At 35.7% G+C, this 288,358-nt stretch overlaps 1 protein-coding gene across 1 annotated transcript; it reads right to left on the bottom strand.

Annotated features, from left to right (window-relative positions):
- Positions 1-56,956: 56,956 nt before the first annotated feature.
- Positions 56,957-59,885, bottom strand: LOC131063947 (receptor-like protein EIX2). Its single transcript, XM_057997940.2, has 2 exons — positions 57,407-59,885; positions 56,957-57,209 (listed from the first exon to the last, which is right to left on the bottom strand). The coding sequence occupies exon 1, from the start codon at positions 59,845-59,847 to the stop codon at positions 57,430-57,432; it is 2,418 nt and encodes an 805-aa protein (XP_057853923.2). The 5' UTR covers positions 59,848-59,885; the 3' UTR covers positions 56,957-57,209; positions 57,407-57,429.
- Between the last annotated feature and the right edge of the window lie 228,473 nt (positions 59,886-288,358).

Here is a 288,358-nt window from a genome sequence, read left to right on the forward strand (position 1 = left end):
AGATTAGATTATTAGAGAAAAAACCAAAGGAATTATCACAAGAAGCAAAGCAACTCAAGAACATGTTCTGTTATGTTTACTATCTAAGACTAAACTCAAATTAGTAGAGGAATCTTGAAATGATTAGAATTGGATAAAGACAATGAGAGAAGATATTAATCAAATTGAGAAGAATCAAACTTGGAAACTAGTTCACAGACCGACATACAAAAATGTAGTTGGAACAAAATGGGTATTCAGGAACTAGTTGGATGAGGACGGAAATGTTGTGAGAAATAAAGAAAGGTTGGTTTGAAAAGGCTACACATAGGTTGAAGGCATTAAATTTGAGGAGATATATTCACCTATTGCTTGGATGGAGGCAATCACGGTATTTTTGGCTTTTGTAGTTTTTAAAAATTAATTGTTTATCAGGTGGATGTGAAGTCAACATTTCTGAATGGAGAACTAAAAGAAGTCTACGTTGAACAACCAGAAGGATTTAAATTGAAATATGGTCTAAACATTGTTTGCAGATTAAATAAGGTCATGTATGGATTGAAACAAGATCCTAGAGCTTGGTCTGGAAGGTTAGATAAGTATTTTATTGATAAAGGTTTTTAGAAGGGATCAACTGACAGGAATTTATATTTCAAAACTGACTCAAGTAAAATATTGATTGTTGTAGTATATATTGATGACATAATATTTGAAGGAAATGAAGGCATGTGCAAGAAGTTTTCTAAGGAAATACAAAAGGAATTTGAGATGTCCATGATCAGTGAGTTAAATTTCTTTCTTGGATTGTAAGTAAATCATAATGACAAAAGTGTTAGATGTTTGAAGAGATTCTTGGCAGTATGTTGTAAATATGTTCTTGAGATATATCTGAGAGATTTGTTGTCATTGATGTAACCATATTTATTTGTCTCTGATAGTGATACAGTGAAGATCAACGTGTTAATTTGTTCAACATATTGATGATTGGAGTTTTTGGATTAAAGGGTTTATAAAGGATTGTGTATAGATGATTCGATATAATTTTCAGAGGTTCGCATGAAGATTTTAGTAAGTTATGATTATTTGTGTTGTGGTCGGTTTTTCAATTGTCCAATGATGAAAGTTTTCCATATTTATATTGGCATTGCTCCACGTTGTTATATTTTATTCTATGGATTTGGAGGAATGTTTGAGACAATTATGTGTATATTCAATTCAAGTGGTTCATGATTTGGAGCTCCAAAATTTATTTTTTCTAGTTTGTCTGTCATTGCAGTTAGTGTTCTTGAAGTTCAATATAATGATAATGTGATTCTAATAATTCATGTTGGTGTGGATGTTGTGGTGGTAACTCATGATGCTTATGGATATTTTTTATCATGTTCCTTTTGTGTTGGTGGTGCGCATTGATTGTTGTGCATGTAACTGATGCTTTTTTCCAGTGTGTTAGTGTTCTTTATATTTGTGGCTGACGAGATGCTTGTAGCATATTGTGGATATTCGATGCATAATTGTTGGAGGTTTTTGCATTCAAGGAATGTGCTTTGGGTATGTGTTGTGTCTTAATCAACATTTATTGGTCTACATATGATTTTTTAGAGTGTGTGGTTATGTTTGTTAGAATCAAAGATCGTTGAGAGGGGGGTGAATCAGTGATCTACCAGAAATTGAAGCCACAAACTGATTCTTTATCCATAGGTTAACAATGCATTATATATAAGAACATAAATATGCAACAATAAATACACAAATCCACAACAGTGGAATTTTTACATGGAAACCTGAAAAGGGAAAAACCATGGTGGGGCTAGAAGCCACAATATTCATATACCATGGCTAGGAGTACATAAATATTACATAGATGTGAATGCATTTGCATTCATGCTCACTACTCAAATTAAGTTGCCCAGAGGGCTACAACCCTCAAGGAAGTCTCACTGACTTACAATTTGTTTACAAATTGTAAATATAATGAAATGAACTCTTAATCGACATCTGACTATGCAAAGATGAGTTCCAGTTAGGCTCTGAATCTTTGTCTATCTCTTCTCTGCTAAATACTATGTCTTTGTTAGCTAGCGGTTGGTCTGAAAGAAATATGCGCATGTGAAACTATGCTTAGTCACACCAAAACAGATCACCACACACATAAAACAATTGCCAAAATGATCTTATATATCCGATCTTACCACAAAAACAATCTCCTTCAAGTTGAATTCAATCTTGGACAAAACATAGCACCAGACAAAAATATTATAACCACACACTTCCTAAAGGTCTTCCATATCATTGAGGTCACAAAATAATTACCAAAAACATTGTAATCACTAGAGATCATTTTGGATCAAAACATTACTGAAATACCCTATTTTATTGGTTAATTGCCTATCAGTTACCTCCATCTTCTGGATATGTTGCATCACAACTGTTGGATCGAAACACCACAAATAGTTTCCATAAATGACAACCTTAAACAAATAATCAACCATTGAAAGTCACCTGAAATCACTGAATGAGTATCAATTGCCAATAACCTCCCCCATTGGCAGTGATGGTGTCTACCCCAACTATAATGATAATAATTACTCTAATTGAAATCTCAATCCAAATTTTGGATATTCATATGGTAGAGTTTTACTATTTTCATGGTTCGTGTTCATTTAGTTATCAATCCAAGAATGTAAAACCTGAAATGGGTCTGCAATATATATGCACTAAGCTCCTTAAATGACTATTCTGCATTGTCGTAGTAACTAACATTATGCAAAAAGGAAAGGCAAGAATGGAAATCATAAAAGGCTACATGAAAGCTTTATAAAACAATGCTGGAATGATCTAATGAAAATAACAGAAATCACACCGTTCTGTCTTGGCTGCAAGAACAGTTAGTGGATCTATTTCCAGTGGCTGTAGGAACAATCCAGTCATGAACTTCTATTGCAACTAGGTAAAAAATAACTTCAATGAACATAAACACGAGATCACTCACCAAGTAGGCCCCCTTGGATGAGTGATATCAAACTTCCAGCAAAATACTTTTAATAGATCAGAACAACATGTCTTTGCTTTATTTCATTCTGAAATCGATTACATGTTCTAAAAGAAAACTCTAGAATGCTTTCAAAAACTCTTTGCTCAATTCCTTTCTATCTTGTCTAACCTCTAAGAAAAAGGAAGAGCTTATTATAAAGAAAAGATCAACTACAATGGACAACTCAAATGATGCCCAGAAGAAGAGGTGGATGATTGTTGGATGAAGGAGATAACTAGAGCTTGGCTATAGGAACTGTGGATCTAAACCGAACCACAACTTTTGCACGCCATAGTGATATTTTGCGAATTCAATGTGCACTAGAGTTAAACTCCCATAGTGAAGTATGACTGTTTTGATTATGCCATACATTGCACTTGCTCGGATCCCCTGCAGTTTGATCTCCAGTTATCTGTTCATGATTCTCCAGTCCTTAGGCGCAAAAGGAGATCATCCATCACAACATCATTTATTATCTGCACTAAAACAAAAACAACATACAAGGACATGCATATGTATCTTACTCAATTAATACATTCATTAATTCACATATGCCATTATCCTAAATAATCTGTATATCAACAGGGACAAATCACTTGGCTGCAAGAATAAATTGGTATGGTTGTAGGAACTGACCGACAAAGTTCAAACATGATTTCATAAATTCAGGTTTAACACATGGATTACATATAGTCAATTCACAATACTTTACTATCACAATGCAACCCAAAAGATGCCAATAACCTAAGAGTTTTGATAAAAAACATGTCAAAGTATCAACTTATCATGCCCCCCAACTTTAAGGGTTTGCTACTCCTATAGCAAAAGAAAAATTTCTAATTTTTGCTGATATTCTTAAATCACCAACAGTGTCCTATCCTGTTCCCTTGGAAGGAAAATTCCAATAAAATCCTTTCATTTTTTCCAACCTGGACCATCTAGTTGTTTCCTCTGCAACTGCATCATAATTATGTTCTGTTGGTTGACATGCCAAAAGTGGCCACATAAGGATCAGAGGTTCAAAGATCAATGGCAGCTAGTTGTTGGCTTTCTCCCTACCTAATTATATGTATCTGGGGGCTCTTTGTATGGTTGCATGAAAATTCTAAAGTGAGTAAGGTTCTCCCTATTTTAAATGATCTGGTAGATTATTCTAGCATTTTGTTAACCCTTCTATTGCGGTTGTCCTATCAGTTTGAACCAAATACTCATATGCCTGATAGACTTCCTCTCTCATTGGAAGTACTATCTTACTAACATCATCTCTTATTAATAACTTTTGCCAATCATAATAGAGAACCCTTGGTTCTTCTGATTCCCTTCTCAATGGTAATGGACAGTCAAGCTCTAACTTTTCATACTCCTTGGCTTGCGGCCCTATGATAATCTCATTTTGGATCCATGACATTAAAGCTCTGATATGGATATCCTCAATATACAATAAAGGATTCCATTCCCTGTCTTGGGGTACAACATAGTTATGTAGGTATAATTCACATAAAAAATTCTTCATAGCAGGTGGAGAGGTTTGATAAGCATAATAGAATTCCTCAGGTGTTTCCAAGGATGGATTAAGGTCCCTAACAGTGTGGTTTAGTCTGAGGTTCAGATACCACTCTTTCAAATGTATTGCATAAACTCTTGGGGGTGCCTTACACTGCATCAACTCAGGAACCATATCATAAATCACTTCTACTTTAGCTTCTAAGTCCTCAATTCTATTATCTCTCTTTTCAATCTCTTTTTGCTTCTTATTAATTATCCCCTGCAACCTATCCTTCTCTATTTCCCATTGCCTATAAAATGTTAAAGCAATAGATAAACTACTTAGGGATGAAGGAGGTCTAATAGGTCCTACCTTAGACCATGGTATTTCTTCAATAAACTCCTCATTTTGAGTTGGCATATCTCCCACATTTTCTTCAGGTTGTAGTAGAACATCCTCAATAATCTCTTCACATTGCAATGCCACAGAAGCAAGATTTGCTAGCTTATCCATAACAACTTCTTCTTGGATTTCTTCTTCTGCAGGGTTTTCTCGAATTTTTTCTTCGATAGGGTTTTCTTGCATTGCTTCCTCTACTGGATGCTCTTCTATTTCTTTCTCTGCAGCATCTTCTTGAATCTCCTTTTTTGCAGCCTCTTCTTCCTCCATGGGGTTTTCTTAAATTTCTTTTTCTACAACATCTTCTTCTTTCGAAGTTTCTACTACAATAACCTCTGATGGATTACTCATGGGTTGAGTCTTCTGTGTCCTCCTTCTTGTTCTCCTTACATACACTTTTGGAATGGTTGTAGGAGTTTTTGTTTTTATCCTACACCTCTTGGCTCCAAGAGGAATCTGAGTTACCTGTGGCCGGATAACAAGTTCTTCATCTGATTTATCCTTTTCTAACTCCTTTCCTTCGCTTTGCAGAACAGGTGAATCTCTTTGAAGAGAAGTAGAGGGTTTCTCTTCAATTGACTCCACTTCAATATTTTCTTCCATAATAACTACGGCTCCTTCAGCAACAAGCAAACCCTCATCTTCATCAGAAGGATCTTCTACAAAATTCTCTTCTTCAACCGGTGGGTTATCTACAACAGGGGCATCCTCAATTTGAAACTATAGTATATCCTCAAATACACTCCATTCCATTTGTGAAACATCTCTCAGGGACCGTTGTACAAGTATCTTAACCAGTCCATGATGGCTAACAGAGTGATTTCCATTTTTTCGTGTCTCCTTAGCACTTGTAGAAATGAGATGATATAAGAAATTAGGAACATTAACTCGCCGACTATGCTGCAGATGACTAAGTAACTTAAAATGAGGTGAATGCAGATTTGAATGTCATCCTTCACATGTAATATACTACATGATATACAAAGCTACCTGAGGCCAATGTTTCGGTAAAGAAACCCTTCCAGTTCCTTGTCTATCCACCATCAAGGGCCCATTTGTAGAAATTGTGAACTCTGCCCTGGCACTCCTTGCATCTTTTGATTTTGGAAAGAGTTCTCCTTCTTGTAGCAACCCTGTTACTTCTTCTATTCTCTATTCTATAGCAATTACCCTCAAACCTTTAACCATAGCTTCCCCTTCATGAAAGGAATGCATGAATTCTGCAGCAATTTCTTCATTGTAATCCCTAATTTTCAAGAAGTAATCCAACCAGCCGTGGTTTCAGAAATACTACTCACAAAGACCATCCTACAACAAACCTTCATGGACCGTTGGCTCATGGCGAATTAGATCACAGCCCATCTTTTGCTCTGATATTTTTCTCTCTGTAGCTAAACCAAAATATTTGATAGTATTGCTAAAAATAAAATCTCTTTACATATCTTAGTTCTGGCGGCAGACTTTATTATTCACTTGCATGAAATAATAACATAATCGGCAATGATGGGAAGCATATCAATTTGGGGTACCAAAAAGGATTGATAATTAATCATATTGGAAAACAAACCATAAAGTACCCCCCCCCCCAACTTAACCTAGCACGTGTCCACACAAGCTGACAAGATTTCGAGTAGTGGAGAGGATTTAAACAGGATATAATCATAATGAACTAATAAATGCATAATTAAAATAAAATACAATATACACGTACCTTCAAATGGGCAAAAATGATGGCGAAATGAAATGAAGTGACAGGTAAGAACATGGGATGAAATTTTATGTACGGAGAAGAATATTCCCATATAAATGGAAATATTTTATTATGAACTGGAAATTATGTCCACTGCAGAGGCTATAGGAACATTACCTTTATTAGCCTACTTAATTGCAATAGGAAGCTCATGAGTTGCTACAAGATCTATATTAGTTGCTGTAGGAACCTTTTCAGTGGTTGCAGGAACCTTTATGTCACTTTGTGGAACAAACTGTTGTAGGAACTCCTCTCTAGTAGTTGGCTTGTGATATAGTCTTAGGCGGTGTCCATTCACTAAGAGTTAAAATCAAACAGGATCTATTGTAGACAAACAGACTGCTCCATTCTGAAAAACTTCTTCTATCTCATAAGGACCTAACCACCTTGTTTGAAGTTTTCCCATAGCATCTTTATATCTGGAATCATACAAGAGTCCCCAGTCACCAACGTTGAATTTATTTTCTCTGATATATTTATCATGCCTTCTTGCTCTTTGATTTTGAATCAATTCTGCCTATTGAACAACTATCTTCCTCCATTCATCAAGAGCATTTAATTGTTGAATGCGTTCTTTCTATGCTTCAGACAATGTCATATTTAGTTGTAAAGTTGTTCTCGAGGTTTTATGCTCAAATTCAATAGGCATCATTGTTGTCTTGCCATAAACCATCTCAAAAGGTGTGAATCCAATTGGTGTTTTCCAAGTTGTTCTATATGCCCAAATTGCCTCTGAAAGTCAATGAGACCAATCTTTTTTTGGATAGACACTATTTTTGTAAGAATAGCCTCAAGCTCTCTATTTGTAACTTCTACTTGTCCATTAGACTGTGGATGATAGGGAGTAGATTTACTGTGTCTTATATTGTACTCATTGACCAAAGCTTTTATCAATGTTGATGTAAATTGAGGTCCTTGATCTGAGACAATTTCCCTTGGTACTCCATATCTTGTATGTTTCTCTTCATAAAGAAACTCAGCCATCTTATTATCTCTTGCATGTTGCATGGCTCTAGCTTCTACCCATTTTGTTACATAGTCTGTACATACCAAGATATAAGATTTGCCATTAGAAGAGGGATCAATTGGGCCAACAAAATCTAATCCCCACTTGTCAAATGGTGTAACAGATATTTGAGGATATAGTGGCATCTCATCTAATTTTGTAGGTTTGCCCATTCGCTAACATCTGTCACATTTCCTTGTGTATTGATTTGCATCCTTGTGTAATGTGGGAAAATAGTATCCGGTATTAAGTATTTTCACTGTTGTTCTTTTGGCAGCAAAATGACCTCCACATGGCTCATCATGACATGCATGCAGGATGTCATATGTTTCATCTTCTCTAACAGATCTTTGTGTGACTTGGTCAAGTCTAGTATAAAATAAACAATCAACAATCCATGAAAAGTTAAAACTTTTCTCAACCAGCAACCTTCTTTCCTTAGGAGAAAAAGAAATTGGCATCTTAGCTGCAGCTAAATAGTTGGCAATATCAGCATACCATGGAGTGTGAGCCTTTATGAGAAACAAATGTTCATCTGGAAAAGTGTCATCTACCATTGTAGAATCTTCCTGCAATTGAAGATGTGAAAGATAATCTGCAACCACATTAGACTTCTCTGGCTTATCAACAACTCTGATATCAAATTCCTGGATCAACAATAATCAATGAGCTAATCTATCGGTGATTGATGGCTTATTCATGAGATACCTAATTGCAGTATGATCTGTATGCACAAATATGGGATACCCTATAATATAGTATCTAAATTTGTTAAGGGCATATATGACAGCTAGCATTTCCTTTTCAGTAACTGTATAATTCAATTCAGGTCACTGCAAATTCTTGTTGATATAATATATTGTATTTTCCAACTTGTCAACTTTGTGTCCCAGCACTGCTCCTATTGCATAATCAGATGCATCTGTATGGATTTGGAATGGTACAGACCAATTTGGCCCCTTAAGAACTGGTGCTTGAGTCAAAGAATGCTTAATCTTTGTGAAAGCTTTATTGCATGCTAGGGTCCATTTAAATTCTGCATCTTTGGTAAGCAGTGAATATAAGGGACTTGCAATTTTGCTGAAATCTTTGATAAATCTTCTGTAGTATCCAGCATGGCCAAGAAAACTTCTCATGTCTTTCTGCTTCACAGGGTCATTAACATGCTGAATGACCTCTATCTTTTCTGGATCCACCTTTATGCCTTGTACAAATATATGATGGCCAAGGACTATTCCTTCTTCCATCATAATAAAACACTTCTCACTGTTCAAAGACAAATTATAGTCTTCACACCACTACAAAACTTTCTTCAGATTACCCAATGCTTGATCAAATTCAAAACCATAAGTTGTAAAGTCATTCATGTAAATTTCCATAATATCTTGAGAAATATCAAATAAATACTAATCACTACTCTTTGAAAAGTGGCTGGAGCATTACACAATCCAAAAGGAAGAACAAAATATGCATATGTGCCCCATGGGCAAGTAAATGTTGTCTTCTCTTGATCCTTGGGAGCTATTTGTATCTGATTATAGCCACTAAATCCATCCAAGAATGAAAAATATCTCTTACCAGCAAGAGAATCTAATACCTAATCCACAAATGGCAATGGAAAATGATCCTTTCTTGTGGCTACGTTCAAAGCTCTATAATCAACACATACTCTCCATTTGCCTCCTTTTTTAGGCACTATCACCAAAGGTGATACCAACTGACTGTCAGAGATAGGATAGATAAACCCAGCTTTTAACAATTTCGGTAATTCTTCTTTAACTATCTCCTTCAAGGTAGGATTGACTCTTCTTTGAGGTTGTCTAAGAGGGCAACATTCATCCTTTATATACATATGGTGAGTACAAACTGTTGGATCAATTCCATTCATATCCTTGTAATCCCATGCAAAAGCATTTCTATGGAGTTTCAGCAAGTCCACAAGGCTATCCTTTTGAGTATCTGATATATTCCTATTGATATTCAGATGTTTATTCAATTGCACCTCTATCCTAATAGTAAGATCAATCTAATTTATATCAAAAAAATGGGAAACAGACATTTCCTATGGCAACAGGGTACGCAAGATATCAGTAGCTGTAGGAAAGTCCAAACCTGCAATATTAGGAACCAATTCCTGCAATTCTTGATCTTCTATTAATTCATTTATCAAGACCTTATAAAGAATTGATTCCTCATCATATAACTACATGAGTGGTCCTCGATTAATCATCATAAGGTGATTAATAAAGTCAATTTCCTCATATTCCTCTCCCAAGATAGGCCAAACAACTTGTTGTTGCTCAAGCTATGGTTGTGCTAGAGAATACAAGGCTAATGTTTTTGTAGAACTTCCATCTGAAATAGTCATGTCTCCTGATCTACACCCTATATATGCATCAGCTATGGCAAGCCAGGGTCTACCCAAAATGACCAGATATCCTCCCAATGTTTCTTTTGGAGATAGAATCATAAAGTCTGCAGGATATTCCCAAGAATCTAGAATAACTATGACATCCTCTATGATACCATCAGGCCTCACTGTAGAGCCATCAGCAAGTTGTAGAACTGTTGGTGTAGTCCTTAAATTATTGATCTCTAGATGTTTTATTACTTCTCTTATCATTACATTAATGGCTGCTCCTAGATGAATCAAAACTTTCCTTATTTGACTACCATTAATGACTATACTCACAACAGGACTACCTAGATCAGCATACTTTAGAATTGCAATTTTACCTAACATGATATCAGCCAATTGACCCATAACATGAACTGTTTGTGGATCCTTTTTCTTTCTGCCAAGTTTCTTTAGGCATGCTTCTCTCAATGCCTTACCATATATAGGGACATCCTTTATTGCTTGCAACAATGGAATTTTAACACAAATGTGCTTCAGTTGATCAAGAATATCAAAGCTTAGTTGTTGTTCAGTGGGTACTTCTTGTCTTTCAACCTATGGGGAAATGGTGGTAATATTTGATTCTGAGGTATTGTATCTTTCGGGTCAGAAATTGGCTACTCTTCCTGTACCTTAGTAATAACTGGATGAGAGGGATTAGGTAGGGTTGTCCCAGATCGGAGGTGAATATCATCTAGTGATAAAGAATAGGTTGGGTATTGATTAGCATCAGCTGAATAAGCTTGTTGTTGTTGTTGAGATTTGATATTTGGATTAGGAAACTGTTGAGTAGGCAACTGCGTTGGTTTAGGAGATGCAGTTGTAGCTGTAGGAGGAGGCATTAAAGCAGGAGGTTGTGGCTACTGAATAGGAGGCTGATATCTAGCAGATTGGGTTGGCCATGATTAGTTCCCCCTCCATTGAGAGGTAGGTTGCCAATTCCCTTGAAACAAGTTCCCTTGACTATGAGATGGATACCAATTCCCCTGTGGCTACTGCCACTGTGGCAGTTGATTAGAAAATTGCTAACCTTGGCTTTGTAAACCATACCAAGGTGGATAGTTACCAAAATTTTAAGAATACTGTGGTTGCCATTGGTTATTTGGTACATAAAAATTACCACTATAACCAAAAAAAGAAAGTGGATCTGGTGGCATACCTTATCTTTGAAAATTTGGTCTTCTTTGAGCAGCATAGAAGACTTGCTCATCCTCACCTTGAATTGGTTTGAAGTCAGGTACTTCAACATTTGCAACCATCTTACATCTGCAATCTTTCTTCTGCTACTTATAATGAGGATAGAATTCTGTAAGAAATGCATCAACTTCCTCATGCTTCTTCTTAGCTACCAATGTATCCAACTGGGTAGCCATATTGTTTATTATGTCCTCCTTGAAGTCTTTTAATAGAGAACTAAGTTCCAATCTAGAAACTCCAGTTCCAGATGCTAATAATGGTTCCCCTAGCTTAAATCTCATGTTCTTCTTAGATGTAGATCTGGAATACTTTTTGCAAATTTTCCCTATTTCAGCCCAAGTAGATTGTGTAATTTCACCACCTACCATAAGATCTAAGGAATCGGTGCATTCATCACTGATACCCCTCAAAAATATCAATTTGAGGGAATCTTCATTTAGAGTACTATGCTTGGACTTCTTGACACTAAACAAAAACCTTTCCAGATAATCCTCAAGACTCTCATCTTTAGTTTGTGTCATTCTAAAGATATCATCCCCATGACGATCAGTGCCTCTACAATAGTCTTTGATATTTTGCAAGAAACAATTGTTTCATCTCATCCCATGTATTGATTGTGCTACTACCCAGGCTCATAAACCATCTCAAAGATGACTCCTTCAAAGTGGTAGGAAAATTTTTGAGTCTATTGGCATCTGTAGTATAGTCAAAACTCCTATAGAGAACATCAAACTCAAATAGAAATGTATCAGGATCCTCTGTCACCAACCCATAGAATTTAGGAAGTGAAGATGCTGGAATGTTCTTGAGGTTAGCATTGTCATGCTTGTCAGAGATGGGAAACTCAAATGTTGCACTTGGTGGTGGTGGTATATTATTCCCAACAAGAGGAGGGTTCCCTTGCATTGGACTCGTGGGGGTTGTTACTATAAGAAATTCTTCTTCTTGTGGGCCAAAAAGGAACTGAAGACTACCTTCTGGAAATTCAGATTCAGGATGGTTCAAATTCTGCGGGGCTTGATAAAGTTCAGCAAAAGGGTTTATATCTAGGAAATTATCTTCTGCATGATTAGGATGAGTGGGTATAAATCTACCTCTAGCATCTCTTCTTCTGCTATGCATCTAGATTCATGAAATTTCAAACAATTAATTGGAAACTATAATAACCATAAAAGGTTCTTAGTTTGACACCATCCCCGACAACGGAGCCAAAAATGTCTACCCCAACTATAATGATAATAATTACTCTAATTGAAATCTCAATCCGAAGTTTGGATATTCATATGGTAGAGTTTTACTATTTTCATGGCTGGTGTTCATTTAGTTATCAATCCAGGAACGTAAAACTTGAAATGGTTCTGCAATATATATGCACTAAGCTCCTTAAATGACTATTCTACATTGTTGCAGTAACTAACATTATGCAAAAAGGAAAGGAAAGAATGGAAATCATAAAAGGCTACATGAAAGCTTTATAAAACAATGCTGGAATGATCTAATGAAAATAACAGAAATCACATCGTTCTGTCTTGGCTGCAAGAATAGTCAGTGGATCTATTTCCAGTGGCTGCAGGAACAATCTAGTCATGAACTTCTACTGCAACTAGGTAAAAACTAACTTCAATGAACATAAACACGGGATCACTCACCAAGTGGGCCCCCTTGGATGAGTGATATCAAACTTCCAGCAAAATACTTTTAACAGATCATAACAACATGTCTTTGCTTTATTTCATTCTGAAATCGATTACATGTTCTAAAAGAAAACTCTAGAATGCTTTCAAAAACTCTTTGCTCAATTCCTTTCTATCTTGTCTAACCTCTAAGAAAAAGGAAGAGCTTATTATAAAGAAAAGATCAACTACAATGGACAACTCAAATCACTCCTAGAAGAAGAGGCGGATGATTGTCAAATGAAGGAGATAACTAGAGCTTGGCTACAGGAACTGTGGATCTAAACCAAACCATAGTTTTTGCATGCCATAGTGATATTTTGTGAATTCAATACGCACTAGAGTTAAACTCCCATAGTGAAGTATGACTACTCTGATTATGCCATACATTACGCTTGCTTGAATCCCCTTCAGTTTGATCTCCAGTTATCTGTTTGTGATTCTCTAGTCCTTAGGTGCGAAAGGAAATCATCCACCGCAACATCATTTATTATCTGCACTAAAACAAAAACAACATACAAGGACATGCATATGTATCTTACTCAATTAATACATTCATTAATTCACATATGACATTATCCTAAATAATCTGCATATCAACAGGGACAAATCACTTGGCTGCAGGAATAAATTGGTATGGCTGCAGGAACTGGCCAGCAAAGTTCAAACATGATTTCATAAATTTGGGTTTAACACATCGATTACATATAGTCAATTCACAATACTTTACTATCACAATGCAACCCAAAAGATGCCAATAACCTAAGAGTTTTGATAAAAAAACATGTCAAAGTATCAACTTATCAGATGGCAACACCTGTAAAAAATGGCTAAGTGTTGAAACCTATACAACTAGATGAAAGAATAAAAGAATTCTAAGGCTCCCCCTTAGATCAACAATCCATGAATGTGCAATACATTCGACTGTACACTCCATACATACAATCAGTCTGTACAATGTACATTTTTCACCTTGAATCTCCCCGTTTGACAACAATGCCAAAGATAGGGTGTGTATATATATACATTCACTGCAGGATTAAATCTATACATGATTCAATATATTCACATATTCCATCTTCAAGAACCCAAGATATGTGTTCCAACTTGCTTGCAACTTCTCCAAAATTCAAACAAAACCATTCAAAACATAAGCATGAAATTCTATAGTTGCAATCTCAGTAGGAGTCTCCTAAGATATGTTATGAATGAAGTCCATCTTATGATACACTAAGGTGTCCAACTAGGGACACTTTAAGTTTCAGAGTCACCTATTCATTTGATAATCCTCTCCTTCTCCTTCTCAAAATTCCTAAATTGCTCAATGATATTCAAAATTTGTCCCTCAATACTGTTAGTTAAATTAGTTGTGGGATCATAGGCCTAAGAAATCTGAGCTAACTACCCTTTACAATTATCTATCTTCTTGTCTATCTTAGTAGTAAAATAGGTAAAAATTAGACAAGACTCAAGAAAATTTTGCCACCTTCCACTAAGGCCTCATCAATAAATTTTAACTCTTTATCTTGTTGTGCCTTATTATTACTAATCATTTACAAAAATATTTGAACTTTAGCATCCTTATACTTCTCCATCGCTTTCCAAGCTGATGCTTTAGATAAAGAATCAAATTGGGTAGATATGTGATCAATTTTATTTTGAACCTTACCAGATGAACTGGTTCTTGTATCAAGTTGTAGATGTGGTACCACTTGTTCCAAAACTCTAACATATTTTTCACTGAGTTTCTTCTCTTTAGATTCTAACTGTGATAACTCTTAACTGGATTGCGCCCAAAGAGAAACAACTATAATTCTCTGCACTGGATACATTTGATTGAAGGGTTTATCAAAATTGATATTGAACTAGGGAAAAATCCTTAGGCTTTGGGTTTTTGTGGTGTCAATTGCCACAAGTACCGGAGTCTCCATTCCCTTACCCTTATCCTTAACCGGTTCATCATGTTTCACATCTTCTTTCTTCGTTGCCTCAATAGGTCCATATTTAACTTCTTTAGGTGTCTCTGGTGCACCATCCTCTGCCTCTATTGGTTTATCAATTTCATTTGTAGGCTCATCCTCAACAAAATCCAAAATATGTTGTTCACCAACATTCTGATTATCCTCTTCTTTATTTACATTGTGTCAAAGGATTTTATGACTGAGTGGCATCATTTTGCGAGATAGTACCTACAAGTCGGTTCACAATAAGAGACTTCTTCTAGATTTCACTTTTTTCTCTCCTTATTTCTTCAACTCAGCCAACCATTAGACTATTGACCCTATGCTTACTTCTGAATTCCCTTTTATTTGCTAACAAAATTAATTTGTCAATTTGGTGCACTAACTAACCAGTTCACTCTCCTTTATTTCTCTGTCCATTTGGCTAGCATATTTTCTCCTAGCATCAATCATGTTGTACAAATCTTTGGGAAGATATTTTTCTAAATCAATTAATGCTTTACTAAATACATCCATGTACAAAATTACAAGTTCCTCAATCTGCTTCTGATCCTTATCATTCATATTTACATAATATACAAGGATGTTCTTCAAATTTCTATCTTTAGTAATTTCATCAATTAATTCTTGAGTAGATAGCGGAGGAACAATATGATAATCCTTTTTAAAAGATTTCATCTTACCAGATTCTATAGCCTCATCCAAATCTAACTGTGTCCTATTTCCTTTCTTAGTCTTTCCTGTCAGTACATGATTAGATCTTGCCTTCTTCTTCTTCGACTCCTGATTCTCACCACTGGATTGAGGTTTCTAGATCACTTTAGTAGATTCACCTTTCTTCGGTACCTTGTGAATGTTTGAATCAGATTTAGTCTCTGATTGCACCAAAGAAACATCTACATAGTCTCTTTGTGTCTTCTGCTTCTTCCTTAGAACACCTTTCCCCTTTGCAGATACATTAGATGGCTTAGCTTCAAGAAGAGGTGTCTTCAATAGAGCAGGAGAAGGTCCTATTACCTTTATATTAATGGGAGCAGATGTAGGATTTTATTTCTTTTCTTTTTCAACTACATCCCTTGCTTCCCTAGTAGCCCCGACTCTTTCCCAAGGATGGTCTTCCTCAACAAGAATAATCTTCTACAATCTTTGCAACCTTCCTCTTCCTAGCTAGTTCAGAGAACTTGGAGTGCAACTCCATTGATTTCTCTTTGCATGTTCTGAACCTCTCCTCCTTGGTGTCTTCTAGAGCATTCAACAAGTGTTGTGCATATGCATCCAAGGTAGCCTCATCAACCTCATACCCCATTGGCATTATCCATACTGTCCAAGGTTGAACTCCTTCCATTAGGCATTCATCCTTGTTCATCATAAAGCAGATTGTCACCTCATATTTCTTGATAATTTATTTGGGGATCCTCACTCTTCGTTTCATTTTATCCTGAAAAGTTCTAAAGAAGGCCCACAATGCAACATTCTGATTGTCTTGGTTCCCAAGACTATCAAGTACTTTCTTTATTTGTTGTGCAGACGATCTGTCATAAGCTTTATTAAAAAATGTGCTTCTTATCCTATTTAATTTTCTTCAAATTTATCAACAATTCCTCCAACAACACACTACATAGGTCATAATGACCATCTCCCTTGACTATTTTGTAAGGTGCATGGATAGCATTGTCAAATATAGAATTCAGTCTGTTAGACTAATACACCTTGTAACCAATAACGATTGCAACAAATTTAACATCATGCTCTTTCATTGTGTTGATCTTCATCGATCGTCCATCAAACTCTACACTGGTTAGTTTGTTTATAGTAGGGTTTGTGACCTTCTGCAACCATGGCTTCTCACTAGTTTGATTCAAATAGGTAACCGCCTTAATTGCATCAGTAGTGATCTTGTAAGGTTGGTCTAGCCACATGAATTCAGCATGGATCCTTCTCAGCACATATCTTACCCACTCCTTTTCATCAAAAGTAAAAAATTTCACAAATTGGGTGAAACCCTTTCTTTCCAATTCTGCAATTCTGGCTTAGGATGGTCGATATCATCCATGATTTTGTTAGTATACAAGTCCAAGATGTCTTCCAAGCCAGTTTCTTCAATTTTGCAGTGAATATAAGCTCAAACATCATCGGCATGCAAGACTCTGTGTGGAACGAAGGAAAATGCTCCAACTGGGTCATCTTCCACGGACTTGTAAGGGCGTTTCTTAAATACAAGACAGGTCTTGTCCTTAACCTCAACCACCAGTGGAGTAGCAATGGAAAATGTGGATGCCATTTTAAAATCTTAGAAAATCAGACTCATAAAAATGCCCTTCGAGAAATACCTTAACCAATTGTCGGATGCCCTAGATTGCTTTGTCGGATGCCCTAGATTGCTTTGTCGGATTTCTTTTAGCTCATTGATCACCTAGCAAACTTTGATCGCCTTGTTCTTCAGCTCAAAAATATTATTTGCAAAGTGAAGAATGATTCTCGTAATTGCCTTTTTGACTTTGCAAACCCTAATTTCAGTTTGATATAAATGTACCTCAAATATTAAACCAGATGCCCTATTCCACTATCGGATGCCGCAATCAACCATCTGAGTTTCGGATATCAACTACCATTTGTAATCCATCCACTAGAGATATCATCAAGGGGTACTACAAGATTTTTATTGGTTTGTCTCCCCCTAAGGCTAAAATCCCTAGTTACTGGATGAAGATTTTGCACTGGATTTAGGCACAGATTCATTATTTTCCTTAGATTCATCCTTCTTTACCCACATCTTCTTATGTTGATCTCTGATCTCATCAAATCTCATCTTTCCCTTTTCATCTAATTTGTTCTTGTCAACCAGAGCACTAATTTTTCTTCTATAGAATTTTGCAATGTGACTGATTGTGTTGCATGCTCTACAAACAATATTATTCTTCATAGGTATGAAGTTCATCAAGTTTTTTCTTGTCCTGCACTAATTACAAATATGTCCAAACATTCTGTAGGCATAACATCTTTTGTTCTAAAAGTTATTTATTACTTCTCTACACACATTCAACTTTTTTCCAAAATTATTGCATATGAAACATTGACCGGTAAAGGTAGAAACATTATTCATGTTGTTCATCATTCCATTATTCATCCTACTTCTGCACTGACTTTCCATATGACCAAATTTGTTGCAAGTAAAACATCTACCATTGAATTTATGAGCATTGGGGTGTCTTACTGGAAGATTCATTCTCTTCATCTGATCAAGTTTAGCATTGTCTTGTCTAGATCCCAAGAATTCAACTTTCTCAAATCCTAGGCCTCGCATATCCTTTCCATGTCTCTGACTTTCCAACATCTCATCAAGTCTTGTTGAACTAGCTTTGAATTTGTCTTTGTATTCATTAGCAGTAGAAAGTTCATCCCTCAAGGCAACAACCTATCTTTCAAGGTAAGAAAAATATTATAACCATACACTTCCTAAAGGTCTTCAATATAATTGAGATCACAAAAGTAATTACCAAAAACTTTGTAATCACCGGAGACCATTCCGAATCAAAACATTACTAAAATACCTTGTTTTACCAGTTAACTACCTACCGGTTACCTCCATCTTTCGGATAAGCTGGATCATGACTATTGGATCAAACCACGACAAAGATTTGTCATCAATGACAACCCTAAACAAATAATCAACCACCGAAAGTCACCTAAAATCACCAGATGAGTGACAATTGCCAACAATATCTTTGTAATTAGGTGTTGTGTGTTGAACCGACCTTGATGATCTTCACAAGAGTTGATGTCACATGTATATATAAATGCAAAATCTTTGTAATTATGTGATGTATGGATGAGAATCAGAATGTATGTGCACTGAATGTATACATCTTCTAGAGGCAGAGAAGAAGTGTGAGAAGAAGAAAGTTGTTTTGTCCTTAACCAAAATCATAACCAGACATTAAGTAGATGTTATTATTTAGTTCATGATCTTTTAAATGTAATCTGAATCTATTTGTAAGACAATAAGTCTATGATGCCCAAACTTTTGGGAAAAAATGCAACAACATTTTTTTATACTAACGCTAAATTACTTGTGATCTACGTTCAGTCAAATGTGAGTTCAATTAGTTTCACTAAAAAGATATCCTAAATGTCAATTTAATTGGGTCTCTAATGCGAGCAAAAAAAATATTATTTCAAGTGTGGAAAAATATTTATTTTACTTTGAAAATAATTCCTAATTAATTATATTTATATTTCCTTTTAATTTACTAATAATACCCATTGTTAATTAAATTTGAAAGGTGTAGGATAGGGGCGTGGAGCCACTATCCCCCCTTTAACAGGGGTATGGCGCCCTTGTCGTCCCAGGATAGGGGCGGTCCTATTTTGGGGCACAGGACCCTTCTTAGGCTTGCATTGTGGGTTGTGCCTCGGTCAGGAAACTCCCCCGATGTTGTCCCATGACAAAATTCAAATACACCAAACATGTATTTAAGGGGCATTCATCCTCTCATTTTCATAGGTTCAAAAGGCTAGATGAGTGGGGAATTCATAAGTGATCAAGCATTCAAGAGAATTCAAGCATTCAAGCATTCTTTTCTAGCGTTGAGCATTCTCAAGTCTCTCTTCAAGGCTAGGTGTTGCATTCAAGTTAAGGATTCAACCATTGAAGAGGAGATTGATTTCAACATTTAATTCCACACAAGCATTTCTATCAACATTTCTATCACAACCTCCCTTGAGGTGATTTACAATTCAGTCCTTCATTTACATCTACTTGCAAGTACTTTCTTTGATTACTTGGTTAATTCCAAAACTGGAGTTTGACCTAAAGGCAAACCCCCAATCCCAACCCATTTTCCTCTCTTTTATGTGTGTAGCTTGCAGGTGCATAGTTGTACTTTTAGATTTGGGCTTCATTTTCAGAGGCGAAAAAACCCTTTTCATTTCACGAATTTTTTGGAGGACCGTGTACATTCCCGCCATGATCCGGGAAACTTTTCCCCAAATTCGCAGGGCAACTTCATCTCGACATTTTATTGCCAGATCCATGTGCACAGCTTCATTCCATATTCCAATCTCAATTTATAATGGATTCTTTGTCACTTGTGTACTACATAATTCAATAAATTCCTTTCCATTTCAAACAAAGAAGAGGGGATCAACTTAGTATTCTCCATTCATTCAGAATTCAATCTTCCATCTTTGTGTGGAGAGATTGAATCTAGTGAATTAGCCTCTCCTCTTCCTAATGTAATGGTGAAAAATGCTTGAAGGATAATCAATAGCAAAAATCTCATCTGTCTTTGAGGGAAAGGGTAGTTTTCCTCTTGATCTATAATCATTAACCATTTTCCCACCATTACACATATGACCTCCTTTTCAAGTGTGTTTTTTTTTGAAAGTGCATAATATTTCATCTACTTTCATAGTATACCATTCATTTGTAGTGATTTTAGGTAGAAATTTTACTTTCAGTATTTGGTCATTTTTTGCCTATTTGGTACTTGTATTTTGCTTGGATCTCAGTTTAGATCACTTGCAGTATTTGTTGGGGTCTCTTATAGCCTATTTCAAGTAGTTGTAAAGTTGAAATCAGAATTCCACCTTACCTTATTTTGCAAGTAGTCATTGTACACACACTCTCTCTAGCCTATGTTTTTTTTCATTTGGTGCTATGGGTTCTCCTAAATTTCCACTTTTAACTCCACATAATTATGCATCATGGAAGATTAAGGCATGGAGTAAACTAATGGAAAAAGGACCCATTTATTATGTAAATAGAACAATAACAAAACCACCTAATCCTAAGATTGATCCTCATGCTCAAGTTGAATGGCTCACTAAAAATTATATGACATTTGGAACATTGAGAAAGTAAGTATCATATGACCTCATTTTTCACATTGAGAAGTGAAGCTTGGGATATTTATGACATATTCTATGGTCAAGCTGATGAGATTAAGGGCTACAAGCTTGATAGTGAACTCACAACATTGGATCCCAAGGATTTGGATACAATCCAAGATTATGTCACAAAAGCAAATGAGCTAAGAGAAAAGCTAAAGGATTGTAGCATTGACAAAAAGGATGCTCAATTGGTTTACAACTAGTTGGACAAGATTCCATTAGAGTATGCAGACTTTGTATCTAGCTTGCCCACCCATCGATTGGCTCAAGGTGCCTCCTAAACTCCACCATTTGTTGATGCATTCACGAAGATGTTGATAATTGAGCAATCTAAGTTGACTACAATGGGGGTTATCAAATCTTCGAAGTCACAAGCTTTGGTGGGTAATAAAGGGAATCAAAGAAATCAATGAAAAGGCAAGAACCAAAATCAACCTAAGCCTAAGAAACAACAAGATGGAGCACAATCCTCCTCTCCACAACAAGGTGATTCTACATCCTCATCTAAGAGGAAATTATATAAGGACAATCTTTTTTGTGCATTTTGCAAGAAGTTAGGACATGTTGAACAACATTGTTACAAGAAGGATATTGATGAATTGAAACATCTTGTTTAGAAGAACAAAATTAGCTTTCCTTCTCGAATGTCTACATCGGATTCAGGGAGATGGCTTCTAGATTCATAGGCTTCTCATTATATGGTGTCTTTGTAGTCTATGTTCTCTTCATTTGAGCCTTGCACCATGCCACAAATTTTGATTGGTAATCATACATACATGGATGTGATTGGGAAAGGATCTATTGCTATTGGGGATAACTCCTTCAATAATGTGTTGTGTGTACCCCACTTGACAAATAATCTTCTTTCAATCTATCAAATCACACATGGGGAAACAAAGAAAACTGTGGAGTTCATACTTGATTGAGTTATCATTAGAGACTTGGAGACTAGAGAAATCATTGTGAAGTTGGGGTGGTTGATCATGCATCTCAGTTGTACTCTTTTTCACATTTTGGTCCTATTGATGAGGTTGATTCTTCACATGATGATTCAGATTTTGAGGAAAACTTTGAGTACTTGAACTTGGGTGTTCTCACATGTGATCCCGTTCTTGAGCCTTGATTTTCATCTCCTCTTATTGATATCACTTCACCTATTGCACCCGATGATACACATGCTATGACAATTTGCCTTCTTGTGATTCACTAGAATGGGATATTCCTTGTCCTCCACCTTTAGCTCATTGGGATGACTACTTGATAGACATTATTGATTTGTTTGTGGAGTCCTACATTGTATATTTGGGAGATATCATTGATGACATTTATCTTCTCTTTGATGAAGATGATCCTTCTTTGATTGTTGTGAGGGAACACTCTAACCCTATTGTTCATTCTCTACATGATCATTCTTTCGAGGTCGACATGATTGTGGATTATTATGTACAATATTTGGAGGAGGTCTCTTTATCCTTAGAGAAGACATGTCAGTCTTTGGATATTGTTCTACATTCATCTCCACTATATCTTGGAGTGCCTTTTTTACTAGCATGGATCAATACACCACCTTTGGAAGGGGTAACTTTCAACATCGACATGGGGACACTTGAGCAGTTTTCTGAGAATTCATTCATCTTGAGATTTTTTCCTACCTCTTCCCTTCATGATTGGGGAGACGTAATGGATACACCTTTGGTTTTATTTCTTCCCAAGAGGAGGAACATTGTTCAACATTCGTGGAGAAGTTTATTCATTCAGCTTCAAGCTTCTACCATTGGTGCATATTCTACATTGAGGGGGGGCTACTTGGTCTCTCTTCTTCTTCTCTCATATGGGGGGGACTTTTTCATCACATGGGGTTCTGTCCTTCTCATACTTCTTTGAGAGTTCCTTTGTATATAGTTTTCATCTCTCTTTTCGGTGAGGGTTTTTTCCCATTGGGTTTTTCTCTCTTTCCCTTCTTTATGGGAAATTGCATTTGCATTTGTACATGGGTACCTAACATGACCTTGTAATTGAGACCCATCTTGCATTTCTTAGTTGCATTGTAGACTTAAGTGCATTCCCCTAAGTTACACTTAAGGGGGGGTGTTGGTGTAATTAGTTATTCATGTTGGATATAATTACACTTTACTTAAGCTTACCTAGGTACATGCATCACATTGTAGTTTGCATATGAGACACTTAGGGAGATGTGCATACATTGGGAGTGTGTATGTAGGAGAATTTCCGCCTTTTATGGTGTGATCTTTTTACTTTATCATATCCACTTATTGTAGAGTGATAATTCCACCTTCGGTGGGTAATCCACCTCATGTGGAATATTTTACCATTTCTCCTACCTACCCCTACCTACCCTTGCATCTCATTGAGCCACATGTCATCATTGTTTTCTCTCTTGTCTGTTAGCCATTCCTTTATAAGAAGGCTCATCTACATTGTATGTAATTCTTGATGATCCAATTGATCAGTATTTTCATCTTGATTAGAATACGGTTTATTCTTATCAAATTATTGTCTCTCTTTTGTGCTATTCAATGTGCACTTGATCTTGGTTATTTTCGACAAATTCTCACAATCATCTTATTTATTTTTATCTTATTTTTATCAATTAATATCCTACTATCCTAATCTAATAGGGTCTTGAATGGTTATAGCAATATGGTGCATTCCAAGGTCTTGTGGTCATCATCGTGGTATCTACAAAAGGGCCTAATTTTTTGAATTTGAATAAAGTATGCCATAGCTTGCCACAACTGTAGCAAGTGATTATATATAATTTTTACTAGCATCTTGTATTCCTCATACCCACATTGATCAAAGCCTTTATCTCGGTATACTATTTATTTTAATTCATAGGTTGTAATTAGGAATGACAATGATTACTAACTCAATACATTGATCTCAACATGATTTAACAATTTGATGAAAGTTGGTACTATGAGTTTCACTCTAGCCAACTTTACACCATTAAATTATATCCCTTGCAAGTTTTGTAGGACACAAGATAAAGTCTCACTTTTCTTGTCATGAATCACATAAATAGTAATGAGAAAAAAATAAGCATGTAATGTGGTAATTCAAATCACTTGGGTTCACACTAATAGGCAATTGATTACTATCTGACCCTCATTTCGGTCAAATGGACCACAAACTAACGGTCATTTTTATAACCTTTTAGATTCAATTCATGCAATTAACACACACGACTATGGTCTTCAAACAAATCTATCAATACACTTATTTCTATAGGTTCCTTATTATGTGACATGTGTTGCACCAACTCCTATATGTGTGTGGTGAATCCACTAATGAAATATTACTTATAATTGATGACATATATTTTTTTATATAATTTTGGAGAAAAACTCCTTAAAATATCAATAAGATAAATGCACCGACTTGTCTAACCACTATTTTATCTCATTGAGATCATTAATATTACATTAAGACATATCTAAAAAAAAAAATTCAATCATTTAGTTTTTTACCATTTGAATCATAACACACATACTGATCTTGTATGTGATCATTGAGCATTGCTACAAGAAATCACATCTTTTGCACCTCATCCACACTATTCTTCAAATGCTAGGTGATCTTAATTTTTTTCTAGTGCTTAGTTGTGTCTTCATAACCTAGGAAGGGAATTTATAGGAAGATAATGAGCTCATAGATTGTTACATAATTATACATTCTATTAGATTATGTAAACTTAGTTTCCTATGTGATTACCTTGTCTAGGACAATATAGAATGTGTTATAATGTAGATGATTAAATTTGTAGTTAATATATGGTGGTCAACTCTGAGGATAATTGAATGTGGAAACCAAACATATGCTATTAGTTTCTATTGAATCATATTCTTTACAAAGAACCTTTTTAAAATTGAGCCATTAACTTTGTGGGACCTATCTACTACATTACACATTACTCTAGATCTTATTACATCATCATGGCCACTCACTACTATAATCCTAGAGAAAATGTCACAAAAAGCTAATGATTATAGAGTTGTACAATAAAAAAATTCATCTTTAGGAGGATTTTTTTAATTGAAAAAATACAAACAAAAGAATGAAGATACCAATAGGTGGCTTCTCTTTTTTTTATAGTATCAGGTTTTGTGTGAAAATAATATGGATACCATGGACAAGCTTCAACAAGATTTGTCCAGTCTCAAACTACATACAATCTTGATCGGAATCAAATAATTTATCAATTTATGAAATGATTTGTATTATTCTCTCTTAGTCTTCAAGATAATTATGACCAGTTTTGATTATTTAATTAGTTTTACCTCAAGCAAGGGTTAAATTTATTTGCATACGTTCACGATCTAATACACATTATCATCCACAAGCTAATTTTGTATGTCAATTTTTTTTAATAGAATTATAAGAAATATATTGTTAAATGTTAGTGATGTAGGGTGTCATGGCTAGGAAGACCCTATTCTTGTCATTCTTCAATTGTATTGAACAACATCTAATTGTAAAGAAAATAATTCATTAAGCATGTAACTTTCCAAAACTAACAAATAACCATTGGAGCACTAGATCCATTGTATTGAGAAATCATAGTAGAAAAAATGGCATGATCACCACTTTAAGTAGTGTAAATTTCAACTAGGTAACATGTTGCTTTTATTTGATAGTAGCTTCCAATGATGTACGATGTAGGAATAAGCTTGAGGTTAAAGGTTAAACTAGTAAATATCCCAAATAGCAAGCACCGCACTTGCTTGAACTAGAAAAACATGCTTTCTCCTAGGTAGATGCAACACATATTCATGATGCCTACGTTGTAATTTCTCCCTTTTTATCTTAAAATTATAGAGTTTTCTACAAAAATACAGCCCAAAAGGAAAAGTGAAAAAAACCATTAAATTTTCTTTCAAAGGGATCCATCCAAAGTCAAGCAAAAATAAATTGAAGATGGCCTATGGCTTTATTTACAGATAATTTCAGTAAAGTTCATATTTCAAAAAGGACTACACAGCCATATTCATGTAAGAAAAGAAAGATGCTGATTAAGCTGGATAAACACCTATAGCTATACATATCTCAGTGTGAAATGGAAATTTTCATAGTAATTGTTCACATTTTCCATGTTACTATGAGGAAAAGATGTTCTACATAACCAAATTCTCAGCATAAATGAAAGATTCCACACTAATTGTTCACATTTTCGATGTACTGAGGAATAGGTGTTCTACATAGCCAAATTCAATAACATATCAATAACTACCAGCCACCAAAACAAAGGCAGACTTCAAATCTAAATTAATAAAAAAAATGCTCAAGATGTTTACTCAAATGGGATTGAGAAAATGCACAGCATGGGAACTACAAGCAAATTAAGGTGTCAAAGTGTGCGTATAAATAATAAAATACATACTCCAATGACAACAATTGGCTTAATAGCATCAGCTCCTCCAAAATGGATGGAGAAAAGTACCAGATTTAACCTGATTATTACCGGCATTCATGTTCACTATTCAAATTAAGTTGCTCGGAGGGCTACAACCCTCAAGGAAGTCTCACTAACTTACAATTTGTTTACAAATTGTAAATATAATGAAATTAACTCTTAATCGACATCTGACTATGCAAAGATGAGTTCCAGTTAGGCTCTGAATCTTTGACTATCTCTTCTCTGCTAAATACTCTGTCTTTGTCAGCTACTAGTTGGTCTGAAAGAAAGATGTGCACGTGAAACTATGCTTAGTCGCACCAAAATGGAGCACCACACACATAAAACAATTGCCAAAATGATCTTATATATCCGGTCTTACCACAAAAACAATCTCCTTCAAGTCGGCTTCAATCTTGGACAAAACATAGCACCGGACAAAAATATTATAACCACACACTTCCTAAAGGTCTTCCATATCATTGAGATCACAAAAATAATTACCAAAAATATCATAATCAGCAGAGATCATTTTGGATCAAAACATTACTGAAATACCCTATTTTACTGGTTAATTGCCTATCAGTTACCTCCATCTTCTAGATATGTTGGATCACAACTGTCAAATCGAAACACCAAAAAGAGTTTCCATAAATGACAACCCTAAATAAATAATCAACCATCGAAAGTCACCTGAAATCACTAAATGAGTATCAATTGCCAATAAATTCCCCCTTTGGCATTGATGGAAACACCTGTAAAAAATGGCTAAGTGTTGAAACCTATACAACTGGATGAAAGAATAAAAGAATTCTAAGGATCCCCCTTAGATCAAGAATCCATGAATGTGCAATATGCTGGACTATACACTCCATACATATAATCAATCTGTACACTATACATTTTTCACCTCATCTCTCCCCCTTTGACAACAATGCCAAAGATAGGGTGTGTATATAAATACATTCACTGGAGGATTAAATCTATACATACTTCAATATATTCGCATATGCCATCTTCAGGAACCCAAGATATGTGTTCCAACCTGCTCGCAGCTTCTCCAAAATTGAAACAAAACCATTCAAAACATAAGTGTGAAATTATATAGTTGCAATCTCAGTAGGAGTCTCCTGAGATATGTTCTAAATGCAATCCATCTTATGATACACTAAGGTGTCCAACTAGAGACCAATTAAGTTCCAGAGTCACCTGTTCATCTGATAATCCTCTCCTTCTCCTTTTCAAAATTCCTAAACTGCTCAATGATATTCAAAATTTGTCCCTCAATACTATTGGTTAAATTAGTTGTGGGATCACAGGCCTAAGAAATCCGAGTTAACTGCCCTTTACAATTCTCTATCTTCTTGTCTATCTCAGTAGTAAAATAGGTAAAAATTAAACAAGACTCAAGTAAATTTTACCACCTTCCACTAAGGCCTCATCAATAAATTTTAACTCTTTATCTAGTTGTGCCTTATTATTACTAATCATTTGCAAAAATATTTGAAATTTAGCATCCTTAAACTTCTCCATACCTTTCCAAGCTGATGCTTTAGATAAATAATTAAACTAGCTAGATATGTGATCAATTGTATTTTAAACCTTACCAGATGAACTAGTGCTTGTATCAAGTTGTAGATTTGGTACCACCTGTTCCAAAACTTTAACAGATTTTTCAATGAGTTTCTTCTCTTTATATTTTGACTGTGATAACTCTTGACTAGATTGCGCCTGAAGAGAAACAACAACTATCATTCTCTACGCTGGAGACATTTGTTTGAAGGGTTTATCAAAATTGATATTGAACTAGGGAAAACTCCTTAGGCTTTGGGTTTTTGTGGTGTCAATTGCCACAAGTACCGGAGTCTCCATTCTCTTACCCTTATCCTTATCCGGTTCATCATGTTTCACATCTTCTTTCTTTGTTGCCTCAATAGGTCTAGATTTAACTTCTTTAGGTGTCTCCGGTGCACCATCCTCTACCTCTATTGGTTTATCATTTTCATTTGCAGGCTCATCCTCAATAGAATCTAAAATTTGTTGTTCACTAACATCCTGATTATCCTCTTCTTTATTTACATTGTCTATCAGAGGATTTTCTGACTGAGTGGCATGGTTTTGAGAGATAGTACCTACAAGTCAGTTTGCAATAAGAGACATCTTCTAGATTTCACTTTTTTCTCTCCTTATTTCTTCACCTTGGCCAACCATTAGACTATTGACCCTATGCTTACTTCTAAATTCCTTTTTATTTGCTAACAAAATTAATCTGTCAATTTGGTACACTAACTAACAAGTTCACTCTCCTTTATTTCTCTGTCCATTTGGCTAGCATATTTTCTCCTAGCATCAATCAGGTTGTACAAATCTTTGGGAAAATATTTTTCTAAATCAATTAATGCTTTACTAAATACATCCATGTACAAAATTACAACTTCCTCAATCTGCCTTTGATCCTTATCATTCATATTTACATAATATACAAGGATGTTCTTCAAATTTCTATCTTTAATAATTTCATCAATTAATTCCTGAGTAGATAGTGGAGGAACAATATGATACTCTTTTTTAGAAGATTTCATCTTACCAAATTTGATAGCCTCATCCAGATCTAATTTTGTCTCATTTCCTTTCTTAGGCTTTCTTGTTGGTACATGATTAGATCTTGCCTTCTTCTTCTTCGGCTCCTCATTCTCACCACCGGATTGGGGTTTCTAGATCACTCTAGTAAATTCACCTTTCTTTGGTACCTTGTGAATATTTGAATCAGATTTAGTCTCTTATTGCACCAAAGAAACAACTACGTACTCTCTTTGTGTCTTCTGCTTCTTCCTTAGAACACCTTTCCCCTTTGCAGATACATCAGATGGCTCAGCTTCTGCAAGAGGTGTCTTCAATAGAGCAGGAGAAGATCCTGTTACCTTTATTTTAATGGGAGCAAATGTAGGCTTTTATTTCTTCTTTGTTTCAACTACATCCCTTGCTTCCCTAGTAGCCCTGACTCTTTCCCGAGGATTGCCTTCCTCAACAAGAATATCTTCTACAATCTTTGCCACCTTCCTCTTCCTCGCCAGTTCAAAGAACTTGGAGTGCAACTCCATTGATTTCTCTTTGCATGTTTTGAACCTCTCCTCCTTGGTGTCTTCCAGAGCATTCAACAAGTGTTGTGCATATGCATCCTATGTCGATTTGAATTTCATCCTCAAAATGCTACCTGCATTAGTTTCACAAAATATAAATGGAAATGCTACAGGAAATCCAAACTCAACCAATGAAACTACATGAAATACATATGAAATAAAAATACTAATATTACCTTCATGGTTTATGTCTCATTGTGTCCTAACTCCATTGTTCCTGGTTGCAGATGGTGTGCTCTCAGATAATGCACTGATAGCTTCCAAGATGGCATATAAAGAATGGACTGATAACTAATAGTTAACTGATGCTATGATATGCAATACTACATGATTATGCTAAAATGATTATGATATAAGATAATTTCTATTTTCTATTTGCTTCAAGATTAAGACTCATGGATGCATAAGTTTAGCTTGCAAATTCACTTGGAGTCTCTTTAAGTCTCTTGAAGATTAACTCTCTCTCAATTGAAGCTCTTGATTTTATAGGCTATGAGAGGATGCAATGATGTGGCTTAGATCAATGGTCATGATCAGATCTTTAGATTTGGATGGCTATGAGCAAAGGTGAAGGTTGAGAGAAAGGGGAAAGGAAAAGACAAGTGTCACTCATCTCACCTTGACTGGGTTGCTGACTGATGGAATCTAGGGATGGTTGGAGAAAATTTAGGCATGAGAGGACACGTGGACTCAATTCCTTCCTAAGATGTAGGGGGTGTTGGAGAGAATATAGAAGATGGTTATGAAATATGTATACGTACACAATATTCATTAAATTTGGAGGTGGAAGATAAATGATGAATTAATATTTAAGAAATATTAATTTCCTTAGCCACATGTTGGATGAGTTGGCAAAGGGAAGATGAAGTGGAGATGGAAGGTGAGTTGGAAAAGAAATATTAAATAATTTAAGAAATCATTTAATATTTGAGACTATAGGATAGGAGAATAACCATTAAATATTAAATATTCAATTGATTAGAGGAGATAATTAAATATTAGATATTTAATTATTTTAGAGGAATAATTAAATATTAGATATTTAATTAATTAGAGGAATAGGATAGATGAATTAATTAATAAAATGTTTCAATTAAATTAATTAATAGAAAGACACGAAAAATGAATTAAATAAATTAATCTTTTCAAATTAACTATTTAATAGATGAATAATCATTAAATAAATATAAAATATTTATTTAATCACTCATAGCCATTTTTATGTGTATACATTTTGCCCCTCTTTGAAATGATGTCGAGACAACATTATTTCAAATATTAAATAAAGTCTTGATAGTGCACCTGGCAAAGATTAAAAATCCTGATTGTGTGCCCCCTCGAGAGATTGATCGTGAAATGTTGAAAACTTTGTTTTGAACAATTGATCTCATGATAATTGATAAAAGGTTTGTCAATTAAATTCATTTGTAAAAAACAAATTAAATTGCCCCATTGAATAACATTAATTACTCTTCCAAATAGTAAATATAAAATTAACCAAGGCTAATTTTAATCTCATTTTATCCTTGTCATCTTGTGAAAAAAATTGTCTTGGTGAGGTGGTGAAATGGTGATTCATGTGGAGAACCATCGATTTGAGCGTGTTTGACGATATCAGTGACCTCCTGAGTATGGGTATCTGGTATGTATCTTATCCCGAGCTTTGTTTTCAACTTGTCATGCAATTTTTCATGTTTTTAGGCGCGTTTTTGAAATTTGAAATTTTATTGGTGATTTTCAACATTAGGTTAGTGCTTTTGCACTTAGATTTAGTGCATATGCAATTAGGTTTAGTGCATTTGTATATATTAGCGCTTATGCTCTTTTAGTTAGCGCATATGTAAAGAATGATAGCGCTTTTGCATAGGATAGCGCTTTTGAATTGTTTGTTTGTGCATATGCATTGTTTGATAGCGCTTTTGCTTTGTTTTGCGCATATGTTCTTAGGGTTAGCGCATTTGTTGAATAAGTTAGTGCATATGCTTTAGTTTAGCACTTTTGCTCAATAGGATAGTGCATATGCTCAAAATTGATGTATTTGATAAGTGCAAAAGCTAAAAATCACTTTAATGATTAGATTTAATGTGTTTGATGCATATGTATGATGAATAGGGACTTGATTGATTGATTGCTTGATTGATTGATTTGATTGATGTTGTTGATAGATTGATTTGATTGATTGATTTAATTGCTTGATTGATTGATTGATTGATTGATTGATTAGATTTAAGAAATCAATTTAGTTTCTAATGCAAGAGCTTAGCAGAGTTTTGATTGAACTCAATGATTGATGGAAAACAATGATTGATAAGTTTTAAAAATGATTTGATAGCTTAAGTTGCTTCAATTTGATTTGATAGATTGGATAGATTTGATAGATTTGATAGATAGATAAGTGATGATTGATTTGATAGATTTGTGATTGCTCTGATTTGATAGATAGATAAGTTGATGATTGATATGATTCTCTTGATAAATAAGAGAAACTTGATGTTCTCTATTGTCGGGAGAAATTACTGGTAGTATGACATTTAGTGCCAAAGCTGACACAAGCAGAGGTTAGACATATAGATCCCTATGGTTTACTTCATCTGTTGTATATACCTGAGATTACACATAATAGAAGATTATTGATGACATTAGCCGAGAGATGGCACAGTGAGCATAACACTTTCCACTTGCCCACGAGTGAGATTAGTGTGACGCTCGAGGATGTGTATAGGATTTTGCACATCCCAGTGACTGGCAAGTTAGTGCAGTATGATTTTTCAGGATCGTGTTGGGACAGAGGCTTGGAGAGTCATGTTTGCTGATGAGAGAATCTCTAGAGGAGAGATCTGATGGGAGGATATGGTGATGTATTATGAGACTCTCCATGTGATTCTTGGTGGTTTGATTGGAGGATTTATTTGTCCTGATAAGCAATCGTGAGGTTTTGTTGTTGGATGGGGTGAGATTCTCCTGAGTATGATGCAACATCATACTTGATATGCTTGGGGTGCTTGTATGCTTGCCTATTTATATCATGATCTTCATCAGGTGGTGTATGATGAGAGTGCTAGTTTGTCTACAGGATGCACTTTATTGCAGATCTGGTGTTAGGAGCACATTGCTATTACACGTCCTATCCATCACAGAGTTCGTGGAGAGAGGCAGCCATATGTGTATTTTTATGCAGGTATCCTTACTCAGCATAAGATGGGTAAGATGGAGTATTGGCATTGGGTGCTTGATTCATTGGATAGTATTACTTGGAGACCATATCTTGATTGTGAGCCTTGGATGGATGATGCATGGACATTACCATTTATCATGCAGCGTAGATATCTCATTGGTCGGACTCCTTACATTGTTGAGCGACACTTGATTAGTCACATTCTTAGACAGTTTGGTATCATTCAGCCTATGCCTACTGGTGTGATGATATATGCTCGGCGGTACAGAGATAAGAGAGATTGGGGACCTTCTTTGTCATTTAAGATTGATCGTGCAGAGTTTCTTGCTACTCTAAGAGTGGATTATGATATGAGATTGCACATTCTTGATCCTGGAGTTACTACAGATTATGCTTAGTATATACTAGCTCATCCATTTCCTCATATTACTGATCCAAAAGATCCTCCTCCTAGCTCAGGAGATGAGGATGATGATTCAAATGATCTAGTTTCTAGAAGATAGAGACAAAGATGAGAGCTCAGAGCTTCTCAAGAGGCTAGGGGATATGGAGATGAGGGCGGGGATGGAGGTTGTGGTGGTAAGAGACCTGGACAGAGGGGAGGTTGATTGAGAGTCCGTGAAGGACCGTTGGGACCGGTTGGCAGGATTGGGAGACCACGTCCTATGGGTGGGAGAGATGTTGGATGGATTGGGAGGGATCATGGCAGGGCAGGTATGAGATCACCGAGAGGGTTGCCATTGACAAGAGGAGGAAGGGTGACTGGACTAGATGGGTGTTGCAGGAGAGGCATTGATTTTGGACAGATTCAGCTGGACCCTAGGGTTATTGCAACTCATGGTGGAGATGATGAGGATCCAAAGGATCATATTCCACTTATTAGAGGATGGGTTGCAAGAGCTACTTGGTCTAAGATTCCAACAGGTAGACATGGTGGTGAGGAGGGTATTGGGGTTCATGGACCACAATAGGATTTGGTAGAGCAAGTTGCACCAAAGCATGATGTGCCAGAGTAGGAGACCATTAATAGTCTTAGAGCATAGATTGATCAGCTTCGAGAACAGGTGCAGACTCTCATGGCTGAGAGGGATAGAGTTGTTAGGAGATGCTAAGGATAATCAAGGCCTTCTTGATCATATTCAGCAGGTTGGATCAGGTACTCTCTCAGCTAACACTGTTAGAGCATTAGTTCGGTCCAAGAAGGAGACTTCCCACTGGCAGTGTTGATATGAGGAGGTATTTGCAGAGAGCCAGAGAGAAGGTAGTTATCATACCACCGCGTTGATGGATACTAGCAGTGGTGGGGTCATGGGACCTCCTCAAAGGAGTGGTGATCATGGGAGACAGGTATTTGGAGGATCTTCATGCCCACAACCATAGAGATGGACAGAGTCAGGTGGTAGTGGTATAGGACAGTTGTGACTTGATTTGGAGGCACTTGTATTGTTTACTAGATATCATTGTATATGGACTTTTATTGTTTTATGATGATCTATATGCAACCATGGACTCTTTATGATGATGATCTCTATTATGCATATTACTCTATTTTATGATGATGATCTATATTAATTACATGGATGATGCAATGATACATGCTTTTGTTGATTTTTTATTTTGATGATCTTGGATGAAAATGAAAATGATTACTAACTTAAATGATATGTAAATGATGCAAATGCAATGATCTATATGGAAATGCAAATGAGTGATTATGCTAATATGCTAGTCAAATGTTTTTGATTTTTTGATGCAATTTTTGAAAATAATGTGAAAATGCTAATGCAATGATTGATTTAATGCTTATGATGATGTAAATACAAATGATCTCTATGAAATGTTTTTTTGATTTTATATGTAATGTTCATGAATCTAAGTGCAAATATGCAGCTAAATGAAATGAAATGATAATGAAAGTAATAATGATGATACACTACATGATGGATGAAATGCACTAAATTGAATGCAAATTAATGCAATTGATGAAATGTAATTAAATGAAATGGATGATAATTAAAATGATTCTAAAAATGAATGCACCTAGAATGAGCAAATGCAAATTGCTTTTGTTTGTCTAAGTATACTCAATCTTTATTTTTGACCGTTGATCTGTTAATGAAATGATATGCTTATAATGCAGATGAATAATGAGCTAATCCAAAATCATCTATCTAAAAATTGTACTACCATTCTTCATATGCTTGTCTTGTAACAGTGCTTGATTTCATCATTGAGCTTTTAAAATGTTGTAAGAAAATACAAGCAACTTGACATAAAGATTCAAGATGACCTGAGTATTTCTTACATGGATTTTGATATAGCAAGTTAATACAAGCAACTTGATATAATGAGTCAAGCTGACTTGAGTATTGCTTGCAGAACAGACAAGGATTATCTCCTTTCATGCATGACTTGGAATGTCCTCCTTGATCTTTTTCCAATCATATCCTGAGACAAATACATACCGTAGTAAGAGATAAACCACAAACAACAATCAAAGAAAAATAATCATGCCCCATCATAGCTTCTCTAGTCATGGACATCCTTGAGTCGCATAGAGTACATGATTAGCAATAAAATTGAGATATAAACATTGAATCTTATATGTCATTCACATGTTCTAATGGTCATTAACTGATATAATCATCTTGATGAATGATCTTTGATAATCCTTTATTACTTGCTGATTGATTCTTCAGTTTCCTGAGTTTCACAATTCAGTTGTTGATAAAATGTCTTGATTTTCATTGCTTTGTTGCTCATTATCTGTTTCAAAATCCTAGGTGTTTTGTTTTTCTAGGTTTTTCAAATGTTTTGGATTATCAAAGATTCAAAAGATCACCTTAGCAAAAGAAATTAGGATTTTACCCCCAGTAGAAATAAAAATTTATTATGGATGTATGAATTGATCAAGATCCAAACCATGGCAGGATACAATTGCAGATTGATAGATTCTGATAAAATCTAAGACAGTGACTACGACAAGTGTGTCAAAGATTGATAATTGTTGGTAAGCTGCATATTTCTTGCTAAATGGTTCAGTGCAATGGATGCAAAAGATGGAATGGATAAGCTAGGATATGATGGAAGCAATAGATTGGATATGATGATGTGCACAAAGCGATATCATAGATGGAGGAACTCACTTTGTAGATAGCACCTATTTTCTAGGTTTTTACTATCTAAATTTATTGCATTTTTGTTGTTTTATACTTTTTAGGGATTTTCTGCTTTTCTAATTTTTTACTGATTTCTTCAGGACTTTTTATGCTTTTTATTGATTTTGTCAGGACTTTATATCTCAAGCATAGAACTTCTTGGGATGAATAGAATTGATAGGTTCATCAAACCAATCACCTTCAGGGATAGATAACTTACATATGCTCCTGAGCCATATGCTGCTATTATGACAAAAGGTCCTAGCCAATTTGGTTCAAATTTTCCCTTCTTTTCTCTGTCTTGTTGATTTCTTGGATTCTCCCTTAGAACTATATCTCCAATTTGAAAAATGTGTGGCTTGACTTTGTGGTTATAGCTTCTTTCCATTCTTTTTTGATATTCTTTCAAATGATCTGTTGCATTTTGGCAACATTCCTAAATCAATTCAAGCTCCTGGAGTCGAGAGACTCATTGTTCTTCTTCTGGTATAAGACCTTGCAAGGATACTCATAGAGAAGGTATCTCTACTTCTATAGGTAATATGGCTTCTGATCCATAGACCAAACAATATGGAGTGGCCCCTATTGGAGTGTAGATGTTAGTTCGGTATGCCCAAAGAGCAGGATTTAGCTGAATGTGCCAGTCTTTTCCTGCTTCATTGACTATTTTCTTCAAGTTTTTTAAGATAGTTTTGTTTGATACCTCAGCTTGACCATTTCCCTGTGGATAATATGGAGTAGAAAACCTATATTGGATATGAAATTGTTCACATAGCTCTTTCACATCTTGATTTTTGAATGGTCTTCCATTATCAGTGATAATGGTCATAGGAAATCCATAGCGACAGATTATATAATTCAAAATAAATGAAGATATATGTTTTCCTATCACTGTTGTTAAATAAATTGCTTCAATCCATTTAGTAAAATATTCAGTAGAAATTAGAATAAACTTATGTCCATTAGAAGATGAGGGATTTATCTTTCCTACCAAATCAAGGCCCCATTGTGAAAATGGCCATGATCCTGTTATAGGATATAACTCTTGTGCTGGTGTATGAATGAGATTCCCATGGATCTGACATTGTTTGCATTTTCTAGCATGTGTGAATGAATCTCTCTCCATAGTAGGCCAATAGTAACCCATACGAAGAAGTTTCTTAGCCAATGTTAAACCACTTGAGTGTGTGCCACAAATACCTACATGAATATCGTTAAGAACTTTCTTAGATTCTTCTTGTTCAAGACATCTCAACAAAGTACCATCTAGACCACGCCTATATAGGATATCAACAATAATAGTATAGTGAGAGGACTGATGGATTAAATTCCTTCTCTGATTGTGAGATAAGTCAAGAGGAAGGATATTGTCTTTTAAATACTGATAAGTTTGACTATATGAGGATTGACTGGTTCCTGATATATGGAAAATTCAGTAGGTATGCTGGGATTGAATGGTAGGGGTTAAGATATCTTCCACGAGAAATTTGTAACATTGTTTATTCTCCTTATTTTGCAAGAGAGATGCTATTGTAGCCATTGCATCTGTTGCTTTAATCTTATTTCTTGGAATCTGGGTGAATGATATTTCTTTAAAGTGCTCTTTAAACTCCCCCACCAGTTGTTTGTATGGCATAAGCTTATCATCCTTTGTTTGATATTCATCATTTATTTAGTTGATGACAAGTTGTGAATCACCATAGACATGTAGTTCTTTGACATTCCATTCAATGGACATCTTAAGCCCAATAGCCAATGCTTCATACTCTGCAGTATTATTGGTGCATGGAAACCACAGTCTATATGATTTGGGAATTGTGTGTCCTTGAGGTGTGATGAAAAATATTCCTACGCCTGATCCATATTGTGTATAAGAACCATCAAAGTACAATTCCCAAAAGTTTGTACTTACTGTCAAGATGACTGCATCAGGAAATTTGATGTGCAAAGGCATGTCATTTTGTATAGGTGCATCAGCTAATTGATTAGCGATAACTTGTCCCTTGATAGCTTTCCACTCAACATATTCTATATCAAATTCACTCAGTATCATAACCCATTTAGCTAGTCTCCCTGTTAATGTTGACTTGCTCAACAAATATTTGAGGGGATCTATCTTTGCTAGTAGTTTTACAGAATGAATCAACATATAATGTCACAGCTTCTGAGTTGCAAATACAACTGCTAGACATGTCTTTTCTATTGAGGAATAATTTAATTCATAGCCAACAAGCATTCTACTGATATAATAAACTGCTCTTTCTTTTACTTCATCATCATGTTGAGCTAGGAAAGCTCCTAATGATACATTTGTTGCTGAGATATAGAGTAACAATGGTTTCCCTTTGGTTGGTGATACCAGTACTGGAGGACTCATAAGATATTCTTTTATTTGTAAAAAAGCTTCTTCACATTTTAGATCCCATTTGAATGGAATATTTTTATATAGAAGATGGGTGAACGAAAGACATCTATCTACTAACTGAGAAATAAATCTCCTGATTGATTGCAATCTTCCTTGTAAAGATCGTAATTGACTTATGTTCTTAGGTGACTCCATCTCCATGATAGCTTTGACTTTTTCAGGATCTACTTTAATTCCACAAGCTGATATAATGTACCCAAGGAGCTTTCTAGAGGTTACCCCAAATGCACATTTGTTTGGACTTTAATCTCAATTGATATCTTTCCATCCTGTCAAAAATCTTGCTTAAGATGTTCAAATGTTCTTGTCTTGTATGAGATTTTTCAAGTATGTCATCGACATAATCTTCCATAAATGTATGCATCATATCATGGAAAATTGTCGTCATAGCCCTTTGATAAGTCGCTACTGCATTCTTAAGCCCAAATGGCATAACATTCCAACAATATGTTTCCCATGCACAGGTGAAAGTTGTCTTTTATTGTTGATCTTCAAGTGCAATCCTTATTTGATTATATCCTGAGAAGCCATGCATTAATGAAAACATCTCATTCCCTATTGATAAGTCCATTATGATATCAATATTTGGTAGCAGGAAATCATCTTTTGGACATGCTTTATTCACATCTGTAAAATCTGTACAGACCCTTATGCTTTTATCTGGTTTTGATACTGGTAAAATACTTGAAACCCATTCTGGATAAGCAACAGGTCCTATAAAACCCACTTCTAATAGTTTCTTCAGCTCGGTTTTTACAAGAAGAGCAATGTGTGGATGCATCTTTCTTAGCTTCTTCTTAACTAGTTTTGCTTTTAAATCCACATTAAGATGATGCATGATAAGATCAAGATTAAGTCTTGGCATATCTACATAGGACCAAGCAAAATTTATTTGTTTTTTCTTAAAGAATTCCATGTATTCTTTCCTCTCTTCTTCTGATAATGAGGCAATATAATGAAGTATTTTAGGATCCTTTGTTGTACCAATGTTTACTGCTTCTGTTGGTTCTATCAGGATAGCAGATCTCTCTTGAAAATATGCAGGAAGAATGTCAAACTTTCCATCTTCTGGCACCTCAAAGAGGTTTTCACCATCAGATACATCCTTTGTTTTTCTTTTTGATTGATCTAGTGTTGCCATGAAATGGTTTTCAACAATAGGTCTCTTTCCTTGTTTTATTTCACTTTTGCAACTAGAAAGTTTGGCATTCTCCTAACTATGAGAAACCTTACTTGATTCTACAATGGAAAATATCTTAGGTGGGATGGGTTCAACAACGTTAAGGTATACAACTAAGTCATGATAATTGGAAAAAACATTCAGTTCGGGGTTGTCTAAATTATCCCAATCAATTAGTTCAGGATGAAGAAGGGGTAAATCATAATCACTATCATCATTAGGTGTTTCAACGTTCATGACATAATGATCATAACTTGGCATAGAATAAGTACTATCATAGATTAAATGTTTTTGAGAATTGTCTTTCTCAAGCATTTCCGAATTAGTTCTAACAAAATCAATATTAGTATTTTGTAGTTCATATTCAAGTGGTTCTTCAACTGACATTTGTCCCTTAAATGAATGGATTATATCAACACACACATCTTTAATCTGCAAATTCCTTCTTGATCGACCTCATTTGCATTTTGGAGTTGACATACTTGTGTACATGATAAAGAGAATTCTTTTGCTATATTTTGTCTCCTTTCAAACTCGACTTCTTCTGGACTAATAATCAATCTAACTTGACTATCTCTTAATTCTTCTATGGTTCTGCCACATCTGAATACATTTTGTTCCTCTTTTAATGAAAATCTTGTATTTCCATTTGCTTGATATATTCTTGTTTGTACTTCTTGTAGCATTACTTCTTTGTCTTTTTCATTCCCTTTTCTTTTTGCATACGCCTCTTTTCTCTGAATTCTGAGTTTTTCTTTCCTTCTTTCTAACTCCATCTTTTGTTTTGTAATAGACAAGTCTTCTTTCATGATAGCTGCTTGGTCTTCATTATGTTCCTTACTTGATGTAGTAGATAAGACATCTAGACCCCATTCATACTCATTTGAATCAGTCTCTGAATCTTGATCTAAGATTACTCCACTATACCATACGGGAATATTGTATGGTGCAAAAAGTTCTCTGATTTATGCCATATCTATTTTTTTTGCTTCTAGAATATTTTGTTCAGATTTTTCATTTGTTTGTATTTCCAGAACTTGTTGACAAGATTTTTCTTTACCCTTGATGGTAATTTTCTCTTCTTTCTTTTCATGTTCTTCTTGCTTCTTTTGTTTATTGGTTACTATTTCGGCCACTTGATGTAGCTTTTCTTGCCAATTTTCTTCTTTAGAAACTGATTTCTTTCTCCACTTTTGTTGTTGATGATTATGTTGCCTTTGATTGGATTTTAGATATCCAAGCCCGGATTTATCTTCTTTGGATTGTGAGTGTGGACAAATAGGTTCTGAAATACCTTGATGTTGTTTATCGATTGGTCCTTTTCATTCATATCCCATTTTTTTGCATGTTTTCATAACCTTTGCCATATTAATTTATGGGAATATTGACTTCTATTGCTATTGCTATAGTCTTATCTTCATCCTTGTACAACCAACCAAGAATGTCTTTGTCTTCATTTTCTTCTTCAAGAGTTCCAACACTAACAAATATTCCTTTAAACATATGTTTTGATGTTTATGATGTCTTTGATTGAGTATCTATAGGTTTTCCATATGACTTAGGAGAAAGTGAAAAATTATGCAAAGAATATTTTCCCATTCCTTCATCATTTAATTTGAGCTTTTCCTCAAAAGTTTCCCATAACTTTTCTTGAATTTCTTTGGTAGGATATACTTATTCTCTATTATGTGGGACTCTTGTATCTTGTGTTGGCTTCAAATTATTGCAATATTGACTAGAATCTGCAATTATAGTGATCTCTTGTCCTTCATGAGGAAATTTTATACATTGATGATATGTAGAAAGAACTGCTTGCATCTTGTGAATCCATGGTCATCCTAGAAGAATGTTGTAAGAGAGATTAAAATCTAAAACCTGACACAATGTATCCCTTTCCACAGGTCCTATTCTTATTGGTAGCATAACAATTCCTTTAGAAGAATGTTTTGCTTCATCATAAGCCTTGATGGTTATTTTGTTTTTCGGGTCCACTACATTTTCTGAATATCCCAAAGCTTTTATCAAACTTAAAGCACAAATTTTTAAGCTAGCTCCTCCATCTATGAGTACACATTTAACATGAGTTTTATTAATGGTGACTTCGACATGTAAGGGAGCATTGTGAGGATGTTGTAAGGATGCATCATCATTTTCAGAAAATGATAAGTAATGAGGAGCTATAAGGTGTCCTGCCATGTTTTGGAACTGATCTACATCCAAATCTTTTGAAACTATTGTTTCCACTAAAGCTTTCTCTAAAATTTCCTTATGCATAGGTGAAACCTTGAGAAGTTCCAGAATTGATATTTGAGCAGGTATTCTTTGTAATTGCTCTACTAAATTGTATTGTTGTGAAGTGGATGTTGTCTATTTTGCTATACCTAGAAAGCTAACCTTTGCTTTGCTTCTCATAATAACATTGATTGGCTCTGAAGATGGATTATCCTTAACAATGATCACATTTACCACATCATCATATGTATAAGTGTAATTCACTTTGTCTTTTCCTTTGTTATCTTTTAATTGGGATGGTTCACCTTTGTCATAATTTGGAAGTAGAGTTTTGAAAGCTAGGTGTGATTCGTTTGTCTTATGGTTATCCACTGTGATGGTTCCATTATTGATTAGATCTTGGATAAGGTGTTTCAATCTCTAACAACCATTTGTTATGTGTCCTTTATTCCGATGGTAATTGCAAAAATGATTGTCATTCCACCAATTTCCCTTGACTAGTGGTTCATAACTTCTTGCTACTGGTAAAACAATCAATTTATTGGCAAGAAGAGTTTTTAGAGCTGATTCCAAAGATTCTCCAATGTTTATGAATTTCCTCCGAGGATTGGAGAAAAAAGACTTGGCTTTATTATTTTCTGGATTGTTATTGCTTGGGATTTGACTTGATAGATTAAAAATTGGTTGTTGTTGTTTTGTAGTATTATTATTGTCATTTCTTTCATTGCTAACATTCTTATTCTTTGACCAGAACTTGGGTTTTGTTGTTGTTGTTGTTGTTGTATGAATTATTGTAAATTTTTAGCTCTCCTTTCTTTACCATTGCATTCTCTATTTTCAGACCATTCTTGATCATTTTGGCAAAAGAGGGAGGACATTGCATTCTTAGTCGATAACTCATTTCACTGATAAGATTATCAATGAATATGTCCATCTTTTCTTGATCAGGTACATCTCAGGGATACCTATTGAACATGCGTTTCCATCGTTGTAAGAAGATCACAAAAGATTAACCATTCTTTTGTTTAACATTGCAGAGATCCAGCATTGTTATCTCATTCCTTATATTGTAGGAGTATTATGAAATAAATCTATTCACAAATTCTTCAAAAGATTTGATTCTGGATGGTAATCTTGAATACTACTCCATTGATTGCCCATTTAAACTCCTAGGAAAAAGACGCATAAGTTAAGTTTCATCGTGAGCAAATTCTATGCTCATAGTACAAAACTCCCTAATGTGATCCCGAGGATCGGATTTTCCATCGTATTTGTCATATTTAGGAATCTCGCAATGTTGCGGAAATGGTATCATATTCAAATTCTTATCAAAAGGATATGGGCATATATCTTCTAATGAATACTTCTTGGATCTTGTTCCATTCTGCATGTCTTATATTTGTTTTTGTAGAGTTTGCATTTGTTGAGTAAGGTTTGACAATGGATTATCCACATAGTTTCTCCTTGTTTCTTCATGTGTTCTTTTACCACTATGCTCTTTTCTTGTGTCATCCCTTTCTTTCCTTGTTTCTTCATGAATTTCTTTGTTCACATCTTCGTTATTGGGATCATCTATGTTTTGGGTGTTACTTGCCTCCACATCTTGTTTCAAGCTTTCTATGTTAAAGTCTTGTGGTAGTTTAGCTCCAGATTTTGCCAACATCAAGAGATATTTCTCCTTTTGTTTTGCCAACAATTTTTCCATTAGCCTGTCAAATTTGAAATCTTGCTCGAGGTCTCTAATGGTGCTATTGACTTCTTCTTCGTCAACAATGGTAAACCCAAAAGTTTGGAATACAAGATTATCTTCTTCCTCCATTTGTTGTTGTTTTCTAAGTTGTTTGTATTGAGCTCTAGTCCAAACTGGCATGTGATTATTTCAAAGTTTGTTGAAATTTCCAAAGGACAAAGTCAATAGGTGATTATTGGTTTAGGAAGATATGCTTTGTTGATTTTACTACTGTTATTTGTTCGTTGTGATAAAGCATCTCTGAAAAGCATGTCTTTGCAAAATTTTACCGTCAAACTTTGTACCACAGCCACGTAAGTAGTGACAAAAATGGTGTAGGAATGTCCTATGTTTTAATAAGATCTTGCGATTGATATACAAGAATCTTATCATTTTCTAAGTAGCTTTATAACTGGGTTTTCTTTTCTTAAGGTGATACTTAAAGGTCATATAAACATTTGACAATTTACAAGTTTGTTTGATTCCAATGTTGGTGAAATTTTGATTTTGATATAACCTAGGTTCAAAATAGGAAAGATATATCCAAGATTATGAGCCTAGTATGGATTGATCAAGCTTCGTGATAGAGGATTTGATTATCCTGATGAGAGACTTGACAATGATGTTGATTTTTGCACTTAAGATGTTTGGATCAATAGCTTGTTGAATGTTGATGTTTATAGAAACCTTTTGGGAATAACCTATTGGATTAGTGACCTAGTTGTTTGAGCTAGTTTGAAAATACATGATGGTTTTACAGAAAAATCTACTCAAGAAGTATTTTGATACTGACATTTTGATACTTTAGTTTTGATCTGGTGTTTTAAATGTTGGAAAGCTTTTGTGTTACCCTTTTGATCAAACTTTTCCAACAATTTGTTTGATTTTTGGTCATTCGTAGATGATAATTTTCTTCAATTTTTGACCATTTGGAAGATGTTACAGACACAGAAGACACAATGTTTAATAAACAAAATGCACAAGCAACTACAAATCTTATGGCAGGTTGAGACAATAGTTGTTGAATCTCACATGGGGTTTCCCCCGCGACTACACTATTCAAAGCGGATATTTAGATGCTTGACCCCACTGGCTCCACCCTCAGCACTCACTTCTCTGGGGCAGCCAAGCACCAGTTTCCATAAAAATCCCCATGGAAAACTTTATATCTCTACTAAGAACCGTATGTGTGTGAACCGCTTCAGAGGTTCGACCTCCTGCACCAACAACTAGAAGGATTTTGGCAACTAGTACAAGTGGTTTTTAGTAAAGGCTTCTAGTCATGTGGCCATACATGTGGCACTTTCAGCTCTGTAAATACATAAGGTTCCCAGCCTATAGAGGTTATGCTCCATAGGGTTTATGGGGAAACATAGTGTCGGTATGAACTTATCAGCACATGTTGTTTGGGAATTTCGTCACAAACACGATTTATTTAGAGTGGATTGGAATGACTTGGTATTAGCCCGTTTCCACTTTAGGTCATTCCCCTCTCACTGGCCCCCTCAAGGCAACTCAGGAAGGCAGGCCCTCTAAAGGATTTAATTGCTTGAAAGTAAAGAAAGCATAAAAGAGTGGGTTTGGCTTTTTGGTCTCCCAATTAAGGGGAGAACATATACCCACCACTTTCGAGACACAGAATATAAGTGTTCTTTTTAAACTTTTTCAAAGCAATTGTTGGCTAAATCCTATTTGGAGATGTTGCTCCAACAAGAATGGTGTTTATTTTAGGCTTTTTAAAAGTCTATGTGCAACTATTTTAGAGAAGTTACTAAAAATGCAAGTTTGCATGTTGTCAATTTATCCTTTTAGTTAGACTAAATGAACAAGACATGATATATTAATTCCTAAACTAAGGCCTTAAATTAACTAGATGAGGAAATGCATAAAGTTTGCCTTAAACAACATCTTGCACATGCATTGTAGTAGTTTGAAAAATCTAATTTCTTGGACATTCGGACCTGCAAGAAAAAAAATTTAGTTGGAAACAAAAGCACTATTCTAACATATGCACTATCTTTCTCCTCAAATGTGCTAATATTTAGAGCAAAAGCACTAACCTAGACTACAAAAGTGCTGCTCTGCGGATACAAAAGTTTGATTTCTTTAATAAATGCGCTAATCTAGAGGACAAAAGCACTAACCTAGAAGAAAAAAGCGCTAACCGATGATGCTACTATGCAGATTTTCAGACAAAAGTACTAACCTGCATGGCATATGCACTAACTTGTGATGCAAATGCACTAACCTATGATGCAAATGCACTAACCTATCAAACAAAAGCACTGTCAGAATTCACACATGCGTGAATTTGCATCACAAATGCGTTAATTTTACTTTTCAAAATAACTATTTAATAGAAGAATAATCATTAAATAAATAGAAAATATTTATTTAATCACTCATAGCCATTATGTGTATACACATCCAAGGTAGCCTCATCAACCTCATACCCCATTGGCATTATCCATCCTATCCAAGGTTGAACTCCTTCCATTAGGCATTCACCCTTGTTCATCATAAAGCAGATTGTCCCCTCATATTTCTTGATAATTTATTTGGGGATCCTAACTCTTCATTTCATTTTATCCTGAAAAGTTCTAAAGAAGGCCCACAATGCAGCATTCTGATTGTCCTGGTTCCCAAGACTGTCAAGTACTTGCTTTATTTGTCTTGCAACTGGTCTGTCATAAGCCCATTGTACCCTACTAGTTCCAAGGATTTCGTTCATGAAACAAAGGGCCAAACAGATAATCAAAGATCCAAATTTTAAAAAATGCTTCTTATCCTATTTAATCTTCTTCAAATTTATCAACAATTCCTCCAACAACACACTACATAGGTCATAATGACCATCTCCCTTGACTATTTTGTAAGTTGCATGGATAGCAGTGTCGGATATTGAATTCAGTTTGTTAGACTAATACACCTTGTAACGAATAACCATTGCAACAAATTTAACATCATGCTCTTTCATTGCGTTGATCTTCATCGATCGCCCATCAAACTCTACACTGCTTAGTTTGTTTACAGTAGGGTTTGTGACCTTTCGCAACCCTGGCTTCTCACCAGTTTGATTCAAACAGGTAACTATCTTAATTGCATCAGCAATGATCTTATAAGGTTGGTCTAGCCACATGAATTTAGTATGGATCCTTCTCAGCACATATCTTACCCACTCCTTTTCATCAAAAGTAAAAAATTTCACAAATTGGGTGAAACCCTTTCTTTCCAGTTCTACAATTTCGGCTTAGGATGGTCGATATCATCCATGATTCTATCAGTATACAAGTCCAAGATGTCTTCCAAGCCAGTTTCTTCAATTTCGCAATGAATATAAGCTCAAACATCATCGACATGCAAGACTCCATGTGGAACGAAGGAAAATACTCCAACTGGGTCATCTTCCATAGACTTGTAAGTGCGTTTCTTAAATACAAGACAGGTCTTGTCCTTAACCTCAACCACCAATGGAGTAGCAATGGAAAATGTGGATGCCATTTTAAAATCTCAGAAAATCAAACTCAGAAAAATGCCCTTCGAGAAATACCTTAACCAACTGTCGAATGCCCTAGATTGCTTTGTCGGATTTCTTTTAGCTTGTTGATCACCTAGAAAACTTTGATCGCCTTGTTCTTCAGCTCGAAAATACTATTCACAAAGTGAAGAATGATTCTCGTAATTGCCTTTTTAACTTTGCAAACCCTAATTTCACTTTGATATAAATGCACCTCAAATATTCAACCAGATGCCCTATTCCACTATCAAATGTCGCAATCAACCATCTGACTTTTGGATATCAACTACCATTTGCAATCCATCCACTAGAGATATCATCAAGGGGTTTTACAAGATTTTTATTGGTTTGTCTCCCCCTAAGACCAAAATCCCTAGTTACTGGATGAAGATTTTGCACCGGATTCAAGCACAAATTAATTACTTGCCTTAGATTCATCCTTCTTTACCCACATCTTCTTATGTTGATCTCTGATCTCATCAAATTTCATCTTTCCCTTTTCATCTAATTTGTTCTTGTCAACCAGAGCACTAATTTTGCTTCTGCAGAATTTTGCAATGTGACCGGTTGTGTTGCATGCTCTACAAACAATATTATTCTTCATAGGTATGAAGTTCATCAAGTTTTGTCTTGTCTTGCACTAATTACAGGTATGTCCAAACATTTTGTAGGCATAACATCTTTTGTTCTAAAATTTATTTATTAATGCTCTACACACATTTGACTTATGTCCAAAATTATTGCATATGAAACACTGACCAGTAAAGGTAGAAACATTATTCATGTTGGTCATCATATTGTTGTTGTTCATCATTCCATTATTCATCCTACTTCTCCACTAACTTACCATATGATCAAATTTGTAGCAAGTAAAACATCTACCATTGAATTTATGAGCATTAGGGTGTCTTACTGGAAGATTCGTTCTCTTCTTCTGATCAAGTTTAGCATTGTGTTGTCCAAATCCCAAGGATTCACCTTTCTCAAATCCTTAGCCTCGCATATCCTTTCCATGTCTTTGACTTTCCAACATCTCATCAAGTCTTGTTGAACTAGCTTTGAATTTGTCTTTGTATTCATTGGCAGTAGAAAGTTCATCCCTCAAGGTAACAACCTATCTTTCAAGGTAACAAAAGATTATAACCACATGCTTCCTAAAGGTCTTCAATATAATTGAGATCACAAAAGTAATTACCAAAAACTCCGTAATCACCAGAGACCATTCCGGATCAAAACATTACTAAAATACCTTGTTTTACCGGTTAACTGCCTACCACTTACCTCCATCTTTCGGATAAGCTAGATCACGACTGTTGGATCAAACCATGAGAAATATTTGTCATCAATGACAACCCTAAACAAATAATCAACCACCAAAAGTCACCTAAAATCACCAGATGAGTGACAATTACCAACAATACCTTTGTAATTAGGTGTTGTGTGTTGAGCCGACCTTGATGATCGTCACAAGAGTTGATGTCACATGTATATATAAATGTAAAATCTTTGTAATTATGTGATGTATGGATGAGAATCAAAATGTATCTACATTGAATGTATACATCTTCTAGAGGCAGAGAACAAGTGTGAGAAGAAGAAAGTTGTTTTGTCCTTAACCAAAATCATAACCAGACATTAAGTAGATGTTATTATTTAGTTCATGATCTTTTAGATGTAATCCTAATATGTTTGTAAGACAGTGAGTCTATGATGCCAAAACTTTTGGGCAAAAATGCAACAACATTTTTTTTACTAATGCTAAATTACTTGTGATCTATGTTCAATCAGATGTGAGTTCAATATTTTCACTAAAAAGATATCCTAAATGTCAATTTTATTGGGTCTCTAATGCGAGCAAAAAAAATATTATTCCAAGTGTGGAAAACATTTAATTTACTTTGAAAATAATTCCTAATTAATTATATTTCTATTTCATTTTAATTTACTAATAACACCCATTGTTAATTAAAGTTGAAAGGCGTACGACAAGGGTGTGGTGCCATTGTCCCCCCTTGGATAGGGGCGTGGTGCCCTTGTCCTCCTAGGATAGGGGCGGTCCTATTTTAGGGCAAGACCCTTCTTAGGCTTTCATTGTGGGTTGTGCCTCGGGTGGGAAACTCCCCTAATGTCGACCCGTGACGAAATTCAAATCCACCAAACATGTATTTAAGAGGCATTCATCCTCTCATTTGCATAGGTTCAAAAGGCTAGGTGAGTGGGAAATTCACAAGAGATCAAGCATTCAAGGGCATTCAAGCATTCTTTTCTAGTATCGAGCATTCTCAAGTCTCCCTTCAAGGCTAGGTGTTGCATTCAAGTCAAGGATTCAAGCATTGAAGAGGAGATTGATTTCAACATTTAATTCCACACAAGAATTTCTATCAACATTTCTATCACAACCTCCCTTGAGGTGATTTACAATTCAGTCTTTCATTTACATCTACTTGCAAGTACTTTCTTTCATTACTTGATTAATAACAAAACTGGGATTTGACCTAAAGGCAAACCCCCAATCCCAACCCATTTTCCTCTCTTTTCTATGTGTAGCTTGTAGGTGCGTAGTCGTACTTTCGGATTTGGGCTTCATTTTTAGAGGCATAAAACCCCTTTTCATTTCACGGATTTTTTGGAGGACCGTGTACATTCCCGCCATGATCCGGGCAACTTTTCCTCAAATTCGCAAGGCAACTTCATCTCGACATTTTATTGCCAGATCCAGGTGCACAACTTCATCCCATATTTCGATCTCAAGTTATAATCGATTCTTTGTCACTTCTATACTACATATTCAATAAATTTCTTTCCATTTCGAACAAAGAAGAGGGGATCAACTTAGTATTCTCCATTCATTTAGAATTCAATCTTCCATCTTTGTGTGGAGAGATTGAATCTAGTGAATTATCCTCTCCTCTTCCTAATGTAATGATAAAAAGTGCTTGAAGGATAATCAATAGTGAAACTCTCATATCTCTTTGACAGAAAGGGTAGTTTTCCTCTTGATCTATCATTCACCATTTTCCCACCATTACACCTATGACCTCCTTTTCAGGTGTTTTTTTTTTTAAAGTGCATAATTTTTCATCTACTTTCATAATATGCCATTAATTTTTAGTGATTTTGAGTAGAAATTTTACTTTCAGTATTTGGTCATTTTTTGCCTATTTGGTACTTGTATTTTGCTTGGATCTCAATTTAGATCACTTGCGGTATTGGTTGGGGTCTCTTATAGCCTATTTCAGGTAGTTGTAAAGTAGAAATCAGAATTCCACCTTGCCTTATTTTGTAAGTGGTCATTGTACACACACTAAGTATAAAGTGTCAAATCATCATTTTTTTTTTGGTGGGGGGGGTTCTTGATTGAGTAATCTGGGGGTGTCTTGTGTGATTGTGTCTCTCTCTATCCCATGTTTTTTTCAATTTGGTGCTATGGGTTCTCCTAAATTTCCACTTTTAACTCCACATAATTATGCATCATGGAAGATTAAGGCATGGAGTAAACTAATGGAAAAAGGACTCATTCATTATATAAATGGAACAATAACAAAACCACCTGATTGTAAGATTGATCCTCATGCTCAAGTTGAATGGCTCACTAAAAATTATATGACATTTGGAACATTGAGAAAGTATGTATCATATGACCTCATTTTTCACATTGAGAAGTGTACAACAATTAAAGAGGCTTGGGATATTTATGACATATTTTATGGTCAAGTTGATGAGATTAAGGGCTACAAGCTTGATAGTGAACTCACAACATTGGATCCCAAGGATTTGGATACAATCCAAGATTTGGTCACAAAAGAAAATGAGCTAAGAGCAAAGCTAAAGGATTGTAGCATTGACAAAAAGGATGCTCAATTGGTTTACAACTAGTTGGACAATATTCCATTAGAGTATGCAGACTTTGTATCTAGCTTTCCCACCCATCGATTGGCTCAAGGTGCCTCCTACACTCCACCATTTGTTGATGCATTCACGAAGATGTTGATAATTGAGCAATATAAGTTGACTAAGATGGGGGTTCTCAAATATTCAAAGTCACAAGCTTTGGTGGGTAATAAAGGGAATCAAAGAAATCAATGAAAAGGCAAGAACCAAAATCAACCTAAGCCTAAGAAACAACAAGATGGAGCACAATCCTCCTCTCCACAACAAGGTGATTCTACATCCTCATCTAAGAGGAAATTATATAAGGACAATCTTTTTTGTGCATATTGCAAGAAGTTAGGACATGTTGAACAACATTGTTACAAGAAGGATATTGATGAATTGAAACATCTTGTTTAGAAGAACAAAATTAGCTTGCCTTCTCGAATGTCTACATCGGATTCAGGGAGATGGCTTCTAGATTCATAGGCTTCTCATTATATGGTGTCTTTGCAGTCTATGTTCTCTTCATTTGAGCCTTGCACCATGCCACAAATTTTGATTGGTAATCATACATACATGGATGTGATTGGGAAAGGATCTATTGCTATTGGGGATAACTCCTTCAATAATGTGTTGTGTGTACCCCACTTGACAAATAATCTTCTTTCAATCTATCAAATCACACATGGGGAAACAAAGAAAACTGTGGAGTTCATACTTGATTGAGTTATCATTAGAGACTTGGAGACTAGAGAAATCATTGTGAAGTTGGGGTGGTTGATCATGCATCTCAGTTGTACTCTTTTTCACATTTTGGTCCTATTGATGAGATTGACTCTTCACATGATGATTCAGATTTTGAGGAGAACTTTGGGTACTTGAACTTGGGTGTTCTTGCATGTGACCCTATTCTTGAGCCTTGATTTTCATCTCCTCTTATTGATATCACATCACCTATTGCACCCGATGATGCACATTTTGTGATAGTTTTGCCTTCTTGTGATTCACTACAATGGGATATTCCTTGTCATCTAGCTTCAGCTCATTGGAATGACTACTTGATAGACATTGTTGATTTGTTTATAGAGTGCTACATTGTATATTTGGGAGACATCATTTATGACATTTATCTTCTCTTTGATGAAGATGATCCTTCTTTGATTGTTGTGAGGGAACACTCTGACCCTCTTGTTCATTCTCTACATGATCATTCTTTCGAGGTTGATATGATTGTGGATTCATATGTACAATAGTTGGAGGAGGTCTCTTTATCCTTAGAGGAGACATATGAGTCTTTGGATATTGTTCTACATTCATCTCTACTATATCTTGGAGTGCCTTTTTTACTAGCATGGATTAGTACACCACCTTTGGAAGGGGTAACTTTCAACATCGACATGGGGACACTTGAGCAGTTTTCTAAGAATTCATTCATCATGAGATTTTTTCCTACCTCTTCCCTTCATGATTGGGGAGACTTAATGGATACACCTTTCGTTTTGTTTTTTCCCAAGGGGAGGAATGTTGTTCAACATTCGTGGAGAAGTTTCTTCATTCAGCTTCAAGCTTCTACCATTGGTGCAGATTCTACATTGAGGGGGGGCTACTTGGTCTCTCTTCTTCTTCTCTCATATGGAGGGGACTTTTTCATCACATGGGGTTTTGTCCTTCTCATACTTCTTTGAGAGTTCCTTTGTATATAGTTTTCATCTCTCTTTTATGGGAGGGTTTATTCCCATTGGGTTTTTCTCTCTTTCCCTTCTTTATGGGAAATTGCATTTGCATTTGTATATGGGTACCTAACATGACCTTGTAGTCGGGACCCATCTTGCATTGCTTAGTTGCATTGTAGACTTAAGTGCATTCCCCTAAGTTGCACTTAAGGGGGAGTGTTTGTGTAATTATTTATTCATGTTGGATATAATTACACATTACTAAAATTTACCTAGGTACATGCATCACATTGTAGTTTGCATATGAGACACTTAGGGAGATGTGCATACATTGGGAGTGTGTATGTAGGATAATTTCCACCTTTTATGGTGTGATCATTTTACTTTATCATATCCACTTATTGTAGAGTGATAATTCCACCTTCGGTGGGTAATCCACTTCATGTGGAATATTTTACCATTTCTCCTACCTACCCCCACCTACCCTTGCATCTCATTGAGCCACATGTCATCATTGTGTGCTCTCTTGTCTGTTAGCCTTTCCTTTATAAGAAGGCGCATCTACATTGTATTTAATTCTTGATGATACAATTGATCAATATTTTCATCTTGATTAGAATACGGTTTATTCTTATCAAATTATTGTCTCTCTTTTGTGCTATTCAATGTGCTCTTGATCTTGGTTATTTTCAACAAATTCTCACACTCATCTTATTTATTTTTATCTTGTTTTCATCGATTAATATCCTAATATCTAATAGGGTCTCGAATGGTTATAGCAATATGGTGCATTCCAAGGTTTTGTGGTCATCATCATGGTATCTACAAAAGGGCCTAATTTTTTGAATTTGAATAAAGTATGCCATAGCTTGCCACAACTGTAGCAAGTGATTATATATAATTTTTACTAGCATCTTGTATTCCTCATACCCACATTGATCAAAGCCTTGATCTTGGTATACTATTTGTTTTAATTCATAGGTTGTAACTAGGAATGACAATGATTACTAACTCAATACATTGATCTCAACATGATTTAACAATTTGATGAAAGTTGGTACTATGAGTTTCACTCTAGCCAACTTTACACCATTAAATTATATCCCTTGCAAATTTTGTACAACACAAGATAAAGTCTCACTTTTCTTGTCATGAATCACATAAACAGTAATGAGAAAAAAATAAGCATGTAATGTGGTAATTCATATCACTTGGGTTCACACTAATAGGCAATTGATTACTATCTGACCCTCATTTCGGTCAAATGGACCATAAACTAACAATCATTTTTATAACCTTTCAGATTCAATTCATGCAATTAACACATACGACTATGGTATTCAAACAAATCTATCAATACACTTATTTCTATAGGTTCCTTATTATGTGACATGTGTTGCACCAACTCCTATATGTGTGTGGTGAATCCACTAATGAAATATTAATTATAATTGATGACATATATATTTTTATATAAATTGGGAGAAAAACTCCTTAAAATATCAATCATATAAATGCACCGACTTGTCTAATCACTATTTTATTTCGTTGAGATCATTAATATTACATTAAGACATATCTAAAAAAAATTATTCAATCATATTAATTTTTACCATTTGAATCATAACACACATACTGATCTTGTATGTGATCATTGAGCATTGCTACAAGAAATCACATCTTTTGCACCTCATCCACAATGTTCTTCAAATGCTAGGTGATCTTAATTTTTTTCTAATGCTTAGTCATGTCTTCATAACCTAGGAAGGGAATTTCTAGGAAGATAATGAGCTCATAGATTATTACATAATTATACATTCTATTAGATTATGTAAACCTAGTTTCCTATGTGATTACCTTGTCTAGGACAATATATAATGTGTTATAATGTAGATAATTAAATTTGTAGTTAATATATGGTGGTCAACTCTAAGGATAATTGAATGTGGAAACCAAACATATTCTATTAGTTTCTATTGAATCATATTCTTTCCCAAGAACCTTTTTAAAATTGAACCATTAACTTTGTGGGACCTATCTACTACATTACACATTATTCTAGATCTTATTAAATCATCATAGCCACTCACTACTATAATCCTAGAGAAAAAGTCACAAAAAGCTAGTGATTATATAGTTCTACGATTAAAAAACAATCATCTTTAGGAGGATTTTTTTAATTGAAAAAATACAAACATGAGAATGAAGATACCAATAGGTGGCTTCTCTTTTTTTTATAGTCTCAGGTTTTGTGTGAAAATAATATGGATACCATGGACAAGCTTCAACAAAATTTATCCAGTTTCAAACTATATACAATCTTGATTAGAATCAAACAATTTATCAATTTATGAAATGATTTGTATTATTCTCTCTTAGTCTTCAAGATAATTATGACTAGTTTTGATTGTTTAATTAGTTTTACCTCAACCAAGGGTTAAATTTATTTGCATACATCCACGATCTAATACACCTTATCATCCACAAGCTAGTTTTGTATGTCAATTTCTTTTAATAAAATTATAAGAAATATATTGTTAAATGTTAGTGATGTAGGGTGTCGTGGCTAGGAAGACCCTATTCTTGTCATTCTTCAATTGTATTGAACAACATCTAATGGGATCACTAGGTGTACTCCATTTTAGTTAGTATATGAGAAGAAAATAATGGTTCTCATGAAGTTATGTAGGTCAAGCATGTCCATTGTATTAGTTACAAAAAGAAAAGAAAATAATTCATTAAGCATGTAACTCTCCAAAACTAACAAATAACCATTGGAGCACTAGATCCATTGTATTGAGAAATCATAGTAGAAAAAATGGCATGATCACCACATTAAGTAGTGTGAATTTCAACTAGGCAACAGGTTTCTTTTATTTGATAGTAGCTCCCAATGATGTATGAGTAAGCTGGGACCACACATTTTGTTCACCACTTTTCCCAAAATGGTGCACTCAACTTAGACATGTTGGATAGAATGGTCTTAAATGGGTAAATGGAACATAGTTCAAAGTGTATATTGAGTGGTGATGTACCATGTCTAACCAAATCTCTATTTCTATAAACTATTGCTAAAGAGGTCCTTGTGACCATTTCATTTTTAATGAACTTTGGTATTTTTTTTAGCTTTGCACCATCTTATTCTTTGGAATCCTTTGTGACCAATGTAATGATTTTATTTAAGTAGTTGTTCTTGATTGACACTTCTCTTGATACCCTCTTATAAGTTCTTTATTTTGGTTCATCTATAATATGTTTTATTTTGTCAAAGAATCAAGTATTTATGCTAATATGTAAGTATTAATACAATCCATAATCTTTATTCACATATAGGTTTATTATTCAAATTTAACTCTCTTCACATACCTCAAAATCAATTAAAATTTTCATTGTCATAGTGTGTAGCTAATGATGGGTCCATTATATCAAACATGGTGCACAACATAGTGATCATGCATATTTACCATGTACTATTCTTTAAAAAACTAATGTCGATGCATGGATTTATGATGAAACAATCTTATAATTTTAGTTTAGCTCATATGAGTTGGTGTTACACACTTTTAAGTGTCACTATGAAAGTCTCTATAGGGTAGATGGAGTCAAACTATGAACAACGTAAAATTGAGCCGTTGCCACATTAGTTAGACAACCAATTTATTTTATTACATGAGGGCAGCCACTTCAATGCCATCTTAGCACATGACATCAACATGGTTAAATGAAATGTAGATTTTTGTAATATCTGTAAGACCAAATTACTGGCATGTCTATGTTTGATTCAAGAGTCTTTTAGATCTACATCAGTAGTCTCTGGGATCATCTTTATTTGTTATTCAAGATGAAAAATGGCAAGGAGGCAATTATGGTAGGAATAAGCTTTAGGTTAAAGGTTAAACTGGTAAATATCCCAAACAGCAAGCACCGAACCAGTAAAATTTCTCCCTTTTTATCTTAAAATTACAGTTTTTTCTACAAAAATACAACCCAAAAGGAAAAGTGAAAAAAACCATTAAATTTTCTTTCAAAGGGATCCATCCAAAGGCAAGCAAAAATAAATTGAAGATGGCCTGTGGCTTTTTTAACAGAGAATTTCAGTAAAGTTCATATTTCAAAAAGGACTATACAGCCATATTCATGTAAAAAAAGCAAGATGCTGATTAAGCCGATAAACACCTGCAGCTATACATATCTCAGTGTAAAATGGAAATTTTCATAGTAATTGTTTACATAACCAAATTCTCAGCATAAATGAAAGATTCCACACTAATTGTTCACATTTTCGATGTTACTCTAAGGAATAGGTGTTCTACACAGCCAAATTCAATAACATGTCAATAACAATGGAAACTACCAGCCGCCAAAAAAAAAAGGCAAAAAAACTTCAAATCTGAATTAATAAAAAAAAAATGCTCAAGATGTTTACTTAAAGTGTCAAAGTGTGCGTATCAATAATAAAATAGATACTCCAATGACAACACTTGGCTTAATAGCATCAGCTCCTCCAAAATGGATGGAGAAAAGTACCAGATTTAACCTGATTATTACCGGCATTCACACAGAAGAAGGGAACCTTACAACACCAGTCCTTGAAATAATAATGTCAATGTAGAGAAAAATGAGTTTCAAAGCCTAAGATGCATGCAATATGTAGAAAAATTCAAAATAATTATAAGCATCAACATTCTGTATATTTCCATCTGGAAATGAAAATTTCTGACCATTTTGTTTACATTTTGTACGTTATTTTGAGATACTACAATGCTATGCATATAATGTGAGCATACTCATTCTACCTATCCATCAAAACATTAAAAAAAAACCACAAGTCTACAACACATTCTCTCAATTGAAAGACACACAAGTGTTGTTACCATTTTTAAGAGTCACTAGAAACCTTCATAAGAAAAAATAGATTCCTGTACACAAAGTTATATATTAGTAACAATTAGAAAATTGTTTTATTCAATTTAAAAGAACTACAAATAATCTAAAATTTATACAATAGTCAATAAATATTTTATCTAAAAAATGTACTAATTTTCTTTTGAATTTTTGCAGTTTAATATATAGAATCAATTGTCATATATACATCAAAGAACAAAAAAAAACTCACCTTTCAATGACTTGTAGATATCTTCACAATGTCAAATTCTTCATCCAAGGAAATAAGAACTTTAGGATTGCATCAACTTTGTTGAAGTATTCATTTCTCCAACTGATTTTTATCACGATCAATGATATTATCCCCCCAAAAGCCATTCCAAAGGACAATCCCAATGATATCGCATACCATGGATATTTAGTGCTTTTCTTTATTTTATTAATGTAAATTGGAGGAGGAGAAGGAACAAACTGTGGCCAAGAACAATTTCTAGGTAGGGGACACCCCCATAAATTAGGATTCCCTGAATAAGAGGATTCTCCAAAGCCAATCATATGTATTCCTTGTGGTATGCTTCCTGAAAGGTTGTTGTTTGATAGATCCAGTGAACCCAAAAAGCTTAGAGATTCAAGCTCTGTAGGGATTTGTCCTGAAAAATGATTTCTTGAAAGGTCTAAGGAATCCAATTGATGCATTTCTCCAAAACTTTTTGGAATGGTCCCATTCAAGTTGTTCATTGAAAGGTTTAGAAGCCTTAGCCCCTTCAAATCCCCAAAATTAGAAGGAACTTTTCCCTCCAATTCATTACTTGAGAGATCTATGGATGTGAGTGTGGAAAGAATATATTGGTAATGTTGATCTGTACCTTTTAAAGTCATATCCAATCCATCTTGGTATAATGGCCCTTTAGTATAAGTGGTTAATACAAAACCATTTTGACTTTCATTTGCCATTGCTTGCAGGAATACAATTGTGTGTGGAATTGAACCTGAGATATGATTGGAAGAAAGGAGCAAGATCTGGAGGTGCTTTAATTGACCTATCTCTAAAGGAATGCTACCTGTAAATTTGTTCTCCTTCATTATCAATACTTTTAGCTCTGAGATATTTCCAATTAATGTTGGTATTTGACCTTCAAACAAATTGTTTCCAATATCAAGAACCTGTAGCATTGAAGAATTTGCTATTGGAGGGAATGGTCCATGCAAATTATTATTGCGAAGAACTAATGATAATAATCTTAGGTTACTAAACTCATGTGGTAAGCTTCCCTCCAAACTATTATTTCCCAAATTCAGAACAATAAGTAAAGAACAATTGGACAAACTGACAGGGATCACTCCTGTTATCTTGTTGTTTGCAAGATTTAACATGTTGAGATTAGATAACTTGCCCAGGTTTGGATGAATATTGCCACTGAACAAATTGTCATTGAGCAGCAGTATACTCATATAAGAAGGCCACGTTGATGGGATGCACCCACTCAATTTATTTCTAGCCAAATCTAGTTGTCCTAGTTTCATCCACGATGAAGTATTTGAGAATAGGCTTCCTTCCAAATGATTTCCTGAAAGATTTAGATAAGTTAACTGAGGACTGGTTTCCCATAGCCAAGAGGGAAAAACGCCCACAAGACTGGCATTAGTTATAACCAACCATTCAAGTGAAATTTGTGTTGAAATCCAAGGTGGAAATTCACCGTCAATCATACATGACACTAAATGTAGATAAGATAAATCAAAGGGTGGAATCCAAGTTGTGCTAATATTTAGGACACAATCACATAAATACAAATCACTTAATCTTGTAAGGTTGTGAAAGGAAGTTTCTGAAATCGACTGGTAATGGTGTAATGACAGGTATAGAGTATGTAAAGAAGGTGGAAGTGACAAAGAAAAGACGGTTTCATTGAAACGATTGCCAGCAGCATACAAGGCAGTGAGTGAGGAAAGGTGAGCAAATGAAGGGGGAATGGTTCCGCTGAGTTGGTTATTGCTAATATCCAACCGCTCGAGTAAAGAGAGATTGCCCAATGAATCTGGAACGATGCCGCTCAGTTGGTTGTTATCAAGATACAAATTCCTCAACAAAGAGAGACTTCCAAGAGAAGCCGGTATTCTTCCACTAAGTTGGTTGTAACTAAGTTTAAGGTATGTTAAAGAAGCAAGATTGCCAAGGCAGGAAGGTATGCTTCCATTCAAGTTATTGCTTGAAAGATCAAGGACTTTAAGGCGGGTTAGCAAACAAACGAGAGGGGGAATCATCCCACTAAAGCTATTAGAAAACAAATCTAAAAGCTCAATATAAGAGAGATTTCCCAAACAGGGAGGAATGGTGGTAGTACCTTGATATACTCCAGATATAGTGAGTGATGTGAGAAAACGAAGTTGGCAGATGCTCTCAGATATCACACCGTGGAAAGAAAGGGCTTCAACAGAGATAACGTGGTTGGTGTTATCGTCGCAGGAAATGCCATACCAGGAGGTGCAGCAGTCTGTTCCATTTACCCACGAACTCAGATAGCCATTGGAGTCATTCAAGGCAGCTTTGAAGAGGAGCAGAGCTTGGGATTCGTGGGAAGGACACCTGTTGGACATTAATCCATGGGAAAGAGGAGGGCAGAAGAAGAGAAGAAAAACAATACCAGTCAATTTGCGTAAAGGGATGGCCATTTGGGATGGAGGGAATTGCACTTCTTCTCTGGGCGGCCCGTTCTCTTAACCTGCGTGCCGGTCAACAGGTCAATGGTTAATAATTTTCTTATGTCAATTTTCCACAAAATACCAGACTTTGGGACATTGACGTTAACTTTTCTTTCACTTTTTGACCGAGTTTCTCGGTACGTATGGAATATTTGATTTTTCCTTCCGATGATTGCGGTTTGTCTGCTATCTTATGATTGTGTTCACATGGACAACCATTATGCGGATAGGATTCGAAATGTTATTTTCAAGTATTTTCAAATTAGTTGAAAGTATTTTTTGAGCTCTGTGCACAATCTTGGCAGGTTGGTACCTATGTTTCAAGCTTTCATCTCTTGGCAATTTTTTTGTAAGGAGTTTATGCACTTAAAAACATAAAACATAAGACATCAAAATTAAGATATATAGATGTAGTGATACTATGAATTACATATTTAATATAATTTTAAATAATTTAATATTAATTTTTATTATTATTTAATATTTTGTTTTACTTAAAGATTATTAATTAAATTATATTTTATCTTCAATACAAAAAACGTTAATGATAATTTTAATTTCAACTTTAATTTTGTTTTGACTAATTATTTTACTGAATAGATTGTTTAAACTAGCTTATATACCTTAAATTATAATTTAATCTATATAAAGTACGTCGAGAGATATCCTTCTCGAGTCGCCTATTTGACTTTAGGGTGTAAAATTGATTAAAAAAAATAGGCGCCTCGAGAAGGATATCTCTCGGCGTACTTTATATAGATTAGATTATAATTTAAGGTATATAAGCTAGTAGACACAACATGGAAAACATAAAATAAATCAATATATAATTGTATAGTATCTTTTTATTAAAATAAATCATATTATAATATTATTATATTATAACACAAAGATATATTAATTTTTTTTTAATGGTAAGTATTATGGTTATGGTTAGCATTAGGGTTAAGGTTAGTGTTACGGTTGGGGATAAGGTTTACATCATGATTCGGGTTAGGGTTAGGGTTATGATAATGGTTAATATTTATATCATGGTTAGGGTTAGCATCAATGTTAGGGTTTGGTTTTGCTTTAGGATTATATGGTTATGGTTAGGGTTAGGGTTTAGTGTCAGGGTTACAATTGTGTTTAGGGTTTACATCAAAAGTAGGGATAGGGTAAGAATAATTACAATTGGGGTTAAGGTTAGTATTATAATTGGGGGTATCGTTAGGATTTGGTTTATGGTTATCTTTGTTAAGGTTAGTATTATGGTCATGGTTAAGGTTTACATCATGGTTAGGGTTATGATTAGGGTTAGGGTTTAAGGTTATGTTTATGGTTAGGATATAGTGTCAAGTTTACAATTACGTTAGGGTTTACATCAAAGTTAGGGTTAGAATAAGGGTTATGGTTCAATTACATTATGGTTAGGTTTAAATTAGTATTAAAGTTAAATTAAGATTAGGGTTTGGCCTAGATTAAGGTTAGGAATAGATTATGATTAAAGTTCAATTTGGGTTAGGGTTAAGTTTAGGGTACAATTAATGTTAGGGTTAGGGTTTAGGATTATGGTTAGGTTAGTGTTATGATTAGGGTTAGGGTAAGGATTATGATTAGAGTTAGGGTTTGGGGTTATGGTTAGGTTTAAATTGTTTACATCATGGTTGGGGTTAAGGTTAGGTTTACGACTATGGTTAGGGTCATAGTTAGGATTATGGCTAGGATTAGGATTTACATCCAAGCTAGGGTTAGAGTTAAGTTTAGGTTTAGGGTTAGGGTCATGATTAACATCATGGTTAGGGTTAGATTTAGGTTTAGGGTTAGGATTTACATCATGCTTAGTGTTGGGGTGAGGCTAATGGTTGGGGTTAGGGTTTAAGATTAAGCCTAGGGTTAAGGTTATGGTTTAAGGTTAGGATTAGGATTATGGATAGGATTTACTATTAGGATCAGGGATAGGTTTTTAGTTATGATTAGGATTATGGTTAGGATTAAGTTTTAGGGTTAGGGCTAAGGATTATTGTTAGGGTTAGGGTTTATGGCTATGGTTAGGTTAGGGTTAAGGTTTAGAGTTATGGTTAGGATTATGGTTAGGGTTATGGTTTACATCATGGTTGGGGTTGGAGTTAGGGTTAGGTTTATAGTTAGGGTTAGGGTTACAATTATGGTTAGGATTATGGCTAGGGTTAGGGTTTACATCATGGTTAGGGTTAGCGTTAAGGGTTAGTGATAGGATTATTGTTAGTGTTTATATCATGGTTATGGTTAGGTTAGCATTTACATCATGGTTAGGGTTGCATTTAGGGCTATAGTTAGGTTTAGGGTTATAATTATGGTTAGGGCTAGGGTTCGGATTTGTGTATCATGGCTGGGATTAGGGTTTACATCATGGTTAGAATTACGGATAGGGTTAGGGTGTACATCATGGTTAGGGTTAGGTTTAAGGTTATTTTTAGGGAAACAACTATCCAACCCTTAGGATGCACCAAGATATCAATACCCTTCATATATTATTAATACATTGTAATAGATGATTAGTGCATCCTAAGGGTTGTAGAGTTGTGTTCTCTATTTTTAGGGTTAGGGTTTAGGGTTATGATTAGGTTAGGTTAGGGTTAGGGTTAGGGTTAGTGTTAGGGTTAGGATTAGGGTTAGGGTTAGAATAGGCTTAGGATTAGAATAAGGTTCCATTTTGCTCAAATTAGGGTTCAAGTTGTAGTTAGGGTTCAGATTTACGATTAGAGTTGAGTTTAGGGTTAACATTCAATTAGAGGGATTGGGGTTAAGGGTTAAGCTTTAGTTAATTAGAGTCAGGGTTTGATTGTGGAAAGGATTTAATTATATTTAGGGTTAGGATTAGAGGTCAATTAGGGCTATGATTCAATTACATTAGGGTTAGGTTTAAATTAGGATTAATTCTAGGGTTATAATTAAGCTTAGGGTTACGTTATGGTTAGGTCTCAATTATGATAAGATTAGGTTATTGGTAGGGTTCAATTAGGTATAGATTAGGGATATGGGCAAGGTTAGCGTTTGATTATGATATGGGTTTAATTATAGTTAGGGTTAGTATAATATTTTAATTTGGGCTAGCATTAGGGTTACTATTCAATTACATTAAGGTTAGGGTTAAATTATGATTAGAGTTCAATTAGGTTATGGTTTTGGGGTAAAATTCAATTAGGGTTACGTTTCAAATCAATATATGGATATTATCTAGTTTACTAATGGAGTTCCATATTAGGTTTTTGATTAGAGATATAGTTAGATTTAGGGTTATTATTAGGTTAGGCTAAAGGTTAGGGTTAAGGTTAGGGTTAATATTGCAATTAGAGATATTATTAGAGATAGTATAACAATTATGATGTTTTTGTTGAAGATTGAGGTTAAGGTTACTATTACGGTTAGGTTTAGGGTTTAGCGTTATGGTTAGAATTATTAGTAGGGTTAGGGTTTACATCATGGTTAGGGTTAGGTTTAGGGATAGGTTTATGGTTAGGGTTATGGTTTAATATTATGGTGAGGGTTATGGTTAGGGTTAGGGTTTAGTGTTAAGGTAGCATTATGGTTAGGGTTTATATCAAGGTTAGTGTTTGGGGTGGATTATGATTAGAGTTTACATCATGATTAGGGTTAGGGTAAGGATTTTAGTATAAATATTATTTTAGGTGATGACCTAGAGATAGGAGGGAGAGGGAAGAGGAGAGAGGTGAGAGGGTTGAATTAGGATTAGTGTTTACTTAGGATTAGGGTTTGCGCTAGAAATCAATTAAATTAATTTTTAATTAGCGTTAGGGATAAATTTAGGCTAGGGTTCACTTATGGTTAGATTAGGGTTCAAGTTGCATTTAGGGTTTCATTCTAGGGTTAGATTTTATTTTAGGGTTAGGTTATAATGGTTAGGTTTGAATTATAGTAAGATCAAGTTTAGGGCTAAGGTTTCACTACATTTAGGGTTACACTTTTAGGATATCCTTGGGACAAGGGTTTGTGTTAAATGGGGGTTAGGATTAATGTAATGTTATGATTAAGGTTACTAGTACATGATAAATTTAGGGGTTATGGTTAGGGTTTAAATATGGTTTGAGTTATAGTTTAATTAGCTTATGATTCAAGAACAATTATGGCTTCAACATTTAGGGTTAGAATTTAATTTAATGTAAAATTAGGTTTAGGATTAGGATTTAAGATGTCTTGGGGTTTTATAAGAACTTAAGAGTGAAGTAAGGTTTGGGTTAGTGTTAGGGTTCAATTTTGTTTAAGATTAATGATGGATTAGATTCTATTAGTTTAGGGTACAATTTATTTAATTTACAATTAGGTTTGAGTTTAGGGTTTAACTTGTCTTAAGGTTTTATAAGAACTTAAGAATGCAAGTAAGATTTGGGTTAGTGTTGGCGTTCAATTTTGTTTAAGATTTATGATGGGTTAGATTCTATTAGTTTAAACACATTTAATGAGGGCATATTGATTAGAAATGAGATCACCTAGTAAGACACTAATTAGGGTTTTATAATTTAAAAATCATTAAAATAGGATTAGTAAAAGGCTCAATTCAAGGTTTAGGTTTAAGGTTAAATGTTGTTGAGTGTTAAGGTTAGGGTTCATTCTAGTATAGTGTTTAATTTGGTTTTCAAGGTCAATTATTTCTATTTCCTCGATTCTCCATGACTGCAAGATTTGGATTTGATTTGATTTAGGGATTTGGGTCTATTTGGTATAGACCAAGTATGATTTTTATTTAAGGTAGAATTTGGCCTAGGATTAGGGTTACAAATAAAAAATTTTAAAGGTTAGGGTTCAATTTGGTTTATTGTTAAAGTTAAGTATCAATTTAGTTGGGTTCAATTTGGTTTAGGTTAATATTTAAAGGACCTCTTACTCTATTTTTCTTTCTTTTTATAGATTATAGTGTGATATGAAACATTAACTTAAATAATTATTAGATAGTTAAACTTGAAAGAATTTATAATAATCAAATGTCAAGCCTTAGTATTGAATTATTTCTCTAAAACTTATTATTCATAGAAATAATCCTCCAACTTCAAGAGTTTCCAAGTTTACGAAAGGAGTTGCATGCTAAATTGAATGAATCTAAATAATTAATAGTGACATGAGACATCTCATGTTGTTTCGAAAAGAAGGGAAAGGGATTTAAAAGGTACATAATGACTTTGCCTTTGAATAATTTATTTTTTAAGTATTAATGTATATTTACAGATATCTATTGATTTTCTAATGTGAAGATTAGTTCTTAAAGAGATCAATAAATTTAGTGTTACATTTTTTGTAGGAAGGCATTATCTTTATCCTTTTTTTGGTCAACAATGTTTCTTTGCACTAGATTGCAATTTATTTCCATTTGATTGGATAATTAAAGGATGTTGAAAGCTTAAAGGGATAGATTAGAGTATCGACGACTTCATAAAGATATGGATTACATGTGCAAGATGCTTCATTTAAAAATAAGTACCTCTACTTTAAAAGGTATGCAAAACATAGTCAATCCTCCTCTCCTTATTCCTACCATAAAAAATGATGTTGGTAAAACATCACTTGCTAGTTATTGTTGAGATACTATGTTCTTGATCATCATAGGTGCTACATTGACATATTGCAATGTTTGAATTTTTCTTTAGCTATTAGTTGGAACAAAAAAGAAAATTGAGGAATACGTTCAATGGCTCAACTAGGAGGGTGATAGCACAAAAATGGTTATGGTCACATATGGTACTGGTGGGTCTAGCAATACCAGATTAGATGATCCAATTTCTTCCTCTTTACAAAAAAATTATGGGGCTAGAAACATTCTAAAGTTACACTCATTCAACTTCAAGAAAAAGATCCCAAAGTAAATCTCTAATCCTTGATTTTGCAAGAGTTGACTACCACCAAACATGATGTGAGAAACTTTCAAAGTGGATGTTAGAGCTTAAAATACATTATATATTAAAAAATAAAAATAGTTTCTTACATATTGACAATGCTTTGTATCTAGAACCATTAAAAAATATTTACCTAATGATGTTACAAGTGTAAAGAAATTTTGGTAACTTTTGACATCTAAAGAAACAAATTTATTGGGAGACAATAATATTATGGAATTGAACCTTAAAAACTCTATGACATGAGATCTATTTCTATTGATGCCACCCTTGATGTGTTATGTAGAAAAATTCAAAGAAAATTTTAATAAGAGTCTATATTACAAAAAACACCTCAATCCAAGCAAATAGTAGAGAAACACAAGTTTTATCTTCCATTTTTTAAATTTATTAGAGCTTAACTTCATCAGTTGACAAAAGAAAGAAGTGTTGAAAACTTATAGATTTTTAGAGGGGGTGTGAATCATAGAATATTAAAACTTAACCATTATTTTATCATTCATTCTAATTATCACATGTGTGGAAGTAAACAACTAAAAACAAAAGATCAATCACACAAGGACACCAAGATTTTATGTGGAAAACCCAATGTGGGAAAAACCATAGTGAGAACTATCTCATTATATCACAACTAATTACAAGGTTTTAGGCTCTATGCCAACGAAGCTCACTGCTCTTGATTTGAACTTGCAGGCTAAGGCGCCCAACCTTAGGGAAAGATACAATGGACTTGGGAAACATTGAAGATCACTTCTTTAGGACAATATACAAAGGTATAATTACAAACAATAATTATTGTTGAGCTAAAGAGAAACACATTCTTTGAAATGTTGATTACAATTCATTGTTCTAAACATGTAAGATTGACTACGTTATTGCTCATTTGTAATTATGCACCTTCACAATTAATTGACGCAGCATATCATTCTTCTCATTCAAATCATACAATCCTCCAAAGTATCTCATCCCTGAAATATCATTTTATCAAAAAGATGTAGTAATTAGATCTACCTAATTAGATGTAATGTGTAGCATAAATAGTCAACCCCAAATGCATTCTCTAAAGCAACGCGGAAGGAAAATAAGATGTGTGAAGAAACACACCATGTTGGTACACCTTCATATTAATACCAAATCATTACCTTCAACTCAACATGCTACCGCATAGACAAAAAACACTCAAGTTGGCTCTAGAAGATAGAACTGTTAAAGAAACCCAGCAAAAAATGCTCAAAACATAATATGGACCTCCACAACACCTGGAGATAGACAAAATAGCATCTCCTAACACTTAAAAAACTATATAAGAGAACTAAAATGCTAAAGACATCAGAAGTCGAAAGAATGCAAAGCATTCTTGCAATCAAGTAGACTATTACTGCATAACCGACACTTTGGCCAACACCAAATAAACTGCATATCGAATGAGAACATGAAACCTTGGATGTAACATGCATTTGAATCTACCAATATTACAACCACAAGAAAATATTAATCAATGCTAGACAATTCTAACCACAATAGTAAACTATGTCTAAGAGACTATTCACCAAAATAATCAAACTTAGCCAAACTCTATTGTGGATACTTGAAACCTTCTTCAAGGCTCCAAAATAGACATGAGTTAACAAGATGTATCATCTGCATTCACCACCAATAATATTAATACAACAATTTAATTATGTAAGAAAAATTTTGCTACAACATAATTGGTCAAATACTTCAAGACCTTTGTTGACATCAATGACGACAAGTTTGACATCAATGACAACACTTACTCATATTTGTACCAATCTTCCCCTTTGTCATTGATGGAAACACTTGTGCAACCTCCAAAACATTATCATATCTCTCTCCCTTTGAAATAAAAGACAAAGGGCATCTCCTCATCATTGTACAACCTCAACCTACAACACTTATCTATCTCTACAAAAATTTCTCCCCTTATCTACATCAACTTCCACTTAGGGTATGAACAAAATGAATGCAACCTTCTACATATCTACATGTGGTTGTACAAGAACAAAATTGTCTTACCAACAAAAAATAAGCAACTTGCATAACTAGGGGCATGATGTTGTTTTTATGATAAAAATTCAGTTAAGCAAAAATACAGAAATAATGAATGATATATTCCCTTAATCACAATCTGCCTTATGAAGAGATGTTGATCTACTGCTCAATATCGATCTCCTTATGATAGTATGCACTTGCGATGTCCCTTACTAAGTATCAATTTACAATTAGATTTTATCTGGAATCATCCTTCTTGTTTTATTAATTCTAGCATATTGGTGTTCCCTAAGGTACTTCACCTTTTCTTTGTATCACCTCCTATGAGAAGACCCGACACTAGATATACGCATTATGGGTGATCGGTTGATGGTCATGTCTCTTTAGAAGATATGTGACTTATTTTCTCACTCACATCATTCTCCCTAAGTCGCATCTACCCGAAGGAGTTCATACCTAGTGCAACAGTTCTTGGAGTTAATCAATTAAATTCAATAATTATTAACTATTATTTATTTAATAATATTTAACTTAAATTAAAAAATTAATAGAATACTAGCTACTTAGCACATCATTGATTCATATAAATTTAATATTAAATAATTAAGGATGATGCTTGAAGCTATATCATCAGCTAGGGAGGAATCCTTTTATATATCTAATGTCATGGAGTCTCTCAACATGACACCCACAATGGATGCACCCATTTGTGAAAAGATCTTATCACAAAGTCACTCAACATGATGTCCATCATGGCTACACCCATATATGGAAAGAAACATGTGCACAATTTCCCATCATGAAGTCACTCAATGTGATGCCATCGTGGAGTCACTCAACATGACGTCCACCATGGCTACCCCCATGAGTGAAAAAAGCACAAGTACAAAAAGTTCAACATGGAGTCTCCCAACATGATTTTGTCATGGAGTCTCTCAATATGACATCTACCATGGCTACTCCCAGAGGGTGGAAAGAACCACATCTTCATCTCAGAGATGGACAAGTGATTTCACCTCGAATTTCTCCATCTTAGAGAAAAAATGCATTATAGTAGATAACACAAATCACTTATGTTGAGCCTCCCTCTCAGAAACGGCTTCATTCTCCACAACTCCAAGCTTGTCTCGAAAAACAAAAAACTTCTCTAGAGAGAGGCTTGGTGAGAATGTCGACCGTTTGATCATCAATGCAAATATATCTCAGCTAAATAGCTTTCCTTAGTTCCATGTCTCTGATGTAAAGGTATTTGATCTCAACATGTTTTGTTTTGTCATGAAACACTAGATTGACAGATAGCTTCACACAACGTTGATTGTCACAATGAATAGTAGAAGGCTCCAATGATTGTCCAAATAAACCTACAAGGAGCTTCCAAAGCCACATGCTTCTTCTCGAGATGCTACACATGTTGCAATATATTATGCTTTTGTAATGCTTAGGGATATTGAAGACTTCTTTCTACCACACCAAGAAACCATGGCAAGCCCCAAGATAAAGCAACACCTGGAGGTGCTCTTCCTGTCAATTAAACTCCCAGCCCAATCAAAATCAGAGTATCCTTGTAACTTCAAATCTACCTCAGAAGTATATCTCAAGACATATCGTACTATGCCACATAATTATCTCAAGATATGCTTTGCTACACCTACATGAATTTGCCTTGGTTTACACATGAATTGACTGAGGGCACTCACTGCATAGAAAATGTCTGGTATACTATTGACTAGATACATAAAGGCTCCAATCAACTGCTTGTACATGGTGGGATCTACCAAATCTTATCTAGTTGCGGACTCACTCAATTTCTTCAAATTTGTTTCCATTGGTGTAGACATAGATTTGCAATAAATCATCCCAAATCTCTTCAAGATATCTATGATGTATTTCCCTTGACTTTGAATAATCTCATTGGGTCTCTGCCACACCTCCAATCCTAGAAAATAATGCATAAGACCTAAATCTTTCATCTCAAACTCAGAAGATAACTCCTTGCATTTGACAATGAGATGTTCTTCTCCAGTAAGAAATAAGTCATCAACATAAAGAAGCAATATGAGAGTTTCACCATCAATTACCTTAAAGTAGAGATTTGAATCTTCATCATTCTTGGAGAATCCCAAGCTCATCAATTATCGATCAATCCTCTCATACATGAGGTGCATTTTTAAGGCAATACAATGCCTTTTTCAATCTGTATACATGAGTTATCTTTCCATGAATCAGAAACCCATATAGTTGTTCAATGTACACTTCTTCTTCAATTGTAACATTAAATAATGATTTAAATTTACATCCATTTCATGTAGCTTCCATCCTTTAGCTCATGCAATAGCAATTATAGTCTTGATGGATGTATATTGAGCAACAAGAGAAAATGTCTCCTCATAATCTATTCCCTCTTTTTGATAGAATCCTCTAGCCACAAATCTTGTTTTGTACTTTTCATTACTCCCATTAGCTATTGCTTGATCTTGAAAAACAAATTGGAAGATACAACTAATTTACCTTCTGGTCTAGGTACAACATCCCAAACATCATTCTTGAGAATGGACTGATAGTCCTTTGTTATAGCATATTTCCATACTTGTTGAGTTGATGCCTCCTCAACACTGGAAGGCTCAAACTCAATGATGTGACTCATTAATGCCACATAGCCTGGAAAATTTTGTGATCTTTCACTTTCTCTGAATGTGCCTCATTAATGTTGTTGTAATTATTTCTCACTATGTTGATGACTTGTAATACAACTTTCAATACAACTGTGTGTTTGCAAAATAAGAGCCCACATGTTTGGGAAATTGAATCCAGAAGACATGTTCACTTGGAAGAAACTAGATCTAAGGCCTATCGTGTTATATTTATTTCCTCGAGAAAATAGTTGTTCACAGGGATATGAAGTTCGAGGAGGGAAGGGCTCTTCAAAAGTATGATAGTTTTATAGAGGTTCAGGAGGAGGAGTAGGCACCCAAGTTTGAGGTTGCACAAATCCCTTAAAATTTAGTCACACAAGTTGGAGAGAAGAGAAGGAAATCCGAGGAATTTTGTCAAGAGGAAGAATAGAGGATTCCTCAACCTTAGACTCCTATCACAAGGAGGGTGAGAAATAGGGTGGCTGAGAAAACACCGAGAGAGGCCTAGGAGTATGTTGGTGATCCTCGGGATCTAGTCAAACAGAGAAAGGATTCCAAAGGTTATTCTGATTATATGACACTTATGAGTGAGCTAATTGAGGTGGAGCCTTCTAGCTTTCAAGAGACATCCAAGCATCAAGTATGTAGGGATTCCATGGTGGAAGAGTATTCTTCCATCATTAAGAATAGCATGTTGGAGTTAGTGCCACAACTTGAAAATAAGTCAGTGGTGGGCTCAAGATGGTTGTATATGATCAAGCATGTTGCAGATGGTAGTGTGGGAAAGTTCAAAGCCCAGTTTGTGGCTAAGGGGTTTTCTCAGATGGAAGGGATCAACTAGATCGAGACCTTTTCTTTGTTAGCCAGGTACTCATCCATAAGGGCTATCATTTTAATAGCAGCACAAATGGGTTAGAGGATTCACCAAATGGATGGGAAGATGGCCTTCCCCAAGGAGTGATTGAGGAAGAGATTTATATAGAACAACCATAGGGTTTTGAGATGCATGGGAGGGATTCCCATGTGTGTAGGTTGAAGAAAGCTCTCTATGGGCTCAAGAAGGCTCCCAAAGCATGGTATGCACATATTAATGGTTATGGGTGAGGTTGATCCAAACCTATACTATATTCAAGTGAAGGGTGATATTTTCATATTGGTGTTATACATTGATGACTTGTTTCTTACAGGGTCAAATGAGCTCATAGCACATGGCAAGAAGGATCTTGCATGAGAGTTTGAGATGAAGGGATTGGGATTGATGCACTACTTTCTAGGGTGGGATTTTTGGCTAAAAGAGGGAGAGATCTTCCTTGGAAAAGGGAAGTACATAATTGATATCCTGGAGCCATTCATGATGGAGGACTATAAGCCCATGTCTAGGCTACTAATGGTCAACTGGAAGAAGATTGATGCTTCTAGATCAAAGGTACTGGACCCAACTTTATACCAGATAGTTGATAGGCTCTCTTATGTATTTGGTCGACACAAGGCCAAACATTTATTTTATAGTGAATTCACTTAGTCAGTTTATAGTGGAACCTGTAAAGTGGAAAATTGGGAACCTTTAGCCAATTCACCACTTGGGAGAAGAGGGAATGACGAGGGTCCATTTTTCACTTGGGAAGGACTTTACATTCAAAACATGGGTTGAATTCACTAGATTCAATCCTAAATTATGCAAGGATTGAATACTAAGTGAATTGGGTATGATTAAAATGCAACTGGCACTCTTTTGTAAGTTGACAAGTTGAATTAAGACTAAGTGCTAGAAATGAAGACAAAGTATGCAAAAAAGTGAGCTATAGATTCAGGATTCAATCATGCACCTAGATCTGAGAAGTTTCAACAAAAGTTACAAGGACCGTGTGCAAGGACAGGGACGCCCTCCTATCAGTCCTCTGAACATTCTAGGTGTCAAAAAGGGTTTTTTTGTCTTCGTGAATAAAGCTTAACTCCAAAAGTACAACTTCGTATCTCTTTCTTGCACATTGATAGTTCTGATACTTAATGTAAGTACAGATGCCAATAGCTAACAAGATGAGAGGGGGGGTGAATCATACAAACTTAATCTTCCATAAAAACAACAGATTTAACCTCAGTAATATATACTTCAGTAATATAACCAAAACTGCTAAACATGCAAACTCATAAGCATATAAACATCATAACACTCATAACACCAGATTTAATGTGGAAACCCAAATAGGGAAAAACCACTGTGGGATTTCAGACCCACTAAGAAATATACTCTTCTAGAGTATGCTTGGTTAAAAGCAAATCCTGTTAAAGATTACAAACACATTGCTAGATGTGACCTGGTTAAGGGATTTCCCTCAGATCTGTTAGGATCTTCACCTTGTTAGAGGTGACCTTGTTAAAGGGTTTCAAACACTCAATCAAAATGTCACCTTGCTAGAGGGTTTTACAAATAACACTATTAAGTCCACTCGGTTAACAAATTTTCTGTCACTGTACAAAATAACAGTTATAAAATATATCTGCAACTTTACATCAAAAATGCTAAAGCAGATTCTTATTTTCTCAATACAATCTAGTCATAGGACTTATATTGTCCCTTTGCTGGGCTCTATACTCTGTTAATCAAATAGGTCTACAAGCTTCTGTGCTCGGTAATCACTATGTAGCATCCATGTGCTTACACTTGCTCGCATGCATTGTTTATCAACAGTTCCTTATTTATAAACAATTGCTAACTGCTTAATCTCCTTGATCACATATCCCATGATCAATTATAGCCATCAGATCTTTAAACTTGACCAGGTTCAATGTATCCTTCAATCTGAAAATGTTTTACCTCACCTTGGAACTTGCATACATTTCTTGGAACTTGTGCTAAGGTATTGCGATTCAATCTGAGCTGTAGATCTTTTTGTCGATCTTCCATTGCCATAGATTCTTTAACAAACTTCATGCATGACATACCAATCATTTAATCTATTCCAGCTCATCAGCTTCCTTCATTAAATAACGCTTTTAATCATTTAATGCATTCTATTACAACTCGGTTGCAACTCGGTAAATACTAAACTTCACTTGGTAGACATTCCACCTTCATTAACCGATAGTGATAACCTTAGGGTTTACCGACTAGGTTCCTTAGGGTTTATTGACTAGGTTCTTTGCTCGGTAACATAGTATAGTATTAACCTTACAATCAACAACATATGTAGGATATCAAAATAATCTAAACATCATGATCTCATCATTGTCTAACTCGGTAATAGTTGCCCATTGAATAACTTATTTCTCCCCTTATTCATCACAATCTTTCTGTGTCTTTTACCAACATCTTTATACTCATCAAATCATACTTCTTAAGCTATTGCAACATCATACTAAAATATAAAATCAATTTCTTGACATCAATGAAAAAATAATAATATTAAGACAGTAAACATCCTTAATCAGTTATATCCATAATCATCAACAACCTTCTCAATATCCTAATTGAAATGCCAACAATCTCTTATTGTCTGTTATAATGCCAACAATCTCCCCCTTTGGCATTGATGGCAAAATCAATTGATTTGACCTAATTGATTCGGATTGCTATGAGATTTTGAAATGCTCTCCCCCTATCATCAGACTTCTCCCCCATACAATAGTCTTCTCCCCCTTTGACAACAATGCCAAAAAGTAAAGAACTAAAACATGATTTCTTCTGTTGAGAAGTGAATTCCTTGCTGTTATGTATCAACTCAGTCTCGGATAGAGCATTATGTCTTCAATTCCTGTTCCCTATATTTGTTTCCTGCACACATTTAGAAAGCATCCTAAAGTGTGTAAATAAGCATCAATCCACACATAATATTTTGTAGATTCATCAAATTGATGCTTTCACCGAACTCAGTTAGTGAGAAGAAGATAGGGGTAGGACCCCTAACTTACTTCTGAGATACTCAAAAGTGTCCCTTGGTAGTGGCTTGGTGAAGATATCTGCTATTTGTTCCTTTGTGCTAACATACTCCAACACCACTTTCTTCTCTTGAGCTTCTTCTCTAAGATAATGATATTTGATAGAGATGTGCTTTGTCTTAGAGTGCATAACATGATTCTTTGAAATGTTAATGGCACTAGTACTGTCACAAAATATAGTTACTGGCTCGGTAACTTTCTCATTTATACCTTCCAACAGTTGTTTGATCCATACTATATTGGTACAATTCAATGCTGCAGCAACATATTCAGCTTCTACTGTTGACTGTGAAACACATCCTTGTTTCTTGCTAAGCCAACTCACTAGTCTTTCTCCTAAAAAGAAAGCTCCTCCATTTGTGCTTTTTTTGTCATGAATGTTGCCTGCCCAATCAGCATTAGTATACACTTTTAAATCAAAATCATTTCTCTTGTTATATACTAAGCCATAATCTTCAGTGCCTTTCAAGTATCTGAAAATTCTCTTAATTGCTGTCATGTGTGTTTCCTTGGGATCTACAGAAAATCTTGCAACTATACCTACTGCATGTCCTATGTCTGGCCTGCTGTGAACAACATATTGTAGCTTTCCAATCATGGATCGGTAAAGCGTCTCATCAACAGATGCAGTTTCATCATTCTTTGATAATTTATAGTTGGTAGTCATAGGAGTACTTACTGGTTTTGAATCCTCCATTCCAAATTTCTTCAAGATTTCCTTTATGTACTTGGATTGAGTAATGAAAATCTCATTTTTCATTTGCAGTATTTGTAAACCTATAAAATACTTTATCTCACCAATTAATGACATCTCAAAGTCTTTGCTCATTTCATTTCCAAAGTTCTTGCATAAAGAGTCATTTCCACAAAATATAATGTCAGCAACAAATATGGTTGAGATCAGTATTCCATTTTCATCATTCTTCATGTACATATTGATGTTTTCACTTGTCCTTATAAAACCAATCTTGATTAAATAAGAGTGCAATCTTTCATACCATGCTCTAAGTGCTTGTTTCAAACCATATAAAGCTTTGTTCAATTTGCATACCTTATCTTCATTCTCTTCTTCAACAAATCCTTCAGGTTGTTCAATAAAAACTTCTTCTTCTAATATACCATTCAGAAATGCATATTTGATATCCATTTGATATACCTTGAAATTTTTGTAAGCAGCGCATGCCAACAATGTTCTTACTCCTTCAAGTCTTGCCATAGGTACAAAAGTCTCACCATAATCAATTCCCTCTTCTTGAGCATATCCTTTGCAAACTAGTCTTGCTTTATTTCGAATGACCTCACCTTTTTCATTCAGCTTGTTTTTGAAAATCCACTTTGTACCGATTACATTTTTGTCCTTCGGTCTTGGGACCAATGTCCATGTGTCATTCTTCTTGATTTGATCAATCTCTTCTGTCATAGCATTTATCCAATCTTCACTATTAAATGCCTCTTTCACTATTCTCAATTCAAATTCAGATATTAGACATGTGTTATGTCTCAGTTTGTTCCTTGTCATCACTGGATCATCTTTATCTCCTATAATTTGACTTGATGCATGATTCCTTCTGACATACTTGGCTAATGCAGGCTCGATAGGCTCTATATGATCTTCTTCATCACTTGGTAACTGAATATCTTCTTTATTTTCTTCAACTCTCTCGGTAGGACTTGTCGGTTGAACATATACAAATCCTTCATAATCTTCTGGTTCTTTGGAGTTTCCTTCATCGTTTCTTTCTGCAAATTCATCAATTTTCACATTTGCACTTTCTACTATTTTGTTAGATGATTTGATCAGACATTTAAATTCTTTACTTTTAGAAGAATAACCAAGAAATGTTCCTTCTTCACTTTTCTGATCAAACTTTCCATTTCTATCGTCTTTGTGTACATAGCATCTACTTCCAAAGATTTTGAAGTAACTTACATTAGGTTTCTTGTCATACCAGATTTCATATGGTGTCTTCAAAGTTTCTTTCTTCAGTTGTACTCGGTTCAGGGTGTAAACTGTTGTGCTTATTGCTTGTGACACTTTCTTTTGAATCATCAAGGTTCTAGCACAATCCACAATAGATCTGTTTCTTCTCTCAGCTATCCCATTTTGCTATGGAGTTCTTGGTGCAGAGACTTGTCTTTTTATACCATGATCATTGTAGAGACATTATATCCAAAACCACATTTTATGAACATCAATAATTAGAGGATAACATTAAATACTCTTTCCTGCATATAAATAGTATTTCTCGCATATTGAAACTTCCACTACATCAACCTTCCAAAAACATCTCATTCCTACTCAATATCACCACTAGGCCACACAACATTGTTTGAAAACTCACTTCTAGACCATCTACAACATCCACACTACACATAATGACATCAATGACAACTCCAAATAGGTTGACATCAATGACAACATAGGCAGCACAACTCAAGTTTCTAACAATATCGCTCTTTATCATTGATGTAAATACTTGTACCACCAATCAACAATAGACTCATTTCAACTATATCTTTGTATCCCCCTTTGACATCAAGGACAAAGGTTTTCCTCAACTGTAGAAATATCTCCCCCTTATAAGTAAACCATTTATATTTGCAACACTCACTACTCCCCCTGAGAGAAGCCATTGCATCAATCCAGGAGAAAAAAGGTTGTGTGGCCTTGCTCACATTGTTGATACTAATTTTATGCCAATCAAAAGTTGTGTTGAAGTCCTTGGTTACTCTCAACCCACTAGCCAAATTAACCATTTCATTCCTATACCTACATCCTTGCCTAGTGTGCCTACATTTACATATTCTATCATGACCACTTCTACAAAAAATGTTAATTCTACACAAGTTAGTCATGGGGGTAATCCTATTAATCAATATTCTTGTATACCTCCTTCCATGAATCTTCCATTTGTTTCACAACCATCTTCCATACCAGCATAGCATAATCTTCCATCTCCTTATTCTCAACCTCCACCTACGTACAACAACATTAATACTCCATCACAATCCAATATGCCCAATTTCAATCCATCCACAAAAGAAACCATCAATAACCTAGCTCAAATTATTACATCCTTACAACATCAAATGACTTCCATAACTCAATCCAAGTTCAATGTTCCCACATTTGATATAGAGAGTTCATTATCTGATGACACTATCTGTGTGGTTCCTCCTAAGCATATGAAAGTCCCTCAATTGGAATTGTACAATGGAAAAGGTGACCTCTTGACTCATGTGAAGACATTTCAAACTTTGTGTAGTGATTTTGCTCATGACCAAAGACTTATGACTAAATTATTTACTAGAACCTTTAAAGATAAAGCCTTGCAATGGTATTGTTATTTATCTCCTTATTCTATTACTTATTTTCAACAATTGGCTATTGCTTTTATTCAACAATTTTAAAATAGCATTAGTCCTAGGACTACTTTGACTGGTTTAATTCATTGTAAGCAATGATTTCAAGAAAAAGTAACTGATTTTATTGATAGATAGATACATTTGCATTCTCAAATTGCTTATCAAGTGCCTGATCATGATGTTAAAATAAATTTTATTGCAAATTTATAAAAATATATTAGAGATAAGCTTCTACTTTCTACGTTTACCTTGTTTACATAACTAGGTGTAGTGCTTCATAATTATTAGCTTCAAGTGAGTCAATTTGAATTATCCTCTTCAATGTCTCTAGTTGATAAAAATGATAGTGCTAAACAATCATTTATGAAGTTCAAACTCAACAAAGTTTTCATCAAGATAAATGACAACATCAACACTCAAGTAGCAACCACGACATCAAGTGTGGCCTCTATATCCAAATACTTTAGAAAAGAAATAACTCCTCTTTCTAAGTATTTACATAGTATAATATTGGGGTTGATAAATGCTAATGTGTTTCAACTTTCTCCCATCAAACCAATTGACAATTCTAAACCATTGTCAACTTACCATGATCCTAAAGCTTTTTGTCAATATCGTTGTCAACCTGACCACAATAATAAAAAATGTTACCTGTTGAGAAATAAGATCCAATATTATATCCATAGTGGGTGTGAATGACAAAGGGAATAAATATGTATCTCCTCCTAATCAAAACCTCAAAATCTTTACCAATCAATTACTTTCTCATTCTACCAATGTTGTTGAGTCTGAGTCTCTTGCTTTTTCTCCTAATGACCTTGGTATAGAATCTAATAATGTTGTGAACCTTATTAACAAACCTACACCTCCAAAAGACACATGCATTACTTTTGATCCTCATGAGACTATTGTTGCACCTGATGGCCCATTATATATCACTATGAAGATCAAAGACAAACTCTCATGAAGGGTTCTCATTGATCCAATTTGTATGGTGAATGTGATTGTACTGAAGAACATCTTTATATTCAACAATTGTGTCAAGTAACATATAATAAATTCAATGTTATGGTTAAGGTGTATGATGGTTTCTCTTGCCCTACTATTGGTTCTATTACTCTTCTCATTGAGTTTGGTACTAAGTCCTTAGATGTCACCTTTCCTATTATTCCAACACCAAATCAATTTTGTGTCAAGTTTGGACATCCTTGGCTCTCTTCTACGAAAGCTATTCCTTCTACAATTCATAAATATTTAAAATTCCCTCATAATGTAACAATTAATCATAGCCTTTACCAACCCACCATGAAGCGTGGAAATTTCACTCTTGATTACTTTTAGCCTAAACAACTTGAGCCTATTTGTAGACACTTAAAAATAATTATTTTTAATTATCTTTAATTCGTCACATAATTAATTAATTAATTATGTTAATTCAAATTCTCCTCAATATTAATTAAATATAATTAATATTGTCACTATGGTATGTGACTGATTTATTTAATAAATCAATCCCTTTCTTTATTCTTCTAAAAATTAAATCCTCACAAATCTCTCTCTTAGCTAATTAATTTCAATTAATTAGTTAACCCACATGATTCCTACAAACCATCTTCTTAATTCATCATTAACCTAATACATTCTTCTAGAAACTCCCTAAACTCACTTAACCTTATTCTTCTAATTTTTAATTCCCTCCACTCATTCTCTCTCCTATTCAAATCCTCCTACAACTCCTAATCCCACCTAACATTTCCTCTAATCTCCCTCCTAATGAGTTGCTAATAGCTAATCAGATGATTAGCCACAAAGTCAACCCCTTGTCCCTTCCATCCAACCACTAGCTTTAAATGCTCCTTTCCTAGGAGAATGTGAGATTTTAGAAATCTCATAATCCTCTAGGCATCTCCTCTCCCAAGGAATTTTTAATTCCTTCTTATTCCTCTAATCCCCATGATCATCCCTTTTTGGAGAATTTTTTATTCCTCCTCTCCATTCTTGAAGGAATGTCACATCCCTTGCTCCTCTCAAGGCACATTGGGATGTCTTCCCAATGCACCTTGCTCTTCTCAAGGTACCTTGGGAAGTATTCCCAATGCACCTTGCTCTTCTCAAGGTACCTTGGAAAGTCTTCCCAATGCACCTTGAGGAGTGCAGAGACAATAAATGCCTTTAAGACATATCTCTTGATCTCCACACCCTCTCTTGGACCTTGTGTGAGCTCACAAGCGATCCTAGCCCTTCATCTTGGATCCATCCCAACCATCCATTCTTCCTCTCCTCTTCCTATAAATTGAGGGATCCATCCCTCCATTCTTCATCTCCAAGTTTAGTAATCTTATGTTGTCCTTTTGAGCCCAAGAAATCATCTTGGCAACCTTATCATGTTCAAATCATATCTCATCCACACTTGATCATCTCATCCTTATCATCTTCCAAATCCATTCCATTTGTGCACAACATTGGAGAGCCATCAACATCAAGCAAGAAAGAGGAGCACATCAATTGGAGCATTACTAAGGGGTGCCTTCACTTCATCAAGCTCAATCCGAGGGAGAAGGTATTGGCTTGTGAGATATATGCATCTCATTCTGTTTTTGTGTGATTCAAGTTATGTCTTTTGATTTCATATGTTTCTATGATTGATTTTCATGATTTTCTAACTATCTTACCTCACTAGTCTTTTATCCATCTTCATTTTGGCATGTCCGATGGGACCCACGTCCCTAAGAACTAATGTTTTTTTAATGAGTTTTGGTAAGTTGTGAGACGTAGGTTCCAGAATAGCGTGACCACAGAAAAAAAAAATTCAAATTTTCTTTTTTTTTTGGCGGCTCTGTATTTCAGCGTGAGTGCCTTGGCTTCAGCTCTATTATCTCCTATCTGATCTGTTATCTTCTTTGTTATCTGTTATCTGTTATCTACTTCAGCTTTATTATCTGTTATCTATTATGTGCTCTATTTCTGTTTCAGCATGACACCTCTGCGATTAGCACGAGTATTTTTGTGAAAATTTGAATTCCTATTATCTGCAGTTTTATATATGGAATATAGTCAAATTTCAGATCTTTTTCAAGATCAGGAGTTTTTGGATGTTTTGACAATCTAACAAGTGTTTGCAGATCTCATTTGTCAAAAGATTCGTCAAACAAATCTATGCTTGTCAAAGACTTCATTTTGAAACTACTAACCAAAAACTTGTCAAAGGATTTTTAGGCACTTAGGCTTAATTAGGGGGATAAATGAATCGTTGTCTTTTGTGTTTGTGGAAAGTGTGAAAGTAGGAGAGTATGCTCTTGTCTATCTAGACAATCAGAAATCCAGACCTTGGCACTTTTCTATCTGCTCTATTTAATTCTGTTTATCTACTCTGTTTAATTCTGTTTTTTTCTGCTCTGTTTAATTTTGTTTTTATCTGCTCTGTTTAATTGTTTAAAAAAAAAAAATTATTCTATTTTTTCGCCATATCTGCTTTATCTTCACTCCATTTTCCTCCAAACTTCACTAGATCCCCCGCATTGCCATTTTGCACATTTCCTTCCTAGGGGACCTTATCCTAAAATCCACTTTTTGAAGCCCAAAATCCCACATTCCTCTATTTTTAGGGTTTACCATAACTCCTTCCACTTTTACCCAATCACCTCCAAATTTTTCCATTCCTTCACCTCTCCTCCAAAATCCCCATTTTATGTTTACCTATCCCTTGGAAAGTGGCAAAAACCTAGTCAAACCCCACTTACCCATCAAAGCTTTCTCCAAATCCACATTTGTCATTAGTAAAAATGTTTTTATTCATGTTTTTCTACTTATTCCCAAAAATCCAAAAAAAAATAATATTTTTGTCATTTTGTTGTCTTTTGCAGGACGCTTGTTGAAGACTCCATTTTTCAAACTACTAATCAAGTTATTTTACAGGTTGCCTAAGCAGATTCAACCAAATATTGTGTGTTTATTTAAATTAGGAACCTAGATATTAATTAAAATGGAATGAATCATTGTCTTACGTGTCTTTAAGAAAAGCGTAAAGGTAGGAGAGTATGCTCTCATCTAATTAGATGATCAGAAATCCAGACCCTCCAACCTTTTCTTGTTTGATTGTATGTTTTACCCTTAGCGGGCCTGCCCTCCCAATTTTCTCTTTGAGAAGGTAAGAGGGGAACGACCCAAGTGAGTACACCCAGACCTGGGGTTCCCAACTCATATAATAAATAGACCATTGACTACGAAAGGGTCAATGGTTTGGGCTATATGAGAGTTCACTCTCACATTGGGTGCTTAGTAGGATCCTAGAGATCTCAATCATGCTTACGTGACTACTAAGTTCTTGGTGCTTCATTGGGCTATAGGCCTCAGTTTTTCTTGTGCAACTTCGAAGGGTAGCTCCTAATGGGAAGACTTACTAAACACCTTGTTCATAGTGGCCAAAAACCTTCTAGTCATTGGTGCAGGAGGTCGGACCTCCGAAGCCACCCATATTTTTATGGCCCTTAGTAGAGACACAAAGTTCACCATGAGGAGTTTTCATGGGAATTGATGCCTTGCTGCCCCGAGAAGTGAGTGTCATGGAGGGGAGCCAATGGGGTCAAGCATCTAAGTGTCTTCTCTGGGTAAGCGTAGCTGGGAAACCAATTGGGATCCAATGACTATTGTCCTTGCCAGCCTTAAGAATGTTGTATATGAGCATGAGTGTCTTTGAGTTAGCATGCATTTGATCATTGTGTTTGCTTTGTTTCATACATACTTGCCAAGAGTAGACTAAAGATACATCACTATCCCCAAGCACTTTCCAAAACACTTGTCAAGACACAAACAATTGTCCAAGTCATTAGCCACCACAAAGTCCCAAAATTGTGTCAAAACTCCGTTTGTCCCATGTTTCGTAAGCCTAAGAGAGAAGCTAAGAGTTCATCCTCTCCATCAACATTCAAGTTTGTCCTTTGAAACACCAACTATCGTCCAAATCAAGGTGGTCCTATCCTTTCATACAACTTGCCATTCGAATCGATCCTCCATTGAGTCATGTTCATGCCAAGAACAACCTAGTCATCAAGTTTCTCCTAAGCCATCACTATCATACCTCCTCCATCGATCATCCTCAAATTTCCCAAGGACTTAGCACATCAAATCAATCTCCCTCCACTATCAAATCAATTATCAAAATTCAATTTAACCTCACATTAGAGTTAAATGCCTTGTGAAATTTCATTTAGACCTCATCATTAATCATTAATCCAAGAACCCCACCAATCAACAAAATCCCTTGTCATAAAAGACAAAATCCAAAATTCCACAAATATCTTGCTAAGTCCTTTCATCACAAAATTTCCTCCTCCAAACGTTTCTAAGGTTATTCGTGTATGGTCACAACTCGATCCCAAAAGAGAAATATGGTTGAATAACAATATGGCATGCCTGACATTAGTGTCCTATATGAAGATCCCATGCAAGATCCTACACAAAGTGAGCAACCTAGCAATCAAGATCAAAGCCAAAATCCTAGCATGGTTAGCCAAGATGAACTCTCTCCAAAAGTGCAAACTTTCCTAGAGGATGCTTATAACCAAGAGATGATGGAAAAGTTTATTCAACACAATCCTACTACACTTCTAAAAACTCTCCTTGAAAATGGAGCTCAACTTCCGCCTAAATTTAATAGATCCGCTCTCGACCAACAACCACAAGGAGACCTTGTTCCCTCACAAAGTGTTGCACCTATTATTCAAACTCAATCAATTGCAGCCCCATCAATCATCCAAGCTCAATCAATGCCATCCACGACACCTCCCACCGTAGTCTCCATCCCACCTTCTTCCTCCTTACCATCTATACCACTATCAAATCCAATCTCATCTATTCTCCAACACAGTTCTATACCACCTTCTTCCATTCAACCACATATTTCTATTCCACAAACTTCCCTTCCTACCAACAATGTCGCAAGTTTTATCCGGGTCGTACTCAATCCTGTCACAACAGTTTTGTGGACCACAACCAACTGTCACTCAAACCCTAGCAACATCGGTCATCACATCTCATGTTCTCGCCTCTTCCTCATATCAATATATTGGTGGTGGTGCACCTTCTTTGGCTCATCCAATTCTTGGGACAAAAATAATCCATCATTATCAAAGTCCACAACAAGACCTCATCAAGGAAATTCAAGACATGAAAAACATCATCAAGGACATGAAACAAAGGACTAATAAAAGGAAAACTTACTCGTTCGAAGAGTTTTTCCCTTGTCCTTACGATCTGTCTATATCAGTTGCACCCTACCCCCCAGATTTGAGAACCCCAAATTTACCAAGTATGAAGGCAAAGGAGACCCCCGCGACCATGTCCGAGAATTCCACATCTTATGCCAAGAAGTCTCCTATAGTGACCTTTATCTTCACAGACTCTTTCCCAAGAGTCTCACAGGAGATGCCCTGGCATGGTTCTCATCTCTACCGCGAAGTTCCATTGTCTCCTTTCCAAACTTGCCAAAAAAATTTGTGGCCCACTATGCTTACAACATGGTTAATGATGTTTCTATGATGGACCTATGCAATACAAAACAAAGGCCAAGAGAAACCTTCACCAATTTCCTACAAAGATGGCGACATCTTATCAATAAATTCCAATGGGACATGCCAGAACAACATCAAATTGAGCTATTTCAAAAGAACTTGGTGCATGAACTTTCAAGACCCTTAATATCCCAATGTATCAAATCCTTCCAAAAATTGACTGATAAGGGCCTCGCCCTCAAACGTGTCTAATTGGAAGAAGGAACCTTGAAACATTACCAGAAATCGACACAAAGTTCTTATCATAATGACAAACCAAAATTTTGGTCAAAAAACAAAAATGTGGTCAACAATGGTGTAACTGACGTAAAGCGGGTTCAAACAGTGGTTACTCCCCAAAATTTCACCACCAATAATCAACAATATAACAATCAAAATCAATCCCAAAAAACTCACAACAATGTATCAATCTAGGGACGACCACCCCGATCGAATAACAGGACTCCAAGAGACTTCACTCCTCTGGCTAAGCCTATTGAAATGGTGTTTCAAAAACTTGTCCAAGCAAGTGTAGTGGTTTTTCCAATCACTTGCCCGTTTGACCCCAATCAACCTAAACCAAGATGGTATAATGAAAATGAGTATTGTGAATACCATCGTATCAAGGGGCATGATACACGAAAGTGTATGAAACTGAAGATCTACATACAAGATCTCATTGATAGAGGTGAGATTGAAGTAGCAAATGCAAAACCTGGTAATAACAATGACAAACTCAAAATGTACCAGGAACCCTTCCCAAAGCATGATAAAGGAAAAGGCTGATCATCTAACACAATGGGTTATGACTATGCTAATCACATAACCGGCTTTGATTTTTTAGTAGGTCGCATTGAACCTGCAAACACTCATGGCAATGTCATAACCATCCAAGGAGTTAATCCTCCTTCTTCCCAAAGTAGACCAAATCCTGCTGGGATAGTCATTCAAGGCGCCATGCCTTCCACCTCCCATCCCCAAAATGACTATAATGTAGCCACGCATCGAGGAAAGGTCACCATCCAAGAGGTTCCTCCCCCACCAAACCCCCCACCCATGTCTTCCACTCGCCAATATGACCTCCTGGACCAACTTGGGAAGACCCCTGCACAGATTTCCATTCTAGAACTTCTCAAGACTTTCTTGGTCCATAAAGAAATTCTAGAACAAGCCCTTCTTGAATCACGTGTTCCTGATAACATCAACGCCATCCAATTCCAAGCGCTCATTGGAAACCTTGCTGCCTAGCAGCACCTTGTATTTACCTCCAAAGATGCTCCCGCAGATGAAGACCATAACAAACCTTTGCACATCGAAGCTCTTATCCACAAGCACAAGGTCAAACGTATCTTGATAGACGATGGATCTGGGCTTAATCTGTGTACATACAAATTAATAAAACAATTGAGACTTTCTAAGGATCTGGTAGACACATCAGGAAGGATCACAATAAAGGCATATGATGATGCGGAAAGAGTTTCAAAGAGCGGGATCACCTTACCTCTTCAAGTGGGCCCCATTACAATTGAAACCCCTTGCCAAGTACTAGATCTTGATCTCACCTACAACATTCTCCTCAGGTGGCCATGGATTCATTCCTTGCAGGCCGTACCCTCCACCTATCACCAATGCATCAAATTCCCCTATAATGGAAGAGAGATCACTATCAAAGGTGATCCCCAACCTTTTCAATATTGCAAAATATTAGAGGGGAAGCATCCATATCATTGTCCACTAAATAGACCCTCACCAATTCCTCTATCTAACACATCAAATGTTGCCTCCACATCATCCCAACCAGATAATCAAATCAAGATCTTGGACAATGGCTGTGGAGAATACAAATTGGAGGACGTCTTATTAATAGGCAACCTCCCTCTCTCTCCTAAGTCATTTGGAAAACTAAAAGAGCTCAAAAAGGACCCAAAACCATGCCAAAATACCACCTTCCAGCAATGGGGCCCACTTAATGAGGATAGCCTTGAAGCAGATGTCTCTTCCTGGTTGTACTGGGAAGAGGATGATGATTCAACAAAAATATCCAAAACAATGTACCCAAAAGCATCTGCCATAGTTGAAAGAATGGGTTACAAAGGACATGGCCTGGGACCAGAGGAGAAAGGAAGAAAAGCACCCATAAATCCTATCTCCTACAGATACAACAAAGGCTAGGGTACACCTCTGTGCCTAAGATTACTATCGCTAGTGCCCCTTCTAGTCCTTCTTCAGATATCGAAAGTGTTGATGAAGAGGAATTCCACGAAATGCCTTATGAATACGAGAAAGATATCTTCTTTGAAACTTACATCAATACCATCACCCCCGTAACCCCTCCCACTTCACACAAGCTACATCTTGTCCATTCTGAACTCATTGACTAGAGCCAATGAGACAAACCCACTTTAGATATCTACACTGACGATAATGCTCTCATTGCTCTCTTGATGACACGAAACCTAGAAGATTGTAACAGAATTGAGGGTATTCAATACACGAAAAGGGATACTTTGGTAGTCAGGTCAATGCCCTTAGCCACAAAAAAGATAATAAAAGGAAAAGACATGATTCCCTAGGTGAAAACCTCCCTGAGGCACCTTTGGATGAACAAAAAATAAAAACAAAGAGCATATCCGAAAGTGAAAACTTGGAAAAGGCACTTGATGATGAGGGACTTGACCTCCCTACCATTGGTTACCTTCCACAAGAAAAATCAAATTTGCTAATAGAAGAAACAGACAGCATCAACATGGGCACCGAAGCCATCCCACAAAATGTGCTCATTGCCAAGTCCCTCACAGAAAAAGAGAAACAAGATTTCATCAACTTCCTTACAGAGGTAAAAATTAATTTTGCATGGTCCTATGCTGATATGCCAGGGTTGGATCCTGCCTTGGTGATTCACAATCTTGTTGTCCGCCCAGATGCAAAACCTATAAAATAAAAAATGTGCAAAATGCACCCACATATTGTTGTCCTAGTCAAGGCGGAACTCCAAAAGATGTTAGATGCAGAATTCATCAAACCCATAGACTACGCTGAATAGGTCTCTAACATTGTACCTATCGGCAAACCTGTCGGGGGCATCCACATCTGCACAGATTTCCAAGATCTAAATAGAGCTTGTCCTAAAGATGATTTCCCGCTCCCCAATATAGACATGATTGTGGACCTTACAGCAAGACATGAAATGCTATCTCTAATGGATGGGTTTTCCGGATACAACAAAATCAGGATAGCATATGAGGATCAGCATAAAACTGCATTCACAACACTATGGGGTACTTTCTATTACCAGGTCATGCCTTTGGGCCTTAAAAATGTTGGAGCTACATATCAACGTGCAATGACAACAATTTTTCATGACCTCTTGCACAAAATTATGGAGGACTACATGGATGATATGCTAGGCAAATCCAAGACAAGACAAGGGCACATCCCTATTCTAAAACAGATCTTCGAAAGATTGGAAAAATACAAACTGCACCTAAATCCCAAAAAGTGTGTGTTTGGCATCACATCAGGAAAACTACTAGGATTCATTATTTCCCGCAGAGGTATTGAGGTCGATACCAAAAAGGTAAAAGCTATTATGGAAATGCCTCCACCAAAGACTCTTAGACAACTATGCAGTCTCCAAAGGAAACTCCAATCTGTTAGGTGTTTCATTTCACAGCTAGCAGACAAGTGCCATCCATTTGCACACCTGTTGCGTAAAGACACAAAATTCAAATGGGATTGCTTATGTCAAAAGGCCTTTGAGAAATTAAAAGAATATCTAGCATCACCTCTAGTTTTGATGCCACCTACCCCTAGAAAACACCTTATATTGTATATATGTGCTACTGCAGTGGCATTGGGGGCATTATTGGCATAAATAGATGACCAAGGAAAGGAACATGCCATTTACTACATCAGTCGAACACTGGTAGGATATGAACTCAATTATACTCCCATTGAAAGAACATGTTTGGCATTAGTGTTCAACACACAGAAACTACGTCACTATATGCTAAACAACAAGACAAAACTAATTGCTAAAATTGATCCACTTAAATATCTCCTATCAAAAGTTGCTCTCACTGGTAGAACCACCAAATGGGTCATGCTCCTAAGTGAGTTTGACATCGAATATGTGGACAGAAAGGCAATCAAGGGATAGGTCATTGCAGATCAGTTGGCTGAAGCTCCGCTTCCAAGTGACCATCCTCTTCTCACAGAATTACCAGACGAGTTCATTATGACTGTCTCCACATCCTCCACATGGCAATTATACTTTGATGGCTCCTGCACCCAAAATGGATCGGGGGTAGGAATATTATTGGTCACACCTCAAGGAGATGGCATCCCCAAACTATACAATATAGCCTTTGCATGTACCAACAACATAGCAGACTACGAGGCCCTTATCACAGGTTTGCGCTTGGCTATCCACTGGAAAATAAAGGAGTTACAAGTCTATGGTGATTCCCAGCTTGTCATAAAACAAGTCAATGATGAATATCATACAAAAGATGATAAACTCCTTCCCTACCATACCATGGTTGAAGATCTTAAGCAACATTTCATGGCAATCAAGTTTGATCAAATCCCACGAACAAGAAACAGGGTCGTAGATGCAATGGCCACCATTGACTCCCTCCTTCAAATGCTAGCACACAGTCAGAAATGTGAGTTCTTGGTGGAGCAATTGTTTATACCGGCATATGACCTACTAGAGTCTGAAATGGTGTGTGTTCTCATTGGTCCCGAGTCCCCTTGGTACCAAGAAACCTTCACTTTCCTCAAAGACAACACCATTCCCCCACATCTCACCAAAACCCAACAACAAACATTCATTCACTGATGCGCTCGTTACACCATCCTTGGAGACACCTTGTTCAAAAGGCATTTTGATGGTTCTCTCCTAAGGTGTTTAGATAAACAAGAAGCGAAATGGGCATTATGTGAAGTACATGAGGGCATCTGTGGGGCACACTCAAGTGGGCTCACATTGGCTAAAAAACTCTTGAGAATAGGATACTATTGGCCTAAAATGGAAGTAGATGCATATAACTATGTGAAGAAATACATCCCTTGCCAGCAGCATGGCGACAAGATTCATGCACCGTCACAAGAATTGCAGCCATTCATTACACCATGGCCCTTCTCGCAGTGGGGGCTCGATCTCATTGGGAAAATCAACCCCTCATCTTCCAATGGACATAAATTCATTATCACTACCACTGAGTATTTCACCAAGTGGGTAGAGGCCATCTCTCTTACTTTTACCACTAGTAAGCAGATATCCAAATTCATCTTGAACTATCTAATCTACCGGTATGGCATCCCAAAAGTTATTATCACAAATAATGGCAAACAATTTAAAAACCAGGATGTCAAAGAACTCTGCCAAAAATTCAACATCCAACATCGCTTCTCCACCCCATATTACCCCCAAGGCAATGGCCAAGCTGAGGCTTCTAATAAAACCCTAATAAAAATCCTCAAAAAGACAGTCAATGAAGTGGGCCATGATTGGAACCTCCAACTCCATCCTGCATTGTGGGCCTACCGCACCTCCATCCGCACCCCCACAGGCGCCACTCCTTATTCCCTAGTATTTGGTTCTGAAGCCATCCTTCCCCTTTAGATCAAGATCCCCTCTCTAAGGGTATCACTGCAAAATATCTTACCAGATGAGGAATATAGAATTGCTCGCTTACAAGAGCTAGAATTGTTAGATGAAAGGTGCCTCGAGGCCTTGAATCATCTCTGAGTATATCAAAACCGTCTGCACATGAGTTATCATAAAAAAGTCAGAACCCGAGAATTCCAGATTGGTGATCTTGTCCTCATGGAGAATTAGAAAAATCTACAAGAAAGAGAAAAGAAAGGCAAGTTCGAGCCTAATTGGCTTGGACCATATGTAATCACAACAAAGTATGGATCAGGAGCCTATCAGTTGGCTACTCCTGAAGGCGATCCTTTGGATGAACCAATGAATATCATGCACCTCAAAAGATTTTATGCCTAATCCTCAGAAAGTCTTAAATTGTCAAAAAATTAAAAAAATTAAAAAATCAAGAAAAATACAAAAAAATAAGAAAAAGATCCTGAAAAAATCGTCACTTTGGTGAAAACTTGACAAACAGGTGCCTTATGACACAAAAAAATTAAAAAATCAGAAAAAGAAAGAAAAGCAATTCGTCCATTAGTGAAAACCACTTGTTGGCACTATGGACAAGTACCTTGGTGAAAACCTCCATGCAGGCGCCAAGGTAAATAACTGGATCCACTGTCTATCATGTTGATACTACAAATCATCTGCCATCCAGCTCACCCATGTCCAACATTCCTTCTTTTCCACCTCCCAATAAAACATGCGAATGATGATGAGTCTTCGCTTGAGTCATGAACAAGAAATGTCCCATTAAACTGAGCTTCTATGCATGTTTGTAAACTTCAAGAAGTCTTCAGAAACAATCCCAAATCCACTAGTCACTCTCCAAAACCATAGAATCACTTGCCTAATCCAAAAGCCCACTTTGCCCTAGGGATGACTCCTTCCCTCGCCTGGCAACCTAATCCTTCATCCTAGTTCTACTCTTGGCAAGATGTATCATTTGGTTGCAAGGAAGTGACTTGTTAGATTTTGTTAGATCTTTTCATATAGACTTGAATCTTTTGCCCTATGAATGCCACTATTTATGACTGCTCAAGTTCTTCCATATCCAGGTATGTTATGATAGGCGCATACTAGAGCATATTTCATAGTATGGCATGTTTTGGATCCCTCTTGTATAAACCGGAAACCTGGTACTAGTATTTATCAACACTTACCTTATCATGTACAAGAGGTATCAGTGTGTTTGAGGATTTCCTTGCATGAACCCACAACTTTGTATTAGTGTTTCTTAACACTTGCATTGTTGTGTGCAAGAAATTCCCGTTTGTCTATAGAGTCAGTCCACGCCCTGGGTTTCTCGTGGCATCCTGATTTCTATAATCAGTGGTGCAAGCCACTCAGGGCAACATCAAACTAGGTTGGCTCTCCACATTTGTTGTGCACAAAAACTCACCATCATTCCATCAAATCCTAAACTCAATAATCCCATGGAGTTCTCAATTTCCCCCACTTCCCATCTATTCCATATTCCTCTATCTAAGATCATTGTGTTATTATTGGCATATTCCCTCTTTTTATTAATTCATTCACATCATGTAGAGTGCATTTCTTAGACAGTCATTTTTTTTCCACAAAATATTTACCATATAAGATTGCATCACATAAAAGATACACTCATCCACATAGCATTACATTTAGACTGCATCACAAATCATTCACACATGTGTATTTATACATAAAGCATAAAAAACACTCATCCTGCATCGAAAAACTATGTCAGAAACACATCATAAACATACATACATAAGCATCCACTCTGCACCACAAAATAGGTCAGCATAGCACATCCATGATTGCATCCATATATGACATCATAAGAGAAACAAAAATAATCCATCACAATAAATGCTACACATCATCTGTCACCAATCAAATTATGTATACATATATGTATAAAGAGGAAAATATGTCTGCCATGATACAATGACCCCTCATTGGGTCCGTTGTGGCATATATGGGCCCCCGTGGGGGCCCATCTTCCCCCGCGGTCTCGCCTCTCCTATTCTTCTTTCCAAATTCTTCACGACGACTTCATATTTCTTCCTCATTTATCCCTTCCACCCTGATTCTTCTTCCTCTTTTTTTTTGAGAATTTTTCATCCTTTTTTCGAAAAAATTCTCGAGGCATACACCTCCCATGCGTTACGCTGGGGCATCCTTTTCTTCTTCTATCTTCTACACATCGCCAAAATGTAGACACTTCAAAATAATTATTTTTAATTATTTTTAAATCCTCACATAATTAATTCTTATTCTAATCATGTCTTATATAGGATGAATCCTTCCGGAAACTAGATGTTGCGCTCTGATCATGTCTTATACAGGATGAATCCTTCCTGAAACCAGATGTTGTGATCAGTCATGTCTTATATAGGATGAATCCTTCCTGAAACTAGACGTTGTGCTCTGATCATGTCTTATACAGGATGAATCCTTCTTGAAACTAGATGTTGTGATCAGTCATGTCTTATATAGGATAAATCCTTCCTGAAACCAGACGTTGTGCTATGATCATGTCTTAGACAGGATGAATCCTTCTTGAAACCAGACGCTTTGATCATCTTTGTCTTATACAAGATGAATCCTTCTTGAAACCAGACTGAATCTAGATCTTATCAATCAAATCAATATCATCATCAAAAAACAAGATTATTCTTTGAATCAACGCATCATCACACTTCGCTTCAAAGAGGGGCAAAATGTAGACACTTAAAAATAATTATTTTTAATTATCTTTAATTCCTCACATAATTAATTAATTAATTATGTTAATTCAAATTCTCCTCAATATTAATTAAATATAATTAATATTGTCACTATGGTATGTTACTGATTTATTTAATAAATCAATCCCTTTCTTTATTCTTCTAAAAATTAAATCCTCACAAATCTCCCTCTTAGCTAATTAATTTCAATTAATTAGTTAACCCACATGATTCCTACAAACCATCTTCTTAATTCATCGTTAACCTAATAAATTCTTCTAGAAACTCCCTAAACTCACTTAACCTTATTCTTCTAATTTTTAATTCCCTCCACTCATTCTCTCTCCTAGTCAAATCCTCCTATAACTCCTAATCCCACCTAAAATTTCCTCTAATCCCCCTCCTAATGAGTTGCTAATGGCTAATCATCATGATTAGCCACAAAGTCAACCCCTTGTCCCTTCCATCCAACCACTAGCTTTAAATGCTCCTTTCCTAAGAGAATGTGAGATTTTAGAAATCTCACAATCCTCTAGGCATCTCCTCTCCCGAAGGAATTTTTAATTCCTTCTTATTCCTCTAATCCCCATGATCATCCCTTTTTGGAGAATTTTTTATTCCTCCTCTCCATTCTTGAAGGAATGTCACATCCCTTGCTCCTCTCAAGGCACATTGGGATGTCTTCCCAATGCACCTTCCTCTTCTTAAGGTACCTTGGGAAGTATTCCCAATGCACCTTGCTCTTCTCAAGGTACCTTGGGAAGTCTTCCCAATGCACCTTGAGGAGTGTGGAGACAAGAAATGCCTTTAAGACATATCTCTTGATCTCCACACCCTCTCTTGGACCTTGTGTGAGCTCACAAGCGATCCTAGCCCTTCATCTTGGATCCATCCCAACCATTCATTCTTCCTCTTCTCTTCCTATAAATTGAGGACTCCATCCCTCCATTCTTCATCTCCAAGTTTAGTAATCTTATGTTGTCCTTTTGAGCCCAGGAAATCATCTTGGCAACCTTATCATATTCAAATCATATCTCATCCACACTTGATCATCTCATCCTTATCATCTTCCAAATCCATTCCATTTGTGCACAACATTGGAGAGACATCCACATCAAGCAACCAAGAGGAGCACATCAAATGGAGCATCACCAAAGGGGGACTTCACTTCATCAAGGTCAATCCAAGGGAGAAGGTATTGGCTTGTGAGGTAGAAGCATATCATTCTGTTTTTGTGTGATTCAAGTTATGTCTTTTGATTTCATATGTTTCTATGATTGATTTGCATGATTTGCTAACTATCTTACCTCACTAGTCTTTTATCCATCTTCACTATTAAGCCTCAAAATGACATCATTTTCTTATCTTATCATATAAATATAAAAATGATGATCAATGTCCTTAAGTAAACCTAGAGACCATACACCCATGGATATTCTTCCTCCTTATAATGGACCTAGTATTTTGCCTACACCTTTTATTCCTCCAATATATGCCTCAATCTTGCCTCCCCCTTCCTACAAAGGAAAACGCTAGGCATTAAGTCTCTCTCAACCTATGAGGGTTTCTTTTGTTCCTCCCCTATAAGGGAAGAAAGAAGTTTGTGTCCATTGATCCCAAACCTTCACAAGTCTTGACTAAAACTAAAAGGAATCATTGTGCAAGAGAACACCAATGAATACATCATGTCAACGCTCATGAACTTGCTTCCCAAACCATTTCCTCCCCAAAGACACCAAATGTTGACTTGGTCCCATTTGTCCAACTTTTGCCTAACCCTAGGGAGGAAGTTCAACTCAAATCAGCTAAATTAAAAATACTTAATAAAAATGACGGCTTAACTTCTTTTCATATTAGAGATCCTATTTTTATTAATCTAGATTATGATATGGATGATGATAATGTTGTTCATGTTGACAATGTTGACTCTAATGATTTTGATGATATGTGTGAGCTTGTTGAGATTAATCATGAGTTATCTTCATATTTCTCAATTTAAGAATTAGCCCTAGCTCCTAGTGACAAACAAAGTGATTCATTCTTAGAGCATGGTCCTTGTTTGGAACTCAAGCAATAGCTCCATCTGTTGTGCTTGAAGTGGCTCCTCTTGCATTTTGTCCACCATCCCTATATAATGTTACGTAAGATTGGGAGACAAAAGATTTGCTTGACTATCTTCACTCATGTCATGGATTCTTTTTAGTGTGTTTGTTTGTTCGTAATGTGTTTCCTCTGTGATGTGTTGCTTGATAGGTTTTTGTGTTATGTTAGGTTCTCTTTGGATGACCCTTGTTACTCCATTTGTACAAGGTAATAAAGATATTGAATCCATTGTGACATTCCTCCATTTGTATCTTAATTCTTCTATATGTTGTATGTATGTGTCTTGTGTTGTCTACTCAAGGACGATGCAAAGCATTGAGATCTCTTTTTGCTCTCTTCCATGTTGACTCAAAAAGACATTTGTTTGTTATCTGTTATACTCTTCTTCCATTGTGTTCATAGTTCCACTACGTTTGGGGGATGAGATCAATTCAATACAAATATTTTTAGTATACATTATTTATTATAAGAGCATATTGACCCCAGTGTTAGTGGATCCCTTATGTATTTTTTTTCTATATGTTTTGTAACCATTATCCTTTGATTTGTTCTTTCTTGTGGGCATCTCGTTGTGTTAATGTGCTTGTCTTTTGTATGCATGGTACCATCAAGCAATTGCTCCTGATCACATGTATGCAATCGCTTTAATATGGGGGCATACACTCTGCTCAATGTTACACTTTATGCACACACCATGGAGTGTTTGTGATACTCAATTTACTAAGCATTTTGCTTTGTAATTTGGTATTTTTATTTTTCATGACTCATAGTAAGCAAATCTTACTAGGCCATTAAAGTCATGCTCTCTCTCTCTTTCCTTCTCATGTGTTGTCCCTTTTATCTTGATATTAGAGTAGTAAGATCCTAAAGTCCTTGGGGGCTTGGTGTGTCTTATCTCTTTGATATCTTGGTGAATTTTTTTCAATGCAACTTTGTACTTTACCGTGAGTATTCTTGGTCTCATACTCCCACTAAAATGGGGGCTAAATGTAGTGTCATAAATTGTATCTGCATACAAGTTTCTCCTCTCTTAGACCTTATCTTGGTGCTTCATCTTTTAAAGTTTGATGCTTGTTTTGACCAATAACACCACCTACAATCTCACATTTCCACCTTCTTCACTTCCTTCCCTCCAAGTTTGAGTCATGATCAATTGTGCACCTTGGTCCTCTCAATTAGGACCCATTTTTGGTGCTCGTAACGATCATCTCAGATGAGCAGGAAATTTGATCCCATGTCAGCCTACTCTAGAAATTCAATTAATTTTTCAAGTAGTCAAGTATAAAAGGAGGTCTACCCCTCTCATTTGAAACTTAATGACTTCTATGATCTCAATAACACTCTAGCAAATTCAAGTGAGCAAGCAATCAAACATTCATCAAGCATTGGAGAAGAAGTGAAGTCAAGTTTATACATTCAAGATGGCATCCACGATCAACATTCTTTGAAGACATTCTACAAGACATCCTAAAACCCTCGTATGAGGATCAAAAAAACTTCAACAAGGTATACATATTGATTACAAGCATTTTGTTTCAAATCAAGCTTTTCCCTCAAAAAGAGAGCATCTCTCTACAATTTCCATTTCAATTACTATTTAAATTTCAAGGTCAATTGCTAAACGGGGTTTGACCTAATGCAAGCCCCTATCCACAACACTTTCTTCTCTATTTATATGTTCAAGGAATGGGTTTAGGAGTTGTACTTAGGAATTTCGACAAGGTTGACGATGACAAATAGGTTTACCTTTCGACAAAGTGAAATTTGAAGGACCAGGGAAAATATGTCCTATAGAGTCCCAAAAAATTTGGCTAGACTTTTGGGAATAGGTTCTAAACATCTTCTTTTGCCCAGGTCTCAATTTGTGGCTCCTTGGAATATCTATGAAAGTTTATTTTTGACAATTTACTTCAATTAACCATTGATTTACCCTAATTTCATAATTACCTTCCAATTTAAACTAAGAGAGAGGATAACTAACAATAACTAGTGAATCTAATCAAAATTTCAGTCCTTTCCCTATTTGGATTGTGGCTAGATCTATTGGATTCATCCCTCTTTTACCTTGCTGGCTAATTTATCTTGTTAGTGGTTTTATTGTTTTAATTGAAACCCAAATTCAAAATTACACCAATACAATATGTTATAAGGTCTCCAAAGATCATCCTAAAGCAATTGCATAGCCTTTCAAAAGACTTATTATGGGTTAACAACTTAACCAGAAAGAAAAATCTTTCTCTCCTAGCATGGGAAAAGGTATGTTCTACCAAGCAATGGGGTGGAGCTAACAATAAAGGTATGTTCTACCAGGAAAAGGTATGTTAACAATAAAGCTCTTGGGGCTAAACTGGTTTGGAGGTTATATACCAATCCAAATTCTAAATGGTGTAGGTTAATCAGATGCAAGTGTCTAGACAATCAAGACAGAGAGAGAAATTTTACTCCTAAAACCTTTCTTAAAGGTTCTAAAATTTGGAATTTCATAAGGTCTTCTACAGATGTTCTCCTCCCACAGCTCTCTTGTAACATCAATAATGGAAGGAATTTCATGTTTTGGGAAGAATATTAGAATAGGTAGAATTCCACTAGCCTTAATTCATATTTAGATCAGGTTAAACTATTTCTCAAATATCTTTGTGGTTCTAAAGTCTCTGATTACTTTTATCTTGATTCCTTAACCTTTCCTCCTAAGTTAGTGTGGAATCTTATCACGAACCTCTTCCTTTTTGAGTACACAAAAGACGTTGTATGATAAGGAGCTAGCAAATAGAACCACTTGTTTCTTTGATAGAGATGATGAATTAGTTTGGACTAAATAAGTATCAGGTTCTTACTCAATGAAATTAGGTTATTCAACCTTCATGCATTCTACTCAATATATGAATTGGTAAATGAAGTTGTGTTGGTCTCCTCCCTACCTCCCAAAAGAAAGGGTTTTTGCCTAGATTAATTTTCATGATCATATCTTAACTTCAATGAGATTAGTTAGGTTGGGTATCATTGTTGCTTTTCTATGTGTCCTTTGTGGTAATGCATTTGAAGATATAGATCATTTATTACTTAGTTGTTCATTTACCTCTTGCTAATGACCTGAATGCAAAGTAAACAATTGGTTTGTACCCAAGACCTAATAAGCTATTGACTCTTTTTCAAAGTTGGCCTCATCTTTATGTCAAGTCCACCTTTGTATGCATGCGGTTGCTTTCCCCCTCTATCTTAATATGGAAAGTATGGATCGAAAGAAATAAGAAAATTTTCTAGAGGAAAATTACATCAATTGAAAAGTTGATTAAAAAAACTGAAATGGTCATTCCAGAAGCTGCAATGTCATATCTATTTTGTTCTATTCCTACTAATAAAATTTTCTCCTCTTAGGATAGTTTTATCCTGAAGAACTGGAGTTTGTTGTGCCATCTATGCAATTCAGGTGCATTGTTTGTTCTTAACAAGAAGATCAAAAGGTCACCAGATTTATAGAAACCTCCTCCCCTTCATTCACTAAGCTAAATTTTGATGGTGCATCGAGAGGGAATCTGGGGACTTTAGATGCTAAAGTTGTGCTGCGAGATGACAAAGGCGATATTTTGGCATTAGTTTGCAGTGTTTTTCCTAAAGAAATGAACAACCTAGCAAAGATATTTGCCCTTAAATTAGGTATGCAATTGGCCATAAAGAAAGGCATTAGAAAAATTTAAATTGGAGGTGACTCTTTGGTTGTGTGTAATGATGTGGACATCCATAAAATAAAATTTTAAAAATTCTCATAATTTCCCATAAATATTAAATAAGTAATAAACTATATCAAAATTTGAATTATAATTATATCCTTCTCATCAAGAGATAAAGTACAATAATAAGACCACATAAGTCAATTACATCAAATAGTGTGATCATAAGGTCAAAATACATGAAATAGAATATATGATGATGTTATATGTCAATGTCACCTCTATTCATTGTGGACTCCTCTACATCTGCTTTCGTGAGACAAAAATGTGGTCTAGGTTCTTTTTCCACCCAACCACAAAGTGAATGCTTTCTTGATGCTCTTCATGTACAAAGAGCTCTCAACCTTTGGGTGATGTACCTAGAAATCTGGAAACAACAAGCAAGATGGAATCATAGTGCATCATGATGTATCTAGCTAACATTTCACATGTGAACATGAAATCCTAACATTATGATATGGGAGTAAAGTAAAGCAATCATCTAGCATCAAATGATTAAAAACAACTTTGGCCAAAACATTTTAAGTTGACTACCACAGGAGAATGTAAGTTGAGATCTACCCTTTTTTGTTTACATATATAGAAATCATCCATAAATTTTCCCTCTTGAATAATAAAAACTACCCTTCCCGGTTATTGTTAAAACAAAATCATTGTTTCCTTAGGAAATTATGTTTATTTCAACAAATCGTAAGGAATTCAACATCTAATGACTCAATTCATTTGTAACGTAATTACCATTTGAAATACATTTCATATCTTTGCTAAATCAAAATAAAAATCATTTTAAAAAAATATTCAAAGTATCCTTTGTTTAATGGAATCTTCTAAGATTCCTAATTTTAAAGGAGTTTAGATACACCGCCATTTCTCTTTAGTTCTTATTTCCTATTTGGAATACTTTTTAAATAATTCATAAATAAATCTCCCACAATATCTAAGTTGGAAGCATTTAGAATCTACCATCATATATCCAAAGAAAAACAAAAATTGTATTTTCTTTCCCAATCTTCCCATGACTACTAGTACACACATTTAATACATTATATTGAACATTATTCAGTATCACAATGAAAAACTTATCCATAGATAATCAAAGTAATTATATAACATTTAGCCCAAAGATAGACTCATATATTATTAGTACTTGTCATAGGCAATACTATTGCAACCCAATTAATCAATTAGTTTGCACCAATCAAAAGTGATTATTATTTTTGCTTTCAAAATAAACTTGGTTTTTGTAAAGTTAAAATTTATATTTTTAAATTTAAGATATTATCAAAATTATTTATCTGCATTATGATTGGTTTAAAAAAAATTGGTGTTATAGGAGCAAATTTTTAGGAATGGTAGATTTTTTAGGTTTTTTTTTTGATTTATTTGTATTTTAAAAAAAGAAATGTTTATTTTAAACAGTTTTTTTTATTATTATTATTATTATAATATTATAAATAAAATATTTTTTCTAAATAGATATATAAATTTTAATAATTATTTTTTATAATCTAGAGTGCTTCTGGATTAGATTGTGTATGATTTTTTTGCATCAAAGTTTTGGATCACACTTTGTGATCCATCATCAAGATGAAAAGAGAGCATGAAGAATGAGAAGATAATAAAACCAAGCATAGAGATTTGATTCATTTTAAATTAAATTAAATTAAAGACAAGTATTTCAATTTTTTTTTTTATATTGCATATAAGGAAAGAAGACTATTACAAAAACATTTATGGTTTTTCAACCTGGACAGCAGGTCCAACCTTCACACATTTAATAGTTTTACCAAGAAGTATAGACAAAGATGTAAAAAAAATTATACATATAATACGTTAATGCTTAATTCAAAAAGGAGCCACTATACGGAGCATCTATCCATGTAGTATGTCAGTTATCCTTGAGGAATTTGCTCCTGCGGAGCATCCATCCATGTGGTCCAACCCTTGGGGCCCTCCATCCACATGGCTTGTTTTTCGTCAAGGAGCTCTATGAGCATCTGAATCTGATCTTGGATAGGGTCTCACACTCTGACCACCTCTACTCGCAGGGTCTCTAGAGCCAGGTCCACCTCTTTCTTCGCTTTGAGTGTCCTCTTCCATTTATATATGTTCTCCAGCTCGTGAAGGAACATCCTTGCATTTCCATCCTTTATGAATCTGAAGAACTTGTTCTTTTCTACATTCATCGTTACTGATACCTGCAAGAGAATTCGATGAAGGGTGAGTCCACAAAAAGACTCAGTAAGGGCCCTACTTCATCCCTGAAATTTATCTTCATTTCTTAATTTCCAAATGTGCCATAAAATCTTAGAAGTAAGAACATACCAGAAAAGGTTAGTGTCATTTTTTAGATCTTTAATATATCCGATTATAACATCAAGAACAGTAAATTGAACAGGAAATTGAATACCAAATAATAACCAGATTTCTTTAGCTATGCTACAATAAAAAAAAAAATGTTTAACTGAATCAGGAACCCTGCAAATATTACAAATAGCACTGTTGTTATGATCTGTTCTGATTGGTAACCTGTTTAAAATCAACAACCATTTAAAACATTTCTCTTTAGGAGCAATAGGGCTACTCCAAAGCCTTTTGAACAGTTTCTACCATTGTTTAACTGAAAAATCTGCAAACCACAACTTGTTAGCATGGGAAATTATTGCTTCATCATAAGTTAAGGTCTTATAAATAACACTAGTTTTAACATTAAGAATGAGATGGCATTATTCCATAGAAGATCCTTGCAAAATTCTATATCATTATTGCATTTCTTGGGAAAGAGCTTTGCACAGGCTTTCTGTAACATACTATATGTGCGTTTATGTGAACTCGAAAGGTTAAATTTAGCTCTAAGGGTATCCCAGTCCAGTAGCCTATCATCCTTAATAATATCTTTAAAGTAGCAGATGCCTTTTTCCACCCATGCTTTAGCAGAGCACCCCTATGTAAGGGCCAAGGGTTTGGATGAGTGCAAAAGGTTCTACCAAATGGATCTAGTCCCATGGATAAACTCATTGTTGCTGACTCTAAAATTGTTGATGAAGGGCTTAACACTACTCCAGGCCTTCCAGATAGATTTGAAGACATTGGACCCTTGTATTGATACCTCAAAGTCTCTAACCACAAGGTCACAGAAAGGGAGGGATTTCCAAGTTTTGGCCTTCTTTGGTACGACCTTCAATATATTATTCCTAACCAACACTTTCCACAGTTCATTCCCATCAAGAGCCTGGAAGATCCACTTCACTACAAGAGCAATCCCTTGGATTCTCAAATCCTTAAGTCCTATCCCTCCCAGGCTCTTGTCCTTATGGCACCATTCCCATTTAACAAAATGGATCTTCTTTTTACCTTTTCCATCAAACCATAGGAAATTCCTAATGGTTTTCTATATTTCTAGGATCTGGTAATTAGAGAACATCCATACTAATGAATAATAAATATTGTAAGAAGATAGAACTTTTTGGCAAACCTACATTCTCCCGGCAAGAGAAAGATATCTATTATCCCATCTGTTAACTTTTTTTCTATTTTGGTTTTAATCCATTGCCACATTTCTTTGAGGGATGGGGTTATTGCAAATGGAATTCCTAGGTACCTGACTATCTTTTTAGGTCCTCCCCATTGAATCCCAAACTGCTGCAACCAATCCGGAGGCTGCTCCTCCCATCCAAGCATGGTAGATTTTCTTTGTGAAACTTTAGCACCTAAAATTTCCCCTAGAAATTTGATTTTACCTTATAGGGCTTCCCAGTTATGTTTGCTGATATCTAAAAAGAGTGTTGTGTCATCAGCAAATTGTGCATTGATCAATTCTTCCCCATTTGGAAGTAGGATTCCCTGAACTTTAGGAGAGAGATAGTAGAGTCTCTAAGAATGTAGAACAGGGCATCGGCTTCAATAACAAAGAGAGCAGGGGCTAAGGGGCAACCTTGTCTAATGGACCTGCCTAGAGAAATGTTTTGTGTCAGGGATCCACTAACTTCAACCTGAGCTGAAGCATCTTTGAGCAAAACCATAATCCATTTACAGAATTTTGCTGGAAAACCAAAAGCTTCTAACATAGTCAGAATAAAGCCCCATTCTACCCTGTCATAAGCTTTTTCAAAATCTAGGAGAAACATGGCTGCATTTTGTCCTGAAGTCCTCACCCATTCCATGGGCTCCCAACTGGTAATTAAATTTTCTAGTATATATCTTCCTTTGATAAAACCTATTTGAGTGGAACAAATAAATTTAGGGAGAATGTTTTCCAATCTGATCGCTAGAGTTTTGGCCAAGATTTTGTAGGAAATGTTAAGGAGTGTTATCGGCCTCCAGTTTTTGATAAGGGACTTGTCCCCATCCTTAGGAAGTAGTTTGATAATCCCACTGTTAATTTGTTCCCCTAGAGAGCTAGTGCTAAAGGCCTCAGTGTAAAGCTCATGTAGGTCATGACTCACCCAATCCTCATTGGCTTTATAGAATTCTATCGTCAACCCATTAGGGCCTGGAGATTTGTCATTATTCAGGTTCTTAATTGCATTTTTTACTTCTTGTAGAGTGATAGGCCCTTTTAATTCTTGAGCATCTGCTTCTAATATTTTAGGAGGAATAATCCTTCTGCACTTTTCTCTTGCTTCTTGGGAATTAGCAGAATCTTCAGATGAGAAAAGACCTTTATAGAATTGGAAGAATGCCTCCTTGATATCTTCCAAATCCTTAACTTCTCTGTTTTCTACCCAAATCCTTCCAATTTGTTCTCTACACTGCTTTTGTTTTAGCATATTAAAGAAAGATTTGAATCCTTTGTCCCCAAATTGCATCCAATGTGCCTAAGCCCTGATTATGGCCCCTCTAGTCTTAGTTTGTTGATGTTTTTTGAGTCTATCTATGGCCAAGGCTACCTCATGGGTAAGTTCAATACTGCTTGGGTTGTCTTGAATCTTAACTTCACACAAGTGGAAGTTTTCAGCTAGATTTTTCTCTTTCCATCTAAAATCCCTTGCTTTCTTTTGCCCTATGGTTTGAAGCAGCACTTGCCAGGTATCCACATTTTGGTTCCATCTTTCCACACAAGATTTTAACAACCTATTCCTTCTGTTAAACATCCTGACAATATTAACCGCACTCAACACATCTACATCTAAGAGAAGGCTGGAATTCAAAAAGAACTTATCCTTTGGAGTTTCCTGGCTCTCAGGGTAGTCCCTGAGTCTAACCTGGCAGATGATAGGATGATGATCTAAAAGAGTGGTGGGAAGAACTGATATAGGACTGCCATTATTGCCTAGGCCAAAGGAGAAATGGTCTTTATTAGCATAGAACCTATCAAGCCTACAAAAGATCTCGTGCTTCCCACTCTGGAAGTTGCACCATGTATACCAAATTTTAGAGTTATCTTTCTTTTTGCAGTACAAAGGGTCAAACACTTTTTTCCGGTTTTTCATTATTTCCCAGTGAATTTTCTCCATCCCTTTCCATTCCAAAGGCTTACTTCCATACTTGTCTTCCCAAGTTTCAACCATATTAAAATCACCTCCTACCAACCAGGGGATATCTGGCAATGTCGCTATCCAATCCCATAATGCAGTTCTATCCCTGTAATCATTGGGGGCATAAATGGAACATATTCCAAATCTGAATCCATTATTGTCTAGGGACACCCAGACTACTCTGTTACATGGTGACCATCCTTGGCTTACTATGCTCTCCTTCCATCTGGGGTTGATAAGAATGCCAACACCTCCCCTACCTCTATCATGATTTGAGGAGATCTCGATAGAGTCTTTCCATATAAAATCTAGGTTGACATCCAGGGTAAATTTTACAGCCTTGAGATCTTGTAGCATAATGAAGTCTACATTCTTATGCTGATTGACAAACCTTCTGACCAATTATTTCCTATCTGGAGATTCTAGACCCCTAACGTTCCAAGAGATGCACTTCATCTAGGATCAAAGTATTGATTTATTCTTTGGATGCTTTAAACTTGTTAAAGCATCTCGGGAGGTCTTTCTTCTCCTCATTAATCCTTCTATTAATGGAGCCCCTATTTTTGGATCCTAGAGGCCTACCCCTTCTTCTCTTAGGGATTTCCTTGGGATTTTCATTATCCGTAGTCCACTCTCCTTCATCTCCTAGACACTCTTCTCCCTGGTCTACCTCAACTACTTCAGACTCCTTCCTAATGATCCCCTGACTGGGGGTCTCAGGGGTCTCCAAAGCCTTCAAACTATCTGGGAGGTCTAGAGTAGCAAAATCACTAGATATTGGATAAGTACCATCAGCCTTAGGGTCAGCAACAATGACCTTGATCACACAGGACTCTTCAAACTCTACAAACTTCTTGGGGGGAATGACAAAGATCTAATCAGGAATGGGCTCAGATTGAGAGGGGAGCTCAACCTCAATGGTGAAGGGAGGATCCTTTGATGGAATCTCCTCGAATGAGACATCCATGTCTGTCGAACTTCTATGAGAAGTTAAATTCATCAACCCGACCTGGCCCCCTCCCAAACTCAGCTCACTACTCACACTGACTCTATCCTTAGGGTTATGAACACCAGGGTTATCACCACTAGAGGTTAGGCTAGATAATTTCATTTCCGAGGGGACCTCAAGACCATCATCTTCCATAGGAGATGTTAAGTTGCTGTCCAGATTAGTCTTATTAGTTAACTCGCTAAGACCATTTGCCCTAATTTTTTCCAATGCTAATTGTTGTGCATTTTTTCTCCTTCTTTTCTTAGGGTTTTTCCCTACAATCTGAAATTCCTCCTGTGGATTCTCATTTATCTGCTTTAAAGCATTTGAGATTGCAGAATGGGGGGTGAGGGGAACACCAGAGCTACCAGAATTGAACACTTTTCCATCTTCCAGGGGTTTAGAATTTTCCCCTTTTAACAGGTTATTGATTTTTTTACTAATACCTTTGAGCTTATCCATATTCGGTATCATTTCATTAACAGGTGACAGGTTGTCGAATTGATTGCGAGGTCTATCCGAGCCCTTAGTTTTATTAATAATCGAGCAATTCCTGCGGATATGCCCTTCTTTCCTGCATAAAAAGAACGCATTCACCCCACCAAGGAGTTCAATAGGGCAAACCATGACTTATTTTTCAAGATTAATATTAACCATTTTGGGGAAATCACACCCAAGATTAAGTGATATCAAAACCCTAGCATCTAAATGAGGAATACGCGAGGATGAGTTATCAACCTGAATAGCTTTGCCTATCGGTTCCAGTATTTGGGGTATGAATTTCCATAAAAGTGGAGGCACCTCTCGGATTAGAACCCATCTAGAGCATGAGAGTGCAAGAATTTCTTCATTAACCGCTTCCGGTGTCCATTCTAGGGCACGAAATGTGCATTTTCCAATAGACCAGTATTGTTTATTAAGCACTTCTTTCTACATTTTATGATCTTTAAAAAAAATAACAAACAATCCTTTTTGAATGAGTCTACAGAATGATACCAAATAACTTAATTTAGTATTCCAAACATTCCTAATCCAATCATCAATGAATTTACGAGCAGGGCATTTATCCAAATCCACAGTAGCAAAGAAAATTGCAATATCTCTAAGTCTATCCTTTTCCATATTAATTTTTTAACACATTAATTCATTAGGAGAGATGGAGATAGATTCCCGGGTCGAGTGAGGGTCCTTACCTTCTCCATAGGGGCTGCCATTAGAGTTCGAGACAGACCTCGTGCCTTCACTGACAGAGGGAGAAGATGAAGTAACTGCATCCTTGAATGACTTAGGTTTAAATGGGGCATTGTTGTTAAGTTTTGCAGTGCCTCCAAAGGAGTTCTCCATTAACTGGCATTAATCGCCCACACAAGGGAAGGCAGAGAGAAGCGGCGGTGAGGAGGAGGCCCTGCAATTAATGATCTTACCTACGTGGGAGGCCCGCGTACAACCCCACGTCAGCGCCTATGGCTCTGCATCTCACAAGTATTTCTATTAAAAAAAAACATAATTATTATATGTATTCTTTATAATTATATTGTATCTTTTTTAAATAATTCTATTTTTTAATACTTTTTGAAATTCATAAATTTTTTAATCTTTCTAATATATACAAAATAGTTTAATAACTTTTCATCATAAATTTAAATTTTTTTCATTAAGTTATTTAGAAAATGTCTATTTTCACTTTTATAATTATTAATAGTTAATTTTATTAAGACCAATTATAATTTATATTACACAAATATAAAAAATAATATAATATTTCAATACAAATTTAATAAATAGATTGAGATTAATTTTATTAAATTATAGTTATAATTATGTAATATAAAAAATAATATAATATTTCAATACAAATTTAATAAATAGATTGAGATTAATTTTATTAAATTATAGTTATAATTATGTAATATAAAAAATAATATAATATTTCAATACAAATTTAATAAATAGATTGAGATTAATTTTATTAAATTATAGTTATAATTATATAAATTTTTAAAATTAAATTAGGATTATGCTTTTAAGTAAAATATATATTTTCACTATAAAAATTATATTATATTATAATTATTTTATTAAAATAAGAGTTATAGCTATTATTGCATAAATATAATTATATCAATAGAATTTTAAAGTAACAATGATTCAAAATTATATCTCATCCTCCTCTCTATTGCTCCCCATCTCTCCCTCCCTTGTTCCCTATATATCCCCCTAACCCCTATCTATTTGTCTAAACCTCTCTCTCCTAATCTCTTCTTGTATATCTCTATATATTTCATTCTCTTCCAATATATATCTATCCCCCCCTACTTCTCTTACCCTCTCTCTATCTCTTTTTTTTCATCTCTCTCTCTCTCCCACCCTCTATATTTGTATATTTTCCTCTGTATATCCATCCCTTCATATTTACTCTCTCTCTCTCTCTCTCTCTCTCTCTCTCTCTCTCTCTCTCTCTCTCTATATATATATATATATATATATATATATCACTTCCTATCTCTGTCTCAATCTTTATCTTTCTACCTCCCTCTCTCTCACTCTATTTATTTTTCTCTTCCATCTCTATTTATTACTCTCTCCTCTCCATCTTCCTCTTTCTCCATCTCTATCTCTATCTCTATCTTCTTCTCTACCTCTTTATTTACCAATATCTCTATTGCTCTTCTCTTTCTATCTCTCCCTCTTTCTAGTCCTATCTCTACCTCTCTACCGCTCTACCTCTCTCCCTCTCACCCTATTGCAAACATAAAATGAACATGTTGGTAATGATTGGATTAAGTAGATGCATAATTGGTTTGATTATATCACTTCTCCATTGATACCTTTGTTGCACAAACAACATCATAGCCTATCAATTGACCTCATGAACTACACAAATTTATTCAAAATATTATTTTATTGAAATGAGAATTATAATTACCAAAATATAATTAAAATAATATAATTTTAAAATAACAATAATTCAAAATTATCTAATTAAAAACTACAACAAATATTCTTATTACAAATACTCACCGCTACATAACACTTTTTTAATAAAATGTTGTTTCTTCTAAAATAGATATCATATAATTTCATTGTATAAAAGATTCAAACCTATCTTTCCATGAATCTCGTAGTATATATAAACCATATCATCAATCCCATATAGATGCAACAATAAAATCTCAAAATGCTATTCAAAAACCTATTTATTTACTTAAGGTCCAAGCTACATGGTACTTTTCAATTAGCCAGGCTAATCAATAAACCGCCAGCCAAACTAAGTTCAATTAGCCAGGCTAATCAATAAACCAGGCTATTGAATTATATTTAACCAAAAGAAAAAGGTTCTCAAAGCAAGTTGGTTTTAATCAATTAGCCATTTGTTCTCAAATCATTTATCCAGGCCATTGCCATGCAAATTATCAATGATTTTAAAAAGGAACTCCATCTATACCATGTCAAGTTAACATTCAGCAAGATTGAGATGCCCACCAATCCTTAAAATAGTTCCTTTCTCAAACAAATGAATTTTTGCCTGATGAATGCACCATAAGATGGTTTTCATAGTATACTATAATGGCACAAGTATAACAGAAGAATGAAGGTTCTGAAGTGTTTTTACTTCCAATTGAAACATCATCAAAGGTCCCTGCATTTGCACAAAAATGAAAGAAAAGAAAGCACCAAAAAAGATTTAAGTCCTTCATATAGAAAGAAAATAAAAATAAAATACCATACAAACTCAACTTTAGCCACAAAAAAAGCCAATCACGTTTTCTATGCCTTTGAGAAACAAAATGTAATCAGTCCACTTTTTTAATACCTAGCAAATGTAGGGGTAGCAGTACACCAGTAGAACACAACCTGTCACAAGTACCACTCTTGTTTCAATAATGATCCATCATATGAAGCTAGCATTGAGGGCAAGCTAACTTTGCTGCTAAATTTTCATGCCCCACATCCATAGTTGTCCGTACTTAAATTCTTCATTTTCTATTTGACATGTCCTCTCAGGTTTGATATGCTTTGCTTGCTAAAAAAATATGCTATTTTCTTCTTATTTGTTTATCTTGCAGAATAGGTGGAGTACTTGCCTAACAGATTCGCTGTTCAGGGTAATGGAAAGAAAAATACACACCCATCATCTTCTGTAATTAGGGACTTAGTTAAATTTGGTTTTTTTTTATGTTCTGAATTTCTTTAAATTCTAGAATTTAGCTAAATAAATAAATTCCTTTTCAAATTCTTTGAAAAAAAACAGATTAACGAGGGACGAAGCACAGAGTACTCTGAAGCACCACTTTAGAAGTGAAATAAATGAAACTCTGCAGAACTTATCTAGTGTTGGGAAGAAAATCAAATGGCCGCATGGAAATGAGGTGAGTTTAGTTTAAATTGTCTCGTAAGAGAAATTTGTCATTGCTTGTGAATTTTTGGGGGGTTTTATACTTGTTATTTGATTGAAACAGAATGCAGATAGGAATTGAACAATTTAACTGTGAAGTTTGTTGCAGCCCAATTATTAGATTAAAGATAGACTAATTCGTTGTGGTGCTTAGTAAAATTGTATCTAAACCTCCACGATATACGCATGAAATTAGGGCTCGTAGAGTTTTGCTTCCAAACCCACATGGCATACAATATGGTTATACATTGTTTAAAAGCATTCATGATAGGTTTGCGTGAGCCTTATAGAGAGTGAACGGCAATGTCTATCCAGTCTTTACGATGCATCTACATGTAGACATGCTTTTATATATATAACATGTAATGTATGGGTAACATTTATTGTATGCATAGGATGTGGTAGACATTGCCATGCAGTTATATGTATGTGTAACATGTAATGTATGCATGATATGTATTATATGCATAAGATGTCGGTGCATCGTAGGGGTTGGGTAGATAGAGAGTGAACATGCATTGAATGGAATAAAACAAAGTAGTGAGTTCGGGAATGCTCATTTAAAGCGGAAGATTTTTTTGTACGCAAGGTGTTTGTAAATACCACAATAAAATAAACTACCAATTGCACCTTAGTGTGCAATGGGTATGCCGAAGAGGCGTGGAAGGTTATTTAGGGAAAAAAAATTCGATTTTTTGGAATATTGAGAGAGGGAGAACGAGGAAGAGATAGGGATAAATAGATGGGGAAGAGCGAGTTAGAAAGGGGGTAAGGAGATAAAGATAGATATGGATAGGGAGAACAAGGAAGAGATAGGGATAGATAGATGGGGAAGAGCGAGTTAGAAAGGGGGTAAGGAGATAAAGATAGATATGGAGATGGAGAAGGAAAAGAAGAGGGATATGAAGAGGAAAGGGAGATAGAGATAGAGATAGAGATAGAGGAAGAGGGAGAGATGAGGATAGGGAGTGGGAGATAGAGGTATATAACATGGAAAATATAGAGGGTGTAATGGAAGGAGAGGAAGAGGGAGAAATAGATATAGAAAGAGGGAGATAATGAGAAAGGGTGATGTAGAGATTAAATGTGTTAATGGAGAAGTGATAGCTTCAAACCAAATATGCATCTGCTTACATGGATACAAAGATGACTAAATGGATAGTGTGAGGTAGGAATTAGGAAAAGGAATCATAACACAAATTAGTCAACCACAAAACTAAAATGCTATGTAATCAACCCCTAACACATTCAATGAAGGCATGGAGATAAAATAGTCAAAAGAAACACAAACCAATGCAAGTATTTCCTTCATTGTTCCTCCATTGTTCTTCTTTCTCCTTCAAATTTGTGTGGATGTCACCTACAAAGCAATTGTATTTGAAAACAAGATAATGATGAAATGATGGAGTGAAATCGACAACGTAAGGATACTCAAAACGTGGTTGAAAATAAATGAGACGATAGCTCAATTTATAGGAGAATTGATAAACCATCAAATTAGAATGAGCAATTGCAAGAAGCAATTTGATTCAAAAATAGCGTGATTAGGAGACAAATTATGACGAATTTGATGACAAAATTGTTATGCAAGAATATGACATATTGAGAGCGAATTGTGCTTATTGATTATGACCAATTAGCCTAAAAAATAGCTCATCGATTCATGACAAACTGTAGAGAATATAGCTCATTGAATGTGGGTAAATTAGAAGACAAAAGTTAACTTATTAGTGTATTTATATGTTCACACATAACTTTAGTATTTTATTTATTTGAATATCAATATATTAATAAAAAATAATAATTAATAAATATAAAAATATAAAAAATAAACTTATTACGTTAATAAATAATTTAATAAAAAATACAATTTTTATCTATTAGATTTTTAATATTAATAATCTTAGCATGGTGTGATGGTTAAATTTTGATATTTTTGTTCTCGCCATCGAAGTTCAAACCCCATTGGGGTGCTATTATTGAATGGTAAACACTAAAATTATTTTTTAATTTATTAGTCTTATTTTTTAATTTTATTAATTTAATAAAATTGATATAAATAATAAAAAAATCCCCAAACTAAGCAAGTGAAAAGACAATGTGAAAAGAACTCTAAAAACTCCGTGAAAGGGGGGCATGAAAAGAGTAAAAAATAAACCGTCAGTTAGGGGAAAGGAACTAGTAGTTGTGCACCCTAACTTTGCGCTTCTCAAAATCCTACGTGCAAATTTCAAATCACTCCAATTTTTTTATAGCAGCTTACTTGGCAAGTCCCCTACTTATTAGTAAGGTTTCAGGGCCACATCATCAAATATGATGCCACATTAGCATGCTTTTTGCCAAGGTGTTCAAAACAGCCCCCCAAAAAAGTGAGACCAATAGGTGTGCAAAAGGGACCCAATACTTGTGCAGTTGATGTGGCATCACATGATTGGTTACTTTTCACAACAAATGGTATATTTCATTCAATTATTGGTACTTATCATACAACTATTGGTACAATGTTATACAAAGGTTAGATATTAAATCAACAAGTATGGTGTATTAAATCAACAACTTCTATCACAAAAATTGGAACGCGCTCAACTACTGAGTCCTTTCCCCTATATACTAAGACAAACTATAAAACAATGAGCCCTAAAACTGACCTTTTTCTTATATTCACTACCCTCGAATATATCAGCGGGTGTGAATTCTAGATCAAAGTACAGTGCTTGACAGTTGTGTACACGGGACATACTAACCGGCAAAAAGAGCATAACTAATGACGTTACAAATCATTTGGATGAAAAAAATGGGTCAATTAAAGTAGAGAACATCCGACGGTTCAAAATTTCTGAATCATCCGCATTTTTTGTTCGTAGCTGTTGATATTAAAAATCACATCATCCATCTCATATTAGGAATCACCGTCGTCTAAATAAAATATCAAAGGCAATAACCAATCATAATAGACATAAATAATTTTATACTAATTTTAATTCTATTTAAATATTAAATTATAGTGATCAACAATGGAACGAATGTGATATTATATAATAATTAAATTTGATACAATTCAGGTTCTAAGAGATTTCCACAATCTATCATCTATAGACTGCAAGGAGTGCAAGTTTCTGGATTCGATTGTGTGTAAGATTTTTGCATCAACGTTTCGAATCACATTCAGTGATCCATCATCAAGATGAAGAGAGTCAAAAAAAAATGTGATGCAAAAATCTTACACACAATCAAATCCAGAAACTTGCACTCCCGTAACTAGCAGTTGCAGGGGAAGTGTCTGCAACATGAAGCCAATAGGTCTGATTGTAAAAGCATTATAACATTAGGCTAAATCTTCTTCTGGTTTGAGCACAATCGACTTCGGGAAAGAAACACAACTTCAAGGGTTTATTAGAATAAAAATTATAATAATTACTAGTCACAAAACAAGTTTTAGGGTTTTAAATTAGGAATGGCCAGACATGTATGGTGCGGATGCATTCCAGAAACAAAATGGAATGGAAACGTGAAAAAAATGAAACAAGAACGGAAACTAAAACTGTGGACATGAAAGGCAAATTCAAAAATAAAACGAGGAATCAAATTATTAACTGCATTCATTTAATTTGTGGAGATAATTAAATATTATCTTCTTTGAAAAAGGAATCAAATGTAATTCCTCTCACTTAAACAAATGATATGTTTTGAAAATTCTATTAAATAAACACAATATTTATATGATGACAATGAAATTGAATATTTTAAAAAAATTAATTTAATTATAAAAACCAAAGTTTAATATGTTTAAAAATATTATTTTATTTATTTTCAAAAGTTCAAATAAATTTAATAATTAAATTTTTTAAGTTTAAAACATCTCCACTTTAAATCTACTTTAAGTTTATCAAATAACGTTGAAGATCATAAAATTTATAATATTATTTTAAAATAACTGTGTTGGAGCAAAAAGCGAAGAGGATAGTGTCTCATTCCGCATGAAGCTTCGAATATAGTTATTTCAATTCCACAAATCTCCCACCCTCGAAGCTGCATTGATGGAAAGAATAGAATTAATTTATAATATTACGCTGAACGAAATAGGGTGAACGCTGGCCATTAAAAGTTCAAACCGTTATTTAATCTGCAGTTTTTATTTTAATGCAAATGCAGAATGAATTTGATAAGAAGCCACCTGCCGCTCGACCGTCATTGAAAAGGAAGAGTTACCAGATTGTCTTACACTTCCACGGACAAAAGCCCCCACTAAAAGCCTATCGGCTTAATTAATATACTGTCAATAAAGAGTTCTGCTAATTGAATTCTAAACTACCACTTTGAGCAATTAAAGTTTCTCCTCGAGAGATTTTTCAGAGTTTGAAATATGCATTGTTTTAGGGAAGTAAATAATGTTGCTGACTCATTGGCCAATTGGGCAATTGACAATAATATACAATGTAAAGAATTTGATGAGGTGGAATCCAAAAAGTTGATTGATGAATTAAAGATTCTGATTCATCGGGCATGAATATAATTTTTGGCAATATGGTTACAGCTGGTCTTAAATGGCTAGGGTTCTGTCTTCATGATGGTTAAATTCCGGTTCAAATATTGGTACTGTGGAAACGATTTGTGTATTTATGGCTACCAACTACAACCTTTAACATGGTCTCAATGTATTGAAGCCAAGCCTTTGTAAGCATAGCGTCCTCTAGTGTAAGGAGATCACCCACAAGCTCCGGAGATCCAAGATCTACAAAATACTCTATCTGTTCTTCCTTCCCACCACAAATTGCACTAAAAATGTCATAAGCTGCTTCTTTCTTCACATCTATTTGCCCTTCTGAGTAGAGGAATCGCACAAGTGGATGAAAAAGATCTGCCCTAATTAGAAGGTCAATTTCATCCCGTGAGCCTTCTGAGATATGGGAGATTATCTGACAAATTTGGATACAAAGTTCTCTCATTGTGTTTGCACTCAAGACTATCAAGATTCGAGAAAAGACTTTATTGTTTAAAATGTCATCATAGATTCCAATCTGTGCAATGTTTGCAATGGTTTTCATCACAAGTCCCAAAACATACAGACAAGAATGGAATACAAGTTTCACAATTTTTGGGTAAATGCTATTTTGCTCAATGGCCTCTTTACGCTCGTCCTCTCCTTCAGACTACTGCAAAACAATTGTACAAACCCCTCTCAACATTTCCTCATCTTCCTCCATTTCAAAAAGGGGCTTCAAGCATTCAAGTAAATCAATTGTCTTGTCAATGGGCTCACACTGAAAAATTTTACATTAGAAACAGGGCATCCCAAAAAGGGGGAAACTAAACTTTAAGGAGATGGTAGAAGTAAGCTTGTAGATTACAGAATAGGATTTCATCGAAAGAGATCCCATCTGAGCTCTCCACATGCCTGTCTGCAAGATGGGGCAATGCCCAAATTGCCTGTTGCTGCACATCTTCACTGGGAGATTCCAAAAGCTTCACAAACTCACAGGCTGCCTCAGTTTCAGTCAAAATGAATAGGGTTTTCTTACCCAAATACCTTAATATGCGAGCTACACAAGTTTCAAGTTTGGGCCAATCTGGTCTTCAAAGATAATTGACCAAAATCAAACTTAACTTCGCTGAATTGGAAATTTTTATTTGATATGGGAAATGCTTGCACACAGTCATCTATCCTCTTCTCCACCATATTTTCTTGGACAATCAAGGCCTTGGAAATTTACTTCCTACAACTCCACATAACAGCTTAGATGCAAATTTTTGTTATGCTACGTGCTCAGGTTTAGTGGGATATTTTTTTATCTTCTGTCCGCAAGCTGGTTTCAGGGGTCCCTATATTGTTCGTGTGGCGATATGTTTATTCACAGAGTTAGCTTGCAGGTTTATGATATGCCACGTGCTCTACTATTGTGCCATAATTTCATCCTTCATTGGCAAGCTAGTTGTAGAGGTTCTTATGTTTGGGATGGTGTTAATCTGGTTCCAAAACGGTTGACTAACCTTTATGTTATATATAGTCGAAAAATAAAAGACTTGTAGTTGAAATATAAAAGACTCAGCTAGTTCTGCCTAGCACGATCGAGATCTGTAATTTTTTATTTACCCTCTGTTATGAAAATCGTGACGTTTTTGGAGCTAGATTAGCTACAGCTCTTATATTGTGATTTTGTACAGATATTTGTTCATAATTGATATAGCTATCAGCATTGATGTAATTATAAGTCAGTATATAGGCATTGTATATGGGTGTCAATTTTTTGGGATGACTTTTCCATGTGGTTTTTTTGTTACATGTCTATAAGCCTAGTTTGGGTTTATATATCTTTGGGTGGTGATTTGTTGTGATAGGTATATGTATGGAGAAATATGAGCTATGTTTTTAAAGTTTTTCTATATGGAGATCAATTAAGATCATATTGTATTCTGATTACTTTAATCTTAATATATCGAGCTTGCCTCTTTTGAAAAATATTATTGTTACATAATAATTCATATTTTTCCTTTTCTAATGTCTCTATTCTTTTTTATAAATTGTAAACTACACCTTTTAACTATCATCAATTCTTCTTCAATATTTCCAATTGATTCATATTTGCTTGAAAAAAAATTCCAAAATTTTCACTTCTCAAATTTTTAACAATAATTTATTTGTTGCTATAATCTCCCTCATGCAACAACAACCAAGGTCCTGGAACAAAACCAATGTTGATAGAAAAACCTTGACCAAAGTGTAAGGTTTAATATTCTGTTAGATGTAGTCAACCTCGGTGTGATGCAATAAAAAGGGAGAACATATATGTAATATGTATAAACCAATTTATAATAAATTGCATGGATTCATATATACATATCCATTACCTCATATATTCATATACTTTAATGTCCTACACAAGCGTTATGATTCATTCATCATTCTTCATCCATATATACATATATAATATATATTTCACACTTTCTTCTCACATATATATAGTCCATATTGTTCTACATAGGTTTCCACACTATTCCACCCTCTTCTCTCCCACTTTTTCCTCTTTATCTAGCCTCTTAATGTCTTTAGCTTATTTAGACATATTAGAGGTGTTTTAAGACTATTTAAGGGGTATATAATGTTAGAGTCATCTTATTAGCTAATAATTATTTATTTAATTATTAGTCTATTATACTCTATGCTTAAGCTAAACTTAGGCATTTAATAATATTGTAGGTATAGGGTTGCACACCTTTAGGGTTGCTATTATCCTTTTATAAGGATTGTATTGTACTTTTTTATTTAATTGATTCCCTCCTTGAATGATAATCTTCTTCTTCAGAGCATTTATGTTTTTTTGCTTTATGTGCCTACATTCTTCTCTTGTGAGAGGTATTTGCATGTAGGTGTTCTTGGGATCTCTGAAGTTGTATTTTCTCAACTTCCTCATGGTATCAAAGCCTACATTTGTTGTTGCTTGTTCCTGATTTTTCAGAAGATTTTTTGGAGGAGGGTTTCAAGCTTTTTCAAAGCTTTTTTATTGGATCTGGGGTAGCTGTTTTGTTTCTAATCATTTTGGGCTCAAACGGACCTCACCGTTGAGCTCAGAATGCCCCAAAACCCCCCATTTCCATATAAAATTTGTCAAATTTTGACAAATTTTGGTTCTGCAATTTTTTTTTAGTTTTGCCCTTTTTTACACGAATTTCGAGAAATTTGTCAAAAAAAACATTAAATTTTTTTTTTTAGAGCAGTTTGGGCCAAAAAAAAATTAGAGTTGTTTCGGGTCCTGGGATCTCTTCTCTGAGTAGGATGTGTTAGGTCCCGGAGGCAACTGAGAGGGGGGGTGAATCAGTTGACCAATATTATTTAAACCAAAACAACTTAACCAAATTATTACTTTATACCGGTGAACCAATTTGTTATACCGGTGGACAAATTTAACAGATAAATGTAATACCTGCAGAGATTAATGCATGAAACAAAAGGACAAAGTCATCCACAACACATAACACCAATATTTGTACGTGGAAACCCTGTAAGGGGAAAAACCACGGTGGGAAACCTTACCCACAATCAGATGATACTACTGCAGATAGTAAGTGTACATAAATGGAGTCTACACATGCAGAAAGGCCAAGCACCTAGAGTTCACTGCTCAATCACAAATGCGAGTCACACTGACTACAATTGGATGGTTAAATCCAATAAGAATGTACTGCACAAAATAGCATCTTCATATGTTGGATTCAGTACTAGTGTAGTTCAGATATGCTTTCACAAAAACCTAGCTTCACCTTCAAATGATATCTTTGTGTATAGCTCTGCTTAATCTCACATATACCTTCACACAAATCTTTTTCGCATTCCTCACTTGATCTTACAAATAAGATCTTACATTTATACCATAACCTAAGACCAATTTTAGTAGGTCGGCTCTACAAGATATTACAATAAAATCATTATACAAACAATACATTATCCGATGCAATAACCGATTCAATATGTCGGCTTAATGCATTTACAACAATAATTGATCATCTCCATAGCGTGTCGTGTTGATCTGGAAAAGATAAGCCTACCGGTGCATAACCTGGACCTATTTGCCAGTAATAGCAAATATGCAAATACGAATATACCAATAAACAATTCTCTAAGATAAGATGTCTAAACAATGTCTTCGACATTACCAAGTGTTTTTCATGCCATTCCAAGTGTCGATGATCATTATTTCCTGCTGGTGTACCATATACCGGTGACTGTGCAAAAGTCACTTTCATGTCGATGAATGTTGTTGGATCTCCAAAGTGTTTAGAGTTCTAGTAGGTGTTGACATCAATGACAAAATACCAACAATCTTCCCCTTTGGCATTGATGGCAACATAAGATGGAAAAACCATCAAAGTGCCAAAACAGAAATGCCAAATACAAAAACCAACAATCTCTCCCCCTGAGAGTAACATGAGTTTCCTTATAATTTTCTGTACTAATCTTTCCCAAAAGATAATGTGCTTTTCCATAGATATCACTCCCCCTTTGACATCAAATGTCAAAGTTACAACAAAACCAAGTTCAGGTACAAAATACCAATCAATTTCAATATACCAACTACTCCCCCTTTGAAGTAGCTTCCTCATCAAAGTTCGAGAAAAAGATTTCTCTGTGAATTCTGTCAGTTGATGACAAGTGTCAACTCTCTAAGTATCTACCAGTGGGGGTATGACCCCAAGCCGTTCTCTAAGATATTCAAAGGTTTCCTTAGGTAAAGGTTTAGTGAAAATATCTGCAAGCTGCTCTTTAGTATTCACATAAACCAATTTTATTTCTTTTGCTTCAACATTCTCCCTTAGAAAATTCAATTTGATTGAAACATGTTTTGTTTTAAAATGTAGTACCGGATTTTTAGATATATCAATTGTTGTTGTATTATCAGAATAGATAGTTATAGGTTCCTTGCATTTTATCTTTAAGTCTTTCAACATTTGTTTAAGCCATAGTACCTGTGTACAGTTAGTTGCTGCTGCAACATATTATGATTCTGTTGTTGATAAAGATGTACAACTTTGTTTCTTACTCAGCCAAGAAACTAATCTACTACCAAGAAAAAATGCTCCGTCGGTGGTGCTTTTTCTATCATCAATATCTCCTACCCAATTTGCATCTGTGTATGCACATAGGTCAAAGTTTTCATCTCTAGGATACCATAATCCAAGATTTGTAGTGCCTTGTAAGTACCAGAAAATTCTTTTTACTGCTGATTCATGATTTTCTCTAGGATTACTCTGAAATCTTGAAACAATACATACTGCACTCATAATATCAGGTCTTGTTTGTGTCAAATACAGTAAACCTCCTATCATAGATTTGTACCTTGTTGGATTAATAGGTGTAGATTCATCCCTTAAGGATAGTTTGTCATTTGTAGTCATCGGTGTGCTTACCGGTTTGGAGTTTTCCATCCCAAATTTCTTAAGTAATTCTTTTAAATATTTTGATTGACTCAAGAATATACCTCCATGAGTCTGTGATATCTACAATCCTAAAAAGAATCTTATTTCACCAATCATAGACATTTCAAATTCTTGTTGCATTTTAGTAGAAAAGTCTTTACACAATCCATCTTCTCCTCCAAAGAATATATCATCAACAAAAACTTCTATAGCCAAGATATCATTATTTGTCACTTTATAGTATAAGTTACTGTCGGCATTACCTTTAGAAAAACCAATCTTCAAAAGATACTTATCTAATCTTGCATACCAAGCTCTTGGAGCTTGCTTCAACCCATACAAAGTTTTCCTTAACTTGCAAACCATATCTTTGTTATTTGTCAAAGAGAATCCATCAAGTTGTTCAATGTAAACTTCTTCTTCAAGATCTCCATTCAAAAATGCACATTTAATATCCATTCGATATACTTTGTAGTTCTTATGTGCTACAAAAGCCAAAAACAATCTAACTGCCTCAATTCTAGCTACCGGTGCAAAGGTTTCATTATAGTCAACTCCTTCTTTCTGAGAATATCCCTTACACACTAGTCTTGTTTTATTTCTGATAACCTTACCATCTTCATTAAGTTTGTTTCTGAATACCCATTTGGTTCCAATTACATTTTTATCTTTAGGTCGGGGAACTAATGTCCAAGTGTTGTTTTTCTCAATTTGTTCTAATTCTTCTTCCATAACTTTAGTCCAATACTTATCTTCACATGCCTTATTAACTGATGATGGTTCAATTTGAGAAATAAGACATACCTCTTCATTTGTCAATCTTCCTCTTGTCATAACTCCTTTCTACTTGTTTCCAATTATCTGATCTTCAGAATGATTCAATCTTACATACCGAGGTGTCTTTGTTTGTTGTTGTTCCTCAGTCACAGTGGAATTTTCAGATGATACCGGGGTAACTAGATCTTCACTCTATACTAGTGGATTTAGTGTAGGTTCATTTATAATTTCTGTCGTCGGTTCAGAATCTATGTACCTTGAAGTTCCTTTGAATCGTTCATCAATCTTCACATTTGTACTCTCAACAATTTTCCGCAGTCTCTTGTTAAAACATCTATATGCTTTACTCTTAGATGAATAACCAAAAAATATTCCTTCATCATTTCTAGGATCAAATTTCCCAATGTACTCATCTCTTCTAATGTAACATTTACTTCCAAATATTCTGAAATATTTAAGAGTAGTAGTAATACCAAACCATAATTCATGAGGGGTCTTACTAGTTTCACCTTTGATGTGAACTTTGTTGAATGTATAGACCGTTGTACTTACTGCCTCTCTCCAATATACATGTGGTAATTTTGCTTCTGATAGCATACTTTTGGCTGCATCCAAGATAGTTCTATTTTTCCTTTCAACAACTCCATTTTGTTGTGGTGTCTGAGGTGCTGATAGTTGTCTTCTGATTCCATTCACTTCACAGAATGCATTAAACTCCTTAGATGTAAATTCACCTCCTTGATCTGATCTTAGACATTTTATTTTCTTACCGGTTTCATTTTCAACCACTACTTTGAACAATTTAAAATTTCCAAGTGCTTCTGATTTCTCTCTGAGAAAAGTAACCCAACACATTCTAGAATAGTCATCAATAATTAGCATCAAATATCTATCACCTTGTAAGATTTTAGTTATAGCTGGACCACATAAATCAGTGTGAATTAAGTCAAGAGCATTATTGGATTTTTCTGGAATACTTTTGAAACTTGCTCTAACTTGTTTTCCAAATTGACATTCCTTACATATTGTATTGTGAGGTTTGACAATTTTAGGTAAGTCTCTAATTGCCTTAGTAGTACTGATTTTAAAATCTCTTATGCCATAACCAACTTTCATCAATGTGTGCAATTAAGCATGTCTTTTCACTGTTATTCGAATGAAAGATGTTACCTCTAGTCTGATTACCGGTTGCAATTTTTAAACCAGTTCTATTCATGATTTTGCATTTTCCATTTTTGAATTGTAATTGAAATCCTTTCTCAACTAATTGACCAACACTCAAAAGATTATGCTTTAAACCTTCAACATAGTAGACATTGCCAGTGTTATACTTACCATTAAGAGATATTGAACCCTTGCCTCTGATCTAACAAGCTTTGTCATCTCCAAATCTCACTAAGCCTCCATTATATTCTTGAAAGTTCAAGAATTTACCTTTGTCTCCTGTCATATGATGTGAGCATCCAGAATCAATGATCCATTCATCCTTTACTTCAATTTTAGCTGCCAAGGCCTGCTCTACTAGCTGGACTGCAAGTGCCAATTGATCTTCTGTTATAGCAACAAAAACTCATTCATTGTCTGTCGGATCTTCATCAGAATCTTCAGTCACTCCTTCATCAGCAACATAACAAGATTTATCTTTGATCTTCTTAAATCTGTATCTCTAATATTCAAGGTTAGGCTTGTATGTCCTTCTAGCTTCTTCTCTTAGTCTAGCATGTCTATCAGGGCATCTTGAAGCCATATGACCAATCTTATTGTAGTTAAAACATTTAAAGGGTGATTTACCTTCATACTTACTTCCAACTAGACCTTTAGGCATTTTTCTTGCAAATAGTGCTTCAAGCTCTTCAAGTTCTTCATTTTCTTTCCTATTTTATTCAAGTTCTCTTGCATAAAAGGCTTTCCAATCAGATTTTACAAATGATGTTGTAGATGATGTGGATGCTTTAAAGGCTAAATTTGTCTTTATAGTAACAACAGGACCAAATTCCTCAATTTCAAAGGCTGAAAGTTTACCAATCAATGTATCCCTAGTTACCGATGTATTAGGCATTGTTCTTAACTCATTTATAGTAGTAACCTTCATTTTATATGCCGGTGGCAACCCTCTTAATACTTTTGAGACAATTTCATCTTCACTCAAGGTTCCTCCACAACATTTAATACCTAAAACAATTTCATTAACTCTTTTTATAAAAGCAGAAATCCTTTCATCTTCTTCCATTTTCAGATTTTCATACCTGACCCGGAAGCTTTCAAGTTTTGCAATTTTGACTGTGGAATCTCCTTCATTCAGTGTTTCCAAATGATCCCAAATAGCTTTAGCAGTTGATCTGTCTGATAGTCCCATAATTTGCTGGTCTGTTAATGCGCTCAAAAGTGCTTCCCTTGCTTTGCAATCTTTTTCCTCATCTTTAGTCAAGTTAGGTGGATTAGGCTGACAGGAAGTAGCAGTAGTATAACCATTCTTTGTGACTTCTCAGATGTCCTTTCCAATGCAATTCAGATGTGTCTCCATTCTGATCTTCCATATTCCATAGTTGGTTCCATCAAGTTTAGGACTGTCCTTCCTGAAATAGTTAGTAGACATTGGATCTCCTCAAGCTGTTAAACTTCTGCAAAAAGAGGACTCAGCTCTGATACCAATTGTTAGGTCCTGGAGGCAACTGAGAGGGGGGGGTGAATCAGTTGACCAATATTATTTAAACCAAAACAACTTAACCAAATTATTACTTTATACCGGTGAACCAATTTGTTATACCGGTGGATAGATTTAACAAATAAATGTAATACCTACAAAGATTAATGCATGAAACAAAAGAACAAAGTCGTCCACTACACATAACACCAATATTTGTACGTGGAGACCCTGTAAGGGGAAAAACCACGGTGGGAAACCTTACCCACAATCAAATGATACTATTGCAGATAGTAAGTGTACATAAATGGGGTCTACACATGCAGAAAGGCCAAGCGCCTAGAGCTCACTGCTCAATCACAAATGGGAGTCACACTAACTACAATTGGATGGTTAAACCCAATAAGAATGTACTGCACAAAATAGCATCTTCATATGCTGGATTCAATACCGGTGTAGTTCTGATATGCTTTCACAAAAACCTAGCTTCACCTTCAAATGATATCTTCATGTATAGCTCTGCTTAATCTCACATATACCTTCACACAAATCTTTTTCGCATTCCTCACTTGATCTTACAAATAAGATCTTACATTTATACCATAACCTAAGACCAATTTTAGTAGGTCGGCTCTACAAGATATTACAATAAAATCATTTTGCAAACAATACATTATCCGATGCAATAACTGATTCAATATGTCGGTTTAATGCATTTACAACAACAATTGATCATCTCCATAGTGTGTCGTGCTAATCTAGAAAAGATAAGCTTGTCGGTGCATAACCTGGACCTATTTGTCGGTAACAGCAAATAGGCAAATACGAATATACCAATAAACAATTCTCCAAGATAAGATGTCTAAACAATGTCTTTGACATTACCAAGTGTTTTCCATGCCATTCCAAGTGTCGGTGATCATTATTTCCTGTCGGTGTACCATATACCGGTGATTGTGCAAAAGTCACTTTCATGCCGATGAATGTTGTTGGATCTCCAAAGTGTTTAGAGTTTTAGTAGGTGTTGACATCAATGATAAAATACCAACAGGATGTCTCAGTTTTTGTTGTTCTTTCTGTTTCCAGTCTTCTTATCATTGTAGCATTGTATTTATGCAAACGCACTAAGATAAAGTGTCATCATGCATTGTTTACTTGAGATCTTGCACATCTTGTGTCTTATTGTACATGCACTACTTATAAAGTGTCATGGGGGGGTTGGTGTTTGTCTTGTTTGCCATCTACCGTTGTCCAGTGAGTGTTCCTTCTACGATATTTGTCTCATGATGTGTGTCAAATGAGTGTTCCTTCCACTACACCATGTACTTTATCTGCACCCTCGATGTTCCTGGTTCATTGTCATGCAGTTCTTGTTGGCCGTTCTTTTGAGTGTTCCTATACCTCTCCCTTTTTAGCATTATGGAGAGGTTTGTCCTGTTGGTTCTAATGCTTCTGTAGTTTGATTGATCAGCTCTTCAGGGTTTGGTTTCTCATGCCATCTATATCTTCGAGTTCAGTTGTTTGCCTTTGTTTGCCTTCTGATTCGACCAGTGTCATTTGAGGGCCCTCATACAAATTACAGTCTTCTCTACATGGTCATGTTCTATTTCAGTGGAGGTTCTTCAGATCAGTAGTTATTCTTCGACAGTGTTTGCAAGTTCTTCATGCTTCAGTGATTCTTCCGATCTTCTCTTGTTTCTATCTTTTTGGAACATTCTTGTTTGAAGGTTTTTTCAGTCCTTCACTTACTTTTTCCATCTCTTTTTGGAGTAGAGTTTTTTTCCCATGTGGTTTTCTTTATTTCTTTGTTTCATAGAGATTTGGTTGTGATTGGGTACCTCATCAAGCCTTGTTGCCGGGACCCAAATTTCCCCTTCTTCCTGTAGTTGTTTTTTTGCTTTCTTGCATTTAGTTTTTAGCTACTCTCTAAGTTCATCTTAAGGGGGGGTGTTAGAGTTATCTTGTATTAGCTAATAATTATTTATTTAATTATTAGTATATTATACTCTACGCTTAAGCTAAACTTAGGCATTTAATAATATTCTAATTATTAAATACTCTTTATCCCTTTAGGGTTTCTATTATCCTTTTATAAGGATTGTATTGTACTTTTTTATTTAACTAATTCTCTCTCTGAATGATAATCTTCTTCTTCAGAGCATTTATGATTTTTTGCTTTATGTGTCTCCATTCTTCTCTTGTGACATGTATTTGCATGCAGGTGTTCTTGGGATCTCTGAAGTTGTATTTTCTCAACTTCTTCATATAATGAATATATGGGTCTAGAAATGAACTAAATGACAAATGTGGTGTCTTAAAGCCCTATATCCTATTTCTAAAAAGAAAAGTAGAAATAAAGGGGACAAGACCCCGAAAAGTGCAAGTTCATGCCTATAGAAGCAAAAGTACTATTGAACAGTTTGGAAAAAACTTTGGACAGATATAGAAAATATAGGAACTTGTTGTTAGGGGAAAATAGTAGCAATGAGGTTACTTTCCTACCACTACAATTCTTCAAGAACCCTAAATCCAAGATGAACTTCATTACTATTACAATTAAATTTGATGTTAGGTTTAAGGAGTCTCTACCAATCTTGGATAAAATTTGACTCATAATTGATGAATACTTGGAGAAATTAGTTAAAAAGAATTACGCAAATTAAGAGAAGATGAAAGTAAGAAAGAGGAGACTAATCAAGGGTTAACTATAGAGATCTAATCAAATGAGGTGTTGTTTACAACTAAGAGGGAAAAGAGAAATCTTCAAAGAGTCACAACCTGTGGACTAGGACCCATCCACCTTGAGGTCTAAAAGTAGAAGAATTGTGATAGAAAAACTACCACAACAAAGAGAAGAAAGAGAAAAAAAAAATTAAGCAAAGAACAAGAGATTCCTTGGAGTGAGATATTAAAAGAGGATTATTTTGACATAAAATTAGCAATAGACAAGGGCAGAGAGTCAAAGCCCTAGAATAGAATAAAGAAGGAGAAGAAGCTAGTAATACAAAAACCAACAAACAAATTGATATCACAATTTAAAGAAAAACCTAATCCTAGACTAAGCTCACAAATAATGGACATAGTTGTTAAGATTATGGTATTTGTCACAGACACCACTAAAGTCGTGGAACATTGCTTCATATTGGAATCAATTTGGGATAAACTGGGTAGATCTCTTGACAAGGATATATTACTGGACATTGTAGGGTACTTGAGAAAAGATGATTTAGAATGGTATATAAATCATTATCCTACCCATGTAGCCACATGGGATACATTGAAAGGATAATTCTTAACAAATTTTGGGACGCTAGGAGTTCCTATAGAAAGTGTAACATGTGGGAAGTATGTGTTGTTGCGATTGTCATCAATGTCAAACTTGTTGTTTCGGATTGTTGTTGGTACGTAAAGTCTATAGTGCAGAGATATCTTGCAGTTGTTCTATTGCTTGTTTGGGAATTGTTCGGGTCCAGAAAGTTTTATTGATATTTTTGTTATTGTTATCTTCTTTGGATATAGTTTTGGTATCATGGATATGATAGTTTTTTGGTCCTGAAATATTGTTGTGTTCTTCAAATATTGTTGTAGTCACATAAATCTGTCCACTTAATTAAAATGAATATTTAGTATTTATTTGATTATTTAACCATCAATCAATAATTAATTAAATTAATATATTTAATTAATTCATCTTAACCCTCTTCTCCTATTAATTAAATAAATTATTCAATTTATTTGATTTAATTCACTTAACCAAATTCAGACCATTAATTAAATAAATAAATCTAATTTATTTAATTAAATTTTCTCTCACATTTAAATAAATTAATATTTATTTAAATTCCCCCAAAATCCCACCTCTCACATTTAAATAAATTAACATTTATTTAAATCACCTTTATCCTCTACCCACTTGTATTTTCTTACAAATGCAAGTTGCACAACTATTTTAAATAAATCATTTATTTAAATCACCTTTATCCTCCACCCACTTGCATTTTCCTACAAATGCAAGTTGCACAACTATTTTAAATAAATTATTTATTTAAAATCCTATTTATCCTCACCCACTTGAAAGCTCTAATGGTTTCCCTTAAAGTCTTCATACTTAATGGCTTCCTTCTAGAGTCTTCTCAAACCTTTAATGGTTTCCCTTAAAGTCTTCAAACTTAATGGCTTTAAAGTCTTCAAACTTGATGGCTTCCTTCTATAGTCTTCTTAAGATTTTAATTGATTCCCTTAAAGTCTTCAAGCCTTTAATGGTTTCCCTCAAAGTCTTCAAGCATTTTAATGCTTTATCTTCCTTTTTCTCATTTAAATAAATTAATATTTATTTGAATATTTATCCAAATTCAAAGTACACCATTTAATTGAAATAAATGATTTTATTTTAATTGAAAATACCAAAATTCCTCCCACTTGCATGCCTAAACCCCTTCTAGATTCTTCTAAACCTTTCCTAATTAACCTAATCCATCCCCTAAATATTGTCACATTCCTACGCAAACTGGAGTTACTTCTCAAAGACTCCAAAGTCTTTGAAAAGCAATTAATGATTTGTGTGTTCAACAAATTAACCTCTAAAGTCTTCCAGACCACTTATGGCTCTTACATGACCATTAATGGTTAATTCCACTTGCACCATGGTCAAGGACTTTGACCCCTAACTTAACCCTCATGTAACCCATGTGTCTCTTCAAAGCATTTATTTCTTTGACTAGGGTAACCATCATGTCCCCTCAAGCATTTAATGCTCCTTATCTCTCCTCTCAAGCCTCCTCATGGTGACACTTGTCAACATGGAATTGGATTGAAAGTCTCACATGGATTGAATATCTTTCAATCCTAACCCTTGTTAAGATTACTCAATCTTAACCCTTCATTTCCCCATTTCTTCTATAAATAGAACCCTTCTCCTCAAGCAAAGAGGAAGCATTAGAGTATTGTTGTTATACTGGCATTAGCATAGAGCTTTTTCATAGCATCACTATCTACACTTGCATAGCATTTGTTTATCATATTCAACCATCTTGAATCTCCATATGGCATCCATGGCTAGTGCTAAAAGTTGAGAGCTACATTCATGTGGAACTTGAAGAGGAGAGGAACAAGGGAGAAGCATCAAAAGGCATCATGGAAGCATCTTAGGGAGGCTCTTCTCCTTTCTTTTATTTTGTTAAACTTCTTTCATGCTTTTTGAAATCTCTTTTGATATGTTTGGAATGGTTTTTAGTTCTTTGTTTTGTTTTTATGGTTGAAATCAACTTATTAACATTGAACTTTGTTGTTGCCTTGTTCCCATTTCCATGACATCAGTTGTTGTTAGATATTGTTGTGCATTTTTGTTGCTAGGATATGTTGTTGTCATTGATGTCAACATATTCCTATGTATTGCTCTGGTGATAGTTTTGTGGTCCAGAAATATTGTTGTGTTCTTTGAATGTTGTTGTTGGATATTGTCGTGCATTGTTTCTGCTAGGATATGTTGTTGTCATTGTTATCATTGATGTTAACATATTCCTATGTATTTCTTTGGTGATTGTTGATTGGAAAGATCTTATGATCTAGTTTTGCAATATTGTTTTGTTGATCACTATTTTGTAGAGTTCGATATATTTTCAGGTATATTCTGGTATGATCAGAGCTTGTGCTGATTTTTTGCAATATTGTTTGGGATGGTCTTGTGTATCTTCATTTCAGATGATTCATTATTTAGTGCTCCACAAGTTATCTTTCTTCGTGACAGTTTTCGATTGGTTGTGTTCTTGAGCTTTCAAACGTTGACCGATGAAAATTTGAAAAGTGGTGTTGGTGCAATTGTTCCTGATGATTATAATGTGATTGATGGTGTTTCCTAGTCATGTTCTATTTTTTTTGGTGATACACATTGATCGTTGTGTGAGTTCTTGGTGGTTTGCATCAACCAATGATGATTTTCGTGTTATGTGGTTTTCCTAGTGGTGTAGCGTGTTGTGGTTGATCTTGGTGTGATTTCTGGTGGAGTTGTACATTTGAGAATTTTATTATGCTATGTAAATTATTGTATTGGTCCAGTGATCAAACTTTTTATCATGTGATGTAATTTTATATTTATGAGTTGAGGGTTTAGTCGACCTTGTTATCAAGGTTGATAAATTGTATATATAGGTGATATTGTCATGTAATTTGTGTGTCGATATTGTGTTTGCATTATTAAAGAGAGGTTTATGTGCGAACAAGTGATCCATCCTTCGGTGTTGAGATTGAGGTGAGATTGGTGTTGTAGGGTAGATAACTATGCTTAACCGGAATTATAATCAAGCATTTGGAGATGCTAGTCCTTCAGTTCATTTCCTCCAGATTGTAGTCTGAATCTTATTGTAAGTTAGTGAGACTTACCTGAGGTTTGTAGCCTTCTGAGCCATTATATTTGAGTAGTGAGCTCTAGGAAGTGTGCCTGAATGCATGTGCATTCTGCATTGTAATATTTTCACATATTACTACAAAGTATCATCTTACTATGGGTAGGTTCCTACAGTGGTTTTTCCCTTAACTAGGTTTTCCATGTCAAAATCTTGGTGTTGTGTGTTATACTTTTAATCTACTTATCTGTTTTGTTGCTGTAGTTTATCATATCTGTGTTTTGTGATTAAGTTTGATATTCCAGTGAAAACCAATTCATTCCCCCCCCCCTCTTAGTCTTCCTTCTTGGTTGTTGCTAACAGTTGTGACATTGTTCATAACTCATTGTGGTATTCTATGCTAGACCTATCCTTGGGTCCAGATATGATTTGTCGAGGATTGTTTGATGCGTTATGAGTCTCACCATAGCGTGTGGAGATCCAAATTTGAGTTATTTACATTGAAGGGTATGTTTTGATCATTGATTGTTTTTATTGATGCATAGCATGTTGATAACTTCAAGTAATAACTAATTATAGAAGAAAAGAAAAAGAAAAAAATATTAAACAAGAAGAAAGTTAATTTCCTAACCAGATAAAGAATTGATTAGGTGGAAATAAGAAAAATACATTAGTGAAAGAAGGATTTGAAGAAAATAATAGTCATGATGATGATGATGATGATGATGATGATGATGATGATGATGATGATGATGATGATGATGATGATGATGATGATGATGATGATGATGATGAAGAAGAAGAATTGAGACAATTTTAGCCATATAGAAGACAACATGATAAAATAGTAGAGCATGTGAAATTAACAATAATGCAACATATGTAGAAAGAAGTAGGCTACTTTACAAAGGAGGGAGTGAAAACATTAAAATATTTAGCTACTATGGCCAAACAAAAAGATCTAGTGGTTAAATTGAAGTAATGGAGCAAGTAGTGGAATAAGAAAAAATAGGTAAACCAACTGTTAGAGGACCAAAATTGGAAGAATGGTCCCTTGTTAACCAATGTGTAGCTAAATGATCATAAGGTAAAATATGTTATGGTAGACTTAGGGTGAGACCTGAATATCATTCCATCTACCACATGGGGAAAGCTAGGAAGGCCAAAACTTGTAAAAGCACCCATGAACATAAGCTTGGCTAATAGTTCTGGAATGGAGACCCTAGGCACCTAAACAAATGTGGAGGTGAACATCAAAATAATCAAACAATGTGTAGGCGTTGAGGTAGTGTAGATGAAGTCATTTAATACATTCTAAGCTCTATTAGGACTCGGATGGTTTGCCAATTTTAAAGGCATTATACACTCTAGGACTAGGGAAATATCTTTTGCAAACAATAAACAAATAGTGCATATCCCCTTAAGCATTGATGATAGATCATATGTGGAGTCACTGCAAACTAGCAACACCTAGCCCCATATGTAAGATATCTCAAACATTCACACCAAAGCACACAATATTTGAAATCCAAGGGGTATGCATGATTAGGAGTCACACCCCTACCACTTCAAACAATGAAGAATCAACATTAAAAACCATAGAATATCAAACAAGGAATATCCCATATTAAATTACCATAATTTTTTAGAGTAGGAGATGTTGTTGAATACATTTTAGAAATGGAGAAAACATTTACATTAGTAAAGGTGAGGATGGGAGCATTACAAGATACATTTGTATGCAACGATACCTATTGTTGGAATACGCATAAGAACTCTATTATGAACTGGATAGCATTCAGAATTTTCATTAAAGCTTGATCTTTACAAGAAGATGGAGAATATCCTACCATTCCTAAGTACTAAGGAATTATCACCCTAAAATATTACCTCTACACTTGTGCTACTACATGGATTAGGGATAGAGGATACAATCACTGCCTAGATATATATTTTTATTCTATTAGAATTTGATCCCGGTAGTCCAAACATGGTATATCGATCATGAAAGGAGAGAAGAAACTAGGGAATGGGAAGATGTCTACAAAAATTGTACTCACACATTATCATTCTCAGATGAAAATGAACAAATACACAAGGCACTAAGTAGAATCAATAAAAATATATTTAAAATAGTACCAGAGAAGGTATCCCTAGAACCAAATCCACCACCTTAAAATCAATGAGTATGAAAATTAGTAGAGTGTTTGGTTAAATAGACACAACCAATACAGAAAATATGATATAAAATTCATAAAGACCAAGATAAATCAAACCCTAAACTTGATATTCAAGTAGAAAAGGAACAATGGGAACTAGAACTAAGGAAAGACTCTAACAAACATTACTATAACCAACCACTAAATCTCATAGAAGAAAATATAGCTACATCAAACAACTCAGAGATAGAGAAAATTGGGAACTACTAGGATGAACCAGTTGTGATGCAATAAATAAGCTAATAAGAGAATGTGAGGAGAAATTTCCCTTGGCATTCATCAAAATGAAGGGTATTTAAGAAGAAGTGGGGACCATGAAAATTTAGCTAAATGAGGGCACCAATCCACACCAGAAGATACCATGTCGGTTGAATGCAAATATGAAGAAAAGGGTAAAGGCATAATTGGATAAAATATTTGCAGTCAAAATAATTAAACTAATAGAAGATTTAGAGTGGATAAGTCCAATGATGATACAACATAAAAAAGATAGGAGAAATCAGTGTATGCATCAATTTGTAGGAACTGAATAAAGAATGTATGCATGACCACTTTCCCTACACCATTAATTGAAGACATTGTTGGCATTATAATAGACAAGGGAGATTATTGGCATTCCAATTACAATCAGAGATTGTTGGCATATCAATAAGGATATTGAGAAGGTTGTTGATGATTATGGATATAACTGATTAAGGATGTTTTAATGTCTTAATATTATTATTTTGTCATTGATGTCAAGAAATTGATTTTCTAATTCAGTATGATGTTGCCATATCTTAAGAAGTATGTTTTGAGAAGAGTTAAGAAGTCGATAAATGACATCGAAAGAATATGATGATAGAGGGGAGTAATAAGTTATTCACTGGGAAACTATTACCGAGTTAGACAATGATGAGATCATGATGTTTAGATTGTTTTGATATCCTACATATGTTGTTAATTGCAAGGTTAATACTATTCTATGTTACCGAGCAAAGAACCTAGTCGGTAAACCCTAAGAAACCTAGTCGGTAAACCCTAAGGTTATCGCTATCGGTTAATGAAGGTAGAATGTCTACCGAGTGAAGTTTAGTATTCACCGAGCTACAACCAAGTAATAACAGAATGTATTGAATGAATAAAAGCGTTATTTAATGATGGAAGCTGATGAGTTGTTTATGATTAAATGATTGATACAATGTGTATGAAGTTTATTAAGAATCTATGGCAATGAAAGATCGGCAGGAAGATCTACAACTCAGATTGAACCGCAATACCTTAGCACAAGTTCCAAGAAATGTATGCAAGTTCCAAGTCAAGGTAAAAAAAATTCAGATCTAAGGATACATTGAACCTAGTCAAGTTTGAAGATCTGATGGCTATGATTGATCATGGGATATGTGATCAAGGAGATTAAGCGGTTAGATATTGTTTATAAATAGGGAACTGTTGATAAACAATGAATGCGGGCAATGTAAGCACAAGGATGCTACATAGTGATCACCGAGCACAGAAGCTTGAAGAACTGTTTGATTAATAGTGTATAGAGCCTAGTAGAGGTCAAGACAAGTTCTATGACTAGATTTTATTGAGCAAATAAGAATCTACTTTAGCATTCTTAGATGTGAAGTTGCAGATATATTTTTATTACTGTTATTTTGTGAAGTAACAGAAAATCTCTTAACCGAGTGGACTTAACAGTCTTATTTGTAAAATCCTCTAGCAAGGTGACATTCTTATTGAGTGTTTGAAATCCTCTAACAGGGTCACTTCTAACAAAGTGAAGATCCTAACCGATCTGAGGGAAATCCCTTAACCGAGTCACATCTAGCAATGTGTTTGTAATCTTTAACAGGATTTGCTTTTAACCGAGCATACTCTAGAAGAGTATATTTCTTAGTGGGTCCGAAATCCCACAGTGGTTTTTCCCTATTTGGGTTTCCACGTTAAATTTGGTGTTATGAGTGTTATGATGTTTATATGCTTTTGAGTTTGCATGTTTAGCAGTTTTGGTTATATTACTGAAGTATATGTTACTGAGGTTGAATTGGTTGATTTTATGGAATACTAAGTTTGTATGATTCACCCCCCCCCCTTCATCTTGTAAGGTTGGCATTTGTACTGAACATTTAGTATCAAATCTATCAGACATCTTAGAGTCTGTTGCAGGACAAGAAATATATTCATTCACTGATGGATTTTGTACGTAGAAAATCATAATCAATAATCAGAATTGATAGGCAACCACTAAAACTATATAATTAATAGATTTTGAATACAACACAATAAGAACGATACTAAAATCACCAATTAAATTAATTAAATCAAATACAATCTATTGTTGATCATGAGCATCGAGCATCCTATTGCTCTTTTGCTCCTTGTGGTATGTTGGCTCTCAAAGTCGCATTGTGAAAGATCTGTAGAAAGTCAGCACAAGAATTCAAAGATAGTGATATGTCAAAAAAGGGGAATTGATGTTGAATTTGTAGATTATGGAAGAATGATTTGTATGGTTGAGATTGATTTGAGAATCGAATCGATCAACGATTGAGATTTCATGTGACAAGTTAGTGAGAGGGAATCACTCATGTTGACTGAATCTAATTGATAGATCGACTAGATTCATTGAAGAGATAACTAATTTGATTGGGAGTTAAAAATAACTAATTGCTCAGTTAGAAAAAGGTGATTGATAGATCAAAAACTGATTTGATTGATTAGTTAACTAATTTAACTAGTTAGTCAGAAAAGGCTAATAGGGAGTTGACTGGACATCAGTGGTCGTTAGAATTTTAACATGTGCTATAGGAAATTAGCATGAAATTCAATTTAATTTGCATTTTGATTTTTGAAAATGCCAAATGACATGCAAATTAATGAAAAATTGAATGAAAATAGAATTTGAAAGAAATTTGAATGTCATTTGAAATGGAGGGAAATTTAATTATGAAATTTATTTAATTTGGAGGACATAATTAGATAATTAAATAACTAAAAAAATATTTAACTATGGGAAAATAGAAATTGAACTTAATTAAATAATAAAAATCATTTAATTAAGGTAAATAAATCGTAATTAATTACATAATAAAATTATTTAATTAATTTTAGAAGAGGAATGGTCAAATGATTAAGTGATTTGAATAGAAATTGAATAATTAGTTTATGATGAAAAATGATGAATATTAATTTAGAAGAACAAAATTAGATTAATTAAATAATTAAAAAATTATTTACTCAATTTGGAAGAATAATTAGCGATGTTAGTGACAGGTCAATTTTGAGTGTCTATAGGTTCTTCAAATACCAAAGGAGGATCAACCTAAAACAACATTTGCCATTGAATGGGTTTCATTTATGTACATAGTAATGCCATTCAAATTTAGAAGTGCCCCTATGATCTTTAGCTAAATAGTGGTAAACACTTTTAAATATTTTATTCATGTCTTCCTGTAGGTATACATGCATGATTGGATAGTATATAGATTGGTGAAAGATCATGTTCAAGCACTTTGGACAATGCTAGAAAAATGTAGAAGCATTCAAAATATTTAAAACTAAAGAAATGTATTTTTACAGTCCCCTCTGATACCTTAGTAAAATATATCATTTGTAAAGAAGCATTACTAGTAGACCTAATGAAGATTTCTCTAATTATGTAATTACCACCCCCTAAGACAACCCTCAAAGTAAAAACATTTCTTGGATATACTAGTTCTCATAAAAAATTTATCAAAGGATGTCACTATAGTAAGACCATTAGAAGAACTATTCAAAAACAAGAGAGAAAATTACAATAAGATCTCTTTTACATTACAAAGCCACTTATTCATAATCCTTTTTGGCAGTTCACAAAGGTCGACTTACATACCAAAACCTTATCTAACTCCTTTATGAAATAATGGGCAGTTTTTGGCTTCAGGGGTGCTACCCTCAAAACCCCTAGCTAGGAGTGTTGCCCCCAACACCCCCACTAGGGGGAGAGTCCCCTTGAGCCCCACAGGAAGGGATCTACCACCCTTGCACTCCCCTACTAAATAATCAAGGGGGGAAATGTGGCTAACAAATTTACCAAAATTTAAGCCCAACAAAATGATCAGTCACTACATACCAACAATCTCCCACTTGGAGATTGATCAGACTCCATACCAAACAATCTCCCACTGGGAGACTGATCCTTGATGAACATTGTTGCATCTATAGCTCCCACTAGATCAACGCACCTTGACTTAGCTCATTTCTCATCTCCACTAGTATCATGCTTGAAGGCCAATAGAATTTGAGCAAGAAGTCAGTATCTCCTTATTTACCATCTTGGTCAACATATCTACAAGATTCTTGTCAATGTGTATCTTCTCCAACTTCAACTTCCCATCCTATAACACGGAGCATATGAAATGGTACCTAAGCTATATATATTTTATCTTAAAAGGAAGGGATGAGTTCTTTGCAAGATTAATGGCACTCTGACTATCACTATATAACCTTCTATTCTCATGTTGCTTGCCCAATTCCTCAATAAACCATTGTAACCAAATCATCTCCTTATCAACCTCCATAGCAACACCATATTATGTATCTGTGGTGGAGAGTAAAATAACCTTTTGCAACAGTGAAATCCAACTAACTGTTGTTCCACTTATAGTAAATGCAAACTCTGTTGTGCTCCTCTTGCTATCAATATCTCTTGCTAGATCTAAGTCAAAATATCCTCAGAGATTAGAATTAAAACCTCCAAAACATAATGAATGTGTAGTAGTACCTCTCAAATACTTGAGGATCCATTTTATTGCATTCCAATGCTCTTTTCCAAGATTGTTCATATACCTACTCACAACTCCCACTACATGTGCAATAGCTGGCCTTATACACACCATGACATATATTAAGTTGTTAATTGTTGTAGAGTATGGAATCTTGGACATGTAATCCATATCTTCTTGTGTCTTAGGACACATCTCCTTAGTCAATTTAACATGACTGGATAAAGGTGTACTAACTAGTTTTGCATCCTACATCTAAAAAAATTTCAACACTTTTTCTATGTAATCGCTTTGAGACAATGTTGATGTGTGATTTTTCTTATATCTAGTTATTCTCATACCAAGGATTTGTTTTGTTGCAACCAAATCCTTCATAGAAAATGACTTGGATAATTTTTAGTTAAGCTCATTTATATGCTACATATTTGATCCGACAATAAGAATGTCATCAACATATAATAACTAGATGATATAGCTACCATTATCCAATCTCTTAAAATAAACACAATGATCAGAATGACATCTATTGTAACCTTTATCAACCATAAAACTATAGAATTTTAAATATCATTGTCAATGTGCTTGCTTTAAGCCATACAAGCTTTCCTTTAACCTACACGCTAAGTCTTCCTTACCTTTGACCCCATATCTTTGTGGTTGTTGCATATAAATTTCTTCCTCCAAATCTCCATGGAGAAAAGTTGTCTTTACATCTAATTGTTCAAGATGCATGTCTTTTGTAGCCACCAGACTTAAAATAGTTCTAATTTAATTCATATTAAGAATAGGAGAAAATATTTCATCAAAATCAATACCTTTTTTGTGCAAAACCTTTACAAAAAGTTTGGTCTTATATATTTTCTTGCCCTCATGCTCTTCCTTTAGCTTGTAAACCCATTTTTTGGGAAATGCTATTTTACCTTTAGGTGATTCAATCAAGTACCATGTTTAAATATGTATCAAAGAGTCCATCTCTTCTTTCATTCCTTGCTCCCACTTCTTTCTGGTTTCAACCTACATTGCTTCTGCATAACTTACTAGTTCACTTGAATCGATCAATAATGCATAATATATTAATGGAGAGTATTTTTTAGGGGATCTACTTATCCTAGCAGATCTTCTTGTAGGAGTTTGAGGTACCTGTTGCTATTCTAGATGCTCAATATATTTTAGCACTAATGGTAGTATATTTTTTGCAATCTCATCAAGCACCATGTATTTTTTGTTTTCCATTTCTTGTTTCTTTCCATGCAATTGATCTTTATACATGACCTTCTCATTGAATATAACATCTATAATGTAGGAAAAAATAAGAATTAGAGCTTTACTAAGTAAATCCACTAAATATCCCAATTAACCAAATTACATTGAAAGAGGATCGAACCCAATAGATCTAGGCTCAATCCCAATGGGAAAATAGATTGAGATTTTGATTCGATTCAACTAGTGGGAGATTGATCATCCTCTTTCTAAGTTGAATTGTGATGTAATTATGAAATTAGGGTAAAATGAGGTATTATTGAAGTAATCTAATAGAAACAGTAATCTATAACTCTCCCATGAAGCCACAAACTTGGATCTAGGCAAAATAAGATGTTTAAAACCCGTTCTCTGAAGTTCAACCTAATTTTTTGAGACTATGTAGGACAAATCTGCCCTAGTCCTTTGAATTTTTTGCCATCGAAAGATGACTTGTTCATCACTATTGAATTTGCCAAATTTCTCGAGTACAGCTCTGCACCTATTTCTTGCACACAAAAATAAAGGGAAAGATGTTGAGGATAGGGGTTTTCCTTAGGTCAAACCCTAGTTTTGAAATTAACAATCAATGAAATAATGCAAATATGAAAATAATGTTAAGGAAATATACCTTAGATCTACAATTGTATACGATGATGCAATGCTCTTCAAATGTAATCACAAATGTTGAATGTAATGGCATGACAAATACATGAACATGAAAAGACCTAATCACATACACATGTTTGCATGAAGATTGATGTAACTTTTCTCCACAATGCTTGAATGATGAATATGCAGCCTTGAATCTTCGAACTTGCTTGATAATGAATGCTTAAATAATGCACTAATACTAGGGATGGAGTCTTCAATTGCTTCCATATTTAAAATAAATTGGTAGGATGTATTTATATAGGGTTCCCTAGGTAATTTACCTATTAGGTCGACCTCCAATGGACATGTGTAGCCCTAGGAATCAAATTCTATCGAGGATATATAGATCCTACCCCATTTCAAATTGGAGCCCATTTGAGAGGTACCAAGGAATTTTAGGGTGCCATTATCCTTCTACAAATAGGACCAACATAAGTAGCCAGGGAGGAAGGTATCCCATCACGGGACCCACCAAAGGGTATACATGACCTCAAAGTTGGATAATTGGGCCTAAACGAACCTAGAGAGAGAATGAGGATAGGACACACTAAAGTGGAAGCACAAACATAAGGTGTAAATTGGACTAGTGACAATTTATGACACTACAACATCTCTACTTCTAATGATTTTTTGATTTTCTTAGTCCCATAAATGATAACCAAGATCATTAAATCCATATCCAATAAAACTACACTTCTTGTATTTTGCCTCAAGCTTTGTTATATTTTCTATGCCAATATGGACAAATGCTTCACAACTAAAAAATTTAAAAAATTAGTGTATACACCTAAAAATGGTCTGAAGATAATTAATTAAATAAGCAATTGTTTAATTAATCCCCCTTCCCAATTTAATTGAATTCATTAGCAATTTGATTAAATTTCCCATTCACCTGCTTATTAATAAATCTAAGGATTTACTTAATAAGTTCATTTCAATAGTCCCCTTTGATTAATTGATTTGAATTAATTAATCCTCCCTCGTTTGATTCATTCTTCTAATCCCCTAATTAATTAAAACAAATCAATTTGAGTTGTTGAAAGTTAATTAGCCTTTTTCTATTATTTGAATTTTAAATTCAAATTTCCCACATGCCTCCTAACTTCTAACCACCTAACCTAACCACCCCCTAACCTAACCCATTCCACCTAATCTAGGGTTTAGCTAACCCCATCCTAACCTCCTTATCGTAACCTCCTATGAGTTGGATATTCTCCCCTTGAGACACATGGCACTTATGCCACATGTCTCCTCCCTTGGACACTTGTCCTCTTGTGAGCAAGATTCCTTGACACTTGTCACAACAGAAATGAAAAGTGTCCCTCCCTTCAACATCTTCTCCAGCCTCCTCCAATTTGACCCTTGATATCTTTAGACTCAATCTTGACCATTGATTCCTGCCACCTCACCCCTGTCCTTGGAAATCCTATAAATATCCCCCATTTTAGAGCACAAAGGATCCCATGTCATCCCATTTCAAGCATTGTTATTATAGGCATATCCATTCTTGCATATCATTTAAGCATTGTTATTATATGCAATTGCATCTTAGATCTAGCTTAATTTGATCATCTTCTAGTATAATTGCTTAATCATATATCATAATCAATATCTCATCAAGCTTAATTGCATCTATCATTTAGCATAATCATGCATACCATTAGCATAATTAGCTTCTTGAATCAATCTAGTTTAATCATTCTTTTATCTAGCTTGCACATCATATCATTTTAAATCTTTTGTCTTGGTGTAGTCAAGTCACTAGGATTGCTCATCTAGATCTAAGAGCAAATCCACACTCGCATCTCTTAGGAGGTGATAGGTTGCTTTGCCATGGTTTATCATTTCAATTTTCTAACCATGCTTGTAATGATCTATTGAGTGTTTGTGTTGCAGCTGCGAATACTCTACTTCACAACCATGACATTTCGGCGCACACCATGGGGTCAGAAATCTAATTTCTTGGCCTCCTGCATCTTCAAATCTTCAATCTCATGGATCTTTGACCGCACTGTCTTCAGAATCTCATACGAGTATATTTTCAATATTGTACGAGTTTCTTTGTGAACTCGTATGGCTATGTGGGAATACTCGTACTGCTATGTGAGGAAACTCGTACGATTTTATGTTTCTATCTTTCATTAAACAAAGTTCATTTTAGGGTTTTTATGCTTAAATTTGGCTATTACTAATTCTAACCCTGGTCTGATTCTGAGTTTTCTAGCAGCTTAACTGGTTTTCTGTAGAATGTTTTTGTCCAAGATTACGCGGGCCAGAGAATCAATTACTCCAAAACAACATGATTACTAATGCATTGGTTTTGCAGGTTGCCTAAGGAAAACTCAGCCAAACTTTGTGTCTTCTTAAAGTTTTCTAAGCACACTTAATTTTCTATTTGTAAATGAACAATCTTGTTTTCTATGCTTGAGAAGTTGTCTAAAATGTAGGAGAGTATGCTCTTGTCCATATGGACAATCATAAATCCCGACCCTTGAAGCACTTCTATGTTTGAGATTTGAGTACCTTTAGCAAGCATGTCACAGTGGGAAAAAGTAATCACCCTGTGAGAATGACCCAAGTGAGTACAGCTAGACCTAATCTTTCCAACTCACTCTGAAAAATAGGCCTCTTGAGATTAAAGTCTCGGAGGATGGGATTATTTGAGTTTTCTCTTTTGGGATCTCTCATATCATACATTTAGTAGGGCCTCGCGGTCTCAATCACGCTTGTGTGACTACTTATTTCAGTACCTTGTTGGGCGATAGACCTCAATCACGCTTGTGCGAATGCAAGGGGTAATTCCAAATGGAAATCCTTACTACGAACCCTAAGATAGAAGCTACCTAGTTCACCTCCAAAAGGGGGATAATCTTTGTGCAAGAGAGATAGTAACTCTCCCAAGACACTTGCCATATCGTACCCGCATTAGCATTTGGAGTCAGATAATACGGTGTTGAGAATCCATTGCGTTAGACTCAACGGCCGTATTCTGATTAGCTATTGGGTGTGTACCTAAGTTTGCAAGCAAAGGTTTTCTCTCTCATCCAACTTCCTTAGGATTTAGCATGTTGTACTTGAGGTCACTTATTATATCACATGTTTGTTGTGTTTTCATCCTTGGCATTGAGACTAAAACATCTAAAACTGGGAAACATAATCAAAAGTATCAAACATCATTGGTCAAAAATCTGTGAAAGTCAAAAAAAAATCTCTGCTTTGTCCTAAGTCGTACGATTTTCCTAGTTTGTTGTACGAGAAAGCTAGTTCATCATTCTGTCCTGTCTAAATTGTCATACGAGTTATATCAGTAGAAATTCTTTGTTATCAGCTATCGTATGGTTGTCTCTAAATTGTCATATGGGATTTCTAGTTTATCGTATGGAACTGTTTAAATTGTCATTTGGGAGTCCTTAATCTGTCATACGAGGTTTTCTCTTTGTCAGTCCAGAGTTGTCTTATTGCATGTCTTTTCCAGATCTGTCATGTTTGCTTGGTTAATTTATAGTGAGTGTATACACCTGATATCTGTCATTATGTGCTTAGGTTGTCTTCTTGGTTTGCTCGGTTAAGTAATCTTTTGTCAAACCGGATTCTAGAAACTAGACACCCCAAGATTTTCAAGTATTCATCTTCAACAAGTTCAAGATCTAAAATCTCAAAGTGCATCATCACCTCTTTGTTAAATGATCACTCAAAATATAGTTTCTCATCAGGATCTATCATCCTTTATCATGAAAATACAACATTTGATTAGGATAACCTCATCCCATATCATAGGATATATTGTTCCTATTGGACTTGGTCTTATCAAAATCGTCATCATTGCACTCCAAGCAAAGATCGAAAAACTTACAAACTTATAAATACTTAAATCATCTTTTCATGTCATATCACTCTATCATATATACATTGACAGTTGGTCACTTATCGAAACACCTCTTAGACAATTGAATCCTTGCACAATATTCAACACACATGTGTGCTTGTTTTAACTAGAGCGCAGAGATGTAAGATCATAGAAATGGAAATAGAAACATTTGAAATGACTGAAGATTATAGGAACATGGCATACTAAAATGAAATACAAGAAGAAGACATAACAAATCAACATATCAAAGAAATCAAACAAGATCCTAAATTCGATAAATTTATGGAGAAAATATTGGGGGGAGCAAATAAAAATACTTCCTAATGTTAGCAAAATCTAGTGCTGCACTCCCCCAATATTTTGATGTGAGCAATTTAGGACAAAAGAGAAGTGACCCTTTCCATGATAACGAATGACATGAGGAGATTTCCAAACACATAAATAATGACACATCAATTCCTGATAACAAAAGAACTAATGAGGAAACTTTCATTCCCAAAAGGGATGACGTAGAAATTCTCAGCAATGCCAAATCAAATGAGAACACAAGAAAGAGTTGAGATGATATAAGAAGATATCAAGATCATACTATAATTCAAACTCATGGTTATACAAGAATAAACCATATTGATAATCCTCTCACAACTCTTACACAACAAATACAAATGCTACAAACACAGATTCAAGATATGCAGAGAGGAACTATTAGAGGATACTTGCTTCAAGAAATATGTCCTTACCCATTCGACAGAAATCTAAACATGATACCATTTCCTACATGTTGTGAAACTCTTAGATATGATAAATATAATGGAAGCATTGATCCCTAGGATCATATATGATAATTTTGCATGATGAGTATGGAGTTTGCACATGAGGATACATACCTCATGAGATTATTTCCAAAGAGCTTAAGTGGACTAGCTATGGAATGGTTCTCCAAACTTCCACTTGGAATTAGATCATTCATAGAATTGGTTGATAAGCTTGTTTCACAATACTCTTACAACATTCAACATGAGATCACAATGTTAGACCTATGTAATACTAAACAAAAGAGTGGAGAACCATTCATGACATTTCTACAGAGATGAAGACAGTTATCTTCACAATATCCTCGTACGGTGCCAAAATATTAGAAAATGGACATATTCATCGACAACCTAAATGGACAAATGAGTTATCACCTAAAAATGCAATGCCATCAAAATTTTGAAAAGATGATTGATAATGGAATCAGAATGGAGGAAGCTATGGTAAAGAAGGGTGAGTTGAAGCTATACAAAAAAGGAGTCAATCCTCCTAACAACAATGCTAATAACAACAATGATAAGACAAAATTTTGGAATAGAAATCAAAATCTCATCAACGATGGAATAGTGGATAACATCAATGTAAAACCAAAGCAACTGGTTTTCAATTTATCCAATCACTCAACAGTGGCTCAACAAAACAACAATCACCAAAAATCAACTTTCTCGAAGGAAATTTACGAACATTGGTGAACCACTTGGGTTAGTATTAAAGACACTTCTCGCAAACAAGTTGATTACTTTACTAGAAGGAAGAAACTTTGAACCTCAAGTGAAACCCTCTTGGTGGAACGACAACCATTATTACGATTTTCATCGAAACAAGGGACACCACATGGACAATTGTCAGCGGTTTAAACATGCCATCCATGATTTGATTGATAATGGAGTGATAACTATGGATGGACATACAACAAACAAAACTCATATAACTTTCAGAACTCCACTTCCTAACTATGAGAAGGGTGAATCATCAGCAGGACATAATGGTAAGTGAACTATGCTCATGCGTATGACAATGTGGTAAATGCGAATATGGTTTATAGAGAAACAACATCAAGAACCTACTCATACTATCACAAGAAGCAAAGCCAAAGTTGTTTTTTCGTGCCCTACAACTAACACGTCATCCACTTCAAAACAATACAGTCTAGTGGATCAACTATAGAAGACTCCCACGCAAATATCCATCTTAGAACTTTTAAGGCTTTCACCTGCACACAAAGAAATTCTAGAAAGAGCATTAGTAGATATGACAGTATCCAAAGATCTTGATGTAGATCAATTCCAAAGCATGGTGGGACACCTCACAACCCCTCACTGCTTATCATTCACTGAAGAAGACGACATGTCCTTGCAACATCCCCATAACGCTCTCTTGCATATTGAAGTCCTCATTCCTAAGACATGCATTAAACATGTCCTAATAGATGGGGGAGCTGGCTTAAATATTTGCTCATTAATTCTTGTTCATGCTCTAGGTTTTTCTGAAGATGCAGTTGATCCCTAGAAAAAGATCACAATCAAAGCATATGATGAAGAAGAGCGTTCCTCTAAAGGAATTGTGGTATTACCCATCAGAGTGGGACCTTTGTAGAAAGACACATCATGCCAAATTCTAGACTTGGATTTATCATACAACATACTCTTGGGAAGACCATGGATACATGGCATACAAGTTATTCCATCAACATATCATCAGTGTCTGAAATTTCCATATAATGGGTAGGAAATCACGATCTTTGCAAATTCAAATCTATTATAGTACTATAGTAATCTAAAACCAGCTCAAGAGGTCATTGTTCCTCATAATAGGGAGGCATCATCTTCAAACACACAATCCAAGGAAAAATCATTTGCCTCAATTTTGTCAAGTATGGAAAAACAAATGCAGTTAAGAGATCGAGGGAATAGAGAATATTCACTATCACAGTTACCAATTTCTCCTAAATCCTATGGAAAACCATCAAACTCTAAACAACAACCAATTGTGAAACATCTTCCAATATTTGATGGAGCATTTGTTAGTGATGGGACCTTATCAGAGGAAACAGAAGACAAATATGTGCTACAGTGGCTATACAAGGATGACGAAGTCCAACAAAAGATCAATAATGTCAGAATACCTACAGAAAAATATGGAAAAGGATTTAACATTATTTAAAAAATGGGATACACTAGAACAAGTCCTGTAGGAAAAAGAAAAGAAGGTATCTCGGAACCTATACAACCTCATACTCAGTAGGCTACAGACAAATCGGGCTTAGGGAACGGACAAGTTACTCTACAAGAGGACACATCTTCTAGGCAGCAACAAGATCAACATTATAACAAACAAGAGCAACTTGCAATTGAAAGGGAAGAAACATCTACCAAAAAACAAGAACAAACATGAAATAGCAAAAGAAGAAATCCTCTAATCAATAGGAAAAACAAATTAAAGGCACTTCCCAAGAAAAGTTAACTCCTAATCAAAACAAACAAGAAACTGGTACAAATCAAGGAGAGTTGATAGCAAGGTTGACAAAACTCAATATCAGCCCAGAGGAAGCTGAATATGAGAGAAGAAAAGATATAGCAAGAAAAAAAGAAGAAACAAATCAAACACTATATGAAAAAATATGCAGATTGCAAGCTGCAAGTGAGACAAACTCTAATGAATGGGAATAGGATTCCTATCATTTTGAACAATCAACTGAAGAAACTTGCTTTGAAGAAGATGTAGGTGTCGATGTAGTTCATGTGTATGCAGGGCAAACGTTAGGAACTAGCCCACTTGAATTAGAATCACATTCAGTTGACTTGGACTTAATCGAGGACGATCAGGAGCTACTTGCGAGAGGTCATTCTGATGAGAGTATCATTCTAGACATTGAAATACATATCAAAAACTTTGACATCTCTATCATGACCCTTAATACCTCTGAAGCATCTCAACTTGAGGACCCCTTACCTCTAATCCATCCTGAACTTATTTACTGGGAAATTGAAAGACATACTTCCATTGATACCTTTCGTAATGACCATGTCATATCCTTAAATTTTAATGCAACTGAATCCGCAACGACTTTCACCAAGGATTTCAACAATGCATCTTCTAGTCAAGTGGGTGCCAAATCTCCCAATCGCAAAAGTAAAAATAAAGAAAACAACATTAGGTCTAATGTTGCAAACCATTTATTGGCAACATTAGACCAAGAAAAAGTAAAAAGAAAGGACACATCTAATGGTGAAAACCTCCTCAAGGTACCGGAAGATGGGAGATTTGACACCTTACCTGAATACTATCAAGAAAGGTCATCCATATTGATTGAACCAACAAAGGTAGTTAACATTGGGACAACAAAGCAACCAAAGATTCTACATCCAGCAACTTCTTTATCAGAACAAGAAATGCAGCAATATATGGAATTCTTCAAAAATGGCAAATCAATTTCGCCTGGTCATATGCAGACATGCTAGGGTTGATCTAGATCTTATTATGCATCACTTAAATGTTAGTCCAAGAGCCAAACCAATTCAATAGAAATTAAGGAATATGCATCCTCATATCTCTCTTCTTCTCAAAGCAGAACTGAAGAAATTACTAGACGTGGGATTCATCAAACCTATAGCATATCCTCAATGGGTATCAAACATAGTTCCTATTTCTAAACCGGATAAAAGTATCAGAGTATGCATAGACTTCAAAGATCTCAATAATTAATGTCCAAAGGATGACTTTCCTTTGCCTAATATTGACATCATTGTGGATTTAACTGATGGACACTCCATGTTTTCTCTAATGGATGGTTTCTCAGGATACAACCAGATTAAAATAGCTCCTTAAGACCAAGAAAATACAGATTTCACATGTCCATGGGGTACTTTTTGCTGGAATGTGGTGTCATTTGGACTAAAGAATGCAGGTGCTACATATCAAAGAGTCATGACAATGATATACCATGACATGATGCATACATTCATGGAAGACTATGTGGATGACATATTGGCAAAATCATACAACAGAGAAGTGATGGTATGATGAAAGAACAAGGATCTGGTCAACTACTGAGAGGGGGGGATTAAGTAGTTAATAAAATCAACCATAATAAAACATAACCACAAAAACATTCACCACTTGACACAAATTTTTGACATAGAAACCCAAATCGGAAAAACCACGGTGAGATGAGACTCAAAAGATATCTGAACTCTTCTGAAGTTCGCCCTGTTAGGAGCCAAGCCTGTTAAAGCTTTACAAAAAGTCTTGTTGAGAACAGATCCTGTTAGGGACCACCTGGTTAAGGGATTGACTATAATGCCTTGTTAGAAGAAATACCCTGTGAGGAGTAACCTCAGTAGAGGATTTGAAATCCAAGCTAATGGACCACCTGGTTAGAGGATTTGAATAACACCAAGCTTGTAAGAGCTTACCCAGTTAGGGGATTTCAATCTATTGTAATTATTAGAAAACAAGAGGGGTTTGCTAATCTATTTGAATAGCACTACACTTTCTTGTTCAGATCATTTTCATCCTCCTATCTACCTTTACTCAAACTGCAAATACATCATCTGGTTCGGCAACTACACACTCAACTAAAACTTTTCCAAATCTGAAACTAAACAACTCATCGATCTTATAAACAAATTAATTAGGTCGGTAAAACAACAAAAACTTAATTCTCATAGAGATTATAAACAAGTCAGTTCAAGTATGACCATTGGATTACATAACAATCTCTACACATCAATCAAGAAAGCCTTGATCACTCCTTGATCACCGCTTCATTGAACTTAGTAACTCATCATGCACTTTGCATTACATGCAATATACTTGCTCATTCCCAAGATAAAAATGGTTACCTCAACGTGCCAAAAACACTTTGAAACTCTCTTCATACAATATGCCTGTGTGTCATAATCATTACCGCTTATCATCAGATCATAAACCAATACAACCAATTCACCAAACTTAATCGGTTATGTTTTATCAAATCAACAAGTAGGGTTTACCGGTTCAACTCTCCAATACTTAGCAATATCAGTTCACTACAAAACCTTACCTACTGGTTATAGTTTCCTTCACTAGCTCTTCCTACCAGTTACAAAACATCATTACAACAATATCATTACCAGTTAATTGACATCAATGACAACATAGGATATCATTAATGCAATCTTCATGCAAAAGCCAACAATCTCCCCCTTTGGCATTGATGGCAATACAAATATCAATACGATTGATTGTTGTGATTGTGAATAGGAATCCTAGTTTACATTTTACCATGTACTCCCCTTGTCTTCATCTTGTCACTAGTTCTTCTCCCCATAACCACATAGTTCTTCTCCCCCTTTAACAACAATGCCAAATTGAAAGTAAAACATGCAATGTAAAACTTCATTGTTCAGAATCAACAACCTGCAACTTGATGCTCCCCTTGTGGAATAACTCCATTTCTACATCAATCCTATTGTAAAATTATGCAAGTAGCTCTAGGATTGATGTACTCTACATCATGCTCAATTCACCTCGTGAAGGGGTACAACCCCTAGCTGACTTCTAAGATACTCAAAAGTAGTCATAGGCAGAGGTTTAGTAAAGATATATATAAGCTACTCCTTGGTAGAAACATGTTCTAAGATCACATATTTACTCTGCACTTTCTCCCTCAAGAAATGATACTTCAATTCAATATGCTTGGTTTGTGCATGCAAAACAGGGTTCTTTAAAATATTTATGGCATTGGTATTGTCACATAAGATCTTTACAAGTTTTGTAAACTTCATCTTGAAACCTTCTAAAATGTGCCTCATCTAGATAGCCTGGGTACAATTCATATAAGCTGCAACATACTCAACTTCAGCAATAGACTGTGATATACAACTCTGCTTCTTGCTACTCCATGAAACAAGTCTTCATCCAAGAATGAATGCTCCACCGATTGTGCTTTTCCTAGCATCAACATTACCTGGTCAGTCTGCATCTGTGTACACCTTCAAGTCAAAGTTTCCTTCATATGGATACCATAATCTATAGTCAATAGTACCTTTCAAATATCTAAATATCCTCTTAGTTGTTATCAAATGTGTTTCCTTCTGATTCTTCTGAAATCTAGCAACTAGTCCAGCTGCATGAGCTATATCTGATCTGTTGTGAACAACATGGTGCAATTTTCTAATCATTGACTTGTACTCCTTCTCATCAACAGATGTGGCCTCATCTTCCTTAGACAACTTACAACCTGTAACCATTGGTGTCCTAACTGGTTTATAGTCACTCATACCGAATGTCTTTAATACCTCCTTCACATAATTAGACTGTGTCATGAAAATACCACTCTTCATTTGTTGTATTTGCAAACCTATGAAAAAATTTATCTCTCCCACTAGAGACATTTCAAACTCATTTTTCATTTCATTTGCAAAGTCATTGCTCATGTCATCATTACCTCCAAATATGATATCATCTACAAACACTTCACTAACCAGTATCTTATCTCCTTAAAATTTGAGATATGTTGCTATCTTCACTGGTTCTCTGAAAAACCTATCTTCATCAGGTGTGAATGAAACCTTTCATACCATGCTCTCAGTGCTTGCTTTAATCCATATAGTGCCTTGTGCAACTTACCTACCATGTCTTTTTCATCAATCAGAGCATAACCATCTGGTTTCTCAATGTATACTTCTTCTTCCAATATTCCATTCAAAAATGCTAACTTCACATCCATATGATATGTCTTGAATCCCTTGTGTGTTGCAAATGCAAGTAAAGTTATAACACCTTCCATTCTAGCCACTAGTGCAAAAGTCTCACCATAATCTTCTCCTTCTTCTTGTGTATAACCTTTGCAAACCAATCTAGCTTTGTTACGAACTACAACACCATCTTCATTTAGCTTGTTCCTGAATACCCACTTAGTACCTATCACATTCTTATTCACCGGTCAGGGTACTAGGGTCCATGTGTTATTCTTTTCAATTTGTTCAAGCTCCTCCTCCATAGCTTTGACCCAATGATCATCTCCAAATGCTTTCTTAGCAGTTATAGGCTCAATAGTGGAGATCATGCAAAAATTCTTGCTAATTCTTCTTCTGGTTAGCACTCCAGCGTCCTTATCTCCAATAATTTGTCCAGGATTGTGATTGAGTCTCACATACCTTAGAATAACATGATCATTATCTTCAGGTTCTTCTTCTGTATTATCATCATCTTCCTTTGAATCTACCTATTCCAGTTGAACTAGTACAACAACATTCTCTTTCCCAGATTCAGGTTTCATAGGTTCTGGTTCCAAAAACAAAATGCAAGGATCTTCATCCTTTTTCTCCACACTAGTTTCCCCTAAGACTTCAGGATACTCATCCACTTGAACATCAGCACTCTCAATTATTCTATGTGTCTGGTTGTTATAACATTTGTAGGCCTTACTCTTGGTGGAATAACCAAGAAATATACCTTCATCACTTTTAGCCTCAAACTTGCTAACATAGTTGTTGGCATATGCACACTCCAATGAAACATTGTATGTGATTGAAGGTTTTGTCATTGATGGCAACCTTACAATCCTATGGCACTGGCAAGGCATTACATCGGCATCAGCATATCACACTCTACACCGACACCAGCAGAAAAAGGAAGCATACCGACACAAAGGCCGACAGGATTTTTGTTATATTATATTTTTGTTTATTATTGTAAAAACCTTATAAGCTGACTTGACATCATTGTAAAATGACTCTTATATATAAAAGAGATCATTGTAGACATTTGGTATTGAAGTGATGTAAGCGAAAAGTAAGGAGAAAAAGATTAGGTAGACCTATTATGTGAAATATAGGTTAAGGGGTATATGTAAAGAACAGAGCAGAAACCAGTACTAAATCTGGCATTGAAGATGCTATTGTAAATCAGTACAAGTTATTGGATTTATATAATCCACATTGTAAGTCAGTGAGACTTCCCATTTGAGCAGTGAGCTCTAGGCACTTGGCCTTCCTGCATGTGCAGGACCCTATTATAAGTAATATTCTCTTATTGGCCAGTAAGTGAATATTGTGGGTCACAAATCCAACCGAGGTTTTTCCCACACCAGGTTTCCTCGTTAAATCATTGTGTTATGGTGTGATTTTCATGTGGTTTCTTTCATTTCTATTTATTACATTATTTCTTGCATATTGGTACACTGCTATAATATGTTCTGCATGTTTTAAGATAAGAAATTCTAATTACCAGTTAGATACTAATTCCCCCCCCCCCCTCTGAGTATCTGTGGGAATCCTAACAATTGGTATCAGAGCTTGGTCCTCTATTTTCAAAAGCCTAACAGCGTGAGGAAGATCTTGACACTAGTAAAGATGGAAAATCTAATGAAGCAACTAGAAGCAGCTCTCTCAGACTATGATGCAGAAAAATTGAAAAACATCAAACTTGAAGATGATCTAAAGGAAGCTCAAGATATCATTCAGGCACTTCAAGAGAATTTTATCATTGCAAGAAACAAGAGAAGAGAATTATGTGAAAAGATGCATAATGAAAATGATGAAAAGGAATCACTTAATGATGAGATAAGCAAGCTAAAACTGGAGAACATAACAATGAAGAATGAGATGAAAGATATGACTATGAGATTCTGTAAAGAAATTGAAGATAGGAAGAAGAATGAAGAAGAATTGACCAAAAGACTAAGTGATGCAGCAAATGAGAACACAAGACTTAGCTATGAAAATGACCTATTAAAGACAGATCTTATGCACACTCAAAATGACTCAAATGAACTGATGAGACAGAAAGAAGTCTTAGAAAGAGATCTAGATATTGCAAATCAACATAAAGAAAAATTCAAGAAAAGCTCAGAGGAACTTGGTAACTTGCTGAAGAATCAAAAACCTAAAGGTGACACTTCTGGAATTGGCTTTGAAGTTGGAGAAAGCTCCGATACTGCAAACACTCAGGATCACAGCAAATCGGTAAGACAACCTAATGCTTATAAATTCAATGGAAAATGCTTTAACTATAATAAGTACGGTCATAGAGAAAATCAATGTAGATCTAGAAGTTATCAAAATATCAACACACCCACCGGTCAATGTTCAAAATGCAACAAAGTTGGTCACAACTCTGAAAATTGCAGAATGAATGTGAGATGTTATGTTTGTGGAAGATTTGGACATTTATCTAATCAATGTAGAACACAAACCGGCATAGATTATGGGAAAGCTATTCAGAAGAATAATGTAACTTGTTATGCATGTAACAAGATTGGGCATATTGCAAAATTTTGTAGAAGCAAGGGATCACCAGCAGACAACAAAAGCTTTAGCTTGAAAGGTAAAGAAAAAGTTGAAGAGGTTAAGCAAGAATTATCAAAACAATGGATTAAAAAGTCTAACCTAAATATTGGGGATACTCCTCCACCGGTAGAACCAATCAATGCTTCACCAGTAGGACAGAGTAGTACTCCACCAGCAGGAAGTTCTTCATCAAACTGAAGAAAATCTTCTTTGAGGGTTTGGCATTAAATGAGACATGTTATTATTCCCTCGGTTAGAGATGAAAAGTTGGAAATTACTTTATTACCGGCAGACAATGTTAAGTGAATACTTAACCAGCATGCATTTAATGTGGTAGATGGCAAAAATACCCTATAAATTTATGATTTTGGCTCCATTTCATTTCACCAAGATTTCAAACCTATGAAGAGTGCGAAGATTCTGAGCTAAGGCATTTCGAGCAAGAGGCAAGAAAACTTCAACCAATCATCCATCCTAAAGGCAATAAAAGGTATTTTGTCATGGCATCCACCTCTGCACTTGAATATATAGAAAACCCTACTGTTGTTGAGGTTATAAAACATCCTAGGCCCATGTTTCAACTAGTTCCCGAGGTAGCAAAGAAAGATGATACTTTAGGTGCTTTTTCTCAAATTCCTAAAGGAGTTGTTTATGCTGAAGACCCCAGAATTTACATTCACTGCAACATTGAAGAACTAGGAGATGAAGAGATTAAAACCATTTTTAAATCTGTCATATGTGATGAATCCGGTAATATAAAAGATGAACATAAGATCATTGAAACCCTAGGATTTACAAAGATCCTTAGCATTCCTGAATTCCCCAAGGATGTGATTAGGATAGTCTTAAGCATGGTACATGGTAATTTTTTCTGGTTAGATGCAATTCACAAAATCACCAAGGAAGTTGTGACAGTTGTCACAGGGTTACCAACCACTGGTAAAAGGCTAGACAAAACTAAGAAGGTCTCCAATGACCTAGTTACTGAGCTAACTGGTGCTACATCTGATAAAAGGTCCTTAAGAGTCAATGATGTAAAAGATACTAATGTAAGATTTATCAGCATGATATTAGGATATAAGGCAACTCATGCAAACAGACTCAATTCAGTGTCAAGTCTGTACATTAAGAGTGCTTATGACATGGTCACAGATAATGCAAAGATTGATGTATGTGAGTGGTTGAAGGACGAATTAATTGACAACTTAGGCAAGATTAAGAAGGACAAGAAAGGAACTTTTAAGTTTGAAAATTTGCTAGTATGTTTGATGCTACATATAACCAAACAGGTTCGCGGTATAGGCTACAAAGAACTTGGTTATGATATACCGATAGGTAAACAGCTAACAAAACTATTCAACAATATGGGAGAAGATAAGGATCGGAATATCCAAGACTATTTTCAAGCACTTAAGGCCAAAATGAAGAAAAGAATCTGATTATCACAAAAGATTGTTAACAAATATAAGGATAACATATGCTTTGTAATTAAGAAGGATGAGATTTGGATGGAAGCAATCATCCCTAGGATAGTTTGGGTAACAGAGATGGGCTACGAAACAGATGATCAAATAATTGAAACATATGCTAAAGCACTTCTGGAAGCCCCTAAAGAACCTAAGGAAGAAGTATTTGGTAGTGCAGAAACTATTGAAAGCCAAATACAATCTAAGAAGAGAGTGAAAAAGGTTGAGGCAGTTGTAAGAAGAGAATCTAGGCAAGCAAAAGAAATCAAAGATAAAGTAATGAAGCAAACCGCTATAACAGAGGATGAGTTAGAAACTCCACAACCTGAAACTCACCTATCACCGGTAGGCACATCTTCAGAGAATGACATGCCTGCAACTTTCAAGAGAGTTGCAAGGAAAAGAGATCCCTCACCGGAAACCACACCCTCACCTAGGAGGACAAGACAAAAACAACAAGCGGTGAGATCTCCAGTAAGAAAGGCTACACCAAAGAAGAAACTGACACCCAAGAAGAAGAAGAAGAGGACAAATAAGGACACGGCCCCTCTTGACATACTTTTGAATGAAATTACAGAGGAAGGAAAACTAAAGAATATAGAAAAATTGTATGACACTCTGACTGCAGATGAAAAAGAACAAGTGGAAAATAATGTTATATTATATGTGGACATGTATAATAATTTTTTTATGGAAGTAGCGGATGAAGTACCAAATGACCTATTCAAAAGGCTGGAAGCAAGGAGACAAGCAGTAGTAGAACTTGACAAGAAAATAAAGATAGAAAAGCTACTTGTTGTATACCCAGCACCTAAAGAAATTGATGACTTAATTGTTGAAGCCAACTGGTCAATATTTTCTACTGCACACCGACACATTGCTTTAACGGTTGGAAGAGTTAATGAGGTGACTAAGGAGACAGAAAATGCATGGGACACTTTACTAGTGGAAAAAGAAAAAAAAGAAGAATGCATGAGCCACAAACCTATAAAGGTTTATCAAAAGGATAAAGACAAGGGTAAAGGTAAAGTTGGTGGACCACCTAGTATCAAGGTTAAAGACAACTTAACCCCACCTTCTTTGATTACTCCATCGGTAACAACAACAACTACTACAAAAGATCAACCGGTAGTTGAAAGTATGGATGTAGAGGATGTCAATCCTAATCCTAAAGTCTTATATACAGTGGATGTTGATACTCAAAAGATCAACATTGTGGTAGACAAAGATACAGCTGATATGACTGACATGGCTAGTGAGCCTCCAGTAGATGAGCAAACTGAAAACACACAAGAGCAACAAACAGAGAAACAAGAAGAGCAACAGGCTCCATAACAGGCACAATCTCACAAGGAAACAGAGCAACTGACAACTGGAGAAGTAGAAAAACCATTGCTTAAGGAAATGCAAACACAAAAAGACCTACCAGAGGTCAATACAAGCTTGGTTACTTCCACCAGCAGTATTCAAAATGTAGGTTCCTCATCATTAGGATACAAATCAACTAATGTGACTGAAGTACTCTTAGATTCAATTAAGAGGGTAACAGATTGCACCTCACAAGCTTATAAGGCAATAGATGACACAATCCCAATTTTGAAGGTAATTGCTCCTAACTGTAATATAGACAATAAATATTCTTTAGGACAACTTGATACCTTGTGTAAATATATCACTAAAAACATTGAGAAAATAAAGGAAGAGACATTGAAGGACAAAGTAGAAATTGAAAAACAAAGATTCTTTGATGAGAAGATAAAGAAGTGTACTAGGGATTTTGACACACTTCTATCGGAATTGTGTAACTTATTGAAAGAGCACAAAACTCTGTACAAAGACACCTATAAGACAAACTTTTTGACTGTAGACATAGATAAGAAAATAAGCAAGGTACAGGATGAAATCAATAAACTTGCTGATAATTTTGTTAACTCATCTGATACATTATCAGTTTTTGAGGAAAAGATAACAAATTTTGAGGAAGAATTACTTAAATTAGAAAGAGAAAAGGAGAGAATAGTGAATAAGGCAAAGCATCTAAGATTAAAACTAAGTCCAAGATTGGACTATCTAGCATCATTGCGGAAGGAAATATCTGAGGCACTGATACAGGGACAGAAAATACCGACAGAGTATTTGTAGCTTCTCACCGATACAGTTAAATGAATAGTGACAACAATAAGAGACAGTAAAAATTTTATGGAGAGTATAAACTTAATTTTGGCAGATCTATTTCAAATTGTGATCACATAGGTACAAGGTTGAGACTACAACTCTAACTGACATCTTGACAACCTTTGTCATTGATGCCAAAGGGGGAGTAGTGATATGAGAAAATTCAAAAATCACAGGAATCATATGCTCAGGGGGAGCACACATTCTTGGTAACATTTTTTTTGGACTTCACATTTTTTGATACACTTTTGAAATTTCTCATGAGTGTTGCCATCATTGCCAAAGGGGGAGATTGTTGGCATATGCACACTCCAATGAGACATTGTATGTATTGAAGGTTTTGTCATTGATGGCAACCTTACAATCCTATGGCACCGGCAAGGCATTACATCGGCAAGGCAGATCACACTCTACATTGGCACCGGCAGAAAAAGGAAGCATACCGGCACAAAGGCCGACAGGATTTTTGTTATATTATATTTTTGTTTATTATTGTAAAAACCTTGTAAGCCAACTTGATATCATTGTAAAATGACTCTTATATATAAAAGAGATCATTGTAGACATTTGGTATGGAAGTGATGTAAGCGAAAAAGTAAGGAGAAAAAGATTAGGCAGACCTATTATGCAAAATATAGGTTAAGGGGTATATGTAAAGAACAAAGCAAAAACCAATATTGAATCTAGCATTGAAGATGCTATTGTAAAGCAGTACAAGTTATTGGATTTGTATAATCACATTGTAAGTCAGTGAGACTTCCCATTTGAGCAGTGAGCTCTAGGCACTTGGCCTTCCTGCATGTGTAGGCCCCTATTGTAAGTAATATTCTCTTATTGGCCAGTAAGTGAATAATGTGGGTCACAAATCCCACTGAGGTTTTTCCCACACCGGGTTTCATCATTAAATCATTGTGTTATGGTGTGATTTTCATGTGATTTCTTTCATTTCTATTTATTACATTATTTCTTGCATAACTGTACACTGTTATAATATGTTCAACATGTTTTAAGATAAGAAATTCTAATTACTGGTTAGATACTGATTCACCCCCCCCCCCCCCCTCTTAGTATATGTGGGAATCCTAACAATAGTCACCTCTCTTAATAAAACATTTTCTACCAAATATCTTGAAATAACTAACATTAAGTGATCTGCCATACCAGTATTCATAAGGAGTCTTATCCTTACCTCTTTTTACCAAAATCCAGTTCATAGTGTAGACAGTTGTGCTGACAGCTTCTCTCCAGAAAGTTTTCACGACACCTCCTTGTATCAACATTGTCCTAGCTACTTCAACAACTGACCAGTTGTTTCTCTCTGCAATACCATTTTGTTGTGGTGTCCTTGGTGCAGAAAGTTGTCATTTGATACCATTTTCTTCACAATATCTAATGAATTCCTCAGAAGTAAATTCACCGCCTTGATCATTCCTCAGACACTTTATCTTCTTACCACTCTCCTTTTCAGCTAAGGCCCTGAATGCCTTGAACTTACTAAATGCTTATGTTTTATCCTTCAAGAATGTGACCCACATCATCCTTGAGCAATCATCAGTGAAGATCATAAAATATCTATCACCTTGAATACTTTTAGTCCTTATTGGTCCACAAAGGTCTATATGAACCAAATCTAACAGATGTTCCACTGAAAAAGATTTACTCTTGAAAGGTGAGGATGTTATCTTTCACAACTGACATTCCTTACATAGAGTATTAACCGGTTTGTCCAATTGAGGAAAACCTCTCACTGTTTTGGACTTACTCGCTTTAACAATGTTATCAGAATTTATATGACAAAATCTCCTATGCCAAATCCAACTATCATCTACTTTAGCAATTAAACAATTGCTGACTTTAGTATTCAGGTGAAACAAGTTACCTTTATTCTATTTTTTGGTTGCAATCAGTTCACCTTTGCTCCCATAGATTTTGCACATACCATTTTTAAACTCGAGTGGATATCCTTTGTCATTGAGTTGAGCAACACTCAAAAGATTGTGTTTTAGACCTTCAACCAAGTAGACATCATCTACACTGCTCTTTCCATTAAGAGAAATAGTTGTCTTACCTTTAACCATGCAGGGTAAGTCATTTCCAAATCTTACAACTCCGCCATCAAATTCCTTCAAAGAAAGAAATTTACTCTAGTCGTCGGTCATGTGATGTGAACAACCACTATCAATGATCCAATCATCAGAATTATCCATACGAGAAACTAAAGCTTTCTGATAAGATGTCTCCTTTTTAATGGCTACAAAGACAATATCTTCATTAGCATCACCATCAAATTCATCGGTGATACCACCATCAACTACAATAAGACAATCTCTTTTTCCTTTTCCCTTGAAATTCTTGAATTTCTCTCGCTTGTGCTCATTATCACCATTAGGACAGTTAGCAACTATGTGTCCAATCTTGTTGCACGCAAAAAATTTCAAAGGTAATTTACCTTTATATTTACCAATACCTCTAGGCAATCGCTTGGCCAACAATGCTTCAAGCTCAACTAAATTGTCTCCATCATCAATTTCTTTGTTGGATCTTCATTCATGACAGTGACTAACATCTCTACTTTTCCTCATAGATGGGTTAGAAACTGAATCTCTAAATGTTGATTCAGATTTCTGAACACTACCATCATAACTATTTAATTCAAAAGAAGTAAACTTACCAATGATGGAGTCAAGGGTTAACTTAGTTTTATCAATAAATTTCAGCTCCTGAATGGCTGCAACTCAGATAGCGTAGACCAGTAGAAGGGTTCTCAATACCTTACTATCCATTGTGGCATCATCCACTTTACCACCAACACTCTTGATCTCACCAACTGTCTCTTTTATCCTTTGACCATACTATTGGATATTCTCACCTTCAGCCATCTACATGTCATCAAACTTTCCTCTTAGACTCTCTTCCTTGGCAATCTTCACATGTTCATCACCTCTATAAATCTCTTCAATTTTCTTCCATACCTCATATGCAGTCTCCAGACCATGGACATCAACATATTCAACATCAGACAAAGAATTGATAATAGCCTCTAGTGCTTGATTGTTTTCTTGTTGCTCTTTCTTCTGATCATTACTCATAATCCCACTAGGTGCTACATATTGAGTACCAACATGTTCCCGGCATTGATTTCCAAGACTCTTGATATAGATTTTCATTCTATCACTCCATATCCTATAGTTCTCTCTATCAAACTTCAGACCTTCCTTCTTCATCATGATCTACATGATCTTTACCTCAAGTTGTTAGGCTTAGACCTTAGAGGACCTAAGATGCTCTGATACCAATTGATGGTATGATGAAAGAACAAGGATCCAGTCAAATACTGAGAGGGGGGGTGAATCAGTAGATAGAAAAACTAATAAATCTTCACCAATCTCAAAATCAACTTCTCAAATTAAACTAAGAACTATCAATGCAATATCACCATCAAGATTAAATTGTCAAGTTAAACCGGTTGTCTGTTACAACAGATTAATAGGAAATAATTTGAAAATCATAAACATCCAAATACTTTTACTGACATAGGTAAAACTTCATTTTATATTGTTGTCAATTATCATGACTTATCAAAGTGGATTAAGTAGTTAACCAAATCAACCATAATAAAACATAACCACAAAAACATTCACCACTTGACACAAATTTTTGACGTAGAAACCCAAATGGGAAAAGCCACGATGAGATGAGACTCGCAAGATAACTATCTGAACTCTTCTAAAGTTCCCCCTATTAGGAGCCAAGCCTATTAAAGCTTTACAAAAAGTCTTGTTAAGAACATATCCTTTTAGGGACCACCCGGTTAAGGGATTGACTATAATGCCTTGTTAGAAGCAATACCCTGTGAGGAGTAACCTCGGTAGAGGATTTGTAATCCAAGCTAATGGACCACCTAGCTAGAGGATTTGAATAACACCAAGCTTGTTAGAGCTTACCCAATTAGGGGATTTCAATCTGTTGTAATTGTTAGAAAACAAAAGGGATTTGTTGATCTATCTGAATAGCACTACACTTGCTTGTTCAGATCCTTTTCATGCTCCTATCTACCTTTACTCAAACTACAGATATATCATCTATTTCAGTAACCACACACTCAACTAAAACTTTGAGATCACTGAAACTAAACAACTCATCGACCTTATAAACAAATCAATTAGGTCGATAACACAACAAAAACTTAATTCTCATAGAGATTATAAACAAGTTAGTTCAATATGACCGTTGGATTACATAACAATCTCTACACATCATTCAAGAAAGTATCAATCACTCCTTGATCACCGCTTCATCGAACTTAGTAACTCATCACGCGCTTTGCATTACATGCAATATACTTGCTCATTCCCAAGAAAAAAAGTGTTACCTCAACGCGCCAAAAATACTTTGAAACTCTCTTCATACAATATGAATACGTGTCATAATCATTATCACTCATTATCAGATCATAAACCAATTCAACCAATTCACCAAACTTGATCGGTTAGGGTTTATCAAATCAACAGGTAGGGTTTACCGGTTCAACTCTCCAATACTTAGCAATACCGGTTCACTCCAAAAACTTACCTACTAGTTACAGTTTCCTTCACTAGCTATTCCTACCGGTTACAAAACATCATTACAACAATATCATTACTAGTTAATTGACATCAATGACAACATAACATATCATTAATGCAATCTTCATGCAAATTCCAACAAGAAGAACATATAGGAATACTAGAGAATATCTTTGACCGGTTAGAACAATACAAGCTACGGCTCAATTCTAAGAAATGTGCCTTTGGTGAAACTTCAGGTAAGCTATTGGGATACATTGTTTCAGCTAGAGGTATCTAAGTAGATCCAGCCAAGGTCAAAGCAATTATGGAAATGACATCTCCCAGGAATATTAGTCAACTCATATCACTCCAAGGTAGATTGCAGTCAATCAAAATATTTGTTGCTCAGCTAGTAGATAAATGTTAATCATTTACTCATATGTTGCACAAGATTGTTAATTTCAAATGGGATAATTAATGTGAGGACACATTCAACAAGATCAGGGCCTATCTCATGCAACCACCCATCCTAATGTCACCAATTCTAGGAAAGTCGTTGTTACTATATGTATCAACCACAAAAGTATCATTAAGAGGTTTGCTCACAGAATAGGATAATGAAGGAAAAGAACAAACCATCTACTACATCAGCATAAAATTAGTGGGATACGAGCTCAACTATTCACCAATAAAAAAATCATGCTTGGCGGTAGTGTTTGCTTCTCAAAAATTGAGACACTATCTACTATCTCACTCCATCAAGTTGATTGCTAAAATCAATCCATTGAAGTATTTTCTCAGCAAGGTGACATTAATAGGAAGATTAGCAAAATGGATCATGATCCTTCGCGAGTTTGATATTGAGTATGTGGACAGAAAATCTATCAAGGGGCAAGTCATTGTTGACCAACTAACAGAGGTACGACTTCAAGATGATCATCCTTTACACATTGAATTTCCCGATGCTAATATCCTAACGGTCACCACAAAGACATGGCAATTGTACTTTTATGGTTCATATACACAATATGGATCAAGAGAAAGCATTCCATTCATCACACCACAAGGTCATACAATTCCAAAAGCGTACAAATTAAGCTTTCCATGTACCAATAACATAGCAAAATATGAAGCTTTGGTCACAGGAATCAAAATGGCCATAGAGTGGAACATTACATAGCTATAGGTCTTTGGAGACTCTCAGCTCATCATCAATCAAATCAAAGACGAGTATCAAACAAAGGATGAAAATATAATGCCTTATAATAAGATGCTTGATGATATCAAGAAATACTTTGTCGAAATAACTTTTGAGTAGATTCCAAGGAATGACAACAAAGTTGCACATGTCATGGCAACACTTGCTTCTCTACTTCAAATACAAGAAAATCAAGAGCGTTACGAATTCCTGGTGGAAGAGTTGTTTTACCCTGCACATAATTGTCCTAATTCCCAAACTATATGTCACCTTGTTGGGTATGATTCCTCCCACTATGGCCAAACTTATACATACCTGAAAGATAATATCCTCCCTCCTAACTTGTCAAAGAACCAAAAGAGAAATTTCATCTGTCAATCCTCCCATTATACTCTTGTCGCTGATACCCTTTTTAAACGAGGTCTAGATGGTACTTTTTTAAGATGTCTCAAGAAAGAAGAATCTGAGAAGGCCTTAAATGTAGTCCATAACAACATTTGTGGCACTCATTCAAGTGGTCTTACCCTTTCAAAAAAACTCATACGCTTGGGCTATTATTCACCAACTATGGAATGAGATTCTTTTCAAATAGCTAAAACATGAAAACAATGTCAGATCCATGGAAATTTGATTCATGCACCAGCACAAGAACTTCATGCTTTGGCAACATCTTGGCCTTTCTACCAATGGGGTCTTGATCTAGTAGGAAAGATAAATCCTCCTTCATTCAATGGTCATAAATGCATTCTTGTATCTATAGAATATTTCACAAAATGGATTGAGGTAGTACCTCTCATAAATATCACAGGAAAACAAATTGTTGCATTTATCTTGAACTACATCATATGTCGCTATGGCATGCCTATGAACATTATAGCTGATAATGAGCGGTCGTTCAAGAACCAGGATGTACAAGAGCTATGTGAGAAATTCAAGATCCAACACAGATTTTCCACACCCTACTATCCACAAGGGAATGGGCAAGTAGAAGCATCAAACAAAACTATTCTGAAAATTCTCAAAAAGATAGTGAATGATGTTGGTAGAGATTGGCATTTTCAATTGAACCCTGCTCTATGGGCCTACCGTACCAGTATCTGCACACCAACAGGTGACACACCTTTCTCTCTTGTCTATGGATCAAAAGCAATACTGCCAATAAAAGTAGAGATACCTTCTCTATGAGTATCATTAAAAGGTCTTATCCCAGATGAAGAACAACGAGTATCTAGACTGCAAGAGTTCAAATTGATCCATGAACAATGACAAAATGCCTTTGATCATTTGAAGGTGTATCAGCAAAGAATGTGCCGAAGTTAAAATTCACAAGGTCAAACTACAAGCCTTTCAAGTGGGAGAATTAGTACTAAAGGAAAATTCACGCAACTAGGTAGCTCAAGAAAAGAAAGGGAAGTTTGAACCAAACTGGTTAGGTCTGTTTGTGGTCATAGCAGTATTTGGGTCAGGAGCCTATCAACTATCAACACCAGATGGGGATCAACTTGAAGAACCCATCAATAGCATGCATTTGAAGAAGTTTTATGTCTGAAAAAGAAGAAAGAAAAAAAAGTGAAAAAGCAAAAAAATCAAAAACAATGAAAAAGCAAATAATTCAAAAATAGTGGAAAAGCAGAAAATACAAAAACAGCAAAAACAGAGAAAAAAAAAATCAAATATGAGAAAAAGTGCAATAAAAAAAGATGGTGAAAATTTGGAAATAGGTGCTACATGTCAGCTAGCTCTTCCATCTATTAGTTCATGCATCCTTCTGCTTGCATTTCATTTCCCATCAGCATTGTTCATATCCACAAATAAGCCTTTGTACATACGCAGGCATCGCAGCTGATTTCTCACCATGGTTTGGATCATTGGGTATATCATAATAAATTTATTTTTAGGCTTGGGGAAAAATCCTCCACCTAGCTGGGGGCAAAATGTTTGATCATTTTGAGCTTCATTAAACAAGTAGAACAATAGTTAGCCAACACTTGCCAAGAAAAACTGAGACACATCCAATGATAAACACGTGATCAAATTATCACCCATCAAACTATCGCATGTCAGTCTAAGCACGACACACACATATCAATGGATGATATCTTTTGACTAATGGTTTCAACAATGGTTCAACTTTTATATCTTGATTTTTGCTATCATTATTTATGAGTGCCTCTAGGATGTCTCTTACTAGAGGAACAAGGACGAAACATGCTATTTTTTCTTGTTTGTTGTCAATAAATTAACCATTAATATGTGCAAATTTGTCTCAGGACATGATCATCAGAGTATCATTGAAGACATTTCCGATTTGCATATAGAAATGGTTAATACTGCCTATTTTATGCAAGCAACACTTCGTTCATCTTGGTTTAATTATACCTCAATGATCGTGCTAACTTGCAATATCAAACTCCAGGAAAGTAGTGCTCGGGTCATCATGGTCCAATTATACCATCGATGTTTGCACTCACTTCTCACATATTAAAAGCTCAATGATGACAAAACGCAATAACCTAATGACTGGTCTGATCGCAGCTTTGCATTTTGTATTTGCATTTAGCTTGCATTTCATTCTTTCATAGGATCACACAATCTCATTTTATCCAAGGCCAAATCTATCATAGTTGTTATCAATGTATCATCATAGGTGTATACATAATCAGAACGATGACTCATCTCTCTCTAGATGGTTTCGACCCAACGCGTATCTTATGCTACTCCCTCAAATATGCCAACATCAGCACATCTGAATCTTCTTGCAACATGATATCAACAAAATGTCAATTCTTTATCCAATCAATCTTATCAATTCTATTAATCCGTCGCATCTTATCCATTCTATCATGTCTTATACAGGATGTATCTTTTCTGGAACCAGTCATTTTGATCAAGTCTTATACAGGATATATGATTCCTGAAACCTGACGCTTTGATCATCTTAGTCTTATACAGGATATATCATTCCTGAAACCAGATGCTTTGATCATCTTTGTCTTATATAGGAGGTGTCATTCCTGAAATTAGACTAGATCTCAATCTCATCAATCTAATCAATCTTATCAATTCAATCAAACTCTATCAATCATCACATCAAGAACCACATCACAGCGATCGAAGAACTCGCACTTTCATCAATAAACATTGTAGAAATCAAATCATTTATAATCGAGAAATCAATTTCGCAAAGATTCAAACACACCAAAGGTCAATTATCTCAATTGATCTCTCGAGGAGGCATCATCGTATCGCAATTTAGCAATCAATGTCTGGGGCATCGTATTGACCCAATATCACATCAACATCATCAAAATAAGATTATTCTTTGAATCAACGCATCACCTCACTTCAAAGAGGGGCAAAATGTATACATCTAAAAATGGTTTGAAGATAATTAATTAAATAAGCAATTATTTAATTAATCTCCCTTCTCAATTTAATTGAATTCATTAGCAATTTGATTAAATTTCCCATTCACCTGCTTATTAATAAATCTAAGGATTTATTTAATAAGTTCATTTCAATAGTCCCCTTTGATTAATGAATCTGAATTAATTAATCCTCCCCCATTTGATTCATTCTTCTAATCCCCTAATTAATTAAAACAAATCAATTTATGATTTGTTGAAAGTTAATTAGCCTTTTCCTATTATATGAATTTTAAATTCAAATTTCCCACATGCCTTCTAACTTCTAACCACCTAACCTAACCACCCCCTAACCTAACCCATTCCACCTAATCCTGGGTTTAGCTAACCCCATCCTAACCTCCTCATCCTAACCTCCTTATCCTAACCTCCTATGGGTTGGAAATTCTCCCCTTGAGACACATGGCACTTATGCCACATGTCTTCCCCCTTGGACACTTGCCCTCTTGTGAGCAATATTCCTTGACACTTGTCACCATGGAGATGACAAGTGTTCCTCCCTTCAACCTCTTCTCCAACCTCCTCCAATTTGACCCTTGATATCTTCAGACTCAATATTGACCATTGATTCCTGCCACCTCACCCCTGGCCTTGGAAATCCTATAAATATCCCCCATTTTGGAGCACAAAGTCTTTCATCTCATCCCATTTCAAGCATTGTTATTAGAGGAATATCCATTCTTGCATATTATTTAAGCATTGTTATTATAGGCAATCACATCTTAGATCTAGCTTAATTTTATCATCTTCTAGTATGATTTCTTAATCACATAGCATAATAAATCTCTCATCTAGCTTAATTGCATCTATCATTTAGAAAAATCATGCATATCATTATCATAATTAGCTTCTTGAATCAATCTATTTTAATCATGCATTTATCTAGCTTGCACATCATATCATTTTAAATCCTCCGTCTTGGTGTAGTCAAGTCACTGGGATTGCTCATCTAGATCTGAGAGAAAATCCACACTCACATCTCTTAGGAAGCAATAGGTCGATTTGTCATGGTTTATCTTTCATTTGATTTCAATTTGCTAACCATACTTGTAATGATCTATTGAGTGTTTGTGTTGCAGCTGTAGGTACCCTACTTCACAACCATGACAAGTAGTTTACCTTTTTACCCATTCATGTCTCCTCTGGAATACCACCATCTAAGGAACTTGAAGGCCCTTTATTTATTAAATTAACTCCAATATCCATAGCATCTACCTAAAACTATAATGGAAATCCTACATACAATCTCATACATCTTACACGCTCCATAATTGTTTGTTCATCCTTTTAGACACGCCATTTTCTTGTTGTGTTCCTCGAACTATATTATGTCTACGAATCCCATGGTATGAATAGTAACTATCAAACTCTTTGATGTAATATTCTTCTGCATTATCTAATCTACAATACTTCAACTTATTTCCTGTCTCATTCTCAGCCAAAGCTTTCCATTTCTTAAAAGTATCAAATAAATCAGATTATTTGGGAATGAAATAAACCCAAGTTTTTCTAGTGTCATCATCAATAAAAGTCACATAATAATAAGAGCCACCAAGAGATGATATATAAGCTAGCCCTTATACATATGAATGCACAAGCTCTAACTTTTCACTCTTCTTTTCCTTCCCAACCCTAAGAAATCTGACTTTTTTGTTTTTCGTAAACATAATTTCCACAAAAATCCAAATCAACTTGTTTCAAACATGGCAATAAATTTATGGAATGGAGAATCTTTATCCCCTTCTCACTCATATGTCCAAGCCTATTTTTTCATAAATTTGTATATGTTCCTATCGAAGCTAGGGAAATGGAATAATCAGAATTACTAGTAATAAAAATAATGTACCTACCTTTTTCCCTTTTGCTATTATCAATGAACCTTTAGTAACCTTCCACGTGTTGTCTATAAATGTGACTATGCAACCTTCACTTCTTAGTTGTCCTGCTAAAATCAAATTTCTTCTCAAATCAGGAACATGTCTCACCTCTTTCAGCAACCATTGATATCCATTTGGTAATTTTATCTATATGTTTCCCTTTCCAACAATTTTGCATGGTTCATCATCACCTTGAACATAATCTAGAAAATATTTCTTATAGGGTGTGGCATGAAATACATCCACTGAATCTAACACCCAAGAATTAGTAATATTATATAAAGAAAGAATCAAAGCATCTTATAACACATCACCTAATACATTTGCTTCCTTATTATTTTCTTGTTGTCCATCCCCTTGTTTTCCCTTTCGATACCAACAATCTTTCTTTAAATGTCCTTTCTTCCCACAATGCCAGCACTCCAACCTTGCCCTAGATTTGCATCTACCTTTCCTAGATTTCCCACAGTTTGTTGGGCTCTTTCCTCTTTCCCTTTGTCACCCTTGTTCTCAACACTCAAAGTATTACTTAATGTCTCAATTGTGCTTTTCCATCGCATTTCCTCATTAAGGATAACACCGACAACATTATCAAACTTTAAAGTATTTGAACCAGAGACAAAATTGCATATAACCATGACCAAGCTATTCCAAATTTATAGTAATGAGCACAAAATCAAGAGAGCCCTAACCTCATCATCAAAGTTTTCTTTAACAAAACTTAGTTGGCTAGTAACCGTGTTAAACTCATTCAAATGATCAACAACACACCCTCCTTTAGGCATCTTCATATTAAATAAATATTTTATAAGAAATACCTTATTAGAGGTTGAGGGTTTCTCATACAATTTGTCTAATGTCGACATTAGACCCACCATTGTTGTTTCTTTTTCTATATTGAAAGCTACTAACGATGCCAGACACAACCGTATTATTCTTAGTGCCTTCCTATCAAGAATTGCCAATTTTTCATCTGTCGTAGTCGTCGACTTATTTGCTACTCCACCCAATGGTAAATAAATATCCTTCTAATATAGATTATCTTCCATAGCTGATAGTTTTGGATGTTAAACTTCTCAACCTTTAGCTTCCCTTTTTTCTACCATTACTTCCACTTGAACCTGGAAAATCCCATCAAGTGATTGAAAAATACATGGCTCTGATACCAGTTGCAAGGGTTTTAAGATGGGACAGATCAATAAACAATATTAAATATAATGTAGAATAAGAAAGGCCAAATGACAAAACACAATAACTGTTAATGTTTTTTGTGCCACATTGGCCCAAATAACCATCAAGAAGGGCATTAGGTTTTCTAAGGTCTTATAGAGAATAACTAGATAATTTTATTTTGGCATCAAATTTCAAATTCTCAAATATATCGTTTAAGGGTTAGGAGGGAAGGCTATTTTGGAGAAGTCAAAAATAATGTTAAGGTTTGATAGAACTAGTCAACCTCATTAATAATCTAGAAAATATCTCATTGTCCCTACATGTAGCACATCACAAATATTATGGTAATGCATATGGCATCTAGTATGAAGGAAGTTACGGTTCATCTACATGGAAGAATTGCATTTACTCTTAGCATGAAACCAACACTTCGTCTCCAAGGTACTCTTTCCACATTGTAGGTTAAAGAAGAGAAGAAAGGTGTGAAAAGTCTCTTCCTCATATTTCATGCAAGAGAGGAACCTAGTTGTTTATTCTATAGATCAAGGAGAGGAATACAACACGTTTTTGTTGCCTTTTTCATACCCATGTTGCAAATAAAAGAGGAGAGAAGTTGCAAGAATCAAGGAAACAATTGCATATTATTACCCATGTACTTAAGTGAGGGTTACATGGTATGTTTTCCACTTGTTACCATGAGCTATTTCTTTTATTAAGTCCTTAGGAGTACAAAAAGATAATTATGGTAAGGTTTGAATCTCTCATTCCAATGGTATTCATAGGATTATACATCCTTAAAGTTATGAATTTGTGTAGACCTAGAAAGGAGTATGTCATTTGTTAATAGAAATAAATCATAAGAGATGGTGGACGTGGACTAAGAGACAACAATAGTATCATGGTTTTAATATGATAATTTTATCAAAGATTTGTGCTTAGTGAGTGAAGTGACAATAGACAAATTTTGCAAAAGGAGGATGCTATCATCCTTTCTCATCAAGTGAGAAGCATGGTTAGGGTTTATGGCAACACAAACATTATTGCCATGACATTAAAATCTCAAACCAAGATAGCCTCCATGTAAAAGAATGGTGAGATAATGAGAAATTATGAAATCCATCATGAATCCTAAGTGGGAAAATGTTCAAGGGTTTGCAATACATAGTCTCATGAAAAGTGGTGTGAGGATAAAAGAAAAAGGATAAAAGATAATCTTAGAAAGAAATCAGCATAGTGGTATGATTTTCATCAAAATGAATAGAGGTTACATTGTTGAGAAGAGATCTTCCATATACCAAGATTTGGAAAACTCCCCATACGCAAAAGACACGAGTATAGAAGATAATCTACATATCAAAACAAGGTAGTAAAAAATAGAGACAATAGAAGCTACAGCCAAGGTATGTGAAAGCTACAAGGAATTTACTAAGATGGTAAAAAAGATAACATACAGTGAAGAGAAGAATATCCTATTACACAAAGATGATAATGCTAAAATGGGAGTAGATAACTAATTTATATAATAGCTAGGACCATGGAAATCTTGGCAACTAAACATGCATGAGCATGCAAACTCTATACAATCAATAATGGTGATAGTCATAGTCATTATGACAATTAAGAGGGGCCTATATTATGGGCATATGAAGACATTAAATAAAATAAAATTACATGAAGTGAAAGTATTTATTATGCATGAAGGGGTACATGTGATAATCTCTTACAAAGTAAAGAGTAACATTCTTAATTGTACAAGTGATAGGATATAGTTAGGGAGGTTGACAATGATTATCATTTCACTATGGTATTAATGCAAAGACAAATATGAGAAATCTTTTGTCTTAGACATGACACTCGAAGAAAGTGAATCCATGAGATGATTAGATATCAAAGAGCAGTTCCAAGTCAACAGTGAGCAACATTAAGATATTACTTGAAGAATTGAGGTCTTGGAGTTGATATTTGTGAAAAGTCATAGATGATAAAAGGGATAATAGTGATAAGAATCAAAGTGCACTCAAACACAAAAGATCACTATTTATCATAGTCATGACAAGAGCAATATCTTTGCTTTGTCTTGGTTTTATTATAAATACAGTGATAGTCATATGCCTTTAAAGGCTATAGAAAGGACAATAATTACATAAGATTTTGGAAGGAAGAATTGTCAAGTTTGTAGGCCATTGTGCAATAATGAAGATAATGAAGTCACAACACTTCACTACTATGGAACAATAGAAAGAGAAGATATAGAGAAAAAAAAGGAAGATATCTCTTACGATCTAATGAATACTAAGAGGGGGGGGTGAATTAGTATACCCAAAAACCTTACCAAACACTTAGGCAATTTTACTGCAGACCAGTATAACCCTTTAAACAACAAACCGGTTAACACATAAACAAGCCAAATAACAAATAAAGCATTCACCCACAATAACACAATCACCATAACACAAGATATTTTGATGTGGAAAATCAAATGGAAAAAACCATGGTGAGTAAAACTCACAAGTCAACTATCTGTAGAATAGCAACTAGACCGGTTAAGGTCAGACCGGTTAAGGCCTTACAATGCTCTTCACCAGAATAGATCCTATTAGGAATCCAGATCTTTGTTAGGAGATAAGTCCTGTTAAAGACTACCCTGTTAAAGGATTTTAGATCCACAAATGTAAACCACCTTGTCAGAGGATTTAGAACAAGATTAGCTGAGCCTACCCAGTTATTCTGACTTGTCAAAGAGATTAGTAATGGAGAAGACTATGGAGAAACCTCAGCATGAAACACAACATTGACCTTATAGGAAATAGATAGGTCGGTAGCATAAACCCTAAACCCTAAAAATTTAGGTTAAGCAATTCAGGCAGTTCAATCCTGACCATTGAACACTTTGCATTTGAATACAACTGTCTTGAACAGATCTCAAGACATTCTCCATCGTTCATTCTTCACCGCTTCATGGAGGTGAAAACCCATCATGTGTTCTCCACCACTTACAGGGACTTCACACATTCCCGAGGTAGATAGGATCAATCTCCTTCATGCAAGATCCTTCACATGCACAAGGCTGACATGGCAACATGGTCTGATCTCTATCATAATGTTAACTCATCACATAATGTCATCGGTTGAGTCACACAGGCTCAAGACACTCTAACCAGAAACCCTGAGGCTAACACTACCAACCGATAGTCATACCATATTAAACCTTAATAGAAAACATTCCATATGTCAATTCTCATTACATCATACGGGTTCACCTGAACAAGCATACCGCTTCTCCTTTTGCACATATACCGGTTCACTTTGCCAGTTGCTTAACTAGTAGTTGCCTAACCGGTTCACTCTTCAGCATATTGTCGGTTCACTCTCCAACATATTGACATCAATGACAGCATAATATCATCATGTCAACATACTTTGCACAAATGCCAACAATCTCCCCCTTTGGCATTGATGGAAATATACAAATATATCACCCAGCATCACATCTTCTCCCTATTGTTGCAGATATCTTCTCTACTTCACATCTTCTCCCCCTTTGACAAAAATGCCAAAGTGGAGGCACAAGTTTTCCTGTTCCACTATGCTGCTCCCCCTGAGGAGTAGCATCCTTCAACACATCAATCCTGAAAAATATTGGACACTGCAATATCTGACTAATGTGGAACACATACTTTTAGTTCACCTCTTGAAGGGGCAACACCCCTAATTCACCTCTCAAATAGGTAAATGAAGCCTTTGGTAGAGGCTTGGTGAATATATCTACTAACTGTTCCTTACTGGAAACATGTTCCAATACAACCTCCTTGTTCTAAACCTTCTCCCTCAAGAAATGATACTTGAGCTCAAAGTGCTTGGTTCTAGCATGCAAAACCGGATTCTTGGAAATGTTAATTGCACTTGTGTTGTCATAAAATATGCTTACCGATTCAGATATAGGAACTTTGAAGCCATTCAATACATGCTTCATCCAAATAGTCTGGGTGCAGTTCATAAAAGATACAACATACTCTACTTTTGTTGTAGACTGAGAGATACAACTCTTCTTTTTACTCATCCATGAAACCAGTCTACCACCAAGAAAGAATGCACCACCAGTTGTGCTCTTCCGATCATCTATATTACCAGCCCAGTCAGCAGCTGTGAACACTTTCAGCTTGAAATTATTATTGTATGGATACCATAACCCATAGTCAATAGTTCCCTTCAGATATCTAAGAATTCGCTTGACTGCTACCAAGTGGGATTCTCTTGGGCTTTGCTGAAACCGAGCAGTAATACCCACTGCATGTGCAATATCTGGTCTACTATGCACTACATAATGCACCTTACCAATAATTGATCGGTAATCCTTCTCATTTAGCAATACCGAGTCATCCTCTTTTGATAATTTACAACCAGTCACCATTGGTGTACCAACCGGTTTGCTATCTTCCATGCCAAAAGTCTTCAACACTTCTTTGACATACTTGGACTGAGTGATAAAGATTCCATCTTTCATTTGTTGAATCTGTAGTCCAATGAAGAACTTAATCTCCCCTATAAGTGACATCTCAAACTCCTTTTTCATCTCATCTGCAAAATCATGGCTCATATTATCATCTCCTCCAAAGATGATGTCATCAACAAATACTTCGCAGATCAGAATTTGATCTCCTTCTGATTTCAAGTAGATATTGCTATCTTCACTTGTTCTTTCAAATCCAATCTTCACAAGATGTGAGTGCAAGCATTCATACCATGCTCTAGGTGTCTGCTTTAGTCCATACAAGGCTTTATGTAGCCTAAACACCATGTCACTATCTTCTGATAGGGCAAACCCAACTGGTTGCTCTATATACACCTCCTCTTCAAGTATTCCATTTAGGAATGCAGATTTTACATCCATTTGGTATACCTTGAATCCTTTAAAAGATACATATGCAAGAAGCATACGCACTCCTTCCAATCTTGCTACTGGAGCAAAGGTTTCTCCATAGTCTTCTCCTTCTTCTTGGCCGTATCCTTTACACACTAGTCTGGCTTTGTTCCTTACCACTATGCCATCCTCATTTAGCTTGTTTCTGAAAACCCATTTCGTTCCAATGACATTTTTATGCTCTAGTATGGGTACCAAAGACCATGTACCATTCTTTTCTATCTGTCCAAGTTCCTCCTCCATTGCCTTGATCCAATCTTCATCTTTATGTGCCTCTTTGAATGATTTAGGCTCAAATTCAGAGATCATACATGAGCTTTCTCTAACCTTTCTTCTTGTAAGAAGTCCTGCATCTTTGTCTCCTATTATCTGCTTTGGATCATGATTGAGTTTGACATACCTAGGTATGTTCTTAAAAGATTCCTCTTGCTTTTCTTCTACATCCTCATCTTCATCAACATCAACATCCACCATTGTAGGAGCACAATTACTGGTACTGGGTTGATTTGCAACCGGTTCATCTCCTACTTGCTTACTATCAGTTTCCTCAGGTTTCCCAAAGTTTTCATCAACCCTAACATTGATGCTTTGAACAATTCTCTGAGTCCTATTGTTGAAGCATTTGAGAGCTTTACTTTTTGTGGAATATCCTAGGAATATTCCTTCATCACATTTTGCATTGAACTTGCTCTGATGTTCACTCCTCTTGATGTAACATTTACTACCAAACACTCTAAAATAGCTTACCACTGGTGTCTTATCAGTCCAGTACTCATAAGGAGTCTTATCCTTACCTTTCTTGATGAGTACCCAGTTCATTGTGTAGACTGCAGTGCTCATCGCTTCTCTCCAAAAGGTGTGAGCAAATTTTCCTTGGATCAACATAGTTCTAGCCGCTTCAACCACAGTCCGGTTATTTCTCTCTGCCAGGCCATTCTACTGTGGAGTCCAGGGGGCAGATAGTTGCCTCTTGATGCCATTCTCTTCACAATATTTTTTGAATTCACCAGAAGTGAAGTCCCCTCCTTGATCAACTCTAAGGCATTTGATTCTTCTACAACTTTCCTTTTCTACCAGTGCTCTGAAAGCTTTGAACTTTCCAAAGGCTTCAGACTTATCCTTCAAGAATGTGACCCACATCATTCTTGAGCAATCATCTATAAGAATCATAAAATACCTATCTCCCTGCACACTCCTAGTTTTCATAGGACCACACAAATCAGTATACACAAGATCAAGTAAGTTGTCAGCAGTGAAAGATTTACCTTTGAAGGTTGAGGAAGACATTTTCCCTAGTTGACATTCTCTGCATAAAGGATTTTCCAGTTTGCTCAACATCAGCAGTCCTCTAACTGCCTTGATCTTACTAGCCTTTATTATGTTATCAAAGTTTACATGGCAGAGTCTCCTATGCCATATCCAGCTATCATCAAACTTAGCCATAAGACATGTACTTATATTTGCATTTAGCTAAAATAAGTTACCTTTGGTCTACATACCGATGGCCATTAATTCACCATTCTTCCCTTTGATTTTGCACACTCCATTTTTGAATTCCAGAGTGAGTCCACTGTCATTCAGCTGGGCAACACTTAATAGATTGTGTCTGAGACCTTCCACTTAATACACATTATCAACATTTCTCTTTCCATTTAGAGAGATGGACCCTCTTCCTTTGACCATACATGGTGTAGCATTACCAAAGCGAACCACACCACCATCATATTCTTCCAAAGATAGAAACTTGCTCTAGTCACCAGTCATATGGTGAGAACAGCCACTATCAGTAATCCACTCATTGGAATTATCAAAGCGGGAGACAAGAGCCTTCTTGTCTGACACATCTTCCTTTACTGCAACAAACACAATATCTTCATTTTCTTCATCTTCAGATTCCTCATCTGTGACTCCTTCATCAACTGCTACAAGACAGTTTCTTCAGTTTCCTCCTTTGAATTTCTTGAACCTTTCCAGTTTGTCCTTGTTGTCACCATTAGGGAAGTTTACAGCAATATGTCCTAGCCGGTTACAAGAAAAGCATTTTAAAGGGAGCTTACCTCTATATTTACCCATTCCCTTAGGAAGTCTCTTGGTAAGAAGAGCTTCAAATTCCCTCAGAATCTCCTCATCATCCATTTCTCTTCTTTGTCTTGGTTCACCGCTAGTGCTTGCTTCTTTTCCTTTTCTAGATGGTGCAGCAGAAGCTCTAAAAGCTGATTCAGTCTTTTGAACACTGCCATCAAAACTATTTAGCTCATAGGTTGTCAACTTTGCAATGTTGGAGTCTAGGGATACCTTAGTCTTGTCTATTGACCTCAACTCCTGAATAGCAGCAACCCTTATTGCATAGACCAGTAATAAGGATCTCAAAACTTTGCTTACCACAGTGGAATCTATTAGGATTCCCACAGATACTGAGAGGGGGAGGTGAATCAGTATCTAACCAGTTGAATGAATTTCTTAACTTAAAACATGTAGAGCAAATTAAAACTGTGTACCAGTCAATAGAAAATAATGCAATAAACAGAGATAGAAACAACCACATGAAAAACACACCATAACACAATAGTTTAACGAGGAAACCTGGTGTGGGAAAAACCTTGATGGGATTTGTGACCCACAATATCCACTTACTAGCCAATAAGAGAATATTACTGTTACAAGAGGGGCCTGCACATGCAGGAAAGCCAAGTGCCTAGAGCTCACTACTCAAAATGGAAGTCTCACTGACTTACAAAATGGATTATATAAATCCAATGTCTTGTACTGCTTCAAAATAGCATCTACTATGCCAGATCCAGTACCGGTTTATAGCTATGCTTCTTACATAAACCCTTAACCTATAATTCACATAATAGGTCTGCCTTATTTCGCCTAATTACATTCTTCAATGCTTACATCCATATCTATATAATGTTCCACAATGATCTCTCTTATATAAGAGTCATTTTACAACTTTCCAAGTCAGCTTACAATGTTTTCACAAAAATAAATAAAATACATTATCAATAAAATCCTATCGGCTTCTGTGTTGGTATGCTTCCTTTCACTGTCAGTGCCGATGGTCTGAGTGTCGATGTAGAGTCTGATCTTTCTAGTGCTGGTGGATTGCCTTTCCGGTGTTATAGGATTGTAAGGTTGCCATCAATGAAAAAACCTTCAATCACCTACAATGTCTCATTGGACTGTGCATTTGTCAACAATCTCACCCTTTGGCATTGATGGCAACACTCATGAGAAAATTCAAAAGTGTATCCAGAAATTGAAGTCCAAAAATGTTACCAAAAATGTGTGTACCAAAATGTGTGAACTCCCCCTGAGCAGATGAGTCTTTAGCTGATTATTTTCTCATTCCACTACTCCCCCTTTGGCATCAATGACAAAGGTTGTCAAAGTATCAATAGAGTGTGGTATCTTGTCTCAACCTTGTAACTGGGTGGTTACAATTTGAAAAAGATCTACCAAAATTAAATTTAGTCTTTCAAGAAACTTTTTACTGTCTTTTATTGTTGCCTCTGTTCTCTGAACTATACCGGTGAGGTGTTGCATTTGCTCTGCCGGTGTTTTCTGTCCTTGTACTAATGCATCAGATATTTCTTTCCTTAAACATGCTAGGTAGTCCAACTTTGGACTTAATCTCCATTTTAGATCCTTAGCCTTGCCTTTTATTTTCTCCTTTTCTCTTTCAAGCTTTAGTAACTCTTCCTCAAAACCTGTTATCTTTTGCTCAAAAATTGATAATGAATCAGATGAATTAATAAAATTGTCAGCAAGTTTATTAATTTCTTCATGTATCTTGCTCATTTTCCTATCTATGTCAACTGTCAAAAAGTTAGTCTTACAAGTGTCTCTATACAGAGTTTTCAATTCCTTAAGTGTGCTACACAGTTCCGGTAGAAGTGTGTCAAACTACCTTGTACAGTTCTTTATTTGTTCTTCAAAGAATTTTTTTTTTCCTTTTCTAACCTCTCTTTGAATGCTTCTTCCTTTATTTGTTCAACTGTTACTGTGTTGTCAGTAATATACTTAGACAAAGTGTCGAGTTGACTCAAAGAATCCTTATTATCTACATTGCATTTTGGAGCTATCATCTTCAAAATTGGAATTGTGTCGTCTATAGCCTTATATGCCTATGAACTACAATCTATTATTTTCTTTATAGAATCTAAAAGAACTTCAGTTACATTAGTTGATTTAAATGTTGCAATTGAGGAGCCAACACTCTGAATTCCACCAGTGGGAGCAATAACCTTTCTTGCAGTGACCTCTGGTAGGTCAGTTTGTGTTTCCATTTCCTTAAGCAATGGTCTACCTTGTTCACCTGTTGTCGATGGCACTGATTCTGCATTAATCTATTGTTGTTCTGGAGCATGTTGCTCTGCTTTTTGCTCTGTTTGTTGATCTGTTTGTGTTTTTGTTTGAGTCTCAGCTTGTTGTCCTGTGTTACCATCTATCGGTTTTCCTTCTGTTTTATCTATGTTAACAGTTACCAGTGGCTCACTAGCCATATCTGTCTTACTGGTTGTGTACTTGTCTACCACAGTGTTGACTTTCTGAGTATCAACATCAACTGTGTATAATACCTCAGAATTAGGGTTTGTATCCTCTTGTGATACATCCATACTCTCATTAGCCGGTTGATCTTCAGTTGTTGCTACCGGTGGAGTACCTTGAGGCAGTGGGGGTAGATTATCAGTTATCTTTAAGCTTGGAGGTCCACCAACTTTTCCTTTTCCTTTATCTTTATCTTTTTGATAAACTTTGATTGGCTTAGGGTTTTTATATTCTTCCTTTTTTTCCTTTTCAACAAGAAATATATCCCATCCATTTGCAGTTTCCTCTGCAACCACATTTACTCTTCCAAACATTAGTGCAATATGCTAGTGTGCAGTAGAGAATACTGATTGGTTAGCCTCTGCAATCAGATCATCTATTTCCTTAGGAGAGTTAACTAGGTAGACAGCAAGTAATTTTTCAACTTTAATTTTCTTGTCAAGCTCTACAACAGCTTGTCTTCTTGCTTCCAGTCTCTTGAATAGTTCATCTGGTAATTCATCTACAACTTGCATCAAGAACTTCTTGTAGATATCCAAGTGTAAAATTACACTATTTTCAACCTTTTCTTTATCATCAACTGATAGTGAATCATATAGTTTGTTGATGTTTTTGAGCTTTCCTTCTTCTGTTATTTCATCCAATAGTCTGTCAATCGGAGCAATATTTTGTTGAGTCCTTTTCTTTGGTGTCAACTTTTTCTTCTTGGGAGTTGTTTTCTTGATCGAGGGCCTCAATGCCTGTTGTTTTTGCCTGGTTCTTCTTGGTGAAGGTGTGGATACCAGTGAAGCTTCCCTTTTCCTTACAACTCTTTTGAATGTTGCAGGCATATCACTCTCTGAAGAAGTAGCTACCAGTGAAAGGTGAGTTTCAGGTTGTAGTGCTTCCAACTCATCTTCAGTGATACCGGTTTGTTTTAGTACATCGTCTTTGATAGCCTTAGCCTGTCTTGAACCTCTTCTCACTATTGCTTCTACTTTCTTCACTCTCTTCTTGGATTGAATTTGATTTTCAATGGTTTCTGCACTACCAAATACCTCTTCCTCAGGTTCCTTGGGTGCTTCCAGAAGGGCTTTTGCATATGTTTCAATGATGTGGTCATCGGTCTCATAACCCATTTTAGTAACCCAAATTGTTCTTGGGATAACTGCTTCCATCCATATCTCATCCTTATATTTATTCATAATTTCCTGTGACAGTCTGACTCTAGTGTTCATCCAGGCTTTCAATGCTAGAAAATACTCATTGATATTCTTTTCTTTGTTTTCACCCATGTTGTTCAATAAGTCAGATAACTGTTTCCCTACTGGTATGTCAAATCCAAGGTTCTTGTTACCTATACCGGGCACTTGTTTTGTTATATGTAGCATTAGAAATACAAGTAAATTGCCAAACCTAAATGTCCCCTTTTTATCCTTCTTGATCTTTCCCAGATTGTCAATAAGTTCATCCTTTAACCATTCACATACATCAATTTTCACATTATCCTTAACCATGTCATGAGCACTTTTTATGCATAAGCTACAAACTAAATTTAGTCTATTTGCATGTGTTGCTTTGTATCCTAGAATCATGCTAATAAATCTCACATTTATGTCAGTTACATCATTCACCCTTAAAGATCTTTTGTCAGATGTTGCACCTGTTAAGTTCATGACCAAGTCATTTGAGACCTTCTTTGTCTTTTCAGGTTTGTAATTTTATGAACCGAATCTAGCCAAAAGAATGTACCATGTACCCTGCTCAATACTATCCTTATAACTTCCTTGGGGAAATCCGGAATGCTGAGGATTTCAGTGAATCCTAGGGTTTCAATAATTTTGTGTTTAGGTTTCACATTACCGGAATCATCACAAATAACAGTTTTGTACATGTTCTTGATTTCATCATCTCCTAATTCTTCTATATGGCAATGGATATACATTCTAGGGTCTTCTGCGAAAACTACTCCTTTGGGAATTTGGGAGAATGCACCAACATTATCATCCTTCTTTGCTATCTTGGCAACTAGCTGAAATACGGGCCTCGGGTGCTTGATTACTTCTAATACAGTAGGGTTTGCTATGAATTCAGGTACAGAGGAGGATGCCATGATTATAAATACCTTTTTCTGCCTTTGGAAAGATTGATTGTTGAAATGCTTTGCTTCTTTGCTCGAAATGCCTTAGCTCTGAAAATTTCGCGCTCTTTGAATGTTTGAATGCTCAGTGAAGTAAAATGGAGCCAAAAACACTAATTTATAATGTTAATTTGCCAACTACCACATTTAATGCATGTCGGTTAAGTAGTCACTTAACTTTATTTGCTGATATAGAAGTAATTTCTACTTTTTCACCATCAACCGAGGGAATAATAGCATATTTCACATTTGATTGCCAAACCCTCAAAGAAATTTTCTTCAATTAGATGAAGAGTCTCATGCCGACGGAGTGCTACTCTATTCTGTCGGTAGAGGAGTATTCCTATCAGCATTCAGTTCTGATTTCCTGATCCATTGTTTTGAAAATTCATGTTTAACTTCTTCAACTTTTTCTTTTCCTTTCAAACTAGGGCCTTTGTTGTTTACCGGGTAGGACTTGCTTCTACAAAATTTAGCAATATGTCCAATTTTGTTACATGCATAACAAGTCACATTATTTTTATGAATAGCCTGTCCATATCCTATGCCGGTTTGTGTTCTGCATTGATTAGATAAGTGTCCAAATATTCCACAAACATAACATCTAACATTCATTCTGCAGTTTTCAGAGTTATGACCAATTTTGTTGCATTTTGAACATTGACCGGTGGGTGCATTGGTATTCTGATAATTCCTAGAGCTACATTGATTTTCTCTATGACCATACTTGTTACAGTTAAAGCATTTGCCATTGAATTTATAAGCAGTAGGTTGTCTTATCGGTTTGCTATGATCCTGTGTGTTTGCAGTACCGGAGCTTTCTCCAGCTTCAAAGCCAAGTCCACAAGTGTCACCATTAGGTTTCTGATTCTTCAACGACTCACCAAGTTCTTCTGAGCTTTTCTTGAATTTTTCTTTGTGCTGATTTGCAGTGTCCAGTTCTCTTTCTAAGATTTCTTTCTGTCTCATCGGTTCATTGGAGTCATTTTGTGTATGCATCAGATTTGTCTTCAATAAATCATTTTCATAGCTAAGTCCAATGTTCACATTTGCTGCATCACTTAGTCTTCTAGTCAAATCTTCTTCATTCTTCTTTCTATCTTCAATTTCCTTACAAAATCTCATAGTCATATCCTGCATCTCATTCCTTGTTGTCATGTTCTCTTGTTTCAGCTTGTTTATCTGATCATGAAGAGTTTCTTTTTCATCATTCTCATTTAGCATCTTTTCACAGAGTTCTCTTCTCTTGTTTCTTGCAATGGTAAGATTTTCTTGAAGTGCTTGAATAATATCCTAAGCTGCCTTTAGATCATCTTCAAGTTTGATATTTTTCAATTTTTCTGTATCAAAATCTGAGAGAGCTACTTCCAATTGCTTCATCAAATTTTCCATCTCTACTGGTGTCAAGATCTTCCTCAAGATGTTAGGCTTCTGAAAATAGAGGACCAAGCTCTGATACCAATTGTTAGGATTCCCATGGATATTGAGAGGGGGGGTGAATCAATATCTAACCAGTTGAATGAATTTCTTAACTTAAAACATGTAGAGCAAATTAAAACTGTGTACCGGTCAACAGAAAATAATGCAATAAACAAAGATAGAAACAACCACATGAAAAACACACCATAACACAATAGTTTAACGAGGAAACCTGGTGTGGGAAAAACCTCGGTGGGATTTGTGACCCACAATATCCACTTACTAGCCAATAAGAGAATATTACTGCTACAAGAGGGGCCTGCACATGTTGGAAGGCCAAGTGCCTAGAGCCCACTGCTCAAAATGGAAGTCTCACTGACTTACAAAATGGATTATATAAATCCAATGTCTTGTACTGCTTCAAAATAGCATCTACTATGTCAAATCTAGTACCAATTTATAGCTTTACTTCTTACATAAACCCTTAACCTATAATTCACATAATAGGTCTACCTTATTTCGCCTAATTACATTCTTCCATGCTTACATCCATATCTATACAATGTTCTACAATGATCTATCTTATATAAGAGTCATTTTACAACTTGCCAAGTCAGCTTACAATGTTTTCACAATAATAAACAAAATAGATTATCAATAAAATCCTTGTCGGCTTCTATGTCGGTATGCTTCCTTTCATTGTCGGTGTCGGTGGCCTGAGTGCCGGTGTAGAGTCTGATCTTGCTAGTGCCAATGGATTGCCTTGCCCGTGTTATAGGATTGTAAGGTTGCCATCAATGACAAAACCTTCAATCACCTACAATGTCTCATTGGAGTGTGCATTTTCCAACAGAATCTTCCATTTTACCACCTGCACTCTTGATATCTCCAACAATAGTTTTGATTCTTATTCCATATTGTTGAATGGTCTCACCTTCAACCAGCCGCATGTCTTCAAACTTCCCTTTAAGGCTTTCTTCCTTAGCTTGTTTTACATGCTCATCACCACCATAGATATTCTTAAGAGTATCTCATACTTCTTTGGGATTTTCTTTATCCTGGACATCAATAAACTCAATGTTAGATAAACTGCTAATTAGGGCTTCCATGACTTGCCCATTCTCCTGAATCTCTCTCTTTTGATCATCGATGAGAATACCGGTAGGGATAACATAAGCATTCTCAACATAACTCCAGTGTTGAGCACCCATGCTTCTGATGTATATCTTCATTATGTCCTTCCATATTTTAAAGCTATCTCTATTGAACTTTGGACCTTCCCTCTTCATCATTACAATAGGATCTTTCCCTCAAGCGGTTAAGCTTACAACACAGAGGACCTGGAGGATGCTCTGATACCAATTGATAACTCAATGATGAATGGTGAGTACCAAACTAGTACTGAGAGGGGGGGGTGAATCAGTACAGGCACAAATAAACTTTTCTCGAACCGGTTTGATTGCAGACAGTGAACTTGACTGGCAATCACTAACACTGGTCTGAACCAGATTACTACCAGTTAAAAACAATGCTACTAGAAAGACATAAATCAGTAACACTTAGCTTTCCATACAACCTACTCCCTCATTTCCACTTTATCCTTATGCATAAACAGATAATCTATCATCAGAGATATAATAATTTACTAGCATAACATGATTCACCGCTTGACAGAAAATAACAAAGCATCACATGAAAGAGGCATCACACATGACACACATATTTTTCACGTGGAAACCCAACTGGGAAAAACCACGATGGGGATGAATACTCATAAGCTATTTTTGAACCCTTTAGAAGTCCACTCTATTAGGAGCCTAGTCCGGTTAAAGACTCTTACAACAGGTTCTATTAGGAACCGATCCTATTAGGGATCACCCGGTTAAGGGATGGCTAGAATACCCGGTTAAGAGTTAAACCCTGTTAGAGGTTACCTTGTTAGAGGATTTTATGAACTCAATCACTATGAGTCACCCTGTTAAAGGATTTACAGTAAGCTAGTTAAAGCTAACCAGTTAAGGGATTTTCCAACTATTGAATTAGTTAAAGATCAACAGGTATTATAATGATTTGTTAATAGCACTTAATGCCAATGTAGATCTACTTTAGTTCCTTCCTTCTGCACACACACTATGTAGGCATCAATCCTCTTATCTGGTCTGGCAAGAATCACGTATCTATGCACTTAGATACACACACACCATTTGCCAACAACCTCAGCACGAAACACAACATTAACCTTATAGGAAACAGATAGGTCGGCAGCATAAACCCTAAACCCTAAACATTTAGGTTAAGCTATTTAGGCAGTTCAATCCTGACCATTGAACACTTTTCATTTGAATACAATGGTCTTGAAGAGATCTCAAGACATTCTCCATCGTTCGTTCTTCACCTCTTCATGGAGGCGATAACCCATCACATGTTCTCCGCCATTTACAGGGACTTCGCACATTCCTGAGGTAGATAGGATCAATCTCCTTCATGCAAGATCCTTCACACGCACAAGGCTGACATGGAAACATGGTCTTATCTCTATCATAATGTTAACTCATCGCATAATGTCATCGGTTGAGTCACACAGGCTCAAGACACTCTAACTGGAAACCCTGAGGCTAAGACTACCAACCAGTAGTCATACCATATTAAACCTTAATAGAAAACATTCCATATTCCGGTTCTCATTATATCATACCAGTTCACCTGAACAAGCATACCACTTCTCCTTTTGCACATATACCGGTTTACAACATTATACCGGTTCACTTTGCCAGTTGCTTAACCGGTAGTTGCCTAACCAGTTCACTCTCCAACATATTGACATCAATGACAACATAATATCATCATGTCAACATACTCTGCACAAATGCCAACAAACAGTACATCACATACTACCGGTTGAGAATAACTCATACAACAAATAAGTGTGTGTCCATCAATGACAATCACAACTAGGTACAAACATCATCAAAATGCCAACAAACTCCCCCTTTGGCATTGATGGCAACACTTAGGAAAATTTGACATCTAACTGCTTACAAAACAAGAATGGTGCCATAATCAAAATTACTCCCCCTAAGCATATACACTACTCCCTTTGCCAAAATTACAAGCAAGTACTACTTCCATTTGCATAAAATTTTCAATACCACTCCCCCTTTGCCAACAACGACAAAGTAATGCAAACATATATTGGATTTACCACTCCCCCTTTCATAGAGATTTACCAAAATCATATTGCATAACATGAAAAATAGAGTATATGTTTATGAAAATAAAGAGTAAAACTTCTCAAAAATGAATTTAAAGTCTTTCAAAAATTGCTTCATGTTAAAAGACCAAGTATCTAGGAGTGAGGAAACAATTTCACTCTGGGTCTTCATCTGGAATGCTAACTCCTCCATGGCATCTATAGTGCTCATTTACTGTGTAACAATAATAGCTTCCATGTTCAGAAAGCACTTTTGAAGAACCTGCAACTTTTGTAATAGAAGCAACTGAAGCTCCTACAGATTTGGATTCTGCTTGCAGATCTTCGATTCAATCTTTGCAATCTGTTGCCGGTGAGTTTGAATGGTTTGCCAATATACTATGAAGGAATCATATGGTACTTTAAAGGTCTCCAAATACTGCTTCAGTTCCAATTGGAGTTGACCTTTCTTGTTCAAAGCATCATCACAGAATAGATCGGGCTGGTAGATTTTGCTAAAAATTTTATTTCCTTCAACCATTGCCACACTGATATCATCTCATTCATGGATCAACTTGTTTCTATCTTCTTCAATTTTCTTTACTAGTGCAATGTTTAGTCCCTTTTCATGGTTTTTCTTTGCAGTGACTTGGGCAACATCTTCCAATGATTTTACTTGATCATCCACTACTCTACAAAGAAGTTTTAACTGGGCCAGTGAGGAATGAGTACCGGGGAGATTAGTACAGGGAACTAAGTTGGAAAGAGTGTTAATAGAAAATTGAATGACATGTTGTTCTTTCTTCTTCCTCTGTTCTTCCAATCTTTCTTGAGCAATTTGAATACTCCTTAGTAGCTCATTTTCATCTATCGATCGGGTAAGACAGGCAATAGTCAAATCATTGTGACCAGTAGGATCAACCTGTTTAGTTTCCTCACCGGTTGCCTTGGGAGTCTGTCCTCCTTCCTTTGTTTTGTTCTCCTCTTATTTCCTCTTCTCCTGCTCTTCTTTTTCCTTGGCCTCCTTATCGGCCTTTTCTTTCTCCTCTTTCTCCTTCTCTTTCTCCTTCTCCACTCTCTTCTTCTCTTCTTCCTTCTCTGCTTTCTCCTTCTCTTCTTTCTCATTCTCTTCTTTCTCCTTCTCTTGTTTCTCCTTCTCTGCTCTCTTCTTCTCTTCTTTCTCTTTCTCTACTCTCTTCTTCTATTCTTCCTTCTCTGATTCGGTACTTTAGTAGGATTCATCCTCTCAAAGTAGGTACCGGTCCTCTTCTCCTTTGGATAAGTGATGAAGCAAGTAGGGTAGAGGCATACCCAATGAGTATATCGTTCACCACTTCATATCCCATAGGCTCAACTTCCTCTTCTCTTGGCTCAACTGCTTCCATTATGCAATGATCCACTTTGATCATGAAACAAATATCATCTTCATACTTCTTAACCAGTTCACCTGATATCCTTATTCTTTGGTTCATCTTCAATTTGAACTCATCAAAATACATGTTCAGAGTCTCCAGATAAGTATATCCTACTGCTTGTAGACTCTCCTTGATTTTTCTAGTAACCGATAGGTCACTTGACCATTGATCATCACCAACTCCAGGGAGATACCCTTGAAAGTAGAAAAACAACCCAACAAGTAGTTGACCGAATTTGAATCTTAGTGTATTATCCTCTTTGATGGATTTCAAATTCTCTATGAGTTGCTTTTGCATGCAAGTACACGAGTCATACTCTGCATCTATAAGTGGCAATCACCGCAGCTATAAGAACAAAATTCATTTTTCTGGCATAGAATACTCTATACCCGATCACCATGCACGCATGCTTCACCAAGTCATCTCTTATGGTGTTGACAATCATTGCCTGCTTGTCGCTTATAGAACTGGTGAGCTTTTCCACTTGGGTTTTTGTGATCTTACGAAGAATAGGGATTTCTCCAACATTGCAGAAACCGGTCACGACATGGATTGCCTCCGGTGTGATATCATGGGTTTGCTCAAGATACATCTTGTCACCATGAACCCTACTAAGAATAATTCTTATATGATCTTCTATGAATTCCTCGAGAAAATATACTACATTGTGGAAATTCTTCTTCATGATCATGTTGTACTCTAGTTTAATCTTCTTATCTTCTCCACAAAACAAACTCAACTAGGAGTGAATCACTAGAGACCCTAGGTCTTCCAATCTATAATCAATATAACCAGAAACATCCCCTTCAATAATGACTCCGACTAGAATTTGAGATAGGGCATTGTAATTCGACTTCTTCCTAAGAGATTTGGATGACTCCTCAGGTGCGGAAGAACTAGAAGAGACTTTGGATGTAGAAGCCATGTCTAAATAATTCCAAATGATATGAGTGATTCAATGAAAAATACCTTTTCACTCCGAAATAGGGTTTGTCGATGTCAAGCACAACACACTTCTCCAAAGGCTTGCTTTACCACTCTAACCTCCACTATGGATAACTTGAGATGACTGCTGGATCTTGCACAAGATTTCTTTCTGGATTTCTTCGAATGCAAGATCGATCGCTTTTGTTGTGCTGCTCAAGTTAGAGAAATGTTTCTTCAAAAATAGGTAAGTAAAAATGACTACGAGAGTCACCTTTATACATGTTCCTACCTACCATAATAAATGCATCATCGATAGGGTACAAACCCTAATTTTACCTTTTACCACTTCATTTCTTTTGTCGATCGACAGGTAACCAATACCGATAAAACACTTTACCGGTATACTCCGAGGGTTCAAAACATTGTTACCGATATGTTCCCCCTTAAGCTTTTTGTAGCTTAATTTGCTGATTCAGAGGTCTCCACACTAGGTGCAGAAACTGGTACATCTTGTGGCTTCTCTTCGGATATCTTTTTCCATGTTTTATTCATATCTACCTGAATGGTTTCAACATCGAACTTTCCTTTTCCTTTTGCGTCAATCGGTCTTTCTTCTGATGGATCCTGTCTCAATCTACATGCTCTGGGAAGATGTCTCGGTTTGTGACAATGATAGCATACCATACAAGGTGCTCTCCATGGTCTGGTGTTCACCTTTCCATTCTTTCTCCTACATGTTACAGCAGTGTGACCACTACCATGACAGATCAAACAGGTTGCTCTCAAATTGATTGCAGCTTCATAACCATTTGACCGGTGGTCATAGGTTCTATACCGGTTTGGGTTTCGGTTCATAAGAGGTTCTTGGATAACTCCTCTTGAACTTTGTGCATAACCTCCAAGGTTGTTCATAACCAACATGCACTCAAAAGATATATGCCCAAACTTGTTGCATGCATAACAATGACCATTAAATCTACCAGTTTTAGCCTTGTGGTTATTCACATTGTTTTACATGTAAGGGAAATTATTATAAGCCTTGCTCCTACATATATTGGCAGTATGTCCTTCCTTAAGACAGTTAAAGCATACAAGTTTGAACTTTGACTTACCTTTGCTTTTGTTGTTGTTCTTAGGTACCAATTGCTCTTTTGGTGCATCAATCTTGGTTCCAGAGGATTCACCTTCCTCATATTCAGAGAAACCAAGTCCAGTGGTATCCCTTGATGGCTTTATTGATTCCAGATGTTGGTCCAATTTCGCAGAGCTTAGGTTGAACTTTGCAAGTATCTCCTTCATCTCAGCAAGTTCTTTGGAAAGAACTTCATTGGTCTTCATTAGGGTTTCATTCTGAGAAATGGTTGCATTGAGTTTTGCTTGCATTTCTTCTTTCTCTTCCTTACCCTCTTGCAGATAAGCAATAATGGTACCAATTTCTTGATTCAACTTAAAGATCTTGTGCTCCTTGTCCTTCACTAGATCCTCATCTTTTCTTCAATTTTCTAGTTCCTGACTCATCCTAATGGTCAGTCCTTTCAGCTCCCTCCTCAAGTTAGTTTTGGACTGATTCAGTTTCTCCACTCCTTCGACTAGGGCATCCATGTCTGCTTCATTAGAAGAGTTGTTTTCAGTAATTTCCAGCATTTACTCAACAAGTTCTCTTCTTTTGGCTAAAGAGACTTTATACTTGACCTTAAGTTCATCATAGGCTCTCTTAGATTCAGCCAAACGATGAGTGAGTTCCCTCATGTTGTATTCCCCCATATCTCCTTTCAAGTGGTTAGACTTGAAGAAAGGTTGGCTCTGATACCAATTGATGAATAGTAAGAGGGGGGTGAATTAGTATACCCAAAAACCTTACCAAACACTTAAGCAATTTTACTGCAGACCAATATAGCCCTTTAAACAACAAACCAGTTAACACATAAACAAGCCAAATAACAAATAAAGCCTTCACCCACAATAAAAAAATCACCATAACACAAGATATTTTGATGTGGAAACCCAAATGGGAAAAACCACAGTGTGTAAAACTCACAAGTCAACTATCTGCAGAATAGCAACCAGACCAGTTAAGGTTAGACTAGTTAAGGCCTTACAATGTTCTTCACCAGAACAGATCCTATTAGGAATCCATATCTCTGTTAGGAGATAAGTCTTGTTAAAGACTACCCTGTTAAAGGATTTCAGATCCAAAACTGTGAACCACCTTGTTAGAGGATTTAGAATAGGCTTAGCTGAGCCTACCCGGTTAAGGGTTTCTAACTTGTCGAAGAGATTAGTAATCAACAAGTGATCTAGAAAGTAGCACAGAATGCTTAGTTAGATCCTTGATTGCTCTTTTTTAATGCATTGCAGCATTACTTCAGTCTTCTGTCCTTCGCACGTTCAATCTATGTCACAAGATACCTTTTGCAAAGACCTAATCTTCTCCTCATGCACACATACAAAACCCTAGACATGATGTTCTCATATAGGAAATTGATTTCATATCGGTCCAATGAAATTGGATTACAACCTTCTACGTACAATGCATCTAGACATAATTCGTAACACGGCATAGAATCACTGCATTGGTGTCGGTGGATGATAACTCATCACACATTACAAGTTTGTCAGTTAACAAAATACAGTATACCGATTACCGGTTTACAAACAAAGACTAGTAAACTAGAACATAGTGTTCCAATCTTAAAAAGATTGGTTTTCGCTTGGGGTCCTCGTACCGCTTTGAGGTCCTCGGTCATGCTTTGACGAGTAAGCTCCTTCTGCAAACACTGATAATCTTCTACAAATAAAGACGATGCATACAATGGCATATAATACTGGTTTGAACAATACATCACATACTACCAGTTGAGAATAACTCATACAACAAATAAGTGTGTGTCCATCAATGACATTCAACTAGGTATTAACATCATCAAAATGCCAACACGATCAACAACGATGTGTATCATTCAAGTTAAGAGCAAGAAGGAAGGATGCAACATAGGATAATATTCTCAAAGAATAGTAGCAAGGGAAAGAGATGATAATCAACAATAAGGAAAATTCCTAATCATGTTTAAAGAAAGAGAGTGATTGCAAAGAATGATGGCAGTGAGCTATCACACCTCATAGTGGCAATCATGTAATTCACAACTATATGAAGGTCTCATGAAGTGTTACGACCAGAATAGTCCTTTTAGGATTTTTGACTTCAAATTTGGGATGCCTTCTTGATATTTTGACATGTGCATTAAATGGACTATTTCATTTTTATCTGACCCAAGACTTCTTTAACTTACAAAATCCTGAAAAACACATGCCCTGTGATCATGGGAAGTAGTTGCAGTAATCAAGGAGGGAATATAGGGTAGTTTGAATACCTTCTCAAGTAGTGGAGAGAAAGTTGGAGACTTTTTGACCCGTTTTGATCTTTGTGAAGGCATATAGGAGCTAATTTAGTAACCTTATAATTGGATGGATCAGATAGGGAGTATTTTATGCATATTTTCACATTTTGGAGCACTTTAGTGGCCTCAAAAGTAGCTACAAATTAGTTGGACGCCCAAGAAAGTTGACCCAACAACAAGGCAAGGGAATATATCATTTATTTCTCAACACATGTCCTTTGTTGTAGCAAGTTGTTGCACATTATAAATCATAACTTTATCCCCTTTTTAGGGGAGTTCTTGTTGTTTTAGGCTTGATATTGTAACCTGAAACAAGGTTCTTTTCGGATCTACATTGTATTGTAACACAATTTTTATTTTTAGACTTATAGAAGCTATATTGTAAACACCTTCTTCATCAATAAAAGTTACGTTATTTTGCCTCCAAAGAAGCTATGTCATTGTGTGTCATTGTATGGTTGATGTTTCTTCTTGTGACTTTATATGAAAAACTTTGAATTTATATCTCATCAGCAACACCTTTAGGCAGGAAATATGTATTTTGTGCAAGTTATAGGTTATGTCGATGATGTAAATAATCATAGTTGTAAAGAAATGTTTAGTTTCCTTATAATATAATGAGTATCATGACCTTCCTATGAAATGATAATGCATGATCATATGAAATTTCTAAGTTGTGAATATGAAAACATTATCATTGGTTGAGTTGTGTGTCCAAAATAGAAATATAAGTTCTCAAAACCAACTCGGTGCATCACTATAGAAGACATAGGTTTCATTTAAAGAATTTATTTTCCCTTTTCTCATTAAAGCAAGTAGTTTAGGTAATAGTTCCAGGAAGAAACAACTTTCTCTAGAGATTCACTCGAAGTTCTAGGCAACCCACAGGCCCAAGAGTGTTTTCATGTTTCAATAGATTGTTGAACTCTAAGTTTAGCAAGGTGAAAAATAATTGATAATAATAACACAAAGATTTAACATGGTTCACCCAATGTGGGCTACATTCACTAGAGAAACAAACATCCACTTCTTTTCTATTATCCAACAAAGAGAAAATTACAATATGGTCTCTTTTGCATTCCACAACCACTTATTTATAAGTCTTTTTGGCAGTTTACAAAGGTCATCCTACATACCAAAACCCTAGCCATATCCTTTATAAAATAATAGGAAATTTTTGGCTTTGAGGGCACTGCCCCCAAAACCCCCAACTAGGGGTGTTTCCCCCAACACCCCCACCATCCTTGCGGGAGGGGCTCTACCCTCTGACACTCCCATGTTAAATAATTAGGGAGAAAATTTTATTGACAAAGTTACCAAAATTTAAGCCCAACAACATTATCAATTGACACATACCAACAAACATGCCACCAAAGCTACACCATTAGAAGAACTATTGAAAAACTAGAGAACAATTAAAGTTATTGATTAGATAGAGAATGTTATCAATATTTTGACACTATCAAACATAAAATTGAAGAAGAACTCATTTGTATCTTCTTGGATTGGTTTGTACCATTTTGTGTTCATATGGATGCATCTGAAATAGTTGTAGGTGTTGTACTTACCCAACCTAGAAGAAAAAAGGGCCACCCGGTAGCTTTCTCTCGTAGGAAACTATCACAAACAAAAATAAACTACACTACCACTAAGTGAAGCCCTAGACATCATCTATGCATTACATAAATTATGATACTACTTACTATCCACTCCCTTCACATTTTATATAGACCATGAGCCTCTAAAATCCCTCCTAAACAAATCAGTGATACAAGGGTGTATATGTAGATGGCTATTGTTACTTTAGTAATTTAACTTCAGCAAAATCATCAAATCTAGGAGAGACAATCTCGGACTTCATTATCTATCAAGAATCAGCATAGGAGAAGAGCCCAAAGAAACTGATGAAGAAGACCTACCTAGAACATATCTTTTCAGAATCATGGTTGTTCCAAAGGAATTACATGATGTTTCTAAGTTACTTTCAACAATAACATACCCTCTAGACATGAATTCCCATTACAAATAGTTATTACTAAGAAAATCATTCCCATATACTTTAATTGAATGAGCCCTATATAAGAGGGATAGATTATGTACTCCAAGTAGTCGCATATACACATGAATGGGAACAACTTATAAGGGAGGCTCGTGAAGGCATAGTAGGATACACAACAAAAAAGATGCTACAACTTGAAAAATTCTTCTATGTGGATTATGGTGCCCTACAGTTTACAAATATTGAAAACTGTGTACAAATAAATGTGACATGTGTTAGTAGACTAGATGCCCCATATCCTAAGATGAGAAGTTATTACAACCACTCCTTGCACAAAATTTATTTCAAAAGTGGGAAATTTATTTTATTGACCCTTTGGCTAAATTATATCCAAAGCAAGATTTATCATGACTGGTGTAGATTACCTAACAAATAGGCAGAGGTGGAACTAACTAAGGATTGTATTGCACACACAACTACTAAATTCCTCTATAACAACATAATTATTCAATTTAGGTGTCCATAAGCTACCAAGGGAAGTATTTTGTGAACAAAACTATCAAGGAGCTACTGGATAACTTTATGATCACACATAACTAGAGCACCCCTACCACCCACAAGCCAACAGGGCAACTGAAGCATTGAATAGGATCCTAGGGACAATTATCATTAAGATGTGTAATGAGAATAGAACTAGTTGGGATATTGAGACTCTGATAGTACTCTGGCCTTACTTGTCAACATACAAATGGGCTATATCACATACACCCTTTGACTTAGTATATCTCATGAAAGCAATCTTAACAATCAATTTCATTGTCGTTAACCTCCATATGACATTAATAAATTGCCTTACTAATGAAGAATTTGTGAAATAGAGCTTAAAGGAACTAAAAAAATTAGAGGAATGTAGACAATTGGTAGAAGGTCACCAACCAGAAGAAAGGCGAAGACATAATACCTAGCATGCCCAAAACTTGAAAAAAAAATAATTTAATGTTGGAGATACTATCCTTTTATATGACAAGTTGAAGAAGAAAGGAAAACTTAAAGTTCATTGGTTAGGACCTTACAAAATAACGATATTTTTTACTCTAGAGCAATTTGGTTGGAGAATTGATGAGCCAAAAGAATGGTTCTATTTTATCTATGTGTATGTGTCATTACTAGGACACTATCAGTCTAGTTATATCTTTTGAGTTTAGAACCTTTGCTAAGTGATAATATTTTATATGTCTTGATGATATGGTCATATGACATAAACTCGTTTGATATATGTTCCTTTTTTATGCAATATAATAGGTAATTGTGCTATGACAAATATCCATGGTAATGATGCATGTAGATTTTGAATGTTATGCTACTAGGAATAGTTAGGCCTATATTTGTGCACGTTAACAATTTCATGCAAGATTAAATAAGAATGTTGAACCAGTCTAGGATGTTCAGCAATAAAGATTATGGAGTTGTTGATCGAGAAAGGGACAGGAAGGATTGTTGTTGAAGGAGTCAGTTGGCGGTTGGAAGTGGTTCATTATGACTTATCTGAAGACAATAATTTCCTTTGTTGAAGGAATAGATTTAGGACTGAGGTTACGCTAGATTCTTTATGTTGTTCCAACAGACTTTGACTAATTATTAGCATTTGTAATTTCACCTTCTTTTTCTCCTTGTTCATTAAAAGCATCATCCTTGAACTTTGGGAGTGGTATGCTAGTTAGTTAGGAATTTCATGCTTTAAATAACCTCCCACCTTCTCTTGTACAGTGGTTGAGAATAAGATAGTTTCAGTTATTGTAATACAGTTAAAAAACAAGAAGACTTCTAGTAATTTGTTGTTATGTTATCAAGTACTTTTAAATCAATAAAGATGATACTTTAAGCTCCAGGCGTTTGATCCAGTTATTTGGATGATTTCTAAGGGGGGCCACTTAGTGAGTATTCCTTTGGTTTTTTTTATCAGTCATTTCTTATTTTGTACTTACAATTATATTGATCATGGACTATTCCTACAGTCACTGGAATACTTCTTGTGACTGTTCCTTCAGCCACTACGAACTGAATAGAATCATGTTAGTTGATCATAGATAAGTTCTATTTTTCTTAGTTGTTTCTTAGAAGATAGTTAGCTTTCCTTAAAATCTTTTCAGTTATTTGATTCCAGCATTGTCTTAGAGAAACATTTCAATTCCAGCAATAGGAAAAGTGGTTGTTTCAGTCTTTCTAGTGCAAATACTTTGTGGACCCATTTCAAGTATACGCCCCAGGTTGACAACTAGATGAACCTTAATGATGAGAGATAATTACTTAGTTGGATGTCCAATCCCTGAGGTATGACTTCAAGGTCTAAACTCAAGGTCTAATTATTGAACCATTAGGAAGAGCAGTCATTTTTGGCGTAGTTGTCAGGGATGGTGTCAAACTAGAAATCTTTGCAGTCATTGATAATCATACTTTGTTTTCACTAGTTAAAATTCTAGTTTCTATTTACCTTTCTAGATTAATGACCCATAATACTATTGTATGCCTAGGAGAAGAGATTCTTTAGGGAGGTTTATTCCTAATGACCCCTATCCTGGTAATAATTTTGAGCAAGCTTATAATCTATTTGAAGATGGAGACCAAGATATAAACCCATTGCTTGAGTTGCTTGCCAATGTTGAGGAGCCTGTAGACCAAGAACTTGTTGAGAACCCATTTGCCTTGATACTTTATCAGGAAAGGATGGCAGGACAAAATCCACCTAACCAAGCTACCTTTGAATTCCCTATCATTGATTAGAAAGATAATAATAACCTCAAGAATATCCTTACTTCAGTTCTCCCTAAGTTTTATTGCCTTGTAACAGAGGATCCAGACACCTTTTGTTTGAATTTGATATCCTTTGTCGGAGCTATGATTACCCTATTGATGCTCATAGACTCAAATTGTTTCCTGCTACTCTCAAAGAAGGAGCCCTGAGATAGTTTATGAGTCTAGGGAGAGATGTTGTTGATAGTTGGGAAGACATTAAAACCAAATTTCTTGAGAAATACAAAGAATATTATAGAAGTGGTAATAGGGGAGATGACATCTTTAGGATGCAGAAAAAAGATGATGAAAATTTGGAAGACTGTATTTCAAGGTTCTTGTTCTGCCTAAAGAAAAACTCAGGTTATACTCTTAATGAAGAGTCCCAAAAGTTGTTTTTTATCACATGGATAAATGATGACTTTATTGAAGCTTTGGACTTGATAGGAGGGGAAGACATCACTCAAGTCCCTTGGGAAGATCTAAAGAAGATATGTCAGAACCATTCTCATGCAGCTATGAAAAAGGGCAGAGTTTCAAGGATGGAAATTACTTACTGTCTAAATTCAAGCAAGATATTATAAATAACATGGCCACATATCTGGACACACTTTAGGCAAAAAGAAAGCATGAGGAAGCAGAGGCAAACCTAACTGAATATTGCCCTCATTGCAAACAAAAGAAAGGAGACTGCAGATGCAAGACAATAGTGATTATTGAAAACCATCATCCCTCATTAGAATTCAAACCTATTGAAAGAGAAGAGGACCAAATATTTTATGTATCTCAAAGAAGACCATGGGCTACATGACAAGGTATGCCACCTAATCCTTTATCGTTTAATGGTCCTTATTCAAATTCATATAATCCTAGTAATCAATGGGAAAATCAATATCCTCCCTATTATGGAAACTTTCCTCAGCAACATTGGAATAATTCCCAAAATGCATGGACCAATTACCAAAACTCCCCTCCTCCTTAGTAGCAAAATCAAGGAAATTGGCAACCACCTCAAGGAAACTGGCAACAAACACCTCAGTGGAGAGGAGGACAACAATGGCCAAATCAGTCCTTTGGTTTCCAACAGCAGGCTCTAATGCCTCCACCAAATTAAAATACTACTACCCCGCCTAAACCTACTCAATTGCCAGCTTAGCCCATGCCAAATCCTAACAATAAAGAACCACAAAAACAACAGGTTTATTCTACTTATCCAAATCAATACCCTGCCTATGTTGTTAGTATTAGTGATATCCATTTAAGGTCAGGAACAACTCTTCATGTACCTTCACCTCCAATTATAATTGAAATGCCTTATGAAAAACATATTCACCAAAGTGTCATAGCCTTACTAGTTCCATCAAGCCCAGAATAGAAAGAATCAAACAATACACCTCCATTCCCTCAAAGATTGGAGGTAGAGCCAACCAAAAAAAAAGAAGAACCCATATTTGATATTGTGGATCAGTTAAAGAATATATGTGTCAGGATTCCTTTGCTTCAAGAAATAAAAGATGTTCCAATATATGGAAAGGCAATTAAAGAAGCTTGTTTGGAAAGCCTAAGAAGAAAGAAGAAAGACCCACATACGGTCCATGTTGTAGGTCAATTAGCAGACCTTATGCTAGGGAAATTTTGTGTCCCTAAGTATTTAGACCCAGGAAGTATTGTTGTAGAAATAGTCATTAATGGAGTTCAAGTTCATAATGCTCTTATTGACCTTGGGGTAGCTATAAATTTCATGACAAAGGATGTAATGCAGAAACTCAACATCACTAACCTGATATCTACAACTACTCTCTTACAACTTGAAAATAGTTCTACTGTTACACCAGACGGTATGGTGGAAGACCTTGTTGTAGCAATGGATTCCTGAAAATATCCAGCTGACTTTTTCATCCTCTCACCTAAAGAAACTTTAGGATTCTATCCTATTATCTTGGGTAGACCCTGGTTAGCAGAAACAAATTCTTTCATAGGATGTAGGTGTTAGAATGAACCGAAGGAAAACTGAGAGGGGGGCTGAATCAGTTTTCCACAAGTTATACAATTATTACAGATTATAAACCTTCTACCAGAGCAAAATGAGAATAGCATTATGAAAGATAAATCATGAGAATACAAGACACACAACATCAATATTTTGACGTGGAAAACCCGGTGAAGAGAAAAACCATGGTGGGAAACCCTACCCACAATCAGATAATACTTCTGCAGTAGTATGTAAAAATATTACAATGGAGATTGCACTTGCAATCAGGCCACCCACCTAGAGGACACTCCTCAACACAAAAGGGAAGTCTTAAAGACTTACATAATTATTGGACTACAATCCGAAGGAAATGAACTATGGAAATAGCATCTCCTAATTCTTGGTTATAGTTTCAGTTAAGCACATTATTTGTAACACAATCGGAGGACTAAATCCTCATACAAATTGATCAACAACCTCTATCAACCTTGCAGACCTTATTTCACATCTACAGATATTCGTCAATCACTCATTTATTCATCTAATCCATCCATTCTTCATCCATAATCTACAATGAGATCTTACAATCATATTTATACGTTACATAGACCTAAACAAGTAGGTCGGCTACCCTAATATAAATTTATCATTACAATGCATAAAACAATAATTGGATCACAGCCCATGTCGGCCAAGGACCCAAATAACATCCTCAAATCATCAAACACTTCCGGAGAGGATTCTAGATCAACTACAACACATTACACCAACCGGGAAAAACCCTCAGTGTCAACAACACAGAATATCCTATCGAACCCAAATAGGATCACCAAATCTTCATACTGGCCAATGCGAAGCCACCAAACAATTGGGACACAATCAAGAACATCTTTAGCATGTTAAGAACCAATTCTAGAAACCACATCAAAACCACTTAACCATTTCATCAAATATCACCAACCGGGACCAAGAACATCAACCGACAGTCTAGAACATAATCAATAGCTTCTGAAGCACCAAATCATGAACCAATTGAATATGACATACATAATATCATCATGAATATCCTTCCAAAACCGAATCCAACAATCTGAACATACCAAAGCAGAATCTATGATATCCTCTGCCAAAACTATGTCCAACCAGAGCAGTTCAGAAACCAACCAGACCAATGTTGACATCAATGACAATACATAATCAATTCCTCCATATTGCCCAAAATCTCCCCCTTTGGCATTGATGGCAACACTGAATGTGAAAAACATCCAAGTTCCAAGGAATGCCAACAATCTCCAAGAAACTCTCTCCCAAAAACCAAGAAATGTTAGCAGTCAAAATCAAACTCTCAAACAGTCTTCCCTAAGAAAGAATAACAAAATCTCTCCCAATATAACAACAAAAGAACTAACTGATCTCTGACTAATTTGATATATCTGGTTCTCAATTTTTTAAATATCTCTCCTCCATATTGGAATATGTTTTTTTTTTTTTTTCACATGGACATCTCTGCCCTTTGACATCAATGTCAAAGGGTTGATGCCAAGGTTTTGAATCAATTAGTTAACTACTCCCCCTAAGTACCAACACCATCTCATAAACCCAGATCAGAAGATATTTCTGATAAGCTCACCGGATTGATGCATCTCTATGTCTCTTCAAGAGGGGTGGTGACCCCCAATTGATTTCTAAGATATTCAAAAGTATCTTTAGGCAATGTTTTTGTTAGAATATCTACAATCTATTCCTCAGTGGGCACATATACCAATCTGAATTCCTTTGCTTCAACCTTTTCTTTCAAGAAATTATATCTTATAGATATATGTTTTGATTTAGAATGAAATACAAAATTCTTTGACATATCAATAGCAATTGTATTATCATAGTGAATAATAATAGGCTCATCATAAATTACCCTTATATCCTTCAACATTTTCTTCATCCATAAGATCTGAGTACAATTTGTTGCAACAGCTACATATTCAGCTTCAGCAGTAGATAATCAAGTGCATGATTTTTTTTGCTAAGCCATGAGACTAATTTCTTCCCAAGAAATAATGCACCACCTATAGTTCTCTTCCAATCATCAACATCTCCTACCCAATCTAAGTTTGTATAGGAACATAATCTAAAATCATCATCCTCTGGATACCATAACCGATAATCTGTTGTTCTTTTCAAATATCTAAATATCCTTTTAACAGCAATTTCATGATTTTCTCTTGGATCAGACTGAAATCTAGAAGTAATGCAGACAATATTTACTATATATGGTCTGGTCTAAGTTAAGTACAGTAGTCCACCAATCATTGATTTGTATCTAGTTGAGTTCACTTTAGGAGATTCATCTTACTTTGACAGTTTGCAACCAGTTATCATAGGGGTTCCAACTGGTTTTGAATTTTTAAGTCCAAATTTCTTTGGCAATTCTTTCACATATTTAGTTTGACAAATTAAAATACCTTAATCAATCTGAGTGATCTACAAACCTAAGAAAAATTTCATCTGACCAATCATAGACATTTCAAATTAATTTGTCATGTCATCGGCAATTGTCATGCATAGATTTTCTTCTCCTCCAAAAATGATATCATCAACAAAGACTTCAATGATCAATATGTCATCATGCTCAATATTATAATATAAGATGCTATCAGCATTACTTTTGCTAAATTTGAGCTTCAAAAGATGTTTATCCAATCTAGTATATCAGGCTCTAGGGGCTTGTTTCAATACATATAAGGCTTTCCTCAATCTGCAAACCATGTCCTTGTCCTCTGATAGTGAAAATCCATCAAGTTGATCAATGTAGACTTCTTCTTCAAGATCACCATTTAGGAATGCACATTTGACATCCATCGGATATACCTTGTAGTTCTTGTATGCAGCATAGGCAAGAAATAGTCTTACTGCTTCAATCCTTGCAATTGGAGCATAAGTTCCATAATAATCAATTCCTTCTTGTTGTGAGTATCCTTTGCAAACCAATCTAGCTTTGTTTCTTACAACATGTCCTTCTTCATTTAATTTGTTTATGAATACCCATTTAGTTCCAATAACATTTTTATCTTTAGGCCTAGGAACCAATTCCCATGTGTTATTCTTTTCTATCTAATTTAATTCCTCTTCCATTGCTTTCATCCAATTCTCATCTTTACATGCTTCAATAATTGATTATGGTTCAATTTGAGAGATTAAACATACCTCTTCAGTAGCTAACCTTCTTCTTGTCATCACACCTTTTCTCTTATCTTCAATGATTTGATCTTTAGAATGATTCAAGTTTACATACCTAGGAGTCTTTGGATTATCTTGACTTTATGACTCTTTATACTCTTCAACAGTTACTGTGGAATTTTCTGATGTTACTGGAGCAACTGGATCAATGTTATGATCTGATTCTTGCATTACTAGTTATGATCTAACAATCTCATCTTCTAGTCAATAGTCATACGATTTGATCTGATTATTGATTTAATCATCCACTCTGACATTTGTGCTTTCCACTATCCTTTGGAATCTTTTGTTAAATCATCTATATGCTTTTCTCTTAGTAGATAACCCAAGAATATTCCTTCATCACATCTAGGATCAAAATTCCCTATTCTGTCATCTCTTCTGATATAGCATTTGTACTTCCAAAAATTCTGAAATACTTGATAGTAGGAGTAACACCAAACCATAATTCATAAGGAGTCTTACCAGTATCACCTTTTATGTGTATTCTATTGAAAGTGTATACTACAGTATTGATAGCTTCTCTCCAATAAATATTAGGCAATTTGGCTTCCATCATCATTTTCCTTGCAGCATCTAAGATAGTTATGTTCTTTCTTTCCACTACTCCATTCTGTTGTGGAGTTATAGGTGTAGATAATTGTCTTCTAATTCCATATTTCTCACAAAAATTATTGAATTCACCAGATGTAAATTCACCACCTTGATCAGATCTTGAGCATTTTATCTTCAATCTTGTTTCTATCTTATCCATAGCTTTGAATATTTTGAATTTGTTAAGGGCTTCTAATTTTTCTTTCAAAAATGTAACCCACATAATTTTAGAGTAATCATCAATAAGCAACATAAAGTATCTATCTCCTTGAAAGCTTTTAGTCCTTGTTGGACCACATAGATCAGTATGAATAAGATCAAGAATTTCATTAGATCTAGCATGTATGCTTTTGAAATAATTTCTGACTTGCTTACCCATTTGACATTCTCTACATACCAGATTATGAGGCTTGATGATCTTGGGAAAATCTTTGACCTTTGGTTGAACTGATCTTCACTATGCAATCAAAATTCACATGGCACGTTCTTTTATGCCATAGCCAACTTTCATCAATCTAAGCAATCAAGCAATTCTTCTAACCAGAGTTCAAATGAAATATATTTCCTTTGGTCTAAGTTTCGGATACAATTTCCAATCCAGATCTATTGATAATCTTGCATTTTCCATCTTTGAATTGCAAATGAAATCTTCTATCCACCATCTATCCTACACTCAAGAGATTATGCTTCAAACCTTCAACATAATGAACATTTTCAGTATTGTTCTTACCATCCAAGGATATTGTTCCTTTTCCTTTGATCTTGCATGCCTTGTTGTCTCCAAATCTGACTAGTCCACCATCAAATTCTTGTAGAGTTAGGAATTTCCTCTTATCACCGGTCATGTGGTGTGAGAAACCATTGTCTATAACCCATTCATCTTTCTCTTCAATTTTACCAGCTAGGGCTTTCTCCTCAATATGAATTGTATCATTGACAGGTTCTAGAGATTCATCCTTGATAGCAATAAAGACCCAATCTTTTCCACTACCTGAGCTTCCATTACTGGATCCACTTATAGGTTCATCATCATCAAAATCATCAATACCAAAATCATCATCACTAGCATAGTAACATGATTTATCCTTATTATTTCTATATTTAGGTTTGATCTGATATTCTAGATTAGGTTTATAATTCCTCAAAAATAGTTCATGATTCCTTGAAGCTCTTTCAGGACATCTAGAAGCAAAGTGACCAATCTTATTGCATGAAAAACATTTAAATAGAACTTTTCCTTCATACTTACTTCTCACTAGTCATTTAGGGATTCTTTTGGAAATTAGGGCTTCCAATTATTCAAGTTCTTTGTTCTCTCTTTCAATGTCTTCCATCTCTTTAGCATATAACTCTTTCCAATCTATCTTCTGCTTACCAGAGGCAGATACTTTAAATTCAGTTTTGTTTTAGTAGCATTTTAATCTCCAAGCTCTTCAAGTTCAAAAGAAGTCAATTTCCCAAGTAATGTATCTATGGTAATAGGGGCATTTGACATTGTTTGGAGTTCATTTATTGTAGTAGCTTTCATTTTGTAAGACGAAGGTAAAACTCTTAGAATTTTTGAAATGATCTCATCCTTATTAATTGTTCCACCGCAGCATTTGATTCCCATGACAATCTCATTCACTCTATCCATGAAAGAACTTATCTTTTCATCTTCTTCCATCTTCAATTTCTCATATCTCACCCAGTAACCTTCAATTTTTTTAATCTTTACTATTTGGTCACCTTCATATAGAGTTTCAAGCTTCAACCAAATTTGCTTTGCATTTTCCAGCTCTATGACATTCAATAAGTGTTCATCTAATAGGGCACTTAACAATGCTTCTTTTGCTCTGACATCATTATCAACATTCTTTTGTTCATCAGTAGGTGTCAGAGTTCCAAAACTAGGATCATGAGGTGTATAACCTTTTTCTATTATCTCCCATATCTCACCTCCAAGACATCTCAGATGAATCCTCATTCGCTCCTTCCATAATTTGTAAATTGTACCATCAAATCTGGCACTCTCCTTCTGGTAGAAATTAGATGAAGAACTTGATGCCATCAGATCTCCTCAAGTGGTTAGGCTTTTGCAGATAGAACCTTTCTCTTATACTAATTGTTAGAATGAACTAGAGAAAAACTCAGAGGGGGGGTGAATCAATTTTCCACAAGTTAAACAATTATTGCAGATTATAAACCTTCTACCGGAGAAAAATGAGAACAACATTATGAAAGATAAAGCATGAGAGTACACAACACACAACACCAATATTTTGACATGGAAAACATGGTGAAGGGAAAAACCATGATGGGAAACCCTACCCACAATCAGATAATACTTCTCCAGTAGTATGTGAAAATATTACAATGGGGATTGCACTTGCAATCAGGCCAGCCGCCTAGAGTACACTCCTTAGCACAAAAGAGAAGTCTTACAGACTTACATAATCATCAGACTACAACTCATAGGAAATGAACTATGGAAATAGCATCTCCTAATGCTTGGTTACAATTCTGATTAAGCACATTGTCTACAACACAACCGGAGGACTAAATCCTCATACAACTTGATCAACAACCTCTATCAACCTTGCAGACCTTATTTCGCATCTACATATATTCGTTAATTGCTTATTTATGCATCCAATCAATCCATTCTTCATTCATAATCTACAATGATATTTTACAATCATATTTATACGTTACATAGACCTAAACAAGTAGGCTAGCCACCCAAATATAAATTTATCATTACAATGCATAAAACAATAATTGGATCCAACCCATGTTGGCCAAGGACCCAAATAACATCCTCAAATCATCAAACACTTTCAGAGAGGATTCTGGATCAACCACAACATGTTACACCAACTGGGAAAAACCCTCAATGTCAATCACACAGAATATCCTACTGGACCCAAATAGTATCACCAAATCTTCACGCTAGCCAATGTGAAGCCACCAAACAATTGGGACATGATCAAGAATACCTTTAGCATGTCAAGAACCATTTCTAGAATCTGCATCAAAACCACCTAATTATTTCATCAAATATCACCAACTGGGACCAAGAATATCAACCATTAGTCTAGAACATAATCAATAGATTTTGGAGCACCAAATCATGAAACAACTAAATATGACATACATATAATCATCATGAATATCCTTCCAAACCAAATCCAACAATATGAACATACCAGAGTAGAATCTCTGATATCCTTTGCCAAAACCATGTCCAACTGGAGTAGTGTTGAAATCAATGACAACACATAGTCAATTCCTACATATTGTCAAGAGTAGGTCAGGGAACATGACCATTTTTTATGGGACAAAAACTAAAACACTTGCATTATATTCACATGTGCAACCTCAACTTGAGCAAGAGCACCTAGTTTGGCCAAATATAGAAGAAGAATATAATGAATTCAATACAATACAATAATTGATGTTGATAAGAAGGGACCCCTTCTTGCAACTTCAAGAAGAAGAGGATGTGATCTCTAAGATTGTGCAAAATCAATATGGAATTCTTGATCAAACTGGTGACTGTAATGCATAAAATACATGTTGTCTTTAGCCATTATTCTCAGCCTCTTCTACAGAATCTCCTACAGCTATAGATTACTCCATACATTATTTTTGCATGAAGTAATAGTTCCACATTTTCTTGCAGCATCTATAATAGAGCTAAGTAAGTAAGTTGAAGTGGCCCCAGATAAATGGTTGAATGTTAATAATCACTTTACTCAAGAACAAACTATGTCTCTAACAAGAATACTATAGTCTCATAAGGAAGCATTTGCCTGGGACTACACAGATATGAAAGGGTTGTGTCCTAAATTGTGCACACACTTAATCTACATTTAAAAAGATTGTAAACCAGTGAGGCAACCTCAAAGAAGAATCAACCCTGCATTAAGGGAAATAGTTAAGAAAGAATTGCAGAAGTTACTCAATGTAGGATTTATATATCCCATTTTTGAAAGTGAATGGGTATCACCTCTAGTTATTGTTCCTAAGAATTGGAAAGTGGAGAGTTTGTGTAGATTATAGGGAGCTTAATGATGAAACCAAGAAAGATCACTTTCCTCTTCCTATCATTGACCAAGTGTTGGACTCCTTGGCAGGGAAGAAATATTTTTCATTCTTAGACGGTTTCAGTGGATACAACCAGATAAGAATAGCCCATGACGACCATGAAAAGACAACATTCACATGCCCATGGGGGACCTATGCCTACTCAGTACTTCCATTTGGTTTATGTAATGCTCCAACTACTTTTCAAAGGGCATTTATAAGCATGTTCTCAGATATTTCTCACAACTTCATGGAGATATACATGGATGACTTCACTACCTATGGTGGGACTTTTGAACAAGCATTGAGTAACTTAGAAAAGAATTTATAGAGATGTGAGGATCATAATTTGTCTCTAAATAGTGAGAAGTGTTTTATGATGATGTAGGAAGGTGTTGTTATTGGCCACTATCTCTCTCATAAAGGAATTCAAGTAGACCCAACAAAGATTGAAGTTATTTCTAATTTGTCTGTACCAACAAAACAGAAAGATTTTAGGATTTTTAGGCCATGCAGATTATTACAGAAGATTCATCAACGATTTTAGTAAAATTGCAACACCACTTTATACACTCTTCACTAAAGATGCAGAATTTTGGTGGACAAATTCATGGAGTAAAGCATTCTCTGAGTCAGAGGAAGCATTAACTCATGCACTGGTACTTCAAGGTTATAAGTGGCAACTTCCAATCCATACACACACTAATGCATTTGATCATGTAATTGGAGTTGTTCTAGGACAGAAAGAGACAACAGTGGAACATGCACTCTATTTTGTCAGCAAAAACTTGCAAAGTGTTGAATTTAACTACACAGTAGCAGAGAAAGAAATGTTGGTACCTATCTATGATCTCAATAAGTTTAGACATTATATAACTAGATATAAAGTCTTTGTCCATACTGACAATGCAACAATCAGATATCTCATGAACAAACCTTCAATTTTAGGAAGGTTGGCTAGATGAATTCTTTTAATGCAAGAATTTAATATCACAATCATAGACAAACCAGGAAGAGAAAATGTAGTTCTAGATTTTCTTTCACACTTAACAACAAACCTAGAATCACCCATTTTGGATGATTCCTTTCTAGATCAGCATCTATTCTCTATTGTTGATCAAACACCATGGAATGCTAATATAGCCAACTATTTGGTTTCTCAAAAGGTACCCTCTCATTTTTCTCCAAAAGAAAGGAATTTACTTGTTGAGAAAAGTTTCAAATTCACCTGGAGCGGGATTTTTATTTTACATAGGAACAGATCAGGTAATGCGAAGATGTGTGACAGAAGATGAGACTTATCACATACTGCATGTGTTCCATGATGAACCTTGTAGGGGATATTTTGTAGCTAAGAGAACAACTATCAAAATACTTAACACATGATATTATTGGCCAACCCTTTATAAAGATCCAGCCAGGTATACAAGACAATGTGACAAATGCCAATGGATGGGAAGACCAACCAGATCAGATGAGATGCCCTTGCATCATCAAGTGGTTATAACACCATTTGACAAGTGGGGCCTTGATTTTGTAGGACCAATTAATCCACCTTCTAATGGTAAGTCTTACATTTTGGTTTGTACTGATTATGTCACCAAATGGGTAGAAGTTGAGGCAATCAAACATGCAAGAGATAACGAAGTTGCTGAATTTTTATATGCAGAGATCTTCACAAGATATGGAGTTCCTAAAGGAATTGTCACAGACCAAGGAGCACAGTTCACATCTCAACTTGTTACAGCATTAGTGAATGAATAAAATATCAGCCATAGGAAATCTACACCATACCATCCTCAAGACAATGGACAAGAAGAGACTACAAATAGGGAAACTGAAAGCATCTTGACCAAAACTGTTAATCTTCATAGGAAAGATTGGATAGCTAGATTACCCGAAGTAGTTTGGGCATATAGGACATCATGGAAAACAACAACAGGGTTTACTCCTTTTGAGATGCTATATGGAAAGAAAGCAATGATGCCCATTGAATTTGAGCTTAAAAATTTAAGAAGATCGGTTGAATTGGGGATGGATATTATTGTTGCACAACAAGCAAGAATTATGCAACTCATTGAGTTAGATGAAGTCAGAACAACTGCCCTGCAAAACACAAAACTCCTGCAAAATCAACGAATCAAATGGCATGATAAATATATCAAGGACAAAAAATTTCAATCAAGAGATTGGGATCTCCTATATGATTCTAGGTATCAAGATAATATGGGTAGACTTCACACCAGATGGCTAGGCCCATATGAGGTATCACAAGTGTTTGACAATGGTGTTGTTCAGCTCACAACAATTGATCCTATAAGATTCAAGTTGTTGGTCAATGGGCATAGATTGAAGTTATTTCATAATCCCTCATCTAAAGAAGAGTTCCTGAAATAATTTAATTCAAACTCTGATTCTCCTATAGCTTCAAACGAGTTTCCTACAGCTGATGAAGGTGGTCCCTTAGCCCTGCCTTCTGCTTAATCAGTTATGTTGATTCATAATAAACACTTCCATATTCCTAGAAGTTATTTCTCCATAATAACATTTGTACTTCACTCAATTTAACTTTCATATCTTTTGTATCACTTCACCTTACTTCACGTTCATTCGCTTTTTCAGTTTTATCATTAAGTTAACTGCAGGTATGTTTAAAGGACTCTGGCATGCATAATGTCGCATCACTCCAGGTACATCACAAATTGATGCTTGCATTATTTCCTGTTAGATTCATTCGTTATCTTCATTAAAATTATCATGTATATTCCTCATCACCTTGCTATAATTTCTCTTCTGGTATGCGAGGACACTTGGCATACTTTTACTTGGGGGGAGTATACCATGATTTGATTTATTCCTACATGTGATTTGAATTTTCCATGTCCTACTTCATTAATACTTTGTATTGATTTTTATGAAAATCAAATTTTAAGATAAGCGAATAAAGTGATTATGACATTTTATGCACGTAATTTTTTTTTGAAAGCCCTTGCACAAGTTACCTTTATGGATTAATTATGCCACCTTTATGAGTCATAATTAAACTATCTTGTCACCCTTGTGATTGCCAATCATTGTTCTTAGTTATTTTTGGTCAGAAAGGTTTTTCTTTGAAAAATAACAAGTTATGAGCTACAAGAGACTCTGGTAAGAAGTTAAAACAGAAGGTTGAAGAGTATTGTACAACTACATTGAAAGAGAATAATGGGGGGATCTTTGATAAGTCACGAACCTACAATTCATACCTCTATTTTGTAGGATCAAGTATGTGGTCAAGATTTTGTTCAAAGTGGGTGGTTGAATTACTTTTTGAAGTTGGATGATTTTAATGAAGAAATAGCCACCGAGTTTGCCATGACATTCTCTAATGGAGAAGCAGATGTTAAAGGACTGAGAGTTTTGGCCACTGAAGAAAGGATTGCAAAAGTGATTGATTTACCTATTGAAGGAGAAAAGTATCCAAAATCAAAGGATGCCAGGAGTGCCCAAGTAGAATTTTCAAGACCTGGAGATCATCCACTGATTGTTGATAAGAAAGGGGCCAGAAGAATATATTTACCAGATAAATGGATGGCAGCAGTTGTTCACATAATTAAGTATTTAACATGTGAAGGGAGGCAGTCCTGTTTGCATTCAATTCACTTCAAGCTGCTTAGTCATCTCAGGCATGGAGTTAGGATGAATGTTTTGAATGTGTTGTATAACCTCCTGATGATCACGGTTGTTGAAACCCAAAAAGGTAGTTCAAATTTGGTCTCCCACCATTGTTTAATTAAATTATTAGTAGAACGGCCATTGAGGGATGTTTCTCAGTTTTCCTAGGAGGAATTTGTTTCACTTCATGAATTTAGGGCAGAATAAAACTAGGCCTAAATTCATGTAGTCACTAGTGGAGATATTTTAATGGACATTTTTTAGAAAAACTAGGGCTTCTACTCAAAGGGAAAAGGGTAAGCCAATAAAGTCAACTGAGGTTGAAATTGAAGAAGAAAACCCATTTCCTGTACAAATGAAAAAGAAAAAGATAGCTAAGGTTGTAGAAGAAAACCTTAGTATGGAGAATCCTATGAGATTCCAGCAGAAGCAAGGTGGAAAGCAAAAACTCAATGAGGAATCGGAAGAAGAAACTTTAGTACTTGAAAGGAAAAACCAGGGAGTTGCAAAACCTCTTGTTGTAGCTCTTCAGTTTAAAGAGAGTACAAAGAAATCTAAATTTGTTAGAACCCATAGGAGTGTTCCAACTAAGTTTTAGAGAAGAAGTCATAGGCTTAAAGGACAACCCAAGAAAAACTCAAATGTGAAATACAGAGGACCTATAAAAGTTGATTCCTCAAACTCACCTTCTCAAACCCCCGAGTTTGAAGAAAAAGAAGACAAAGTTGAGAAAGAGGGGGAAATGAGTGAAGATTCTGAAAAAAATCAAACTTCTAAGGAAAAACAGAGCACTAAAGAAAAACAAGAAGTCCAGGAAGGACAATATTGTGATGAAGGGAATATGGATGGTTAGATAATTTGGCAAAAGCAGTAGAAAAGATAATTGAACAGGAAAAACGCATAGAATCTACAACAACTGCTTCCGTGATAGGATAGGAGGGAGTTCCTATAGCGAAAAGGCAAAACTTTTCCATTGAAGAAGAAACACAACAAGAAAAAATGCAGCAAACCCCTAGAATTGAGAAGGAAGTAACTCCTGCAGAATAGCAAGAAAATGAGGTAAGGCAAAAAGAAACTCTCGCACAGGACCCAATAAATGTACAAATGGCAGAGCAAGGACAATTGATTGAGGAATGGAGGAAAGGAAAGAGGATTCTTCAGGTAGTTAGGCATAGGCCTACTCCTTTTTCTTGGGTGTTAGTTGCATTTGATTTATATCAGGATATGTTGGATAAGGAAGCAGAATGGAAAAATGAGAAGCATCAACTACAAAAGGAAATTAAGAATAAAGATGAAGAGATTGCCACTCTTAAATGGAAAATAGACACTATGGTGACTATGGTGCCCAACATTCTTAAGTGTATACCACCACCTAGGGTCTATGCCATGTATTTAAAGGAACGCTTCCTCACTTTCAAAATATCCAGTGTTCTTTCAGATCAGTATCATTCCTTGGAGATTGCTCAGGAATTTTATCAGGTTTATCAAGACTCTCCTACTTTAATTAGAAACTTGCTTTGTGAATTTTATTTGCACAACTATGCAATACCTGATGATAGAGAATGGAACCCTCTGTTATATATTAGTTACATACATTTGAGACACTAATTTCTTGAATCTAGAATGAACATGCAAGAGGTGAAGAAGCTAAAACTTATCAAGAAGAAGAACTTAGAATTCCCTTGCCAATAAGAGCAGAGAGTGATAATCCCAGGAGACTGTATTATGATTGGTAGAAAGTGTTATATCATCCTAATTTTAAGCCCAAAACATTAGCTTTGAGGGAAGAAGCATATAAGGAGTTTGAAGCAATAAGGCCTTCTGAGGCACAATCAGCTTTAGGTCATGTAGCAAGAAGGTGGAACAGTCTTACAGAAGAACTACAGAAGTCGGAGTCACACTCTTTGCAAAATTACTATGCAGCTTTGAAAAGAACTTTATGGTACCTTCAGTTGGGATGAACAAAAATAAATAATTGGCTTCCTTTACTCTTTCAGCCACCTATACTTTTATGGCCGATACCAGATTTTAACAGGTATGTTAATTCATTTGATGAGACAGTAGAAAAAGATAGATGGGATAGGCTTGAGAGGAACGAGGGGTTTTATTGGAACATTGTTACAGGAGGCTCGGGACAAACTCAAGTCATTAATTATAGAGCTCGGGCAAGAGGAAGGAATGCAACATCTTCATCTTCTGGAGGACTAGCAAGATTTTAGGTTGGGGGGAAATGATGAGCCAAAAGAATGACTCTATTTTATCTATGTGTATGTGTTATTATTGGGACATTAGGAGTCTAGTTATGTCTTTTGAGTTTAGAACCTTTACTAAGTGATAATATTTTATATGTCTTGATGAAATGGTCATATGAGATAAACTCATTTGATATATGTTCCTTTTTTATTCAATATAATAGGTAATTGTGCTATGAGGAATATCCATGGTAATGTTACATGTAGATTTTGAATGTTACTCTAGTAGTAATAATTAGGCCTATATTTTTGCATGTTAACAATTTCATGCATGATTAAAGAAGAATGTTGAACCAGTCTAGGATGTTTAGCAATAAAGACTATGGAGTTGTTGGTCAGGAAAGGGACAACAAGGATTGTTGTTGAAGGAGTTAGACGGTGGTTGGAAGTGGTTCATTATGACTTATCTGAAGACTTAATGATTTCCTTTGTTGAAGGAGTAGATTTAGGACTGAGGTTACGCTAGATTCTCTTTGTTGTTCCAACAAACTTTCACTGATTCTCAGCATTTGTAATTTCACCTTCTTTTTCTCCTTGTTCAATAAAAACATCCTCCTTGAACTTTGGGAGTGGTATGCTAGTTAGTTAGGAATTTCATGCTTTAAATAACCTCCCACCTCTTGTGTGGTGGTTGAGAATAAGATAGTTTCAGTTATTGTAATATAGTTTTGAGTTAAAAAGAAGTAGACTTCCAATAATTTGTTGTTATGTTATCAAGTACTTTTAAATCAATAAAGATGATACTTTAAGCTCTAGGTGTTTGATTCAGTTATTTGGATGCTTTATAAGGGGGACCACTTAGTGAGTATTCCTTTGGTTTCTTTTATTAGTCATTTCTTATTTTGTACTTAACATTATCTTGATCACAGACTATTCCTGCAGTCACTGGAATACTTCTTGTGACTGTTCCTGTAGCCACTACAAACTAAATAGAATCATGTTTGTTGATCATGGATAAGCTCTATTTTTCTTAGTTGTTTCTTAGAAGATAGTTATCTTTCCTTACAAGCATTTCAGTTATTTGTTTCCAGCATTGTCTTAGAGCAATATTTCAATTCCAGCAATAAGAAAAGTGGTTTTTCCAGTCTTTCTAGTGCATATACTTTGCAGACCAATTTTAAGTATACGCCCCAGGTTGACAACTAGATGAACCTTCATGATGAGAGATAATTACTTAGTCGGATGTCCAATCCATGAGGTATGAATTCAAGGTCTAATTATTGAACCATTAGGAAGATCAGTCAAGAATTTAGATGGAAAGATCCTATAGTGCTTTGTTAATGAAGAAAGGTTAAAATACGTCCACCATGATTCGGGACAAGGTTGACTTGAGGAGAAGTCAAATTTTAATGTGTGGATGTTGCCTAGAAAATGGTATTAAATTACCAGTATGGAGATATGCTATTGTAAACCAGAAATAAGGTTCCAAAATATCTAGGGATACTATCTAAGGGCTACGTCCCCTTTTGGAGATATAAGTAGAGAAGATAGATCTATTCACCAAATTAGATGATAGATAGAAGATATAGAGATAATATATAGAAGAAAATATAAAGGATATATAAGGAATGAAATGATATACATTGATATATGAATATAAATACTTCTGATTTTGGATCTAACCTATGTATGTGATATTTTATTTTGGTTTGCAACTTACTTAGGATCCATAATACCTTCCTTGTCTAGGGTAGAAAAACTACAACTATAGAAATCCTTTGGGTACAGAACTCTAATCTGTATCCCTCAAATTTCTTGCTAGCATGCACCAAGCCATGGTTTCCTTCTTTTAATCCATAAATAGATACATTGTCTTATGCATGTTTATGGACACATCTTCCTTATCTCAGTCATTAGAAATGATCTAGACAAGCATTGTTGTGGTTCAAAAGAAACAATCAATTTTCCATATTCCACTTGTGCATGCATATATGTCAAAATGCATATTGCTAATGGTTGTCCTCCAAACATTTCTTTGAAAGTTGGAAGTAAATGGCAACAATTAGTAGACTATGAATGAATTGCATTAAAGTGTAGTCCAAATGCTTCTCAACCAATCAATTCACCCATCCCACAATGTCCAAAAATGAATGTGTATGGTGGGTGTTCTCTAGCTTCAAATGGTATACCCACCTATTGGATCAAGGTTGAGCCCCACCATTATGTTTTTCTTCTATATGCTTAGATTAATTCAGTTTCCTCCTCTATTCCCTTGTCCCATGGCCAAAAACCAAACCAGTACCAAGATTCAATCACTCTATAGGATTCTTGCAAAGACATTCCAAAGGCCTCCATAATTTCTTGGGAAAGTGTTTTCTTTAAGGATTCAATCGAAATAGTGGAATTATTGAAATTTATGGCTTCCCTAATTAGTCGTGATCCTAAGGACATGGTTGACTATACAAAAGGTAAAATTGAGAAAATATATGAACTGCCTCCTCTTCTAGATCAAGAATGGATAAACATTTTAAGAGGAATAAATCTCGTTCTTGTAAACCCACACATCATATTGTATTAAGATCATCTAAAAAAGGGAAAAATATTGAAAGGTAAAATGAATTCTACGCTCCATGTTACCATGGGTAGCTAAGTTTCATAGTGATAGTAATTATTCGAATGCACCCGTATTCACAGGGAATGCACTTTCCTAGTTATAATTGTTATTTTATATGAGGTGTGACTCCCCTATGCCTAACTCGCCAGTAAAAAAAATATGGCATTTATATTTTTTATTTGAAAATAATATAGACTAGTGAAATGTAGAACTCTAATTTCTAATTGTAGCATATGCTTATAATTTTTTAAATATAAAAATTAGTTGGATATAGTTCTTTATAAATTTAGGAGAATTATTTTAATTATTATTTGTTAATTGTTCAAGGTCACTAATATGTCACAAAAAGTATAGAAAATTTGAAATTTTCAATTGAATTTTTCTCACTAAGATAACTCAAGAAATTTAGTGCTTAATTTTTTAATTAATATTTAAAAAACATAAAAAATTATAGCCACATTTACTCAAAATGTCATAGTTTTCATGGGACATCAACTTTGTCTAAAAAATTTATAGTTAAAAAATATTATGCATCTTGGAGAGGATTCTATCTTAGTGTGTCATACTTTTTTAAGTTATTTTAATATTTTAAGAATATTTCTAACTAGCCTCATGTGTGATTATATTAATATACTTGCAACATTTTTAAAAAATATATATATATAAAATAATTGGATTCTAGACTTCAAGCCCTTCAAAAGGATATTTTATATTTTCATGAAAGTACCTTTGGCTAGAGAAATTTGGAGTTGGAAGTTGAATCTATTGAACTTTCTCTAAAGGAGGGGTTAGGTTACCACATAGAAAATTCAAGAATAAGTGTCCCAACAAAAGAGTAGACAGTTTCAAGAAAAAGTGTCCCAACTAAAAACTCTTTTGCCTAAAAAAATTTCAACCAACAAATAATAGTGTTTGAATTGAAATGGCGAGCAAAGGTGAAGAAGGCTAAAAAAGAGCAAGCGATCTAGAAGGAAAAGATTGGGTGGATGTTGAAGGCGATGAGCGACCAAGGGAGGAAATTGCTCTAGGATGGAGATTGAAAGAGAAGGGGCATATATCTTAGTGAGTTAATGAAGGTGAACATGGATGAAAAAATGCCTACCGGAGCATGGATTTGTCAACCTGCGAAGAGAAGGAAGCCAAAGTTGATGGCAAAATCATAATCAACACAAGTGGGATTGAGAAAAATGGTAGCCTCAACAACAAAAATATGAATAGAAACCTCAAAGGAGGGAACCTAATATGGACCGACAATAGTGATATCAAAGAATGAAGAAGCAATAACTAGATTGCAAGCATATTAAATAGGATTGGTTTTAGGAAAGGACAATATGGGCAGTTTTGGCAAACAAACATTCCAAGGGTAGACACTTCTAGCAATTGGCAGAGCAAGATCCACTCTTATAGGGAGTTAGGGAATGGGAAATCCATTAGAAAGCCATGGAAAGGAAAAGGAAGTTTGGTAAACAAAGATGGGTTGCCTCACAATAATACAAATTCAAAATATTTCTAGGAGAATAGTTAATCCACAAAAAGTTCAAGGTTTGGGGAGAAGAGTCTAAACCTAGACATATGAGCAAATCGTTCTTCAAAAACCCTTGTGTTTGATGTGATCCCTCTAAATGAGAGCAGCATGGTTGACAAATTGAGGGAAAATGTGAATCCATAAGGGCCAAATAAATGGCAGCCCTCCTAATATCAAATGCAGCATTGGAATGGGTGGTTTAGGTATAAAGACCACCTCAAAAAGAGAGTAGAGCAAGAATAAAAACCAAAGAAAGGGGCAACGATAATGGTCTTAAAAAATATACAAGGAAAAATACCTTATCATAAAATGAAGCAAAGAGTTAGATCAAGTGAAGTAAATTATCAATTGGTGGTTAAATCACTCTGAAATTCGGGTGACTGTTCTGCCCCTATACAATGACTTCTTTTTTGTAGAATGTAGAGATAAAGAATTTTTTAAAAATCATGGAGATGGAACCCTTATTTTTTCAAAATCAAGCATTCCTTAAAAATAAGTGGATCCCTAACTTTAATCTTAGGGAATGCAAATTCATAACAAATCCAATATGGATCTTATTGGAAGGCCTACCTATCGAATATTGATCTTTGGAGGCCTTGGTTGAAATAGGGGATACCCTAGGCAATTTCTTGGGCATGGAGAAAAACTTCTTAAATGGAAAAGGGCATTTAAAATCATGCATACTTGTGGAAGTCCTAGATAATGGAGGAGAATTTATGGAGGTTGGCTTGCTCATCCCCCTACTTTATAATGGGCATCTAAGAGAATTTACCTTTGCATGGGACAATTCTTAATCAAGTCTGAGAATGAAATCTTTGAAGGGGCCCCTACTATACTATATCGTCAACTCATCAACAATAGAATAGGCTCCAAATTGAGATCCCCACTAACTATATTTATATCCTCCCACTCACCCCTAGGGGTAAATCTATTGCTATTGAAGGCATTTCTATCATCATTTGGAAAAGGGCATTTAAAACCCTGCACACTTGTGGAATTCCTAAAGAATGGAGGAAAATTTGATGATTTGGAATTATTTGTAGAAAATGGAAAATGCATTCAAAGGGTTGAACTAGATAAGAAACAAGGAGGCAGTAGAAGTGTGTTATGCAAACACTTGGCTCCAAGTTTCTTTGAGAATCATGAGGTGGAAAATAAATTAGATATCCTTGTCCCTAACCCCCTAAGCCACATCAAATTTCAAAATTTAGAAATGGAAAGGGACAAAAGAAAAAATTAAGCTTCTGATATAAGATGCATCCTTTATCATTTCAACCCATAAGGTTGCAAGAGAACCTTAAATAATAGACCCTAACCAATCATGAGCTTGGTTATGGGGAGAGACAAAGGATCATAGAGGACAAGGAGGCTTCACAAAATTGGGATGATAGTTGAAAAATGGAGTATGAACTAATGCAATAACTACAAACAAAGATCAACAACACCCATACACAATATAAAGAATTGCTTCTTCTTCTATAGGACACCCTAACACTCCAAATAGATTAAAATCATCAGATCAAATTGTTGTCCTTAAAATATAAATTACTAGCGATAGATGAGGATCCGATACTTGATAAAGCCACAAGAATAGAAGGTTCAATAATGTAAGGATAAATAAGAGAAGATGATCCTAATCAAGAAGGGGGGTAAGAAATAAATGGGGTGCTCAAAGGAAGTGGTGGTCAATCAAACAAGGAATGATAAGGCCATGGCAAATGAAGAATCAATTTGTGAGTTCCTGGAATCACTGAGGAGCAAACACAAATGGTTAAATCCCAACAATAGGGGATAGAAGAAAGGGTCCCAAAAAAGCAGCAATTTCTTTTAATCTTATTGCATGAAGAGGATATAGAAGACCTTGAGCAGGAAATGTTCAAGACTGAAGATTTTGTAGTAGGGGAAGACAATTATCAAGACCTATCCACTAAGTTGGGAATCAAGAAAACTCCCTCAACTAAACCTAATCCATATTGTGGGAAAAAACAAATAGAAAAGTATGAAAGAAATCATTACAAGAGATTATAGCCAAAGTAGGAGAGGTAGAGGATCAGAAGAAAATTATTGAGTTATTAGGAGTAGGGAAGGGGAGCACCCTTCCCCAGGTGCCATGATTCTTCTATCATGAAATTTTTGGGGCTTAAATGACCCTAACAAGAGGGACTTAGCCAAGCATAAGATTGGCTTGACTAAGGCAAAAGAGATCTTTGTTAAAGAAGAAAAGTTATCAATTTTTGAAATAGAAAAATTCACAAGCAGTTTGAGAGATGGAAAGTTGTGGGGGAGCAAGTTGTAGATGCTCCTAGGGGCTTGAAATTGGTATGAGATTCTACATCATTAAATTTTAAGAAAGTGAGATCTAGTAGTAACTGGATTGGAGGGATTGTCATTAGTCTACATTCCAAATTGGAGTATCATTTGATAAATGTATATGGGTTGAATAATTGGGGAAAGAAAAGAGAGTTGTAGGGAGAATTATACACATTTTTTAACCATCACTTTATGAACAAAAGTATTATAGGAGGGGACTTTAATGCCATCCTAAGGTAGGAGGATAAAAAAGGGGAAATCACAAGACTTAACCAATCATAGCACAACTTTTGTGATTGGGTTGCCAAAAATGGGTTAATGGAGATTGAGATTAATGGAGAAGCATATACCTGCACCAATAGGTGACTGGGGTTCAATGATATAGTTGAGAAGCTGGATATATTCTTTTTTAAGGAATATTTAGACTTCTTTACTCACATATTGGAAGTCTTCATTCTTCCTTGCTTTGGATTCAACCACTACCCAATTTAAGCCTTAGTCAAGAGGGGGGAAAAAACACATACATCAACATTTAAGTTTGAAATAAGGATGAAAATCTTCTGAATCTAATTGAGACATGGTGGAATGAGGAATAATTTTGTTGGTGTAAATAAATATTCATTTTGGATATTATTACACTTACTTAAGCTAACTTAGGATAATGCATCTCTTCATAGTTTGGATTTGAGACACTTAGGGAAGTGTGCACATAGGGATGGAGCTTGTAGGAGAAATTCCACCTTTTGTGGTCTTATTTTGCTGTTACACTCCACATTCGATGGGTTATCCACCTCTTGTGGAATATTATATTATTTCTCCTACCTACCCCTAGTATTTCTTACCTACCCTTGTTTCTCATTGAGCCACATGTCATATTTGTGTGCTCATACATCCATATGGCCTTGCCTATATAAGCAGGCCTATATTCATTGTATTGGTTAATCCAGTTGATCATTTGCATATTGATGAGAATACAGTTTGTTCTTGTCATTCTATTGTCTCTTTTTATGCTTTTCATTGTGCCCTTGATCTTGGCAAAATCCTACATGGTATCAGAGCTATTGAGGCTTCATTGATTGGTTTTTGGAGACATCGTGGAAGGCTTCTATTTTCGGATTTGGGGATCTTCATTTTTTGGGGGCGTCATACAGTGATTTGGACATCACCGTTGAACCCGGGAGGCTGTTTCCATAAATTTCAACTATAAAGTCGACCTATTTTGGTGAGAAAAAAAAATTTCCCCATTTTGGCTATTATCGTACGAATTTCGAAAAAAAAAATTCAAAAACAAAATTTCGAAAAATCAAAAAGCGATCAAAAAAAAAAAAAAAAGGGGGTTTTTTGGGGGTCCGCAGACCCCCCCCCGCAGTACGTGTGTTGCAGGTCACACCTCGCTACAGACAGTACCGCAATGGGTACCACCCACTGTCACTGCCGCCCGAGCAGGTCCCATTGGCCGCCTCCTGCTAGCCGCCTCACTCCCACCAACGGCACCTGTTCTCCCCATCGCCCAGCGACCGCTCACCCGCCGCAGCCCAAGCAGGTCCCGTCGCTTGCCTCCCGCCGGCCGCCTCACTTCCGCCACCAGTCTACCATGTGGCAGGCGGCCACTGGCCCGTGGTCAAAACCGTACACCTGCACAGTGCCATGTCAGCATCCGTACGGCAACACAGTCACTGCGCCCAGTCAACAGTCCATACGGTACGGACACCCAGTCAGCAGGGAGGCAAAGTTTTCATGACGGTCATACGGCTGTCAAATTTAAGATAGTAAATTGCTGACATCAGCACCACATTAGCAGACTTTTGAAATTTTTCAACCCCTCTCCATTGAGCTTTTCAATTTTGTAGTCCAACTTTGAAAGGCCATATCTTGCTCATTTTTGCTCCTTTTTTGGTGTAATTTTTTTTGAAATGGGCTAAACTTTCATGATCTTCACAGTGGTATGGTTATTTTCTAATTTTGGTGCACAAGTTTTTTGGAATTTTTGGATTCTCTCAGCTGTACCTATCCAATCCTCAATTCTGCAACTTCAAAGGCCTCGTTTGAGCTCATACGACCTCCTTTTCAAGTGCCATTTTTTTTGAAAGTGCATTTTTTTTTGTCTACTTTCATAATCTATGATCAAATTTTAGAGATTTTGAGAGGAAATTTTACTTTCAGATATTGGTCTTATTTGGCCTATTAGGTACTTGTAAATTGCTTAGATCTTAGTTAGATCTCTTGCATTATCAGTTTGAGTCTCTTTTGGCCTTATTGAGGCAGTTGTAAAATTGTAAATTAGAAGTCCACTTTGCCATTTTTTGCAAGTGGCCCATTGTATATGCACTACTTATAAAGTGCCAAAATCATCACTTTGGGGGGGGGTTCTTTGATTGAGTGAATTTGGGGGGGTGTCTTGTGTGATTGTGCCTCTCTTTGTGCTCTTTCCATTTTTGTTGCAATGAGTCCTAATAAATTTCCACCTTTAACTCCACATAATTATGCATCATGGAAAATTAAAGTATGGAGCAAATTAATGGAAAAGGGTCTCACACATTACATAGATGGAACACTAACAGCACCACCTAATCCTAAGGCTGATCCAAATGCTCAATTAGAATGGCTCACAAAGAATTGCATGGCTCTTGGAACCTTGCGCAAGTATGTATCAAATGACCTCATTTTTCACATTGAGAAGTGTAAAACAATCAAAGAGGCTTGGGATATGTTTCAGAAATTATATGGTCAAGTTGATGAAATCAGAGGCTATCAGATTGACAATGAGTTCACCAACTTGGATCCCAAGAGTTTTGATACAATCCAAGATTATGTCACCAAAGCAAATGAGCTAAGAGCAAAGCTTAAGGATTGTGGAATTGACAAAAAGGATGCTCAGTTGATATTCAACTTGTTGGACAAGCTTGCACCAGAATATGCAGTATTTGTGTCTAGCTTCCAAACTCATCGTTTGACAGTGGGGAGTTCTTATGTTATGCCTTCATTTGATGCTTTCATAGAAATGTTAATATTGGAACAATCTAAGTTGTTGAACATGGGGTTTCTCAAGTCTTCAAAGTCCAAGGCTTTGGTGGCTAATCAAGGGAATCAAGGAAGTCAAGGCAAAGATTCCAACAAGAAGAAGAAGCACTCTAAGTCTAAGCCACACTAGGAGAAAGGACAATCATCCTCTCCATCCCAAGGTGATTTTTCATCCTCTTCCAAGAAGGGGACACCACCTAAGAAGGATAAACCAACTTATGCATATTGCAAGAAGTATGGTCATGATGAGCATCGATGCCACGCAAAGCAAGTTGATGAGTTAACCAATCTTCTTAAGAAAAACAACATCAACTTGCCATCCGCCTACACAAAGAAGGATTCATCTCCTTCCTCTTCCTCACAATCTAAGGGAAAAGGGCAAGCATTTGTGGCTACAACAGGTTCTTCATAGCAATGGATACTTGACTCGGGTGCCTCATATCACATGGGTTCTACAAAGGAGTAGTTTTCTTCATTGGAGCCATCTAAGGTACCTCGCATTTACATAGGGGATGATACACAAGTAGAGGTTGAAGGGAAAGGTTCAGTTGACATGGATGATGGAACATTTGAGAATGTTCTCTATGTTCCTAACTTGTCTACCAACTTTCTCTCTATCTGCCAAATCACTCACTATGGGAATGGGAAAAAGGTTGAGTTTACACCAGATTCAGTTGTGGTAAAGGAAGTTGATGATGATGCCTTGGTAGCAGTGAGACAAGTCAATGACAACTCAAGGCTTTATTAATTCTCCCACTTTGTGCCAAGTTCACCTTCTAGGGCCTTGCTTACTCATTCAAATTCAGAAAGTAAGCTATGGCATGAGCGGTTTGGTCACCTCAACTACCGCTATCTTCAGCAGCTCAGCACTAAAGACATGGTCACAGGTCTAACTCAAATCAGTTTTTCAGAGGGTGTATGTTCAGGTTGTTCCATGGGCAAGCATCTTGAAGAGAAGTTTGATAAAGGGAAAAGTTGGAGAGCTTTGGAAGTTCTTCAACTTGTTCACAGCGATGTAGCAGGTCCATTTCCAGCACCTTCATTTAGTAAGGCCCGCTATGTTCTTACCTTCATTGATGACTACTCTCACTTCACTTGGGTCTACTTTCTCATTCATAAGAGTGAAGTATTTGACAGATTTCAGGACTTCAAGACTCGTGTGGAGAAGCAATCAGGGAAAGTGGTCAAGATTCTTTGCATAGATAATGGAAGGGAATATGTGAACAAGAGACTTGAGGATTTTTGTACATTTGAGGGGATTGATCTTCAGCATTCTATCGCATACACTCCATAGCAGAACAGGGTTGCAGAATGCAAGAATAGAACTCTCAAAGAAATGGCTAGCTGTATGATACATGCACGTTATCTTGATCCCACCTTTTGGGCAGAGGCTATTAGTTGTGCCACACACATCCAGAATCGGGTTCCTCACAAAGCTTTGCAAGGTATTACTCCTTTTGAAGCTTGGGCTGGTAGGAAACTGATTGTGAGGCATTTCAGAGTCTTTGGATGTCTAGCATGGGCTCGCATACCTTCGTAGAAACGTAAGGCATTGGAACCACAGAGTCAACCTTGCATATTTGTTGGATATCCTGAGGGTGTTAAGGCATACAGATTGATGGATCCAGAGACACATGAGGTGTTCATTGAGAGGAGTGTTCACTTTGAGGAAAGCTCTCCTAGCTTAGCCTCTCTCCCTCCTCCACCTTCCTCCATTGTGGATAGTGATGTTAGTGATTCAGATGATGAGACTCCTTCAACTCTGACTCGCAGGGTTACACCTCTGCAGGGTCCACTTGCTATTGAGGAGCCTCGTTCTCCATCTCCACCTAGACCTCGTTGGGCTCGACAGACACTTGAGTCCGTGAGTTCTCTTGTTGGGGATCCTTCAAATACACAAAGAACTCGATCACAACATCAGGATCTTCCACATGCATTCATTGCTACCGCTTCCGATCCCCAGACATTTAGGGAAGCATCAGGGGTTTCTGAGTGGGACCAAGCTATGGAGGAAGAGTATAGTTCCTTGATGAGAAACAATACATGGGATTTAGTCCATCTCCCTAAGGGGAGAAAGATGGTTTGATGTAAGTGGATCTATCGGACCAAGTTTGCAGCGGATGGTAGTGTGGATAAGTATAAGGCTCGGCTTGTTGCAAAAGGTTTTTCTCAGGATGCAGGTGTTGACTATACTGAGACCTTTGCACCCGTAGCCAAGATGAACTCCATTCGTTTGACACTTGCTATTGTTGCAGCTCATGGTTGGGTTGTACATCAGATGGATGTGAAGAGTGCTTTTCTTCATGGTGATCTTGATGAGGAGATTTATATGGAGCAGCCACAGGGTTTCATCTAGGATACTTCCTTGGTTTGCAGACTAAGGAAATCTCTCTATGGCCTTAAGCAGGCCCCCAGGGCTTGGTATGACAAGATGGATTCCTTTCTTCTCTCCGCAGGGTTCACCAGGTGTCATTTCGATTTGAATGTCTGCATTTTGTGACAGGATGACTCTCACTTGATACTTGTGCTCTATGTTGATGACTTGATCATTACAGGGAGTACTTCATCCATCATTAGCAGGGTCAAATCTGCTTTGCATGACAGATTTTCTATGACTGAGTTGGGTCTTTTGCACTACTTTCTCGGGATAGAGATTTCATAGTCACCTTTTGGGATTACACTATCACAGCCCAAGTATGCTCTTAATCTACTTGCATGCTTTCATATGGTTGATTGTAAGCCTTCCCCAACTCCCTTTCTTTCAGGAGTCAAGCTTGAGGCTTAGTGTTCTTCTCCACCAGTTGATGCCACTTTGTATCGTCAGCTTGTGGGTAGTCTCATCTACTTGACTCATACACGCCTTGATATTTCATTTGCAATTGGCATGGTTTCCCGCTTCATGCAGGAACCACATGAGCTTCATTGGAAAGCTGCCAAACACATCCTTCATTACATCCAGGGTACACATCACTATGGGATTCACTATGCAGCAGGCACAGGACTTCGCTTGGTTGGTTACACAGACTCTGATTGGGCTGGCGATCTTGATGATCGTAAGTCTACCTCTGGTTACAGTTTTCACCTTGGTTTGGGCCCCATTTGTTGGTAGAGCAAGAAGCAACATGCTATTGCTCTCTCTTCGACTAAGGCTAAGTATCAAGGCGTTGTTAACACAGCGACTAAGACCATTTGGCTCCAGCAGATTCTCATAGAGTTTGGATTCACCACTCCACGGCCGACAGTTCTACATTGTGACAATCAGAGTGCTATTGCAATCTCGAAGAACCCGGTCCAGCACCAGTGGACCAAACACATCGAGATTCATATGCACTATATTTGAGAGCTCATCTAGGAGCAAGTCATTGATTTGCAGTATTGTCCTACAGCAGAGTAGGTTGCTGACATATTCACCAAACCTTTCACCGAGAGTAAGTTCCAGTAGTTGTGAGCTCTCTTGGGGGTGCGGGGTGTGTCATTAGGGGGGGTCAACTGACTTCTCCTTCCTCTCTTATGGGGGGGGACTTTTTCCTCTTTGAGGTTTTGTCCTTCTTCTTTGAGAGTCTTTTGTACATTCATCTCTCTTTTGGGGGGGAGTTTTTTCCCACTAGGTTTTCTCCCCTTCTCCGTTTGTGAGAGATTGCATTGCATAGTTTTGCTTGCATTTGCATATTGTACATGGGTACCTATCATGGCCTAGTCATCGGGACCCATCTTGCATTGTTGATTTGAGTCTTCATTCCCCTAAGTTGCACTTAAGGGGGGGTGTTGGTGTAAATAAATATTCATTTTGGATATTATTACACTTACTTAAGTTAACTTAGGATAATGCATCTCTTCATAGTTTGGATTTGAGACACTTAGGGAAGTGTGCACATAGGGATAGAGCTCGTAGGAGAAATTCCACATTTTGTGGTCTTATTTTGCTATTACACTCCACATTCGATGGGTCATCCACCTCTTGTGGAATATTATATTATTTCTCCTACCTACCCCTAGTATTTCTTACCTACCCTAGTTTCTCATTGAGCCACATGTCATATTTGTGTGCTCATACATCCATATGGCCTTGCCTATATAAGCAGGCCTATATTCATTGTATTGGTTAATCCAGTTGATCATTTGCATATTGATGAGAATACAATTTGTTCTTGTCATTGTATTGTCTCTTTTTATGCTTTTCATTGTGCCCTTGATCTTGGCAAAATCCTACAAATTTGAAGGATCTAAACTATTTTTTTTACCTCAAGGTTGAAGCATGTGAAACAAAGACTGATATCCTAGAATAGAGAGCATTTAAAAGATAATTTTGTCACAAAGTAAGAGATATAGGAGGATCTAAAGAAGTTGAATGAAATAGTACTTACCAATGGTATGTATCAAATAAATTTTCTCAAGGAAAAGGAGTTAACGAGTGCTTATGAAGATATACTATCAGAGGAGGAAGTATTCTAGAGACAAAAATCAACAAAGGTATGGCTGGCCGAAGGAGACATAAACACAAGATTCTTCCACAATATGACTAAGAATAGGAGGGATCTCAATAGAATCACTAAGATCAAGAAAGGTGATGGCTCTTGTAACTAGGAAATTGGGGAAAAGCATCAAAATCATTTGATTAGGCAACCACAAAACCTAACAAGCTTATGAAATCAAGTTCTAATACACTCAATAAAGGAATGAAGACAAGATATTCAAGCTAAAACACAAACCATATCGCAACAATCTCCTTCATTAACCTCCATTGTCCTTTTTTCTCCTTCAAATTGGATGTTTGTGAATCTCACCTACAAAGAACAAATGCAAGTGAAAATCAAGTAAATTATGAGATGAAAATTGTAACATAAGGATGTAAAATGGAAAATTGGGAGCTTAGCAAATTTGCCACTTGAAAGGGGAAAATCACTAAGCTCAATTTTCACTTGGGGAAAATTTACAATCAAAAGAGGGGTTGAATCTAGTAGATCCAGTCCTAAATGACACAATGACTAAATAGTAAGCAGATTGGTTGAAATTGGAATTCAATTGACCCTCTTTTGTAAGTTGAATAAGTAAAGTGTTGAAATTGAAGACAAAGGAAGCGAAAATAGTGAGCTATAGATTCGGGATTCAGTCATCCACTTAGATCTGAGAATTTTGGGATGATTCGAAGTTGCTTTGTGAAATCTGCCAAAAGTAGTAGGGACCTTGTGTCTGGACAGGGGCACCCTCCAATTGGTCCTCCAAACTTTTTGTGCATCGAAAAAGGTTTTTTCGTCTCTACAAATAAAGCTTAATTCCAAAAGTATAGTTGTGCACCTATTTCCTACACATAAAAAAGAAGGGGAAAAGGGTTGGAAATAGGGGTTTGCCTTGGTCAAACCTCAGTTGGAATCAAGCTTGAATGAAATATTACAAATGTTAGTGTAAAGGTATACCTCATATCTGTAATGAGTGATGACAATGTTTTCCTTCTTGAATGTAACCACATATGTTGTAGGAAATGGCATGAATATGGAAAAACCTTAAAACACACACATGCTTGCAAATGAATGACGTAAATTTGCTCCACAATAGTTGAATGAGAATGGTTGATGTAGACTTGATGAGTGTTTTAGAAGACTTCACATAACCTACACTTTCACTTCATAAGAGGTTCCTTACATCCTTTCCCATCATCAATGTTAACTTTTCAACATAGGCCGACATGAAGGAGTAACTCCCACTCAAAGTTTGGATGGGAATAAGGGATCAAAATGGATCACAATTAAGTAGGACCGGGGTGTGGTGCCCTAGTTCTGGTGAGGACCAAGGCGTGGCGCCCTAGTCCTACCCCAAATTAGGCCAGGGTTAAGGGCCTATGCAAGGTGTAAGATGAAAAAATAAAGCTTGTTTACATGGGGGAGGCATAAACAAGTCCAACTCAAGCATGGGGATGAGCACACTAAGGTGAGGGTCCCGAATGCGGTCAAAAAATTTATGATACTACATTTACCCCCTACTTTAGCAAGAGTATGAGCTTACACAAATACTCATGATAAAGTATAAGAAAGAGAGATGAAGAAGATGAGGAATGCGGAGCAATATCACAAGGAGTATAAGATATCACTAATCTTGAGGAACCAATCCCCTAATCTTAGGATCTTAACTCACTCAAACATATGCAAGTGCACACAAAAAGGCACACAACAAAAGCTAAGAATAAAAAACAAGACCTAAAGTCAACTAGCCAAAGAGACCTCGATATAAAAATGTCTCAACAACTAATATCATTCTTAACAAATACCATCTCATGCACATTAGAATTCACATAAAAGAGCTAAGCAAGCATCATCCATGAACTATCAATAGCAATGCTATGAGTTCATGAGAGGAAGAAGAATGAACATGAATACACGCTAAATGTGTTTATCCAGGTGATCCAGCAGAATAATGATGAGAAAGGGCATGTAATACTCACCCCTAGGTTTTTTTATCTAGGTGATCCATGTGGGGAGGAGAGTAAGAATAGTCTAGCATTTTTTAGGTAGTTCCACCCATCCTCATGCATGTGTGCAAGTGATGTATGGTTTCAAGTGTACAACACCTCATGTAAGAGTCTTTGCTTTGTTTTTTAGTGTGCTTCAACCTATTTAAGATATGTAATGTAAATGCAAATGCCAAGTGGTGAATGATATGATGTTTTCAGTTTCGAGTGTGAAGCATCTCACTCTAGGAGTTTTTACTCTATTTCCAAGAATGAACACCCCATTTAAGACAGATACATACTTGGTTTAGAGGCCATCCTATGTAAGAGTCTTTGCTTTGATTTTGGTGATGTGTAACCCCAGCTAAGACATGCTATGTCTATTTTGGGGTGTGAAGCATCTCACTCTAAGAGTTTTTACTCTATTTCCGGGAATGAACACCTCATTTAAGACATGTGAAAATGATATGCAAGAGGTATATTACAATATGATACAAAGGGAGCGATATGGGTGCCCCCCCTTAAGATGTCAAAATAGCCTTATGTTGATGTCTTAAGGAAGCAAGAGACAAGGATACCTAGCCTTCAACACCAAGAGATATCCTTTAGGCGACAATGTCATAAATCCAAGCTAGAGAGGGAATACTCTTCAAGCAAGGATAAGATAGTTGAAAAATAAATATCTTGCAACAAGTGTAAAGGGGATCCTTGGAGGAGAAGAGATATTTGCTTAAAAGACATCTACCTCCAAGAGGAGCTATCTTGAACAAACATAACATCTTCTACCAAAAGAAGGGAAGGAGAACAAGAATATATACCTTCCTCCTATTGCTAGGTGAAAGGGATTCTTGATGAAGGATGACATACTTTTGAGCCAATGTGAGGACAAAATTTATGATAAGTGTACATTGCCAGGTGAAGAAGAGGTTGTAGCTAAGGACTTACACCTCTTGTATAAGATAGAATCCTTGAGCAAATAATATCTTCACGCAAGGAATGACATCAAATCATAATAAAACACTATTCAACAAAGGAAAAGTGGATCCTTAGAAAGGAGGGAGAGAGAGAGAGAGAGAGAGAGAGAGAGAGAGAGAGAGAGAGAGAGAAATCATTTTCCCCCATGTGTAAGGACAATGAGAAGAATTACACAACTTCCAAAGAGAGATTATTCATAAGAGACGTACCATTTCAAACAAAGAATAGGTCCTAACAAGGGACACATGTGTGCACATGAAGGATAACTCAATGTATGAAAGGACATCATGTTATGAAAAATCCAATGCAAAAGAAGAGGTAATATTCAAAGAGAAAGAGTGAGATAGAAGTATCACAAAACTTCTCTAAGGAGAGATCATTCATGACATACGTACCATTTCAAGCAAGGAATAGGTCCTAACCAAGGAACAAACATGTTCTCGCATTAAGGATAGCTCAATGCAAGAAAGGACATCAAGTTATGAATAATGCAATCCATAGTAAAAATAGTGAAACCTTAGGAAGAGAAAAGATAATATTCTTGCCCCCCGAGCATAGAGATAAGAATAAATAGACTATTATGTGGATCACTAAATATGATTGCACTTGAAATTGTACCACCATGAATTACAATGAGCCCCTAATAGGTAGGTTTACAATGCCACATAGTGAGGAGCAACATAATGGGAACTTGAATGTTATTTGAAATTATCAAGATAAATATGTCATTCATGGTAAGATGTTATTTTTATATGCTTGAATCAATATAATGTTGTATTTTTATTTTCAAATCTTGACACTCATTAGTAGAATGACCATTAGTTTGATGATACTTGCAAAAAGAAGAATTTTCATAATGCTTTGTGCATTTCCTTCTTCTTTTAGGCCAAAGAAGAGAGATTAAATTGGAATGGAGAAGATTGGACAATACATTTTCTTGTTGTAACACAAAATTGGAATGAGAAGGTGTGGATTCACTAAACAATGGAGGAGGAGTTGTTTAAAAAGGAAGAGGTTGGAAACCTAGCTTTTCACTAGAAAAGTTTGATTTATCACGACTTTCACGACTTTGTTGCACACATCCTGAAACTTGTCTATTGCATCCATGTGTAGGATCAAGAGGGGGATTTCTCTTAGGTGAAATGGGATTGAACTTTAAAGAGGCCCAATCAATTTCTAGATGATTTAGGAGAAACATTTTGAGTATCAAATTCTAGTATCTTAGATTTTCTAGAAAAAGAAGGTGTGAAATCTAAGGAACCCCAATCATCCTCTAAGAGTTTTTCTCTAGGAATTTCTTTAGTAGGAGATGGTGTATTTGTTTGAATTGGAGAGAGGATTTTAGGAACTAAGAAATAATATTTCACTTCAATTCATATGGTCTCATCTAAAGCAAACACCTCATTGTTATATGTGTGAGGAACTACATGATAATCAGAAAGATTTTTTATTTTTTTTGGCAGGTAATAGGGCGAAGCCACAGTATTTATTATTATTATTATTATTATTATTATTATTATTGTTGTTGTATTTAATTAGATTGACCCTATATCTCCCCCATTTTTATGGAAGGCCAAGAGTCACAGCTTAGAATTCATTTTAGATGTCCTTATTGGGAATTGAACTTGGGTCTCCATAGTGAGAACCCAGTGTTTTAACCAATTAAGCTCAACCCCTTGGACGAGAAGAATTTTTTATTTCTTAGCAATATGAATTTTATTTATTTGATCTTTGTTAGGCTTTTCATTTTTGGGCGAGAGAGAATTACAATTATGGGAAATAGCATCATCTTCTTTCTCTAATGTATCTTTGTGATCTTAAGACAATCATTAGGAAGGAGACTATCATATGTAATTAATGCTTCATCTCTAGGAGGAAGGCTATTGAAATGAATAGAAGGTGATGTGTTATCAAAAGAATTCTCAGACATTTCAACTTATTATACCAAAATATCATCCTCTTTCTCCAAGGTATTCTCATGAGGGAGGAACATATTAAGAGAATAATCCATGCCATCCCCCAATGGTTCATCCCAAATAGGGGGATCATTGAGAGAAGTGTTAAATATATCTTCTTACATCAATATGTCCTCTTTAGGGACAAAATTTTTTGGAGAGGAATTATTGGTAGGCTCATAAAGGGGGTTTTCATATATCTTAAATCCTTTCAACTTAATAACCTCCTCTTGTAAAATAAAAATTGACATTTTTCCAAATTAAGAAAAGGAAACTTGCAATGAAAGAAGTGAATGCAATGAACTAGATGCAATCCACAAAGATAACTTATAAATCAGGTTTTTGTAAATTCAACCACTAAATTTATGTAATTCAAATGAGATCTAGGAGGGAAAATTTTAATTTTGAATTTTGAGAATTGAAATTGGAACTTGCAGGATAATTGAATAATGTAAAATTATAGGAAAAATGGTTATTCAATTAAATGAAGAAATTGATTGAAAGAATAAAGAGCAATAATGCAATCTCCAAGGAAATCAAAAATGAAAATTATCCAAAAGAGACTGAATTTCAAAATTAGGGCCTAGCGAAAATAACCTCTTAATTTTAAAATTGAAAAGAGGGAAGATTTAAATATAAAATTAGGGTTGTCCAAAACTAACCTCTTAATTTTAAAATATTTAAATGTTGAAATTTTGAATTTTGAGAATTGAAATTGGAACTTGCAGGATAATTGAATAATGTAAAATTATAGGAAAAATGGTTATTCAATTAAATGAAGAAATTGATTGAAAGAATAAAGAGCAATAATGCAATCTCCAAGGAAATTGAAAATGAAAATTATCCAAAAGAGACTGAATTTCAAAATTAGGGCCTAGTGAAAATAACCTCTTAATTTTAAAATTGAAATGAGGGAAGATTTAAATATAAAATTAGGGTTGTCCAAAACTAACCTCTTAATTTTAAAATATTTAAATGTTGAAATTTTGAAGAAATCAATTTAATTTTAAAAATTACGGTTTGTTTAATTAATCACTTAACTTTAAATTTTAAAAATGAGATTGTCCAAAAGAAAATTAAATTCAAAATTAGGGTCTTGTAGAAAGAACCACTTAATTTTAAAATTTAAATTTGAAAATAGATCTAAGATTGGAATTTGGAAATTGAAAAATTGGAAAATGCACAAAATTAATTTAAATTTAAAAATTAGGCTAACCTCTTAATTTTAAAATATTGAAATGTTGAAATTTTGAAGAAATCAATTTAATTTTAAAAATTACGGTTTGTTTAATTAATCACTTAATTTTAAATTTTAAAAATGAGATTGTCCACAAGAAAATTAAATTCAAAATTAGGGTCTTGTAGAAAGAACCACTTAATTTTAAAATTTAAATTTAAAAATAGATCTAAGATTGGAATTTGGAAACTAAAAAATTGGAAAATGCACAAAATTAATTTAAATTTAAAAATTAGGGTTTGTTTAATTAACCACTTCATTTTAAAATTTAAATTCAAGATTGAAATTTGATCCACGGTTGCATTTTTTAATTTGAATTTTAAATTAGCACCCAAATTTGAAGAGGGAAATTCAAAATTTAAACAACCCTCAAGCTCAATTTTAAAAATTAGGGTTTTTTGAAATTAACCACTTAATTTTAAAAATTAATTATGAAATTTGACTTGTAGATGAAATTTGAATTTACAAAGTAAATGAATGCTCAGATCTGAAATGATTAATCCAAATTTAACAATTGACAAGCTCGATTTTAAAAATAAAATTAGGGTTTTAATGAAATCAAGCTCTAAATTTTTAAAATTTGCAAGGAAATCAAACTTGTAAATGAAAACTTGAATTTTAAATTGCATACACTCAGATCTAAAAATAAAAATAAAAATTAATGTTATAAGGAGTCGGGTTCACCAAAATGTAAAGTGGAAAATTGGGAGCTTAGTAAATTTGCCACTTGAAAGGGGGAAATCACTAAGCTCAATTTTCACTTGGGGAAACTTTACATTCAAAAGAGGGGTTGAATCTACTAGATCCAATCCTAAATGATGCAAGGACTGAAAACTAAGCAGATTAGTTGAAATTGGAATGCAATTGACCCTCTTTTGTAAGTTGAATAAGTAAAGGGTTTAAATTGGAGACAAAGTAAGCGAAAACAGTGAGCCACAGATTCGGGATTCAGTCATGCACCTAGATCTGAGAAGTTTGGGATGATTCGGAGCTACTCTATGAAATATACCAAATGTAGCAGGGATTGTATGTCTGGACAGGAGTGCCCTCCAATCGGTCCTCTGAACTTTTCGCGTATTGAAAAGGGTTTTTTTGTCTTTGCAAATAAAGCTAATTCCAGAAGTGCAACTGCGCACTTATTTCCTAAACACAAAAAAGGAGTGGAAAAGGTTTGAAAATAGGGGTTTGCCTTAGTCAAACCCTGATTAGAATCAACCTTGAACAAAATATTGCAAATGCTTGAAATAAATAATGTAAAGGTATACCTCATATCTGCAATGAGTGATGACGATGTTTTGCTTCTTGAATGTAACCACATATGTTGTAGGAAATGGCATGGACATGGCAAAACCTTAATGCACGCACATCCTTGCAAATGAATGACGTAAAGTTGCTCCACAATAGTTGAATGAGAATGGTTGATGTAGACTTGATGAGTGTTTTGGTGGGCAAGGTCGTTGATGTCACAACTTGCACCATTTAAATTCTTTTCATTATCGAATCGAAGTGTGTCTAAAAGCTGTCTGCAATAAGGAGGATCTTAATTGGGGGTTTTACACTGAAAAATAGTGACTCGGGTTGGATCATGCTCTATAAGGAGCTGTCAGGATCTATTCGGAACTACTCCTATGACTGCGGTTTAAAACTAAAAAAGAAGACACTTTTCTACTTTAAGCCACAAAAATCAACTATCTTGCAAAGAATTCAAATCTGGTGCCAAGAGTCTGAGCATAACAGAGTTAAAGATATAAATCATGGAATTGACTAATCACAAATTTAAATAACTTTTATCTTCCTATGAAATGAAATCTATCACTGAATGCTGAAAATGAACCTATTTTACGCTTACGGAAAGTGAAATCTGATTTACGTTTGTAGGAAATAAATCAAAATTATAATTGTGGAAATGAAATCTACTTAAACAACAAAACAGACAAATTCCATGAGTTAACCCAACAATGCTTTTGTTCTTTTCTTAGTCCCAATTTTTTTATCTTACTAAAATGAGAAACTAAATTCATTTGTTGTAAAGGAACTAAATGACAATAAAAAACTAAAACTACTTAACATGCATGCATCGAAACAATATCTAAACGGAGATTAAACGATTACAACTTTTGAAGTTTAACACTTAATCTAGTCCATCATGCATTAACAAAGAATCTGAACAATGTGAGATAAATTTCAATGCACAAAACTAAACATGAAAGAGAAATAACACAAGGATCACCTCCCTTTGGTTGAGTGGGCCCTGCTCTGCCTCTACTGGTATCCTAAGTACAAAAATTCTTAGATCAACTTCTGGTTTTCATTTAAATGTACTCCCAACACGAAGTAAAAATAGACGTTGACTACAAAATATGGTGCTCTATTGTTAGCTAACTTACTGACTAATTTACCTATTATATTCTACAAAAATTAATTGGATATTTATAGATATCCATCTTTATTCAAACTCAAACTATTGCTACCCGCTTAAAATAGAGTAACAGCTACAACCGAACTGGAGAAAACTTAATATCAAACTAATAAACTTCAGAAGGAAGTAAAATTTCCAAGACAACCAATGAAATAGACACAAGGAAGATCAAGAGGATCTTCAATATAGAATACTTTAGGATCCATCATCATATAGGTGGCCACTGAATTGGAGCTAACTGTCTAAGTTTGCTTGTTCTCATTAAAATATATTAAAAAATACATTTATGAAGATCAAATAGAACAAAGAAACATATTTCTAGTTATAACGGCATTCATACTTGCAAATTAATTGAAAAGTAAAACATTTAATCATAAGATATCATTACTAATATTACTTCCAATAAGAAGAATATAGTAGCAAAAAAGAATAAACATGCAAGTTATAAGGATGTCGCCAAGCATATTGTTCACAAATAATTAAAAGTTTTAAACCAAAAAGTATGATTAATAATGCAAAGATGAGGCCCTCATCATTTCTCCCCTTCCTGATTCCAACCATGTCCTCATGGTTGATCTGGTAAGTCCCTATTTTACCTCTCAATCCACAAGGTCAAATCTTACTTATTTTAATTATTTCCCTGATATTTCTTGGGAGGCACATAACCTTTCCATCATTCAACCTCGTCTATCCATTCTCTTAAGGCTACCCTTGCAAAGTTGTCTAGTGCATTAAATTGTGGTACTAGCATAAGAATCAATGGTGGCCTGAATTTCATTTCAACCCATTCTATTTCTTGTTCCTCCATTATTCTTATAATAGACCTTACTATGTTTAGACTTCAATGAATGTTTGTAGGAGAATTAGGTTCTCTTCTCCTCAATCGAAGTGGAATAGTGTTATACTTGGCTCCTGTTGCTTGCAATGCTTTGTGAGGGAATTGATTTTGAACATCCCTAAATGCCCTAATATTGTCTTGTAGGTTTTTAGAATGTGTGGGATACACTTTTTGTAACTATGAAATTGAAAAAAAATTGAACTCGAAAGTTGAGGAATTAGGGGTTTCATCTCTAATAGGAAGGCCCAGCCTGTTTTGTACTTCCCTATACTAATCCAACTAGTTTTCCTAGTCAGCTTGATTTTGCAGCAAGGACACAAAAGCTCTGACTTGAACATCACCAATGTAGATATTTAGGAAGGAATAATAATAATGGGCCATCAAAAATCCATGCAAGAAAAAATCACATATTTGAATCTGGTATATGGGATAACTTTTATAAAATTCTTCAATGAATTCATAATCATCTGCATAGTCTATTTTTCTATCCATAACCAATTGAATTATTTTCCATTGAAGGATTTTTTCACACAAAAATAGGGAGTAGAAAACATATGGTTTTCTCATGGATAAAAGAGCAAAAGAAAGTTTTGCAATCTTCTCTATCCGTTAAACTGCTTTACCTTTTTGTTCTCTTTCTTCTTCTAGTTGTTTTGTTAGTTCACAATTTTCTTGCTTCAATTTATCAATAACCAAGGAAATTTCACATGGAAGAGAAAAGGAAGTTAATGTCCCTTGAGTGGATGTTGATGGTTTTTAATTCCTTATTTGAAGTTCTTTTAATGCCAATTCTTCCTTCAATTTTCTCATGTCCTCATTGTTTTGTAACAATTGTGTAGTTGTTTGGTTCAAAGCTTCCTCAGTTTGTTCCATAACCTTTTTCCAATTTTCTTCTTTTTCTTGAGCACCTTTTTGTGCAATTTCATTGCTTAGAATAACTTTTCTATTTTCTTCTTCCTTTTGTCTCAAAATTTCTTTCATAAAACTTATTTTCTTTTGTGCATCAGAGAGTTTTGTTTCTAGATGAGACATCATCATGGCTTTTATTAATGTAGCATCCTCTTCCTCCCTTCCTTTATCTATAGTCTGTGCAACTTCTTCCTCTGCCAGAATTTATTTTCCTTCTCTTCTAACAAATTGTGAAGGGGACTCGGGCATTTGAGGTTCAAAATTATGAGGAGGAGAAGAGTAAATTTGAGTAGCCTCTAACTCTTCGGGAGCTTCTAAAATTTGTGTATCTGTTCCAGAAGGTGTAGAAGAAAAAGGAGACTATTGTACTAGTTCATCATCGAAAGAGTCATCATCAAGAGAAATTATTTGAGGAGGCAATTGTTCAGGAATTTTATCAATTTCTGGTTCTTTTAATGGCAAATCGTCAATACTTGGTGGAATAGGTTCAGTGGAGATAACAGGGTCTGTATCAGCAACATTATCTTGGGCAGGAGGGTTTGATAGAGAAGGGTCATTATGTGCAGCAACAAGACTCTACTCTTCCTGAGGGGTTGTCAAGAGCCCTACAAGTTTCAGAAGCAGGACTAAGTTCACTATCTTTTGTTGGTTGAGAAGCCTTCTAGGCAGAGCTCCAAGTAACTCTAGTTATTTTAGGCTCTTCACTTTGAAATTTTCCCTTTTTGTGTGATGGGCCCTCTTCCATAATTTCAACATTCTCGGATGCCCTTTTTGTCCTTTTCTTGGATGGTTCCCCTTTTTCTATCTTTATACTTTTTAACATTGACCCTTTTTTGTCTCTATTAACAGGTGAGGACAAATTTTCAAGCCATTTTTCTTTTCCTGCTTCCTTCTTTAGAGAGTGATGTTTAACAATAATATGAAATAAAACAAGGTATTTTATATGTCCATCTTTCCCTTTTATCCTAGTTACCATAGCAGAAATTTGTGAAAATAAAAAAGATGAAAGATTTGCCCAAGCTTTAGGTCTGGTATTTGCATACCTTAGCTAAATCAATTGTTGCATGCTTGGGCCCAACACTGTACCATACTACCCTTCACAAGTGAAAAACTTCATGAGCCAAAGGACTACAGTTTTCCATGGTTCATCCAGGTTGCTTCTATTAATACCTTTCATATTGCCCTTGTGCACTTCTAAAACAAGATTTCTCTCATTCCCTTGATAGAAGGAATTAATTACCTCATCAAAATTGATATGGCCTTTTTTATCAGCTCCCCTTCCACAAGAATTCCTTAAATTTCACTTATAACCTACGGAGTGACTTCAATTATTTCACCCCTACTATGGTAACATGACATGAAATTTTTCACAAATTCCTGCACAATCTTAGGTGCATATCCCTCATACATTTGAATGAATTTTAGTCATTTCACATCTTGCAACAATCTTTCTATTTCTGGGTCGAGGGTAAAATTTTCAGATCTATAATTCTCTTATTTCCCATTTTCTTAGAACTCCGCACTTCTCAACTCTATCACTGACTTAGCTTTCAAAATAAGAAATGAAATTGAATAATTCCTAATCTTGAATAGAAATTATTCCATAATGAACATTAATTTCACACACACATGTTTCATAAATTTCATAATAAACCAGACGATCCGCCCGCCGTCATCTTGTACTTTGATTTCATATCTGCTAAGTTGGTGGTGGTTGAGTATATGTGATTATCACTATAATCATTACTTTTTAGATTTTTAAATGGCAGCTGACATCGATTCAATCTATCTCAAATCATTTCCTCTTTTATATCTTTACTTTTAATAATTCCATTATTAATAAGCTGGCAGAAACTTAATACAAGCAAAACTTATCATTTCTACATTATGCCTACAAAATTAGAAAATAATACTTATGATAAATATCTACCTTTTAATCACTTGATGCATATTGGTCAGGAGTCATCATGCAAAACTTATCATCTTGATTACTAAAAAGAAGCAACATGTTGATTGGGAGCTATCAGTAGTGTGAATATCAACATGCCATGATGACAAGTTAATGAGGGATTATTCAGAGCTTTTTTTGCATGCACCAATAAAACATTAAACAAAAGAACTTTTTTTCATCATCGAGAACTTGTCAGGAGCGAGAGTAGTATTGATTCAGTGAAGACTTATTCTTGGTCTTTGAAAGCCATGAGGAGGTGTCGGGTGCCATTAGGAGCAAATTGGAGTTGATCAAGAAAAAGTTATCATTTCTGGTTTTCAACTTTTTCCTTATGTATTAATCGCCATTTTTGGTTTTCAATTCACCTCTAAGGTAGACGGCCAATTCTGGTTTTCAGTCTTCCTTGATTTTTTGGGGGGAGATAAACTGCCTTTTCAGGTTTTCAATTTATCTCCTTTATTCAGTCTTTTGCTAGAATTATGCATAATTGGATTCCATCATAGAAGTGATATCTTCCATGATGAAATGTTCAATTTTTTACTGTGACTCTTTATAGAATTCCTCTCTTGATGTTGGTTTATGATATAACTTGAAATGGTGACTATTAACCAGCATCATCCTCTTTTCCCTATCAATAGGTACTAATTGGATTGCACCATTATCATAAACCTGACTAATCTCATAAGGTCCCAACCATCTTCTATGAAAATTTTCTTTAAATTCTAGGAACCTAGAATCAAATAACAGTGCCCAGTCTCCACTTTTAAACTGTCTAGAGACAATATGTTTGTCATGTCATAGTTTCCTCTTATTCTAAATTAACTCTATATGTTGCAGGGATTCTATTCTCATTTCATCCAATCTGTTTAGCTACAAAATTCTTAGCCTTCTCTGCTTCTGAAAGATCAATCTCAACTTCCGATGTTGTTCTCAATGTTGTCAATTCAAACTCAATTGGTATAAAAGGTATTTCCCCATACACCAATTCATATGGAGAAATCTGGTTGTGGTCTTCCATGTTGTGTAATAAGCCCAATCTTCTTCATCTAACTTATCTGACCAGTCTAACTTCCTTAAAGAAATAGTTTTTGTGATTATATTCTCTAATTCCTAATTAGTAACTTCCACCTGACCATTATCTTGAGGATGATAGGGTGAAGATTTCTGATGTGTCATTTTATATATGTGCATAAAAGCTTCCATCATGGCAGACATGAACTGTGGTCCTTGATTAGATACTATTTCTCTTAGAGAACCAAACCTTTGAAGAATCTGTTTGTACAGAAAATCAAAAACCTTCTCTTCTCTAGCTACTATTAATGCTTTCACTTCAGCCCATTTTGTAACATAATCCGTACAGACCAAAATATAATAATACCCTTTAGAAGGAGGATCTATAGGTCCCACAAAATCAATACCCCACCACTCAAAAGGCTCAAGAACTATATGTGGTTGAAGAGGCATCTCCATTGTTGCAATCAATCTTCCCATGCACTGGCATTCATCGCAATGCTTCATATAAAATGAAACATCTTTAGTCATGGTAGGCCAAAAATAGCCTGCTCCTAGTATCTTATGAATTGTTCTAATTCTTGAATAATGTCCACCTTGTGGTTCATTATGACATGCATAAATAATATCATAAGCATTGATCTCCTATACACGCCTACGAAGAGTATGGTCAGGACACATTTTGAATAACAATCCATCAACCCATTGGAATCGAGAAATGTCACGAATCAATCGTTTCTTTTTCTTAAGGTTGAAATGATTTGGGCACTTCTATGTTATAAGGTAATTTGCAATATCTACAAACCATGGTGCTTGTACTGAGATAGCAAACAAGTGTTCATCTGAAAAGGTATCATTAATTGGTTTATCATTGCCCTGCAAAAACATTATGGAGAGAAAATTAGCTACAACATTATCTTTCTTTGGTTTATTCACAATAGTCATATCAAATTCTTGCAAAGGCAACAACCATTTGATTATGTGACCACCTACCACAACTTTGTTCATTAAATAATGAATGGATGCATGATTTGTATGAATTAAAGTTTCGTAACCAGTGACATAATGTCTAAATTTATTTATAACATACACAACAGCTAAAAATTCCTTCTCGATTGTTGTATAATTTCTCTAGCTGGACTCATTTTTTTACTGATATTGTAAATGGCATGCATTGTTCCATTTTCATCCTTATGTCCCAAGACTGCTCCAATGGAAAAATTGGATGCATCAATATGTATATGAAATGGTTCTCCCCATATAGGTCCATTGATTATTGGAGAGATAGTTAAAACATGTTGTATAGTTTCAAATGACTTTTGACAATCATTTGTCCATAAAAATTTTGAATCCTTCTTTAGTAAAGTGAACAATGGTTCAACAATTTTACTAAATTCTTATATGAATCTTCTATAATAACCTGCATGACCAAGAAAGCTTCTATATCAGTATGAGTTCTGGGAACTTCTATTTGTTGGATGACTTCAACTTTCGTTGGATCAACCTCAATGCCTTCCTTAGAGATATCATGTCCTAAAACAATTCCTCCTGCCATCATGAGTGAGCATTTTTCATGGTTGAGTGACAATCTATGATATTTGCATCTTTGTAACACCTTGTCCAAACTCTAATTATTCTTCATATGTTTTTCCATGAACTGAAAAATCATCCATATAAACTTCTACACATGAAGTAGTTAAATCAACAAAAATGGCCTGAACAGCTCTTTGAAAAGTGGCAAGTGCACTACAGAGTCCAAATGGTAAAACTCTATATGCAAAAGTTCCCCAAGGACATGTGAATGTTCTCTTATATTGATCTTTGGGGTCTACTTGTATTTGATTATAACCACTTTATCCAGGAAACAGAAGTAGTTACTACCAGCTAGGTTATCGAGAACTTGATCAATGAAGGGTAATGGAAAATGAACCTTCTTGGTGGCCTTATTCAATTCCCTGTAGTCAACACAAACATGCCACTTCCCATTATTTTTAGGCACAATGACTAAAGGTGACACCCATTGACTATCAAATATTGGGTAAATAAATCCCACTTTCAATAACTTTTGTATTTCAGTTTTAACGAAATCCCTCAAAGTTAGATTAATATGCCTTTATCCTTGTCTCGTAGGTTTGACATCCTTTGTATAAATATGATGTGTACAAATTGAAGGGTGAATTCCTCTCATGTCTTTTTATTCCCAAGCAAATGTCTCTGTATGTTTTTCCAGAGTAAGTTTTAATTCTTTTTCTTGTTCAATAAGTAAAGATGAACTAATGAAGAGGGGCTTATTTGTTAAGAGTAAAAGTTCCTTTGTATGATTTTCCCCTTCAACTGGATCTTTGATAAGAGTAATTAAAGGACAATTATATTTTTCATGATGACTTAAAATCTTTCTCTAATTCTCATTTTCTTCCTTCTTTTGTGAATAATTTCCTTCAATCTCTTTACAAAGTTTCTCAGTGTTATCCATTTTTTCTCCTTCATCAACATATTCGTCATATTCTTCAATATGTTCAGTTAGTGTGACCATGGCTAATTCAAAAACTCCACCCCCTTCTAAGTCCATATCCTAATCAGCCCATTGCTAAGTATTTGAATGGATCGTTTGTTTTTTTAGAGGATAAAGTGTTGATTCTTTGTATTTATGACCATTAGAAATGGTCATACTACCAGATCTGCAATCTATGAGTGTTGCAGCAGTTGCTAACCAAGGGCTTCCTAAAATGATTGGATATCCTGACACTTTTCTCCTAGACTTAAGTACCAAAAAATCTACTAGATAATCCCATGTATCAATAGTTACTATAGCATTTTCAAGGACACCTACAGTCTAGAAGTAGACTTATTTGCTAACTGAAGGATAGTTGTTGTTGGTTGAACTTGAGTCATTTTCAATATTTTTGTCATATTTGTAATGATAATGTTTATGGCCACTCCTAAATCGATCAGCACATTTGATATTTCAATTCCTCTTATGCTTAAGGTAATCACAGGACTCCCATAGTAGCTATATTTCTGAGGAAGCAATCTCCCTGACAAAATATCAGTAAGTTTTGTTCCTAAATGTATTGTGGGTGGAAATTTGTGTTTCCTACCAAGTGTCTTAACATAGAGTGACTTAATAAATTGATTTATTTCTAGTATATCCTTGATATCTTGCAACAAAGGGATTTTGATGTTAATCTTTTTCAACTCCTGAAGAAGTGGTAAATCTACCAAATTGGTATGGTCTGATCGAGAGGAATCATGAGCTTTCTGTGGTATATCCAATCATTTTGGATATAGGGCTTTATCAATTGCTTCTTTTTCTTTCTTTGTATCATGTTCATCTTCCTTCATTTCCTTGACATCTCCTTTCTCCTTGGTATTATCTTTGAAAGGAATATTATGATTCCTTGGTTGAATATCATTTGCTTCAATTACATTTAAACCAGGAGGATTGATATCAGCATTAAATGTTGGTTGAGGATGGTTATTTTCATGATTCAGGACTGGTTGTGTTAGAATTTGTGGTTGGTCGATCTTCTCATTGGTAGCATTTGGACTAGTGATAAGAGGTGGAGGTTTTCTCGAAGGTCGCTTTAGGCCTTGATTTTGTCATGGTTGAAACTGAGATTGGTTTTGTTGCCATGGCTGCTGATTTTTTGCCACTGTGGATTCCAATGTTGTTGGTTCCATTGATTCCATTGTGGACTAACCCATTTAGGAGGTCCCCAAGATGTAGGAGGTGGTTGCATTGGAGGGGGGGTTCATTGGTTATAGTTCCAGTTAATCCTAGGACCATATTTCCTTGTGTAGGCATTAAAACTAATATTCTACGATCTTTGACCAACATAATTGAGTTCTTCTTCAATTATAGGCATCTTTTTCAAATGATTCTTGATTTCCGGTAATAGATTGCAAGAACTAGTAGGATGACTTTTCTCGCAAATTTCATAGAGATCAACTTGGTTTAATGGAAATTCACTTGAGAGATGTTTCCCCCTACATTTTGAACAATAGATGGCTAAAGGTTCAATATTTTTCTTATCTACCTGAGTATTGAGATGGAGGAGTATATCAATTTTTAAATTTGCCAAATCTTCCATAACTTGAGATACATCAAATCCTAAAGCTTTGTTTCTCCTGGATCCCCTAGTTCCAATTCTTGTCCTAGAGTAACTTCTACAAATATCAATAATATCCTCTAAAGGAATCTTATTAATATCTCCTTTTCCCATTAAGTTTAAAGCTTCTTTTCATTCATCATCAACTCCTCGTAGAAAAATTATTTGACTAATGTCATCATTTAGACCTCCAACAAATCTTTTGTACACAAACATAAATCTATCCAGTGTAATCCTCTAAGATCTCATCTTCCAATCGCTTCATTCAAAATAATTCCTCTTTCCTATTTGTCACTCAACAGAATGTTGGCATTGCATGAAGATTGCATTGGAGAAGTGTAGTGTTGTCATTGGTGTCAATTACAACCGGTAATGAAGTAGTAAAGCAACCGGTAATGAAGCAGTAAAGCAACCGGTAATGAAGTAGTGAAGCAACAAGTAATGATGTAGTGAAGATCAACTGGTAACCCTAACCAGTTCAAAAGTGGAACCCTAACCGAAGGAGCTTGGAGATTGGTTGTCATGATCCATGACTGAATGATGATTGGTGATGAAGATGCCACATAAGTATGTTGCACGTGACATGTTTTGAAAAGGTTTTGGTGTGCAAAGATAACCGTTTATCTTAGGAATGATCAAATGCATAATATGTAGTGAAAAACGTGTGATGTGTTATAAGATTCAAAGTGCGGTGATCTAGGAGCGGTTGTAGATGCCTAGAAGAATGTAAAGTTGATTGTATGTAATCTAATGGTCAAGATTGAACCGATATTTTTGTAATCTCTATGAGATTTGTAGGGTTTGTGTTGTGTTACTGACCTAATCTATTTGCTTATAAGGTCGATGATTTGTTTCAATGAGGTGTTGTTAATTTGGTTAAGTGTGTAAGTGATTATTGTCGAACCAAGAGGTGTATCTGCAGAATGATGTGAAGGCAGATAGGAGTAGTAAAGGATCTGATTCAGCAAGGAAGTGTTATTTCCAGATCAGTCAAGAACCTGTTGTTCTCTAACAATTACAACAGCTAAAATCCCTTAACCAGGTAGGTCCTAACAAGCCTCACATTGTAAAATCCCCTAACAGGGTGACTCAATATCTGAGTTCTAAATCCCCTTGCAAGGTTGATCCTAATAGATCAAAGCTTCTAATAGGGTTGAGGTAAATCCCTTAACCGGTTGACTCCTAACAGGGTCTGCTCCTAACAGGGCATTATTGTATAAACTTTTAACAAGGCTTGGCTCCTAGCAAGGCGAACTTCAGAAGAGTTCAAAATACTTGTGGGTATTCATCCCCATTGTGTTTTTTCCCATTTGGGTTTCCACATGAAAAATCATTGTGTCAAGTGGTGAATGATTTTGTGGATGTGTATCTGGTATGACTGATATGAATGATTGGTAAATCTGCATAGATATATCTAAATGATTGGAAATTATCTTAAATGTGTTATTACTGGTATTAGTGAAGTGGTTTAAGGTTTTGGTCAAAGGATATTGAAGTTTTAGATCTTTTGCTTTATATCACTGATGTTTTAGGTCAATCGGTAAGGTTTTACAGTGTTATTGCAGATTTGTTAAAGTGTTTGAACCAGTAAACTTTGTGAGTTGTTTTTGAGTTGGAAATAAGTTTGGTGAAAGCCTAGTTAATTTTCTATCTACTGATTCACCCCCCCCTCTCAATAGTTGACCAGATCTTTATAGCTTCATCATATTATCAATTGGTATCAGAGCATTCCAAGTCCTCTTGAGTATAAGCCTAACAGCTTGAGGAAAATATCTAGGAGAAAATGATGAAGAGAGAAGGTCTGAAGTTTAATAGAGATAAATACATAATCTGGAGTGATAGGATGAAGATTTACATCAAGAGCTTAGGAAGTCAGTACTAGGATCAAGTTGTTACTAAGTATAACTTGCCTAGTGGAACTCTGACAGATGATCAGAAGAAGAAGCAACAAAAGAACAATCAAGTATTGGAGGCCATCATCAGTACCTTGTCCGATTCAGAATATGTTGATGTTCATGGACTGGAGACTACATATGAAGTTTGGAAGAAACTTGAAGATATCTATGGCGGTGATGAGCATGTAAAGATAGCCAAGGAAGAGAGTCTCAGAGGAAAATTTGATGACATGAGAATGGTTGAAGGTGAAAACATTCAACAATATGGTTAAAGAATCAAGGAGATAGTTGGAGAAATCAAAAGTGTTGGAGGTACAATGGAGGATGCCACTATGGTTAGCAAGGTATTGAGAACCCTTCTACCGGTCTATGCTATCAGAGTTGCAACCATTCAAGAACTCAAATCTATTGACAAGACAAAGGTAACTCTTGACTCTATCGTTGGTAAATTGACTGCTTTTGAATTAAATGGTTTTGATGGAAGTGTTCAGAGGTCAGAATCTGCATTTAAATCCTCAATCTCAACCCCACCAGTAAGGAAAAGCATAGAAGTAAGTCACAATCATGAATCTAGATCCAACAAAGAGGTAGATGATGATGATAGCCTAATGGAACTTGAAGCATTCTTGGCCATGCGATTATCCAGAGGTACTGGTAAGTATAGAGGTAAACTACCACTAAAATGTTTTGCATGTAACTGGATAGGACATATTGTTGCTAACTATCCTAATGGAGATAATAAGGAAAAATGAGAGAAATATAGGAAGTTTAAAGGAAAAGAAAAAAAATTGTCTCATTGCAGTAGATGGAGGTATTATTGATGAATAATCCAAGGAAGATTCAAATGAGGACATTGTCTTCGTCGCTATCAAAGAAGACATATCAGATCTGAAAGCATTGGTCTCTCACTTATATAGTTCAGATGACAAGATTATAAACAGTGGTTGTTCACACCACATGACTGGTGATCGGAGCAAGTTTCTAACACTGAAATAATTAAAGGAGGTGTTGTCATATTTGGGAATAATTCTCCATGTATGGTAAAAGGCAAAGGATCCATTTTCCTGAATGGTAAGAGTAGTACAAATGATGTCTTCTGGGTTGAAGGTCTGAAACACAATCTTTTGAGTGTTTCTCAACTCAATGACAAAGGTTTGTTAGGATTCCCATAGATACTGAGAAGGGGGGGTGAATCAGTATCTAACTGGCTAGAAGATTTTCTTAACTTAAAACATGTAGAGCATATTAATATTGTGTACCGGTAAATAGAAAGTAATGCAATAAACAGAGATAAAAGCAACCACATGAAAAACACACCATAACACAGTAGTTTAACGAGGAAACCCGATGTGGGACAAAACCTCGGTGGGATTTGTGACCCACAATATTCACTTACTGGCCAATAAGAGAATATTACTGCTACAAGAGGGGCTTGCACATGCAGGAAGGCCAAGTGCCTAGAGCTCACTACTCAATTACAAAATGGGAAGTCTCACTGACTTACAAAATGGATTATATAAATCCAATGTCTTGTACTGCTTCAAAATAGCATCTACTATGCCAGATCCAGTATCGGTTTATAGTTCTACTTCTTACATAAACCTTTAACCTATAATTCGCATAATAGGTATGCCTTATTTCGCCTAATTACATTCCTCCATGATTACATAATTCATTCCCATGTTCTACAATGAACTCTCTTATATATGAGTCATCTTACAACTTGCCAAGTCGGCTTACAATGATTTTACAATAAATAACAAAGTATATTATCAACAAAATTCCTATCGGCTTCTATGTCGATATGCTTCCTTTCACTGCCAGTGTCAGTGGTCTATGTGTCGGTGTAGAGTCTGATCTTGCTAGTGTTGGTGGATTGCCTTGCCGATGTCATAGGATTGTAAGGTTGCCATCAATGACAAAACCTTCAATCACCTACAATGTCTCATTGGAGTGTGCATTTGCCAACAATCTCCCCATTTGGCATTGATGGCAACACTCATGAGAAAAATTCAAAAGTGTAACCAAAAATTGAAGTCCAAAAAAATTTACCAAAAATTGTGTACCAAAAGAATATGTGAACTCCCCCTGAGTTGATGAATCTTTTGCTGATTATTTTTCTCATACCACTACTCCCCCTTTGGCATCAATGACAAAGGTTGTCAAAGTGTTAATAGAGTGTGATTTCCTGTTTCAACCTTATAACCGGTTGGTTACAATCTGAAAAAGATTCGCCAAAACCAAATTCAGGTTGTTAATGAATTGTTTGCTATCTTTTATTGTTGCCTCTATCCTTTGAACTGTACCGGTGAGATGTTGCATTTGCTCTGTCGGTGTTTTCTGTCCTTGAACCAGAGCATCTGATATTTCTTTCCTTAAGGATGCGAGGTAGTCCAATTTTGGACTTAGTCTCCATTTAAGATTTTTAGCCTTTCTTTTTATTCTTTCCTTTTCTCTTTCCAACTTTAATAGTTCTTCCTCAAAACCTGTTATTTTCTGCTCAAAAATTGATAATGAATCAGATGAATTAATGAAATTGTCAGCTAGTTGATTAATTTCTTCCTGTATCTTGTTGATCTTTCTATCTATATCAACTGTCAAAATGTTAGTCTTACAAGTATCTCTGTACAAAGTCTTGAATTCCTTCAGTGTACTACATAGTTCCAGTAGAAGTGTGTCAAATTGCCTTGTATACTTCTTTATTTCTTCCTCAAAGAATTTTTGTTTTTCCTTTTCTAATCTCTCCTTGAATGCTTCCTCTTTTATTTGTTCAACTGTCACAGTGTTCTCAGTAATATACTTAGACAACGTGTCAAGTTGACTCAAAGAATCTTTGTTATCTACAATACATTTTGGAGCTATCATTTTCAAAATTGGGATTGTATCATCTATAGCCTTGTATGCTTGTGAGCTACAATCTGTTATTTTCTTCATGGAATCCAAAAGAACTTCTGTTGCATTAGTTGGTTTAAATTCTGCACTTGAAGAGCCAACACTTTGTATTCCGCCGGTGGGAGAAATTTCCTTGCTTATGGTGACCTCTGGTAGGTCAGTTTGTGTTTCCATTTCCTTAAGCAAAGGTTTGTCTTGCTCAGCTGTTGCCGATGGCACTGACTCTGTATTATCCTATTGCTATATTGGAGCCTGTTGCTCTGTTTGTTGCTCTGCTCATTGCTCTGCATTATCATCTACCTGTTTACCTTCTGTATTACCTGTTACCGGTGGCTCACTAGCCATATCTGTCTTTCCAATTGTATCTTTATCTACCACAATGTTAACTTTCTGAGTATCAATGTCCACAGTGTATAGTACCTCAGAATTGGGATTGGTGTCCTCTTGTGGTATGTCCATACTCTTATTTGCCGGTTGATCTTCAATTGTAACTACCGGTGGAGTATCTTGAGGTGGTGGGGATAGATTATTTGTTATCTTTATGCTCGGTGGTCCACCAACCTTGCCTTTTCCCTTATCCTTATCTTTTTGATAAACTTTGATAGGTTTAAGGTTTCTATACTCTTCCTACTTTTCCTTTTCTACAAGGAATATATCCCATCCATTAGCAGTTTCCTCTGTAACCTCATTCACTCTGCCAACCATAAGTGTTATATGCCGGTGTGCAGTGGAGATTACTGACCGGTTAGCTTCAGAGATTAAATCATCTATCTCCTTTGGTGAGTTGACTGGGTATACAGCAAGTAGTTTTTCAACTTTTATTTTCTTGTCAAGCTCTACAACAACTTGCCTTCTAGCTTCAAGTCTCTTAAACAGTTATGTCAGTAATTCATCCATAACTTGCATAAGAAGTTTCTTATAAATATCCAAGTGTAGAATTACATTGTTTTCAACTTTCTCCTTGTCATCAACTGATAATGTATCATATAATTTGTTGATGTTCTTAAGCTTTCCTTCCCCTGTTATTTCATCTAAAAGTTTGTCAATTGGAGCAATATTTTGTTGAGTCTTCTTCTTTGGTGTTAACTTTTTCTTCTTAGGAGTTATCTTCCTAGCCAGGGGCCTTCCTGCCTATTGTTTTTGTCTGGTCCTTCTGGGAGAAGGTGTAGATACCGGTGAAGGTTCTCTTTTCCTTACAACTCTTTTAAATGCAGTTGGCATATCACTTTCTGAAGAAGTTGCTACCGGTGAAAGGTGAGTTTCTGGTTGTAGTTCTTCTAACTCATCTTCAGTGATACCGATTTGTTTAAGTACATCTTCTTTGATAGCCTTAACCTGCCTTGATCCTCTTCTCACTATTTCTTCTACCTTCTTTACTCTTTTCTTTGATTGGATTTGATTCTCAATAGTCTTAGCACTACCAAATACCTCTTCCTTAGGTTGTTTGGGGGCTTCCAGAAGGGCTTTTGCATATGTTTCAATTATGTGATCATTAGTTTCATAACCCATTGCAGTAACCCAAATTGTTCTTGGGATAACTGCCTCCATCCAAATCTCATCCTTCTTAATGATAAAGCATATTTCATCCTTATATTTATTTACATTTGCTTGTGATAATCTGACTCTTGTATTCATCCGGGCCTTTAATGCTTGAAAGTATTTATTTATATTATTTTCTCTATTATCACCCATGTTGTTTAGTAAGTCAGGCAATTGTTTGCCTACCGGTATATCAAAACCAAGATTCTTGTTACCGATACTGGGCACCTGTTTTGTTATGTGCAGCATTAAGCAGATAAGTAGGTTACCAAATCTAAATGTCCCCTTTTTGTTTTTCTTAATCTTTCCAAGATTGTCAATAAGTTCCTCCTTCAACCATTCATACACATCTATTTTTGCATTATCCTTGATCATATCATAAGCACTCTTTATGCATAAGCTAGAAACTGAATTTAGTCTATTTGCATGTGTAGTTTTATAGCCTAAAATCATGCTAATGAATCTGACATTGATGTCGATCACATCATTTACTCTTAAAGATCTTTTGTCAAATGTCGCACTTGTTAAGTTCATCACTAGGTCATTTGAGACCTTCTTTGTCTTGTCAGGTCTGTTACCGATGGAGGGTAACCCTGTTATAGCTTTTATTGCCTCTTTAGTGATTTTATGAACTGAGTCTAACCAGAAGAATGCACCATGTACCCTGCTTAGAACTATCCTTATAAGTTCCTTAGGAAAGTCCAGAATGCTGAGAATTTCAGTGAATCCTAGGGTTTCAACTATTTTGTGTTCAGGTTTCACATTACCGGAATCGTCACAAATTATACTTTTATACATGCTCTTGATTTCCTCATCACCTAATTCTTCTATGTGGCAATGAATGTACATTCTAGGGTCTTCAGCAAAAACTACTCCTTTGGGAATTTGAGAAAATGCACCAACATTGTCATCCTTCTTAGCAATTTCGGGAACTAACTAAAATACGGGCCTAGGGCACTTAATTACGTCAACTACAATAGGGTTTGCTATGAATTCAAGAACAGATGAAGAAGCCATGATTATAAATACCTTTTTCAGCCTTAGGATTGATTGCTTGCTGAATTGCTTTACTTCTTTGCTCGAAATATCTTTGCTCAAGAATTTTTGCGCTCTTCGAATGTTTGAATGCTCAGTGAAGTGAAAATGGAACCAAAACACTTATTTATAATGTTAATTTGCCAACCACCACATTTAATGCTTGTCGATTAAGTAATCACTTAACTTTATCTATTGGTATAGAAGTAATTTCTACTTCTCACCATCAACCGAGGGAATAATAGCATATTTCACTTTTGATTGCCAAACCCTCAAAGGAATTTTCTTCAGTTAGATGAAGAGACTTCTGCTGGTGGAATGCTACTCTATTCTACCAGTGGAGGAGTATTCCTATCAACATTCAGTTCTGATTTCCTGATCCACTATTTTGAGAATTCATGCTTAACTTCTTCAACTTTTTCTTTTCCTTTCAAACTAGGGCCTTTGTTATTTACCGATGAGGACTTGCTTCTACAAAGTTTAGCAATATGTCCAATCTTGTTACAGGCATAACAAGTCACATTATTTTTCTGAATAGCTTTTCCATATCCTATGCCGATTTGTGTTCTGCATTGATTAGATAGATGTCCAAATCTTCCACAAACATAACATCTTACATTCATTCTGCAATTTTCTGAATTATGACCAACTTTGTTGCATTTTGAACATTGACCAGTGGGTGTATTGGTGTTCTGATAATTTCTAGATCTACATTGATTTGCTCTATGACCATACTTGTTACAGTTAAAGCATTTACCATTGAATTTATAAGCAGTAGGTTGTCTTACCAGTTTGCCATGATCCTATGTATTTGCAGTACTGAATCTTTCACCAGCTTCAAAGCCAAGTCCACAAGTGTCACCATTAGGTTTTTTATTCCTCAACAAGTCACCAAGTTCTTCTGAGCTTTTCTTGAATTTCTCTTTGTGTTGATTTGCAGTATCCAATTCTCTTTCTAAGATTTCTTTATGTCTCATAAGTTCATTTGAGTCATTTTGTGTATGCATCAGATCTGTCTTCAACAAATCATTTTCATAGCTAAGTCTTGTGTTCTCATTTGCAACATCACTTAGTCTTCTAGTCAAATCTTCTTCATTCTTCTTTCTATCTTCAATTTCTTTACAAAATCTCATAGTCATATCCTGCATCTCATTCCTTGTTGTCATGTTCTCTTGTTTTAGCTTGTTTATTAGATCACTAAGAGTTTCCTCTTCATCATTCTCATTTTGCATCTTTTCACAAAGTTCTCTTCTCTTATTTCTTGCAATGGTAATATTTTCTTGAAGTGCTTGAATAATATCCTGTTCTGCCTTTAGATCATCTTCAAGTTTGATATTTTTCAACTTTTCTATATCATAGTTTGATAGAGCTGCTTCTAATTGCTTCATCAAGTTTTCCATCTCTACCGATGTCAAGATCTTCCTCAAGCTATTAGGCTTCTGAAAATAGAGGACCAAGCTCTGATACCAATTGTTAGGATTCCCATAGATACTGAGAGCGGGGGGGTGAATCAGTATCTAACCGGTTAGAAGATTTTTCTTAACTTAAAACATGTAGAGCATATTAATACTGTGTACCGGTAAACAGAAAGTAATGCAATAAATAGAGATAAAAGCAACCACATGAAAAACACACCATAACACAGTAGTTTAACGAGGAAACCCAACGTGGGACAAAACCTCAATGGGATTTGTGACCCACAATATTCACTTACTAGCCAATAAGAGAATATTACTGCTACAAGAGGGGCCTGCACATGTAGGAAGGCCAAGTTCCTAGAGCTCACTACTCAATTACAAAATGGGAAGTCTCACTGACTTACAAAATGGATTATATAAATCCAATGTCTTGTACTACTTCAAAATAGCATCTACTATGCCAGATCCAGTACCGGTTTATAGCTCTACTTCTTACATAAACCTTTAACCTATAATTCGCATAATAGGTCTACCTTATTTCACCTAATTACATTCCTCCATGATTACATAATTCATTCCCATGTTCTACAATGAACTCTTTTATATATAAGAGTCATCTTACAACTTGCCAAGTCGGCTTACAATGATTTTACAATAAATAACAAAATATATTATCAACAAAATTCCTGTCGGCTTCTGTGTCGATATGCTTCCTTTCACTGTCGATGTCGGTGGTCTATGTGTCGGTGTAGATTTTGATCTTGCTAGTGTCAATGGATTGCCTTGCCGGTCTCATAGGATTGTAAGGTTGCCATCAATGACAAAACCTTCAATCACCTACAATGTCTCATTGGAGTGTGCATTTGCCAACAAGATTAACCGTTAGAATTCAAGAATGGAGTTTGCAAGATCTTTGGAAGCAAAGGTGAACTGATTGCAACTGGCAAACAAACTAGAGGTAATCTTTTTCACTTAAACTCTAAAGTCAATAGTTGTTTGATTACAAAAGTAGAAGATAGTTGGCTTTGGCATCAGAGGTTTTGCCATGTGAATTTTGATAACATTGTAAGAGTCTACAAGTCAAAATCAGTAAGAGGTTTTCCACAGTTGAAAAAACCGGTGAATGCTTTGTGCTAGGAATGTCAGTTAGGGAAAATGACATCTTCAACCTTCAAGAGAAAATCTTTCTCAGTTGAACATTTGCTAAATTTGGCTCATACTGACCTATGTGGACCAATGAAGACTAGGAGTATTCAAGGAGATCGGTACTTCATGATATTTACCGATGACTGCTCAAGGATGATGTAGGTCACATTCTTGAAAGACAAGACAAAAGCATTCAAAAAATTTAAGGCATTCGGAGCCTTGGTTGAAAATGAAAGTGGAAGGAACCTAAAATGTTTGAGAACTGATCAAGGTGGTGAATTTGCTTCAAAGGAATTCACTAGATATTGTGAAGACAATAGGATCAAGAGGCAGCTATCTACACCAAGGACACCACAGTAGAACGGTATTATAGAAAGGAACAATCGGTCAGTGGTTGAAGTTGTTTATACAATGAATCGGATACTCGTCAAAAGAGGTAAAGACAAAACACCCTATGAATACTGGTATGGTAGATCATCGAATGTCAGTTACTTCAAAATTTTCGGTAGCAAATGTTTTATTAAAAGAAGTGATTATATTGGAAAGTTTGATGGCAAAAGTGATGAAGGCATATTTCTTGGTTACTCCACCAAGAGCAAAGTTTACAAGTGCTACAACAACCGAACTAAGAAGATCATTAAAAGTGTCAATGTTCGAGTAGATGAATTTCTTGAAAAATCTAAAGAAACCAGCAAGAAGAAGGAAGCAGAAGAACCTAACACTCTATTTTTGGAACTGGAACCGATAAAGCCAGAAGTTGGAGAACTGAACACGGAAGCCCTAGTTCATCTGGAATAGGAAGGTCCAGCAGAAGAAGAAGAAAGTGATGAAGAAGAAGAAGAAGAAGAAGAATCAAGATCAAGTTATTCCAAGGTATTTCAGACTCAATCACAGGCCCAATCAGATTATTGGAGACAAGAATGTAGGTGTATTAACTAGAAGAAGGCTAAGAGAAAATTCTTGTATGATCTCCATAATCGAGCCTAGAACAGCAAAAGAAGCATTTGCAGATGAAGACTGGGTCAAGCCAATGGAAGAAGAACTTGATCAGATAGAGAAGAATAATACATGGTCATTGGTACCCAAACCAAAAAACAAGAATGTAATAGGCACAAAGTGGGTATTCAGAAACAAATTGAATGAAGATGGAGTAGTGGTCATGAATAAAGCCAGACTAGTATGCAAAGGATCTGCACAAGAGGAAGGTGAAGATTATGGGGAGACGTTTGCACCAGTAGCAAGATTGGAAGGAGTGAGGACTCTACTTGCATTTGCAACATACAAAGGATTTAAGGTATATCAAATGGATGATAAATCAGCATTCTTTATTGGAATATTGGAAGAAGAAGTATACATAGAACAACCAGATGGTTATTGATTAACTGAAGAAAAGGATATGGTGTGCAAGCTACATAAGGCACTATATGGTTTGAAACAAGCACCAAGAGCATGGTATGACAGATTGCACTCTCACTTAGTAAAGATAGGTTTTCAAAGAACCAATGAAGATAGTAACATATATCTCAAGACAAAAGGAGATAAAATACTGGTAGGTGAGGTATTTGTTGATGATATCATTTTTGGAGGTAATGATGATATTTGTCATGATTTTGCTAATGAAATGAAGAATGAATTTGAGATGTCACTGGTAGGTGAGATAAAAAATTCATAGGTTTGCAAATCCAATAGATGAAGGAAGGTATTTTTATTACTCAATCCAAGCATGTGAAAGAAGTGTTGAAAAATTTTGAAATGGGAGATTGTAAACCAGTTGGAACACCAATGGTTACAGGTTGTAAATTGTCAAAGGAATATGATTTTGTACTAGTTGATGAAAAGGAATGCAGATCTATGATAGGTAAGCTACATTATGTTGTCCACAGCAGACTGGACATCGCTCATGCAGTAGGATTGGTTGCTAGATTTTAGAAAGATCCAAAGGAGTCACACATGGTTGCAACCAAAAGACTTTTCAAATACTTGAAAGGCACAACTGATTATGGATTCTGGTATCCATATGTAGGAGACTTTGACTTAAAAGTCTATACCGATGCAAATTGGGTATACAATGTTGATGACAGAAAAAGTACAACTGGAGGAGCATTTCTTCTTAGAGGCAGATTAGTGTCTTGGAGCAGCAAGAAATAGAGTTGTATCTCTCAATCAATAGCAGAAGCTGAGTATGTTGAGCCTTGCATGAATTGTACCCAGGCAATTTGGATGAAACACATATTGAAAGGTTTCAAGATGAAGATATCAAAACCAGTAAGAATTTTCTATGATAACACCAGTGTTATAAATATTTCTAAGAACTCGGTGTTGCATGCTAGGACAAAGCATATAGATCTGAAGTATCATTTCTTGAGAGAGAAATTTCAAAGCAAAGATGTATCACTAGAGCATGTTTCCACTAAAGAACAACTAGCAGATATTTTTAATAAGCCTCTACCTAAGGCTACATTTGAATATCTTAAAGGTAAGATAGGGGTTGTACCACTACATGAAGTAAATTAAGCAGTTTTGGAAGACATCAATCCCGGAGCCTATTGAAAATCTTGAAGAAGGATTGATGAAGAATGGAGCTACTCCATAGAGGGAGCAACTAATTACATATCGATGAAGCATGGATGAGAAACGGAATGGTTTACCTTCACTTTGACATTGTTGTCAAAGGCGGTGAAGAAATGTATATGATTGATATCCAGTTATCAGTTGATGATATGAAGATACAGTTGAAGGTTAGAAAATGTAAACCAAGATTCCTATACCTGTGTGTGTTTTCTTTACTCTCAATTATGACAATCAATTGGTATTGATATTTGTATTGTCATCAATGCCAAAGGGAGAGAATGTTGGCATTGCATGAAGATTGCATTGGAGAAGTGTAGTGTTCTCATTGATGTCAATTACAACCGGTAATGAAGCAGTAAAGCAACCAGTAATGAAGCAATAAAGCAACCAGTAATGAAGCATTGAAGCAACCGGTAATGATGCAGTGAAGATCAACCAGTAACCCTAACCAGTTCAGAAGTAGAACCCTAACCGATGGAGCTTGGAGATCGGTTGTGATGATCTATGACCGAATGATGATCGGTGATGAAGATGCCACATAAGCATGTTTCACGTGATGTGTTTTGAAAAGGTTTTGGTGCATAAAGATAACCATTTATCTTGGGAATGATCAAATGCATAGTATGAAGTAAAAAACGTGTGATGTGTTACAAGATTCAAAGTGCGGTGATCCAGGAGCAGTTGTAGATGCCTAGAAGAATGTAAAGTTGATTGCATGTAATCTAACTGTCAAGATTGAACTGACATGTTTGTTATCTCTATGAGATTTGTAGGGTTTGTGTTGTGTTACCAACCTAATGTATTTTCTTATAAGGTCGATGATTTATTTCAATGAGGTGTTGACAATTTGGTTAAGTATGTAAGTGATTGTTGCCAAACCAAGAGGTCTATCTGGAGAATGATGTGAAGGCAAATAGGAGCAGTAAATGATCTGATTCAGTAAGGAAGTGCTATTTCCAAATCAATCAAGAACCTATTGTTCTTTAACAATTACATCAGCTAAAATCCCTTAATCGGGTAGGTCCTAACAGACCTCACATTGCAAAATACCCTAACAGGGTGACTCAATATCTGAGTTCTAAATCCTCTTGCGAGGTTGATCCTAACATATCAAAGCTTCTAACAGAGCTGAGGTAAATCCCCTAACTGGGTGACTCCTAATAGGGCATTATTGTATAAGCTTCTAACAAGGTTTGGCTCCTAATAAGGCAAACTTCAAAAGAGTTTAAAATACTTGTGGGTATGCATCCCCACTGTGGTTCTTCTCATTTGGGTTTCCACGTGAAAAATCATTGTGTCAAGTGGTGAATGATTTTGTGGATGTGTTTCTGGTATGATTGATATGAATGATTGGTAAATCTGCATAGATATATCTAAATGATTGGAAATGATCTAAAATGTGTTATTACTAGTATTAGTGAAGTTGTTTAAGGTTTTGGTTAGAGGATATTGAAGTTTCAAATCTGTTGTTTAATATCACTAATGTTTTAGGTCAATCGGTAAGGTTTGGCAATGTTGTTGTTGTATATGGTAAAAAATGGATAACAACAATATTGAAAGGCTAAATGAATTCAACCACAAAACCCTAGCCTAACAACAACAAAGATCCACCATAACATATGAAGATTACCTAAGACAATGCAAATCAAATGAAATCACAAAGATTATACCATCACATCTCTAATAGGGTTTGGATCTCCATTCTTCCTATCTCCATTGATCGTGCTTGATATATTTGCTCTCAGATTTTATGTGTGCACAAGAGCTCAACAAAGAATGGAAATGTGGTTGCAAGTAGGCTTGATCACATATTAAAGTTCAAAAGCGTAGAGTAGTCAAGTAGTTAGCAGGGGGGTTTATAATGAAGGAAGCATCTCCTTATATAGAAGACACTATAAGAAATGGAGGGATAAGATTGAGAGGTGTAAAAGATAAATGGTCGGCTAAGATTAAAGGGTAGGTAGAGAAAATAAGAAAATAATGAGAGGGTAGGTAGTGGATGAATTAAGAGATGAATGACATGTGTCATGGGTAGAAAAGGTTAATGAATTAATTAAATAAATAAAGATTTGTTTAATTAATAGAGGAAGTGGGATCAATTAAATAAATAAGAGTATTTATTTAATTTAGGAAAAGGATAATTTAAATAAATAAAAGTATGTATTTAAATGAGAAATAAGGCTAGAAGAGGATAAATGAATTAATTGAATAAATAAAGATTTATTTAATTAATAGAAGAATTAGGCTAAAGTAATTAAATAAATAAAGATATTTATTTAATTAGACATGACAATTTTAGGTGTCTACATTTTGCCCCTCTTTGAGAACATGCAGCTTGTCATGTTGTTTCAAAGAAGATAATATGAACTGATACAAAGTTACCCCAAGATGGGAATGATATGCCCCCTCGAGAGATTAGATGAAAATGTTTGAAAAGATCGCAGACAATCTCTCGATTAGAAAGAAAGGGTAGAATGGACTGACCGGATAGGATAGAGTGACAAAGTCACGGGATAAAGAAGACTAACACGAGAGACTAGGGCTAGGGCTAGGGCAGTCTATAAGATAGACCACGAGGGGAAAACATCCTCATTGTCATCCACACATCCAAAAGATCAAAGTGCAGAGAGAGAATAGAGTAGCAGTAGTCAGCAACAATAGCTTTGATTCACAGATTCGATCACGTTCGCCAATTTCAGAGGCCAGCAAATCCAGGAGAGACAAAAAGTACCGCAAAACCTCCTTGTACTTTGTCACAATAAATGTTGCCATAAATGTATGTTAGGTAGCGCATTTAATTCTTTTTGAGATATGTCAAGAAGGGGGCAAAAAATGCTAAGGCACATCTGTGCTGGTGCCAGGCACGTCTGGGTGGGCTAGGCACATCTGTGTTTGTGCTAGGCACGTCTATGAATGCAAAGGCATTTATGTCAGATGCGAGCGAGTCTGTGTTGTGCAGGCGCGTTTATGCTATATGGGCGTGTTTATGTCTCCTAGGTCGAATCGACAGTTTTGTGATGAACATACGCTATCAATTGGATAAGCTGCTGAGAGGATACACTCAAGCAGAGGCCCTAGGATAGGATACATTGAGGCACTTTATGATGAACAGGGAGTACCAAGACACAGTACTTTGTAATGAATTGGGAGTACTAAAAAAGAGCAGCACTTTGTGATGAACAGGGAGTGCAAAAATGAGTAGCACTTAATGATGAAGAGGGGGTGCAAAAATGTAGTACTTTATGATGAACAAGGAGTACCACTATGGTAAACAACAACACTTTGTGATGAATAGGGAGTGCCACTAGGATAGAATATCATAAGCACTTAGGATAATAAGCAGCATTTTGTGATGAACAGGGAATGCCACTTTGACTCATAGTTGATTTGCTTGACTGCGGGAGTACCTACCTATGCTAGAGTCATGGGAGAGATTCCCATTGACTCAGAGTTTACGACCAGAGCTGACATTTGAGGATAGGGTAGTGATTCAGGCTATGGGCTTGCGACATATTTTGTATGTGCTTGAGTTTCAAGAAAACATGGGGTTGTTGATTGCGCTAGCTGAGAGATGGCACTCAGGCACTTGCACTTTTCATTTGTCGATGGGTGAGATGACAGTCACCTTAGAGGATGTTTATAGGATATTGAGGATACCGATCGATGGGGAGTTAGTACCCTATGATCAAGACACAGATAGGGATGCATTGAGACAAGTGTTCTAGGATCTGGGATTAGAGATGAGGGCTGGACACGTGGCTTGGGATACCATGACATATATAGGATTACTATTGCCAGCAGTTTTGGCAAGAGTGATCAGTGGGTTCCTCTGTCCGGATAGGGCGACATGAGGATTGGTTGTGGGATGGGGTGGTACACTGGAGACATTGGTGACACAGCACACTAGAATTGCATGGGGACTGTGTCTACTAGCACACTTGTATTATGAGCTTCATCAGTTTGTATACCAAGGATCAGTAGGATTAGGCTACGGAGTTACACTGATGCAGGTGTGGGCATATGAGCATCTGTCAGTGACACGACTGATTCATTTCATAGGAAAGGGCCATGGACGCAGTTTTGTACATCTGTATGACATGAGTACATCACAACCACGGATTGGGAGATTAGAGTACTGGCACAGGGTCATCGATGAGATTGACATTGTAGTATGGAGGTTGTACCGAGAGTGCAAGGGGTGGGAGGATGACGTAGTGGAGCTACCATATACATTCAGAAGTAGGTATCTGATTGGGCAAACGCCATATGTGCTTGAGAGGTAGTTGGTGGATAGGGTGGGTAGGTAGTTCGGCAGGATACAACAGATGCCACGGGGTTCCAGGATGTATGCTCGGACAGTGAAGGATCAGGCGCACTTCAGACCATTGTTGTCATATGATCAAGCAGTGATGCAGCTAGTAGAGATGATTCCCTTGCCTTGGGATATGTGGCCAGAGATAGAGGATGTCGGGATGGATGCAGAGTATACTGCATATTGGGCAGAGCATCCGTTTCCATGGTTGACAGATCCGGGGGAGCTGATAGATGGAGATGGTGGAGGAGATGGGGATGATGATGGAGATGGTGGAGGTAGAGGCCGACGGAGGAGGCGGGGTGTAGTAGGAGAGAGGAGAGTGGCTCTGCAGAGAGAGAGTGGAGAGGAGAGACAGGCTTGGCAGGGTCACATAGTGAGAGGCAGAGGTGGGTTGCCTTTACAGGTGCTAGCAGCATAGGTTCCTGAACAGGTACAGGGATAGGGACAGCCACAAGAGAAGCCACAAGAGTAGACACAGGATGAGGGGGGAGAGGAGGAGGATGAGCTACTGGAGTTGAGGGAGATCTGCTAAGGACAAGCAGATAAGATCCAGGATCTCAAGCGGGAGAGGGATACGCTTAGGAGATAGCTGAGGGATACGCTTAGGAGACAGCTGAGGGATACTGAGCGGGAGAGAGATCAGGCTATCCAACGTTATACAGAGGCTGAGACAGCGTTGGGGGTAGGGAGACAGACAACAGAGGACATAGGAGCTAGATATGCCTATGTTCTGCGAGCCAAGGAGGAAATAGATTACTGGTGAGACCTGTACTATGGAGTAATGCCACCAGAGCAGCGAACTAGGAGCTTCTGTAGACCATCGTGAATAGCGATGACCACCAGAGGGAGGGATAGGAGATAGGCGTCTAGTGGTGGGGTCATGGGTCCTCCACCACCACTAGATAGAAGGGGCAGGAGAGATGATCCTAGGGTGGGTCCTTCTAGGGCTTAGACTCCGTTGAGGCCAAGCAGCTCCGAGGGAGGGAGTTCATCATAGCCTTAGAGGGCTCCCTATGTATCAGTTTTTATACCATTTTGTATGATGATGTAGACACCTTTGGGTGATTGTAGCTATATGATTTTGACATCATTGTATCATGACACTTATGATTATATATATGAGATGATTCATCCTTGCGAGAGCTATATGCATGTGTACCTATGTGATGAGATGTTTCATGATGTATGTTTCTATGTGATGGTTATGATATGGATGCAAATATGTACATGATGAAATGCCATATTTTTGGTCTTTTATATTTTATATGTTGATGTATATGTGATTGTGGATGTATGAAATGCAAATGAATATGATAATGCAAATGACTAGTTATATGATGAGAATGTAAAAAAATGTGCTAACATGTGTTGTGTGCAGGATGTGATGCAATTGTGATATCTATATGTATGTATGTATGAAATGATTAATATGTGGTAATGCAAGTGCAACTACATGAAATGCAAATATTTTTGGCGTGTCATTATACTCAGTCATATGATAACAGGCTATGCAGACTCAAGAAGGACGATGGAGGTCAATCAAGAAAGGGGGATGAAAAATACAAGATATGGAAGTGAAAGAGCTTCTTGTGCGTTATCATCATTGAGCTTTATTATGAAAAAATAGGTTATGACAATCCAGATATATGTTCAACCCAAAAAGTCATTGTACCTATTTGCATGGAGATAAGACAGTTGCAAACAAGGAATGCCCCAGTTCATACTAGACTCATAGTGTCCTCATATCCTTGGACAAGTCATAGCATTACTAAGAGACAATCCACAGACAACAAGGAAAAATAGGTGATGATACCCCATCCTCACCTATCTAGTCAAAGACATCCTAGAGATAGAATCTCTAGTCAAAGACATCCTGGAAAAGCTAAAAGACATGTCACCAAAAAGATAAACTCAAAAGAAAACCAAGACTCGACACCAACATTCACTGTAGTCCTCAAGTTTAATGTCTCTTGTCACTTGTATAAGTCTATTTGATTGTGGTCACAATGTTTACTTTCACAAAAAGGATAGATAGCACTAAACCATAATGTTGTCTGAGTCTATTGAAAGATTTGATTTTGTTGAATCCCATTGTTGCTTCTGTGTCTCATCTGAAACTGACTGAATCCATGAAATTGATACTTTATTGCGGAGAAGGTGGAACTTTATTGCAGAGAAGGTGATGCAAGTGTTGCTTTATTGTGGATTGTGCGTGAATAGACTGAAGAAAACTAGAAGAAATTGTACTCCTCAGAACATGTGATGCTTTCGATTCCACACCCATCACTAGACTTAGGATTAGCCTTAGCCACAGATAGGAGATGATTTATTATGGATGGAAAGGGGTGAAAAGGAAGGATTGTGATGGCTAACCAATCTTGGGTAGATAAATAATAATCCATGATGGGAATGGGTAAGTTTATTATAGATGGAGAGGTTGTGAGTATGTGCAAAGTGAAAGGATGAGATTGAGTCCTGAAGGAGGGAGGAGCAATGTCTCTACACATGGCATCAGTGACCCAGTTTTCACCATGGTACTTGCCCAGGGCGTTGTTGGTGGGTGTGTCACAATTTGGGACCTACTTAGAGATTTTAGAGTATTTTGCAGATTATTAAGAAGTTTGAGTTATTTTTGTTATACATTCAAGGATATTAATATGAAAAGCAACTTGCAGATTGCCTGATCTATGTTTATATTCTACCAAATTGTTCTGTGTAATCTGGTAATGTCTATTGTTTTCAGTTAGCAACGTGGTTTAATCTTTTTGTCTATCATTTTATGAATCATATTGCGCACGTCAGTGGTGTATGTGAATTACTCTGATAGGCAATATTGTTGATGATTTTATTTTCATAGATTTGTGAAATTGTCAATTTTGCAGGTTTTCTAGAGGTTTGTTGTTGAATGCTAACTTGGATAATATTTGATAATTGCTTGGATTGCAGGGAACTGACTGAATAGTTCATTAAGTTGTCATTATATTGATCTTTATTGTTATTTTCTTGTTTCCCTTATGCTTCGCATTTAATTTCCCCAGAGGAGCTTAAATCATAAAATACAAAAAAAAAGAGGAAGTGCAATTATCCGTAACCAACAAAATTTAGTTCTAACCAGCAAGCCCCTGTACAGGTATAACCACATCAACCATTGGGCTATCCATTACTGTCGAGACCCGACTACAAAGACCTTGGGGTAGTGAGTTATTCCAAACTCGTTACTTTTCAGGAGAGGTGGTGAGTGTTTGCATAAACTACCTAACTGTTGGTGGGTGTGTCAAAACATGTGTCAATAGAAACTCAAGTAGTTAATGCAAACACTCACCACCTCTCCTGAAAAGTAACAAGTTTGGAAGAGGATACTACAGCTGGGAGAAGAGGTGGTAGTAGAAGAGGATCTCTTAGGAGGGGATAGCTATGAAAAATTACAGTCCTATGTATACATTTTAGAGCTGAAGATAGAGATGTATCAACAGTATATCAAGGATATGACTGACATTCGGGACCCTCTCCTCAAGTAAATTTTGTCGTATGAGAATTTTGTGACAAATATACTAGGACCTTTTGGCCTCAGAATAGCTGATACCAGAAAAATGGATCAGCAACAAGTTTTGAATCAGTGGGATGCATATGAGGCACAAAACCTAGGACCTGTTGCTCAGTTCGATGTTGCCCTTATGCATAGATACACAGCTGATTACTCAGTGTCAAGAGGTGGCAGATACGGTGAAGGGGTTAGAGGAACAAGGAGCACATGCGGATGAGGTTTTGAAGAAATATAAATTTAGAATTAAGCATGTAGCCAATCCTCCAGTCCAAGAAGGTGCATGTATAATTGAAAATTATAAGGCTTTTTCCAAGAAATAAAAAGATAAGCACACAATCGCTAAAGATAGCAAAGTTTTTTCTTGTATTTTTAAAACTGCTACTCCTACTCAAGTTCCAGTTTTGAGAGAAATTCTACATGATTACGAAAATGTGGCTCACCAAATAGGTTATTCGTAGTGCTCATGCAATCCCCGTTTTGTAGTTAAGTGAAGTATTAAGGCAGAAACTTGCAAGTTAACTGACTCCTAGGATCAGTTCTTAATTTAGAATAGGGTTATTTCCTAGATAGTAGGGTGAAAAACTTCTATAAATTGAGAAGTTGAATTCATTTGTAAGGGTCCCAAATTGATGATTTGTGGCCTACTTAGAAATTTTGGAATATTTTGCAGATTATTAAGAAGTTTGAGTTATTTTTATTAGACATTCATTGGAGATTAATATGAAAAGCAGTTTGTAGATTCTCTGATCTACGTTTATATTCTACCAAATTGTTCTATGTAATCTGGTAACGTCAATTGTTTTGAGTTAGCAACGTGGTTTAATCTTTTTATCTATCATTTTATGAATCATATTGTGCATGTCAATGATGTATGATAATTACTGTGATAAGCCATATTGTTGATGATTTTATTTCCACATATTTGTGAAATTGATGATTTTGCAGGTTTTCTGGAGGTTTGTTGTTGAATGCTAACTTGGATAATATTTGATAATTGCTTGGATTGCAGGGAACTAATTGAATAGTTCATTAAGTTGTCATTATCCTCCTCTCAAGCTCCAAATCGTGAACCCTCCAAGCTTCCTTTGGTGTTTTAGGGTACTTCGATTCACCAGGTTGGTGAATTTTCTCGCCCTTGTTGTGCTCTCTTAGTTGGTTTTCCTTTCCTTTCCTTTTTTTTTTTTTTTGCTTTTTCTTTTGCTTTTGTGTTCATTTTGCGTGCCCTAGTTTTACCCTAAAACCTCGGATCCCCGGAGTTCTGGGTGGTTCCAATTTCCACACCTCGGAACCCTAGATCCCCGGAGTTCTGGGTGGTTCCCATTTCCACACCTTGGAACCCCGGATCCCTAGAGTTTCGGGTGGTTCCCATTTTCAGCCTTGGAACCCCAAATCTCCAGAGTTCTGGGTGGTTCCCATTTCCACACCTCAGAACCCCAGATCCCCAGAGTTCCAAGTGGTTCCCATTTTCAGCCCTGGAACCCCGGATCCCTAAAGTTTCAAGTACCCTACCTACCCACCCCGGAACCCTGAAACTCCGGAGTTCCGGATCACCCCATTCCATGAGCCCAAAACCCTAGAATTCTGAGAGGTTTTTGTATAGACCTAACCGGATCCAGAGTTCCGAGCCTTCCCCCCTTGTGCCTAACCCAGGACCCTGGTGTTGGCATTATAACAGACAAAGGGATATTGTTGGCATTTAAATAAGGATATTGAGAAGGTTGTTGATGATTATGGATATAACTGATTAAGGATGTTTATTGTCTTAATATTATTATTTTGTCATTGATGTCAAGAAATTGATTTTCTAATTCAGTATGATGTTGCCATATCTTAAGAAGTATGTTTTGAAGAGAATTAAGATGTCGGTAAAAGACACAGAAAGAATATGATGAATAAGGGGAGGAATAAGCTATTCAATGGGCAACTATTACCGAGTCAGACAATGATGAGATCATGATGTTTAGATTGTTTTGATATCCTACATATGTTGTTAATTGCAAGGTTAATATTATTCTATGTTATCGAGAAAAGAACCTAGTCGGTAAACCCTAAGGTTATCGCTAGCAGTTAATGAAGGCAGAATGTCTACCAAGTGAAGTTTAGTATTCACCGAGTTGCAACCGAGTAATAACAGAATGCATTAAATGATTACATGCATTATTTAATGAAGGAAGCTGATGAGCTAGCTATGATTAAATGATTGATACAACGTAAATGAAGTTTGTTAAATAATCTATGGCAATGAAAAATCAACAGGAAGATCTACAACTCAAATTGAACCGCAATACCCTAGCACAAGTTCCAAGAAATGTATGCAAGTTCCAAGGAAGGGTAAAACATTTTCAGATCGAAGGATACATTGAGCCTATTCAAAGTTTGAAGATCTGATGGCTATGATTGATCATGGGAAATGTGATCAAGGAGATTAAGTGGTTAGCTATTGTTTATAAATAGGGAACTATTGATAAACAATGTATGCGAGCAAGTGTATGCATAGGGATGCTACATAGTGATTATCGAGCACAGAAGCTTGAAGATCTGTTTTGAATAACAGAGTATAGAGCCCAGCAGATGGACAAGATTAGTTCTATGTCCATATTGTATTGAGCAAATAAGAATCTACTTTAGCATTTTAGATGTGAAGTTGCAGATAGATTTTTATTACTGTTATTTTGTGAAGTAACAGAAAATCTCTTAACCGAGTGGACTTAACAGTCTTATTTGTAAAACCCTCTAGCAAGGTGACATTCTAATTGAGTGTTTGAAATCCTTTAACAAGGTCACTTCTAACAAAGTGACGATCCTAACAGATCTGAGGGAAATCCCTTAACCGGGTCACATCTAGCAATGTGTTTGTAATCTTTAACAGGATTTGCTTTTAACCGAGCATACTCTAGAAGAGTATATTTCTTAGTGGGTCCAAAATCCCATAGTGGTTTTTCCCTATTTGGGTTTCTACGTTAAATCTGGTGTTATGAGTGTTATGATGTTTATATGCTTTTGAGTTTGCATGTTTAGCAGTTTTGGTTATATTACTGAAGTATATGTTACTGAGGTTGAATCTGTTGTTTTTATGGTTGATTAAGTTTGTATGATTCACCCCCCCCTCTCATCTTGTTAGCTTGGCATCTGTACTAAATATTTAGTATTAGAACTATCACCTGGGACCCCGAATTCTTGAAGCAAATTAAAGTTTATGCTTAATTTTGGAGACTGGAGATTGGTGTTTTCCTTGCAAGTTCGAGTGGTTAGATGGACTCATCCGCCAACAAAAGAGGCAAAGAAATTGATAGACTCCCAGCTACCATGAAGTACAATTACTAGGGACAGGTCCATGTCTCAAATCTTGAGGATCAAACCAGATGGGTTATAGACACTGAAATCGGTCATATAGAAATAGAAGATATCAGAACTCAATTGAATAAACCTAGCCTGGAGGCCCTCCACCAAAAAATCAAGAGATCTGGCCTAGTAGAGGCCACATTATTCCCATAATCATTGCAAGAACCAGAATTATAATGGTCATTGCCCCATTTTTCAATCCAGAGACTAGAAAGTGCATAGATGCACAGGGGAAAATAGTTGTAGACTTATCCGCAAATATGCTTGGATTCATCTTTGGTATCCCCACCAGGGAAGAAGTGTTTCTACTAACTAAGGAAGAGGCCTTAAAGGCATGGAATGACAAAATATCAGCCAACAAGAGGCACATGAATGCCAACTAGCTAGAAGAAGAAAGAAAGACAGGGCTTAAGACAGCAAAGATCCTGAGGGAAGATTTCAAAGAACCCCAAAAGGACCTAATCATCATGCTCAGCAGGGCCTTTGGCAAGCCAGACTGCAAGAACTTCCATCCCTGGATGTTCCAGTTCATGAGCACTATCTTAATAGGGAAACAATACTTTGACTAGTCGTAGATCCTCTTTGATAATATCTATAAGTAGATGAAAGAGGTGCAACACACACAAAAATTCTTCTTCACATCATATTTCATCTGGTAGCTGCCAGAGCTAGAAAATTCCCAGGCCTACAGGCGGAAGGACATAAGAAGATATGGGAGTATTATTCCCAACTCACTCTAGCCAATGCTAAGGTGCATTTCAAGAGGGTTAATGGTGCCTTTGTTTTCCCAATAATCATCAAATTGACAGGGGATGCAGGATATCGGATTGGCCCAGAGGCTATGGCTATCATCCGGGAGTGGGCATGTTGGTTCATCCAAAAGCCACGCTCCACTTACATCAGGGTTAGTGGATTCACAGGGAACCCAATGTTGTTGCCTCGTTATTGCAATGATAGGGTGATTCTACTAGAATATGTAATGCAACTTGTAGGCCTCCAATCAGTGTTGTCATCAAAGCATAAAATAGGAATTGATTTCTCGGTGTCTATTGGATACTTTGCTTGTTCCAAGATACAAGTGGAAAAGTTGGCAGAACAAGAGCTTCAATATTTAAACTTGAAGGAATACAGTCATGCTAGGGAGTTTTATGATCCCTACGGGAAACTTAAACAAGCTATGCCTAAGGCATATGAGGGGCACAGGCCTAGCTTGGAAGACTTTTGGGCCAACTTACAAGATAACTTTGAGGTCAGGGAAAAGAACTATAATAGGTTATCTGTCCCATAGGTAAGAGATTCTGGTATTGAGACTAACCTCCCAAAGGACCTGAGGGATGATGGAGAGTTACTTGATCTAGTCTATAAAGAATCAGGGATAGATAAGAGGCCCCTCTCCCTAGTAAAATGGTATGCAACTAAAGATATAAATATGGAGAAGGTCTCCCAGGTGGTCATCAAAAGAACTAAACAATGGTTAAGCCAGAGGGTAAGGCCCAGCATATCAAAAACAAAATAGAAGGAATCCACCTCAGGGGTACCTCAGTCAAGAGGCCATAAGGAATATGCTTGAAAGACAAGGTCAGCCTCAAGGCAGAATACCTCCACCAACCCACGTGAGGAAGACAAGCCTCAAGAGAGCATTGAGGACTTATTGCAGAAACTTCAGGAAAAGATGAGGGAGTCTGAACTATTGAAGAAGTTTGCAGACCTAGGGGTGACTGATGGGCTAAGCGCGGTACCACTCGCCAAAGTTCTCCCACCAAGAACGGCTATAGGCCACACCGAAGGAGAGGATACCCAGAAACAAGAAGAGAATGTAGAAGCCACTGAGAAGATACCCACTCAACCACCTTCAATAGGTACAACAAGTGCTCTAGGCACCACTGCTCCTACACCACCAGCAGTCAATATATCTGCAGGGTAGCCCAAAGTGCAAGGCTTCACTTCCACCACTGAAGGGGTGAAAGTTAGAAATGTTAAGTCTGACTCTGATCGAGAAGAAGAGGATCTTGAGCAACAATGACTGCTAGAAGGCAAAGGGGGTGAGGTAGAAGACATATTGAATGAACCCAACTCCCCAAGATCAAGAAGACCTTCTTAAGGATATAGCAGTCGAGCAAGCAGAGATGGAGCCAGGTGATGAAGAAATGGCATTCAATGAAGAGGTCAGTGGCAAGCTAGGAGAATTACACAAACAACAAGCTCTCCAAGCGAACCTAGCCTGCCAGATTTCCTCACTCCAAGATCCTAGGCAAACGGCAGCCGAAGTAGGAGATGAAGCAGAGGAGCATGCAAAGGTTCATGTCATAACTGTGGATATTGTATCAAATCAAGGTGATAAAGATGAAGATATACCACAATGGGTGGATTTCACCTTCGAGAAGAAAAAGAGAAAATCAGAACTCCCAGAAATCACTCTACAACAAGTAATCATTGAGGAACCTCCAAAGGTTAAAAGGCTGAAAACCATCCATCATTTATCAAAGATAGATTTCGGTTAGGTGATTGCAGATGTGGCAGTACCACATGAAGTCAAAGGACAGGTTTCTCCCAAATATCAAATATCCCAGGTAAATTTGGGTAAGCAAACTAAGTGGGGAGAGCTAGATACCTTGGAGCTAGCCACAAGTGTTGTTAGAGGGCACATGGAAAAGGAGCATAGCTCAAATATGGATCTTAAGGTGCAACTTGGGCAATATAAACAACTCCTGATAGAAATGTGTAAACCTCTAGACTCTTGTAGAATGGATGACCTACCTTCAACCTCATCACTGCCAGAGGGAGAGGTAAAGGCAATAATAGAGGTGAGATGAGTGGCTACAGCCACCAAATCTTGGACCCAGGTAAATGCGGCCAAGATTAGATTGTTTCTATAGAATACAATGGAAATATACCATAAGGCGGCACAGGCAGGTGGAGCTTTGGCAACCTGCTCCACACAATGGGAGTGGAAGGAGAACACCTTTAATAAATAGCTTCGAGTTTTGAAAAGGATACTATGGCTGGGAGAAGAGGTGGTAGTAGAAGAGGATCTCTTAGGAGGGGATAGCTATGAAAAATTACAGTCCTATGCGTACATTTTGGAGCTGAAGATAGAGATGTGTTAGCACTATATCAAGGATATGACTGACATTCGGGACCCTCTCCTTAGGGAAATTTTGTCGTATGAGAATTTTGTGACAAATATACTAGGACCTTTTGGCCTCAGAATAGTTGATACTAGAATAATGGATCAGCAACAAGTTTTGAATTAGTGTGATGCGTATGAGGCACAAAACCTAGGACTTGCTACTCAATTCGATGTCGCCCTTATGGATAGATACACATAGCTGATTGCTCAGTGTCAAGAGGTGGCAGATATGGTGAAGGAGTTAGAGGAGCAAGGAGCACATGCGGATGAGGTTTTGAAGAAATATAAATTTAGAATTAAGCATGTAGCCAATCCTCCAGTCCAAGCAGTTGCATGTATAATTGAAAATTATAAGGCTTTTCCCAAGAAATAAAAAGATAAGCACACAATCCCTAAAGATAGCAAAGCTTTTTCTTGTATTTTTAAAACTGTTGCTCCTACTCAAGTTCTAGTTTTGAGAGAAATTCTGCATGATTATGAAAATGTGGCTCACCAAGTAGGGTCTTTGTAGTGCTCATGCAATCCCCATTTTGTAGTTAAGTGGAGTATCAAGGCAGAAACTTGCAAGTTAATTGTGACTCCTAGGATCAGTTCTTAATTTAGAATAGGGTTATTTCCTAGATAGTAGGGTGAAAAACTTCTATAAATTGAGAAGTTGAATTCATTTGTAAGGGTCCCAAATTGATGATTTGTGGCCTACTTAGAGATTTTGGAGTATTTTGCAGATTATTAAGAAGTTTGAGTTATTTTTGTTAGACATTCATTGGAGATTAATATGAAAAGCAACTTGTAGATTGCCTGATCTACGTTTATATTCTACCAAATTGTTCTGTGTAATCTGGTAACGTCTATTGTTTTGAGTTAGCAATGTGGTTTAATCTTTTTGTCTATCATTTTATGAATCATATTGCACATGTCAGTGGTGTATGAGAATTACTCTGATAGGCCATATTGTTGATGATTTTATTTCCACAGATTTGTGAAATTGATGATTTTGCAGGTTTTCTGGAGGTCTATTGTTGAATGCTAACTTGGATAATATTTGATAATTGCTTGGATTACAGGGAACTAATTGAATAGTTCATTAAGTTGTCATTATATTGATCTTTATTGTTATTTTCTTGTTTCCCTTACTCTTCACATTTTATTTCCCTAGAGAATCTTAAATCATAAAATGCAAAAAAAAGAAGAAGTGCAATTATCTGTAACCAGTGAGATTTAGTTCTAACCAACAAGCCCCTTTACAGGTATAACCACTTCAACCATTGGGCTATCCATCACCATCGAGACCCAACTACAAAGACCTTGGGGTAGTGAGTTCTTCCAAACTCATTACTTTTCAGGAGAGGTGGTGAGTGTTTGCATAAACTACTTGATTGTTGGTGGGTGTGTCAAAACACACGTCAACAGGCGCCACCGAAGTGGTTTTCACCGTTGGACGAAATGTATTTCTGTTTCCCAATTTTTTTGTGTCAGAAGGCGCCTGCTTGCCAGGTTTTCACCAAGTAATGATTTTTTATTTTATGATTTTTTTGTAATTTTGAAATTTTTTGATTTTTTTGTATTTTTGATAATAAAAAAAAAATTTTGATAATTTTTTGAATTAGGACACTCTAAAGAGCTATGTATAAAACCTGCAAAGGTGCATGTTGTTGATAGGATCCTCCACAGGTTCACCCTCTATGGTTGAGAGCTAATATGCACCGGATCCATAGGTCGCTATGATGGTGTAAGGACCAAATCAATTTGGTTCGAACTTGCCCTTCTTCTCTCTGTCTTGTTGATTCTTAGGATTTTCTCTGAGAACTAAGTCACCCACCTCAAATGTGTGAGGCTTTATCTTATGATTGTAACTGCATTGTTCCTTAACTGAATGATGTGTAGCTTGAGTGACTGTCTACCTTGATAAAGGAACTGAGATAGAATTACTAGTGCGTGGACTACACGAGCCTGTATCTGTGTCACCTAAATAAGTTTGGGCATCCCTGATAATAAAGTCCCTCGAGGAAGATCCATTAAAGTTCCATGATGTATCACCAAAAGGGGAAGGATATGCGGAACAAGTGGATGAGTGATGAAGGCTTATGATTGTGAAAAGAAGTGAAAGTAGGATGGCATGATGGAGACTTAGGATCAACAAGTATGTTTTTTGACTTAAAATTATAGAACTTTTGCCCCCAGTTATTTTGATATTAGAGGAGCTCAACTCTTGTTCTTTTTCTTTCATAGGATCTTTATCCTTGACCTTGATTTTTTTAGAGTCCTATAGCTTTTGATTTTGATTTGGACTAAAGGACTTCTCTTTATTTTTGACTTTTAGATTTTTCTTTTCAAAGCTTGATTCTTGATCCCCAATTAGTAAGGGATTTTGTTATTCTTGTTTATCCAAGTCTAGGAGTGGAGTGGAAATGGAATGAGTGGATGAAATGGTAAGGCTATGTGAGTTCTCAAGAGGGCTGGCGATATGCTCAATAGATTCTTCGCTGGAACCACTCTTAGGATTATTGATATCAAAAGATGCTTGCACCACTAGAAGAGATTTGCATTCTGACTTAGTAGCCACAACACTAGGTGCTTCGTACCCAACTCCTTGGCATTGCAAATTGTTTATAGATTATTCCTGTCAACAAAATGTGTTGGGAGATAGTGGGAGTTGATCAACATGAAATATATACTCACCACATCCCATGTCTTTAAACTTGAACTTTTCTTTGATCTCTACTTGCTTTGATGTATAAGCTTTCAAGGATTCTGGATCCACATATGCTGAAGAAGGAATAGCCTCTCGATTGACTGGTATTGTTATTTTTGATCTAGGTTGCAGATTGTTGCAATATATGAATGGATTTGGGTCATCTTTTATGGTCACTTTGACTCCATTGTGAGGAAACTTAATGCATTGGTGGTATGTAGATGGGACTACCCTCATCACATGAATCCAAGGACATCCTAGCAATATGTTGTATGTGAAATCTAGATCAAGGACTTGACAAACTACGTCCTTGGTAACTAGCCCAACTCTGAGAGGTAAAGTGATTGTGCCTTTGAATGAACGCTCTTCCTCATCATATGCCTTGATGGTAATTTTGTTTGTAGCATTCACAACTTTGTCTGAATATTCCGATTGTATTATTGTGTTCAAAGTACATATATTGAGACCGGCTCCTCCATCTATCAGGACTCATTTTATTCGATGTTTGTGTAGGAAGGCATCAATGTGTAAAGGTGCATTATGTGGTTGGCTCACGAAGGAGTTGTCATCTTCTGTGAATGTAAGGGAGTGTGGAATAGAAAGGTATCCCACCATGGCTTGAAACTGGTCCACGTTCGGATCAGTAGGGATAGAAGCGTCTCTCAAGATTTTGTCAAGAATGGCTTTATGTGTGAAGGATATGCGTAAGAGCTCAAGGATTGAGATAAGCATGGGTGTCTTCCCTAACTGTTCTACAAGGTCATACACAGGTTTGGTTGATGAGGAAGTGGTGTTTTTAACTAGAGAACCTTGCAAGGTGAATTTACCTCGACGAGTTCTGACATTACATTCATAGGTAGGTTCAGAAGAAGATCCAATGGGTCTTTGGGTAGAATTATCAGGCGTTTTGTCCTTGATCAAAATGTTAGACATAATTATCCATCGAAATATGATTGATAGTTGAATCATAGTTATAAGATGCTCTGGTATAGTTGGTTTGGTCATCTATGGCTTTAGCTTTTCCCTTGTCATGTTTTTGGAATGGTTCTTTAAACATTTCATGTTCTTGATTGGATGAGTGTCCTTCAATCTCAATGTCACCTCTATCAATGAGATCTTGTATGATGTTCTTCAGTCGATGACAATTTCTTGTTTTATGACCTTTGCTCTTATGAAATTTACAATACTCATCATCATTTGACCAATTTGGTTTGACCTTTGGCTCATATGGAGGTGGATCTAAAATTGTTATTATTTTCTTTGCAACTAGCTTCTTGAAAACTGATTCTAGTGGTTCTCCCAATGGGGTGTACTTCCTTCATGACTTTGAAGTTGTTTGAGTATTCACTTGATTGTTTGTAGAGCTTGATCCCGAAAAAATGATTTTGGGTCGTACTATATTGGTATCAACAACACCATCATTGACGGTGTTCTTGTTTTTATTCCAAAATCTTGGCTTTCCTTTAAAGTCCTCTTTGTTTTCTTTGAATATTTTGACGATGCCTTGCTCAATTAGGACCTTTTCTGTCACTAAGCCTTTTTCAATGATGTCCTTGAAGGTGGACAAACAAGCTTTTCTTAGGTCATAACCAATGTCTTTGTTAACATTTTGGGTGAACATCTCTACCATTTGTTTTTGTGGAATTTCACAAGAGCATCTATTGGCTAGATTTCTCCATCTTTGTAAAAATGATGAAAAAGATTCTCCATCCTTTTGCTTGGTGTTGCACAAAGTAGTGACCGATATGTCTGTCTCTATATTGTATGAGAAATGTTGGATAAATGCCTCTACTAAGTCACCCCATGACTTAATTCTAGGTGGGAGTTGGGAAAACCATTCCATAGCTTGATCACCTAAGCTTTGTGGGAATAATCTCATCAAATATGTCTCTTCTGTTGCTACCTCAATGCAAGTTGTGAAAAACTGTCTTATATGTGCCTTAGGATCTCCTTTTCCTCTGTACTTATCGAACTTAGGTGTCACGAAATATGTAGGAAATGGAGGCATTGGAATGCTCTTGTCAAATGGATAGGCACATATGTCTCTCATTGTGTAAGTTGGCTTCGGTGTATTTATGTCCTCCATTTTCTTTTGTAAGTCCTTTATTTGTTGTTCCAAATTGTTCTTAGGTGGAGACCGACTTCTTGTACTATACCCATGCCTGAACCACTGGGTGGAGGAGAAGCATGTTGCATATATGGATGGTATTGATCATACACATGTTCATATGGAGGAGGTCTATAGTGATGTTGCGTATATGGACCATTTGACATAGTGTCATGATGAGGAATGGAATATTTGTTTTGTCCATGTATACCATACTCTACAGGAATGTCATGAGTTTGTTATAATGTGTTACCCCCAAATTTGACACGGGGTTTCCTTGTGTCTAGATTTTGAACATGCCTTTGGATATCCAATTGCTTTGGTGGTTGGTCCTTAGCATTGGCATGTGATTGAGTATATTTTCCTGCATAAGACTTCTATAATGGTCTATGAAGGTGAGTATCATATGCTTGACCATGTGTGTATGGGACCTCGGGTTTTTGAAATAAAGATGATGGTGATTCAGGCACCATATGTGGTCCTCTATTGCCTCTACTATTAGGCCTCATTTGATCCATGTTGAGGTGAGCTTGTTGCAAAGGTCAATTTTCCATTACTTGAGACATGTCAAAATCATGAGGGATCTTGGCTCCACTTTGTGCCATCACTTGCAAGAAGTATTGTCTATCTCTCCTCATTATTTCCTCAACTAATCGATTGAAACAAAGATCCATAATGGAGTCTTCCACTTCTATTGAATGTACTGAAATGTTGTCCATATTGTCATTGTGTGTATCATTGTTGTTTGTAGTGTCCATGTTCTCAACATTTGGAATGTTTCTATAGGCATCCATGTCAGGTAATGTGGTATGATCAAAATTGAAAAAGACATTGTCATACTCATAGGAACTTATGTTTGTGGACTCTTGAGCCTCTTTTGATTCTCTCGTAGAATTTTAGGAACGGGTTTCAACCATGAACTAGGTATTGACCAAGATGTGTGAGACTAGATGAAAATGGAAAGAGTATGGAAGACCAAGAGTTGGATGGAATGTAAATGAATCTGAAGTGTACTTGCAATGTCCAAAGTGTAAGACCAAGTATGTATGTAGTAGAGTAGGTGTGGCTTCCAAAGAGATGATAGTTTCTCTTGATGAGGTAAGTTGACCTTGACTCTAAGTAAGACCAAATGAGACCCAAAGGTGATAGACCTTGATGAGGGACCATTTAGAAAAATGTTGTATGTAATGTGTTGATAAAGTATAATGAGGACAAGCAAGTGACCTTTTGACTCAAGTTTAGACAAATGTGAATGTAATGCAAGATGTAAAGCAATGATGGACTTTGTGAGACCCAAAGATAGGTTGAATTCTAGATGAAAATCCGGAGAGATAGCCTAGGAAGCTCAAGAATTCCGAAACTGATTGCTCTTGTTTTTTGGACTATAAAAGCTTTTCAATTCTGAACACGGACGTGCCTGTATACTTCACAGACACAATTTAATGACACAGACGTGGTTCTATCAGACACAGATGCATTTCTAAGATTTTGTAAATGAATATTTCTTAAGAGAACACAGACACGTTTCTGCCCTTTACAGACGCGACTAGATTACACAGACGTGGTTTTGTCAAACATAGACACATTTTTGAAAACTGAGTGCAATTTTTTCAATTTGTAAAGTTGTTTGTTGTGACGAAATCTGAATTTTTGACTGTATTTCCATGACAAGAGGATACAATGTTGATGAAGACTCAATGTTTGCAAGTGTTTAGACTCAAAAATGACTCCAAGAAAAGTTTGTTGTTTGATGTAAAATTGTTTTGCATACACTTGAAGACACAAAAGACACAATGTTTTGATGTTTGGTCTTGAATCTTTGAATGTTCAAAATAAGACAAGCACAATTCTTATGGTTGTCCAAGACAATAGTTGTTGATCACACATGGTGTTTCCCCTGAGGCTACGCTATTCAGAGCGGATATTTAGATGCTTGACCCCACTGGCTCCACCATCGGTACTCACTTCTTTGGGGTAGCCAAGCATCAGTCCCCATGAAAACTCCCCATGGCGAATTTTGTATCTCTACTGAGAACCATATGTGTGTGGATTTCTCTAGAGGTCCGACCTCCTGACCCAACAACTAGAAGGATTTTGGCTTCTAAAACAAAAAGGTGCTAGTAAGGGCATCCGCTCATGTGGCCATACATGCGGCACTTTCAGCTCTATAAATACAGAAGGCTCCCAGCCGGTAGGGGTTACACCCTACAACTGATCAAATAAATTTGATCAAACGGGTTTATGGGGAGACATAGTGTCGATATGAACTAATCAGCACACGTTATCCATAGTTTTCACCATGGATACAATTATTTATAGTGGTTTGGAAAAGGTGGGTTTTCCTCGCTACCACTTGGGTTGTTCTCTCCTCACTAGAAGTCCTAATGACCACATGGGGAGATAGGCCCTCTAAAGATGAAACAAAAAGAGCCTATTGTCCAAGACACAAAAGACACTAGTTCAATTTTAGTGCACCAATCGAAGTGTTTGCTAGTCTATGAAAACAAGGCACACAATAAATATCAAAAGAAACTCCTTGTCAAGGTCCTACAACGAAGATTTGTTAGTAGTTTGGATTGTTTCAAATGATCACCCCTTCCTACAATCACACAAGTTAGGTAAATTTTAGATCCAAAAGACTTTGTGAAATAAGGGCCTTCGACAAAATGATTTTTCTTTCAAGACAAGCTACATTAATTTTGTTAGCTAGATCACAATATATTAGCTTGAAATAAACCAGATCTGAAACATTAAATGCAAGACAAAATGGCAAAAAATGAAAACCTTAAATGAGGGGGAAAATAAAAATAAAAAATTGAAAATACGGACGCGATTCTGGAACACAAACGCGTTTCTGCAAAAAAATGCAAAACAGAAAATCCTACAAGACACAGACGCGATTAAAATGATCACAGACGTGATTAGATCTCACAAATGCAATTAAATCACCCACATATGCGCCTATAATGAAAGACTGCAATCTGGAAAATGAAAATACTGCCAAAAACACAGATGCGATTTAGAGGTTCATAGACGCGATTCGAGAACATAGACGTGATCCCACAATCTGCAAAAAAAAAAGTGAAATAATGTCAAAGACGCAGACGTGATTCCATATGTCACAGACGCGACAAAAAAGAAAAAATGCGATCTCAAAATGCACAGATGCAAAAATATCAAAATGTTGTCAGAAATGTCAGATCTGCAACTTCAAAAACACAAAATCTGCAACAAAAGATGTTAAATGCAAAAGGGACAAGAGTCCCACCGGGCTTGCCAAAATGTATATGGTGAAAAATGGATAACAACAATATTGAAAGGCTAAATGAATTCAACCACAAAACCCTAGCCTAACAACAACAAAGATCCACCATAACATATAAAGATTACCTAAGACAATGCAAATCAAATGAAATCACAAAGATTATACCATCACATGTCCAATAGGGTTTGGATCTCCATTCTTCATATCTCCATTGATCTTGCTTGATATATTTGCTCTCAGATTTTATGTGTGCACAAGGGCTCAACAAAGAACATAAATGTGGTTGCAAGTAGGCTTGATCACATATGAAAGTTCAAAAGTGTAGAGTAGTCGAGTAGTCAGCGGGGGGGGTTATAATGAAGGAAGCATCTCCTTATATAGAAGACACTATAAGAAATGGAGGGATAAGATTGAGAGGTGTAAAAGATAAATGGTCGGCTAAGATTAAAGGGTAGGTAGAGAAAATAAGAAAATAATGAGAGAGTAGGTAGTGTGTGAATTAAGAGATGAATGACATGTGTCATGGGTAGAAAAGGTTAATGAATTAATTAAATAAATAAAGATTTATTTAATTAATAGAGGAAGTGGGATCAATTAAATAAATAAGAGTATTTATTTAATTTAGGTAAAGGATAATTTAAATAAATAAAGTATTTATTTAAATGAGAAATAAGGCTAGAAGAGGATAAATGAATTAATTAAATAAATAAAGATTTCTTTAATTAATAGAGGAAGTCGGATCAATTAAATGAATAAGAGTATTTATTTAATTTAGGAAAAGAATAATTTAAATAAATAAAGTATTTATTTAAATGAGAAATAAGGCTAGAAGAGGATAAATGAATTAATTAAATAAATAAAGATTTATTTAATTAATAGAAGAATTAGGCTAAAGTAATTAAATAAATAAAGATATTTATTTAATTAGATATGACAATTTTAGTTGTCTACAGCTGCAGATTTGTTAAAGTGTCTAAACCGGTAAAACTTTGTAGTTATTTTTGAGTTGGAAATAAGTTTGGTGAAAGCCCAATTAATTTTCTATATACTGATTCACGCCCCCCCCCCCCCCCCTCTCTCAATAGTTGACCACATCTTTATAGTTTCATCATATTATCACAATAATATTGGTATTTATCCAAGAAAACCGTTTCCATTTATGGCCAAGTAGAGATTGAACCATCTCGTAAACCCATAAACCATCTTAATTCTGATTCCTTCAATGTGGAGGGAAATAACTTCAACTTTTGATTATCAGATGTATAGTCATATGTCTAACACAAGACTTTGAATTAAAAGAGAAACTAATTAGGATCTTCAAAAGTTATTCCTCTAAAAGCTGGTAATACCGAGGGTGAAATGTTTTTCATAAGAGGTTCATTATCTCTTATATTCAAACTAATAAGATATGAGAACGTTCTATATGGTGGAGGATCTTCAACTTCCACTCTATCACCCATTTCTTTATGTTGTTGTTGTTCAAATTGCTCAACTTGTTCTTCTAACTCGTTTTGTTGTTCTTCCTACAATTTTTCAAGGTTATAATGTCTTGGAAGGAATCTTCCAAATTGATCTCTCTATCTTCTCATCAACTGCTTGAATCTTCCTTATCAACACTAAGGTTCTAAATTTAATAGCCAGATCTTTTTAAGTCCCCGACAATGGCACCAAAAAATGGTGGGCAAGGTCGTTGATGTCACAACTTGCACCATTTAAATTCTTTTCATTATCGACTCGAGGTGTGTCTGAAAGCAATCTCAAATGGGGGTTTTGCACTGAAAAATAGTAACTGGGGTTGGATCATGCTTCGTCAAGAGTTGTCAAGATCTATTCAGAACTACTCTTATGACTATGGTTTAAAACTAAAAAGAAGAGACTTTTCTACTTTAAGCCATGAAAAAATCAACTATCCTACAAAGATTTCAAATCTGATACCAAGAGTCTGAACAGAACAAAGATTAAGATATAAATAATGGAATTGACTAATCACAAATTTAAATAACATTTATCTACCTATGAAATGAAATCTATCACTAAATGTTGAAAAATGAACCTATTTTACACTTGTTGAAAGTGAAATCTGATTTACATTTGCAGGAAATAAATCTAAATTATAACTGCATAAATGAAATCTACTTAAACAAGAAAACAACTAAAATCCATGAGTTAACCCAAAAATGCTTTTGTTCTTTTCTTAGTCCCAAACTCTTTGTCTTACTAAAATAAGAAACTAAATTTATTTACTGTAAAGGAACTAAATGACAATAGAAAACTAAAACTTCTTAACATTTATTCATCGAAACAATATCTAAATGGAGATTAAACGATTACAACTTTTGAAGTTTAACACTTAATCTAGTCAACCATGCATTAACAAAGAATCTGGACAATGTGAGATAAATTTCAATCATAAAACTAAACATGAAAAAAAAAACACAAGGATTGATGAATAATGATGAATAGTAAATAACCAATAGATACTGAGAGGGGGGGGTGAATCAGTATACACAAAAACTTCTTACACAACTTAAACTGTAAAGACTACACAAAATGGTAAACAGCATCACCAATCTAAATCGAGGCACTACCGGTAAAACACGGTGAGACTATGAAAGATAGAAACCAGTAACACTTATTTCTTCACACAACCTAATATCTCATCTCCACTTCACCCATATGCATAAACAAGTAATACATCATCAGAAATATAATGACCACTAGATCAGCATGCTTTACAGCTTAACAGAAAACACTAATCATCACATGAAAAAGCATCACACATAACACACTGATTTTTCACATGGAAACCCAACTGGGAAAACCCACGGTGGGGATGAATACCCACAAGTTGTTCTTGAACTCTTCTGAAGTCCACTCTATTAGGAGCCTAGTTCAGTTAAGGACTTTACAACAGGTTCTGCTAGGAACCGATCCTACTAGGGATCACCCAGTTAAGGGATGGCTAAATACCCGGTTAAAGGTTAGAACACTGTTAAAGGCTACCTCGCAAGAGGATTTGAAGAACTCAATGGTTTTGAGTCACCCTGTTAAAAGATTTACAAAAAGCCTGTTAAAGCTGCCCAGTTAAGGGATTTTCCAACTGCTGAAATGGTTAGAAGTCAACAGGTAATACACTGATCTGATAACAACACTTAATTCCAAGACATATCCACTTTAGTTCCTTCACATCTGCAATCACACTCTACAAATCTTAACTCACTGCACCATTCTAACAAGAATCAAGTATCTCTTCACTTGGATACACACATAACATTTGCCAACAACTTCACAATGCAAATCATCATCAACCTTATAGACAAAAATTAGGTCGGTAGCTAAAACCTAAAACCCTAAGCATCTAGGTTAACAATACACTCGGTCCAACCCTGACCGTTTAATCACATTGCATAGAGTAAAAAAATCTTGAACAAATCTCAAGACATTCTTGTCGTGCTCTATGAAGTGTACCTGTACCTGCAACCACAATGCACTCAATAAATCATTACAAGCAATGGTTAGTAAATTGAAACAATGAAAGACAAAACCATAGTTAATCGATTTATTGCCTCCTAGTAAATGCAAGTATGAAAAATGCTCTTAGATCTGATTATGCAAATTCTAGTGACTTGACTACACTTAGATAGAGGATTTGAATGCTGAAAATGCATGATCTAGCAAGAATAGAATGATTAAGCTACATGAATGATTGATCTAGCATGATTAAGCTAAGATTTAAGCTAAAATTGAGCATGATAACATTGCTAAAACTGATAAACTATAAGCTAGATGCCTATAGTAACAATGCATAAGATGAAAATGAGATGGGATGCAATCATGATATGAAATTGGAACATGAAATTAGGACCCTTTGAGCTCCAAAATGAGGTCTATTTATAGGATTTTCGAAGGCTAGGGGTGATGTGGCAAGAATCAACGGTCAAGATTCATCTAAAGATATCAATAGTTAAATTGGAAGAGGATGGCAAAGGGAGTTGGATTAAAGGGAACATCTATCATCTCTATGGTGACAAGTGTCAAGAGGCTTGTAGAAGGAGTTGGATGAAAGGGAACACTTAGTGACAAGTGTCACAAACATTCTAGAAGATGTTAGATGAAAGGAGACATGGTGGTAGGTAGAATGGGTTAGGTTTAGGAGTGGTAGAAGTTAGGAGAATTTGAATTTAAAAATTCAAATAATATGAAAAGGATAATTAATCTCAACAACTCATGGATTTGATTTGTTTTAATTAATTACGATTTAGAAGAAATGAATTTGGATGGAGGGAATTAATTAATTTGAATTAATTAATTAAAGGGGTAAAATGAAATGAACCTATTTAATAAATCCTTAGATTTATTAATAAGTAGATGAAAGGGGAAATTTAATCAAATTGCTTAGTGAATTTAATTAAATTGGGAATCGCTGGTGTTGAGAACCAAATGGGCAGGAGGATTGTAGGAAGTGGTGGCCCAAGCTGTCATTGGCGAAGGGCTGAAGATGGTGGTAGGCCCGTGCAGGAGGATTGGAGTGGCCGTTGGGGAGCTGCAGCCTTTTGTCATCTGGTCGGCTTCTTAGCCGGTTGCTTTGCAAGAGGAGGATGCAAGGAATGGCTGGGTTGAGATTGTGAACTTTGTTCATCAATTAGGGCCGACTGAACATGTTAAGATCTGCGGGAAGGTGACTCCCATTCAGTCCGAGGCCTCGCTAGATGAGGATGGGAGGCCTTTGGTTTGGCATCAGCTTCCAATGAAATCGGCGAAGGTGGTGGAGTGTGGGTCACTATGTGGAATTAGGCCAAGAACGGTGCTAGGTGGAGGGAAAGTGACGTAGGAGGCTGGACCCAGCAGGGGTATCCCCAATTTCTCAAGAGAAGAGGCATTGGGGTGGTTTCATAGCTAGGTTTGGGTTGGTAGGGGTTAAATGTGTGGTTTTTTTGTATATGTATGCGACCCTTTTTGTGGTTGTGGGTCATGGTGGGATGGTACTTTTTGGGCTCCTTGTTGTAGTAGGGGAGTGACCCCTTTGTGTTGCAGATAGTCAATTTGCTCTTTGGATTTAATACTTTTCTATTCTAGGCATTAATATACATAATGTTATTGATCAAAAAAAAATTAAATTGGGAAGGGAGATTAATTAAATAATTGCTTATTCAATTAATTATCTTCAAACCATTTTTAGGTGTATACAGTTCTCCATTGTTCATTCTTTGTCGCTTCTGGAAGTTGATAACCCATCATGCGCTCTCCACCATTTAGTGAGACTTCGCACATTCCTGAGGTAGATAGGATCAATCTTCTTCATGCAAGATACTCAAGGAAAATCTTCACGCGCACAAGGCTAACATGGCAACACGATCTGATCTTCATTTCAATGCTAACCCATCACAGGATGTCATCGGTCGAATCACACAGACTTCAAATGCATCAACTGGAAACCTTGAAGCTGAGACTACCAGTCGATAGTCATATCAAATGAAACCCCGATACAAACTTTGCATATACCGGTTCACATTCCAACATACCGGTTCACCTTTTCGCATATATCGGTTCACATCATCATACCGGTTCACTTCATACCATCATGTTGGTTCTCTTGCTAGTTTGCTTTCTTCAATATACCGGTTCATACTTCAGCATATTGACATCAATGACAACATACAATATCATCGTGTCATCAAACTTTGCATATATTGCAACAAGGATCACCTCCCTTCAGTTGAGCAGGCCCTTCTCTTCCTTTGGTGGTATCCTAAGTACAAGAATTCTTAGATCAACTTCTGGTTTTCATTGAAATATACTTCCAATAGGAAGTAAAAATAAACTTGTTGATTACAAAAGATGGAGCTCTACTGCTAGATAATTTACTGACTAATTTTCCTATTACATTCTATAGAACTTAACTAGATATTTATAGATATCCATCTTTATTCAAATTCAAACTATTGGTACCTGCCTAAAACAAAGTAATGGCTACAACCGAACTGGAGAAAACTTAATATCAAACTAATAAACTTCAAAAAGAAGTTAAAGTTCCAAGACAACTGATGAAATAGACACAGGGAAGATCAAGAGGATCTTCAATCTAGAATACTTCAGGATCCATCATCATACAAGTGGCCATTGAACTGGAGTTGATTGTCTAAATTTGCTTGTTCTCAATATAATATATATTTAAAAATACATTTATGAAGATCAAATAGAACAAAGCAACATGTTTTTGGTTATAATGGAATTCATACTTGCAAATTAATCAAAAAGTAAAACATTTCACCATAAGATATCATTCCTAATATTACTTCCAACAAGTAGAATATAGTAGCAAAAATGAATAAACATGCAAGTTATAAGGATGCCGCCAGGCATATTGTTCACAAATAATTAAAAGTTTTAAACCATAAAGTATGATTCATAGTGCACATATGAGCCCCTCATCATATTTTAGAAGACTTCACATAACCCGCGCTTTCACTTCATAAGAGGTTCCTTCCAAATTGCTTCATTCTCTTTAAATGAGGAAAGGAAAGGCTATATGTAGGAGACCCTAACTTTGTTTTGAGTCATAGGCCAACCTAGAAATAATATTTTTCACCAATCTCTTGGATTTGAATATTAAAAATCCATCAAAGCATGCTCTCAAAATTAGAGGAGAAAAAGTAGGGACCATGTTGGTACCCACATGGTTCGAACACACGGCTCGAACACACGGTCTGAACACATGGTCCGAACACACTGTCCGACCAAATTTTTGCCAAAGTTTTGAGGAAGCAAGATATTGTGATTTTAAAGCAAATTCCAAGAGTATGTGGGAATTTGAGATGTCTAGATATGCGAAATCAGGCCTTGAAGGTCAAAATATGACACAATTAGGGCCTTTGATGAATCGATTAATTGGAAGAATAGAAAGGGGCACACTTAAGGTAAAGGGCCCAATTTTATGATGTATGGAAAGAGAAGGCTTTAGATTAATTAAATTCTTATAGGGAATTTAAAATATTGCTCCCACTTATGCCTCTTATGTCCAAATGAGAGGGGGGAAGACCTCCTTACATCCTTGTCTATCGTTAATGTTAACTTTCCAACATAGCCCAACATGAAGGAGTAGCTCCCACTCAAATTTTGGATGGGGATAAGGGCTCAAAATGGATCCCAATTAGGCAGGACCATGGTGTGGTTCCTTGGTCCTAGTGAGGACCAAGGCATGGCACCCTGGTCCTACCCCAAATTGGGCCAAGGTTAAGGGCCTATGCAAGGTGCAAGATGGACAAATAAATCTTGGTTGCATGGGAGAGGCATAAATAAGTCTTTATCAATCATGGGGATGAGAAGACTGAGGTGAGGGCTCCTAATGCGGTCATTATTGTAAAGGGTGCAATTTTAGGATGCTACAAAGGATACTTGAAGTGCGGTTGTCAATGATGAAGAAATGAGCTCAATTTATAGGTAAATTACATGAGGATATTAAGTTGGAATGAAATATTTTGAAAGAGGCAAATTCAATCGAAAAGGGAATGATTATGAAAAAATATGACACATTTCTATGTCAAAAACTATGACAAATTGCTATGAATAGAGTATGACAACTTGATATGTCAATAAATATGACATATTTTGATGCAAGGTTATGACAAATTACCATGTCATTTTATGACAAATTGAGAAATTTAAGCTTCAAATTATGACAAATTAGCCTTAAAAATAGGATCCCAATTTAGAGGATAAACGAGAGGGAAAATAATTAGGTGGCAAAAAGAAATTTGAAAATTAGGAAATTAGGTGGCACTCATTAATAAATTTCATTTATTAATTATCTCACAAAAAGGATAAAGAATTAGCCAATTAAATAATTCAATTTAATTGCAACATAAGATAAATGAATTTATTTTACCTATGGGAGTGAATGTGTTAATAGGATTTAATGATCAAATTATAAAACCCCTAGGAGATGGACTAGAAATAAATTAGGTCATGACAATTGCAATCAAAAGACAATTGACAAAGACATGATAATGATATGGAACCAATATTGATTGACAAAGACCAATGACAAATTGGTCAAGTATAACAAAAATATTGATTGATAGATGACAATTGACGAGGATCAATGACTAATCGACCCAGAGTTGACAAGAATTGATGATTAATTGAGATCGATAACAAATTGATCAAAGATTGACAAAAGGTCAATTTGATGAAAGTTGACTTGATAAAGACCGACAAGGACTGGTGAAGAATCAATCGAAATTGATAAAGGATTAATGATGATGATAATTGAAGATTGAAAGGGATCCAAATTGATTGATAATTGATTGAAAAATGTTAAAGATCTAGGAAAAAACCCTAATTTGACACCGATTAGGGTTGACGATGTCCAATTGATATGACAGATTGATCATGATCGATGATTGAGATTCAAGATTAATATCAATAAGACCTAATTGAAATGGGAGAGAATTGGAATCGAATAGGGAAGAAACGTAGAAGAATGACAAGATGTTGACAAATGATAAAAGATTGAATGTGCGACATAGAAGGAATGTTAATAAGATGTGAAAACCCTAAAATAAGGTCATGTGGACAAGTTAAAGTATAAGCATTGATCATTTTTAGATGCCTACAACTCCTTTTTAGAAGATCCTAAGGAGATAGCTTTTGAAATAGTTAACTTTTTCTTCTAACTTGTGAATAACTTTGAGGGGTCCAATTATGTAGAGCAAAACAAAACCTTAGAATAAATTCTCATATTGGTGAATGAAAGATATAATAAAGATTTGAATGCCAAAATTTTGTTTGTAGAAGTGGAGATGGCAGCCAAACAATTACATCCAGATAAGGCCCCTGGCATGGATGGTTTTCCCGCAAGCTTCTTCCACAAGTATTGGCACATTATTGGTAGGGATTTGGATGATACCTTGGAAGTAGCAATAAATCCATGTATATTCTTACAAGAAATAAACAATACCTTTATAGACCTCATTCAAAGAAAAGGTGATTGAATTGGGGGATTTTAGGCCAATCTCACTTAGCAATACAACTTCTAAATATTGGCAAAAATAGTAGCAAATAGGATCAAAAAATCATTGCCATACTTCATTTTAGAAGAGAAGACATGATTTGTACTATGGAGATCAATTTTGGATGGTGTTCATAGCTCAGGAAGTGATTCACTCTTTTCAATGCAATCGAGAGCTTGACATGTTAATCAAACTAGATATAAAAAAGGCATATGACAAAGTGTATTTGAGATTTTTATGCAAAACTCTGGTGGCTTTTAGGTTTGATAAACAATGGATCAATTGGATTTATCCATTTATCTCCAACCCAAGGTATTCAGTACTTGTTATGGGTCACCAATAGGTTTCTTTGAGGCATCATGGGGACTAAGGTAGTGGGGTCCCTTTTCCCCCTTTTTGTTTAGCATTAGGTGGAAGCATTAGGAAGATCAATTAAAAAATCTCAATCAAAGGGACATATTAAAGGAGTTCAGGTGGCTCACTCTTTGGATGCAATTACTCATCAACAATTTATAGATTATATGATTCCCTTGTTACAAGGTGTGTGCCCTTGGTCTCCTTGTGTTGTGCAACGCAACACTCAGTTTGTGACATGGCGTAATCGCCTCTTGTGGATTTTATGTCTAATGGTTGTATCAAGCATTAATAGGTTGATATGTTGGTGCGATGATAACCACACTTGTAACAAGTGGTATCAGAGCTTGGTCACGGGTTCAAACCCCTCACTTGTGTTGGGGGGATTGTTGCAAGGTGTGCACCCTTGGTCTCCTTGTGTTGTGCAGTGCAGTGCTCGGATTTGTGACATGGCTTAACTACCTCCTATGGATTCTCTAAGTTTGGTGGTTGTATCAGGCATTAATAGGTTGATCTTTTGGTGCAATGACAGCCACACTTGTAACAGCCCTTTGGGAATGCAAAGAAAAAGGAAGCTAGACAGTTTAAATATCTGCTAGGATGATACACAATTTCTTCAAGATAGGAGGTTATCTAGGAGAAATCAAAGACCTTCTTCTTCTTTGTCATACCAAGAAAGGAAGTGGAGATTCTAAGAGTATTGGAATTTTAAAAAGGCACATTGCCTTGCACCTATCTCGGTCTCCCAATAGACAAAGGAACAAGGAACACCAAGTTATAGGATCCCTTGAAAACAAAAGTAGATAAGAGACTTACATCATGGAAAGGGAGGTGGCTCTCATGGGCAGGTAGGATTATTATGGTAAAAGTGATTGTATCTTCAATTCCAATTTACATGTTTTCTTGTCTTTCTCTCACCAATTGAGTAAACTAATCCATGTACTACAAGATGAGAAAGTTATTTTGGCAAGGCAATGTAGAGAAAGATAAAGTTGCCTTATTTTGGGAGAAAACATGTTAGTCAAAGGAGCTCGGTGGAGTTGGATTGAGAAACTAACTATAGAAAAATAGGGCTTTAGGAGAAAATTTGATATGGAAAATGTACATGGAGACAAATCTGAAGTAGGTCAAAAATCTAGAAGCTAATACATTAATAGTAATAACTAGGCAAACATTTTGAGGGTGGCCACCCCCCCAAATGATCCAACGTCTGGAATTTTATGTTGAGTTGTCATAACCCTCTTTTGGGGAGATTCGCAAGGGGATAGCCAACCATTAATAGTTTACTCAATATAGAACAAACTAAAGGTTACCTTAAACAAAATTGAGGTTGTTTTCTCAAGGACTATGTCATTCTCCTGAATAATGATCTAGCATTATAATGAAAATAGAAAGATCTCACCCTTCTCCCTCTCCAAGGCTAGAGATTGAGAGTCTCATGTGTGTCCTTAATAGTTGTACATTAACTTTTAGGAAGGGGAGTGATAGATTAGCATGGGAAGTGGCTAAAAATGTGTAATTTAATGCAAATGATGGGTCCAAGGTGGTGACAAAAGACCACCAACAAAGAGAGTAATATTCCAACACATCTATGTTTGAGCAAATTTTGTCTGCCCAAGATTGGAGTGTTCTCTTAGATGACACTACAAAAAAAATCCTAATAGGGTAAGTGCACCAAGATGGTGAGCAAAAAAGTGGCCACCATCTAAAAAAAACTAAACATGAACATAACTCAATCGGGTTACGATCAAGAAAATTTGAATTGTAACCCAATCAGGTTATTTATTTTTTTTAAAACCTGATTGGGTTATTAATTTTATTATCAACCCAATCGCGTTTTTTTAGTTTTAATAACCTGATCACGTTTTTCTAATTATAATTTTTGTTGGAAAAGTGACTAGGACCATTCTACTTGCGGCCTCCACCAAAAATGACAAATAACCAAGCTATAGTGTGCAAAGCCCAATCACGATTTTATCCCTATAAGCCAAATCAAAATGTCACGTCGTCAGAGAGGTGAGTTTACGATTCATTTGTGCATTTTTATTGTTTTCTATTTTGAATTTCACTGTAGTTTTTTAGATTTTGATTTATTTTATTTTATTTTATTTTGTAAATTTGATATTAGATGCTCAACAAAACAAACCCCCTCAACAAAATAATTCCCCTTAGCAAAATATGCCACATAATCCTCCTAATCTTTTAATAAACCCTTCCTAAACCACACAGGAGGATTTACTAGGTCGATTGGCACAAAATAGATTAACCATTTGCAACTAGTGTCTAGATTGAAGGCATCAAAACACCAACACCGTGTAGACCTTGCCCAAGCCCTATAAATAATGGTGGATAGTGTTGACAAAGTTTAAAAACAAGTCACTAAATGGGATGCATATAGAAACTCATTTCACAACTATTATGCACAAGGTCTCTCATATGATGTAGTAAAAAATAAATAAATAATCAAAGCACAAATATTTGCTCTTTTCACTGATCCCCAAACCCAGGAGACCCTACCTCTTAATTCAAAGAGGTTTCTTATACATTGGTTCAATCACGTGACCATGAAAACACAATTTTGGGATAGGTGGTGGATGGTGCTTGACCAATCTCCTCACAATAACCTTTAGGTGCCTTTATATTTTTTGAGAAAACTATATTATGAGTTCTCCCTGAATGAGATCACT

This window comes from Cryptomeria japonica, chromosome 11 (genome assembly GCF_030272615.1).
Source record: "Cryptomeria japonica chromosome 11, Sugi_1.0, whole genome shotgun sequence".
In the NCBI taxonomy this organism is placed as follows: domain Eukaryota; kingdom Viridiplantae; phylum Streptophyta; class Pinopsida; order Cupressales; family Cupressaceae; genus Cryptomeria; species Cryptomeria japonica.

What these genes read in the sequence shown, in the direction of transcription:
- LOC131063947 (XM_057997940.2), bottom strand. Translation starts at nt 59,847, where the DNA reads ATGGCCATCCCTTTACGCAAATTGACTGGTATTGTTTTTCTTCTCTTC.